At 46.1% G+C, this 268,354-nt stretch overlaps 9 protein-coding genes across 13 annotated transcripts in view; 6 read left to right on the forward strand and 3 right to left on the reverse strand.

Moving 5' to 3' along the window:
- The window catches only part of MICOS10 (mitochondrial contact site and cristae organizing system subunit 10), a 15,333-nt gene extending 3,015 nt beyond the window's left edge, over positions 1–12,318 (reverse strand). Inside the window, exons 1-2 of the mRNA XM_080358804.1 lie at positions 12,217–12,318; positions 915–962 (exon numbers count right to left, since the gene is read on the reverse strand). Coding sequence (XP_080214930.1) covers positions 915–962; positions 12,217–12,283 — 115 coding nt within the window. The 5' untranslated portion in view covers positions 12,284–12,318. The remainder of the gene's footprint in view (positions 1–914; positions 963–12,216) is intronic.
- An 8,521-nt stretch (positions 12,319–20,839) lies between these two features.
- Positions 20,840–74,886, forward strand: CAPZB (capping actin protein of muscle Z-line subunit beta; the record flags this gene model as incomplete). 3 transcript variants are annotated; one of them, XM_080358850.1, is made up of 9 exons in its annotated part: positions 20,840–20,958; positions 33,732–33,821; positions 45,805–45,926; positions 49,668–49,781; positions 62,475–62,616; positions 63,139–63,255; positions 69,866–69,931; positions 70,644–70,720; positions 73,730–74,886. In XM_080358850.1, the coding sequence occupies 9 exons, from the start codon at positions 20,956–20,958 to the stop codon at positions 73,815–73,817; spliced, it is 819 nt and encodes a 272-aa protein (XP_080214976.1). In that variant the 3' UTR covers positions 73,818–74,886. The 3 variants fall into 3 exon arrangements, with proteins under 3 accessions (XP_080214976.1, XP_080214975.1, XP_080214974.1); XM_080358849.1 differs by lacking the exon at positions 73,730–74,886 and adding an exon at positions 71,814–71,928; XM_080358848.1 differs by lacking the exons at positions 20,840–20,958; positions 73,730–74,886 and adding an exon at positions 71,814–71,928 and having other exon boundaries at positions 33,714–33,821.
- A 1,996-nt stretch (positions 74,887–76,882) lies between these two features.
- On the reverse strand, positions 76,883–81,910 carry SLC66A1 (solute carrier family 66 member 1). Of its 2 annotated transcripts, none has more exons than XM_080358865.1 (8): positions 81,551–81,910; positions 81,093–81,311; positions 80,341–80,470; positions 80,026–80,113; positions 78,813–78,967; positions 78,318–78,410; positions 77,757–77,942; positions 76,883–77,489 (listed from the first exon to the last, which is right to left on the reverse strand). In XM_080358865.1, exons 2-8 carry the CDS (start codon positions 81,260–81,262, stop codon positions 77,391–77,393), a joined length of 921 nt encoding a protein of 306 aa, XP_080214991.1. In that variant the 5' UTR covers positions 81,263–81,311; positions 81,551–81,910; the 3' UTR covers positions 76,883–77,390. The 2 variants fall into 2 exon arrangements, with proteins under 2 accessions (XP_080214991.1, XP_080214992.1); XM_080358866.1 differs by having other exon boundaries at positions 81,536–81,910.
- A 127-nt stretch (positions 81,911–82,037) lies between these two features.
- On the forward strand, positions 82,038–86,156 carry LOC308049334 (aflatoxin B1 aldehyde reductase member 2-like; the record flags this gene model as incomplete). The annotated part of the gene is made up of 7 exons (XM_080358912.1): positions 82,038–82,242; positions 83,151–83,338; positions 83,832–83,936; positions 84,437–84,533; positions 84,635–84,734; positions 85,041–85,170; positions 85,646–86,156. The coding sequence occupies 7 exons, from the start codon at positions 82,038–82,040 to the stop codon at positions 85,805–85,807; spliced, it is 987 nt and encodes a 328-aa protein (XP_080215038.1). The 3' UTR covers positions 85,808–86,156.
- A 7-nt stretch (positions 86,157–86,163) lies between these two features.
- Positions 86,164–89,079, reverse strand: MRTO4 (MRT4 homolog, ribosome maturation factor). Its single transcript, XM_080358913.1, has 8 exons — positions 89,009–89,079; positions 88,871–88,929; positions 88,697–88,800; positions 88,484–88,565; positions 87,633–87,700; positions 87,267–87,418; positions 87,041–87,117; positions 86,164–86,732 (listed from the first exon to the last, which is right to left on the reverse strand). Exons 1-8 carry the CDS (start codon positions 89,034–89,036, stop codon positions 86,577–86,579), a joined length of 726 nt encoding a protein of 241 aa, XP_080215039.1. The 5' UTR covers positions 89,037–89,079; the 3' UTR covers positions 86,164–86,576.
- Positions 89,080–89,192: 113 nt separating this feature from the next.
- EMC1 (ER membrane protein complex subunit 1) lies at positions 89,193–104,566 on the forward strand. Of its 2 annotated transcripts, XR_013923269.1 has the most exons (24): positions 89,193–89,284; positions 89,939–90,063; positions 90,341–90,406; positions 90,574–90,667; positions 91,151–91,279; positions 91,425–91,551; positions 91,902–92,051; positions 92,401–92,568; positions 93,062–93,133; positions 93,572–93,631; positions 93,861–93,983; positions 94,179–94,275; positions 94,948–95,064; positions 95,927–96,126; positions 96,349–96,498; positions 96,721–96,882; positions 97,087–97,206; positions 97,439–97,576; positions 97,930–98,103; positions 98,247–98,457; positions 98,682–98,766; positions 99,211–99,340; positions 99,544–100,010; positions 104,469–104,566. XR_013923269.1 is itself a non-coding variant. In XM_080358826.1 (23 exons), exons 1-23 carry the CDS (start codon positions 89,205–89,207, stop codon positions 99,721–99,723), a joined length of 2,958 nt encoding a protein of 985 aa, XP_080214952.1. In that variant the 5' UTR covers positions 89,193–89,204; the 3' UTR covers positions 99,724–100,313. The 2 variants fall into 2 exon arrangements, 1 of the variants encoding a protein (XP_080214952.1); XM_080358826.1 differs by lacking the exon at positions 104,469–104,566 and having other exon boundaries at positions 99,544–100,313.
- On the forward strand, positions 100,489–177,039 carry UBR4 (ubiquitin protein ligase E3 component n-recognin 4). Its single transcript, XM_080358825.1, has 106 exons — positions 100,489–100,666; positions 104,469–104,566; positions 105,269–105,372; positions 106,091–106,220; positions 106,325–106,464; positions 106,803–106,905; positions 107,421–107,562; positions 107,717–107,841; positions 108,537–108,661; positions 108,907–108,966; positions 109,083–109,273; positions 109,511–109,610; positions 109,700–109,837; positions 110,318–110,435; positions 110,863–111,050; positions 111,629–111,788; positions 111,919–112,004; positions 113,131–113,300; positions 113,484–113,766; positions 114,190–114,322; positions 114,646–114,725; positions 114,957–115,085; positions 115,523–115,705; positions 116,935–117,057; positions 117,147–117,376; positions 118,020–118,144; positions 118,666–118,763; positions 118,877–119,034; positions 119,802–120,011; positions 120,810–120,911; positions 121,666–121,766; positions 121,964–122,162; positions 122,372–122,560; positions 122,884–122,947; positions 123,095–123,286; positions 123,883–123,953; positions 124,078–124,225; positions 124,658–124,885; positions 125,106–125,276; positions 125,373–125,555; positions 126,295–126,453; positions 127,057–127,209; positions 127,488–127,715; positions 128,512–128,669; positions 129,643–129,814; positions 129,939–130,140; positions 130,460–130,623; positions 130,848–131,064; positions 131,437–131,653; positions 134,093–134,156; positions 134,640–134,774; positions 135,410–135,584; positions 135,816–135,953; positions 136,408–136,529; positions 136,896–137,007; positions 137,515–137,645; positions 137,777–137,954; positions 138,137–138,241; positions 138,740–138,877; positions 139,661–139,829; positions 140,547–140,643; positions 141,039–141,146; positions 141,603–141,719; positions 142,859–143,068; positions 144,242–144,391; positions 145,067–145,294; positions 145,408–145,486; positions 145,924–146,166; positions 147,038–147,206; positions 147,810–147,954; positions 148,615–148,700; positions 149,199–149,286; positions 149,411–149,604; positions 150,647–150,886; positions 152,013–152,151; positions 152,628–152,753; positions 152,875–153,003; positions 153,450–153,793; positions 154,026–154,116; positions 154,498–154,582; positions 154,802–154,929; positions 155,099–155,228; positions 155,691–155,848; positions 156,375–156,484; positions 156,972–157,113; positions 158,099–158,180; positions 158,887–159,060; positions 159,478–159,599; positions 160,011–160,208; positions 160,321–160,401; positions 162,879–162,966; positions 163,367–163,494; positions 163,940–164,047; positions 164,298–164,417; positions 165,123–165,313; positions 165,662–165,835; positions 166,339–166,438; positions 167,069–167,287; positions 167,556–167,669; positions 167,934–168,076; positions 168,312–168,437; positions 168,851–169,045; positions 170,819–171,043; positions 174,408–174,498; positions 175,073–175,235; positions 175,909–177,039. The coding sequence occupies exons 1-106, from the start codon at positions 100,536–100,538 to the stop codon at positions 175,971–175,973; spliced, it is 15,489 nt and encodes a 5,162-aa protein (XP_080214951.1). The 5' UTR covers positions 100,489–100,535; the 3' UTR covers positions 175,974–177,039.
- A 10,852-nt stretch (positions 177,040–187,891) lies between these two features.
- Positions 187,892–222,544, forward strand: IFFO2 (intermediate filament family orphan 2; the record flags this gene model as incomplete). The annotated part of the gene is made up of 9 exons (XM_080358984.1): positions 187,892–188,517; positions 211,972–212,032; positions 212,317–212,412; positions 214,514–214,654; positions 216,355–216,497; positions 218,473–218,593; positions 220,869–220,958; positions 221,580–221,710; positions 222,439–222,544. 9 exons carry the CDS (start codon positions 187,892–187,894, stop codon positions 222,542–222,544), a joined length of 1,515 nt encoding a protein of 504 aa, XP_080215110.1.
- Positions 222,545–229,216: 6,672 nt separating this feature from the next.
- On the forward strand, positions 229,217–239,233 carry ALDH4A1 (aldehyde dehydrogenase 4 family member A1; the record flags this gene model as incomplete). Its single annotated transcript, XM_080358742.1, has 15 exons — positions 229,217–229,251; positions 229,953–230,046; positions 230,369–230,461; positions 230,577–230,624; positions 230,982–231,137; positions 231,535–231,684; positions 231,782–231,856; positions 233,523–233,710; positions 234,572–234,645; positions 235,195–235,391; positions 235,779–235,826; positions 236,236–236,388; positions 236,594–236,715; positions 237,101–237,219; positions 239,022–239,233. The coding sequence occupies 15 exons, from the start codon at positions 229,217–229,219 to the stop codon at positions 239,132–239,134; spliced, it is 1,665 nt and encodes a 554-aa protein (XP_080214868.1). The 3' UTR covers positions 239,135–239,233.
- Between the last annotated feature and the right edge of the window lie 29,121 nt (positions 239,234–268,354).

Here is a 268,354-nt window from a genome sequence, read left to right on the forward strand (position 1 = left end):
GCACTGGGCCCTTGTGGCCAGGAAGCCAATGGGACCTGGGGTGGGTTAGAAGGGGGTGGTCAGTAGGTCAGAGAGGTTCTCCTGCCCCTCTGCTCTGCCCTGGGGAGACCACACCTGGAATCTTGTGTCCAGCTGTGGCCCCTCAGTTCCAGCAGGACAGGGAACTGCTGGAGAGAGTCCAGCGCAGGGCAACAAAGATGCTGAAGGGATTTGAGCATCTCCCGTGTGAGGAAAGGCTGAGGGAGCTGGGGCTCTGGAGCTGGACAAGAGGAGACTGAGGGGTGACCTCACTCATGTTTACAGGTATATAAAGGGCGAGTGTCAGGAGGATGGAGCCAGGCTCTTCTCGGTGACAACCAGTTACAGGACAAGGGGTAATGGATCCAAACTGGAACACAAAAGGTTCCACTTAAATATGAGAAGAAACTTGTTGGCGGTGAGGGTGGCAGAGCCTGGCCCAGGCTGCCCAGGGGGGTTGTGGAGTCTCCTTCTGTGCAGACATTCCAACCTGCCTGGACACCTTCCTGTGTAACCTCATCTGGGTGTTCCTGCTCCATAGGGGGATTGCACTGGATGAGCTTTCGAGGGCCCTTCCAATCCCTGACATCCTGTGATTCTGTGATGTCTAGACACACGGCCCCAGTAATTTGGCTCAGGGTTTCCTGCAATTCCAGAATTTGAGCTGAGCACAGTAGGACCTGAGAAAGATGCCACGTGTAACAACCTTGTTACACAACAGTTAAAAGTTTACGCAACTTCAATTCAACTGAAAACAAATATGACCAATAAAGAAAGATTTTGTCTAACACGCTGATTAAATTTGCCATGCCTCAAAGATTTCTTGGTTTTGAACCGCACCTACAATAGACAGAAATTAGGAAACCAGGCAGACAAAATTACTGCAGTACACTTACTTTTGAAGAAGATGACTGAGAAAACAATTCCTAATCCAAATCCAGCACCTGTAAGAAGAAATGCAGCAAGTCAGGACTAAGATAATGCAGAGTAATGGAAGATGATTTAGTTCTTTACAGCAATTCTTTGTTCCAACTCAGGAATATCAGACCACATATTATTACAGAACACCAAACAAAAATGTTCTTAAATAGCAATTTTGAAAGAAAATAATTCTTGTTTTCTTAAGTAACTGTAAGAAACTAATTCAGATTAGAATCCCATCACATACACTGTCACAAAGATTTGCGAAACAAACCAGAGTCTTGTCCCAGGGAAAGTTACTGAATTTCTGTCACCATCTACAACGTGGAATTAAGATTTATTTGGCTCATTGTCAGCAAATGAGAAACATTTAAATGAAAACTTATTGTGTCCTTGAGCTTTAGATTTTGCTGATGAATATCTTACTGTATTTCGTTTATCTCGCTACTTTAACTACTTCAACGTGTGTCCTGAGGGCAGCAAAACTTTGATGCTTTGTGTTATCCTATACCTTGCAAAAAAAAGCTCCAGGCTGCTTATCTTTCACATCCACAACATTCATTATGGAGCATATTTAAGCACATTAGGAACGAATGACTTTTCACATCCTTATACTATATATAGAAATAACTGCAGCAGTTGAGAAATTAATTAAAAGACATACTTTCTTTTAAAATAGTCCTAAAAGCATGTGATCCTTATTTAAGCTCCTGTTGAACACATTACCAAGTGGGTTGAGTCTAGAACAATGCCAAAGAATCCTATACCCTCTTGGCTTCTAGCAGTAGGTTTCCTTTTTTTTCTTAAGTTTCCTTCTGCTCTTTAAAACTTTTTCCTTGCTAAAAGTGCACTAATGGTAGCACAGATTCTTGAAATGATACTTACTGCACTACCTAGGAAATTAATTAAGCACCCCATGGTTTTTAATTGTTTAAAACCCCTTGAATACTAGAAGAAGTATGGCTAAACAGACGAGCTGAGCAAATTTCATGTTTACTCCCATTAGGACTTCACTATCTGTATTTACTGCAAGCCGGGAATCAGATTTGCTATTGCAAACTCTTCGTTTTCCTGCATGTCTTCGTTAGCTCCGACCGTGACAGAGATAACTGCTTTACCAGGTCATCACAAAACATGCAACTCAGGGAAGAGCTCTGGTCGCCCGCCAAGCGGTCCTGACATCACTCCCCCAGACGTTTTCGAAGCCGAGCGTTTCGCAGAAGGTCGGGGTTTCACTCTAATCATTTGCACAGCGAAGGGAAAGTCTCAGTTCCTCGGATGTCTGGTCAGAGCTTCAGGCTTTTTCTGCATTTCAGATAGTGATACACTACTTGGAGCATCTCTAAGTACTCATTGGAAGAGACAACAGGCAGTTCATCTGTCCTAATTCCTCTGCCCTTCCTCCCCAGGCAGAGCCTTCCCTCGGTACCTTTGCTATAATACAGCTGGTGCTGGCTCTCGCAGAATGTTTATGCTATTAAGGATAATTACTATCTGCAAGAATTTCTCCAGCGGACAACTGTTTGGCCCTCTGACCGACTCCCTCTGCCAGTCTTTCCCTACGATACGTAGTCACGCTGCCCGTTTGTTTCGAGCTGTAGGTCTGCAAAGGACTTTCTGGAGACAACTCCTTTCTGTTCAGACAGCACGAGGCGTTGTTTGAACTGTCCGGTTCAGAAACCTTCTCATGCAGCGGGTGACACTGGTCCTGTGCGAGAAGAGATCCCCTCTGCCAATCCAAACAGTTTAGCTAATCAATGAGAAATTACTTGCAGGATGACAAATTCTGCATCATCTCGATGCAGAGCCCATGCAGTTTGTAACCTCACCACATTTTCCACGACACCAAACCCACGTTCTTCTTACCAGCATGGTGGTAACCTGCTTACTTTCTCGTCTTCAAAGTCTGCACTAAGGAAGCAGCTTTTGTTAATACAGTTTATTCTCATTTACTTCCTGAAATGGTCATCATCTTGTATTCTCTTCACCTCCTTCACATGCTCTCTCACATTACAGCCCCATGTGTAAGGGCTCCACGCAGATGCCATTGATGCTGCTTCCTCTTGGCCACGGGAGAAGCTACAGGATACACTTCAAGGTGAAGAAATTATTATTTCTGCCAACTGCAATTCAACCTCAGCCTAAACCAAAACTTAGGCCTTCCCCCACGCTAACACTCAACACTACTGCTAAGCAGATGTGGGCCAGCACGGCTGACTTGCTAAGACACAATAGTCCCGTCTAAGAAAAGCTTTTATGTGAATTAGCGATAAGCCTGGTTCTGGAGAAGGGATTCTTCTTTTTCATGAAAATGCAGAATGTCAGTTTTAGAGGCTGCAGGAGGAAGGGGAGTACAGTGGCTGATTAGTTTAAAAAGATGATGGTAAGATACCTAGGGCCTTGCTTTAAGTAATGAAAATGCTACAGAGAAGGAAGAGATCTGACAGCTAATGGGTTTTTGTTTTCTGTCCAAGAATGCAACTTTAGAAACAAAGCCAAAAAGGTACCTTAGCTTCCCTCACCCCAAGTTGGGTTCCTTCCTTTTCTTACTGAGGAAGAGACTACAGTCTATGCCAAAAACTGTGGCTGATCACAGCACCCAATTAATTAGAAATGCTCAAATCTGTCCTCTCACATATCAGTGTATATACACAATTTGCTCTTTTCTACTTTTTTAATGTTTAAGCATTGGTTTTTAACTTAAACCCAGAAGCTTTAGCTATGTTTAATTTCTTAGCCCATCTGTTTAAGAACCTATTTCTGTGGGTAGTTTGTCACTCATCTTCATTCCACTAGAAAGTATTTGTGGTTATGTGGTCATTTCCTGCGTCTCCAGGACCAACGGGGAGCAAAACCATCTTGTCTTGGAAGCAAATAACACGTTTCACTTTAATTCTATATAAAGTTACACCAGAGATAAACAATGGCAGAGCTGTTGATGAGTTTTACAGGTTTACCTTCTCACATGCTCAATTTCCTTTCAAAGAGGCAGCACGTTGCTTCAAAGAACCTCCCACCTGAGCAGGGGACACTGAGGCTGCAGCTGTTTCTACTAAAGATCAGCACCTCTAGGCCAGGCTTTAACTTCATAACAACAAAACATGAAAGGTTTATCTTACAATAAAAACAAACGAACATGGAAAAGCTAAGGGCTTGATCCACGCCGGGCACATTTCCCCTCCCTTTCTTGCATGACAGACTCTTTGGAGGAAAAGGCCACAGGAAAGACTACAAGGCATTTTTCACCTCCTCTGACAGTTTAAAATGTTTAACTAGAAAAACAGTCGCTTCCACCCTACATCTATCACTTCAGCTTAAACTCATTTACAGTCAGTGTCACCAGGGGACAAGGCCATTCTGTGGACATCTTAGTCCCGTTCCCCGCTACACGGCCCAGCCATACGGCCCAGCGAAGCCATACAGAACAGGATTAGGCAGAAAGCCCATGCTCCCAAACTTTTTCATTCCATTTCTTTCTTTTTTGGCTCATATACCTTCCAAGAAAAATGTCACGGTACCTCAAATCAATCTAACGCGCAGAAGAGCACGCGCCGTATACCCAACAGGACATCATAAAAGTGTCTCGGAGAGAAACACAAATCTTCAGGATGGGCTCTTGCTCTATAAGAACATCTGGAAAAAACCTTTTCTATAAATTTAATCAACAGTCCCTCCAACAGCGATACTACAAGATTTTTTCCTAGGCTACCCAAGTAGCTACAGGCTGAAGCAGCTATTAAGACGGCCACACCTAGATACACTTTTCTTCAATAGCTAGGAACTTAAAATAGAAGCATTCAAATATGCTTGTTGACATCTGGCAAATGTGTTGCTGTTACTATAGCAGCTGGAAGTTTTTAAATTACTTAACAGCTTTCTTTTTGTCATCAGATTTTTTTCCTTTGCCATTCCTTACACACAAATACAAAACACGCAGCTTCAGCCTCCTCTCCTTCCGATTCGGTTAATTTGGAATTAAAGGAACTAAATGATGGAAATAAAATGAAGGAGGAGCTTGTGGAAGATGGTTTCTTGTTCTAAGAAAACAGTGACCACTCTGTACAGACAAGACACTCTAGAGCTCAGGGATTTGTCCCAACAGGGTAGATTTCTGCCCAGCTGAAAAAGCAACTTCCACTAGGATCAAGAAAATACATGGAGCTCAGTTAGCTTCTCTCTGGGGACAGGGACAGCAACAGCTTCAAGGTCCAACAGCAGATGTGATGCACTGGAAATGTGAAAGGGGCACCAGCTCGCTCCAGCACTAACATTTGTTTTAGGTGAGGAAATACCCAAGAAAGTCAAGATCTTCAAAACAAACACAAATGGTAAGCAACTCTCAAACTATATTCTCCTTCTCGTTGTAGGGTGTTCCTTCCTGCCTCCTCCAATCCCTCTTTGGCAAGATACATAGATAATTGTTTTGCAAAAACGGGGAGGAGGGCCTTCTTCATACATCGGGGCCTTTACAGGGCAGCACTGAGCACCAGTTAAAAAACTGAGACCATGAAATCACTTATTTACAGAGAGAATTAATTTTAAGCAGACTCTTAGCAAGGTCCTTCATGGCAGGAATCAGATTTTCTTCCAACACCGACTTTGAAGCTTTCATTCTCATCTCCCCCGTCGTGTGGCCTGTTTACATAGCAGGCAGGAAAATGAGCAAGGACACCAGAAGAAAACACAGTGAAACTATACACCAAGTACTCGAGGAAGAAGCAGGAAAGAAGTGTGTTTTGTTTTCTTCCAGCATTTGACTGTAGTAACACAGAATACTTGGAATGACGGAATATAAATATCCAAATACCATTATAATACAAAAATCCTGACATGCTTTCAGGGGCCGCTTTCACCCTGAAGCACTCCTGGGGTTCAACCTTGAATAAACATTAGCACTTTTGCAGATGGACACATGGCACCAGGAAATATCACTGGTAGCCCTTGATCTCCTGAGCAATACCAGCAATAGTCTTGGAGTGGACCAGAGGCTTTTCATCCTCACACTGGTGAACAAGCTGGCGAGGAGAGGGCACGTGCATTTCTCCCTCTTGGAAAAGGGGGCAAAGAGTGGAAGCTGCTCTTAGACAATACACCAAAGGATCTCATCAATATTGCATCAAGCTTTCAGGCAAAAGCAGGGTTGCACTTGCTTTAAAAGTGCATATATAAGAAATGAGCAAGATACTCCTCATGTGGAAAATACACCTCTGCCAGAAAACTCTACCTTGTCTTACTGCAATAAAATATTCCACTAATGAAAACAACAGCATTGCTAAAAAGAAAGGTTTTGTTGGAGTAAACACATCCAGATCTAGCACTTTTTCAAGCCTAACTATAAGGGTTGGCAATTCTGCTTCTTCACACCCATCCAAAGTAGGCTGACCATTACTGACACATACTGGCCCAGGTAAGAAATAGAGGAGATTTAGAGCAAGAAATATTATGGTGGCATCTCACTAGCAGAAATGCTAAGGAAAGAAGCCTGATCCTCAGCTCTCTCCTTATCAATTTATTATCACCAAGGATGTGCCAGCAGCCCTGAAAGGATTTTCTCAGAGCACTGAATCGGATATAATCCAGAACAAAAAGCTGTTCCCACCTTCTGCTGTAACATCTCAAGGACCAAACGAATGGTTTAGGATATCACTTGGCTTAGAGTTCCCTTCCTGGGGAGTGTCATTGTGTGTCACCTCCCGAGGAAGGCACAGCTGGCATCTCACCAATGCAGAGGACAAGGTAGTCGGTGAACTTTGGATTCATTTCCAGCAGAGATCTTCTGCAGCCTGGGGGTTTAAACGGTTGCGCTATCAGATGGAGGGCTCGGCTCTTCTTTCAGGTTTTTGCACACCATAAGTATTGCCCAGGGCAGGCTGGGACAAGAGTTGAGCAGGGCTTCCCCCAGCGGCACTCACAGCTTCGGTTACTGACCTGAACAGGCACATCGGCGTCCAGTGCTGGGCTCCCCAGTTCAAGACAGATGAGGAACTACTGCAGAGAGTCCAGCACAGAGCTACAAAGATGATTAAGGGACTGAAGCATCTTTCTTACAAGGACACGCTGAGAGAGCTAGTCTGTTTAGTCTAGAGAAGATTGAGAAGGGATCTTATCAATGCCTATAAATATCTTAAGGGCAGGTGTCAAGAGGATGGACCAGACTCTGTTCAGTGGTGCCCAATGCCAGGGTGAGGGGCAACAGGCACAGACTGAAACACAGGAGGTTCCATCTGAATATGAGGAGAAACTTCTTTGCTGTGAGGTGCCAGAGCCTGGCCCAGGCTGCCCGGGGCGGGTGTGAAGTCTCCTTCTCTGGAGACATTCAAACCTGCCTGGGATCCTGTGTGATGTGCTCTGGGGACCCTGCGTTAGCAGGGCTTGGGCTGGGGGGCCTCCACAGGTCCCTTCAACTCCAAGCATCCTGTGATTCTGTGATCCAGGCAGGGCAGAGCTCCCTGACTCAGTCTGATGACCAGCCAAGAAGAACAGCAGGACACAACTCAACTATGGGAACACGCCCCTGGACCCCTAAAGATTTTCCTGTCTTTTTCTTCCAAAAGATGGTAAGAGCCCCTTAATTTGTCAACAGCCATTGTATTCAGAACTCTGCTAACAAGATACCTAAATATTGCTGTTAGATTTTTGACTGAAAGCCTGTTCTCAGAAGAGCATTTGTCCACCTCTTCCAAATAAAACCATTTTTCATTGGCTGTATTGCCTTCCTGCACAGCCTAAGCCAGAAGCAGTTAATATTTACACTCCTTGGTTTGCTACAAGATACAACCAGTCGAGTTGGATCTTCTCCTGTATGACATAGGAAAATAACTTGGGGTTACAAACAAAGCTCATTTAATAATGAAGTTGTGTGCTTCCATAATATTCATATTCTCCAGTATTAAAAACTAAATCCCAAACAAAGAAGAAATCTTTTGACTCGGTAGCTAAGATTGGATGGCCACACTACAATTGCCAAGCAAAAAAAGGCACACTTCAAAACAGGAATTTCAGGACTTTTGTATATTTAGAGAAAGTCTAATCCAGTTTTCAGAAAGTATAATCAAGTTTTATCATTATATAGACCGACTTTATCCTACTCATAACCATGTGAAGGTTTATTTAAAAATACTGACGTTGCAAGCCATACAATGATTCTTTCTGAAATACTCAATCTGTGGAATGACACAAACAATCCCATTTCACCCTTGCTATTAACAGAAACAGCTATTCAAGCAGGCTAGATGATGCAAGCCAGAAGAAATCATGTAACAGTTGCAAGAGAATTGAAAGTGCTCTTTTATCTTACAAAATTCCTATTAAATGGAAATTAGAAGCATTTTATTTTCAGATGTCAAAACAGAGGATTAGAGGAAAAGGAACATTACTACACTGGGTTATTTACAAGCTTCCAGACTGAATTTTGGTCAATCAGAGACATATATCAAAACATTTATCTCCTGCAACAACAAAAAGAATGAACTTCAGCACAGCAACTTAACACCCAAGCCAAGAAGCAAACAGCTTTCCTAAGATTACCTTTCAATAGCAGATAAATCACAGTGTTCAACTCATTTAAAACCACAACAGTTTCAAAACAAGCCAGGGCACACAGGCACACAACTCTCCCTTCCCTTACACACACTCTTTATTGCCTCCTTGTTCCCTAGAAACGGCATATAATAATAATAATTTGTCCAAAATTATAGCCTCGTGGAGAAAAAACAACTCTGCCAGTGCTTCATGAGTAACTGTCTTTCCAGATAAACAGGCATGAACTATCCAGCAGTTAAACAAACAAACAAACCCTTTAAGCAGGGTTTGAAGGCAGTAGGATGGAAGAAGACCATGATAGTATTTACTTCCCCGTCTCTTCTCTGCAGAGCTCCACCGATTAAAAGGAAGAAACGGTTGTGAAGGCTGGATAGGACACACTATTTTCTCAAGTTTTACAAGCTGGGAAGAAAAAGGGAACCACTGTAGTTTGATTCTCCCTCTGCACATGGGAAAAAGCACAAATTTTGTGATGGGTAAGAAAAATCCTTATCGGGAAGAAAGAAGGAACAGAAAGTGAAATTATTTAAATGACTCCGGGGGTGGAAAGTGTTGAAAATGGTGTGAAGCTGGAGCCAGCGTGATCTGGATCACCCAGAGAAACCGCCTGGGCAGCCAAGAAAGCACAACCCAGCCCACTGCACACAAACCACTGAGGGAAGGGCAACCAAAATACCTAGAGCCATCCTCATCATGAGCAAAACAAACCAAAGTCCACCCGAATAAAAGGGAGGTAAGCACATAAACTCCATTGAACAATGTTTTGATGCTTCGTGCAGGCATAGAGAAGTTTAGAGTACTTAACTCTTTGGAATTAAATACTGTCTTAACAACACCTGACAACATGTTCTATTTTGAACTAACAGGACAAAGTTTTAATACTGAATTACAAGATACACACAGGTAGTGACCAAGAGGTGAACAATACAATACAGTGTTTCAAAATATGTAACATAAGATAAATATGTATTTTGGACACTTTAGTGGAAGGAGATCAAGTTTCTTCCACGAGCTTGATCTCCAACTAAACCAGGACAGCATAACTACAAACAACACAGCCACTGCAAATATATTGGCTGAACCAACCATAGTGGAAAGCCTGACAGACTAATACAAGACAGGACAGGCTGCAAAGCCCCCAGCTATTATTTCAAAACATCCTATTGCTCATAAAGTCATCGCGATAGCTGCAATATCCCCTTCTCACTCCGTTTCCCATGTCCCTCCAGCTCCCAAATTAATCCACGGGAGTTCCTTGTCTCTACAGTTCTCACAGACACTAGAAAACTGTCACGCACGCAAGGTTTCAGAAATTGAGTGTTCTCCTTTATTTGCAGAGTTTGGAATGGGAAAACACAGGGCTAATCCCATTGTTTGTTCTTCCCCAGCCACTGCCTGGAAAGATCTCTCTTGCAATAGTGCTCAGGAAGGATGCAAAGGAAAATACAGGAAGGAAACTGTGGCAACAAAAAGGAAAAGTCCAATGAAGAAGCTGAGGACATAGTAACCTTCTATATCCCACATAACAAGCAACAAAATTCTCAAGTAAAAAAGTACAACAACCACCCTTGATAGTTTATTGGAAACTCCACCAAACTCTGCAGTAATATTACAAAAACAGCCATCAAAACCATGTGGGATTTTCAAGTCCCTGCAGAGAAAACAATCATTTCCACTGAGACAGCCTAAGAAACTTTGTGTTATCAGTGCTCAGTTAACAGCTATGCCACTGATTCACTTTGTATTTAAAGGCCATCATCATCATCTTCAGTCACAAACTACTGGTGTATGAAGCAACTTCTGGGTTGTCCCGACTTCCAAAGTTCATACCAAGTCATTTGTTGTTAATACCACAGAGGAGGTCACCAGCACTGACACTTCGGTTACTGGATCAATCGCAAAAGCACACAAAACAGAAAAATGCCAGCACACATGAAGGGCAACATGTCTGAGGCCATCACACTGGGTTTAGTGCTAAGGACAAAATTAAAGAGCTGCAGCCCATGTGCCCTTTTTGGGCCAGGTAATGAAAAACATGAATTTTACCAAGACATCTACTCAACACCATCATGAAGCTAACACAGGGAATCCTTGGTCTAGAGCACTAGTACAGAAAGTCCGAGCACATTTTCTTTCTCCTGTTGCCACTTTAGGATGGAAGAAAACACCCCATTAAAACGAAAGGCCTGCCAGAGAGACATACTGCATCAAAATCAACCTCGTATCCACTTCTTTCAGCCTCCTAGTGAGCCTTCCCGTGTTCAAGACTCCTATATGTACACGTACAGCTGCAGCATGGAACAAGCCCTTGTTTATAATTTGGCATACTTAATATTTTATGATAAAGCAACCAATGCTATGGAAACATAAACATATCTGGATATGTTTGTCAGACAAACCTGAATAGAATTTCATAAGGCAAAACATTGCTCTGGAGCACTTGACACTTTTCAAAGGCCTGTTATAAACAATTGAAGTTTCAGTTTACTTTAAATTATTAAACATCTTTTCTAATGGAAAAGTATTAGGCAACTAAACCCCTCAGTTCCTCATCAGCTTTCAAGCATCAGGCCACTACAGCAACAAGAAATAAACATTCACATTTCTCAGATATTATTTATGGTTCTAAAAAGAGACTTCTACACCAACATGGAGCACGTACCTTTCATATCAGATACCTCCCTTCTTGCTCTATACATAGCATGCAAAGACTTGCGTTTGTACATACGTTTTGTAAAGCCACAAGGTCTGTCTAGTCGATTTGCCAGCCTGTCACACGAACAGCACATACACAGTTACCAACGCTCATAAAACAGGTCTACATGAAATGTTATGAACGGTTTGCTGCAGATCTGAAGCACTGCAGGCATGGCCACAGTTCTAACTTTAAGGACAAATAAACATGGAAGAAAATCAACAGAACTGTTCCCCTACTTGAAGAAAAGGCACAACCATCTGCAGGGCTGGGACACCGGCCGGAAAGCTTCTCAATGTCAAACTGCGCACACTTGCCGTAAGTAACACATGCCAAAGCTATCAGCGTGTCACGCTGTGTATTGCTTTTAATAAACACAGCCCACCTTGCACACTGAGTGATGTGAACAGCTCTGCAGAAACAGATTTCGAAAACCAAGCCGTCGTCATAGCGAAACTAAAGGCGGGCAAGGTCGTGGCACTGCGGGACCCGGCGATGCCAACCCGGGCCCCATTCATTCGGGCCAGGAGGCGCCCAGCCGGCCATGGAGCTGGGCGCAGGCAGAGATAACACACAGAAACCTCGCATCTTCATCAGAGAGAGTAACCAGAGCTCAAAACCGACCCTCCGCTACCGGATCGCGGGTAAGACAGGGCCGGGCCAGGGAAAAGAGCCCCGGGGCGGCTGTGGGAGCGGTCCCGGCGGGGCCAATGCCCGCGGCCAAGGTCACCTTGCCCGGCCCGGGACCGCCCGGCTCCCTCCGCCGCTCCGCTCCCCGACCCCCGGGACCAGCGCTGCCCTGCGCTGAGGGCGGAGCCGCAGGCCGCCCCGCCCGGGCCCACAGCGCGGCGAGGCCGCCGTCGACCTACGCCAGGCCCGGAGCGGCGGGGGGCAACGGCCCTCACCGGGCCCTTCCTCACCAGGCCCAGCCACGCCACGGAACCGGGCGGATGGCGGCCCTCCCGAGCCCGGAGCGCCTGGCCGGCTGCTCCCGCTCCTCCCCGGGTCCTCCCCCTCCGCCCTGCCCTCCCCGCCCTTACCCAGCTTGACGGCGGAGTCCGCCAGACACCGGTCCCACTTCCTGCCCAGCTCTCCCTCCGACGCCATCTTGGCCGTCCCCTCGCCTCCTCCCCCCGCGCAACTCTCGCGAGATCTGCCGGCGCGGGCAAGCGGCGGAGCGTTAGATCTCGCGAGATTCCCCCCCCTCCCCGTCCCGCCGCCGTTGTCAAGGTTACCAGCGGGAGGGCGCCATGGCCGCCGCGCTCGACCTTGGGCCAGGCCTAGAAGTCCGACTTTCCTCATAAGACCAGGCCCAAACGCCCGCTTTTCCCCGTTAAACCCGGCCCATCACAACCGCAGCACTTCCTGAGCCTCATCAGTTCAGCCAGGGCTCCTGCTATGTCTTTGTGAGGCCTCGCATCCCTCATCCTAAGGCAGGATACCCATCCTCTCAGAGGCAACTGGCTTAGGCCCAGCACGTCAACCTGCTCCCCTCAGGGCTCTCACCTCAGCCTTGGTAAGAGCAAATCTTTGCTGTAGGGTCCCATCTCTCTCAGGTAGAGTTGGAGATATCCCACTGGACACATTCCTGTGTAGGTTTTCCCTCACTGAGATGCCACATCCTACACAGCTCCTGTATCTGGTTGTCCTCAACGACTCTGCACGGCTTGAAATGAGGTACAGGTGTGTGAAAAAACAGCTGTTGCCAATCCTTATTGAGTGCTCTTTTACTTAAGGGCAACTTAGGCCCCAATATCTTGTTGCCGAGTTGGGAAAAGGAAATAATATGAGGAAGAAAATGTTATAGACATTATTCCATATAATTCTATGCTAATGTTAAAGAGTTGTGGGAAAGGTTTTCAATGATTTACAGGCCTTTGGCACATCCTGAAGTGTGCTACGGCATTGTGGAACCAGGAATGTAAGTGTGAATAGTTTCAAACCTAATGAACTTTCTATTGCAAATGTTGCGTAGGCTTTCTGGAAGTCATTTTCTAGAAGCTTTGTGAAAAAATACAGAGTGTTTTTCAAGTAGTAATGTCCCTATTCACACTTAGCAAGGCAATTTTTAGCTGTGATTGCTTGTTTTGATTTCTTCAAGTTCTGACAGCTTTATCAAGTTGGAGAGGTGGAGGCTCTACTGCTTTAAATAACTGGGTGTTCTTTAAGAAGTCAGTTAAAGACTAAAGTAACAAACAGAAGACATAATTGGCAAAAAAATTCTGAAGTTATTGTTCGTGGTCTTTTTGTCTTAAATATATAACTGATTTTTATCTAGAGCAATGATGAAATACTTTTCCTATATTTGGTTTAGTTCAACTTCTTCACATATCACTGAACAGTCACAATTGCCTATCATTTTTACTTAGTTTAAAAGAAAATCTAGATGGCATTTTTTTTAAAGTTTGTTTGGAAGGCATGTGGTTAAACTAAGCCCTTGCAGGTTCTAGAGGTTTCCCTGGAGCTGGCAGCTCTTGTTCTGTAAAAGGAGCCTCCTTTCTCTTCCTTCCCCTGCAATTTACTCAAATCAGTTTGCGTTGCTGCATAGTTGGTATCAAAAATAGAACCATGCATCAAGTTACTTGTAAAAATACCAACAGGATCGAGCAGTTTTTTCCCTGACCGGATAAGAAGTGTTTTCTGAAACCGCTGCCCCAGTGGTGCGTCCCAATGTGCCGGCTCCACCCTCCCATTTCCAAACAGCTCTGGAAAATATCAGGAGGAGAAAGATACTCGAAGCCCCCAAATAATTCTTTATTATTTTTTTTTCCCCCAAAATTAAATTCCCAAACCCAGTGTTTAAAAACAACAACCAGGAATGTGGTCTTCTCTCTGGCAAAAAACAAATACTCGGTGCAGGCCAATGTGTAGTTTCACTTCACACTTACTCATTTTCAGGCTGTTAGGCTTGCTGGAAAGTGCTGTTTCTTTGGGGATGAAGGAAGCGGTGGTGAGCTCTTGGACTGTAATAAAGGGTCGCGTTGCTGTGCAATGGGTCTTGATGTATTTTGACAGCCTTGCGTCAGGAACCTGGTGCACTAAACCCTTTGGAGGAGATGGAATAGTTCAGTATAATTGTTTTGAACGTGCAACTTCCTTCTGAGAAATCGGTCTGCTGCTTTTAAATTCCAGAGTCGCCAAGTGATCAGAGGGGGCTCTGGAAAATGTTATCCATTAAGGATCTAGAGCACATTCTCTGCACCCCTTCCCCACCCCAGGGAAGAATTAAGGCAGGAGGGAATGTATCCAAACCAGCCTTTTCTCTGCATTGCTATAGTTACTTGGCAATTAGACCCTCTCAGTGTAATACCAAGTATTTATTATTGTATGACTCCAAGGTGATGTTTAGAACATGCTGTTTTGAAAAACCTTTTGCATTTTACAGCCCAGCATGTGTTGTCCCTGGGTTCCTTCCCTCCCTTTTCCCCTCACGCTCTCTTCTCCTTTCTTTTCAGTAAATAAATATCTGAAAAGACAGAGGAGGCTGAAATTAAGCCAGAAAAGCTTCAGAAATTCTTGCCTTTTTCTGATGGAAGTCAAACTGGAGTAGTTTCACATCATGCATCACCAGTTTCCTTAATTACATAGTTGAGTGGTGTATTAAATTAGTAAGACTACTCAGACTAAAAGTTAGGCATTCACTTAACTATGCTGCTGATTAGTTTTTCAACAGATAGCCATCAGACAAGCTAGAGGCAGAACTGGGAGTCTAAGATGAATAAGTACCACTATAATCCTTCAAAATTGCTATTTCCCTGGTGAGTGAAGCCACATGGAAGGCACGTCCACATGTGCATGTGGAGGTGAGGAGCTTCGCTGGGGCTGCACCAGCCAGAATTCCAATACTGTTAGGTAGAAAAGGGCCTTTCTTTTCTTAATTATTAGTCCTAGCTTTGACGTAGTGCAGTACAGGATGGTTCACCCTCACCCCAGTAGTTTTTGTTTTAAAACTTCCAAGTGAGTTGATTTTAGATCTTGACTCTTCCCCAGGATGAATGGATCACGTCTCATTCTGTTTTTTCAAATAATCCTATAGCATCTCTCCTGACAATTCCCCACTGGATACTTCTCCTCTTTTCCAAATAATACACATGTAACTTCTCCCATAGTTTTAAATAACATGAATCACTTCCCACACATTATTATTTTTCTTCTGCCAAGAGTAGCAGTGATCTGCACAGGAAGACAGCAGCGTAGGAGTTATCTCCTTGAAATGGTTGACACAGCCTTGGTAGGAGGCCCCCACCTCAACTCCTGGTCTCTATGCTAATTTGTTGGGTTTGTTTTGTTGGTTTTTCTTCCCCTCACAGATAGAAGCCACATTCACCAGCAGATACTAATGCTTATTTTTTGCTTTGAAAGCCTTCTTGCTATCTAAGCAACAGTCTAAGTCCAAAGTCTGAGGAAAAAGAAACCCCTCCTCAGCAGGACTTTGCCCTAAAATGGGAAAAGTGCCAGAGACTCCATTAAGTCTACTTTGCTATTCTTATTGATTTTATGTGGAAGGCAGTCGGATACTGTGCGGATGAACAATAGTCTAAAGGCTGAGGTAGACGTGCATTAGGAGAAAGAGTTTGTGATGCAGAGTGAAACATCATTCAGTCTTTTCACGGTGATCACATTCGCGTTAATAAGCAAGTCCATTTTGTCCCTGGGCTAATGTATTTTCATGCCAGTTTTGTAAAGCTGATGTAACATTATATTCAGTCGCGTGGTACTGCTGGTTACAGTTGTCAGGTACGGCTGATTGAAGCGGAACTTTGAAAAATGGAACAAGATGTGTCACAGCTCGTTGTGCTAATTCTGCCATGAATATGAATCTTGCCCCAAAAACCTCTGGAGGAAAGCACTTGCATGGAAAGACTGATCGGAGGTTTTGCTCACTCTTACGTTACAGGCATAAGCACCACTATGACATTTGTCTTTATTTGATGTGCGTTATTTCATGACCGTTTTTACGTTAGTTGTAGAAGCAGGAAAAGAACTAACGCACTGTATTGATAGAGCTTTTCTAATGAATAAGCCTGTGAAAGAGTGCCATTTTTCAGCTCTTTAAGTATGTTTTTCCATTCATTCATGTCACTGGCTAATTCCATACAGATTCTAGCTAGTGAACCGTGACTATTGTATTAAGAAAGAATCCAGGCCCTTACAATTCTTTTGGCTGGTATATTAGCAGCTTCAAATGAAGTGCAACGTGTCAAGGAAACAGTGCGGGAATGGAAAGTTTTGTTTCTTTCTGGTGCATTTAATCAGCTTCTCCTTGATTCTTTTTTAATGACAGGCTGCAGACATTATTATTATTACAGTTAATGACCAAGTTTGACAGGAATCTTCTCAATACTCTCTTTGCTCAGGGTAAAACTGTTCTGAAAGCTCCTGTCTATCAAGCTTTCTAAGCTGAAATATAAAGTTAAAAGAGCGGTTGCAAGCACAGAAATAACGAGTGTCTTAGGATATGCAACTAAGTGGAATGAGCTGGAAAACTAGTGGGCAGGACTGAAATAAAATAGTTATTATTAGCGGATGAGGGTGTCACTTTATATGTGGAAAAGTAAAGCCCAGTTATTCTGTGGCCAAGATATGGACCCAGGTTGGAGAGATGTGACATTTTATGTCTGCTCTCAGCCTGTGAGAGTGGTGTGGGATGTGATTTGGCCTTACCTATGTAGGCAAAATAATTGTAAGAAAACGGTCAAAGCCAGAAAAACCTCGTGCCTCTAGTGGTATGTGCGCTTGAGTGATGCGTAACCTTTAATTTGTCTGTATTTACTGTGACAGTGCTGTACTGGTAGGAGAATGTCTCAGTTTTGGCCAGTATATGGACATTTTGGGCTGTTGGGTTTATTGTCTTTTACATTAATCAAATGAGCATAACTGCTTGGGTGCTGATGAAGTGGAAACAAATCTGGTTTTAGCATTCTTTCTGGGGGGGAAGAAATGCCTCAAGCCTCACACTAGATGGGCAATATATTGTTTTTCATTAAATGTGTCATTTTCATTTGCTCATCAGTTCCTGCAGCGAATGGGAAACTCTTAAAACCTTTATATTCTAAGAGTATCCTCAGCAAAGTTGCCTTGGAATTGGAGGCTTTTTTATTGTTTGTGTGCTATTTTGACAGTGTGTACAAAGATCTCCATAGTGAGAACTATCTGTGGCTCGAATATGGAATTCCAAGACATCGGGTAGTGTGGTAGGTACCTTTTCCCTATATTAGTTTCCAAGAAATGCTTCGTTTTCAGCCTCAAATCAAGTGATGCTGCTGGTTTACTGACTCTGACTAATAAAACCCAGCAAGCTCAACTTTACCATTGCTGGAAGACTCTTGCAGCAGTAAATTCAGTTTATGAGAACCCCTAATAAAAGTTTACATATCTTTCAAGTGCCACAAGCTTGACACGAAAGAAAATGGGCAATCTGACCTAAAAAAGCTCAAGATGTCTTTAATAGAAAACTGAATATTCAGAGAAGCACGCAAGTTTTTTTTCTATGACCTGATTTCTAAGCTTGTTCTCACAGTCCCTCTTGGTCCTGGCTAAACACTGGAATAAACAAAATAAATAGCATTTCACCACGCGCGCAGGCGGATAAAATAGAAAACACATCGTGTTGGACCGCAAATGCTTTGTGAAGTTCTGGCTAAATGTGAAAAGCATTTTGTAATGCTAATAAGTATTTATCCCTTTGCTTCCTTGAATATAATCAAACGTACATGGAAACCACATGTATTTTATAGTTGCTGATTGCAAGATCAAAAGTCTTGTTATTAATTGCACATGAATCTGATGTTGTAGGGCTGTTCAGCCATCAGCTGACATCACTGTTTGCTTCCTTTGTTTATAGACCTTCATTCTAAAGATGTGTATGCCTGACACGAAGCCATTTGAGCACACGCTTGTTTAGGTGGGTGATTCCATGGCAGGAGGTTTGGGAAATGCCTGTGGTGCAGGTAACGCTGCCTCCCAGTGCTCAGATTTATCGAACATTCGTGAATTAGCTGTATTAGGTGTCAACCCCACTGCGAATCCCAACAGAAAGCAACAACTGTAGTTACAGACACAGAGCCTCCTGCCATCCACTTCACGCTGTAAATCGCAGCCTAGAATGGAGAATCTGGTCCTACAACTTAATAAACAAACAAACAAAAAATATTCCCTTAAGCATGTCCTGCTATAAACAAGCAAAGCAAGCAGCTGGTCCGCATTTGAGAAGATGTTACATCAATTGCAAAAGGAATCTGCAGATTTTCTTAATGCAAATATTTTGGGGAAAACAAAAAGCAGCTGTTTATTCTTCTTTATACCTATTAGCAGGAAAACAAAATCCAGGATGCTTGTATTTCTTCCATTAAGAAAAACATCCTCTTGGCCTCAAAGTTCATTTGGATCTCAAGTTGTTTAAAATATACTGGGCTACATAATTCTACTTCTTCAACAAGCATCTAGAAAGTTTCTGTTGGTAACTCTGAAAGTAGAGTAGTAATTGAATACTCTGCTTGAGTTTTGTGACAAACATAATGACGTTTAGAATGTACATTTTCAAATGTATGGATTCTGTCCTGGACCCTGCCCCAAGGAAAACGTGCACATGGGATGTGTGGAGCCCTGTAAAATCAATGAATAATTTGCCCTGTGTAATGAAGAGGCTTTTTGCTTTTCTTAATTACTGCTGGTAGGCACCTCTGAGGGAACATAAAGAGTGAAGGATCTGGGGACTGCAAAATAGAAGCTGCTTGGGGTTGCTGCAGTTTATAAGCTGGGTTTAAGGAGGTTAGACTGACTAATATTGGGGGAAAAAAAAAAGAATTTGGAGACTCTAGAGCAGGAAATGCCTTCTGAGGTCTCGTGGCCTCTCTAGCAGACATGGCAAGATTATTTCTCATCTTAGAGTTTATTTGGTAGTGGGTTATTGATGGAGTTTTATGCGCTTTTTTCCTGTTAAGTCATATAGCTCCTGTTTTTGTTGTTTGTTCTGTTTTCCCTCCTTTGCTTCCTGGGTTCATTTTGTTCCTGCACTGAAAACACCAAAGGTTTAAAAATGGCAACAGAGGAATGGAAAAAAGCGGGTAAAGGCTTATTTAGCAAAATGAGCGACAGCAGATTGTCAGTCAGTCATCAACACCCAGGTCAGTTTTGATTTTCTGCTCAGTGGAAGCAGCGATAGCTGTTACTTCTGTCATTTGTTGTGCAGATTGAACAGTTCTACCTCGATGCTCGCTGTTGTGACAGGATTTATGTCCGAGTAGCTCCCTTCCCTGGAAATTGAGCTTGTTCTTTTCAAACTGGAAGCTACTGGAGGCTGTTTTGCCCTGTTAAGTAAAAGAAGCACAGAGTAATTTCTTGGAAGGCCCCCATCTGGTACCTGATAGCTACGAAAATTTCGAGTTTAGCCGCAAACATCTGTGATAATCTCTTACTGAGAAGTCAGGGTTTGGTCTGGGTTGTCTCCCGCAGGAAGGATGTATCACAGTGTTACATCCAAGGGAAAAATGAAGCGGTGTGCGACTGCCCTTGTCAGCGTTTCCAGTTTCAACAGCAAACTGCGGAAAGTAAACGGAATAACAAAAAGGGCTTTTGGCTCGGGAGGGCTGAGTCTGCAGCGCAGGAGCCAGGGAGCACCAGCGGTTGGTTCTCGGGTTCTTGGCACCAGAACTCTGGTGAAACATGGACCAAATAAGTGTTCCAGAAAAGCTGCAGAGGAAAGTGGTGTCACATCATGAATCAGATGCTCTCCTGGGGTAACTGGGTAGGTTGCAGCTCTTAAATTACTGTTTGGAAGGAAAAGTCTAGAGCCTGGAACTCAGATCGGTTTTACCTCAGATCACGGAAACAGGCATACATACATTAGGGGGGAAAAAAAAGGGTTTCTTCTGGGACAATCTGAGAAAAGCAGCAATGTTTTATTAGTGCAATTACCACGATTTGCTGATTTCTGTCTCACTTTGGGAGATCTGTATCACTGCTGAGCCCCCAAGTCACCTGTAAGCACCTGCCTGGCTTCCAGCAGGTACCTACATGCTTTGCTGAATCAAAGGCTGAGCTTCCAGAGCAGGCTCAACACTTGCTTTTCAAATTAATTAACCGTGGCCTTAAGCAGCCAGAGGCTGATTATTTCCTGTAGAGCCGAACTTGCTGCGTTACAGGCAGCACCAAGGACGATGTTCTACTAGTTACCCCCGTAAAGTCCAGTTTTGAGCGCCGATGACGTTGCCAAAGCGTTACCTGTTCGGGCTGATGTTTTCCGTGCTAATTGCCTGCCTGGTGCAGGTTTTTGCTTAACCCTAAAGGCTCATTTAAGTGTTCAAAAGCTGTGTTGGGAAGTGACCTTCGGCTCCGTGGCGGAGCAGGCACCGACTGCCACGAGTGCTCAGCGCCCGCCGCGCCCTCCCGCACGCCCCGCCCCTGTCTCCGCCCCCCGCCTCTGATTGGTTGCCCTCTTTCCCCCCGCGCTAGAGTTGGTAGCGCCCACAGCCCCGCCGCTATTACCTCCCGCCGCCCTGCCGCTCCGTCCCCCCCTCCCGGGGCGGGCGGAATGGTTCTTCCCGCTCCGCCCTCCACGCCCCGTTCGCGCGCCGCGCTCCATACTTGGCGATGGCTGGCGAGCCGTGCGCTGATTGGCGGGGAGGCGGCGGAGGGGCGGGGCGGCGCGGCGCTGACCCGGATGTTCACTCCTAGGCAACGGCGGAAGTGGAAGGGCCGCGGCCTGTCTGGGAGGGAGACCGGACGGGACCGGGAGGCGCCGCCGTTGCTACCGCCCAGCGCAGCCCCGCCGAGCCGCCATGGTAAGGGCGAGCGGGGCGGGCCCTCGCCGCTGCCCGCACCCCCTCTTCACCCCCGGCGTTGCTGCCCCATCCCATCCCCCGGTGCCGCGCCCCGGCGGCTCCTTCTCCGCCGTCACCCCCACGGGCGCTCCCCGGGGCGGGTGGGCCCCCTCCGCCGCTGAGGGAGGGCCTGAGCCGGCGCTGCCAGCACAGGAAGGGGCGGCCGGGCCTGGCGTTGGGGGGCTCTGCGCCGCCCGGGCCCGTCCTGCTGCTCCGGTGTCCGGTTGCTTCCCGGTGCCTGGGCCCGGTACCCGCGGGGGTGGTTACCGGGGGGACGCTTCGCTCTGCACGGTGGATGTGGCCGCTTGGTGTAGCTGTAAACGGAGCGAGGGATCAAACGCAGCAGCGATGGGGGCCCAGGCTGCTGTCGCTGGTGTTCCTGAACCCCAAATTGTCACCTGGCATTTCCTCAGGAAGCCGGGCTTGCTCCTTAAGGTGTACTAAGATCTAATGGAATTTGCAAAATACGGGAAAAGTGGGTGCAACCAGAGCAGGTAACGTTGCAGCGTGGGCGCCGCTCCTCTGCAGGGCTGAGAACTTTGTGTTTTTCAGAGGAGAACCTCTGGTTTCTTCAGTCGGGTAGAATAATCTCCATCTTGCTGTGTGTTTGCTGAATGGATCAGCCCAGGTCAACAAGCCTTTCAGTTTCATTCTGGCACCGTGGGTGAAGGGGGTAGATTTTTTTCAGCTCTAAACAAACGCAACGAGGAGAACGGGAACTGGCCCAGGCCCTGATCTGCTCCCAGCTCTGGGCTTTGGTGGAGCCTGTTTAAGGCACCATAACCCCAGTGAATGTCATCACTGAGATACTTTGTACTCTTTGGGAATTCGCTCAGGTTTTCCAACATAACAAATTACGAATATTCAAAGATATCTAGATTTAAAAAAGAGCAACTCAGTGCCTGGCTATATAGCAATATAAAGGCTGTTTAAGCCAGCGAGTGTAATCCTTCACTTCAACCATAAGAATTTCAGAGGAAATACCTTACATTGTTTTCGTCAGAGCTGAAGATCGTGGTGATCCTGTCACCTGTGTTATGCAGGATAAAGGTATTTTGTTTCTGGTGAAAGGTGAAGAACAGTTAAGATCAAGGTTCTGCTCTTCTATTTGAACAAACAAGACTGTAACTGGCTTCTGAGAGTGGGGAGTGACGGGATGGAGCATCTTATTTCAATTGTGTGTCTCAGTTGAAGATACTGAAATCTCTACGTGTGAGATCTGACTGTAGAGCTTGAAATCAGGATTCCAACAAACTGTGTGAACTTCTGCTGTGGCAAAGGAAAAGAGTTCAAGAAAAAGAAGTCAGCTTCATGTAAAACAATGGTGAATACTGGCTTCTTTTAAGGGGTTATGAGAGCATACTACAAGAACAGGGTTTAAATGTAACCATCTCAGGCTTTTGAAGGAGGTAGAGCACAAATCCTTTAGAAATTCCCTGAGCTCTAAGCTTATGCTGTCTTCTGATTTTTCACATTTAGTCATGGAGGCCACTGGGTGTAGGAGAAGTTTGCTCAGAACTTCCAGCACCATGTTCTGGTCTCCAATGTCGAGTGGACTTCAGGGACGAAACCCACGGCAGCCGCTGTTATTTGTGTGTCGCAGTGGCCGTGTACGTGTCTGAACACTCACTCAAGAACCCGGCCACTTGAGCATGGCTTATCTAAGTCCAGTAGGAGTGCACGAGATGAATCACTGGTCTCATTTGCACATGGCAAACAATCTGTGGTGATGTTTTAAAAGAGATGGGAACCTTTGGTTTCCTCTGCAGCACCTCAGGGCTGAAGGAGCTCAAGTGAAAACTCAGAAGTGCGTCTGCATTTCAGTCAGGTGCTCGGTGAAACAGGGCAGGGCAACACATGAAGCTTGAAAACTGCCTGGAAGATGCTGCTTCTGGTGCTAAAAATAAACTGAATGGGCAAAAAGGGCAAAGCAGGACTTGAGAGAGTGCTGAGATTTCTGAAATTCTGGGTTATGGATGGGTGGAATCCAGTTACTCTTTGGAAAAAAATAAAAATGTTCCTTTCCAGGTTATGCAAACTGTCCTGATTGTGTTAGTTATTGATCTCTTCAGGAAAAAGCGGACAATTTGAGCAAAATTTATAATTTAATCAACCATAAATTTGAACTATCTATTGCAGCACAGGCTGCACATCATCCGTTTAGGATCTGCGAGGCAGCTCAAAAGCACTGAAGCGCAGCCAAGGGTGCGCGATGCGACACTGACACTCAATACAGAAACCTCGTGCTGCTCGGAGTAACTAATATTTTCAAGGTAGGGGCTGTTTGTCTTGGGCAAGCACATTGCTGCTCGATAAATAACCTGCTTTTCTGCAACTGTTACCAAAAACACATGAAATGATTTGTGAAATTGCTCAACTCGAGGTAGCGCTTTTCCAGCTGCTTGAATGTGGAGCCCATCGCTCTTCTAAACTGATGGTGTCACTTTTGGAACCCGACCATGTAGTGTGAGAGCTGGGGGTAGGTTTTCAGCATCCACAGCAAGTCCTTTGCACCTTGTGCCTGCTGAGAAATACTGACTTAAGCTCTTTTGTAGAGTCCTGTGTTTTATTAGCCAAGTGTACGAGCTTAGCTAAATGTTATCTTAAAAGGCAAATTCCCAAAATAATCAAGTTAGAGGATATTGTTGGGATAGGGAAAACTGCCATTGCAGCGATGCCTGATCTTGTGGTTTATTAGCAAAGGAAAAACATTCTCAAGCTGAAGTTGTTCAGACAGGATTTCCTCATATGGTAAATATATACGCTGATATCTTACTAGTTGACATCTGGGAGCAGAACAAAATGAAAGTGTGGTTTAACTCTTTTGACTGACTGTTTTTCCTCGTTATTGTTTTATGTTGTGTTGGTTTTCCCCCCTTGGGCTGGTACACGTTGCAGTAGTGCCACCTCAAGCTGAAATAAACCTGAAGATGTTTCAGTGTTGTCTGAAGAGCTAGTGATTTTACTGGAGAAGCGTGAAATTCTGAAAGGTGCTGGTGCAGGGAGCGTAAGCTGGAGTTTAGGTCTATGCTAAGCTTTGTTTTCTTACCCCACTTTAGTACAATATGATGTTTAAGGGCTTTTTTCTTTACAGACAAAGGACATGACTGCACAAGTAGAAGATGCGCAAAATAACGCTGATCTTCTGCTTTTATTCATATTCTCATTCAGCCATTGTGCACGATTTCCCACTTTCCCATTGATTTCTGCTAGAAATTCTGAAGAGCCTCAACCAAACCTTTGTCTCCCCCTCTTAATTCACCAGGTCCAAAGCATGTTTTTAATTCAATTCCTCCTAATCCTTTGCTATTTCTAAGAAGGACCATGAAAAAAAATATCTCACTTAAAACCAGGGGACTTTGAATTTTCTTTATGGATGGAGCCTGTGCTGTGTAAATGAGCAGTTAATACATCTGAAGAACATAAGCCTTTCCCAAACTTCCTACTCTCTGTAGTTGGGCTCTAGCCCAGGTTTATTTGCTGGTAGGCTGTATTAGTCAAAAAGCTTCTCTAACGTGTACTAAAAGATCACCAATTTAGGCTAGTGCAACAAAAGCCAGTGGCCACTTTTAACTGGAGTATAAACTGATTTTTTTGCATCCTTTGTGTAATCCCTTCTTAAGTGCTTAATAGTCCCTGAGTGAGGTGTTCAGGTTGACAATAATGTGCGAATTGACCAAGTACTCTGAGTGGGCGCTGAAGAGCTATAACTGAAGCGTGCACTTGGAGAATATGAAACTATTGCGGCTCACTTGAGCTGAATAACCCTGGGATTCTGTCAGTTGGACCTGATCAAGTGGCCAAAATTCACTTTTGTGGCCTTAATGTCCTAAAGCAGGATGGGGATGGATGATCCCAAACAGGTTGTCCTGGGAAGTCTGAGCTCTTGCCCCAGTGGTGGATGAGACCGTTTGCTTTTGAAACTTCCTTTATGAGGCACGAGGGTAAATGCTGGTTGAGCAAGTTTTAAAGAGATTTCCCTATTAGTTGAGAGTAGAGGATTTATTATGGGGAGAAAGTGCAGCGTTCTTGAGGGATCTGCTTTGTGTGTTTCATAATTAAAATGTTGTAATTTTCCAGAATAGGTGCTGTCTGGGTAATGCCAGACACAGTGGCAATCCTGAACTTTTCCTGGGTTTTTAGATATAATGAAGTTTTGAGTGAGGAATCGAAAACAGGATCTCTCTCTTACTTCTACCCAAAACAGGCTTCTATTTAGAATTACTTTAGTTGCTTTAGATAATATCTTGTGCTGTGTTTCCTAGAGTGGTGGCCTGAGCCTTGGTATCAACCAGTAAGGTTAATTTTCTTGTATTATCTGGTCCTGTTCCTCTGCCCCATCTTCCCCTTCTAGAGTTTAGAAGGAAAACGTGCCACGTGCTTTGAGCTCGTGCTCTTTGTGCTGCCGCTTCCACTCTGGGTGAAGAACTGCAGAATGTATTTGCACGCACTTCGCTCCTCTGGCCGCCCTTCTCATAAATTACCTACTTTATTCCTGGTCTATGCAAATTAAACCTTACTGGTTCATATTTCATCAGCACAGCCTGTGTTGTTTTCCAGCGCAGGGTTGGCTGAGAAGTCCTGACTCTGTTTAAACCCACGAGACCTCCCTCCAGGTGTTTGCAGCCGTGTCCTTGCTGCTGCCCCGAGTACGCACAACACGTCCTCCAGGGCTTTTTAGTACAGAAAGCGGAGCCGAGTTCTTTCCTGGTGCATTGACTTGGAATTTCAATCACGTCCTTGTTGCGAAGCGGCAGAGTTACCAGCCTGGGTGAAAGCGGAACCCAGGATGTCACAATTTTAGCAGCATCAGCTGGACACGACTGAAAACAGCGCTCAAGTAAGAGGATTTTGTGCGGAAGGAAAAAGAGTTGAGACTGCACCGAAGACATGAGCTTAGTGGTTGCCTTAAGCCACCAATCAAAGCCACCATTAATAAAATCACCCTTTATTCTCTGAGGGGAATTTTTGTTTGCGTTTCTTCAGGTGATACTTTTCCATTAGACAAACTGCTGAGTTTGGAAGTGATGTCCTGTTACCTGCCTTGCCCAGTTATTTTTGCTTTGGGTAAATATCAGGATTTAAAAAAAGCTTGCTGCTAGCAAAGGTGATTGGTGCCTGGCCGGTAGCTGGTGCTTGCAATTTGAGACGGGCTCAAGAAACAAGAGATGGGTCTTTTGGTGAGTTAATTCAGAGGAGAGAGCCATGGAATGGAGGAATGAGGTAAAATATCAGCTGCATTATGCTGCCCACAGCAGTAAATAGCTGTATTTATCCAGTGAGTTCCGTCACTGCAAATTTAGGGGTCATCGTGGGTAGTTTTGAATGTGACACTAAGAACAGGCTTGGTCTTGCCTCAGTGTTGACCACTGAATGGTCAAATGGAGCTTTCACGTGGCCGTTGGTGTAGGCAGAGCGATTCCAGAGCTTGGGAAGGTGAAAGGTGGCCAAATGGAATAAGCATTAACGCGGGCTTGAATTGAAGGAGAAATCTGACGTGGATTGGAGCTGGCACGTGCGCGTTAGGTGAAGCGCTGCTCCTGCACAAACTGTCTCTACTACTCAAGTGTATTTAAAGTTTTGTGACACTTGTACGTATTGTTAGACTGTGTACTGTCTGCGGTTCTCACCTGCGGGGAGCTCAGACGTGTTCAGAGGCAGCAAGGAACGCATAAAAAGACTGAAAGAGTAGGCAAGTCTGGGAATTACAGCAAGGAAAGGAATCCCGGTGAGTACGAATATCTCGTTAGGTGGAGATGTGATATTCTCATATACACAAAACCATTAGCTTCCTAGTTTAAAACTTGAAATCCTTCGCACTGAATCCCTTCGAAGCTGAACTGTCTTGCAAGCTTTGCGGTATGATCAGCAAGGTATGTCTTGCTAGACACGAGCAAAAGGCATATTAACCTACTTTTTTGACCTTTTAGGCAACCGGAGAACATTTGGGGATGAGGACTAATTAGATAACCTCGCTGTCTCTCCGCTCTGCCTTGCCAGGCATCCGATTACTTGCCAGAGTTATCTCGTGAATTTACAACCCCGGCTACCAGACTTCAGGACGCTGGAAAGTGCTGAGTTTATCTATTAAACGGAGCAAGTGCGAGTGTGGCGGCAGCTTCCCCGGGGTGACAGGGACAATACAGACGGGTGTGAAGCCTCATACTGAGCTGGTGATGTTGAATATTTGTGTTAGTTACGCTTTCAGTAAGCACATCAGTGTTTGTTGTCACCTTGGCGACGGAGAATACGCCTCCCTGCTGCTATAATAACGTGCAATTTCTCAAAAGTTTTTGATATAAGTAACTTCTCATAGGAAAAAACTCCAGGTTGCGGTTGACTGGAAGGAGAACCTGGATCTGGAAGGGCAAGGACCAACTTGCCAAACGTGGCTGTCTCTGCAAGAAAAAGATTCTCTATTTGAATGGAGAAGTTGCTCTTCCCATAACTCCCGTGACATGAAACAAACAGCATGGAGAATAAAAGAGCGTTTTGAAAAGATTATCCAGCATTAACAGGATTAAAAGCAAGCATCCCAAACAAGATGTTTGGGGGTGTTCGGGATGACAAATGCCAGTGTTGAATCCCAAGAGCTGTCGCATTTGTAGTAATTATGATTTTGGTTAAAAAAAAGAAATACCCCTGTGAAAATGAAGTGATGCTTCTCTAGAGACGGGTTTGCACGCTTCCTCATATTTGAATGGAAGGCAGTGTGACTGAAAACCAGGTCATCAGACTCATGAACCGGCACCGACCTGCTGTATTAGCTCCTTTCAAAGACTGAACTAACCTAGTTAACCGGTTAGTAGTAGGGTTTTTTTTTCCACTTTGTTCAGCTAAGACTTCCTAGCCGTACATCTATCTAACAAAGATGTTATTTTCTGTTATATCCAGGCTTAAATTGGGAAGAAAACCCTGTTGTGCAGTACCATTAGCTCAATTAAATCTCTTAAAGTTAATTGGAATAGGTGGTCACCTCTACAGTCAACTTCAGTGACTGTAATCCCGTTTATTAAAAGTTAGCAATGCTGGTTTGCAATCTGTGTGACTTTTCTACGTGGCTGTTTTCCTGCTGTCTCCCTTTTATTCTTTCATGTGGAGCTAATAGATTGCATATTCACTTGATGCCGTGATTTATTGGGAAAGGACTTTTTGCAAACTTTATGCTTCACAGGAATTCTTGGCACCAGATGAAAGCTGGTAAATTACATTGTCATGTTCAATGACCAGTTTAATAAATAAAACTTTGTTTCTGTTATGCTGAAGACAAACACTGGTGCAGAAATTATTAGTGATGGTAGCAAGAGGTCAAAAGGAGTAGCCTGTTCCCAGAAAGTCTTTTCGCTGCTCCGTCCTGCTCTTCTGTGTGTTCGCGGTGGCTCTGATCACTGCACAGGTTACAGGTTTGCTTTGGGCTTGATAGAAAAGCAATAGGTGTTAAAAGAGTTTTGAAAATAGGTGCAAGCATCTGCCATCCTGAAGTATGTCCTTGCTGAGCAAACACGGCTTTTTTCACTTCAAGAGAAGGAGAATTTATTCTGCATCAGTGTCACGTTCTTTTAATAGTCTTTGACCTGTTCTTTTATGCCTACTCACAGTGTATTGTATCTCTAGGTCTTATTGCATTTGATTGCTTCTTAAATATGGTATCACCGTTTCCTTAGTGCACCTTGCTGTCAGGAAGCTGTGATTTCTAAGTACATTAGAAATGATTTTAGACAGGATCTGCCAGAAGAGGGTTAATAGTCAAGGGAAGAATTAGGTAGAAAAACAGATTGCGGGGAATATGTGCAGCTGATGGAAACGTTGTGAGTGCAGAACTTGTCTGGGATTCGTGGATCATACAGAGTTATTCCCATCCAATATCTTAAAGTGAATGCTGACAGCCCAGAAGGGAACCCTGTGACTTCACATAGTATGTTAATGTACTTTTTATTACACAGGGGTTACAATAATTCAACCCTTTGCTAAAGCTTCTAGCAGTAATACTGTCCCATTGTGTAGTTTGCAAAGGGAATCTTCTGCCTCTTGAGGTCTGGAAGTTGGCGAGGATTAAAGTGATGAGCAGAGGGGAAGCTCTGGATCTGTTTCAATTAAAGAAAATTAGAGTTTGGTACCGCAAAGCTGAAACATTAGTCAGACATTCCTGTTGGGAGAACTGACAGGAAATAATATGATTTACAAGCTGGGGTATGTCTGCAACATAAAAGGAAGGAAAAGAAAGTCATTTGCTGGTTATGTACTTTTGGCTCTGGATTAATTTACAAAGATATTTTCCTTGTAAAATGACCAGTGACCAAAGTGACCTGATGTGCGATTGCTTCAAATTGCTTAAGTTGAGCAAATGTTCTATTTTTTGGTGTCCTTTTGGGTTTTAATCTTATATTTCTGTGCTCTGAAAACTGAGATGCCAGCTTATTCTTTACCTTTGGGTAACTCTGCAGACACCGGTCTTGAGCAAATCTTGGGAGCGAAGCAGCTCGAACAGGGCAGGGAGCACGATTGTGCCTTGAGTAATAGTGTTACCTTCAGTTTGCCAGTGGGAAAGATTTGGTGGCCCAAGTGGCTTATTTTTCCCAGAAGGGGCTAAAACAGGGAGAAGGTCCCACTGCAGTAGCGCTGAACTACCACAGCCGGGTTCTCTTGGTCCGGGAGTTGGCTTGGAGTGATGTTAATATAGAAACACAGAAGTGAAACCAGCCTGGTTTTCTTTTTGAAGAGACTGCCTAACTCTTGTTTATGCTCAACAATAACACAGTCAAATGAGCAGGAGCTGTCGGAACAAAGTGGTGAAGACTAAGGAATTAAATCTGCAGGTCTTTGTGATAAATAGAAGCAAATTCCTGCTGTAAAGCTGGGAGCTCTACATGAGATCTTTTATGTGCTTTCAAGTGGAATGGCTTAGTCTTTGAAATGGGTAGAGCTGTAGGTTTGTGTAAACTCTCTTAAAACCCAGAGTATAGGCCAAGTCTCAGGTAACTACCAACAGAGAGTTGTCAGAACTTGTGAATAAAGCCTGTGGATTTCCAGGAGTGTATATAGTGAAACGCATGTATGAAGGTATCATTTTAAAAGAAGTGCAAAATACTTGCAGGTAGTAACTCCTCAATGTCTGTTGAAAAGAAAAAACATGCGTAGCTTCTATGAAGAGTTACTGGTTCTGCCAGCGACACTGATGCTTGAAAGGCTTTAGGTAGATATCTTAGCTTATAGTAACCTCATTTACAGTTTGCACAGAATTGTGCAATAATGCTGGGCTGGTTTGGTTGATGACATTGGTGTGGCAGCACGCGTTTGGGTGCTGTGAGCTCTAACGGCGCTGCGAGCAGCAGTTCACTTGCAGGTTTGTACAATCCTGGCTCAGCTCCTGTTGCCTGATGTTTTCAGTGTGCGCTGTCCTGGCAGATGCCCCCTATTCCTGTGCCCCGTCCCCCCGGATCCTCCGGAGCCCTTTGCTTTAGGGGACATGACAAGTAGGAGTCAAAAGGAAGTTCAGTGTTTTGCATGTTTTAATCTTAGCGATTTACATCCTCTTTCATGGTAACTGCACACGAATGTAAGGTCAGGAAAGTCCTTTGCTCTTAAAACGAAAAGCAATGACCGTAGCACTGAAAGCACTGAAAATGGAGGCACATTGTCTTATTACACAATCTACAAACACACCTTCTCAAAACATCTCAACAACACCCACAGTCACTTCCTGGGGTTTTTTATTTGTTTTCTGCAGTGTTTTCTGCCCCTCCTCAGCCTTGAACAATATGAACGGAATTAAACTATACAGCTGTACCTCTGTGCAACTACACATTTATACAAATTTGGGGTTTTTTTTTCAGCACTATTTGTTTTTATTTGAGCCTCAACACAGAGTGGCCAGATGACCAGGGACCTGTGGCTGTTCTGAGAGGATTTCTCTTTTGGAAATAATCTGAGAGGCTGAAAAGAAGAGTAAATGCAGGCAAAAAGTTAAACAAACATAACTACTCCTTATAGACGTATTCAGAACATTTTTCCCTGAGGTAGAACCATGAGAAACGCTTAAGTGGAGATTCTAGATAGCCAGACATCTTTAGAGGAAACTTATTAAGGAGCTTTCATCTAAGCTAATATTTTCAGTCTTCGAGATTCCTGTGATCTCTAAATCCTTCAGTGAGTTGAGCTGTAATAAAACTTCATTTAGAGTCTCTGTCTGAACTCCCTACTCCTCCCCAGGAGCCCTGTGCTGGATGAAACGCAGGAGTGGTAGAAAACGGCCTCGTATCAGGTAAAGCCTGACTCAGTGAGTCCTGCAGCCTCGCAGAGCTTGGCTTTGAGAGCAGCCCAGCTTGGGAGAGGGCCCGGCTAACCACTGCTTTGCTGAGCAGGGCTGGATGAGCCTCTCATGTCTAAAGGCAAGAATTCTGTAGAAATGTTTTGTCTGGAGGTCTGTTAAGAAACCACACCTTCAATAAGCAGTTTTACAAGAGAATTAAGCAAATGGAAATGCGGAGCAGGTGAAGCTGAGAGTGTAGAGAGGTTAAGAGTGGTTTTGGCACCTTGGATGTGATTCCAGTCTCTTTGTATGGCAGTACATACAGCTTCTTTAGGTACTCCAGCTGGGCAGAGGACTGGAACCAAAGGATTTCTTTGACCACAGACCTGGTTTTTAAAACCTCATTTCAAAGAACCAGCAGCAAAAGATCCTGATTGAATTACCTGTTGAGTTCTGAAACAGGACATACCAGATGTATCCGATGCCACACGGTACCACTGTGCTCCTTTGTGTTGCCTTTTTGGCTGTGCCGGTGTGGATTTATGCTGGATTAAAGCGATCGTATAACCACAGATTTAGGGGCAGAAATACAGCAGAACCTGCCTTTATTTCAGTAGTTCAAGGGATTTTCTGGCAAGCTGTTGAATTATTTAAATGCTCTGCAAGTAAACTGAAAAGTCCTGCTGCTCAGCCTTGCTTTTACCTCTTTGATACCAGAAAAATATAGTTAGTTTGTGCCTGGATGCTTTTGTTTTTCCATTGCACACAGACGTGTCCCAGCCGCATCCAAACCCCGTGAAGAATCTCTGCCTTAAACAGTCTTGTGTCTTTTTCCAGCTGTTACTGAACATTGCTCAGTCCAAGCTCTTTTGATTAATCCATAAAACGCTGCAAATGTGGATAATTCTTCATTCAGTGGAGTTTATTTAGAAAATGTCAGACTGTGAAACATTTATTCTAGTGCTGCAGCTGTAGTGATGGTTTTGAACATCTTTCCCTAGGCTCTTTTTGGCAATTCTGTACATTACGTGGCCGTGTCCTCCTTCAGTGACAGCAGGTGACTGTCAGAAACCCTGTTCCTGGTGTCAGCGCCTCCTGCTTTTGGGGTTGCCGGCTCAGATCTCCAGGAGATGGTTGCGGATGGGTGGGAGTTGCTGCCTGGCTGTGTGTAGAGCTGGAATATTTTACAAAGATTACATCCTATAACCTGAACTGGCTGAGTAATAAATAGACAATCTCCCCAGACCAGGCTGTCTGACTCGCTAGCTGTAAAATATTTATCTTTTGATAGCGAATGGGTAGTACCTTTTAAGACCAGCTTTCATAATGGATGTGTGCTAAAGCGAGAGCTCCCTGCTTTCCTTGTTGCTCCGCTATAGCTTAATTGCAGGAAACTTTGCTTCCCGGTTCTCCCTACCTGGGGGCTGCTACTTGAATAATGTGATAATACAACTGCTTGAGTTTTGAAGCCTTTTTTTAATAATAAAGGTTTGGAGCTTGGCAGAACACAAGAGGGAGAAACTAAAGCTGAGCTGAACTCATTGTTTATGGTCGGCTAGGAGTTGCAAAGCAAAAAGGGAAGGGAAAACAAACTGGCTGCGTTTCAGCTGCCTGCTGACCTGCTGATCCAAGTCACTCCTGCACATTTTGGGAACTTTGAGGCTTGCAGGAAAGCGTCTGTTTATATCTGTTGGCGAGAAGGAGAGCTAAAGGTTATGTCAAGAATACGGTTCAGCTCATCAGGTGTCTGTGGTAATGTCTGGTGCACATTTTCCGAGTGTGAAGTGAAGTTTTTCTCTGTTGGGGTTGGATGTGAGACCAGCTGCAATAAGGCCTTTGGAATATGTTGCTGTGGTTTCTCAAAATAACTGAAGTCCCTGATTTCTCAGCAGCTTTCGGTGTGTGTTTTGTAGGAAGAAGGAAATAACGGATCACATTTTGTGTGCATGTTTCATTCTGTTTTTTTGATAAAGTTGAAGGAGGGAGAGACAGCTCAAAGTTGGAACTGAATTTGTCTTGGATACCCGTTATCTCGAGCTGAATGGCACAATACAACTGAGGAAGTGTTAAAACTGCTTTAGGAGAAGGAACTTTAGGTTGCCTAACCCAACTTATTGTTGAAATAGCATGGATAAGCAGTGCATTATATATTTACGTAATCATTGGAAACAGTTTTTGGTGAGTTAAGGGCTGGACTCTTTTCCATCAACAGCGTGGTGTTAAGTGGACGGCACGACACCAGTTACAGCTGGGCTCTTAAATCCATAGGCTAGAACACTTTTTGCAATACCAGATCAATAATCCACAACCAAATGGTACTGAACTTTATTGAAATGTTTGTATTAATACAAAACATGCTGCTGCTTAGAACTAGAAACTGTATCTCTTGTATCAGAGGAGTCAGCGAGCGCTGCAGTTTGTGTGTGTGCAAATGTGATGTGTTACCTGTGCAAATTGTGACCAAGGTATGTTCTTGTTTCCACAGAGTGACCAGCAGCTCGATTGTGCCTTGGATTTGATGAGGCGTCTGCCTCCACAGCAGATAGAGAAGAATCTCAGTGACCTCATTGACTTGGTGAGTATTGGATGCTCTAACCAAGTAATGGCTGAGTCCTGGGTGTGACAAAGAACTGGTATGAGAGAACATTTGCTGAAGCATCTCAGAGGTGTGATTTTTTTCTCTCGTCTTTTGGCAAGGTAGAAGAATACAGCAATTGCACAAAAAATGTCAGGAATGTACGTGTCTTTTTAGGCAAGCCAACAGGTACTACTGTATATGCACCACAGGCTTTCAGATGAAGGGTCATAAGCAGCTTTCTTGATGAAGTCATCACCAGTTTGGAGGCTGCTGTTTAGTAAAAGTAATTTGGAACAGTTTATCCAAGGTTGATGCAAGCCCTTGAATGTGTGCAAAACCACCAACCTGGGCAACTGCAGCATAGAGAGCAGCATAGGGGAAAGGGACCTGGGGGTCCTGGGGACAGCAGGGTGACCATGAGCCAGCACTGGGCCCTTGTGGCCAGGAAGCCAATGGGACCTGGGGTGGGTTAGAAGGGGGTGGTCAGTAGGTCAGAGAGGTTCTCCTGCCCCTCTACTCTGCCCTGGGGAGACCACACCTGGAATCTTGTGTCCAGCTGTGGCCCCTCAGTTCCAGCAGGACAGGGAACTGCTGCAGAGAGTCCAGCGCAGCCACCAAGATGCTGCAGGGAGTGGAGCATCTCCCGTGTGAGGAAAGGCTGAGGGAGCTGGGGCTCTGGAGCTGGACAAGAGGACACTGAGGGGGGCTCATTCATGGGGATCAATATGGAAAGGGTGAGCGTCAGGAGGATGGAGCCAGGCTCTTCTCAGTGACAACCAGTGATAGGACAAGGAGCAATGGGTTCAAACTGGAACACTGGAGGTTCCGCTTAAATATGAGAAGAAACTTCTTCCTGGTGAGGGTGTCAGAGCCTGGCCCAGGCTGCCCAGGGGGGTTGTGGAGTCTCCTTCTGTGCAGACATTCCAACCCGCCTGGACACCTTCCTGTGTAACCTCATCTGGATGTTCCTGCTCCATGGGGGGATTGCACTGGATGAGCTTTCCAGGGCCCTTCCAACCCCTGACATTCTGGGATTCTGTGAACTGCCCGATACTTCTTTTCTGCTTGACCCTGAAACATTTGTTTCCCTTCTATGAAATGCTAGTGAAGAAAACTAACTTTAAAAGGACACATTTGCTTGTTACTAGTTGTGTGAGATTGAGTTGCACATCCTGGCATGCACAGTTGGGCTGTGACAGGCTGACCAGTGTCAGCTCTCCCTGAAAACAGCGCATGGCACAGCTGCCTCTGGAGCAGCTCTGAAGTATTACTGAAATATGAACTTAATCTATACAGACCCTGTTATATGGGCAGCTGGGAAAGTTTGTTTCTATTGCCCAGTCTAAATAGATGGCTTATTTCTGACCTAAGCTTCTCACTTTTTGCAGACAGAGGGTATTGAGGCTGGAACAGGGCTGCTTTTCCTCTTATCTGTAGTGAGAGCCACATCCCTTTTCTGTCTGAACTTTATGCCTGATGGTGCTAAACCTTGTCTGAGAGACCCTAAAAACTTATTTAAATGCTGCTTTTAGTTACATAAGCCAAGGTACAGGTAAGAAAGCTCTGGGAGTCAGGGAAGAAATTGTTCCCTGTAGGAATGGATTATTTATCTTTCTTGAAACCATTTAGTAGTTGGCTACATCTGTGCCACCGAAACTCATGACAACCTAAAGCATCATTTTTGCGGCTGTTGCTGTAGGTAGGACACAATAACTAAATCATTGAGGTGATCTGGTGTGACACGGTTGGTTTTCTGATGAAATTCAGAGGACTGAATGGATATCAGGGTTTTGGCAGCTCCAAGGACCATTCAAACAGTGAGTTGTTTGGGGAGCACTGGTGAGCTTGACTGTATAATTGGTGCGAGGCTTTTTTTAATGACTCAGAAAATTGCTGGTTACCTCTAAACATTGGAATTACTCTTTGGATGGTGCTCATTAGTGCTCTCTACATGCTTTCCATCAGCAACACACTCACCGGGCTTCTTTTCTTATTGCAAGTATAACATGAAGCAGCCCAATTTGAATGACGCTCGTTAGAAGGAGAGTCTGTACGATTGCCACCCTGGCCACTGCAGTCCCTTCTCTGGGGTGGAGATGAAATAGTTTGTTAAATCCAGTATGATTTCTTTATTTTTGAGCCATCTGTAGACTTCTGCAGTCCGCTCAGCCTCATGTCTGTAAGACTCAAGTCTGCACTCTGGTTAGACAAGAACACTGTATACGCTGCCACCTGTCATAGTTCCAAAAACATCATAAGCCAGACTCAAGCAAATAGGTTTTTTTGACCTTTTTTGGCAAGTTTCATCCAAACCTTTAAAGCTGACGTTTTGATTCTGTTTCCTTTACCATTACCAGACAATAACCTCCTTGAAGTAAAAGGTCAGACTCCGAATGCACGATGAGCATGAGCAGGTTCATTAAATTTGTGGCAGGATTACAAAAGGTAGCACCCTGACTTCTGCTTCCTTTGTGCTTGCTTTCCTTGCTTCCTTACTGCCCTGCTGGAGCAGACCTGAAGATGAAGCCCATATTATTTTTTTGGTGGGAAGCGTACATTATTACCTGCTGGGAGTGCAGCTTTCTGTAGGCTTTTTACAAGAATTGTTCTCCAGACATGTAGCTACTCTTGATACTTGCTTAATATCCTTTGAAAAGAGATGAAAGTTGGCTTAGAAATGGCTTTATATACAAAAAGTTTTCCAAAAGTGCTATAGTGAGAAGCTGGTATCTCCTTCCTAGACTTGTGTTCCTGCTGGGACCTCCCTGAGGTCTCTCTTACTCTGTCCAAGCCATGCTCTACTGCTGCTTTTTAATAAATTAGCATCTTGGTGCCAACGTGAGTCTCTGGAATATGTTCAGGACTGTGCGTTACTGCCCCCAAGCGTTGGGCTGATGGGGGAAAGGTCCAAACTTGACCATGAAGGAAAAGGCTGGGTGGAAGAAGAGAATTTTTGGGTCGCTGGCCCTCATCAGACCAGACACTTTCCATTCATTAGCAAAACAGCTTGCGGTTTGCCCTTTTACCACATCTGTTGTTGGATTTTTCAGACTGCCGAGTCTTCAATTAGAGTTCATTAGCGACCTTGTCAATCACAGGACCCCAGAAGCCCTGCCTGAATGAAGCCATGTGCGGTGCTGGTGATGTGCCTTGGCATGGAATGCTCTGCTCAGCATTCCATTAGTCGTTATTCTTAAATAGACTACTTGGAGGCTGTCAACAATGTACAAGAGGACTTCTAAACCTCTACGAAAAGAGTTTAGTGTAGCCACATACCTTTTAAAGGACAACTAATTTAAATTAGAGTGATTTTCCATGTAGCTTCTCTGGAAACGGGTAACTGAAGCTTTGGAGCATCTACCTGTCAGCCAAGCCCAAACTAAAGCAGTTCCTGTAAGAGCAGTGGTGATTGTGCTGCTCTTCCGTGGGTTTGTCATGAGGATAGGCCAAATGTAATATTGAAACAGATTTTAACTGTGTAGCATAAATACTGTCTCACCTCCTTATTGCCTCATGTTGTCCAGAAGTTGCTGCTGTTGATACACTGGGCAGCACATGTAACAGGGTGGGTGGGTGACAGCCGAGGTCACAGCCTCCAGAATGCTTTGGGGTTTTATTTTGCTCTCGCATGTCTTCGAGGGGCGCATCTCTAGGAAAGGAGCAGGGTGCAAGTTGGATTTATTGTGCTTATGGCCCATGTGCAGCAAATAAGGGTCTGTGACAGGATTGTCTCGATGGCTTTGACTTGAGTGTGCAAGTTGGTGTGGTCTCAATCTTAGTAAAAGTTACGCAGGTTCTTTTTGCAAGTACAAATTTCCTGCTGAATGTTTAATTTGGATGTTTGCCTGTTTGTATATAATAGAATATAATATAAATTAGATGAAAAATGCAGCTGACTCAGAAAAATCAGATGTTTGGCATAAAGTGGGGATGGAGAATCGTCCTTACAAAGCTGGATCACAAAATGGGCAAACAAAGAGGGGGTTTGCTCACAGCCACAACTCTTTTCCTTTCTTTTCCCAATAAGTCTGATATAGTATTTACTACTCAACATATTCCCCAAATTGAAAGCTTTCTTGAAGTACAGAATCAAGTTATTCCTGCCATGGAAGAATGAAAGCCAGAGTTCTTTATGGATATAGCAGTCAGTAACTTGACTGGTTGTTTTTTAAGGCTCTGTTTGCAATTAACAGTCTGGGAAGTGATTGTCTTTGTTTTCTCATCACAGGAGAATGCTGAAGTATTTTTAGTGGAGTGTGTTACTTTTGAGAAAGTCCCAGAGTGATGAATTTAAAAATGTATAAACTTCTGATTTTGAAATATTCAAACAATATTCAGGACCTTGCTTCATGTAGCTATTGTGCTTCCAGGCAGGTCTCAAATCCGCTTGCATACCTTTACTAACTGAAGATATATGAAGCTAGAGAATTTATCCCCAGGAAAACTGCATTGCTTGAGCTGCACAGACCATAAAGAACACGAGAATGTGACTGGAGCTTTTTGTATTTTGAATCCAAGAGCCTGAGCGGTGTGCAGAACCGAGGAGAAGATAAAATAATTGAATGCAGATGGCCAGCTGAGCATCTGGGGAGGGTGGAAGATGTTAAAAAAACAATCAGACCCAGCGAAAACGTAAAGAGTGGAAGCAGAAGTGGTCTCGAAGCTGAGGTTTTGACTTGCTGATCGTGCGATAGACTCTGAGCCCCCAGCAGCCCAGGGTTCCTAATGGAAGGGTTATTGCCTAAAGAAAGGGACTCTGGCTCTCTGAATAAATTTATGGCTGTTGAGAGCCAGTTTTCCATTTGGTGAGTGGCCATTAAGCAGGAGCTTTTGCAGCTAGAAAAGATTACCTCTGGGTATCTTGATGGTAATTGGAGATAGCAATTAATATATGTAAATTCTTAATGTGATGCTTGGCTTAGAGCTAGCGACTCCACTTACTTGCATGAGAATGTAAAAGTGAATTGCGCTTCTGGCTTCATATTCACTTGCTCTTTTTCAGCCTATTTTTCTTGTAGGCTTCTGTCACTGTTAGAGATCCTTAAAGTGTCTGTTTAAATATCTTTCTAAAGGAATGTGTGTGTGAGAGATCACTTGATGAGCTTAAATCCTAACTAGAAACCTATCTAAGCGCTTTCAAAAATGGGGAGAGAGAAGCGAAAATATCGAAATGTGGCTGGAAAGAGTCTACCTCTGCATATCCCTGAATTGTTGCTGGATATCTCCAACACCCGCTGGATTCTTGACACAAATAGTCAAGACTTGCCAAGATATTGATCCGCTGTGATGGCTCCTGGGACTTGTGCCTGGTAATGAGATCCAGGAGCCCTCACCTGCAGGTCACTGGTCCCAGTCCAGGGCGCTCCGTTGTGCCTGCCAGATGGCCAGCTTTTGTTCCTCGGTAAGCCACGGAATGCCGAACCGAGCAAAAGCCCCATTTTATCCAGCAAATCGCAGGAAAAATGCCAAGGATCCTGTTTTATGAACAGTAGTCACCTTTCAGCGTTTTTAAAATGTAGTTCCTTGAGCTGGATTGAACACTTTTGTCATTAATATAACTTTTCTGCTATGAGATCACTAACTAGATCTTAAATCTGCAATCTTATTAACATTTGCCTTTTTCCGGAAAAGCGGATTGGGTTTGATTTTATTTTTGCTAATTCTTGCAGTGCTGGAATTCGGCGCAAATACTCAAATAAAACTGAGCTGTTTCCAATATCAATTACATCTGGTCTCGAACACAAAAGTCCATTTAAGTGTCATTTAATAAACAAAGCCTGAAGAATGTGTGGCCCTTGGACATCTGATGGATCAAATTAAGGTTTAGCGATGTGTGGATTTGTGGGAGTGACTTTCCTGGTGGTTTTAGCCCCAAGATGAGTGGAGCCAGGCTTCCTTCTCCAGTTTCCACAACATCCGTTCAGCCGTGTCTGTGTTCTGCAGGAACAGGAAATTCTGAGGCTGTGGAATGACTCAGAAAAATTATAATAATATTTTATGAGATGCTGGCCGAGAAGGGAGGAATCTGGGCTGAAATGGGGGGGTCGTGTGCCAAAATGGTTCTTTTGCAGAAGTGCCAGGTAACTCCCATGGGCTCTTCTTTGCGTTTGAGCAGTTGCCCCAGATGACGTGGGCAGTGGTTTTGTTCATTTCTGTCATGATTTAAGTTGTCTTAAAAAAAGAACAATCAAGTCTTAAGAGTTCGCATGCAATTAAAATACTCGCTTTCCTGTTTGGATGTGGCTTTTTAATTAAAAAGTGCTCTAGTCACATTCAGATACCTGCATGTTATAGACAGTAGTTCAGAACAGAAGTGGATCTGAGTGCTAAGCATTTGAAGGTTGCTTCATCTTCCTTCTGATTCTTCAAGGAAAAATGTGTTTCATCTTTAATTTTCCTGCATTTAGCGTAGTTTTCCTGTGTGTCAGAATCCCAGAATGTCAGGGGTTGAAGGGCCCTGGAAAGCTCATCCAGTGCAATCCCCCCATGGAGCAGGAACACCCAGATGAGGTTACACAGGAAGGTGTCCAGGCGGGTTGGAATGTCTGCAGAGAAGGAGACTCCACAACCCCCCTGGGCAGCCTGGGCCAGGCTCTGACACCCTCACCCTCACAAGATTCCAGGTGTGGTCTCCCCAGGGCAGAGCAGAGGGGCAGGAGAACCTCTCTGACCTACTGACCACCCTCTTCTAACCCACCCCAGGTGCCATTGGCTTCCTGGCCACAAGGGCCCAGTGCTGGCTCATGGTCACCCTGCTGTCCCCAGGACCCCCAGGTCCCTTTCCCCTACGCTGCTCTCTAATAGGTCATTCCCCAACTTACACTGGAACCTGGGGTTCCTGTGGAGGTCAGTACATGCTGACCTCTGAATAAACATGGAAAAAGACTATTTCCCAGCACAGAACCTTACACTAACAATATCGCTGTTTCAGTTGTAAACATGGTTCATTTCACTCAGGGCTGTAGAAGAAAATAATGACCTTAGTGTACTCATGTTCTATGGCTAGTAAAGCAAAATATTCACTGTCCTGAATATGTGAGGTACAGAATTCAATGCAATTCGGCCAGAATGATTGAAGCGAGGATGCTGAGTGCATGTAACACATGAAGAGCTGAAGTAACTGGTTTTGTTTCCTTTAAACTTTTTTAGGTGCTTGTGGAATCATATTTTAAAAAGTAACTCAAAAACAATAGCTTAGTTGATAATAAGTTCCTTTAACTAAAAAGTGAGTCAAGAAGGAAGGATTATTAGGTTAGCTACTCCAAATAGGGTACGGTTTTGACTTGGGCACAAGTGATTATTTGTCTTGATAGCAGAGCAGTTGCCTTAATTAAAACACTGTCCGCATACCTGGCCTGCTCTGATGGAGAATCCTGTTACACGGGACAACAGAACCCTTGTTCAACATGCCGGAGAGTAGGCTGGACTCGCTTTTCTTTCAGTTTTTCTTTCCTCTCTACTACACGTTCATTGTATATCTCCTCGGAAGGAAAGGCTCCCCCGAACGCAGTGCCCCGGTACGTGGTGTGTGCTGCTCAATGATGCTGCTGTTCGCTTCCAGGCCGGACAGCTGAGCCCAGACCCCCAGAGATCCTTCATCTTTTCCTTTTCTAATACACATTGAGGGTGGTCTCGCTCCACACAACCACCATACTAGATGATTGAGTGCTTATTTGTGGAAACATGGGTGCATTAGGGTCCAGAGTAGGTTGTGGACCAAATTAATTTAATGACGGCCTTCAGCTAAAGCTAGAAGGTTAATACTGTGTTCTACATTTGACCTTCCACTGCTTAAAGTGGGGAAGAAACTTGTGTCAAAATAAGGATGGGAGCCCAGCCTTTGCTTATAAAACAATCCTCATAGCTTCAGTGTTTTCATCATGGTGACATTTATTTATAGTGCAGTGATGAATTGAACATCAGCACTGGTTCGGCGGTTCAGTGTTTGGCCTGGGTGGTGGGTTAATTCTTGCATTTCTAAATTGAAGTTAAAGTTCCCCTATATAATGACTGCTGGAGGCAAGCATGGTGGCACGTAAGTGCATTTTAGCTTTCCAGATAATGCAACAAGCTAATAAGAAAAGTTAACAATGCAAATCCACTGTTTCAGACTGAAAACTCAGAAAATTGGTTAGTGTTCTAAGCAGAGCTCTCCTTGCTGGGATCCAAAGATTTGGATGCTTTCTTGCTAAATAAAAACTGAATTCTGCAAGAGTCTGAGTGTGCACAAAGGTAATTTAAATGCTTTAGGAAGATTCAGTGCTTGACAGGGGGAAGAATTTAAGCAAAATTACATGCATAGTGTAAAATAATTGCTCAGTGCCTACATTGCAGCAGCCAGCTTAGCCCGGCTGTGCCAAACTTATACTGGAACCTGAGGTTGTTCCTACCCAGATTCAAGACTCTACACTTGCCCTTGTTATATTTCATTACATTTTTCCCTGCCCAGCTCTCCAGCCTGTCCAGGTCTCTGATGGCAGCACAGCTTCCAGTGTCACCACTCCTCCCAGCTTGGTGTCACCAGCAAACTTGCTGACAGTCACTCTATTCCCTCGTCCAAATAATTGATGAATATATTGAATAATACAGGCCCCAGCACTGACCCTGAGGCACTGCACTAGATACTGGCCTCAACTGGACTCTGCCCCATTGACCACGACTCTCTGGCTTCTTCCCTTCAGACAGTTCACACTCCACCTCACTCCCCGCTCATCCAGACCCACTCTCTCAGTTCAGCTGTGAGGATGCTGTGGGATTCTGTGTCAAATGCCTTACTCAAGTCAAGGTAGATCACGTCCACCGCTCTGCCATCATCCATCCATCTTGTTATGTCCTCATAAAAGTCAATGAGGTTGGTCAAGCACGACTTCCCCTTGGTGAAGCCATGTTGACTGCCCCTAATGACCCTCTTATCCCTGATATGCCTTGAGATGGCACCAAGGAGAAGTCATTCCATCAGTTTCCCAGAGATGGAGGTGAGGCTGACTGGTCTAGAATTCCCCGGGTCCTCCTTCTTGCCCTTTTTGCAGACTGGAGTGACATTTGCTTTCCTCCAGTCCTCGGGCACCTCTCTCGTTTCCCAAGACTTGGCAAAGATGATGGAGAGTGGTCCAGCAATGACCTCAGCCAGCTCCCTCAGCACCCGCGGGTGCATCCCATCCGGACCCATGGATTTATGGATGTCTTATAACTGTGTATTCTAAAATGCAAAGGACCTGAACACAGAAAGAATGAAATAGTCTCATCAACGTGGAGCTGAAGTGTTTAAAGCTGCAAATTACTGTGTTCAAATTACCGCATTTGCCTTGTAAGCAACTCCGTAGTGTAGAAGGGGAAGATCAGTATAAATAAATCTTATGAATTCATTTTTAGCAAGGAAGTACAGCAGCTGTTGAAAGTTGCTGTAATGAATGATACAAAAATTATTCTCCTGGGGTAACCATGCCACACTTTTTCCAATAATTAGAATTACATGAGTATTTCCATCAGCTGGAATATCTCTGTTCTTTTCATAGTCACTGTTGAGAATTTCTAATACTTCCAAAGTAGATGAGTATGTTTTCTTCCCTGTTTTATTCCAGAAGAGAAAAGAATACAGAGTATATTGTCTGGAGTCCTGTATAGTGTCTGTAGCAAAGAGACAATGGGTATAGAGGATGCTGTAACAATAGACTATTACAATACAGTATAGTTGTATATTCTAATAAGTATATGATGTATTGTATTCCCTGTTGTGGCTGTAAGACCAACCACAGCTCTTAGAAATTCGAGAAGTGACTGTGCTCATGAATATTTGCGTTACCAAATCATCCAGATTGCTTTTGAAAATGAGCATATATCTATGTGTGTGTATTTGAGTGTGAAGAGCTGTACTGCGAGACCTCTCGTGCTCCCTCACTGCACATACAGCACAGGGCTTTTCCCAGAGAAATCCACCAGAAATGGAGTTTGGGAACGACGCCACTTTTCTCCGCATTGTGTTTTCATCACTATTACTCATCCGAAGCGCAGGGCAGGGTGAGAAGCCTGGTCCTGGGCGCTTATCTCGGTGCTCGTGGGCAGCTGGCCAAGGAGCGGCGAGAAGCAGGAATATATTCAGCTGGTGACTCTTTGGAAGAACACAGAGCATAGGTCTTAATGATGAGGTGCTTTGGGTCTCGTTGTGCGCGCATCCAAAATTAAAGCAATCGTCTCGAGTTGCTCTCCGCCTGAAGAGTCAGCCTGAAATGAATAGCTAATGGAGAAGCGAAGGAAGAGGCCAAGTGGAACCAGATGGGCTGGTGAACACAGAGCCATCAATTCGCTCGGGCCATGAAACGGCTGATTTGTGTCAGCTCTGCGAGTGTCAGGGTTGTTTGTGTTCAGAAAAACTACAGATTTCCCTAAAAGCTGCTTTTATTTACTTATTGCTGCCTGCGGGATGGTTTGGAGGTTGTTCCAGCCAGGTCTCTGAGTATCAAGCGATGAACTCCTAAGAGAAGCATCTACCTTTATAGAAATATGTGCTCTGCTCCTTAGTCTGGGCTCTTCATTTGTTGCGTTACCACATTACAGCATATATAGACCAAAGTAAAAAACCTCCAACAAATGTTTTAGCTTTTTCAGCACTGTCAGTAACTTCACCAACCATTTCTTGCTTTTTCTCTTATTTTCCTGTGTTTACAGGGTGACGGTGTGGGCTCAGTGTTGTGTCTCTTGCTAACTGCATCTCATTTTGCCCTTTGGCCTTTCTCGTTTTTTTTGTCTTTTGTAGTCACAGTGATTCATATTTGTCCGTCCTTACTTTGATTTAACATCCTCTGTGTATTATTGCCCTTGTACTTGGGGTTGGGAGTGTTTTCATTTTAAGCAGTTTGATTTCTTGGGTCACTTCAAGTGCATTAAAGTAGTTTGCGCTTATGCTTTTGGGAGCTATTGCACTCCTAACATGTTTTTTCCCCCTCTAGGTTTCTTTTCTTTGAAATCATCCCAGCCAATTCACTGAATCAATGGCTTGAAGAGAGGAAAGCACATTTCCACATTTTCTTTATTCCTTCCTTCTTCTTCTTTTCATTCCTTATGCGTTGTGAATTCATCGCTTCATGATTAATTTTACCCCGGATTGCCTTTTGTCTTCATGTTCTCAGTCAGGTTTTCATCTCCACAATGTAGAATGAAATGCAGGAGGCATTTCACATCGGTTATTTATTTTATCTCCTGTGTTAGCGTGTTGCAGGAAGCTGCCAGCATGGCCAAAACCTGCAGTATGGGAATATTGATATTGATAACGGGGCTGCCAGCAGCTCCGGAGCAAGAGGCCATGGGATGGAATGTGTTCAATTTGCTTGTGCTTGCATTCACACTCGCTTCAGGCTGCAAAACGCCGTCTCATCTCTTGGCTCTGCCGCGTTAAAAGCCAATCTCATAGTCTTTCTCCACACGAAGCACAGGGAGGAAGCCGGGATTAGGAATCTGTTAAAAGCTACCTGTGTAAGAGATGTATTTGATTTTATATGTGCACGCACGCAGGCACACGCGTATTTTTATTAGCCAACACGGTCCCGTTTGGCCAGCTGCCTGGAAACTATTCTAAACTCTACCCAGAGTGGGAGCTTGTGAAAAACCCACTCTAGCGTATGGATGGCGTATTTTTTAGCAGCTCCCTCGCTTCCCCTCCATTATAAATATTTACCTTTATTCATCAGCCCTCAACAATCACTTTACTGGCCGTCTTTGGCAAGAAGCTAACATGGAGAATGTATATATTGAAGTGTACTGGACCACACTAGTCGTTAGGTAATTAAATCTGAAATTATTGGAGGCGGGAGCATAGGATTGTGTTGTAACTTAAGTGCAGCTTTTTTTTGTTTTTTTAAAGGGTTTCTGGCTTTGGGACAGATGTTATTAATAACAAAATCTCTTCCTAGGGTTGCCAGTCTTTTTTAACCTTAATGTGTTACCCTCTCTTTTCTCCCTGTTTTCGTTCTCTCCAAACCATCAGGTCCCAAGCCTCTGTGAAGATCTCCTGTCCTCTGTCGATCAGCCGTTGAAGATTGCGCGAGACAAGGTGGTAGGAAAAGACTATCTATTGTGTGACTACAACAGAGATGGAGACTCGTATCGGTGAGTTCCTGTCCCAAGTGAGGAACTATCTGGTTTGCTTTGCAAATGAGAACTACGCACCAGTATTGCAGTCCACAGAATCACAGAGTGTCAGGGGTTGGAAGGGCCCTGGAAAGCTCATCCAGTGCAATCCCCCCATGGAGCAGGAACACCCAGATGAGGTTACACAGGAAGGTGTCCAGGCGGGTTGGAGTGTCTGCACAGAAGGAGACTCCACAACCCCCCTGGGCAGCCTGGGCCAGGCTCTGCCACCCTCACCGGGAAGAAGTTTCTTCTCAAATGTAAGTGGAACCTCTTGTGTTTCAGTTTGAACCCATTGCCCCTTGTCCTATCACTGGTTGTCACCAGAAGAGCCTGGCTCCATCCTCCTGACACTCACCCTTTAGATATCTGTAAACATGAGTGAGGTCCCTCTCCAGTCTCCTCTTGTCCAGCTCCAGAGCCCCAGCTCGCTCAGCCTTTCCTCACACAGGAGATGCTCCACTCCCTTCAGCATCTTGGTGGCTGCGCTGGACTCTCTGCAGCAGTTCCCTGTCCTGCTGGAACTGAGGGGCCTCCTCCCTTTTACTTCTTAGCCAAAAATAAAAGAATCTTAACATCAAACTTTTCTTGGCGATGAAGCTGCGATTGCTTCAAATCTGCTCGAGCAAGACATTGACCATGGAAGTTATTTGTAGTATTTCTCTAATGTGAAAGGGCACAAACATCTTCATTTCCAAACCGTTGCAGATAACGTGATTCTATGGCTGCTAATCTGATGAGCTCTGCAAGCAGGTTCCTGCTGTCTCTGGAACAAGATGTGTTTGACCCCAGAAACCACAGTGTTTCTGCACATTTGCTGTGATTGTTAAAATCGCTTCAAATTTTTTAGGGCTTATTAAGTAATGGGGTTTCGGTGAAGCTATTTCATTAGTTTGCATAGAATAGGCGTAATGTATTAATTGCTGGCATTAAAGAATGCTGTTCTTTACGGCTTTTGACTGAAGCGTTGTGGATTGAAGTGATTCTGCCTTCTGGAACTGATTGGTCTCACCTCTGCTTCGTGAAGTAAATTCTTCCCTTCAGCACAAAGCAAAAGCCTTTGAAAAGCAAGCAGTACTAACGTGTGCATGTGTTAATCCCATTCTGTGCCTGTGTTCAGACACTGTGATTCATACCCCATAAAATCTGAAGTCGTTACTGGGAAACGGCTCTTACACTAATTTAATCAATTAGGCCAAAAATCTAGGAGGAGTTTACTGTGCTTTTCAAAGCGTTTGATAATTCCACAAAGATTTTTCAGAACTATTAGAAGCCCCAAGAAATCCTATTCCCTGCCTGCAACGTGCTGCATCCCCAATTATGGCACATTCCAAACTAAACACCAGTTTTCTTCATGTCGGAGAGGTTGCTAATTGCATTTTTTGAATACTAATCCAAGGATTTGAAAGCATTCTGCAGACAAGCGAGCCTCATGCTACTCGAGCACGAAAGGTGGAGCTGGGTAGTCAGACTTTCTCACTGAGAATCGAGTTTTCTAGGGGTTTTTTGAGTGGCTTTACAATTGGTCTGGGAATTAGCCTGGAAAAAAAAGCTGCTGTGGGATGTTTGGCCATCCAGGCCATAACTCCACCAATTTCATGGGGAAGTCACAATCCTAATGCTTATAGCCTATCAATTTACTCCTTCCTCATAGTTAGCCAGACTTGATTTTCTCCATATCCAACACGGATCAGACCAGAAGGTGGGTTTTTTGAGTCTCTTGCATCTCCAGAAGTAGATAATTCTCAGTTTCTTATTATTATCTCACTGTGGCTTATGGGAACAGCCTTTTGTGCACAGAGTCTCGTGGGCACTTCTACGAGTGCTCCTGTAATCCCAGGGGTTTGAGGAGGGTATCGTGGAATCCTCCTTGTGAAGGCAGAGCTTTTATTAATATCTTTTCTAAAGGTCCCTGACTTTGTCCATACATTTCCACTCCAAGTGTGCTCCATCACTCAATTAAATGGAATCCTTATGGGGAATTTGGTGCCAACAAGGCTGAAACCTGTTAGCTGAAACAAAAAACATTCACTTCTAGGGAAATGAGAGGTCTGACTTTTGAAATTTAAGTGCTTGCCCGTCTGTCTTTCTTCAAATAACCTCCATTTAAGTTTTTAAATGTCGTGAGTACTCTTCCACAAAAAGAAAAAAGAATATGGGGTTGTGTTATGAGGTTGGTTTTTTAGGTGAAGTTGCTGCTGGCTCCAGCTGTAATGGGTTGAAAATGCCACAATCTGCTAGTTAAAATCGATGTTACTAGGCTGCGCTTAAATCCCATTCCTGCAGCCGGCAAAAGACACCTCATATTTACAAATAAAGTATCTTAGCTGTGGGTTCTCTGCTCACCGATTTCCTCGTACGTGATGGAGAAACACAGCGTCCCGGATTTATAGAAAACACTAGAATTCTTTTGGAATCTGCCCTTTAAAATATAGCAGAGGTATTAAAACTAAACGCATCCTAAGGGAACGCTGCTGCTACGGTAGCAGGACACTCCTGCATCGCCTGGCGTACAAACCCTTTGCTTTGCTCGTGCGGATTTTGGGATGGGAAGGTCAATGCTTGAGCTTCTTTGGGTGTAGGTTGTGCTATTGGGAGTCCCCTAGACAGCACCGATAGCGATTTTTATGTGAATCTTTTCCAGGTTTCAGAGAGTTGTTAGATAAAGGAGCGACTTTTCCGCAAAGCACCCGATGTTTTAGCAACTGTTTTCAAATGAGAACCAGCACCTGAAAATTGCTCAGGGCGGACGTGACACGATGATTTAGCTTTTCCTGGTGCCCCCACCTTTTGAGTCAGATGTGGTAGAGGGGACTGAAGTGTTGTGAAAGCGCAGAGCCGGTTCTTTGTGCTTTGCATTAAACAGATGTCAAAACTAGACGCCTTTCTGAGAAATGAAGAACAAATGGCTACTGAGGAAAAAGCCCTTGCGTATGGTCTGCATTAAGACCTGGTGTTAGTTGGCTGGAGTATTTTGAAAAGTGAGCAGGTAAAGAGGAGAGGTACCTTTCTTTAAATTAACAGTGATATATGTAGGTTGGTTATTCCCAGGGGAAATGAAAAGGAGAACGCAGGTTTACAGAATGGGAATTGTAAAAGTCTCAAACAGATGGGCAAAGGGTTCCATTAATCTTTTAATACCAACTCTTTCATTAAGAGCCCAAAATCTCTTCTACACCTGCAGAAATAATAGTAAAACCTGCAGCTTTACAAACCCTGTTAAACCCTTCAAACTGATCAAATGTTTTCCTAATGTTACACTAGAAGTAGAGTTTATTTCATAGCAAAATGGTGGAGGAAAAATTGGATCTTAACTGTAGACAGGAGTGTTTGGCTCAAATGCCGTCAGATCCCAAATAAACTACACAATCTGTTTGTATTCCCATGAATTTAAAGTATGTAATGTGCAGCAGCTGAGGCTTTGTTTTTAATATTTAAGAAGGAACAGACTCAAACGCAAACATGGTGGTTTATGCAGCAGAAACCTGAGAATGGGGAGTGTTCCCCATATATTTTGTGAACCTCGAGGAGTCCGTGTCCCCTTTTTGTGTGCGTTTGAAACAGCTGTCGAGGGCGAGATTCTTACAGATAGACGGCTTTTGGTACATTTTGTTTTCCTGGAAGTTCAGTGTCTGTGCATCAGGTCAGACCCGTGCATCTCAAACCTTTCAGTGTGTCTTGGTTGTCTAACCATCTCTATTTTCCTTCTCTCTTTGGCAGATCACCGTGGAGTAACAAATACGATCCTCCCCTGGAAGACGGTGCCATGCCATCTGCTCGCCTGCGCAAGCTGGAGGTGGAAGCCAACAATGCCTTTGACCAGTACAGAGACTTGTATGTCAGTTCTACCCTACAGAGCCCTCTGCTTGCTTTTATTTCCTTCAGCAGGACACACAATGAGTCTAAATTGTGCTGGCCAGCCGCCTCTGAGCACGGCACACCAGTGTCTAGCAGAGGAAGAAGGGCGGGCAGCGCTGATCTGCTGCTGGGAAGCGTATCCGCTGTGATTTCACGATGCGAAAACATGATCAAATTTGTCAGCTGATGCTAGAGGCAGATGCTGAGGTGCTTTCCTGCCTCCCTCCCCTCTTTAACAGATTATTGGCGTCTTTGTCCTCAAATGACCTGTGTTCTCTTTGGTCTTGACTCAGTTCAGTCTTAAACCATCTGCTTTTTCCATTCCCTCAAGACTGTACTCTCAGAATATCTATATATATATATATATAGCAGCAACTCTGACATCTTCCAGTAAAATGACAGGCGCTTGGATGCTGAAATGCAGCAGTTGTGTGGGGGTTAATGTACTTCTGCTGTGCTCCGATGCTTCTTTTAGGCTCTGTCCTGCTAAAGAGGTGTAAAGCAAAGGAATTAATAGAGCGTGTGTAAGATGAATGTAGATTAGGCAGTGTGTTTTTTTTAAAGCAGAGAAAAGAAGCTGCCCAGGTGACTTCTCAGTTCAACAGTTTTATTAGAAAGGTGGGGCTTGCCCTGCAATCCCATCTGAAATCTCAAGCTATGACCAGGTTTAGCTTTTGTCTTTACAGATTGTGGTCTCCCGAGCACTGATGGGATGGAAACAGTAATGCTAAATCTAAAAAGCAAATATCTTTTGCAAAGCAAAATGAACTTACTGCTTTATCTAGTAACGGGATGCTTTCCTATTGGAGGTGCTTAATGACCGTGAAAGAGGTGAACAAGCTTCATTGCTTCTTCACATTGCCCAAAAATGGAGATAAAACACATCCTTAGACGTAGTTCCTTCTGCGTCACTGTACTATCGCAGTGCTAAAAAAGCAGGTTAAAAGGTGTTTTAGTTGATAGATTTTCTACTCGTTTTAAGATATGGCTTGATGTAAATATAACCTGTCCAAATGTGTAATCTTCACGATTTTGTTACAGCTATCAAATTTTTGTTTATTTTCATGCATTATTTTCCTAGGAATCCAACTTCTCTTGCAACTAACAGTTGTTATTGGTATCAGAACTTACTGGAAGAAAGGAGTTTTGCATATGCAGCAAAGAGGGGTTGGCAGTTACTCCCCAGGTGCAGAACAGACCAGGAGCAACAGGGCTTTTAATGCACTAAGATGAAAATGAATAGGTTTGTGGAACCAAGGTTGTCTTTTAAAATCCTTCTCTGATCAGACAACCGTGAAGTCACGGCTGGATACAATAACTCCTTTAAAAAGGTTTCATTTGCAGGAGGGAAAGTGCCATACAGGTTACTCTCAGGTGCATGTGCTGAACCCTGCGGTACAACAATAGTCTTAATACATTGTCTGGAAGTAAAAGGTGAGATTGTATCAAATTTCATCTTTCAGTTTGTCAGTCCCAGTTTTACAGGTGAGATATTGTTCGAGGGTTTACAGGAGGGGTTTCTCACAAGGACTTTGTTCTGGTGTTGTCAGCCAGAAATGAAGGAGGCATCTGACTCACGGTGCAGTCAGACTAGATAAGAGCAGGATGCTTTGATACATGTTCTGATCTCAAAAATGTATCCGAAAAAGAGGAGAAGGGTGGCTTACATTTCTCTGAGTGCTAGAAGAATCCTAGCATTTTTGGAAAGAATTCGCGTAGTTAGGGAAACTTAACCTCACCATTTGAAGGGTTCCTCATGCTTCAAGTGGGAAATGAGTTGTACTTTACCTACAACAGAGATCTGGATAGAAACCGGCTTTTGTTCTAGTAGTTTCTTAAACGAGACAATTGGATTTGGTATCTTGATGGCAGGAGCTTAATTTTGACTTGGAGACCAGAGAGGGGAAAGAATGAGGTGGGGGTACCAAGTGCCAGATTTTCTCCCTGCTGCTCTTGCCAACGGATCAGGTTGGGAATGGCTGGAACAATTACCAGCAGAACAGCTGCTGGAGCCACATGGGAGTCTGGAGTGTGGGGAAGGTTGTAGCAGGAACGTGATGGCAATTGCAGTGATGTAATTTCCATGGTCTGCTAGAGCTGGAAACTAATCCTGCGTACCCACGGTAAAGCCAGACTTAGGTCTGAGCCGTGTGGTGCGGATTAAAGGTGTCACTGGCTGCCTGGTTTGGAACCTTGCAGTGCGCGATGCGTCGGTTCCAGGACAAAATTATCAGCGTCCTTTCAAATTCCAGAGCTGGTGACAACAGAGTTTTTCCAGCACTGTGAAATATTTCAGGTTCATTTGAAAGTGTTGATGTATTAATCAAAAAGTAACATGCTGGCAGTTTTCAGTACTGTATTTTTGTGGAAATTATGGTTTCTGTTATATGGGAAGATTTATAACAGGTCCACCTTCCAGTAACAGTGTTCACTTTCTCGGCAGTGTGCAATGAGTTTCTTGAACTGACCTGCAGAGATTTTCACTGTTCCCCCTGGGGCTGTCTGTCCAAACAGACAGTTTATAGGTGACACCAGGCTAATCAATACCTCCCATTGCAAACTCCTTAAAAAAGTGCGAGTTGAAGTGGAGCAGTTGCACTGTTAGACTTCCAGCTTGTATTGCAGATTGAGAGGATGAAAATAGCTGAGAAGCCTCATATCTGACACATCGAGTTCTTGTTCAACCGTCCTGTAACAGGCTGTTGTGTCCCCCTGTCTACGGCGGACAGAATGTTCTCGAATACACCTCTAACCACAGCTGTGCTGTGTTTTATGGTAGGTAACAGTTAATACAAAAAGAACCTTATGTAAGCAGTTGTTCACAGAGCACTCCAGGCCCAGCGTGCTTGAATTTCCTGGGCTATTAGACCTTTCATTCCTATAATGAGGGTTTCTGCTGGGTTGTGGCTTTGTTTCCAGCCTTGCTGTGCTCAACTGCTGGATCTTGTTTGCAGTCATCTAGACTGCCCATCACAGGAAGATTTTGTGTATCTTAAAACCTCCTAAGTGCTTGTTTCTGGGTTGTTGCTCTGCATGGTGCTCACTGCACCTCCTACTTGGTCGTTCCAGCAGGTGTTTCCTTTCTATAGGAAAATAAGTACTTTGGAGAATACATGCTATTCCCACTCTGCTCTCTGCATACAGTCCAAGGTTTCTTAGGATTATCTCCCGTTTTACCTTTACACACAGTTCATCTCGGGCGTCTCAAGGACTTCCAGTAGTTTCAGATTTTCCTCGTGTCAGTCCCATTTGGCCCACGTACCGTTCCTTTTCAAATTTCAGTTTTAATCAGGTGTGGTGAGTATCCACCTACATTTAATGAGTCATCAGCAAGTCTTTGCCATTTCCCGAGGCTCTGGCACCTGTTAGTGTGGGTGTTTTGAGGGAAAACAGCCTGTTATGCGTTCGTTAACAATTTGTGTGAAATAATCCATTCAGATCCATTCACTGGGAAGTTTTGTCCTAAAAATCTTGTTGGCCAAGTGACTATAGTGGGAAAACAGGTCTTGTAGTGTCACATGGAGTTGTTTCAAATCTTGACAGCTTGAGACAGCTGAATCTTCAGTGCCTCTTAACCAGTGCTGAGTTGTTTGCTGGGAGCATCTGTTTTAATGCAAACTACCTTTAAGTATCCCTAGAGTTGCCCGCTTTTTAAATTCTAGAGTCGCGTTCATGTCTCCTTGCATTAAAGAGGAATTCTACTAGCTTTTATTTCCCTCTGTATCCTATATGTTAAACAACCAACATATTTCTCGGTTTTCTGTTTTACCAAAATGCATGTTCACTTTCCCAAAAAACAACTGTTTAATTTTGATCTCCTGCTGCCAGGTTTAACTCAGACACTGCCTGAAGCTAATGCTCTGGTATGTTTTTGTTCAGTGGGTTATTATTCCCAGATGGAAGCCTAATATCTTACACCGTTCGGTTAGAGCCGTTGCTCTCCGCTCCCAATATCGTGAAGATAATTTCTTCAAACACATGGTTGTAATTTATTGCCCTTTGCTTGACGTGTGTGTGCACGATTGATTGAAATCAAAGCATAATGAGGACCAGGGCATCTGGATAAATCTATCTCTTTCAAATTCTGTGTTCTGTTGTTTTGGGTTGGAGATAATCAGGGCTTTAATTAAGTAATCTAATCGCTCTTTGTTGTCTGGAAGAAATAGTTTCTGAAGTGATTAAATAGACCTCCCTGGGGAAGGATGCTGCTAATGTGAATAATTCTGCAAACAAGATGAGTTCTGGCAACTTTGGGCTGGTTTAGTAAGCTGGCATACATTTAGAAAGATAGCCCTTACCTCTTTGTTTCTTGGGTTACGTTGGATTTATTGGATGAAATGCTCCTCTTAATCATTCTGCCTCTGAAGATGTTTTTATTGATTAAGGTTTTGAGTTCTCTCAACAGAGTAAGCCATGAAGCCTTTTGAACTCCTGCTTCTGTCTGTGTTTTCATGTTGATCCATTTTCAGTTTGTTATATGGGGGCTCTGGACAAGGAATTTGGTAGGAGCGGAAGGAGGTCTGGGAGAGGATTGACCTCTAAAATGTCTTTGTTGTGTGTAATCCTGGTGTTATTGAATTTTGGATTGGAATCCTGTCCGAATTGGAGTTAGTCACTCCCATTTTGGGTGGTGTCAGCAGTGCTGAGAATGGCACCGCTGCCAGCCAAGCATTTGCAGGAGTCTTTGCAGCACAGATCCTGAACAGAACACCCGTCACGTCTCTCTTTTCAGCTCCAGGAGGAAAGGCGATGGTATTTCCCTGTACACACGTGCCTTCAGGAATATGTAGATTCAGGAGCCTTTTGCTAGAGACATTCAAGGGACTGAGCTGGTCAGGTACGGTGGCAAAGTCCCAATGACAGACAAGTCCATTTTTAGAGTGCTCAGGGCTGACTTTGTCCGCTTGTCTTGCTAAGAAAAAACTACAAACCTCATTAGTGCTGCCCTTCGACTTTAACTCTTTCAGAGTGCTGCTGTAGTTTGTCATCTAATTTCTCCTTCCTTGTCTTTGTACGTCCCTTTACCTGCTCCAGTACATCCCTTTACCTGCCCTCGTACATCCCTTTACCTGCCCTGGTACGTCCCTTTACCTGCCCTGGTACATCCCTTTACCTGCCCTTGTACGTCCCTTTACCTGCCCTGGTACATCACTTTACCTGCCCTGGTACATCACTTTACCTGACAGACCATGAGATCCTCTCAGTGGAATTAATTCCTCTCCAATTATGAAAATACTTCGCACTTAAGGTTTGTAGCAATTGCTGTGTGCATCTGTTTGACCAGATTTGACTTATTTTGTGCAGCGCCGATTCCAGCAGGTAAAGAAAAGGAGAGCAGCAGATGTAAGGGCTGTAATTAGTGGTTTTGGCGTTAGAGCTCGTGCCCGTAGGTGTGTGCAGGAGGGCAGCCCCTGAGCCCCCATCCCCGCAGCCTGCGGTACCACTTTCAACCCCCGAGTGATTAGGCAGCTGTGAGCTCTTTATATGAGCCTTCTGTCTGTGTTTAGATGTAAACCTCATTTGCCTAAACTCCAAACCCATGCAAAGCTTTGAAGTGACTTTATTGCCATTAGCTCACTGTTCCTCGTTAAGGGTTACGAGCCCTTTGTGATGGCTTTCTCTTGGGCACCATGGTTAGTGCGGTTTGCGCAGCGAGGGCCCTGTCGATGGAATCCAGATGCATTTGTTGTGCATCCCAGCGCTAAGGAAACCTGACTTTCCATCTCGCTGCTGGCTGGGGTTGCGTACAATAGGGTGTGACATCAGGATTATGTCATCTGCGAGATTCTTGCCTCCGGGTTAGACTGATAAGTGCAAGATGAAGTCTAAGACAGACCTAAAGTGCTGAGATTCTCACTGCTTTCATGTTTGCAGGCTTTTAAAATTAAAACAGGGATGTTTTCCCAAGGAAATTTAGATGTAAGAGTAAACAGAGCAGTGTTGGGGTCCCTTAAGTTGCTCGTGGGCAGCTTGAAACTCAGAATCAATATTGAAATTGTTGATATATATTACACAGGTTAGAGCAAACTCAGAAGAGAGGAAAACATGAAGCATCCTGTCATGCTGGGAGAACTAAATGAGTTCTCTTCCATATTCTTTTTCATTGGGTGCTTGGTTTTGGAGCAGCTCTGCACAGGCTACATTCTTATCTTGTGAATCGCAGATTTTGAGCAGAGGAGGAGTTGTTCCCTGGGGTGCCCGCGGTTCTCTGTGATTACATAAAATCTGAACACTGCAGAGGGAAAACTTGCATTAAGAGGTCAGCACTGATGCTGCAGCATCCTCCAACACCGTTCTCTGGAAGTTTTAAATCCCCAGTAAGATATTACTTACCCGCTTTCAAAAATGGAGTGAGGCTATACTTCAGAATCTCAATTTATTGCGATTTGGGATTTTAGAACTGATTATCTCTAATAATACATGGCTAGGCTTGCAGAAATTTACCTCATGCTCTCACAAATGCAGCGTTTTAATGATGGAAAATTGAAGACGAAGTAACTTAACCCATTATAGCCGTCTTGTAGCATATCTCATATGCACCTATTTGAAGAAAGAAGTTTGTTGCGTGGAATCTGCACAGGCTTTGGCAAACTTAATACACGATGCACAAGACTTCTGCTGCCATCTTTTCCCCTCCTACCCTTATTTGAATTATAGCTGGCAGAGCGTAAAACGTGTCAGACGGTGGGTGGGTGAAGCTGTGGGCCGGCTCTGCAGAGCAAACTGGTGGCGGGGATGGGGACGGCTGAAAGATTTGGAAGCAGCCGGCGCTTCCTGGCGGTTAATGAAGCGGTTCCTCGTTTGGCCGTGTTACAAAGTGACCCATTGTCTTGCTTATTAGGTGGCTGATGGAACTGTTTCCAGGTGACTTCTCAAAAGGGATTTGGTCATTAGTTTCCATCTGCCAAGAGCAATTGGATGGTAAGGAAAATGTGAGCAATACATGTTTGGTTTGGGTCTTTTTTTTAACTAATGAAAGATACCAGAAAACACAAAACAGGAGGTTCTGGGAGACTTTTAGCCTTCAGAATCCCGTTGTTTGGATGCTGTTTTCCCTCCTTACGGAGTTCTTGCACTTCACAGCTCTGCTGCGCAGTTGGAGTCGTCCCGCCGTGCTCCAGATGTGGATGTGAGCTTTCAAGTGCAACTGGCATTGGAGTTACACATACCTAACTGCATTGGTATGTGTGCTCCGGGGATTTTTGCACCTGTGTATGCTGGAAAGAATTTCTGTAAAATACCTGCAGAGAGTCCACAGGCATACTTTGGGCCGTGTTCATAAACTGGGGGGAAAAACAGCTGGGCTAAATACACAAACATTTTACCTTCTTCATTTGAAGTATTTAGGTAACATTCTGAAAGCGTTAAACAGTCGCGCTCGTGGGACCGGAGAAGGAGGGAGAGAGGACCTGTAAATCAACTGTTCTCACACCAGCAGAAGTGTCATAACCTGGTTAGTTCCTGGTCCCAACTTGTCCTTTTTATTAAAGAACAGGCCTGTGAGCCTCATTGCTGGAAAGCTGGGTGGAGGACGCAGGCAATGAAATGATTTAATGACAACTTTGCTCTCTTGGTGTTGTCCTGAAGACTTTTCCCCCCCTCAATTGACCTGCAGGCTGGCAGGTGATCTGAACCAACACAATATCTGGGGTTTGGTGCAGGGTGAGTCACTGAAACTTGCCGCTTCCTTCATATTTCTGCTATTTATGTGCTGGTTTAAAATGATGGGGAAGGATTTGGTGGAAATTGTGCCAAGTCACTCGCCATCACACTCATCTGTTTTAATAATAATTGAAATGTCTCTTCACCTCATCTTTTAGGCAACTTTTATGGGTTGCTGCTAGACACTCATTTCTCAGATTGCGCCTTTAGTCATTGTCACTCTTTAAAAACATTTATAGCTGAATGCTCAATATTTTCCTTCGCGGTAGGTGTTTTAAATGACACATTTCTTCGAAGTCTGTTGATCTAAATAGATGGAGACGCTTCCCTTTCAATGCTGAACTTTTGTAGCTAGAAGAAATAGCTATGCAAGCTTTAGAGGAAAAAGAAAGAAAATCTATTTTGCTGCTTTAATCGAGCCAGTTTGAAACACTGTGCCACTCCTTTGATGGTTTGCACAGCCGGGCCGAGGTTCCAGGTACTGGTACTTTGGCATCAGGGTTTTGTGGCTTTGTGTTTCAAGAGCCACAAGCCAGATCCAAACACCACCCGGTGTCTCTGGCTCCCAGTTACTTATTGGAAAACACACGAGTGTTTTTATGGATGAGCGATTTGGTTCTGAAGTGGAATTGAAAGTCGTGGCTTGTTTTTATTGCTGTGTGGTGGAAACTCCATTTCTCAGTGTAGAGTCCAGCATTGACTTGCAAGAAGCAGAATGCTATCGGGCAGGTTACGGTGCCTTTTATGATCTGGCCTTCAGCGGTAAAACAAAGTGATTAATCTGTCCTCCCTTCTTGAGGTCTGTACTGGAAGCTGCGGGATTTCCTCCCCTCTCACATCTCTCCTGAATTTGCACTGTTGTTCTGGCCACAGTCTCTGGTTCATGGATACAGCTCGAGTTCTTAACTTTCCATCCTGTGTCTCCACCCGCTTCAACTTCAAACACTTCATAAAGCTTTGGATCACTCGTAGCTTAAATATTTTCTTTTATTCTTGCGTTCGTAAAGTAGGTCAGTCTTAAGTGTGACATTTTTTTTGCATAAACCAGCTTTTTCCAGGAGTTCTGTGGTTGATGAGTAACGGACATAAAACTTAAGTGTTTGATCGTGGCATTAAAACTGGGATTGATTTTGAAAGAAAAGCTCTTCTGAATTTTGTAAAGAGAATGAATTGATTACGTTGGGCCTTATGTGTTTTAGTCATGTTCCTGGGCAGCTTTTGTAAAAACCAGTTTTACTGGAGATAGAAGAACTCTGGCTGTCCTGGGCTATCACGTGGCACTGTTTTGGTTGTTAACGAAGCAACATGACAACCATAAGATTGTTTTTTTCACCGTTCTATAACAAGCTTTTGTCTGTAGGTAAATCCAGAGTTACATCCTAGAGAGATCCCCATCCTTAAGCAGAAGAGGAGCGATTGCTTCGCTTTGAATTGCTGTCCTTTGGAAATGGTTTCTCCTTTCTGAAAGGTAGCCTAGGATGACTTGGAGTTTTCCTCCTACATCAGACTTCTTGGACACCTCAAAAGCATCTACTGATTGCTTTGTGCTGGGCCTTGGGTGCTTCGGGAGAGGACTGGAGCTTCCAAAGCAGACACATTGCCTGTTCCCAGCGCTGTTGTGCAGGTGGGGAACGTGTCCTGAGCCAGGGGAGCCAGAACAGGCGATCAAACAAAACGCTCTTTGATCCAGGAGCTGTGTTGCGCTTTCAAGGTGTTTTGCTGCAACTACTGCACGTCACTTTGATGCGCCCGCGCTCTGGTTTGCCCATCTCCTTCTTCAACGGAGAAGATATATCAGCTTGTGCCTTCCAGGAACCTTTTCCAAGCTGGTTACCTCTCTTGCTTGGATTTTAATAAGTGCAGCTATTTAATCTGCGGTGAGGGTGTTTCTTGGAGGTAGTCCAGCCTTCCTGCAGCAAATCCAAGTTCATGAATGTAGATTTAAATTCCTACCAATCTGTCTGTCATCTAGTCTATTATATAGCAGCCAATTAACCTGTAGCACTTCTTTATTTTTCTTGAAAAAAAGAAAACAAACAACAGGTTTCAAGGAATGTTCCCTTCTCCAAACACGACTTTCTTGGCTTTAGTCTTCAGAAACCCCACCTGAGTGCATTTGATTTGCTGTGTGAGGAAAGGTGAAATCTAATGTGGTGATCAATGATATATATTTTCTCCCTGTGAAGGAGGAGTGAATTTTTGAAGTGATTCTATATTCCTGAAGCGCAGAGGAGGCTTTGGCTAATCCGTATCCCGGCGTGCCTTGGATTCATAACGCTTCAATCGCTGGCCTTGTTGTTTGAGTCTCAAGATACTGGATCTGGCTACGGCAAAGCGACTTTATTGAAATAGCATGTTGGTATTTAAAACAATATTAATACTATATTTGATTCATTAAATATACAAAGGCAAGTTAAAGCGTTTCCATGTGTGCGCTGTTAGTTCTGGCGGGAGGTTCTTCAGATGGTTTTATGTGGTTTCAGACAACATTTTAGCACATTCTTAAAATACCCACAAAAGCCTTTATGTAAAATCTCATAAAGGTGAACCACATAAAAATTATTTTTTTTCCTGTTTCATGTCATTAGGATCAAAGTACAGTAGGTAAGAATAAATTTCCAAAGACCTTGTTTCGATCCCTCTCTTAATTAACGTTTCATGCTCATAGCAAGCTCATAAAGTGGGTAATGGGGAAACTGTCTGTACGCACTGTAATATTCTCAGTGGCTGCCAGTTCATTTTGACTGAATTCACATATTCTGTATATGATGTTTTTCTTAATTCAGGGTCTCTGGAAGTGGACAGTAGCTCATGTGCTCTGGCTTTTGATTTGCACTGTCCTTTTCTCCAAGGAAAGGGTCACTCGGATTGGAACCGAGCTTTGCTGTGGGACTGAAATTCCCATTAACTGCATTAACCAAAATCCGTTTGTGAATTCCCTGGAGGATGTAAAAAGGGCAATTCTGGTTTGTTAGGTCTGAATTGCCTGCTGGAAGTCTGGCTTTAGCGTGCCTGTGGAGCAAAGGGCTTTCCTTTTTTTAACGGTATATTATCAGTGACTTGACAAATGTCATAGGGCAGTGATGTGCATGTTGGTTACTTCGTGCCCAAACTAAGCTTGGCGATGAGTAGCAGTAGGCACCAATTAAAATTGAGCAGCATAGGGGAAAGGGACACAAGAGTGTCACACAGAATGTCAGGGGTTGGAAGGGCCCTGGAAAGCTCATCCAGTGCAATCCCCCCATGGAGCAGGAACACCCAGATGAGGTTACACAGGAAGGTGTCCAGGCGAGTTGGAATGTCTGCACAGAAGGAGACTCCACAACCCCCCTGGGCAGCCTGGGCCAGGCTCTGCCACCCTCACCAGGAACAAGTTTCTTCTCATGTTTAAGTGGAACCTTTTGTGTTCCAGTTTGCACCCATTGCCCCTTGTCCTGTCCCTGGTTGTCACCAGCAGAGCCTGGCTCCATCCTCCTGACACTCCCCCTTTCCATATTGATCCCCATGAATGAGCCCCCGTCAGTGTCCTCTTGTCCAGCTCCAGAGCCCCAGCTCCCTCAGCCTTTCCTCACACGGGAGATGCTCCACTCCCTTCAGCATCTTGGTGGCTGCGCTGGACTCTCTCCAGCAGTTCCCTGTCCTGCTGGAACTGAGGGGCCACAACTGGACACAAGATTCCAGGTGTGGTCTCCCCAGGGCAGAGCAGAGGGGCAGGAGAACCTCTCTGACCTACTGACCACCCCCTTCTAACCCACCCCAGGTCCCATTGGCTTCCTGGCCACAAGGGCCCAGTGCTGGCTCATGGTCACCCTGCTGTCCCCAGGACCCCCAGGTCCCTTTCCCCTACGCTGCTCTCTAATAGGTCATTCCCCAACTTACACTGGAGACAGCTTTTCCTCTCCTCCTCCTGCTGGGTGTTTTATCTGCTTTATGTACATACCTGCGGAAGGGTAGTATGTGCTCAGGAGAGAGCAGAAAATGCTAAAATGCCTTGTCATTGATCTTCTGGCTCAGCCAAAGTTGTGTCTTCCCCAGGAGATGGTGATTCTGCGCAGCATGAGTTCACGGCTGAGATCTTGCTGTGCCGTGACAGTATTAGTCCCTTTTGCGTGATGCTCCTTGTGGCTGTTTGGTAACTTGAGAATGGATAAATACTGTGGGTTATGGTTTGGCTTTTCTAGAAGCCGAACTTGGTGCTTGTGCATGTTCTTTCCTACCGCGTTGGGTTCTTTACCATTATTTTAAAGTGTGTTTTTCATCCGGCATAGAATGAGCCCAGTACAAGCGTTAGGAAGGAGGAATTGGGTTCTGCAAATGTCATTGCTGTGTTAGTTTTCTAAGACTGTACTTTTTGCTATGAGAAACCTGAGATTTGGGTAGTCTAGCTTACTTTCTGCTGTATACCGTACCTGAGGTTGGAACAAGATGTAAAGCTCAAAAGCATCCCTTCATTTCTAAGAACCTGAGACTCAATTCAACTCGATTGGTGATAAATCAGTAAATCAGCTTCACACACACTTTTGAGACAGCAGCATAAAGCTACTTACTCGCTCCCTTTTGTCTTAATTAGCGGACTTTATTGTAAAGGACTTCCAGACTTTCCCAATAGCAAGAGAAAAGGAAAAAAAAACCCCACCAAACTATAAAATAAAGCCTTACTCTCAGCTTACTTTGTAGCTTGTAGTTTTACCAGCTGTTATAGTTAATTGGAATCAGAGGAATTGTTTGCTCAGGTACTGTAGAAATCTGTAGCTAGCTCTGTTTCTCACTAGACTTTTATTCTCCTTTAGAGAAATGTACAGGATTTTTGTAATTAAAGTCTCTGTGTTATAAAATGATTTAAACCGGCGTGGTTCTAGGTATATAGTGAGAGTGTGCCATCTGAAAAGAAAAAAACTCTTTACCAGGATATAGAGTTTCTGCTTATTAAAAGATGGTTATTATTCATATGTGACTCTGACTTGGATCCTGCTCACTGTAACGTGGCTCTTGGATTGCATCCTGCAGGTATTTTGAAGGTGGAGTCTCCTCCGTCTACCTCTGGGACCTGGATCATGGTTTTGCCGGGGTGATCCTCATTAAGAAAGCTGGAGACGGATCAAAGAAGATTAAGGGATGCTGGGATTCCATCCACGTGGTGGAGGTTCAGGTACAGCCTCTAGGGCAGCCGATATTCCTAAGGGAAAACAAAACCCAGTTAATTCCAGACAATTAACGAGCACAGGTGTTCCACCGAACAATGCAATATTGTGTTAGGGGCTGTAAACTTCTTTCCCCTGTTAATTTTTGAAAATTCCCTGAAGCAATTTGGACAGAGATAAGTCAGGGCTGGAATCAAAAGGAATCCCAGAAGAATTGAAAGTATGTTACTTTCTATGCCTGTGATCCTGAGATTTTTTTCTTTTAAAAACATAAACCTCTACAGATAAATATCACTAATTAGGTAATAAAAACACGGTAATAGGAGGTTAAATTGCTCTAAGTAGATTTGCTTTGGAAATTTAGGGGAATGTGCACACTTAAAATTGCTTTTAAGAACCAGACTGTGCTGTGTGAGTGAGGTTACGTGTATCTATCCTGTTGCTTGTGGGCTTTTCAGAGCCAGCCACCATTTAGGTTTTGGAGGGATTTTAACCTTTTGTCACCTTTTTTGTTGTCCTCCCACTTGTAGGAGAAATCCAGTGGTCGCACCGCTCATTACAAGCTGACCTCCACAGTGATGCTGTGGCTGCAGACTAATAAAACTGGCTCTGGTACCATGAACCTTGGAGGGAGCCTCACCAGACAGGTACGTCTGTACATCGGCACGCGCGTACGCTGCAGAACCAAGGCGTGCCTCTCCTTATTTATATATATATATACAGATATATATACTCAGTAGCCCCCCTCAGGAACACAAAGCTGATTTTGTGAGGTGTTGTATAAACATCTCTTCTCCTGCTGCGCATGCAGCCCCGTGAAACAGCGAATGCGTAAGTGTGTAATTACCAGGGAGCCCCTTGAACTTTGCTCGATGGCAGCTGAGCTTTCCATTAAAAATAGAAAACATTCAGGAGGAGTTTAGACTTGCTTTCGAGTCTTAGTTTTTCTTTTGGCTTTTCTACATTTTGATACTTCCATATGTGCTACCCAGAGAGATATCTTTACCTGTAAGATTTGCCCGCTTTCTTACTGGAAGATTCCAATAGGATGATAAAAATACAAGATGAGCTTATGCATTCAGGATTTTTGTGCCGGTGTTAATTACTTGGAGTCTCTCTTGTGAGAGGTTGTTTTGCAGGGAAGGTGCCCGCCAGATGACTGTTCTTAGTCAGGATCTGCTGGGCTTGGCTTTGCTGGGCGAAGGTGCTTCCGTCCCAGCCGCCTGCCAAAGGCTGTTGTCTCCCTGCTTCGTGCTGCTGCTGAATTGCAACTGCTTGAGATCTGGACTGTGGAAATCAGTAATAAACTCTGGCAGACAGGAGGCTTATTGTACGGTCAGGAGTGACTGGAGAGGTTGGCAGCAGCTAAAACTCCTTTATGAAACTTCCCAGGGCAGAGCGTTGCTTTCGATACAGAGGACAGCGCAGACTCTTAAACGGTTCGTGTTTTTGCCCAGGTTTGAGCCAGGTGAAGGAAAGGACAATCTGTGATTGCGGAGACAAACTGAAGTTGTGTTAATATTGCACTCACAGGAGCTTGCCCCAGATCTAGGTGACTTTTTCTTTCTTTCCACATTGTTGATTTACAGAAGAAGCTGATGGAAAATCAGAGGGAGGGAAAAGGCATCTGGCGACAGCTTCGAGCATTGCGTACCCCTTTAGAATGTTTGCAGTAATTACACCCGAGTTATGGTGACCCGGACAAATATTTAATCACAGGCCTTCCTAATACTTTAAATCATCGCTGTGAAGTGGAGGCCAAGGGCTTGACTCTGGCCGTGGCCTTATGGTGCGCGAGAGCCGAGCCAAGGAAAACAAGAGTCTGTGGAGAATGGGTGTCCTCAGTACACCTTGGCCTGAGCTTGTTTAGTTTGACTTCCACTCTCGAAGCTTTAGTGAGGAGATTCATGCTTCTGTCATCATTTTAACAGCAGATCGTTTAATTCAGATGTGATGCATTACAGCAGGGGCCTGCTTCCAATGCAAGTAACCGTAAAAAAAAGCCACTGGGGTAATGATGCACTGCTTCTGCACAAACAATGGAAACTTGACGTTCAGAATGTAGCTCTGGGTCGGAGATCATTCTGTTTGCAGATGCTCAGTGGGACAGGCTATGGCAGAATCCACGAGAATCTTGCTGCTGCCTCGAGGTGTGTTATGTGAGGAGGAGCTGTTTGTCCCGCGCTGTTTGTTGAGCTGTAGCTGGGCTAAACCGAGTGCAAGGCTTTTACTTCGCTGTAAATCTCGTTGGCCACATCACCTAAGGACAGCAGGTTTGGTTTTTATTTTTTGATAGACTTTTCATACAGTCTGCAGCAAACTTGGGCACTGAACGTAGGTTTCAGTTATCTCTGGAGCGGTATGTTACAGTTGATATCACTAATCTGATGTCTAAATTATACTTTTGAGATCATTTTGTCCATAGTAAGTTGTACATGGTTTTGGTCAACTTAACGTATAAGCTACTTGACCACCTTTTGATCCTAAAATGTGAATAGCAGATGTCCTCACATTTCAGTGGAAGTTTTTGAAGTGTTCACAAGCTTTGTAATATCCTGGCTTATAAACTGATGGCAGAGAGAACCTTTCAGAGCTTTAAAGGGAAGTGTGGTGAGAGCCATTCCTTTGAAACCAGTTTCACCTCGTAGCTGCAAATCAGGTATTTTTCGAGTGATGACTGGAATGATTAACTTGGTGGCCAGGAGCAGGCGCGAAGGAACAGCTTGGGTCTAGAAGTGAAAGTCTAGAAATAGCTGTTTTCTGCTGTCATTTCCTATCGGTGAAATATTATTCCCCCACATCAGACACAAACACAGAGGGGTTTGCTGCCTTTGTTACCACTATTTGGAAAAACTTGTCTTTGCCTTTTTTTTGATGTCTCCAGACACTTGTTACTACAAGGCTCCCATTTAGGCTATTCCTAAATGTTGCACTGAATTCCTAAGAATATTTTTATCTCTTTCTCCAAGACACCATGTATTTGAGTATTTGGACACCTGGCTTGGGGCCACACGTTTTGTTCTGGGTAGATACTACTTAGACATTGTGTCCCTATCCTACATCTACTTTAATGTCATACACTGAGAATTGACATTTCTCATCCAAGTCATTGAACTACTACTTCTCAGTAGTTTTCCCAATGTGATTTTTAATACACTATAAGTTGTCTCTGTTTATAAGAGGAAAGTAAACGTGTAAGTAAGTACATGCATTTTACATTTGTAAGTGAACAGAATAAGGAAAGAGGGAGAGACAGGGTAGACGGAGGACTCAGCCTGTTTTGGGAAACTGAAAATCTTCTTTGTGTAGAGGTTCTCAGGACATGGGGCAGTGCCAGGGGTTGGGTTATGGTTGGACTCGATGATCTCGGGGGTCTTTTCCAACCAAAACGATTCTGTAATTGGTGTGTTATACGCCGTCTGTTGTGACAAGGGGCTGCAGAGTGACGTGTGGTACGTATGAGAGCAAAGGACAGGACACGTTACCTTCAGTTTACAACAAAGGGAGCAGCACTCGTAGGAAAATGAAAAATGCCAGCAACTTTTCAATTACCGTTCTCCAGTGAGTGTAGGTACCTCCCACCCCCCTCCTGATTCAAGCCAGATGCTTGGCAGATGATTTTCTCTCTGACCGACATTGGGGTCCCGTCCTTTTTGTGTACATTGGAATGACTTGTGTCGTTTGCCACAGCACCGTATTGCTTTAGCTGAATGTTGAGGTTTCATTAGGCCACGCTTTTATTTAAGGTAAGAGCAGCTGTGTGATCCTGTTTCGTTTTATGCAAAGTAGACATAGCCTTCCCGTTTTCTGGCAAACAGTCAAAGCTGCACTTTGTTGGACACATTTCTGGAGCCCCCTCCTTAAAAGCAAGACTAACAGGTGCCTTTCTGAGATCTCGCCTTGCACAAAGAACCTGTGTGTGTTTCCTAAGCCAGGATGAACGTTGTGAGGAAGCGCGAGTTTGCCGAGAAAGAAGTTGGCTCAAAACCTATAGTTTATTTACATTCGGAGGTGCAGGCAGGGGGAGGATATAAAGTTGTAGGGGAAGTGAAGCCTGGGATTTCAGATTAAAGCAGCACAGATGTGTGTTGATTTTCATATTTGAAACGCTCCCTGGCAAAGGTGGAACGTTTTGCAGAGCTGGATGAAGGCTGCTCTGTTGCAAACCGCGCTGTCCCTGCGTCCTGCGATCTAATGCTGCTCAAGAAAACACCAGCAGAGACATTCTGCCATTTATCATAATAGCTAAACCCTCTGAGGCTTGTGCTCTGCAGTTAGCAGAGTCATATATTTTCATCAAGTTGAGCTTTCATGTAAAGGCCCATCCCACCGACTTCCAGATGTTGCAGCAGTAAGCGGAGCATTGGGGAGTGTGTGTCCTCCAAATGGTTCTTCAAGTCGTTGCTGTCACCATCCTTATGTTCCTGGAGTAACTGTCTCTTTAATTGCTACCCAAGTAGTATTTTGGGATGCAGAGGGCAGCAGAGATGTGCTGAACAGTAATTGCCCGGGAAATTATTTCTGCTTCAGATGAACATATGGATTTTACAGTGGTTCAGTTATATAACAAGTGGTTTAGACAAAGAGTTCAGTACGTATGGACAAGTGGCATAGAGAGCTGATGTAGCATCCCCAGGTTTGCTCGTGGGTTTGAACGTACAGTTTGGTAAAGGATACAGGATATTTTTGGTTACGCTGGTTGGAGTAAATATACGCAAAGGCCACACAAGGACGCAGTAAGTTCTGGGCTGAATTCTACAAAGCTGCAAGCTCCATAGAGCTCACAATCTTCATTTATCTAGTTACAGTTTGAAATAAGCATTGGAGAGAGAGGCCAAACTTTGCCTTACTGACATCCAAATAATTCCCCATATTTTGCACCTGGAGGCTTCAGTCTGCCCGCTGCCTGTGGCTCGGGAACCTTTGGCTTGTGTTACTGTGTTTGTGTTTCATTAAAGAGATTTTCCCATCCCTCTGTGGCCAGAGCAGCTGCGGATGTTGCCGTCAGCCCTTCAGAGCAAAATGGTGGATGAGTTTCTTCCTCATCTCTCTAGTATTTTTAGACACTTCCGCGATGAACCAAAGTGTTTATCCAACTTAAATTTCTCTCTTCCTATTAACTCATCCTCCAAATAACGTTTACAGAAAGCTCAAACAGCTGCCGCATTCCACGCAGGAAACATCCGAAGTGACCAGCCAGCCATCGAGAGCTTGATAGACCCAAAAGAGTGAGTTCCCTGTGAGTCAGACTCACAGCAGATGGCGAGGGAGCCAAGCGCCGCGTCTCGAACGGGAGAGGAGCCGCTGAGCCCCCTAGATGGGACTTGGCTCATTCGGGAGCGTTGGGTTTTTGGCTGAGCCTCGACAGCAGATGGGGAGTGACAGTGGGAAGATGAGCCGCTTGTTAACATCGACTTACAGAATGGAATTTCCCCTCGAAGCAAATTAACCCCTTTATTTAAGCAGCTCTAGGCTTTTTGCTTTAGGTCCGTGCGGTATCAGCTGCCGGAAGGAACCTTTAAAAATGCCGACAACTCCGCTGTTTGTATAACATGGCTGCTTACTGACTCTGAACTCCATTAAAACAGCCTCTCGTAACATCTGGGCTTCTAGAGCGTGTAAAAATGTTTTCCTTCTGGCAGCAGTTTTTATGGAGATGTAATAATATACGTTTTGCCAAAAAAAAAATACCAAGTTATATTTTCAGATTCTGCTTCTTACCCGTGAGCTGGGCCTGTCCAGGTGTGGAAGAGACTCGGTGGGGAGCCCATGGAAATAAATGACCCGCTGCCAACTCCCCGGCTGCCCCATTTGCCCAATTTGCTGCTAGTTCACCAACTCACCGTAACGTTTATACGCGTGGTTGCGGAGTTCAGATGTATCTTCTCCCTCTCCTGCGACTGGATCCGTTCTCCAGGCAGCGTGTCTCCATTACGTGTAAACAGTCTGACTGCGATCGAAAGGGAAAATTAAACAGCCTTGTTCTTTTTCTCCCCCTCTTCTAGGTTATCTTTTGCCTTCAGGGTTCCAACTAAATTACATGCTTCCCTAAGCCTGTTAGAGACTTGGCTTATTAGAAGAAACCTGTAGCTGGCCCAGATTTTTAAACTCTACCCTGAGGGAGGGATATGAACAGATGGATAAGAGAATTCAGTGGGATTAGCAAAGCCCTTTGAAGACTGTTCTTCCCACTACATTTTTCTCCCAGTTTTGTTTTCGTGCCATCTCAGCACATCTTGTATCAGTTGAGGTCCCTGGGACTGATGTTTATAGTTCAACAGCTTGTCTAGCCAGGATTCTCCTCTCAAGAACTGGAGATGATGATGTTTTCCCTAGCGCAGATCATGGATGGTCGGCCACGGGCTCGGTGTGGACGTTACGTGGCGCAAAGTCGGATTAAAATAAAGCAAATATTGCGTTCTGCAGTACCAGCTCCCAATTTTTGATCTTAATGATGAAAAAGCTCACCTGGTTCAGGTACCTCTGCTGTTCAGACACTACACTAAGACCATGGGATCATTACACGCTTGTGTTGACCCAACTTTGAATGTCATTGCAATCAGCAATCGGCTTTCCCCTCATGCTTGCCACTTTGTATTTCCCCCTAATAGTTAGGTAAATATCGGTTTGGGTTTTTGGTCTAAGAAGAAAAAATAACTACAAACTGTCAAATTTCTCTTTCCTTGTTATTGCAGCAGTTTAAATCAGCACCACTCTTGCAGGTAGTTGTGGTTTTTGTGTTCTCTGCACCTTCCCTCTCTGCTGGAAGGTAAATAAAGCCTAAAATGTCTTGTGCCAGGAGATCCCGCAAATGGAGAATGTGCCACACGTGTGGTTGGAAGGAGCGTTTGCGATAAAGATTAAAAGAAACAGCTTTTTTAACAGGGTTAGTTCCCAGCTGTTAACCCACCAGCACCATCCTTGTGTGCATCACATCAACAACAACCTTGTTTTCCCGTCCCCACGCTGTGCGTCTTGTCCTGCTACACGTGCCCTGCCGTGATCTCCCGCAGCCCCGAGTGACAATGTTGTAGTGCCTGTCTACACCGAGGATCTACAGCACCGCTTATCTTCTGGTTTTTATTACACTACATTTCTGTTATCAACATGTGAGCCGTTATCTAGTTCGGGGAATTTCTCAGTCTGTTTGCACATTGAAAGAATAGTTGCTCTGGGATTTTGAGACCCGCTTCTTTCATCCCTTCTTTTGGTAAGTAAATCTACCCTTGCATTTTCACCTGTATCTTTTCTTTCTAGATGGAGAAAGATGAGACCGTGAGCGACTCCTCTCCACACATAGCCAATATCGGACGCTTGGTAGAGGTAAGTGCACTGTCCTGTATGAAGGTGCTCTTGATTTCCTTCATCTCCACAGCCACTTTGGCAAGAGAGGAAGGAATTCTCAACTAAAATAAACTATAATGCATTTTTGAAAGGAGCTGGGAAATAAAAGGAAAGCAGATACTTAATTTTTTTATCCCATTTAAAAGTTTTGGGCTGGAGTAAAAGTGACCTGCTGAAAAAATGCTGCTCATTTACAAGATCTTTCTGAAAACTGTTTGTCATGCGGTTTTAAATTATGAGTCGCCAGGTCAAAAATTCAAATTAACCAGTAATTGTAAAACTATTTACCTGCTGGCTTTGCTAAATGGCTGACTTGCTGCTTATAGTCCGTTCAGTACCAGGAAATTACAGAGTAAGATTGGGGTGAGATGCGTTTTCTTGCAGCTGAATGCAGAAAAAGGAATAGCTGGACTGAAACTGCCCTCTTGTGGTCCAGAAAGACGGCTCATAGCCTGGAGTAATTAACTGGGGGGACAGGAACAGAGCTAACAGAGCTAACAAAGCCTTTATTTCTTTGATAAGAGCAGAGAGACAAGGACATGCTGCCTCCTGTGAGAATTGAGGTAGCGAGAATACACCAGGTTGAACCATGCGGTGACAAGTGTTGTACAGCAAGACGAACACATCAGATGCACAGAACAGTGATTCCCGAAAACGTGACTAACGATCTGCTTTCTTCCTTTTTATCCAGGACATGGAAAACAAAATCAGAAGTACACTGAATGAGATTTATTTTGGAAAAACAAAGGACATCGTTAATGGGCTGAGGTAAGGGGCTCTCCGGCTGATTCTTGGCTCCCCCGTGGTTCTATCCCCAGCCGAGCACTTGATCTGCTTTCGTTTGCTGGAACGCCACTTTCCTACACAAACTCTTTTCATGTCCCTAATTGTTCAGCTCACGGTGCTTTGGAAACATTATTTGTTGTGTGGAGTCCAGAGAACATTTCTACCTTGTAACTATAGAAATCTGAAGCAATGTTTTAATCCCTTGTTCCCTCAGCAGGAAGAAAATAGCCCAATTAGCAACACTTGTATTTAAGAATTATTTTTAATTAGGAGTTCTATTCTTTACAGTGCGGAAAGTTGTACTTAAATTCTCACTTCTCTTTCTACTGTTCTGAAAAACAGTCAGTTGGTGCTAGAATTAAGTCATGACATTAATGGTTTGCGGTATTTAGACTTTGTTTGAAATTCTGTCATTCTCTCAACACCGCTGGTCAAAACACAGTGTGCTAGACCAGATGAAGTGAATGAACCCCCTGTGCCTTTCTGTGGGGAAACTGTACTGTACTTTTCAACCCCTGCTCATTTCTGCTCAGGAATTTTACATAGAAATCCCAATGTCAACGAAGATAGACTAATGGTGCTAATTAAATGTTTGTGCTGCCTTCTGAACAGCGTGGGCAGAGGGAGCCGACGGTATCTGAAAAGCAGCTGTTCTGGGTTTTTTTTCCAAACCCCAGCTTTCATAACAAGCCTCTATTTTCATTTGCGGTGCACAGGGGTTTAGCCAGGAAGCATTTATTACCGTTAAAAGGAATTGCGTAGTCCAGTCTTTTTTCCGCGTGAACGTTGCCGTAAGCTTTTGTAATTGAATCGATTTGCTGTGTCTCCCCGTTGCTCCGTTTGAGTCACGGTACTTTGTGCATCGCTGAGATGATCCGCGCAGGACTGGTAACGCAAAGAACGTCTGCCTCTGGCTTCTCCAGCCTTTCCCCTGTTTCTTCTAACTGATTTCTTTACGTTTATTCCTCCTGAGCGTGTTCCTGGTGGTGTCCAGAATACCAGCTCTGTGTTACCGACCTCTTCTGACTGTTCTTTTCCCTGTTTACTCCCCTCGTTTCCAAACTGCTCTCTGTAGATCTATTGACGCTATTCCCGACAACCAAAAGTATAAGCAGTTGCAGAGGGAACTTTCTCAAGTGTTGACCCAGCGCCAGATCTACATCCAGCCTGATAACTAAACCGATCCAGGTACCCCCTGCCTGTGCGGTGTGACAACCTGCACTAAACCAGGACTCACCCAGCTGAGACCTCTGCATGAGAACCCAGACCAGAACTAACCCCTAACTCCCGCAGACTGATCAACGACGTTCGATCCCTGTTTCACCCAAGGGTTATTTCTTAATACAGCCAACTAAACGCTGTGATTTCCCATTTGAAATAATCACGCTCGGAAATGTGGCAGGATTTACCACTTTGCACTCTGGCTTGGGAGCAAGGAAGGAGCCGCGTGGTCACGGACCCAGAGCGGTGGCAGCTTGGACTTGATTCCATCCACAAGCCCCCGGACTCTGTCCCTTGTGCACCATGAGTTTTTTACAGCTGTGGTACACCGCTCGCTGAACAAACTCCCTGTAATCTTAGCGTCCTCCTTGCAGAAATTAATGAAATCTTGAAAATCCCGCAGTTTTGAAAAAATTAATGATTGGAACTTCCTGTGACTTCTGAGTAAACGTGAGCTCACCCCCCACGCGCATCCCCTGTTTGCCTGGTGTATCTTGAATTTGGAGCTTGAAATCCGGTCCTGCTCAAGCCCTCCCGAAATGTTTCTGCGCCCGCTTGTGCTCTGCACAGCGTCCCAGGGGTTTGTCCGGCCGCTCTCCATGCCCAGGACGCACGGCAGCGACTAACCTCAGCCAGCTTAACCCTCCACTCCAGCTCGTAATGAGTTACACGTGTTGTCTTAAAAATCATTAAGCTGACGAAGGGGAAAATGCACTATTGATAATGGCCAAGAACCACTTCTTTAGCCTGTGACAAATGCACATATAAAATGTATATATTTTTATGAAAGCAGCGGAAGTCTCCAGAGACGAGAGAATGGAAATACTGCTAGGAAAATAACTGACACAAAGAGCAGCCTGGTTTACAGGAGACAGCATCCAGGCAAAATAAGGTAGCTTTGAGCACTGAAAAGGGTGTGAAATATCATTTATATGGGGAGAAATTCTACCAAACTGGATCCTAACCACTCCTCGTGTGGTAGCAACTCCTGAAAAGTCTAGTATTATTATTCTATCGAATTCTATCGTATTTATGAGAGCTTTTTTAAAAATGGCAATATCTTCTTGTGCCATTGAAGATGGAGGGTCCTCCACAGCTGCCCTGCAGGGCAGCGATCAAGGTGACTCCTCAAACTTGTAGCTTTTCTTCTGCAACCAAACTTCTAGCAAAAGGAAAGCCAGGCAATAATCATGCTGGCAGTATCTCTGTTCTTCGGCTGCTTTGATTCCCTGATTACTCTAGGTAAGCTCCAAACTGCAAACTAAATTTGAGAACAGAAGCTCTGGCCGCTTTTCCCACCGGTGAACGCACCGCAGGGAAGTTTTGCCACGGCTGCTCGAGCCTGGGTGAACAGTCTGCAATAAAACAAGGGTTCAGGAGCTCCCCACAGCCCGGCGCTTTTCACCTTCCTGGGTAGAGGTGGATTTTCTCTGCCTGCCCGTCATGGTGACTGGGAGAGCGCTAACACCCTTCGCTGGTGCTACGCTGCCTACAGACATGGGGCATCTCTCCCTCCAGCGGCTGGAGGCGGAGCGGAACTGGTGGGGCAGCGTGTCTTTTGGTGCCGTCCTTGCTGGAGTGAATTTTGCTTGGATTTACTCACTCGAGTGTTCACTTTGCCTTCTGCTTTCTGTATTAAAACAGGCGAGCTGAGCTGTGGGTTCCTGGGTTGAGGTGTTTCCCTCTCCTCTCACCTCGCGGGCCCGAGACCCGTTCGAAGCTCCGTCCCTCCCATGTCCCCTCTGACTTGCGTTTCCTTCTTCCCCGCAGGTCTGTGCAGACTTTTGCAGACAAATCAAAACAAGAAGCTCTTAAGAACGACCTGGTGGAGGCTTTGAAGAGAAAGCAGCAAAGTTAAAAATACTCTTCATGCTAACAAGACATGCCATGCACTCGTTAGATTCCTTTCTTAGAAAACTCATCCCCCCCGCCCCCTTTGCCCTTTTCTGTTTCGTCACGTCACAATTTGCATTCAATACTCTCCATGCGACGCCATCTTCTCCCCATGAATAAAGCTGTACAAACTTTTTCAGTCTCTGAGACCTACTTTGCACCACATTTTACTATTTGAGACCTTAGGCTCTGTTTCTGTAGAAGTCCATGTATTATTTTTCTCAGCCCCTCTCTTCCCACCCTCCCCCATTTATACGCATAACCACGGATCATTGTTTGTCTTTTCCTCCCCACCCCACTCCTGCCTTTTGTTATTAATACATTGGTGTAAAAAATGTAAAACAAGAATTTATTAAATACTGTGGTGTGTGAAAGAGGAAGAACTGGAAAAAAAACCTTAACAAAAATCTATTCCACGTATGTTTGGGGGCTGGGGACAGGGGGCGGCTGGTGGGAGGGAGGGACGAGAGGCTGTTCCTCGGTGTTGTACTATACTGACTAAACCAGATTTGCAAGGAAACGTCCATTGGGAGACCTGCTGAAAGTTCTGCTCTTCTATAGCCTGGTTCCAAGGCGCTTTTCTGTCAATTTTTATGGAATGCAAAAAGGGGTTTTTGTTTTGATTTTTGGTTTTTTTTGTAAAGCTTAAATTGAATCTACATCTGATACTTGAGCCTCCATACTGAAATAAAAAAAAAAAGAAAAAAAAAAAAAGACTAAAACAAAAAAAAATAATAAAAAACCTCCCAGGAAGCAGCGTGTGTGGTTGGTGTCTTCATTTCTTTCTGTTTCATGCGGTGTTACATGGGGATTGTGCTCTAAGCGCTTTTGTCTGTAGCAACTGGGACAATTGGTGTGGGTGGGGAGACGTGGGCCAACCCCAACCTGGAATCCAAACACCGCTGGATTATGTGGCCGTAGAAAATGAGAATGGTTTTATTTATATATATATTTGTTTTTCTCTCGCATCCAGTTCAGCTGAAAGTTGTTTTCCCACGGGTTTGCTGTCCCGATGCTCTTGGCAGGTGGAGCGGGATGGAGCTGCGTTCTTCCTCTGCTCGTTGGGCTCCCGAGACATTGGCGTCCTGCTGGGATCGACGCTTTGGGAAACACGGAGAACATGGACTGAGAGGAGGAGGATGATTCCGGCTTTCCTAGGTGTGTTACAAATACACGCGGTTGAACCCACGTGTCCAAACGCTCCGAGCAGAGGCCGTTGGGTTCGCGTGGCGATTGAGGTGGATGGTTCCAACCATGGGTGCTCCCCCAAAAGCTCCTTCTGCACATTGTGATTTGTCCCCTTTAAACCGTCGGCGGTCAGAAGGATGTTGCACGGCACCAAGGTGCTTTGGTTATAACAAACTTTGTCCTTTGGTTATAACAAACTTTGTCCTTTGGTTATAACACACTTAGTCCTTTGGTTATAATACACTTAGTCCTTCGGTTATGACAAACTTTGTGCTTTAGTTATAACAAACTCTTCATCCTGGTGAAACTGAGAAAGCAAATACCGGCTGGGCCCATCCTGTTGGAACGAGCCTTTTGGTGAACCTGTGCAAACAGAGCCTGTTTGGCGTTAATATTGAATACGTGCTCGTAGTTGACTTGGGCTACACAGGGACACCCCAGTTGCTCGTGTGCAATTCCACAGTCGTCCAGGTGTGAGCTGCAGGGTCAATGCAGCAGTTTTTATTCCTCTTTCTCTTCCCAAAGTGGTGTAACCTGATGGTTTTGATACTAAACTGACAGTTTGGGTACTATATATGTATTTCTTTACCTCCTTATGTTAGAGCTTTTTTGTCTAGCTTCAAGGAAAGCCCTTGGTTAGCTGGTACGTGGGAACTATTTCATGTTGTGAATGGCAGATGAGGCTCTTCATTTCCGCAAGGCAGGCAGGCCAGATCCCGTCCTATCCCCCTGCGTGGCTCAGCTTAGTAAATCCAGCTCTGTAAACCAGCTGTGCCTTCCCCAGCGCTTCAGGGCTGAACTGAGCTTAAAATACACTCCTTTAATAAAACCAAGCCCTGGAGTCTTTATCTGTAATAAACAGGTATTGAGGTCTAAGGGAGCTGTGCTTTTTGTCTTGTTAGGAATGTGCTCATGGTTTTTAGTACTATATAGGAATTGTTTTTAGTACCATATAGGAATTGTTCTACTCTGATGCCTGGGGAAAGACAGCAGAGGAAATCCAGGACTGGTTTGGGGCTTGGAGCCCCATTGCCTGCGAGCCTGGAGGGGAAGGATTGTGAATTAATGGAGTGAAAAACCCACCTCCTTTGTTCAATGGGCTCAAAGAGCCTGGAAAGTGTTCTTTCTATTTCTAGAAACAAATGGATCAGCTCCCCATGCAGGCACAGCCCATGTATCAATTAACCCGCTGCTGCAGTTTGATGGGTGTCAGGTATTCTGAGCCCCATTTCGCCTCCGAGCGGGCTGAGCTGTGTCACTGCAGGGCTGTGGTTTGACTTCCTCGGGAAGGACAAACGTCACGAGACTGGCTGAAGAATCATAAATTAATGATGATACAGCTAAAGCCAAAGGCCGACAGCGGGGAAGCAGCTGGAGATGGGGAAAAGGGAAGCAAAAAGAGCTAATAGCAACTGCAGGAAAAGGAAAGTTATTGTTTTTAGGACAACTTGTTTTAGATTTTCCTTCTGGTTGATTTTCCTTGCCCAGGGAGCCTGGGCAGTGCAGTAGAAGGGTGGGAGCCACCATGCTGGTGTGGGGCTCCAAGGGGGGATAAATTCATCAGTGTTGGGGATAAATTCATCAAGTTGGGGATAAATTCATCAACAAGGGAGGGCAGGACCAGAAAACATCTCCTGCCTGGCTAACTGCCTCCGCAGCTCAACAGAAAGAGATGGAGCAACGTCCCCAAGATATCCCTGCAGTTAAAACGTGGGCAAGGCACAAAAAGAGAACTCGCAGAAATAGAGATGATAAGATGCGTTAAGAAAGAGGCAGGAGCTGCCAGAACTGGCAAATAAAACCAAGGGAGGCACGTGGGGCAAGGACTTGTTTTATAGACGTGTGAGCTGTGCTAATTAAAATGGGTACGTGTGGACCCAAACACTTTGGTTACGCTGCTCATTCCTTCTGAGCCGGTTGCAGTCAGCAGAGAAAGCTCGGCGGTGGAGAGGACAGGCCCACAGAGGTACGTGGTGCTTGTGTTGGTGGCACATCGGTCACCTCTGTCCCCTCAGGCTCATCCCAATTTGCTGGTACCAGGAAAGCTCCAGGTCACCCTTGAGAGACGGAAGCGACCAGGCTCAGCCGTGGGGTGTAAGAGCAGCACAGAGCGACCTTTTGAGGTATCGAATAATTCCCTGTTTATCCCATTAGCATCATTGGTACCAAAGAGGCACGAGGTCTCTCAGCAGCATCCTCTGGCACCTGGCTGGGCTCAGCAACACAATGTGTCACTCGCGGGCTCAAGTCCTCCCAAGAGCCAGCAGGATGGAAGCGCTGGTTTGTCCGCCTTTAGGACCAGTTTTCTCCTCTGAATCGTCCTGTTCTCACTCCGGGGAAGGTCCCTTGGTCAGCTCTCCAGGTTGTCCCCCTGCTCACCGAGCAGAGCATCCCTCTCTTCGCGGGTACCGGGTCTTCCTCCCCGATAAGCAAGGAACTGGAAGGAGATCTGAGAACGTATTAAGGCTCTTCACGCAAGAAAAAGTGGATTTATGCGACACGTTGGGTCTCACCACCCAAAAAAAGGCAGGAGAGGGAGAAACAGGACAAGAAGCTTAACGCAAACAAGGGTTTGAAGCTGTTGCAACAGCGTAAATTACTCAGATGGTGAGCAGCTCAGAAACAACTACTGAGTAGCATCAACCCATCTGCTCCTGCCTGCCCCGAGACGGGATCGCTCCCTGCAAAGCTTTGCCGGCGGGACAGGAAAGGATACGACCACATCGAGGGAGAGGACGCCCAGGCTGCCAACCAGCCAGGGCAGGTGGTGCAGGACGTAGTCGCCTTCGCCTTGGCCCGGCTCGGGGTTCTTGAGGAGGACGCTGAGCCCGTAGAGCGAGTTCCCCAGCATCACCAGAGCAAAGAGGGAGTAGGAGACGCCGGCGGTGGATTTCCTCTTGTACTAGAAAAACAGAGAAAAGGAGCTTGGGTGAAGCTCTCTGAAATCTCACTAGTATTAATCACCCGGCCCGCAAAAAAAGAGAAGAAAAAAGGTGGTGACTCAGTGCCAAGGGTCTTTTAGTTCCCGTTTTGCTTGTAAATGAAGTCAAAATGAAAGTCTCACCCTCAAAATATTGGTATGTTAAAGGGAAGGGAGAAAAATGAATCAGGTTTTGGAGCAGAAATACAGAAAAACAGTCCCCTTACGAAATGAGCAGAGACCTGGGACCTCTGTGCAGAGGAGAAAGATGATCCCAGCGCCCTCTTTGATCTGAAATCTCAGGAGCCCAGAGGGTCCCCAGCACTCGGCTGCCGTCCCCCCGGCTCACACACTTACATTAGTGTAGATCTGGGGGACTCGGGAGCACAGGTACAGCACGGAGGAGATGGAGCCGATGGTGAAGCCAATGATCTCGCTTCTGGTGAAAGGCTGCAAGGCAAGGGGGACACCACGGCCCCCGTGTTTTCAGAGATGCATTTACCACCTGCATGGTGGGTCCAAGCTCAGATTTTGCTTTCTCCACCCACCCCTTGCCCTGCTGAGCACTGAGCGGGATCACCCTGGCCTCAAGGTGCACCAGGGGAGGTTGAGGTTGGATGTGGGAACAATTTCTTCCTCAAAGGGCTGTGGGGCATTGGAACAGGCTGCCCAGGGCAGTGCTGGAGTCACCATCCCTGGAGGGTTGGACAGACGGACATGAGGTTCTCAGGACATGGGGCAGGGACAGGGGTGGGGAACGGTTGGACTTGATGATCTTAAGGGGCTTTTCCAACCAAAATCATTCTATGATCTTCTCTCCCCCCCAACACCCAGCTTTAGGAACCAGCTCACCTTCGAGCCAGGCTCATCCCCACGAGCAGACAGCAGAGATCTCCCTTTAAACATCAGCGAGTCCTGCGGCACAGCAGTATCTCTGCCCAGGAAGGAGACAGTCGACACCATCCCCAGCGTAAGGCAGACGAAGATCGCGTTGATCGGGGCCGTGACTGTGGGGAATCACACGAGGCTGGTGAGGGAGGCTCCTCCATCATCCCCCTTGGGTTCCAGCACCATCCCTGGGTAAAGAGACCTTCCAGCTCTCTTATCTCTGCAGCGGCACAGCCAGCACCACCAAACTCGGGCAATAGCTGCTGCGGGTGTGTTATCTCGCAGCGATATGGGCAATTTGTAAGTTATCGGGGAGGAAGCTGCTCCTATCTCTGCAGACTGAGAGTGCTCGAGTTTCTTTGGCTTTGGGGCTCTTAAAAAATCATCCCCTTTGTCTGGAAGCTTTTAATCATTTTGACTCGCAACAGTGCACGTTCAAATCCCTGCTCCGACAGCAAGACTTGTATTATGTTCTGTAAACAAGCTCTCCAGCATTAATAGAAGTATATAGTTGATGGGTGATCTATCCCCATGGATAGATCACCATGGGTTGGTTTAATAAATTCAAATGGCTTTATAAGTTAAGTGGTTTTCAGGGTGCCATGGGATGCTTGTTTGTAGTTCACAGAAAGCTGCTATGCTAAAAAGTGGGTTTTCTCTTGCTTTTGAAGCCTTGCAAGAACAGCAGAGGCCTGATCACCGTCCCTTTATACTCCATTTCAACAGGGAGGAACTTCTCCATCACATCAGGGCTACAAGAGGAGTACTGACCTGAAAACAGCTGGAAGACTTCATCCCTTCCCTTAAACACTGGCCTGAGTCAAGAGATCTGGCTGTGGTTTCCAGCTCCAACACATAACTGCAGGTAAGTAATTTCTTTCTGCACTTAACGCAACTCTGGGGGTTTATTTTCACCCCAGACTCTGTGTAGGGCAGTTTGCAGAAGCCCCAGGCACAGCTGGTCACTATTTCCTGGCTGTGGCTGTTGCGAGTACTCAGGTTATCCAAGAAACAAAACCAGCAGCAAACAACACGAGGCCTCTAATGCATCGATGCCTCTGCAAAGCGGCTCTGCCCCATCCATCTCCCCGGGGATCACTTTTCCTCCCAGCTCCGCAGCCCAGGACAAACCAGCCCGAAAAACAGACCAAGGGGAGCGCCCGGACCCCCAACTCACACCCTCCGCCTCGGTTCTTCACTTTGTAGTAGCAGTAGAGAGACAGCATCACCAGGTCTGCCAGCACGTAGTAAACAGCTGTGTAAACCTGCGGGGAGAAGGATAGGGTGGTCCAACCTGCAGAAAGGCTTCTGGTATCGGGGATAAGCCGGAATCGCATCCCGGGGTACAGCATTGCATCCCGGGGCTGTTTGGGTTCCTGGTGCTGAATTAAGCAGCTCCCATCCCATCCCATCCCTATCCCATCCACCCCATCCATATCCCATCCCATCCCTCCTCCCCAGAGCTCGGGATGTTTGAGAGCTGATTCAGTACCTGCAGTGGCAGCTGATCGGCCAGGAAGGAACCGATGAGATTCAGGAGGTCTCCACCCAGCCACCCCAGCAAGAAATATATGGAGAGAGCCCGGTCCATGATGCCGGTTTTGCAGGCTTGGTAAAACTGCCTGCAGAGAAAAAGTCACAGAGACACAAACCGTTACCCCCAGCTGGTCCAGCGCTACCTGGGATCCATCCTCATGTCCCCCTCTTGCTCTCACTTGGGTTATTTTTTTACAATTGTCATCAGCCCAAAGCACCCGGGGGGAGGAAAAGCAAAGATTTCCCCTGCAAATTGGCCCGCATGAGATGTCCTGTCACCCATCAGGTGCTCGAGCCCTTGTGATCTGTCCCTCGTGCGCAGACAGAAGCACCGGCTGCAGAAACAGCCTCTCCGGTTACGAAATAACCTGACAATGCACCGAGATGGAACACAACCCCTCCCGTCCCCCTCCGCCACGGTTATCCCGGCGTTCCAACAAGCCCAGGGCTCCTGGAAATGTTTTTGCTGCACGTACAACTTGCAACGACTGCATTGCAGTTGGCTTACGTGTGGTATTACAGCTGCCAATTAGAATAATAACAATATAATAACAAACAAGGCTTTGAGGCTGTACCGCCTGCTCCATCTGTTAAACCCAGATTTTCCAAGCCTGGTAGATTAGATAATTCACACAGATTGTGCTTGAAAGTTGATATTTTCAGAGCGGGGGGTTGTCGCAAGGGAAGGGTTTTGGGAGCGATACTTACGGAAAAGACGCGGCGGCGAAGCAGAGGATGGAAACCAAGCCCAGGATGACGCTGGCGACGTCCCGGCCGTCCTGGGCGCACTCGTTGAACACGTCCATGATCCAGCGGGACCCATTGGGACACCCGGAGACATTCCCAGGGGGGACACCCCCCCAGCGCCGAGCGCCCATTAAATGGGGCCGTGAATCCGCGTCCGGCAGCCAAACCGTTGGGATAACGCTGGGCAAAAATGCAATAACACGGGGGAAAATATAGATATATTAGGAACAGGCTCGTGGCTTCTCTGGAGCACATTGCAAAAATCTTATTATTGGCTAATTCACCTTTATCACCCTTAATTTTGCGGGCGGTGGGATGGCCTGGGACGGCCACAAGTCCGGCGGGATTTGGTCTATAATTAAAACTAAAACCCGAGCGGTGTGTTGTCGCAAACAGGGACTTACCTGTTTTATTTTTACCTGCTTTATTTTTCTTTGGAAACTCCGCTTTTTTGGAACTTTCTTGTTGTTGTTCGGCGTTGTTTTTGTGGGTTTTTTTCCCCCAAATCCACCGGTTCCTCAGAACCGCGTTTCCTTTACAAACCCGCCGCTTTTTCAGAAACTCGCTGTTTTCCTTCCAAACCCGCCGCTTTTTCGGGAAGTGCCTGCGCTTGTTTTTTCCCCCAAATCTGCTGCTTTCGGCTGAAAACTACCGGTATTTATGTGTATTTTACCCGCCTTTTCACAAGCTCGCTGGTTGGTTGGTTGGTTTGTTATTTCCGATGGTGATTTTTAGGAAACTCGCTGGGACTGCTGTGCCAACCCCGCCGGGCTCGGGGCAGCCGGTACCGGCGGGGACTCGGGGCGGGGCCGCGCTCGGCGCATGCGCGGCGGGAGCGCTGGGCGGGGCAGGCGCGCTCCCGGCGGTGCGCGAAGGGCGCGCTCATGCGCAGTGTCCGCGGTGGCGATGGCGGCGACGGGAGGGCGAGTGCGGCCCGGGGTGGTGCTGGGCGCGATGGAGATGGGCCGGCGGGCCGGGCCCGAGGCCAGCGCAGAGATGCTCCGCGCCTTCCTGCGCCGCGGGTACCGGCTCATCGACACCGCGCATTTTTACGGGGGAGGAGACTCCGAGAAGATCCTGGGCTCGCTGCTGGCGGGCGGCGCCGAGCCCGGTACGGTCGCTCGCTGTGGAGATGGGGCGGTTTGTGAGGAGAAGGGACCGTTCCCTGAGGAGAGGGGACATCCCTGAGGAGAAGGGACCGTTCCCTGAGGAGAAGGGACATCCCTGAGGAGAGGGGACATTCCTGAGGAGAAGGGACCGTTCCCTGAGGAGAAGGGACCGTTCCCTGAGGAGAAGGGACATCCCTGAGGAGAGGGGACCGTTCCCTGAGGAGAGGGGACCGTTCCCTGAGGAGAAGGGACATCTCTGAGGAGAAGGATCATCCCTGAGGAGAAGGGACCGTTCCCTGAGGAGAAGGGTCATCCCTGAGGAGAAGGGGCTTCCCTGGTGAGGGGCTGGAGCACAAGTGTGGTGGAGCGGCTGAGGGACCTGGGGGTTCAGCTGGAGAACAGGAGCTGAGGGGAGACCTTCTGATCTCTGACCTGCCTGAAAGGAGCTTGGAGCCAGGGGGGTCGGGCTCTGCTCCCCAGAAACAAGCGCCAGGAGCAGAGGAAACGGCCTCAAGTTGCGCCAGGGGAGGTTGAGGTTGGATGTGGGAACAATTTCTTCCCCAAAGGGCTGTAGGGCATTGGAACAGGCTGCCCAGGGCAGTGCTGGAGTCACCATCCCTGGAGGGCTGGACAGACGGACATGAGGTTCTCAGGACATGGGGCAGGGACAGGGCTGGGGAACAGTTGGACTGGATGATCTTGCGGGTCTTTTCCAACCCAAACGGTTCTGTGATTCCCTGGCAGGCTGACCCCATCCCTGAGAAGGGCCTCTCCTGCCAGGCTGACATGATTCACAAGAAAAGGGCCTTTCCCTGAAACACCTCAAGCAATATTTGCATTATGCCTCTTGTCACCACTCCCTTTCTGAAGGTGGAAACACCTCTGCTCATTCTTTCTTTCTCTCTGCCAGTGGAAATCGCCACCAAGGCCAACCCCTTGGATGGGAAGACACTGAAGCCCGAGAGCGTGCGATCGCAGCTGGAAACGTCCCTGGAGAGGCTGAAGAGGACGAGCGTGGAACTCTTCTATCTCCACCTTCCTGACCACGGGACCCCAGTGGAGGAGACACTGCGTGCCTGCAATGAGCTGCACAAAGAAGTAAAGTGGGCAGTCCAAGTCTGGACCACCTCTTGTGTCTCTCCCTCCCTCCCTCTCACCACTTTTTCAAACCAGGGCTGCTCCTGGTGCTTTTCTGCAGCGTCAGGCTTGCGCAGCACTAGGAGGAAGGGACATAGGTGACTAGGGCAAAGACGAACAGCTACCGCTGTTGCGTGTTCACGTGGTACCCTTTGTTCTCAAAAGCTCTGAGAATATCTGACCTTTGCTTTCAGGTTTGTTAACTGACTAGGTTAAAATTCATGCTGGTAATGGGTGAAGAATTCTTGAATGGCATTAATCTAATCGTGCCATTTAATTTGAACATAAAACAGGGAAAGTATTTTTGTCAGGTCTTATAATTCATAGCCATCTAAAAGCAGCAGACAGCGATGAGCAGAGAACTCAACTAAAGTTGGGCAACTGTCCTTTCACACCATCTAGATAAAAACTCACTTTTAAAACTGGAACCGAATACACTTTTATTCCTCTGCAGGGAAAGTTTAAAGAGCTCGGTCTGTCAAACTACGCGGCGTGGGAGGTGGCAGAAATCTGCACCATCTGCAAATACAACAACTGGGTGATGCCAACTGTGTACCAGGTGAGGGAGGGGCACTTGCTGTGGTCTGGCAGCTCTTTTGTGGAGGTTAAGATGAACCAAACCAGAGGAATATGGGGCTTTAGATCAGAGCAGCATGCGGGTGGTTGTCTGTGTCCTCACAGCAATGATCAGTCACCATGGGGAAGGGTGTGGGAGCCCCAGATCTTGGACAAGCCCCTGATATGTCAGATGTAACACAGACAAAGAAGCTGCTGCAGTTGTCTGGGAAGTTCTTTCACGTGATTAGAAAGCTGAGATTGCTTCCCGCAAAAATCCGGGCACGTGGTTTTTTTACTTGAGTCAGTGACTCCCTTGATGTGGAACTGAAGAGTTTTCGTGTATTTGCAATCCTTTAGTGAAAGTCTGTTCCTAAGCAGATAATAACCTTGTGTGACCTGGCACTGCTCTTCTGGATAAGTTTTGACAGGTTAGGGTGGGGTGGCTGTTCCAGGTGCTCCTGAGCCAGCGTTTGAAGTTCTTTGTCCCCCTCCTCTGTGCAGGGAATGTACAACGCAACCACTCGCCAGGTGGAAGTCGAGCTGTTCCCTTGCCTGCGATACTTCGGGATGCGGTTCTATGCCTACAATCCGCTGGCAGGTAACGGGGAGGGACAGGGCGAGACTTTGAGACAAAACCACGTGAAACGGGGACTGCAGAGAATCCAGCTCATCCCTAAAGGGGCTGCTGACCCTTTGCAGGGGGATTGCTGACCGGCAAGTACAAGTACGAGGACAAAGACACACGCCAGCCCACTGGACGGTTTTTTGGGAATGACTGGGCTCAAGTCTACAGGGACAGGTAAGTTTTGAGCTGATTGATGAGCAGGGAGATGCGGCAGGAGTGGCTACATAAAAAACTACGCTAATAATCAGCTGAGAGGAAGCAGAATTGTCCAGAGCTCTGTGCATGTGGTTGGCACCGTGGCTTGTGACCGAGCTTTGCTGGGCTGTTTTTAGGCTCAGCTTCTTCTTTGCTCACAGAAGACCTTGGAGGCTACAAAGGATTTTATGAGGCTTCCTGAAAGCCTTTTGTACTTGCTTGGAATACAGATGTATGATTTGCTAGAGGTCCCAAGGGCAATAAGAGTGATTTATTTTCTTGCAGGTACTGGAAAAAGCACAATTTTGAAGGAATTGCCCTAATAGAAAGAGCTTTGAAAGACGCTTACGGCTCCAACGCGCCGAGCCTGACCTCCGCAGCCTTGCGCTGGATGTACCACCACTCCAAACTGCAGGTGAGAGCTTGACGCGGCTGCACACGAATAGGGAAACGTCTGCACACAAACAACGATTATATTTTAATCCAGATATTCCCTGGGTTTGTGGCCTTCCAAAGTGAGCGTTGCTGACCAGACTCTGCCTTTCCTGTAGTCATGGAATTGGAAAAAGTGGAAGATTTTAAAGGGCAGTTACTGGGCCCACCCAGCCAGCTTCCCTGTGAGGGGGTGATTTTGCTTTTCATCAAATTAGGAAATTTATGTTTATATTCCCCACCTCCCCAAAATGTTCCTGTAGCCCCTCGTAAGGTGGGATTTGGCATCTTTTGAGGCACTGGTGTGACTTGGAGACGTTCTGGCCTTGTGAATAGAACTTCACGGTGTCGGTTGTCTGAATTTTACTGGAAAGAAACATTTAAATTTTGGCCTGCAGCGGCTTGGGAGCTGAACGAGGTTTATTTTGGGCTCAGCGACTCCTCTCGCTGCTTTCCAGGGTTCTCTTGGAGACACGGTGATCGTGGGGATGTCCAACCTGGAGCAGCTGGAGCAGAACCTGGACTACAGCGAGGAAGGTCCCCTGCTCCCGGCGGTCGTGGAGGCGTTCGATAGCGCCTGGAACATGACCGCGCACGACTGCCCCAACTATTTCCGCTAGAGACCAGGGCAGGACATGAAAGCAGGTGTGGAGAGGGTGGAAAATCGAGTGCGAGTCTCCGTAAGCACAGGAGAGATACTTACCCCCCTGCCCTTCGCTTGACGTGATTTTTGCCTGTATTAATGAAGTTTTTAGGATGCACTAATGGCTGTCAGCACGTTAGGCCGTGCCTTATTCTTCCTCCCCTCGCGGACCTTCGGCTGGATGCAGCACACACTATGATTTAAAAATGCAGTTGATGGGGGAAAACTGACACAGAATTGGCAGAGGGGCCCCAGTTCTGATTTAATGAGATACTAGATAATTAATTTAATAAATAAAACTTCTTTTCTAACGCACACCCCATCTCTTAATTGTCTCTACAGCCTGGCTGGCATTTTCTTACGAGCGCTCACTGACTTTGAGTTAAATAGTTTTTTCTGAAGCTTTCATGGGACAGTAAGAACAAACCCTCAGCATCCTCCCCAGCGCCAGGCGTGCCGCATCCAAGTTTTGTTACATTTACACGCTTGCTGCCCAATTTTCGTGTTTGAGGTGACATCTCCTCAGATACGGGGGTACTCAAACAGTAACAGGCAGCACTGACAACCACCTGAAGTTTTATATATAGATTTATATTAAAAAAGTAGCATAATTAGGTCATCTTTTATGAAGAACATCTTTGAGCTGATCGTCTTTGTCCTGTGGGTGCAAACACGGAAGGGAAACACCCTCCTCTTTTTCTCTCTAAAAGAGAGAACTGTCTAGTGTCCAAGCACAAGGACTGCTGCTAGTCCTCGTTGCTGTCATCAGCATCTTCATCCTCCTCTTCCTCCTCCTCCTCCTCTGCTGTGTCTCCCACGAGCTTCTGGAAGTCTCCGGTCTCAGAATTCCACAGAAATTTGATGGTGACTTTAAACTCCGCCATCTCGTAGCCAAAGAGTTTCTAGGAAAGGACACAAATCTGTCATTCCCGCTCTCTTCTCTCTGTGGCCAGTCTAACAAGAACACTTAAATAATAAATATTAAATAGAAATATTGCTTCCAGATGGAAACTGCAGCACAGCAGGAGCCAAAGTAACTCCTGCAGAGTTTTCTCACCCACATTAGGAATACAAAAGGGTGTTTACTTCAAGTGCTGGTCACCTTGAACCAAGAACTGGCACCCTCTAACAAAATGAAGCTGAACAGTTAATTATTCTGTATGGGGGGAAATGGGGGCTCATGGAGACTCCGCATTACGTTGTTACTCACCAGGACGCGGGCTTGTTCGGGGGTGAGAACGTCCCCTTCTTTGCAGACTTCATAATCTGACAGTAACGTCACCACTCCTGCGGGGACAAAAGCTCTTGGAGCAGGTTCCCAAAGGCTGGATTCACCCGCCAGGATATGGGGTGCAGAGCTAAGGCACTCTCAGTTATTTAACGTTCTCCTCAAAAGACAAAAACTGCAGCTCGCCCTCCGCGGCCGCCCCACGTACCTTTCTTTAAGGCCGTCGGCAATCCCAGCTGCCGTAACTGCGGCTCCATGGAGTGCGGGAACTGCTCCAAGGGCCCCGTGTCCAGGCTCACCGTGTACGTCGCCTTGTTCCCCGCACGGGCAAAATCCACCTCTTTGAATTTAGAGAACCACCTGGGAGGGGGAACGAGAGGTTTAGGTGCGGGAAGAACATCCCGTGGGGCAAGACGGTGATCACGGCTGTGATTCCTGCCCCAGTGCTGCAGGGGTGGCAGGGAGAGCGGGAAAGTCTCATGAGGTCATTGCTGTTTTAAGAGAAGCATCAGCAAGGCGAGTATTTGAGTGGAAAAAAGGCAGCTCAGCGTTTCAAAGCCACACGGGTACTTACTCGTCCACCTCATCTTTGGTGCGGTTTGTGAAGAGGAGGCCGACCTCACCCCTCAGGTGTTTGCTGACCTGAAAGACAGGAGCAGGCTGTGGGGCTTGGGCAGCGCCCAGGGACTCATCTCAGGCTTAATCCTGTACAACTACAAAATCTCTAAACCAGAGCTCTGGTGTCAGGATTTGTGCTGACACCTCTGTCCTGACACCTCTGTCCTGCTTGGACACAGCATCCTGACTTGTCTCAGTGACTGTCCCCTGTACCGGGCACTGGGGAGGCCAAACCTCGAATCCTGGGGGCAGTTTTGGGCCCCTCACGCTAAGAAAGGCCTTGAGGTGCTGGAGCGAGTGGAGAGAAGGGAACAGAGCTGGTGAGGGGCTGGAGCACAAGTGTGATGGAGCGGCTGAGGGACCTGGGGGTTCAGCTGGAGAACAGGAGCTGAGGGGAGACCTTCTGATCTCTGAATTGCCTGAAAGGAGCTTGGAGCCAGGGGGGTTGGGCTCTGCTCCCCAGGAACAAGCGCCAGGAGCAGAGGAAACGGCCTCAAGTTGCGCCAGGGCAGGGTGAGGTTGGATGTGGGAACAATTTCTTCCCCAAAGGGCTGTGGGGCATTGGAACAGGCTGCCCAGGGCAGTGCTGGAGTCACCATCCCTGGAGGGCTGGACAGACGGACATGAGGTTCTCAAGGGTGGGTTATGGTTGGACTTGATGATCTTGAGGGGCTTTTCCAACCAAAATGATTCAGCGACGGGGTGGACTCAATTAAAACACAGCACAAAGGTGACACAAGCTCTGTCACCTCTCACCATCACTCCAAGACACAACCAGGGGATGCACAGAAACCCTCCAGCCCCCACCTTGTGCAGGTTCTCCTTGTACTCGCTGCTCGGCTCCCGTCCCAGCGCCACCATCATCACTTTGTTCTTCCCGAAGAAGATCCTGGAGCGGCGTGAGGAGGAAGAGGAGGGAGAGGATGATGAGGAGGAAGAGGATGATGAGGAGGAAGAGGATGATGAGGAGGCGGCGCTGTCAGCCCGTCCCACCCCCCCGCCGCCATCCCCCCGCCCCACCTGCTGTGCTTCCAAGCATTCCGCACGTCCTTCAGCTTGTTGTTCCTCATGTTGGCCACGGAGAACACGAAGATGTACTTGTATGTGTCCACGCATCGCCGCAGCTGCGGGGAACCGGTTACCGGGAGCGGGGACCCGGGGGCACCGCGCGGGGCCGCGCCGGGCCGCACTTACCTCCGCGATCAGCGCCTGCTTGGCCTCCAACCCCTTCCTGGGCGTCCGCGTCAGGGAGACTGCGGGGAGCGGGGCAGAGAGGCGGCGTTAGTGCGGGGAGGGGCCGGGGCACGGGGGACGCGGGATCCAAGCGCTCACCCTTGCGGTCCCGCTTGGACTTCGGCATGGTGCCGCCGCCGTGCTTCGAGGCCCCCTCCGCGCCGCGCGGGCTGCTGGGAACGCCGCCGGGCTGTCCTGCGCGGTGCCTGCGTCCGCACAACAGTCCTCACGTGTGTTTTTCGCGCAGGCGGCGTTGAGGGCGGCCCGGCGGCGCTAAGGCCCCCTCGGCTCTGTCATGGCGGCCGCGCTGTGGGCGCTGCTGCTGCTGCCGCTGGTGGCCGCTGTGTATGAGGATCAAGTGGGCAAGTTCGACTGGTGAGTGCTGCGGGAAAGCTGCGGGGTCACACCGCGCCGGGGTCCTCCTCCCGCAGGCAGGCCCTGGGCCTGACTTGCTGCCTACTGCCGCCCGGCCTCTCCCCTCAGTGAGGCGCCGCCTTGTCCCGGCTGGAACCTTGTGTCCAGCTGTGGCCCCTCAGTTCCAGCAGGACAGGGAACTGCTGGAGAGAGTCCAGCGCAGCCACCAAGATGCTGCAGGGAGTGGAGCATCTCCCGTGTGAGGAAAGGCTGAGGGAGCTGGGGCTCTGGAGCTGGACAAGAGGACAGTGAGGGGGGACTCATTCATGTTTACAGATAGATAAATGGGGAGTGTCAGGAGGATGGAGCCAGGCTCTTCTCGGCGACAACCAGTGATAGGACAAGGGGCAATGGGTGCAAACTGGAACACAAGAGGTTCCACTTAAATATGAGAAGAAACTTGTTGGGGATGAGGGTGTCAGAGCCTGGCCCAGGCTGCCCAGGGGGGTTGTGGAGTCTCCTTCTGTGCAGACATTCCAACCTGCCTGGACACCTTCCTGTGTAACCTCATCTGGGTGTTCCTGCTCCATGGGGGGATTGCACTGGATGAGCTTTCCAGGGCCCTTCAACCCCTGACACTCTGGGATTCTGTCTCACCCACGTTTCCCCTTGCAGGAGGCAGCAATACGTAGGGAAGCTCAAGTTTGCTTCCTTGGAAGCCTCGCAGGGTTCGAAGAAGCTCATTGTGGCCACTGAGAAGAACGTTGTGGCCGCCCTGAACTCCAGGAGCGGTGAAATCCGTGAGTGAAGTGGCATTTTGTGGCGGGGAATGTGCCTGTTTTGCTGGGGCTGACATGTTAATTAAGTTGCACTGTGTTTTCATGCTGGTAAAGTAATGCTGGTGATGCTGCTTTGTCAAAGAAGATTTAGCTGGCGTTTTGAAATCTGTTTCCTACGGCAGGCAGGTTGTTCTCTGCATAAACTTATTGCCATAAAGAGCCTAAATTTAAAAATAATAACAGAGAAATGGCCTTGGGGTAGCAAGTCTTGTTCTCACTTAACTCTTGTTTGCTTCAGTGTGGCGCCATGTGGACAAGGGGACCCCTGAGGGAGCGATCGATGCGATGCTGATCCACGGGCAGGGTAAGGACAACGTCCGGGTGCTGGGCTGGGCTTAAAACTCGGCCTTCAATGTGGGATCTCAGTCACGTGTTAGACCACAAGTTGAACTTGCTGGAGCTCATCGCCTTGTTGATCTGTGGTGGGTGACAAGTTCTGCCTTCATCTCTTTTTCTTAATTTTCTGGGCAGATGCCATCACGGTGTCCAATGCTGGCCGCATTCTGCGCTCCTGGGAGACCAACATCGGTGGGTTGAACTGGGAGACGTCCCTGGACACGGGCAGGTAGGCTTTGTGTTTGAGCTGTCTCTTTCCCTTTGTAATCCTGTTCTAGGAAGGAAAAAAGGGCTTGTTGACCTTGTTTGGACTCATATTATAGAGAAAAATTATTTAGTTGTAAGGTTATTGCAATAACATTTGGCTGAATTCTTTAGGAATGCCTGAACCTTGCAGTTAAATCTAGTGCAGCTTCTATTTCTTAGCAAACCAGTAAGAGGAAGAGAGACTATTTTTCCATAGATAGATTTTTCTCTTCAAATACACAACATGTTAAACACGCGTCTGGTTTGGAGTGTTTGGATTCCACCCTGATGCTTTCTATTGAGATCAGCAAGGATCGATAAAGTGGGCTATAAATTGTCCTTCAAGACTGATATGAAGTATTTGAAGAAAGCCTTCAAATAGAGTGGTGTGGTTTTGTTGTGGTGTTTTCTTTTTTTTCCTAGAAGAAAATAGTTTTCTAATTTATTGTTTCTGACCTGTGCGTAGTTTCCAGGCGGCGTGTTTGGTGGGGCTCCAGGATGCGGTGAAATACGTGGCCGTGCTGAAGAAGGCGGCCGTCTCCCTTCACTACCTCTCCAACGGGCACCAGAAATGGGTGGAACACTTACCAGAGAGGTAAAAAGCCATATTTTAAGTAAAAATGCAAACTTCTGACAGAGAACTCATTGCCTTGGAGAGGAAAGGATGCTGTGCTTGTGTTATGCTTTAGAAAACGGTAACATGAGGAGATGATGCGTCATGGTCGCTGCTTCTCTTGCAGTGAGAGCACTCAGTACCAGTTGTTGTATTCCCATGGGGCTGGAGTGATCCACGTGCTTGGAGTCGTTCCCCAGAGCCACTTGAACATTTTAACATTCAGCGTAGAAGACGGAGAAATTACAAAACAGGTAGCGCTTGATTACAGATCCAAAATGTTGAATTTGATGGTAACAAATCCATTTCTAACTGTGGTGTGCGGAGTAATGAACTGGTGTTGTAGTACAGATAAACTTCCCTTTCACTGCGGCGTTGCCTACAGACCGATAAATGCATTTCACTGCTGATTGCCCTGAAATCAAAACTGAATTAGACACGCAGCTCTTAGTCAAAACCTTCCTGGGAAACCTCACGTCGACAGTTTCTCCCAGGGTCATGGGTAAAAGTAATTCTGACTTAAACTCTTGGTTGTGTCTAGGTTGGTTCTTTGAAGATTTTGGTTTATTGACAACTTAATCTCTGCTTATGTCTTTCTTGGCAGATCCGAGTAGCAGCCCCGTGGTTGAAAAGCTTAACCGGCACGTGCGGCGTGGTGGGGGACGCGGTGCTGGTGTGCGTGGACAGGGACACTCAGTCACTCTACGTTTGCGCCTTGGAGACGGAGCAGGAGATGAAGCAGATCCCGCTGCAGGTGGGAAGTGCCAAAAGAACGTTGTACCTAATTCATGGTCCAGCTGTTTTAGAGCCTGGTTCTGTTAGTAAACCACAGAATGATTCAAGAGGTGTGGGGCGGAGCACGGGCTATAAATTGAGGGAGTGGAGAGAGAAAACTGTGTGGTTTGTCTGTCTAATCATTCCTTCTGGATTGATTCCAGAAGGAATTCCAGAGTTTGCTCCCGTGAGATCCTAGTTCTCTTTGCTTGTGCTGTATCGTTATCATGACGTGTAGAACCTCTTCATAAAGCTGCTGGTAAAGGAAGGTATTCGTTCCAGCGAAGAGAAAGTTTTCACAAACGCATATACTTGTTTCCCTTTCGCAGTCGCTTGAGCTGGAGTTTGCCGATGGCTTCCAGCCCAGGATATTGGCCACTCAGCCCAACGCAGTCGCTGCTTCCCGGACGCAGTTCTTCCTGCAGCTGGCTCCGAGCCACTTCTCGCTGCTGCAGTACAAACACGGGCTGCTCAGCCACCTTCGGGACTTCCAGCAGGTAACTGAGAGAATTGTACTCGAGCAAGAGACCCAAGTACAGCTTTAAATTCTTTAAAATAAAAAGAAAACCCGTAGCAAGCATTCTGAACATGCCGCTGAGCTTCTCATTTCTATGTACTCTTGGCTGCAACGCTTGAAAGGTGTTTGATTTCATTTACACTGGCTGCTGAAGTATTTCCAGGTGTCAGGGTAGGTGTGTTTTGTTGCCCACAACTGTCAGCGTTGGGGTAGTTCTGGTTTTTCAGGTAGACAGAGAAGTGTAGGTCTCAGTGGTGCCCAAATACTTTGGTTAGGCCAGCTGAGAGGTTTTGAAAAGCAAACAAGCCTTAAAAACCTCAGTAACACTGGATAAAGTAGTTCAAATTCAGCTGTGAAAGATCATGTGTTTTCATTCCTGTGTGGCTTAATTAGCTGCACAGGCAGGTTTTTGGGGGGTCTGGGGTTTTTCTTTTTTGTTTTACGTTTTCCTGCAATTTTCTTTTTCTTTTCAGGCAGCTCTGGTGAGTTTTGCAACAACTGGGGAGAAAACTGTGGCTGCTGTCCTGACCTGCAGGAGTGAACTGGTGAGTACAATGTGCTTCTCCTGTGGAACCAGCAGTGGGGTACATTCCACAAGTGTGGAAGGCCCAGGGTTGGGTAGTCATTTAAGGAAGATTTAATCAGCTTTTTAGACATACAAAGACACTGGAAATGCAATTAGGTCTTGATTACATCCAGCTAAGGCTGTCTGCGCCTTGGTGGAGTGCGCTGTCCTGCATGCAGCGTGTTTCAGCCTTGCGTAAGGTGGGTGTGTAACTAGGAATGGGCTTTACTGATCTAGCGAGGATTTCAGTTTAGAGATAACTAACTTAGCAAAGTTTCATTTTTGTCAGAAACAACACAGCTGTTTTCTGCCTGTTCTCAGGGTCGAACTGAGATTTGTCAGGCACTCAAAAACCTCTTGTTTTCTACACTTTCATGGGGGTCTGCAGCCACGTTCTCTCTTTGCATCCTCGTTTCAGAAATCTGTGAGTTCCGATGGCCTTCATGCTGCAGGTGCTCTGGAGGAGCCCCCTAAACAGGTATCAAGTGCACTTGTTCCCCAGAACCATAGAACTTCTCAACAGTCCATTTTATTCCTTTGCATGCAGGAACAGAATAAAAAAGGTGTCACACCAGCTTTGTAGCAGCTCTATATATATCACCTAAAAATAAACTGGAAGCCACAATTATTGCTGAATATTAAACCCTTCTGCCGATTGTGCTGTGGCGTGTGTGTTTAACTCGGCTATTTTTTACTCGTTGTTGTAGGAATCCTTAACCTGTTCCAATCAAACCTACAATATTAATCTCTACCTGGTTGAAACTGGCCAGAGGTTGTTGGACACCACGATTACCTTCACCCTGGAGCAGAGCGGTGCCAAACCGCAGCAGGTGAGCAGGGAGGGATTATTTCAGTCCCGTGGTTTATCAGATTGCAGTGCTCTCCCTACCCCAATTCGGCAGGACTGGTAGAGCCCTTTGGACATTCCACGGACGCCGTTTGCTCTTGTTTCACCCCATAGTTCTGTTTTCTCCAAGGAGATGAAGCAATCATTGACCTCGCTGTTTATTTGCTCATTTTTCCAGCTGTACATCCAAGTTTTCCTGAAGAAGGATGACTCCGTGGGCTACCGAGCCTTGGTGCAAACAGAAGACCACATGCTGATGTTCCTCCAGCAGCCAGGTAACCGGGAAACAGCTCAACTACTCCGTTTTTACCAGCGCACACCGTGGCACTGTAGGACAAGAAGAAAACTCCATGTCTCAAGTGATTATATATAACTGTCCTGAGCTAAATCCCATCAAATATTCACCTTCACCAGACATATCATCTGAGAAAATGTTCCTGCAGTGTTCTTGACATGGACAGAGCCTTTGAGTTTCATGGGGTTTGTGCAGATTTCAGAACTCTTTTTATAGGGTGAGAGTCTAATCTTCCTCAAAATTTCTTCAGAAAAGATCCTCAAACCTTTTAATTTGCAGAAAAGGTTGAGAGCCCATCTCAGTGCCGTGAATTTTCTAGGGTTTCAAAGGCACCCAGGTGTTCACACTGTTCTCTTGTTTTAAATAGACTTAATGACTGCAACCCTTTTAAAACATCAGATTGCTTTACAGTTCTTGTGGGTTATTTTTCAACAGTGGCTCCAGTTGCATAAAATACTTGTCTTTTTTGAAATAGCTGATCACGTTACATTAGACAGATACACAGTAATTTGCAATGCATTAAGAACAGTGAGTTGCATTCGAAGGGCCCACTGGAAGATGTTTCTATACTGAGTGATGATTTTTCCGCCTGAAGTCTCTTCCCAGATATTAAGTGTTGATTTTCCAATATTGTACTCGTTTTTCTTCCCAGGAAAAGTGGTGTGGAGCAGAGAGGAGTCCCTGGCAGAAGTGGTCAGCTTGGAGATGGTGGATCTGCCTCTGACAGGGGCACAGGCCGAGCTGGAGGGAGAATTTGGAAAGAAAGCAGGTAAATCGTAGACTTAATAGAATTACCCTTAGGCATGTGAGGGTTTTTAATTTACTTCCTGAAAAAATGTATTTATTGTTTTAATTTGCCTCAGAGCTGAGAGTTATGATTCAAATTTCTACTGATGGCGATTAAAATGAGCAGAGAGAAACCCGTTTTGAAGTCCAATGCCAAATGCAAATGACACAAAGTGTATTACATGGTTATATTAAAAGAACAGCAGCCATAGGAGAGATTTTTTTGGCCATCTCTCCTAAACATTTCCCTTTGACCCTTTCTGGAGGAGTCGTTTGCAATAATAGCTTTTGGTTTTGCTTTGTTTTGTGTTTTCTCGCTGTCCTGGATGCAGCCATTCAAGGTAACCTCTGCATGCTGTGTTGTCGAACTTGCTCTCTTCTCTGCTTGCTTTCCTCAGTGGTGAAATACAGTAAAAATCTGGTTTTTTGCTTATTTCAAGATACTAAATATAAACCCTAATTGGACAGAATTAGGTGTTTTTTCCTTTGAGAGCTTCTCTTGCTCTGAGTAAGGAGTGCAGAGGGAAAAATGGACCTTATGGGTGGGGAAGCTTTAGGTGGGACTTGCTGTGAGTGCACCCGTGAGGACAAGATGATGTTCTCTGCAAGGAGCTTTGCTTGAAGTTGCTAAGATAATATTTTGCAATGAGCTATGCCCGTGTGAAGTGGGAAAAGGCCGATAAATATCATAAAAACGATAACTATAACTCTCCTATTCTGGAGTGGGAGGCAGAGGCAATGAATTATCACGGGTTAACGCATGGTCAAGACCATAATTTTAATTACAGAGTGGGACATAACCTTTTTTTTCCCCCCTCTCGTTCTCACTGTTGGTCTGTTTGCAGATGGTTTGCTGGGGATGTTTCTGAAGCGGTTGTCTTCCCAACTTATCCTGCTGCAAGCCTGGACCGCTCATCTTTGGAAGATGTTCTATGATGCCCGGAAACCCCGGAGCCAGATTAAGAATGAGATTAACATTGACAATTTGGCCAGAGATGAATTCAACCTCCAGAAAATGATGGTGATGGTCACCGCTTCGGGAAAGGTGAGGACACCGGAGTAGGAATTCGGTTTCTAGACTGTAGCGAAGAGTCTCAGCTCTGAATTCCCACCTGTTTTTAGCCAGGCTTTAATAGAATGTCGTGGTAGTTTTAGAAAGGGACTAAGACTCTTCTATCTTTGTCATATCCCAAAGAAAGTTGCAGTGCTTGAATGTGAGAGATGTGTTGTTCTAAACTTTGGCTTTACTGTGTTTTTCTCCGCTCAGCTTTTTGGTATTGAGAGCAGCTCTGGCACCATCCTGTGGAAACAATATCTCAGGAACGTGAGACCCGGCTCCTCCTTTAAGCTGATGGTCCAAAGAACAACAGCCCACTTCCCGCACCCTCCGCAGTGCACCTTGCTCGTTAAGGACAAGGTGAGTCCCTCTGTCCCTCCGTTGAACCTGCTGAGTGTCGAAATCTGCCCTTTAAAAAGGAAGGAGAAAGTATCTTTCTGGATATTGTGCGGTAGTCACTGATGTGGGGACAGGAGGAGAGTGAATAGTTGAATCCGAGCTATGAATAGTTGATGCCAGCAGGTAGAAAACCAGCTCTTTTGTGTGCCTGAGAACAAGTTTTGCGTCTTGTTTGTGTTTCAGGAAACGAAAATGAGCTTTCTGTATGTGTTTAACCCCATCTTTGGAAAGAGAAGTCAAGTAGCTCCCCCTGTTTTGAAGCGCCCAATTCTTCAGACTTTGCTTCTGCCCATTATGGATCAAGACTACGCCAAAGTACTGCTCTTGATCGATGACGAGTACAAGGTAAATTGCTTTGCCCGGAGGCAGTTTTCTTCATGTTCTGATTAAAAAATGCCATTGAGTCACATTTCATACAAAACTATGAGGTTATTCTGGTAATTTAGACCTCATCCTGATAAATGTGTTTGAAATAATCTTTCTGTGTTGTTTCGTAGTTTTGTGTGTGTCAGTTGGTTTTGAACATGTGTTTTGATTCTTCTTGCCCAGGTTACAGCTTTCCCAGCAACTAAAAATGTGCTTCGCCAGTTAGAAGAAATAGCCCATTCTATCTTTTTTTATCTGGTGGATGCCGAGCAGGGAAAACTCTCTGGATTCAGACTGAAAAAGGTACAGAAGCTGCATTACAATCTAAGTGATGTCACCTTCCTAAATGTCCTCTGGATATCAGTTGATTGATCTCATTTGGTTTATGGTGTTTTGCTCGGGATAGAAACATTTCAGCCTCAAAACGTGCCTAAGAAACCTTTAAAATTCAAAAGCAGGGAGAGCTCCCTTTGTCCTATTGGTGGAGACGGTGTCTTTTTGAGGACAAAACCTACATTGTGCTTTCTTCATCCAGGACCTGACAACAGAGGAGAGCTGGGAGGTGGTGATACCCACCGAAGTACAGAGGATCGTGAGCGTGAAAGGGAAGAGGTCGAACGAGCACGTGCACTCGCAGGGCCGTGTGATGGGAGACCGCAGCGTCCTCTATAAGGTGCCCTCGGAACTTCTTGTTGCATTTTGTTGATGTGTTATCTCACGGGGAGATCTCAACGCAGTTTCCAGGCGCTACATTGTGATTCACTGCCTCGCAGTGCCGTTTTTATTGTCTGTGTCCACAACCTGCTGCAGAAGATGCTGATTTTGGTGGAGATGTCTTTTATAAAATGTTTTCCTGCAGCAATTAAGTCAGTCAGACATCTGATGATGGTGAAATAGCTGCTTGATTTCTTCAAGTGATCTTGGCTAAGAAGATACTTGGTTTATTTTACACCTAGTCCCAGATGAAACGCAGATGCCTGTGGCACTGAAGTGGGGGTCTTGTTTGGTTTGTTGCTTTTCCTGCAGTCCTTGAATCCAAACCTGCTTGCTGTGGTGACGGAGAGCACCGACACGCACCACGAGCGCACTTTCATCGGAATATATCTGATGGATGGAGTCACGGGCAGGATCATCCACTCGTCGGTGCAGAAGAAAGCGAAGGGACCCGTCCACATTGTCCATTCAGAGAACTGGGTGGTGGTAAGAAATTGTTCTTACCTTGTTTTTAACATTTGGGAGGGAGGGGCCGTAGCTGAACCTGCGTGGAAAAGACTTTCTGACCATTCTCTGTGATTTCCTGCCTCCTATTCCTTAAAAATTCCTAAAATCTTCTCTGATTTCAGTACCAGTACTGGAACACGAAGGCGCGTCGGAACGAGTTCACCGTGCTGGAGCTGTACGAGGGGACGGAGCAGTACAACGCCACAGCCTTCAGCTCCCTCGACCGCCCCATTTTACCCCAGGTCCTCCAGCAATCGTACATCTTCCCCTCTGCTATCAGCGCCATGGAAGCCACCATCACCGAGCGGGGCATCACCAGCCGCCACCTGCTCGGTAAGTACGTCCTGCTCCGCTCTGAATGCATTTACGCCACCTGCACAAGCCAGGTTTTGCGCAAAAACCAAGCAAAATGCAGTTTGCTGCCGAAAATCCTGCCTGTGGGCTGCCAGGGGCTCCTGGCAAGTGTAAGGAGAAGCACTGAGAGAGTGTTTCTGTTCACTGTTAGAAAATGCTGACAGAAAGGGCTGGTTTTAAGACATTTTTCTTTCAATGCACAGTTGGGCTTCCCTCCGGGGCCATCCTGTCTCTTCCAAAGGCTCTGCTGGATCCTCGCCGCCCGGAGATCCCTACGGAACAAAGCAGGTGAGGAACACGCGATAACCGATTTTGCGTATAATACATAATAGTGTGAAGGAGAACAACTCGTCTTGGACAGATTGAGGGCGATTCTTGCATGAAATTCCGCGAGGCTGCTTTGTTCCCTGGCTGTGATGATGGAATAAATGTGGCCGTATTGCAGCAGGTCTTATCGTTAGCAAAACCAGCCTGTTGTCCGTAATCCAAGCAGTAGCAATCAGAATAAATGAAGTTTTTATAATGACACTTAATTTGCGAAGCTGAGAAGCCGAAGAGGAGGCTGCTGCTGTGTGGTCTGACCCAGCTGGTGTGTTTGATTTTCATCTTGCAGCAGAAAAGCTGCTAAATTTGCCGTGTTTAGGTCAACTTGTGATGATCAGACTAGTAAAAACGCATTGTCCTCCATGTGCTGTTTGCCTGCGTCCTGATTTCTCTTTAAATGCCTTTCAGAGAAGAGAACCTGATCCCGTACTCCCCCGACGTGCAGATCCATGCCGAGAGGTTTATCAACTACAACCAAACCATATCCCGAATGAGGGGGATTTACACAGCCCCCTCCGGCCTGGAGTCCACGTGTTTGGTGAGCGCAGGGCTGAGGACCCAACGTGGGGCCGTGGAATTTGTGGATAGAACAGGATGATACTATAACCTGTGGCGAGGAGATCTATAAATTCTTATTTAGCTCCTCACCATTTAAACATTTATTTTGATCAGAACTTATAGACCCGGGTCAATTTATTGATGTTTTATGCATCAGGTTGTCATCAGATCTTGTCTCCTCAGGTTGTCGCGTACGGCCTGGACATCTACCAGACCCGCGTGTACCCGTCGAAGCAGTTTGACGTCCTGAAGGACGACTACGACTACGTCTTGATAAGCAGCGTCCTCTTCGGGCTGGTTTTTGCGACGATGATCACAAAAAGGCTGGCGCAGGTGAAGCTGCTGAACCGAGCCTGGCGGTAGCGCCGGGGCCGGCTGAGGATCTGCCCCCCCCCGAAACTCCAGCTCGTGTGGCCGATGGACGCAAACATCTCTGTTCCATTTTGGCTGGAAGAAAAGCTGCTAACGCAACAAAACGATCCGCGTCTCCCGCTGAGGAGAAATGGGAGATGGGAAAGAGACACCGCTCTGTTCGTGACTCAAGTGGAACTCTTCCAAACCTCCCTTAAAGCCCTAAAATCTAATGTTAGTGAAGCTCCCGTGTGCGAGGACTGAGAGGACCAGAATGAGGGGGATTTGTCAGGAAAAAGGTTCGAAATGGGGCGGATGTTGGGGGCCAATTAATGAAGTTGCTGGGCTGCAGGAGGGATTTAAGTGTCAAGCATCTCCGTGTTCTTTATTTATTGTTATGATAATGGTGGCTCCTTCTCAATTATTTTTACATTATTGTCCAACACGGGGGCTGAGGAGCAAAGACCTTCCCAGCGCGTTTCCCGATAATGATTTTAACTCTTTGTATGCGAGTGTAAGTTGTCGCGATGGAGCTCGGCCCCCAGAGCCCCATTCCCGCCCGTCCCCTCAATAAAACCTGAGGAGCGCGAACCCATTTTATACCTCTGGGGGTTGATTTGGCGCCTCCGCGCATGCGCCGCCCCTCCGCACTGCGCGTGCGCCGCCCGCAAACTTGCTGACTCATGTACTGCGCACGCGCTTGGGCCGGGCCCTTCTTCTCCAATCGGGAGGCGCGCTGCGCGCGTGGGCGGTGCGTCACTTCCTGTGTGTCCGGGCCCCCCGTCCCGCCGCCGCGGCGCCCCCTGGCCCAGCGCAGCGGCAAGATGGCGGCGGGCGGCGCGGGGGCCGCGGCGGAGCCGGGCTGGGACGTGGCCGTGCGGCCGCTGCTCTCCGCCTCCTACTCGGCCTTCGAGATGAAGGAGCTCCCGCAGCTGCTCGCCTCGGTTATCGAGAGGTGAGGGCTCACCTGGGGGCGGCGGCCTGGGCGCTGCCGCCTTCCCCCCGCTCCCCTCAGGGTCTTTACCTCAGGGCGGGGTTCGCGCTGTGAGGGGCCGGTGTCGGGCTGAGGAGCGTGTCCGCTCAGCGCTGGGGCCGCGCCGGTGGGCAGCGCTGGGGCTGCGGGGAAACCGGCGCCCCCGGGGGCTCCTCAGGCCCGGGCTCCTCCCGGGGGTTCGGGTCCCTTGGCGCCTGGTGAGCGGCGTTGGGGGCGCAGACACGCGGCTGTTGGCGTTGGCCGCTCGGCCACGGCAGGAGCACCATTGACAGTTACTCCCCGGAGAGGCTTCGGGACGATTCTTGCGGTTTTTGTTCCTGTTGAAGCACATTATGCTGCTCACACACCTCACCTGGCCCGTTCCCTCTGGGGACAGACTCATGGCGGGGTCACTGCGTGGCACTCGCTCCTGTTTGGGTTTCTACCAGTGCAACACTGCTCGTGTTTCAAGGAGAACAGAACCAAAGCGAGTCAGGTCTGCCTTTTCTGAACCAGGAAGGTTGGACTCAGAGCATGAGAGCGCTCACCGGAGCTGCTAAAATTCAACTTGTGCCTTATTACGTTATTTAAAACATGCCATAACGTTATGCTCCGTTACAGAGGTAAAAACCTCAACCACTATAAGTTGTCAAGAAACAAAAAGTAAATGCTGTGCTAAGGAAGATATCAAAATAAAGCCATGTGGTATTTAATATATAATGGCTGTGTGTCCAGAGAACAGATGCTTTGAACTAACGTTCTGTGCTTACATACATGTAGTAGTGGTTCACCTTGGCACCTGTGGCTACTCAATATTTATGTGATATGGGTGGTTCTTAAGCTGATCTTTCTTTTAGGAGCCATTTCAGGTTTGCTTTTCCTTGCGGTGCCGTTGCTGTGCCTAAAGCTCCCTGGTGGAGTGTTTGGGCAGAACTGTATCACAGAAATGCTTAAGTGATCGCACCTGACTTTTGGGAAAGGTCTCTTTACTCCATTAGCGAGGGCGACGGTTCCGTTTTCTGCTTGAGCCAGCAGTTTGTTGCCTTTACGTAGCACTAACCTGAGGCCTGAGTTAGTTTTGTGCCTGATGGGGGACAGGATTCAGTGTGAGCGCAAGGAGTCTTGCAGGACGGTATCTTTTATTTTGTGCCTTGATATGATGTGGTAAATCATGGCAAAAAAACCACAGTTTGTTCATGTTTGGAGCCACGCTCTTCTATTCTGAACAAGGAATCTATCTTTAGATTACTAATCTAAAATATTTTATCTGTTCAACTTATTTTTAGAAGATGGTTGTGAGCTGTTGTAGTGAGACTGTTGGTTGACACCATCCACAAAGTGCCTGGATTTCCTGGTGAATAAACATGGTGCGATGACAGCAAAATCACTAACATTATTCTTTTCAAAATAAATCAGTAAACTCCTTTTTCTGACAAGTCTTATATTTCATTTTTGAATCATCAGGTTGCTGGAATTCCCCTATTAACGTGGGTATTCAAGAACTGATAGGCTCTGGCTTCTCTTTTGCTGTAAGCTCTGGAAATGCTGACTTGGAAAGGCAGAAGCGAAGGGGAACACAGTTTACAAACGCTGTGCCAGCCAAGGGAGCTGGTTTTCAGCACAGTGAGAGCTCCTGCACCTGCTGCTCTGCCTGTTCCAAAAGAGGCTGCTCTTGTGCCCAGAAAGGGCTTATTTTGGGTGTGTTTAGGATTTGGAAGCAGAACTGAGAAATGAGGTGGCTGAAGTGTTATATTTGATACTGCTTCTTCCGTAGCGTGGTGGTTTTCCCTGGGAAGCAAATGTTATTGGAGCAATAAATCACAATACAGTAGCCGAAAGTTATTATTAAGTCTCACTTTACATGCAAAATAACACTCTAGCACATCACGGATCAAGATGTTATCTTTTATTTCTGTTTATTTGCAAAGGCTTGGTGATTAGTTGACAGGTGCCTTCTGCTTTTCACTACCCTAACAAGTCCACGACTTGTTTTCATAAAACTCAAACCTTTTATTGCCCAATCCAGATGAGATTCCCCATCTTGTTGTGGTTTCTGCACCTTTGTGTTCTTGTGCCTCATACACATTGTCTTGTTCTGTACAGCAGAACGATAATTGAGGAGCTCCCCATTTCTCCTGTATTCTATTATGCCCAAATTGTTCTCTCAAATTATGTTGCATACACCTGCTGCTAATTTATCGTTGAGCGTAAAGAGGTAGATGAGCAAAATTAGAGTCTGGATATAAGAGAGCATGAATGTTTTTGCACATTTAGTCTGTGCTCTTCTGGCAGGAGACAGCAAGGTTGAATCTCAGTCGTGTTACACTGCTGAATATCTTCAGCAAAGCCTCTCGCTTCTTAATGGCTACTTTGCTATTTCAACTTGGCAGGTAGATTGAATAAAAAAGCCCCCTCAGAACTAGGAAATCAGAACTACAGGGCTGTTGAATCTTTCTGCTCATTTTTCCGGAAGAAATGGTGTATTCTTCAGTTTCTTTAGTTTGAGCCACATCTCCCTTTGTGACTGGAAATGGTGACTTAGGATAGAAAAAGGGGACTGGGTGTAAATTCTACCACTGCGTGTGGGTGGGTGAAGGGTATATGGGGATTTGTTTGGCCGTACTCTGCAGCAGTGTTGACTGTCACTGGATGTGAAAAATCATCATTTAGTGGGGTAAAACGTACCATGATGGGCTGACACTTTCTGCTCATCGCTCCCCTCTAGCAATAAGCTCTGCTGTGGGGAAGGCTGGTTTTTGAGAGGTAAAGTGCCTGGTGACATTGAATTGTATAATCTGTTCTTCAAAGTAATTCATTCACATCACTGAATGAAAGTTTTTGTCATCTGAATATGTGAAATAAGTTAATTTAAGCATTTGACAGACGTGTATTCGCATCCCTTGGTTTTGTCACAGGAAAAACCTTCAGGTATCTGTGTGATGGGATGTGGTGTGACACAGCAGCAGCATTTAACATATCATTTGTGGGCATAAATAGATGTTCTCCATGGCCAGTGACCCTCACCGAGAGACCTTAGAGGCTTCACTTTCAGTGTGTTGATGCGTATTTTGCTTTACATTTTTTACTTTTGGTTTAAGTCGGCATTATTTTTGTGTGTGTCCGTTGATTTGTGCATGGGGCAAAATGATGCAGATCTCTGAAGTTGCAAGTCTCAACCCACGAGGCTGATTACAGCGGACGCGTTTTTCTCTGCCATTCGCTACCTGCCAAAATCTTTACTCTCCAGCTTGGTGCAGACACTGCATTGTGTATTTGTTATTATTGTGCAATTACCTATTTTGATCCTCCTGTTTTGCAGAATTGCATAAACGCCGGCTGACTCGGTGCCGTGACAGAAAGGGAATGCCTGGGCTCTGCTCCTGGCAAACCCTGCCCGGCGTTAGCAGAACAAACAGGCCAAAATTTATGGGCCGCTGAGTTTAGAATAACTTAAAGATTAATGAGTCTCTGACTTGGAGAGAGATTGTAGAAGAGGCTGACCTTTTCATGCTGCAAAGGAGAAACGTTTGCAGTAATGGGGCTATTTCCTTAAATGTCCTACATGGGCAGGGATTTTGATGCCCTGGCCTGTTGGCTGCTGGGGGAGTCAGGCCTGAGGACATGGGACACAAGGGTTCTGCTCTCAGAACTCTGATATGAAAAGATAACATGATTTTAACGATCTTGTCTTACGTCTGTTAATAGATACAACATATTCCGAGTGTTTTGCGGTGCCGCTGTTGTGCTGTACGCAATTGACATGTCTCCTGTTCTCCCATTGCAGTGAATCTGAAATCCTACACCACGACAAACAGTATGAGCCTTTTTACTCTTCCTTCGTTGCACTTTCTACACATTACATCACTACCGTGTGTGGGCTCAGTAAGTGTTCCCCCTCCTTTGCTTCTCTTACTCTCATGTTATGGCCAGGATATAGTAAAAATAAACTACAACTGCAGTCCTTTTGGTATTTGTCTCAAGTCCTTGCTGAATCAGATATTAAGGCAGAGTGTTGGTAGCTTTATACTGCCCAAATGTCAGTGCTGGTGGAAAGGGAAACCTGTCGATAAGGGTATTTGGCCACCAAATACTGGACAGCGTTGACTTTTGGTTGCTTATTCATTGGCCTGACTTCCTATATGGAAAATAATTTTTGCTTAAACGTTTAAATCTGTTTTCAGGATTTTTAGGTTGTTCTTTGGCGGTTATGTTACTACGTTGATCAAAACATTGTGACTCAAAATATTTCATGTTATTTTGGCTGAGAGAATTTGGCAATTTCAGCAAAAAAGGGTTTTGTGTCAACTTGTTTTGTGTTCTTCAGTGCTCCTGTCAGTATTAAATAACATTGCTGGGGAGAAGCAACATCTGTATCTAAATTACCTTGTCTGGGTAGAAGGTATTATCCTCACTTTATTGACATTCAGTGAGACTGAATTTATATTGCATCTGTGCGTTAGGGGTGATAGACTGTGTACGTGCGTGTGTTGCAGAGCGTTCTGCTTTATTGAAAGCATTAAGAATGTATTGCGCTGAATTATTTAAAAGCTTGTCCTGAGTGACGCCAACATCTGCTTTTTTCAGTACCAAGAAACCAATTGCAATCAGTGGCGGCTGCTTGTAAAGTCCTGATTGAGTTCTCACTGCTGCGGCTGGAGAACCCAGATGAAGCGTGCGCTGTTTCGCAGGTGAGCGCAGGGTTTGACCGCGTGGGCAAACCGGGGTGCGAAAACGGACTTTGGCCTCTAATTCTGAAATATTTGCTCTGGTGTTACATCAAACAAAATCACTGAAGTTCTTAAAGTATTTAAGATCTAGTGATTTAGTAGAATCTGATTGCTGTTGGATCTTCCCTCTGCATTCCTTTCTCAGAATTGCAGCCTGTGAGCAAGCTGAAATAATTGTGGTCTGACACCTGGCTTAAGCAAATTTCAGTTAAATCTCTTGCGGTTTCCTACAGTCAGATTTTATTTTGTGTAACAACCTGGATCAAAACTGTTCTGTTGCCTGTTTGTTGAGATTTTAAAGATGCATTCTCCCCCAGTTGTATTTTAGTCTTCTAGGAAGAGCTCAGATCTATTTCAAAGAGGAAAGGCACGTGAAAAGTGTTTGCGTAGCGTAGCTTCTGATGGGGCCAGCGTTAAGCCTTGGTGTGGCATAGGAAGAAGAGCTTTTCCAAATGCTTTTCCGTAGCAAGCATATGGGACACGGTTAGCAACCTGATTTATCTGCAGTTAATACGTTGTCACGATCTTTGCCATGAGATCGGAGTGGGTTCGAGATGCTGCAGTAGCCTTATTGGCTGAAGTTGCAGGACTCTCAGTGCAGCTGCTTAGAATAAATGATATTGAGGAATAATTAGAATCGAGAGAGTTTAAATAGTACTTGATGTCTTTTTCCTCATAGAAACACCTCATTCTGCTGATAAAGGGGCTGTGCACAGGCTGCAGCCGCCTGGATCGAACTGAAATTATCACCTTCACAGCAATGATGAAATCGGCCAAGCTGCCTCAGACTGTCAAAACCCTCTCTGATGGTAAGAGTTCTAATTCATGGTTACATCACTGCGGTGCTTGAGTTGGCCATAGAACATACTGCGTTTTTGATGTATGAAATGATGTGTTGCTGTTTGCCCTGCAGTAGAGGACCAGAAGGAGCTGGCGTCTCCGGTGAGCCCAGAACTAAGACAAAAAGAAGTACAGATGAACTTCCTCAACCAGTTGACATCCGTCTTCAACCCCAGAGTCTCCTCGTCGGCATCTGTCACGCCAGAGACACAGGTGAACACACAGCCCTCACCTAGAAAGTCTGAATTTTAACATTAATAATATTGGTGCAGGGAAGGACAGAGGGCAGTAAGTGGTAGATTTTTAATACATATGCGTAAAGAAAACCTTTCTTAAGTATTTAAATCCTACTTGCGTGTTGATGAATAGCAAACAAGAAAACACTGTTTGTGCTGTATTTGCAATAGTTTTGTTTCCTCGTGGAACCTGATGTTCAGAGATATCCGCAGCTCTCATTAGTGCTGCTACGCCTTGCCGCTTTATAAAGACTTATTGCAATATCGTGTATTTTTAATGCTTTCATGATATATTTAGTATGGGCTTGCTTTCAGGTGGAAGGAGAGAGCGAGGATCAAGCTTCCACAGATCAAACCTCTGCGGCAAAGACAAAAAGCATATTCATCGCTCAGAATGTAGCCAGCCTGCAAGAACTTGGTGAGAATCATCCTTTTAGCGTTGGGGGGAAAAAATGCAAGAGCCAGTGTCTCTCCAGTGCTCCACCTTACAGCTCTAAATGGAAGGAAATTGTTCTTTAGGACTCGGTTGCATGCTGATGTTACCCAGGGAGGTTGTGGCTGTAATGTGGTTTTCTTCATTGCGGAACAGGTGGGCTCAGTGTATTTGTAGGCAACAGGTTTGGTTTTAGGGGGAAAAAAAAGATGGGAAGATATAAAATAGCTTACGGGGTGGATTTTTAAGTGGGTGTGAATTAGACCTGGTGTGTCACGTAGCACACTCACAGGGCTTTGTGACACCCATTACGAGTACTGGCGGAAAACTTCATTGTCCGGTTTGTGTGTTGTAAACTAGTCTTTATCCTGTTACCTCATGTGTGGTGATACTTCCTCACCACAAAGAATAATTAAGTCAATTATTGGTGACCGTTAGACCTGTTCTGCTTACCTCTCTCATGGAACAGTAAAAATAATGCTGCTCTTTTTATTTGGTAGGTGGCTCCGAAAAACTGCTGAGAGTCTGCCTGAACCTCCCCTACTTTTTGCGATACATAAATCGATTCCAGGACGCCGTGTCAGCCAACTCGTTTTTTATTATGCCAGCCACAGTGGCAGATGCCACCGCTGTTCGCAATGGGTAAGAGCTGTTGTCGCTGCTCTTTGGTGGGCGCTGGTTGCGCCGTATGAGAGAAAATAACTGTGCTGGCTGTACGGTATCAGTCACCGTGCTGCTCCTGCGAGCTGCTTGATGTGTATATTGTGTTGCTGAACTTTAACGTGTGTTTTAACAGATTCCATTCACTGGTAATAGACGTGACCATGGCGCTGGATACTCTGTCCCTGCCCGTGCTGGAGCCCCTGACACCCACACGGCTCCAGGATGTGACTGTTCTTGCCCTCAGCTGTCTCTATGCAGGTGAATGGATTTCCTCTATTTTCTTTGGAGCTTCAAGTCGCTTCGGCTTTTGCTCTGCTTTGTTACCTGCACGTTTGAGCCTCAGCCCACAAATAACCTTTATTTCTCATGAATTTGAAAGCCATGCAGCATATGGTGACTGGGTTAATATGAAAATTGTTATCACGACACTGAAATTCTGATATATTCTATGAACGTTCTTGTCAGTATCTGAGACAAAGATTAAGTGACTCAACATCATCTTAATAGCCTGTAATTATTGCTTTTTTTTAATGTTCAGAGCATAATATATTTATGCAATGCTTATGGCTTCAGCTTAATTGGTTAGACTCCCAAATGAGCCTCGTTTCCCAGGAGTGGTTTAAGAACACCAGAATCCTAAGTGTTTAATTGGTATGGGTAAGATTTTAAAGAGATGTGGCAGTCAAGTACAAAGATTGCCTTAAAATGGTACTGAATTACACGGTAAAACATTTCCTCCTTTAATTGTTCTCACATGTTTCTTTAGGCCAAAACTTGACTCTTTCGGGGGTACTTCAGAAAGATTTTTCAATCTGTCAGCTGTATTGGGTATTCCCAGCTCCGTCAAGTTTATGGGCACATTTGATACCACTTGTTTTAGTGTGCTGGGTAGGAACATTAAGTCCCAAGGTTGGCTCTTAATAAGAATGTTACCTCTGCTTGATTTCGATCAGGTGTGAGTGTGGCAACCTGCATGGCCATCCTACATGTGGGGAGCACTCAACAGGTACGAACCGGGTCAACAAGTTCCAAAGAAGAAGATTATGAAAATGATGCTGCTACTATTGTACAGAAATGTGTAAGTAGATGTGAGAGCATTTGTTGTTTTCATTCTCAGCAAGTGAAGTGTGTAGGATTTGTCTTTGGTTGGATTGCAATACATATCTATTATTTCCAGGTGTTAGGCTTGCTGATAAAGTAATGGGGTTGCTAATTGTAGAGGGCAAAATACAATTGTGTTTGGAGTTTTAGAAGTGTGTGTGGTGGTTTATTATTGCCCAGAGAAGCGCTTAAACCTGACCGTGGTTTTGGATTGATTTGCAGCTTGAAATCTATGAAATGATTGGACAAGCCATCAGCAATTCACGCCGTGCTGGGGGTGAGGTAAGATTTGCATCTCATGAAGCCATTTTCACTGGTTTCGTGCTTTTATATTTTGACATTTGGATTAACACTATTTTGTCTTCTTTCTTTCCCCTCTTTCACTTTTGGGATGATAGCATTATCAGAACTTCCAGCTGCTCGGAGCTTGGTGTTTGCTAAACAGCCTCTTCCTCATCTTGAACCTCAGCCCCACGGCCTTGGCTGATAAGGGAAAGGAGAAAGATCCACTGGCTGCTCTTCGTGTCAGAGACATTATTGCACGTACTAAGGAGGGCGTTGGGTCTCCCAAACTAGGACCAGGCAAAGGGTATGTAAATACCTCACTGAAGTAATGAATCATTGTCCGTGTATCTAACCATGCCCTGCAAGCAGCTACTACGGAGTCTTGTTGGTTTCTTGAAGTTTTATGTCCATTTGTAACTCACATCTTGGTTCTGAAAAAGAATTTGTTTTCTTCAGTTTAGGAAAGCAATCTCTTCACTCAATTTAATATATAAATATTTTTTCCCCTTGAAATTGCATTGTATCTTCTCTGTTTCTGTAGGCATCAAGGGTTTGGTGTTCTCTCAGTGGTCTTAGCAAATCATGCTATCAAATTGCTGTCCTCACTGTTTCAAGATCTGCAAGTGGAGGCATTGCACAAGGTATGTAGATAGCACGTACATTCTTGTGAAACATTTTGCCTTCTCCACTGAAACACGCTTTAAATTCTCTTTTCGATGCCGTCCTCCAGGGCTGGGAGAGCGATGGGCCGCCAGCAGTGCTGGATGTCATGGCTCAAAGCACATCCATCCAGAGAATTCAGCGCCTGATCGATTCTGTACCACTCACTAATCTGCTGCTGACTTTGCTGTCTACTTCCTACAGAAAGGTAGGAGCTGGTGTACAGCGAGCGAACTTCTGCGGCTGAACCGCTTCTACCACATGTCGTCCACATGGAAAGTTCTCACTTTACAAACTGAGAAGAATTTAGAATTCTTCTTTCAGCAGCTGTCAACTTGGGCCTCTCTCTTTCCGTTTTTCAGAGCTGTAAATTTGATGAACTTGTTTTGGTAAAATTTTTCTGTAAGCTCAGTGATATGTGTGAGTTTAGGGAGCAGATGAAAAGGCTGTGTACAAAATGTTATGTTAGAGCTGTTCCCTGAAGTGTTACTTACAAGTTATTTGTCTCCAACCATCCAGTGTAATTTTTAGTACAACTTAAGGGGGAGGAACCTTGAAAAAACTGTTAATAAATTAGTTGAGACAAATTTGCTAGAAGAAACTGAAAACGCATTAGAAATTTACTCTTATTTTCAAATTCTTATCTTTCACAATCCTGAAATTTAACTTGTTCTGCTGTTCTTCCCAGGCTTGTGTCTTGCAGCGTCAGAGGAAGGGTTCCATGAGCAGTGACGCAAGTGCCTCCACTGATTCCAATACTTACTACGAGGACGATTTTAGCAGCACCGAGGAGGACAGCAGCCAAGGTAATCGAGTTTGCAGCAAGCAACTTAAGTCAGGATTTTACGCTGTCTTTCAGACTTACTGGAAACCTGGCTACAGGGCTGTTGCCTTCTTAGACTGGAATGGCATGTAATGCTGAAAATATGAAACAGTTTGTAAGATCTATTTGGCAGATGTAATGCTGACTGTACTCTTTTATGTAAACTGAAGCCTGAGCGGCTGGGATTTGGCAGTATTTGCTTAGGAGGAGACTGGAAATAATTTCTCCTTGTAAATTCCTGCTAGACTTCTGTAAAAGTGCTTAGCCTTGTGATTTGGAAAGGAAAAACGAGGATAGCAGATGCCTTAACTCCGCTCATTGAAACTTTTACAGGCCTTTTCTAACCTGAGTAGTTTGCTTAAGGTGTTTGCTTGTAATAGAATGTTTGTTTTTCCTTCCTCCTGTGTTAGATGACGACAGTGAACCGATCCTTGGGCAGTGGTTTGAGGAGACGATCTCTCCGAGCAAAGAGAAGGTGGCCCCGCCGCCCCCGCCTCCACCACCACCTTTGGAAAGCTCGCCCAGAGTGAAGAGCCCCAACAAACAGTCGGCCGGAGAGAACGGGAACATCCTGGCCAGCCGCAAAGATCCCGAATTGGTACGAGGTCTTCAGGCTTCACAAGCTAATTGATGTGCTGTCGCGTGGTTTGCTTGTCAGCAGCTCGCTGCGTTGACAGACAGCGTGATAAATGTCAGGTATTTTAAGTACGTTGCTGATGGAGAATCAGTGACTGTCCTGACTTTGAATAGAGAAGTGTTCTCTACTCGTCCCTCAGGTGGAATATCAGGGTATTTGTTACTGTTAGGGAAGCCAAGACTGAATTTAATGTCTATTTGGGTTACAAAGGGAGAAGGGAAAACGAGGGCAGAACTATAAGCGAAATGACTTGCTGCTAGAACACTTTTAGCTCTAACTCCGTTGGGTAAAGACAAAAATAAATACTGCAGTTGAGAAGTCAGAGATTTGCAGCCTTTTCAGGGAATTGTAAAATTGGTCCAGATATAGAACATGGAGTGCAGTGAGCTGGATTGTGATGAGTAAATCTGTACCCCACTGCCAGGGGTGGAGTTACGTGACTTGATTTATTTTGCTGGCAGTTCTGGTTTTATTTAATGTTGTCTTACAGTCCCCCTGCTTTTGTTGCTTTGCTAGTGTGTTTTCTTTTTTCTTTTCAGTTTTTAAGCCTAGCTTCAAACATTTTGAACTTCATCACTTCTTCCATGCTGAACTCCAGGAATAACTTCATTCGCAACTACTTGAGCGTCTCTCTTTCGGAGCAGCACATGGCTACGCTAGCTAGCATCATCAAAGAGGTGGATAAGGACGGGCTCAAGGGTGAGTGAACACATCTCCATTCGAGACCACACACTGTAGGATTTATAGGTGTCTGTTTTCCGAGTTTCATGTGGAAACTTAAAATGTAGGAGAGCAACGGTGCTAAAGTGGCTCGATCACTGTCTTACAGGCACGTCGGATGAGGAGTTTGCTGCTGCGCTGTATCACTTCAACCATTCCTTGGTGACCTCAGATCTTCAGTCCCCTGCCTTGCAGGTAAGTCTGTGATTGAACGTGTAATTAAAATGAAGTGTTGATGTGTGTTAATGTCTTTACGCAGACGCTCCGCAGCTTGAGTACTGCATTGATGATTCCATTTGGCCCTAGAGTATATTATTTTGCAAACAGAGCCTGCAATATTTTGGATCCAACAAGCTGGATGACCTTTGCAGTCATCCAGTTTAAGCATCCTGCAGAGTGTAAACTTAGTGTCCAGAGTTCAAATTAATCCACTGAACTTTGAAGGTGATGAAAGCTGAAAAGGAAATGTGGTTGTATATTTTGTTTTGGAGGATTGCCTCTGCGCATGCACTGATCAAGAGGGATTCCTGCAGATTTGCTTTGCTGTCAAAACTGATGCCAAAAGGCCTTAGAATTCTCTCCGAAGAGAATCAAATTAATCCTTTTGCTTTCATGTGCGAACTTTGTAGCCTCTGGGTTTCTCTGCTAGATCATGGCCTGACCCGACTTAACACTATTGAGTAGAGGTTATAAATCTGCTTACCAATCAGTGAATTCAATTCCTGTATTTTTTGTTGACTGTTTCCTAGTGTATTTAAAATACTCTGCTTGCTTGGTTGATGTTTCTTGTAGCAGGTTTGGGTTTTTTTTAAGCAGTTAGACTTTCTCAGAAATCGGTTGTCATCTTATATTTGAGAAGAATCAAGCATTACTGTGATCAGTCAAAGGGGTCTTCTTCCAGATCCTTAGATACTGAACGTAGTAGCATACTCTCTTGCTGTGATACGTAGCAGCCTCTCTCTTGCTGTGATATTGCAGTAAATGAGCAGAGCTCATTAATGCCATTTTTTCTGCATTGGCATTGAAGTTGAAAGTCAGTTTTAGGTGACAAAGTGACAGCAAAGCATCCCTCAGCTATGCCATGTATTTGAGATAGGAGAGATATTGCTGTGTGAACAAGCTCTGCGAGCCCTAACATTTATCATCATCAATATGTTCAGATTGTGCTTTCAATTAAAGCATCAGACAGGACTTGCCTCTTTTCACAGATTGTCAGGGATTGCAAGGGACCTCGAAAGCTCATCCAGTCCAACCCCCCTGCTGGAGCAGGAACACCCAGCTGAGGTTACACAGGAATCAACAAGTCTGTGTTTTGTTCCAGAACACGCTTCTCCAGCAGCTGGGAGTCGCCCCATTTTCTGAAGGTCCGTGGCCTCTCTACATCCATCCTCAAAGTCTGTCGGTGCTTTCGCGACTTCTCCTGATTTGGCAGCATAAAGCCACTACCCAGGGAGATTCTGACGTTCCAGAATGCCTTAAAGTTTGGGAGAGGTGAGATAATTCCAATGCACGATGTGGTGAATAATTTATGAAATTGCCAGTATTAGAAGAATAAGCACAAAAATAGAATTATGAAAATGTGTCTGTGACTTCTAGTTAAGGAGATTTTAAAGAGAAATCTAAACAAGGAGAAAAGTGAACTTTGTGAACTTGGTGAACTTCCTCTCCTGCCAGGTTTGTGGGCACACTGAAGCAAAACGCCTTGCAGGGGACTCTTCCCAGTGACACCGAAGATCTGAATGTTGAACATCTCCAGCTGCTGCTGCTTATTTTTCACAATTTCTCTGAGAGGGGCCGCAGATCTATCATGATGCTCTGTATCCAGACAATTGTGGAGCTGACGGCGAACATGGATACCCAGCAGTGTTCTGTGCCGCTTATCGTGGCGCGTCTGCTCTTGGTGTTTGACTACCTGCTCCATCAGTATTCCAAGGCCCCCATGTACCTATTTGAACAGGTGAGATTTTGAGATCATGTTCTGTAACTACTGTCCTAATAAATCCTGGTAAAGACAGGATGAATGCCCCACCTGTCTTGCAAAATCGCGAGTATTTGGGGATTTAGGCACCATTTCACAAATACCGTGTACGCCGTGTCCTGGGTTTAGCTTTTCATTGTTGAGGTTTTTGGTGCTGTTCTCATTAATGGGATGTTAGTTTTTTGTGTGTGTCATTTTCAGTTGTTGGAAACTTGACCATTGGTTTAAACTGCTCACTCCAGGAAGCAGGGTCCAGGGCTTCCCTCAGAAACTGGGAATGATTTTGTCTTAGTGACAGGGTTGTCTGTATTTTATGGTTCTTTTTCTGTTGGGGGTGGTACTTTTTCCCCCTGCCTCTTAATGACAAGGATGCCATGGGTGGTTCTTTGTTTTTTAATTTAGGTGCAATATAATTTGCTGACCCCACCCCTTGGCTGGGTGAGTGGATCCCAGGACAGTAGCAGACGAATGTCTGTCCCACTTTATCATGGGTTTAAAGAAGTGGAAGAAAACTGGACCAAACACTGTTCATCAGGTAAGAGAGAAAATTGTAGGCATAGATACAGTGGATAAAAATGCGCATAATGCAAAGAAAGTTTAATGGAAGAAATTTATTTTTGGCTACAAGTAATTCAAAATAAGTGTGTATTTATTATGCAAGGATTGTATGAGTAGGAAAACCTTGGCTGTGTGTACCATAGGTTAAAAGTACATATAATGTGTTGTGGAGCGAGCTTAGTAGAATCTGGTGTTAGTCTTCAAATGTGAAAGGTTGTGGGGATGGAGGAGGGGGGATGACACATTAATGGCTAATTAAAACTGTCACTTTAAACATTATTTTCTGTCCTTATGCTCCAGACACAGCTCCACAACCCAGATTCTACTGCATCCTGTCTCTAGAAGCTTCTGAGGATGATCTGAACCGTCTCGATAGCGCGGTATGAGGATTTCTGTTTGAAAGACCTTTCCGTAAGCCTTGAGGGCCGAGTTCATTTGACGAGTGCCCGGGAAAGCAGACAAGACTTGATGAAGCAGTTAGAGCAAAAGTTTCATTTTGCATGATTTTGGTCTGTGGGTATTTTGAATATTTACAAGAAGACCTTGGCTGTATATAAACGTGGAGCTGTGCAATTTGCAACACACCCATCCTGACTTATCATCTCTCGCAGGTTTGTGAGGTCCTGTTCTCTAGGACTATGAAGTATGATGAGCTTTACACGGCCCTGACTTCACTGCTTGCGGCTGGGTCACAGTTCGATACACTCAGGAGGAAGGAGAACAAAAACGTCACTGCGCTGGTAAGGCTGTGTTGCTGTCATGTTGTCTGTGTTGAGGAACAACAAGTTGTCAAACTAAGTATTTTTGAGCAAAGTATTCTTGACAGCCGTTGGAGGAATGGGGAAGTTAAAAATCTCATGGCTCATGGTAGCGTTTCACATCTCATATGAGTCTCTAATTCATAACATGTTTTAGACTTACTGTATGTCCCTGTTAATACCAGGAGGTCTGGCTAGAGTATGGTGAAGATGAAAATAATCTGTGTAATCTTTTGTTTTTCTTTTCTCTCTCCTCTTTGTTGCATAATTTGTTGTGTAATATGACAGAAACTCAGTCAAGTATGTGTTCATCTCATTTGGCACATCCACAGGAGTCCCTGATGAGATAATTTCAGTAGCTGTAGTGATTGACACTCCAATCTTTCTTTATTAATTTGTCCAACTGTACTTTTGTTCAGGAAGCCTGTGCACTTCAGTACTACTTCTTGATACTCTGGCGGATATTGGGGATTTTGCCTCCATCCAAAAACTACATGAATCAATTGGCTACGAACACACCTGAGATGAGTGAATGTGATATTTTACACACGTTGCGCTGGTCTTCCCGTCTGCGAATCGCGTCTTATGTCACATGGATCAAGGTACAGCCTCATGTTTATCAGGTTGTTTTGTAATGTTGTTGATGGCAACAATCACAGAATCAACTGGGTTGGAAAAGGCCTCAGAGATCAAGTCCAACCCTTAGTCCAACTCCAATCTTAACCCAGCAGAGAGTGCACTTGTCCAAGACATGGGCTACAAGCTTTTGCAGGAGTATATTATGGGAGACAGTGTCAAAAGCTTTGCTGAGGTCTAGATAGACCACATCTACAGCTTTCCCCTCATCCACCAGGTGGGTCACCTGATCATAAAAGGAGATCAGGTTGGTCAGACAGGACCTGCCCCTCCTAAACCCGTGCTGGCTGGGTCTGATCCCTTGTCCATCCTGCAGGTGCTGTGTGATTGCATTCAGGATGATCTGCCCCATAACCCTGCCAGGCACCAAGGTCAGGCTGACAGGGCTGGAGTTGCCAGGGTCAGCTTTGCAGCCTTTTTTGTGGATTGGGGTAACATTGGCCAACTTCCAATCGTATGGGACCTCCCCAGTGAGCCAGGACTGTTGGGAGATGATGGAGAGCGGCTTGGCGAGCTCTTCTGCCAGCTCCCTCATCACCCTAGGATGGATCCCATCTGGTCCCATAGACTTGTGAGGATCCAGATGGCTCGGGAAGTCACCAGCTATTTCCTCCTGGAATACAAGGGGGCTCTTTGGCTTCCTATCTCTGTCAACCACCTCCAGAGGCCAGTTGTCCTGAGGGCCACCTGTCTTACCGGTAAAAACCGAGGCAAAGTAGATATCAAGTACCTCAGCTTTCTCCTCATCTTTGTTAACTACATTTCCCTCAAAGTCCAACAGAGAATGGAGGTTTTCCTTGCCCCTGCTTTTGTGATTAATGTATTTAAAGAAGGACTTTTTATTATCCCTAACAGAATTGGCCAAATTAACTTCAAATTGCACTTTGGTTTCCCTGATTTTTTTTTCTGCACGATCTAGCTATTTTCATAAATTCTTCATAAGTAGCCAGCCCTTTTTTCCACAGTCAGTAAACTCTATTTTTATTTCTGATTTCCTTCAGAATCTCCCTGTTTAGCCAAGCCGGTCAGTCTCTTGTTCTGTGCCGGCTGCATGTGGGATTTGTTACATGGGCATGGTGGTGAGAAATGGGAACTTGTGTCTGTGTTTTCTAAAGTGTTCTCACCTCCTAATTGGTGGAGTGGTTAATTATAGAGCACTTTTTAAGTGTGGCGGGTCTTTTTTTGGCATCTGTAGGATCACCTTACGAAGCAAGGCATGAAAGCTGACCATGCTGCTTCTCTCATTGAATTGGCCTCCAGCAAGTGCAGCTCGGTGAAGTACGATGTGGAAATAGCAGAGGAATACTTTGCTCGACAGGTAAGCCGGTGTGAATGTAATTGTGCAGATGGAGCTTCTGTTTGTGTGGAATGATTTGCACTTACTGTTGCATCCCTTTGCTTTTTCAGATATCTTCTTTCTGTGGTGTTGATTGCACAACTATTCTCCAGCTCCACGAAGTTCCCAGTTTACAATCCATTTACACCCTCGATGCTGCAATTTCCAAGATCCAGGTTTCTCTGGATGAGCACTTTTCCAAGCTAGCTGCAGAAACTGATCCACACAAGTCTTCAGAGATAACCAAAAACCTCCTGCCTGCTACACTGCAGCTTATTGACACTTACGCTACATTCACCAGGTACAGTCCTTAGGATCGCTAGTGGGAATACAGTTTTTTTTATGTGTGTAGGGCTTTCTTCACAGTTTGTTTGTTGTTTTCTTAGAGGTAGGTGCATTTTTTTTCATAGTCCAGTAGAATTATTCTAATGTATGTCCTCCAGAGTGTCTGTTGTTTTAAAAGAAGAATAAAAAGTAGCTTCTCAAGCCACGTATGTGAAGTTGTTGTTTCTAAGTAGCCTCCTTGTCTGATCTTTTAAGTCTTGCTTGCAAAACCAGCTTTTCCTATGAAGATAAAACCTCCTCTTACTGCTCTCTAGGACAGGGCTACTTAAGGTTATTTCACTGAGATAATATTGAGGCTGTCAGACCATCAAGAAAGAGCGAGGGTTTAATTCTTACATTAAGAGTCTGAAGTCTCCTAAACTCTCATTAGAACCTACGTAGAAAAAAGCACAAGTCTATCAGTATTTTCTTTTGAGTGGGTGCTTTTCCTGGTAAGTAGCTTGAAGGAGATAAAAGCCCAGAACTCCTTTAGTGGTATAACGCAAACTATGGGGCAGAACTTTGCTTTCTTATCTGTCACTATATTGACATCTAAGACATATTTACTCCTGAAATGCAGATCTGTTTCCTGAAATAAATCCTTTCCATCCTGAATGCAGATCTTACTTACTACGGAGCCTCTCTGAAGAGGGCTCTGCTGAAAACAAACCCTCTGAAGAGAAGCTACGAGGTTATGCTGCTGTCCTGGCCATTGGATCCAGCCGTTGCAAGTCTAATACTCTAGGTGAGTATTATTATTAATACTCTAGGTGAGCTGTATGCTGGCTGTTGTGCTCTGGAGCATTTTGTTCAAACGAGTGCATTGTGCTGTCAGCAGCAGACTGAGAAATCTTTCCCTCTTAGTGTCCTAACAGCTGAAAAAAGTTGGGCAAACCTTGAAAAAGCAGCAATCTTCTGGGCTTATCCGGCTTATTGAAATGCTTTTGGAACCATGTTCATGTTCCAGTGGCATGACATAGTAAGGGGCATTATGAAATGTTGATGTGTTGAAGACTGCGGTGAATTAGTATTTTTGCTGTGCTTTCTGTTGCTTTAATGAAGAAGCTGGGAAGCCCTTGCAAACTTATTGATAATTTTGACTTGTAGAAAAATTTGAAACTAGCCCTCAGGAGAATTACAGCTCAGCTTAGCTACAGTTGTGTCTTGATCTAATGATCTAGTTCTAAACAGTGTTGGCAGAGCGTTCTTGTTTTCAATAGGACCCATGAAATTACTCAGTGACTTACGATTCCACATTAATCGCAGGTCCGGCGCTTGTTCAGAACTTACCATCAGCTGTGCAAACTTTATGTGAATCGTGGAACAACATTCACACAAATGAGTTTCCGAACATTGGCTCGTGGGTGAGTCCAGCGTCGCAGATCGATCTGGTGGGACCATCACTTGCTGCGCGTGGCAGGCAGCGTGTCTTTCTTTAAAACTGTTCTGATGTTTGTGTTTTTCTCTCAATCCTTAGCGCAACGCCTTTGCGAATGACACGATCCCTGCAGAAAGCTACATCAGCGCGGTTCAGGCCGCCCACCTGGGTACCCTGTGCAGCCATAGTTTACCCCTTGCAGCTTCCCTCAAGCACACCCTGCTCTCCCTGGTCAGACTCACTGGGGATCTCATTGTGTAAGTGGTGGGGTTTATGGTATGTTCTCGCTGTATAAATCTCTCTGCTCTCCTGGGCTGCCATCCGGAGTTGTGTGACTCCTGGTTTCTCCAATAAGGGTGTTCTCTGATACATCATACGGGGAATTAACGTGGTTGCTTTTCAGTCTTCATCATACTGTTGGGGTGCAACACGTGAACTGGATCTGTATTTTGAACTCAGCCTTTAATAGAGTTACTTAGTGTACCCTTCTAAATTAATGAAAAATAGCCTTCCTGTCTCGATCTGCTATATTTAGAAGTCCCTGAGAGAAACTGTTAGTCCTTTCGGTCAAATAGAGACTTGAAGAAACTGGGATATAAACTGAGACCATATGGATCTAATTAATTCATCTGTGGTTTTTCATCTATGTGATGTTATTAAAACATAAGGAAAAAGTGAAAGGAAAGAACTTCTTTCCAAGGACTTACTTTTAAGATATTCTGAAACAAAACAAATAGTTATTGCCACTGCAGACAAGTCCAAAAGCTTTAATATGTGATAGTATGACCATCTGGGAAAATGTAACTGTATATATGCAAAAGTAACATGTGGAGAGTTTTCCAAATGAGAACAAGTTTTCTGAGGCGAAAAATGCCTGGGTCAGTGTCTTTATCCTGACTTTCTGAAAAGGATTTTTATCACAGACTTGATCCAGACTTGTGCCTTGCTCGTGTGGCTTCTGATCGATCCAGTAAGCATGTTCTCTGGTAGATCATACACACCATTAACTTCTTTTCTTTTCCAGCTGGTCAGATGATTTGAATCCGCCACAGGTGATTCATTCCCTATTGCCCCTCCTTTTGGAGACCAGCACAGAGAGCGTGGCAGAGATAAGCAGCAACTCCCTAGAGAGGATCTTGGGCCCTGCGGAATCAGATGAATTCCTGGCGCGTGTTTACGAGAAGCTGATCACAGGATGCTATAACATACTGGCCCATCACTCGGATCCAAACAGGTAATGCGCTGCATGGCTCGGGCTTTAATCATCTCTTGTCACTCCAGATAGAGCATATATATTTCTGGACTTTTTTTTATTTAAGCAAATAGAAAATTATGTAAATACAAGCACAAAATCAAAGCTGAAGATGCCGACCTAATTTGCTTTATATTCCTTTGTTCTTGCTGTTTTATAAGGATAGCTAATCCCTGCTTTATCATAGCAAACTAGCCACATTTGTGCTTCCCACCCCTTCTTCTCTGTGTGCCGTTCGATGCACAGATGTAGATTCTACCCCTCTGAAACATAAAACCATTAAGCATGATGATCTTGCATCTTTTTAACACGCATCCTCTCTGGGTGGAAGGTGCTCAGAGATCTACTGCGTCTTCTGGGAGAGAATGGAAACGTAATTGGATTTGACTTGCAGGGTGCGTTGTGGAGTGGGGATGAACACAGTAGAGAGCAGGGAGGACTAACACTGAAAGAGACTTGAGGTGTAAAAAGAGCACCCGTTTAGAGGAATTTGTAATGTGACAAGTCCGAAAAGTCTAGATTATTTTTGATCTCTGACTGTGTGTAACTTGCCTGTAGCAAGATGTGCTGCTTCTTTTCTGAATACTTGTTGGATTTGTTGATGTTCACGTGTGTTTATTCATCAATTATTTTTCACCTGTCTCTTGGAAGGAGAGCTGCTCTCTCAGCTAGTGGAAAGTGGATTAGAATTGTGTGAGCAAAACTGATCACTTCTTGGCTCTTGGAATTGTTAAAATTGTTCTCATACGTTGTTTTTAATACACGTCTTTTGATGCTCAGTGGCCTGGATGAGTCCATCTTGGAGGAGTGTTTGCAACATCTGGAGAAGCAGCTGGAGAGCAGCCAGGCCCGCAAAGCCATGGAAGAATTCTTCTCAGAAAGGTGAAGTCAACCTCAAAGTTGTAGGCCACGGACTTTATTTCACTTCCTTTTTCTCTTAGCTTGTCGCTGTCGACACCTCAGTGACGTTAATGCCAGTCCTCATAGTGGGGAATCTTGCAAGATGATTGTTTTATCAAAGCATGATAAGGAGGTTTTAGAGAGACACTGGTCTGCAAGGCAGCTGCAAAATCCCAAGTTCTCTCAGTGCTTCCTTGGGGCAATAGGTTGATAGTTTTAAGGGTGGAGGTGAGGTGTTGGCCTGGCTTAGAATTATGAAGATAAATTGTGGTGGAAACAGCATAAGACAACAACAATATCCCAAAGAGCTGTGAGGGTGCACTGGAGGAAAGTTTTTTCTCTGTTAGAAAGCTGACCATTGTCTGGTTTTGCTCTTTACTTGTTCAACAGTTCAAAGTTGAACCAGGCTGATGGCTGTACTTCATTAACATGGAAAGGGAAAAAAGGGCAAGAAAATACTGAATTTTGGTTTGGAAGCCAGTACAGGCCCTTTTGTGACTCAACATGTGGATGATACTACTACGGAGCTACTCCGGAGCTCACGAGATTTACCCATTTTAGTCTGAGCTCAGAGTTTGCTGTTAGTCTGAAAGCAGTTTCGGGGGCTTGGCTGCTGAGCAGTGTTAATACAAACTATTGCCACTCTGAAACGTGAGGGTAGATGTGACTGTGAGTGGAAAAAAAGGAATGGGTTTGCCTTTTACAAAGCTGACTTTAATTTCTCTCCTCCATGTAGTGGAGAACTGGTCCAGATCATGATGGCGACAGCCAACGAAAACCTCTCAGCGAAGTTCTGTAACAGGGTGCTGAAATTCTTCACCAAGCTCTTCCAGCTGAGTAAGTTGTTGTTGAATCTTTTCTGTCCTGCCTTTGTCCACATTTTATACTGTTCTGGTATTAGACTGTGATAGGAATAGGCTTGAAAGAAAAGCTGTGAGAGGAAGTGGAATGACAGCTTCACACTTTTGATGGAGAACCATCTCCAAACATGTTCATTGTAGCATCTGGCACTCACTAGTGGTTTTCTCCACCAGCTGAGAAGAGTCCCAACCCCAGCCTGCTCCATCTCTGCGGCTCTTTGGCTCAGCTGGCCTGCGTGGAGCCTGTCCGGCTGCAGGCCTGGTTAACCAGAATGACCATGTCCCCACCCAAAGATTCAGATCAGCTGGATATCGTGCAAGAGAACAGGCAACTGCTGCAACTCTTGACAACTTACATTGTTCGGGAAAACAGGTAAAGTACAGTAGTTGTCATTTCTTTTGTCTGCTGTTTGTTCCTTTTGTTCTCTAGATGTGCAAGTTGCTGGTGGCTTCTTGGTGGCAGCTCAAATGAAGTGATGGGCATGGCAGCATTGCCTTGTCAGTGCTCTTGCGCTCTGGGGCTTTGCTGTATTTCAGCGGGTGGTGTGCCACATCTGAAACTTTCTTCTTTTTGATTATTAGCCAAGTCGGAGAAGGCGTGTGCACTGTTCTGCTGAGCACCCTGATCCCGATGGCCACGGAAATGTTGGCCAATGGTGACGGCACGGGCTTTCCTGAGCTGATGGTCGTGATGGCGACTTTGGCCAGTGCAGGACAGGGTGCGGGACACCTCCAGCTTCATGGTGCTGCTGTCGATTGGCTCAGCAGATGGTAAGAGCAAACCATATGCTAATCTTTGTTCATTTGCATCGCTTAGACTGTTTTTTATTTTGTTCCTGGTGATTTGGGGACAGAAATTAATGTTTACTGATACACACTTATTTTTCAGTTTGTTGTTTGGAATATAGAGTGCCTGAGAGAGGCTGATCTGTGTCCCCCCATTTAAAACAACCATGTGTTGTCATTGTCTTCCCCTCTTGATGGTTTAATTACTGCATTTATAAGTTTCCTGTTGCTAATCTAAAGCTGACTGAATGCTTGAAGCTATTGGTGAGAATTAAGTTTGTAATGATCTCCACTGCTCTGTGTTACAGCAAGAAGTACCTGTCTCAAAAGAACGTGGTAGAAAAAATGAACGCAAATGTCATGCAAGGGAAGGTAAGACACGTGACTGTTGCTTAACTTGCAAAAATGTGGGAGTTTTAAAGCAATTTGGTCAAGGGGCTGTTATATTTTCTTGCCTTGGAGCAGTTATTATGGGATCTAAGTATTGCCTCTTCATTTTCATTCATCTCTACGTTACAGCATGTGACTATCCTGGAGTGTACGTGCCATATTGTCTCTTACCTGGCCGATGTCACTAACGCGCTGAGCCAGACCGGTGGCCAAGGACCCAGCCACCTTTCTGTGGATGGAGAGGAACGGGCCATCGAGGTGGATTCAGACTGGGTGGAAGAGCTGGCAGTGGAGGAGGAAGACTCGCAGGCTGAAGATTCGGTAGGCAATAGTCACAGTTAATGCTGCCAATGAGATGTAGATTCATTTTGCAGCTTCCAACTCAGAATTACTCAGGTTCTAAATTAAGATTTTGTTCTTATTGTTGTTTATTCCTAATGTGAGACTGAGTGAAGAATGCCAGTTGTCAGATCTGGGATAGGATATCTGTCATCCTGGCGTACATTTTTTGACTTTGTCAACAAAAGTTGAAAGTTTTTTGGGGCTTTTTAGAAAACAAAAAAATGGAGTAATGGTTTGTTCCTACTGGCTTGTTTGTGAAATAACTAGATTTTATATCAACAAGCAACTTCTATTAGGTTTTTAAGTGCTGTTGGGTGGAGGAAAAAACCTGTTATTAATGCATTCTTTAAAATTTGTCATCCCGATATATTTGTTATTGTTTTCTTTTTCTTTATTCACTCCTTTGAGTTGCTATAAAATGTCACCACATGGTTTGATACCAGCTGCCGCCTTTTAGCTAGGTGCTGCTGTAACTTGCTATTCTTCAGATGTGCATTTTGTGTCTGAGGAATGTGTTCTGTGCCGTGTGCCTCTACCATAGCGATAACACCTTTCCAAAACTTTCTTCTTGATAGGATGAAGATTCCCTTTGTAATAAACTCTGTACCTTCACCATCACACAGAAAGAATTCATGAATCAACACTGGTAAGTATCTCAAACTTGTGTTCTGAGATTCAGCCTATTATTTCTGGCCATTGAGAAGCAAACAGATGCAGCCTCTGGGCCTTCCTGAGGCCTTGTATTTTATAACTCATCTTATTTTGTGCAGGTATCACTGTCACACTTGCAAGATGGTTGATGGGGTTGGTGTTTGCACAGTTTGTGCGAAAGTTTGTCACAAGGATCATGAGATCTCATATGCCAAATACGGATCGTTCTTCTGTGACTGTGGAGCCAAGGAAGACGGCAGTTGCCTGGTAAAGCATCTTCATGTCAACATACCAGCTGAGATTTCTTGAGTGATTTCTTGAGTGATTTCTTGAGTGATTTCTTGAGTGATTTCTTTTGCAGAGGTTTCTGTTCTGCAATAAGTTACATCGTGATAATTTACTTTTTTTGCACTAAATAAGTGCATTGGCAAATCTGTCTTAGTGACTCCTGGGATTCCACCCCCCTTTACAGAACTGGCAAATGTAACTTCATCTTAAATATGAAAGTTTTTCTCATACTTAGGTGGGAAGTGGTGTGCAGTATACTGTTACTATATCTCTTTAAAATCACATTTTATGAGAATTGCGCTTTGTTTCTTCAAAATTACGTTAATCTTGCTGCTATTACAATCTGTATTCATTTCGTTAGTGGTCAAATTGAGTTTGGTTTGGGCTTTTAGCATTTTTCTGTTGTTCCAGGCTTTGGTGAAGAGAACTCCCAGCAGTGGTATGAGCTCTACCATGAAAGAATCCGCCTTCCAGAGCGAGCCCCGAGTGCCCGAGAGTGTCATTCGGCACGCGAGCACCTCCCCTGCGGAGAAAGCCAAGGTCACCATCAGCGAGGGGAAGGGCCCTGATGAGGAAAAACCCAAGAAGAGCAGCCTGTGTAGAAACGTAGAGGGCTGTCGAGAGGAGTTGCAGTCCCAGGTATCGTTATCAGCTGGCTATTAAAAGGCACATGGGTTATGCTGAGGATCTTGGCCGGACCGTGTTGGTTATCAGCCAAGTTGCTTGATTTTTATACTCTTTATGATAAGAGGGATTGTGAAAGTGGTATCAAGCTATAAAAACCAGTTGACATGGAGCTGTTGTGTGGAATCCCGACAGGAACATCATGTGCCTCACTTGCTGCATGTGTTTCTTGCAGGCCAACTTCTCCTTTGCACCTTTGGTGCTGGAGATGCTGAATTTCCTGATGGATGCGATTCAGATCAACTTCCAGCAAGCCTCAGCCATGGGGAGCAGCAGCCGTGCGCAGCAAGCTCTCCATGAGCTGCACACCTTGGACAAGTCAGTGGAAATGACGGATCAGTTGATGGTATGACACTCACAATTTGATTACGGGTGGATGTGATTGCTTTTAAACAGAAAAATTCCAGCGGTAGACTTTTGTCTTCTTTTCCTGATGACTCAGGTCCCAACTCTTGGCTCTCAAGAAGGCGCTTTTGAGAACGTCCGTATGAACTACAGCGGGGACCAGGGCCAGACGATCCGGCAGCTGATCAGCGCTCACGTGCTGAGGCGGGTGGCGATGTGTGTCCTGTCGTCCCCGCACGGCCGCCGGCAGCACCTGGCTGTCAGTCACGAGAAGGGCAAGGTGAGTTTGCTGGCTCTGTACCAAAAATTGGAATGTAAAGGAAAATTGAACGGCCTTAGAGCACTGAGAAACAAGGAGAATGTTATTTGTTCTGCCCGTTCTGAGGTTTGGATCTTCTGTAAAGTATTGCATAGCTTAGGAAAGCCTCCCATTCTTCAGGGAAAAGAGTTCTTGCAGCAGAAACAGTGAAAACTGCAGGTCATTGAGCTGAAATGGAAATGCCTTTGTCCCCACAGTCACACAGTATCACAGTATGTTTGGGATTGGAAGGGACCTCAAAAGATCATCCAGTCCAATCCCCCTGCTGGAGCAGGAACGCCTAAGTGAGGTCGCACAGGAACATGTCCAGGCAGGTCTTGAATGTCTCCAGAGAAGGAGACTCCACAACCCCCCTGGGCAGCCTGTTCCAGTGTCTGTCACCCTTAGTGAGAAGAAGTTTTTTCTCAAATTTAAGTGGAACCTCTTGTGTTCCAGCTTGATCCCATTACCCCTTGTCCTATCATTGTTTGCCACCGAGAAGAGCCTGGCTCCATCCTCATGGCACTCACCCTTTATATATTTATAAACATTAATAAGGTCCCCCCTTAGTCTCCTCCAAACTAAAGAGACCCAGCTCCTTCAGCCTTTCTTCATAAGGGAGGTGCTCCACTCCCTTAATCATCTTCGTTGCCCTACGCTGGACCCTCTCCAGCAGTTCCCTGTCGTAAAGCTGGGTAACCAAGCTGATTTTGTCCTGCAGATTACAGTCCTTCAGCTCTCGGCGTTGCTGAAACAAGCCGATTCCAGCAAAAGAAAACTGACCCTAACTCGCCTGGCGTCTGCGCCCGTTCCATTCACGGTGCTGAGCCTGACTGGCAATCCCTGCAAGGAGGACTACCTGGCCGTGTGCGGACTGAAGGTACACGCCTCGCAAACCCACCTCCGGGCAGCTGGAAACCTCCACCCAAACCCCGCTGTGTTTCTTGCGCTTGAGGAGCCGGTGCCAAAGCTCTGTCACCAGTTCTAACTCATGAATCACTTGCCTACTAGATACATGAAGTAAAAGAAGCGGGGCCTGTGTGATTGATATAATAGATGGGCTTGTGCCTCAGAATAGTTCTTAGTGTATTCAGGCCAATTTTACTTTAAGACAGGAGTCAAGGTTTAGTCATGTGAAACTTGGTTAGAATTAGTCTGTAAAAACGAGTGTTTTGTAGCGATGACTTGTTTTTTTAATGTTCTCCCAAATTTAGATTCAGCTTTCACAGTGCAGAATGCACAAATCTATTATTACACTAGAAAACAGTTGGACTCTATGTGGCTTTGGCTTGGGTTTGGGGTTTTCTTTACAAACTCTCATGTCATTCATCTATAATGCAGGAATTTTAGATTCTTTCTGTATGAATCACTGTTGGCACTGGGAGGAATGCTGGTTTTTAACTCAGTTCTTGGCTTGAAATGTTTATAGACAACATTTTGTTCTAACATTTGACACTTTTTTTGTTTTTCCTCATTACTCCAGGACTGCCACGTCTTGACATTCAGCAGCTCTGGATCAGTCTCTGATCATTTGGTCCTTCATCCCCAATTAGCCACTGGTAATTTCATCATTAAAGCTGTGTGGCTGCCAGGATCCCAAACAGAGCTCGCTATAGTGACTGCAGACTTTGTGAAGGTGAGTTTGCTCATGAGCTGTTGGCAGTCTGTCTTCTTTCATATATTAGAGCCTGGACCTTTGTGGAGGTGCACGCAGAAGAATATTATCATATTCTTAGTTAGAAATTAATTGGAAATTTGTGGTGTTTGTGTACTGTTGCCATAAGAAACAGCAAAACCAAAGAACCTCAAAGAGAAAAAATATGAAGTGTAACATCTAATTCCTTGTCTCAACTCTTGTCCATTTGCACTGATTTCCATTGCAGTAGTTAATTATTTCCTTGATGCTTCCCACAGATCTACGATCTCTCTGTAGATGCCTTGAGCCCAACTTTCTATTTCCTTCTGCCAAGTTCCAAAATCAGGGACGTCACTTTCCTTTTCAACGAGGAGGGAAAGAACATCATCGTGATCATGTCCTCCGCTGGCTACATCTACACGCAGCTCATGGAAGAGGCGAGCAGCGCCCAGCACGGACCGTTCTACGTCACCAACGTGCTTGAAGTCAATCACGAGGACTTGAAGGTACTGCTGACTTTTGTGTATTATGGGCTGCAGCGGCTTTTGTGTCTGACATTTGAAGGCAGAAGTTTCAATCATCTCGCCATTCCTCTAAAGAAAGAAATATCCTTGCAGTGAAAATGGGACGAAGTGAAAATTAAAGCCCCTGATCCTTTCATCTAGAAAATGGAATATGTTTTCCGTGGCTGGCTCTGAAGTCATGCCCAGCAGGATTTCCCAGCAGGGTGACGCCTTCCAAGCAGTGCTGTTCTCAGAGCAGGGCACTCCAAAGGTGCACTAACCAAAAAGGATTAGTTAACGACCTTTGCTGGGGCAGCAGAGGTGGAGTGAGCCTTGATTTCTGGTCAACAGCAGCTCTGTAGTCTTGGGGGTGACCTTTTAAATCCGTCTGCATTTTACTCAGTATTTTTTACCCCAGCCTGCTCCAAAACAGGGGAACAGATGAGAAGGCGGCCTGCAGGAAAGCTCTTTTATGAGCTGGGAACATGGGGAGTGCTCCGTGTGAGATTCATACAGCGTTCACACACACGGATGCGGTAGCTGAGGGCTCTACCAACAGCCTACGGGGCTGCAGCCTCAGCATCCCCTGCAAAAGCCTTTGAAGTATCTGATGGATGAGTTCACCAAGGAGTTGAGCTTAGAAAATTGTCACTTAGGGCTGCGTTCCCTCACTGGCGCGGAGGAGGCAGGGGAGAGGCGCTCGGAATAATTCCATCAGGAGAAATTTAAAAGCCCGACAGGGTGTTTTGGTGGATGTTTGTTTATCTGAAATGTCACTTTTTTCTCTCTGATCCCCCAGGACAGTAATGGCCAGGTGGCAGGAGGTGGGGTGTCAGTGTATTACTCCCATGTGCTGCAGATGTTGTTCTTCAGTTACTGTCAAGGCAAATCCTTTGCAGCCACCATCAGCCGGGCCAATTTGGAAGTGCAGCGGCTGTTCCCAATTAACATAAAGAGGTGAGGCTCAGGTGGAAGACTCCCCTGGAGTTTTCATTTCTATTTATTATTAATAAATATTACTGATTATTCTTAACATCGCAGCTTGGAATGGCCAAAGCTCATGGTGAAGATCTGCTTTTTGACTGACGATTTCTTGCTACTTGTCATTGTGCTTCTGCCCCGATTGCAGAACGATTTTAAAAGCAAAGCTGGCTGTTTCGGCAGTGGGGCATATGTGCATATCCCAGCAGAAAGGTGCCTTCAGAGCAGTCCTGCTGCACAGTACAGAGCTGCTCCTGGTGCAGCAGCTGGAACGGATGGGATTACCCACCCTCACGGAGGCTGCGGAGCAGGAAGCCTTTGTTTCTTTTCGGCACCAGTACTGCAGTGGACCTTGCATATTGTGCATATTCAGCCTTATTTTCAGGCTCCCTTGAGGGAAACCGACCTCTTATGTTATGAATGCGGCAAGAAGAAAATCCGTCATCTGTTCTGCCAGGCAGAGCTGGGCGTTTAGGCCACAGACTCTTCACTGGCCTGACACAATGCCACTGTTGTGAGTAGGCTCTGGAGAAGGGTTGGACTCCCAGAGCTCCTTAGTCCCAGTTGAGTTTGGTTTAGCCTTTTTGCAGCTTTTTTTTTTCCCCTGAGTGGAGTCACACGGATTCTCCCACATTGGCTTTTGCTTAGTGCCGCTGGGTGCGTTGCAACACGCAACTGTGCATCTGTTCAGATTAAAAGATAGCTCAGAGCTATTTTAAAATTACTCCCTTGGCTTTGGGCATGAAGTGTTACTAAGTCAGTGTCTTTCCTCGAGTTTCCATGGTGGAGATCACTCAAGTGACTCTCAGCTTTCTTGCCTATAAACCAGGCACCGGTGAGTGTTCCCTGCTGTTCATTAATGCAAGTGCTTTGAATTCCTGCTGAGGACAAAGCTTTAACTGATTTGAACTTCTTAAATTCATGTCATTCTGCCCTTCATCTCTTGCAGTTCAAATGGTGGGAGTAAGACTTCACCGGCGCTATGCCAGTGGTCCGAGGTGATGAACCACCCTGGCCTGGTGTGCTGTGTTCAACAAACCACGGGTGTCCCGCTGGTAGTGATGGTCAAGCCGGACACCTTTCTCATCCAGGAGATTAAAACCTTGCCAGCCAAAGCAAAGGTTAGTCATCATTTTCTCTATTTTTCGGCCCTTTGTTCCATCAGCAAAATCTCCAGCGTTTTTAATGCAAAGAGAGCAGCACTTGCCAGGTCCTTTCCTTAACCTGCAGCGCTCGCCTTTGCAGATTCAGGACATGGTGGCCATCCGTCACACAGCCTGCAACGAGCAGCAGAGGACCACTATGATCCTCCTGTGCGAAGATGGCAGCCTGAGGATCTACATGGCCAACGTAGAGAATACGTCCTACTGGCTCCAGCCTTCTCTTCAGCCCAGCAGCGTCATCAGCATCATGAAGCCCGTTCGCAAGCGCAAGGCAGCTGCTATCAGTAAGGAAATCCTCAGACGTATCGTGTGAGGGAGCAGTGGCAAACCTGGGTGCAAAGTTTGATCAGCATCATGTAGATACTTAAGACATTCACTTTTGGCAATTACTGCTTAACCTCAGGGCTTAGTACCAGCTAAGTCTGGCTAAAATGTTTCCATAGAAATTTCCCATAATATTCCAGAATATTACCTAAAAATATGTAGCTATTTGGTTCATATGGGCATTTCCAAAGGAGGCAAGCTCATTCTGCAGCTTTTTTTCCCTATAGCTTTGCCTATTTAGAATGTATTTGGTCAAAACCATCTCTCTTCCCTTTTTAGCAACTCGCACATCCAGCCAAGTGAACTTCCCTATTGACTTCTTCGAACACAACCAGCAGCTCACAGATGTAGAGTTTGGAGGCAACGACCTGCTCCAAGTTTACAACATTCAGCAGATAAAGCACCGGCTCAATTCCACTGGCATGTATGTGGCCAACACGAAGGTAAATGAGGCTTTGGGGATTCTGTTGGGCTTCTAGGTGAAGTTGTTGTCCAAATTGACAGGTTACCTTTTCTTTACAAGTCTTCATTGTTCAAATGACCCTGTACAAATCCCGTGATACTGTTAGATAAACAGTAGAGACACCTGTTTGCAGAGATCAGATTCTTAGCGTAGCGGTGAATTTTTTTGACTTCACCTTTCTGAGCTGTGGTTTGCCTTCTGCAGCCTGGTGGTTTCACCATCGAAGTGACCAACAATAACAGCACCATGGTGATGACAGGCATGCGGATCCAGATTGGCACACAAGCCATCGAGAGAGCGCCCTCGTACCTGGAGATCTTTGGCCGCACCATGCAGCTGAACATGACCAGGGCTCGTTGGTTTGACTTCCCTTTCACTCGCGAGGAAGCTTTGCAGGCTGACAAAAAACTGACCATTTTTGGTAAGTCTCTGTTAATTGTTTGCTTTGACTTACCTGTTTTTCTGGGGTAGGTCGAAGCTACTGCACCTTTAATAGGGAGTGTCTCCAAAATCTGTTTGGCCTGACTACAGAAACAGTTCGAGGGGTGAAACTGGAGTATTTAATAACTTTATTTATGGCCCAGTTTTTTTGGTGCAGTGGATGAATGTGCTCAGTGATTTTACGTTGAGGTAACAGGAGGAAGGTGGTCTTAAAAAGCAGATGGAGCTGCCAGAGTGGGTGCACATTAATGATGCAGTGTAGTCGTTATCCTGACCTTACAAAACTGTGCTTGTTTTTATTCCAAAGAAAAAAAAATGATTAGTTTTTAAGAAATTTCTCTCATCGCTGCAGTTGGAGCTTCTGTGGATCCTGCTGGAGTCACGATGGTGGATTCCATAAAAATTTATGGCAAAACCAAAGAACAGTTCGGGTGGCCTGATGAGCCCCCCGAGGATTTCCCATCTGCTTCAGTGAGCAACGTGTGTCCCCCAAACCTGAACCAAGGGAACGGCACCGGGGACACGGAGTCGGCTGCGCCTGCCGCGGCCAGCGGGACTGTCCTGGAGAGGTATTGCTGCCGTTTTTCTTCCATTTCTTCTCAAAAATGAGTAGTTGCTCTAGAGCGGACCCGGGCACGCTTGTGTGCCTTTCTCAACTTCCACGAGTTAGTGAGTTGTTCTCACAGCCATACAGAACAACTGAAAATGTAGTGATTATCCTCAAACGAGGGCTTTGTGCTTGCTCTTGATTTACGCGATAGAGTAGATGGATAGATCCATGTGCATGCTTCGTTTCGTTAAGTTCATTCGTTCCAGCAGTCTCGAAGAGCTAAAAGAGGTTTCTGCCTTCGTGGTACGTTTTCTCATTTCAAGCTGGCCCTTTTTTGTTCTCCAGAGCTCACGAAGTTCAGGCCTCTCTGAGGTTTAAGTTCATTTTTAAGGAGGAGTTGGTGTGACCCGCTTTAGGCGAGCGGTTCCCACCAATTTATCTTACAGCCCGTAGATCTCAGGCTTAAAAAGGACAAAGGAGAAAGTGTTAGTTCCCTTGACCCAAAACCCCTTTGAGAGTCAAACCGTAAGGGTGAGCTGAGCATGTATGTAGCAGATGAGAACTTTTTACTCTCCATCTTGAGTTTGTAGAAAGCCTGGCAAGCTACAAGGATAGGAGGGAAACAGAAAAAAATGAGCATTTTAAGGGATACGCTGCTTGACTGTGAGTAAGTGGTGGTTAATTCTGTATTAGTGAACTTCTCAGGTAATGGTTTGGGGCATGAAGTGGCCGTTATGTCCCGCTGAAGCACCCGTTTGGCCATCTTTTAATATTTTGTCTAATAGTTCTGCTGAATTTCTCTTTTTCCCCTTTCTCTGCTGTGACATCTCCACAAGGTGTCCCTCTCTGTGCAGACATGCAGTCTGCTTTGCCAGAGCCATGGCATTATATTCTAAAAGCTCAGAATTGATGATTCTTTTTCTTTTCACTTACGTGTTACGGAATGCAGCGTGGTTACCCTAGAAAGGGCCAGTTTTCCAGAGGCAGTTTTCCCTCCAGAAGTTTGATGTCTGTTCTTCAAATTCAACCTTCAGTGCTGCTTCAAGCGACGCACTTGGCTTCTTTGCACTAGGTGGCTTGGGTCTCCTGCATTTGTTGTGCTATTAGGCAAGTGTCTGCTGCCCAGATAGAACCATGCTTAGATTTATTGTATATAGCGCTCTCCAGCTTCCTGATTTCCCTGTTTAATTTGCCTTTTGCTTAGAATGTGTTCTAGGGAGATTTTCTGTGAGCTTTACACATTATTATTATTATTTTTTTTTCCTTTTTCTTTGCTCCCCCAAAGTTCTGAAACTGAGTCCCTAACCACCCTGGACCGGTTAGTATGCCATCCTTTTCTCTGCACGAATGAGTGTGTGTCAGAGAGACAGAACACATGATGTGGCTTTTGTTGACTGGGTTTTTTCGTTTGTTTGTTTTCCAAGTGCCATTTGCTTCTTTACATTCTGGTCATTGCATGGCAGATGGTTTAGCGAAATGTAAAGATGAGGCAGTTTGCAGATTTTTGCTGTATACGGTGCAACTGTTGCTTGTTTGACAGGCTCCTCTTTTCACTTTGTTCCCTCCTTGCGTCTTTTGATCCCACTTATTTCCCCTACTGGCTTTCTGGAGGGTGGCTGCGGGTGGGGGAATGTCGTGTTATTTATCTCCATCAGACCAGACAATTGTTTCTTCTCCCTTGTATCCAACCCTACGCTGTTATTTCTCCCCTTAATGCTTTCTCTCCCCTCCTTTTTCCTGTATTCTCGCACTGCTCCTTCTGCTGTGTCAGATGGCATTTCAGGTAGTTCTACCGCGAGGCATGAAGTGGTAGATTCGGGGGAGATTCGGCTCTTTGCCGCGAGTTATAAATAAGGTTTTCCCTCGGGGCAAGCATTTTACTAGCCTGCCTTCCTGCTGTCAAACACTTGGACTTCAGCATCTCTCGCTTGGGTCATACCCAGCGCTCCGAGTTAATTCTCCTCCGCGATATTTTGTGCTGAAACTCCAAATTGGAAAGAGCGACCTGTGTGAAAATAGCAAGCGAGTAGAATCTTGCTCCCTTAGAAAAGTCGGTTACGCTTTTTCCCATGTGTCATACCAACCCTTGATCTGCAGTCATATGTACGTCTGTGGGCATGGTGAATTGGTACTGTCAAGACAATCCAAGTTATCCCTGCTGCAGGCTGCGTAAGGAAGTGTTTTATCCTCTTTGGGAGAGAAAAGCCCCTGTCTTTCAGCTGTGGATTATTAAAGCAGTCCTAAGTTTGTCTGTGAGCGTGAGCCAGGTTTAACTCTGGTCTGTAACACAATGAAATGATATGCATGGTGCCTGTGGCAGGTTTTATCATGCTTTGATTTTGTACTTGGCATTCGTTAGCTGTCTCTGAGCTACTCGTGACTGTAGCCCGCATAAAGCAAAGTGCTAAGGAGAGGGAAGGGTTGCTGTTCTCAAGCCTGCTTTCCTTTCTCCCTCCAGGCTAGTAGTGAGTTCTTTAGAAGCGCTGGAAAGCTGCTTTGCTGTAGGACCAGTCAACGAGAAGGCAAGTAACTTTGTGAATACATTCTGGAGCTTTTAGAGCTGGGGGAGGAGGGGCGAGATCAGCAGCACCTCCTGCAGCCCTGGGGGCCTGATACGGGAGAGAGCCGCATCCGTTTTGCTCCCAGCGCTGATCTGAAAGTTGACTTAGCGAAAAGCATTTGAAACTAGTTTAGAATGACAATTGGCATTTGCATTTATGGCTGGTGGGATTTTTGTGCTGTAGAGTGACCTCGTTTACAGAAACAGCAGGGTATAGAAGCCCGTAAATCTCAAAATGACTTTTCTTGTGTAGATATGTGAAATGTTCCTTAGATGTCAAATAAACATTGAGGAGGCTATCAAAACAGTGTCGAAGGAAGGGAGAAACATTGCATGCGCCATGTAAAGAGGGGAGGGAGCTGCAGGTACGCCGAGAAATCAGACTAACGCATCACCTTAATGGTAAATGTGCTGAAGAATGTTTTGTGTTTGTTCTTTGGAGCAGGAGAAAAATAAGATGGCAGCTCAGGAACTGGCTACTATGCTGCTGTCCATGCCAGCTCCTGCCAGCGTCCAGCAGCAAACCAAGAGCCTCTTGGCGAGTTTGCACACCAGCCGCTCAGCGTACCATAACCACAAGGTAACACAGATTTCAACGTCTCCTGTCACCTGCCGCTTTATGGTTGAGGTACAAGGCACCCCTAGAAAGCCCTTCCTCCATGCAGTGCAAACCTGCTGGCTAGTTTTCCTTTGGTTCCTGCCGCTTGCCTTGCTGGCTCTGTGTTTCATCATAGCTTCATTATTTAAAATGCTTTTTTTTGTGGTGGAAAATAATGTGAGTTAATCTAGAGGAATCAGGATCTTGAAATGTGTGAAATTTGTTTCTGTAGCTCTGGTTTCCGTTTCCACAGGCATCTGGCTTAGGGTGATAGGACAATATTAGGGCAGGTGGTGGCTGGAGTGTGCGCTGACGTAACTGCGGTGGATGCACAGGTGCCTGCAGACAGCCAGTGCTAACCACTGGAGTGGTTATGGAATACTCTGCTCTTTCCATCCGCATTTAAGCCTGAGGGGAAGAAAATGTGCAAATCCATTCTCAAGCCAGATTCCTTAGTGACTTTTTAATATTAGTTGTCCTTGCTAGATGACATTGACCAAGAGTTAAAGCAGCAAGTGCCAGATTTCCCCGGGATCTGTCCTGTGGTTGTATTTCCGTGGCCTTGTTGTGCTCCTGTCTGTTGTTTTTCTTGACTTACGTTATCTTTTGCTTCACAGGATCAAGCATTGTTAAGTAAAGCCATTCAGTATTTGAGTTCCTCAACTAAAGAAGGAAAGGACCTTGATCCTGAAGTGTTTCAGAGGTTGGTCATCACTGCTCGCTCCATTGCTATTATGAGACCCAACAATCTGGTCCATTATACAGAATCCAAGCTGCTGCAGTTGGAAACAGGTACAGAAGTCTGGCTTTTTCTTCAGATTTCTCTTGTGATAACGGAACGTGTCTTGGGGTATCTGGTTTGGTGTGACGGGGATTGTATTTGACACGTTTAGGCCTGTGGTAGTCCTTGTACTGAGGACATCAGAGCCTCCCACAGAAGCCATTTCAAGTAAACTTGGTGTTACCGTGCTTTTTAGCATTTTCCACTGCACGTATCTGACAACTGTTTTTTAACCTGTACAGAGAACGAAGAAGGGCAGGAGGCCCAGAAACACACTGAAGGAGATGGCTGCACGTTTATTACCCAGCTGGTCAACCACTTCTGGAAACTACACGCATCAAAACCCAAAAACGCCTTCCTTGCCCCTGCCTGCTTGCCAGGTGCGCTAGCTCTTCTTTTGCTATTGGAAAGCTGGTGTATTTTGAAGGAGCCTATTTTAAGCTTGTAAACAGAGAAAATTACTTGTTCCAAATGAGGCTTAAGGTGTTAATGATGCAATGAGTGGTTTTTAAGGTGTATCCGCCGTAATGCTTTTGATCAAAAGTATGTGTGTTGTGCTAGTAAAAAGGGACTGGTGACTGATTTATTCACATTTGACTTAATGGGTGGTGGTGTTAGAGGCTATTCAGTGCTGCTGGTATATGACGTGCACGATATTCCATTAGGCAGCCAAGACTGGTTCGTAACCTCATTTTGGATTGAAACTTCCATGTATTTGTGGTGCAAATATTGTGCCTTGAAGTCTACAGACTAAATAAATGTGTTTTCTGCAGCGTCTCTCTGTGCTGAAATGGGAAGATCATTGATGACAGTCCTACTCTTCTTCCTCCTTAGGTCTCACTCACGTTGAAGCCACAGTCAATGCGTTGGTGGATATTATCCATGGATACTGCACGTGTGAGCTGGATTGTATCCATACAGCATCCAAGATCTACATGCAGATGTTACTTTGCCCGGTATGGAATCTCTTGCTCTGCTTCAGCCTATAATGCTGGTAGTATCACAAGAATTAAATAAAAGTAGAATGATAATATGTAGTACGGATACAAAATAGAGACATGCAGCCAAAACCAAACAACAGAATTGAATGAAGGAGAAATTTCTCTCCTTATACTTTAGTAACGTTTGTGATGTGATGCCTGTGGAACGATGAGTGTTGCTTTATTGCTGGGGGAAACAGGGAGTTGAGAAATTGGGCAGTGATATGTTTTACATGAATCAAGACCAGCAGAGTCCCAAGTGTATTTTTAGCTGTCTTCCCAAATACTGTGAATAAGCACTTAAAGCTTAAGAAGTTTAATAATGAACTCTTAACCCTGTAGGATCCTGCAGTGAGCTTTTCTTGCAAACAAGCGTTGATCAGAGTGCTGAGACCAAGGAATAAGCGGAGACACGTCACCTTGCCGTCCTCCCCTCGGAGCAACACTCCTATGGGTATGTGGGATCTGTTCATCTTTGTCTTTAATTGAGCATGACCTAATTTATTTGTAAGAAAAACAACAGTCTTTTTAAATGGGGCTAAAACTACTCTTTCTCCCTTCTTTTCCACTCTCTTGCCCACTAACCCCTCTTGATTTTTAATAAACAATCACGTCTTCTTTTGATATTCTGGGATTCAAAGAGGAGATCTCTCTGGGATATTCCCCTTTCGGTGACAGGGAAATCTGATTATTTTATCTAGAGAGTAGTAATCCAGACTGTCATAGTATTTCTGTGTTTATTTCCAAGTCCTTATAAATCATAATAAAAATGTGTCCAGGCCAAAATTCAGATATCAGATCTCCATCCAAGAGAGTTTTTTTTAGCATGGACGTGAATTGTTGTCCTGGAATCTATTTAGTAACTGCAGACAGCTTAGGTTTTTCTCCAGCATTAATTACCTTGTTCATGAAGATTAAAAATAGGAAGAGCATATTTGGGAATGAATTCTTTGTAACTTAGGAGATAAGGATGACGATGATGATGACGACGCAGAAGACAAGCTGCAGAGTTCTGGGATAGCAAATGGCGAGCACATCCGACAGGAAAGCCAGGAGCAAAGTGAAGTTGATCACGGGGACTTCGAGATGGTGGTAAGTCCAGAGTGTGTCTGCTTTTAAGTATGTTGGGTACTTGATTTTAATTTAATTATGATGAATTGAGTTCGTAGTGCTGCATTTGGTGGTGGTTTGGTGAAACCTCTCGCTGTGTTTTCTCTCCGTAGTCTGAATCTATGGTTCTGGAGACTTCTGAAAATGTGAATAATGGGAACCCTTCTCCCCTGGAGGCTCTTCTGGCCGGAGCAGAGGGTTTCCCTCCGATGCTGGATATTCCCCCAGATGCAGATGATGAAACAATGGTGGAACTGGCTATTGCCCTGAGCCTGCAGCAAGATCAGCAAGGTAAGACGTCAGCAATATTGGCAGTCAAAAGTAAAGAGAATATGAGGAAACTGGGGGGGAAACAGAGCAGAAGCTGTTGATGTCACCACAACCAAGTGAATGTAGAAATATATAGAGAAGGCCCTAATTAATGTAATTCTCTCATACAAATACACTAATCGTTTGGTGTTTTCTTCTTGTAGGGAGCAGCAGTAGTGCACTTGGACTTCAGAGCTTAGGGCTGTCTGGCCAAGCACCCAGCTCATCTTCCCTTGATGCCGGAACGCTGTCAGATACAACAGCATCAGGTAACTGTTCACTGCAAGGAATCTACTTTTTCAATTCTGACCTAATAATGACTTAAAATTTGTTTATAAATACAGTTTTGAATAACCAATTATTATAATTGGCTTCATGTATTTTTGGTAGCATATTTGTGGCCTCTTCCTGCTTTGATGGACTTTATTTATAGACTTCTGAGGAAGTTATTTGCTCCTCTTAAAGCAGATAAAATAAATCATAGACTCTGTTTCCTTTGCATTGATAAACAACCAGACATTGTTCTTCAAGTAACTTATATAATTGTCTATTTGATGAAGAGGTTTCCTTCTCCGGGTATCTCCCCTCCACTGCTTTTAGCAGGCTTAAATGTACCAATGGACACTTCTAATTTCTCTTTTGATTCGAACTTGAAAATTGACATGAAAAAGACAGATATCTGTGGCTTTTCTTTCGTAGCATGTGCTTCTTTTGAAGTCCTATCAAGGCAGTGTTTTTACTTGTAACAGCTCTCTTTATTCTCTTAGCTCCAGCGTCTGATGATGAAGGCAGCACAGCTGCGACGGACGGCTCGACCCTTCGCACTTCGCCCGCAGACCACGGTGGGAGCGTGGGCTCCGAGAGCGGGGGCAGCGCTGTGGACTCTGTAGCCGGGGAGCACAGCGGTGAGTGAATCTCTTGCTGCACCGCTGTCTGTACATCATTTTTCTGCTGTCGTAGAACTTTACCAAGAGTGAGAGGGGATGGGTAATCTCTGAAATCTCAGTTCCAAATAGGTGACACCGTTTTATGGTTACTGCCAAAGTGCTGTACACACTGAATATTTGCTCACTTTTTGTAACTTTCTAGAAGTGTGGAGTCTGCAGTAGTTTTTGCTGGCCTGTAATGACAGAATGCAGGAGCCTAGAGCAAGACTGAAAAAATTCAGGATAGGATAGGATAGGATAGGATTAATTGATCACTTCTTTGTTTTTTGCTTGGGACTGATACCCAGGTAGAGTAGAGTAGAGTAGAGTAGAGTAGAGTAGAGTAGAGTAGAGTAGAGTAGAGTAGAGTAGAGTAGAATAGAATAGAATAGAATAGAATAGGATTAATTGATCACTTTTTTGTTTTCTGCTTGGGGCTGATACCCAGGTCAAACTAATCACAGACTTTCATTAAAAAATTCTGTCTGCGCTGCCCATCCTGTATATAACACACCTCTTCTGACTCTGTTTAAATTACTGCCGTGGAGCTGATTCATTTTGGGCCACAAAGATGAGGCTGGCAAAGAAAAGGTGTGTTAAGTTGCATCCATAGAAACGACTCTCTCGTAGCTTTATGAAGATAACCAAACCCACTGTCTCCTTAAAACCATAATTCCAAAGGATAGCTCAGCTGTGAAGCAGGCGAGAGCCACGTTCAATTGTGCTGACGTTTTTCCCTCTGTTTTCTTTTTTCTTTTCCAGTGTCTGGCCGTAGTAGCGCCTATGGGGACACAACAGCCGAGGGCCACCCTGCAGGGCCCGGCAGCGTCAGCTCGAGCACGGGCGCGATCAGCACAACCACAGGCCAGCAAGAGGGAGACGGTTCGGAAGGGGAAGGGGAGGCAGAGGGAGACGTCCACACCAGCAACAGGTGAGGGGCTTGATTTTCCTCTTAGAGATCAGCACATCTGGGCTGCAGCGTCGTTGTTTACAGAGGAGTTGAAATAGGTGTTGAAATTTATGGTGTTTGATTTGTGACTCTGGATAATAAAAATCTAAAGTCAGAAATGTAGAACAGAGCAAACTGCTGTTGCAAAATGCCTCCCTCTGTGCGTTCACCGTGTCCTGTGTTACACACACCTAATGTGTGTCCCACAAAACTGCTGCCTGTACGTAGCGATGACAAAAATCCTGCGTGAGTCTCATAAACAGAGGAATCGCTCAAATCTACAGCTTGGGAGCTTGTGAAATTCAGCGTTAGTCAAAAACGATGTGCAAGAGTGCAAAGCACTTTTGGAAAGATGTGCGGTTTTTCATTCTGGGGGAACAGATGCTCTGGTTCATTTTTACGGTGCAGCTTGGAACGGATTTGTAGTATCTGTTTCTAGACAGTTGAATTCTCCAGGTTGCAATGGCAGGCAGTGTGGATCTGAAGTGAAGTCGGCAGAGTTGACACTGGGCACCTCTGACGTCGCTCGGCTGTGAATTCTGAGGGAGTCTGCTCTGATTTGACAACCTGAGGGTTTCATCACACTCTGAATTCACGTGGCAAATTGCAGCGCTCTGTCGATAACCCTGCTGGGTCTCACTTTCCTTGTGATTTTATCTGAAGTCCTTCGTTTCTGATTGCTGCCTTCTGACTTCCCAGGCTGCACATGGTCCGACTGATGTTACTGGAGAGGTTGCTGCAGAACTTACCTCAGCTGAGGAACGTTGGAGGAGTCCGGGCCATTCCGTACATGCAGGTAACTGAGGAGAGCTCAGGGGTTTAAGCCTTAATAAAACTGTTACTCACTATTGCTGCTGGGTTTTCATCTTTGCTGCATAATCGTAGTGTTTGAGTCCAAATCTGAAGTGTTTGCTTGGTTGCACAGCATTCCTTACCCCTAGTTTTTTGCTGGATGTGTTCTAGGTTTTCTCGGTGTGGGCTTAGCTCAAGCCTAAGGGCTTGAGTCCTTGAGCTCCTATGTATTCGGGAGGTCTTTTTATTTTTTTTCTCATATTAGGCTATGATGGTGCCGGCAGAATTTGGGAAAGAGCATAAATAAGAAAATCTGCAGTGGATTTGTGAAAAATAATCTGTATTTATCATGAAAACATGAAACCCGTCTTCTGTTCGTTCTCTGACTTCTGTTCCCAGGTTATTCTGATGCTCACAACAGACCTAGATGGAGATGACGAGAAAGACAAGGGAGCTTTGGATAACCTTCTGTCCCAACTGATTGCAGAGCTGTGCATGGACAAAAAGGTGAGCTGTGCTATGAGCACATGTGCTTCAATTTGCTCCTTCTGGACACAGCTTCTTCCTATGGAGGAATTAATAGGAGTCACAGAAACACATTACTGTATGGATGTGTCCAGGCACTTTATTTGTCTTGGCTCGGTTCACGTGAAGTACAAAACAAAATGTGTAGCTCTCACTGTTTCCTGCTTCTGACATCCACAAGCGAGCATGAAAATTGTGTTACTTGAATTAAACTCTTAAAACAGGCGTGATCAGTGACGCACAATTGGCATATATACCTTTCCATTTGTGTTCTCTGGCATCCAGGCCACTGTCCACCCTTATATTTGTGCTGCTTTTTTAGTATTACTGCTTGAGCTTAAATTGGAAATGCTTCAGGAGGATCAGAATACTGACATTTAGATGCTTAGGACGACACGCTCAGCTCTGTAAATAAGCAAACGAGCTCTCTCCTTGCAGGATGTGTCCAAGAAAAACGAACGCTCTCCTGTGAATGAAGTGCACTTGGTGGTTATGAGGCTGCTGAGTGTGTTCATGTCCCGAACGAAGTCAGGATCCAAGTCTTCCATTTGTGAGGTACATTCTTCAAGTCGCTTTGCTAGGGGGATGATGTGGTTGGGGGCCGTTTGTTCCTCAAAGATGGTTTAAAAGCCACTAACTGCAATAGCTGGTCGAAAACTGAACAACAGTTAAAAGTGCTGTGGAAAAAACATATGAGGAATCTGTAATGTTGCTTGACACTTCTGAAAGAAACTCTTTGAAACTCAGAATGGAGGAAACCAACATTTAAAGACGACTGGATTCATTTGTTTGTGCGCGGTTTCTGACAGAGCTAAAGGCAGCACATTAATGATGTTATTTTAAAAGAGTCTAGCGCATTTATTCCTCGCATCTTACTGGTGCCGAAGGGGTTAAAGAGGATTTGTAATGTGATTATTGGAAAGCAATATGCTGCTGTGTCAACGTAAAAGTCGCTAAGAGGATTCCTTAGATATTTGTTGCTAAAAGGTACAGTAATAAGGCATAAAAAGCAGTATGTGTGGTGGGAAGGAGATTAATAAAAAAGCATAGAGGTTAAAAAATTTAGTCTGAACTGCATCAAATTTTAATGAGCTTATGAGCTGTGGGGTTTGTTTGGATTTACAGGGCTGCTTTAATAGTTTTATTTACAGTAGCTTTTTCTCCAGCCTTTGTTATTCACTTGAGCTTCCCACAGAAATCAAAGGCTGGCGTCTTGCAGAATGCAGGTGGAGCAGTACCTGGGTGGAGCAGAGCCTCTGAGCGCCATCCGCAGCAGCCACTCTTTCTCTCCCAGGATTCACCTCCAGCTGCCCAAATCCCACAGGAACAAATAGAATCCCAACTTGTTTTTTGGTTTTTAAAGAAGAAGGAAAAAAAAAAAAAAGGAAAAAAAGCCCTAGTCGTCTAATCCATAGCAGAGTGGCCTCTGGCACATGTGTCGAGGGGAGATTAGACTTAAGAGGAGATTTTATTTGTTTTCCTTTACTAAGCGCTTGTTCAAAAGAGTCTCTGGAAATATTTGAGTTGCTTTTCATAAACACACAAAAAACAAACCCAAAACCCCAACCTCAAACAAACCCCAAACTTTAAAAGCTGCCTGAAAAGTTTTGTAACAACCTGCTCTCCTATCCATCCTGATTCTCGCAGCTTCCCCTTCGCAGGTGCTTTTCTAATCCGTGTCCTCTTGGTTTCAGTCCTCCTCCCTCATCTCCAGTGCCACTGCTGCTGCCTTGTTGAGCTCTGGTGCTGTCGACTACTGTCTGCACGTGTTGAAGTCTCTGCTGGAGTACTGGAAGAGCCAGCAGAACGACGAGGAGCCTGTAGCCACCAGCCAGCTCCTGAAACCTCACACGACTTCTTCTCCCCCTGACATGAGCCCTTTTTTCCTCCGTCAGTACGTCAAGGTGAGTCACAGAATCACAGAATCGACTGGGTTGGAAAAGCCCTCAGAGATCATCGAGTCCAACCCTTGGTCCAACTCTAGTCTATTTACTAGATCATGGCACTAAGTGCCATGTCCAACCTCACTTTAAAAACCTCCAGGGACGGCGAGTCCACCACCTCCCTGGGCAGCCATTCCAGTGCCTGACCACTCTCTCTGTAAAGAATTTCTTCCTAATATCCAGCCTAAATCTCCCCTGGCAGAGTTGAAGCCCATGGCCCCTTGTCCTATTGCTGACTGCCTGGGAGAAGAGACCAATCCCCACCTGGCTATAACTTCCCTTCAGGTAGTTATAGAGTGATGAGGTGACCTCTGAGCCTCCTCTTCTCCAGACTAAACAAGCCCAGCTCCCTCAGCCTCTCCCCATAGGGCTTGTGCTCAAGTCCCTTCACCAGTCGTGTTGCTCTTCTCTGGACCCTCCAGCACTTCAATCTCTTTCCTGAGCTGAGGGGCCCAGAACTGAACACAACATTCCAGGTGTGGCCTCCCCAATGCAGAGCACAGGGGAAGGGTCACTGCCCTTGTCCTGCTGACCACGCTATTTTGATACAGGATGAAGCGACCTGCGGCGCATAAGCAAATAAAAGCATCTTTCCCTTAGTAGTGCAATTAAAATCCGTTCCCTTAGCGTGTCGTTACTGTTTCTGGTTCAAGTGTTCCATCTTCCTGAAGGGAAGCTGCTCCATCGCCTGACTCCTTTTGCTTGGCAGGCGGAATTTCTGAAGCAGCACTGCTTACTGTGGCAAGGAGGTCGAGCAGGTGGTGGGGATTTCCACACAAAACCCCAGACTTTTTCAACCACCCTGGTCCCTTTATGCTGCTGAGGGCTAGGGGGGCTTTGATATATGTACAGGTGCCATGAAAAAAGGAATGTAAGGATGTCTCCTAAGTTAAAAGCTCATCTATGTCAATGCCTCATTACTACAGACTAGCTTACTCTGTGATAATCATTGCCATCTAAAGTCCTGGTGAGGGTTTGTCAGCTTATTTTTATCTATTAGGAGCTGTTCTTCTGGCTGCAAAGCTGCAGAAGAGTTTCATTTTTAGAAAATGGATAAATGTACCCCGCAGTTTGTCATGACGTGATGCTGGGAGCGTTCAGTGCCAGAGCTGGATGGATTGCTCTTGTTTTCAGGGTCACGCTGCAGATGTTTTTGAGGCCTACACTCAGCTCCTCACAGAGATGGTTCTGCGGCTGCCCTATCAGATCAAGAAGATTGCGGACACAAACTCCCGCATCCCACCTCCCATCTTTGATCACTCCTGGTTCTACTTTTTGTCTGAAGTAAGTGAGAACATGTTAAACCGCTGAATTTTAACAAAAAAATCCTGGTAATGTTACCTTCCATGGGAGAGATGAGCTTTTGTAGGACTGATCTCGGATTTTCTGCCCCTTGAAAGAAGGCGAACTCTTGGCTTTGTTTTACTCCTGTTGAACAGGAATCTGTTAGAAAGCACATGTGAAGAATAAGATTGCTATTACTTCTTATAACTCAGTGTTTGCTGCCAGAAAACTCCAATAGAAAACCTTCTCTGAGCGCGTACAATGTAACATCACGCTCTGCTGTTGGTACTTAGTCTTTAAATGAATCAGTAAGGTATTTGGAGTTTCTCTTTTCAATTCCTTTGTATGTATATCTTCCCACTTGAGATAAAAGTTTGCACAAGTTTGGGGAAGGATTTCTTAATTAGGCTTGATTAGGTTTTTCTTTGAGGTCGCAGATGGCAAAGAATGGTTTTCAGAAGCAGTTTCATAATTGCTCAGGATGCAGCAGTGTTGCTGTGCAGTGTTTCTTCTGCCTGCAACTTGTTTCTGTGGGTGACTTTGCTGTACCTTGAAGTTGAGAGATCAGTGCATCTCCCCTATCTTTTCTTTTTGCAAGAAAACACATCATATTTTTGTGCAGGTTGCCTGCTGCTGAGTTCCCAGTGCTGATGTTGTAGGCTTTTCTTTGTCTAGTACCTGATGATCCAGCAGACTCCATTCGTGCGCCGCCAAGTCCGCAAGCTTTTGCTCTTTATCTGTGGATCAAAGGATAAATACCGCCAGCTCCGAGACCTTCACACCTTGGACTCTCACGTTCGTGGAATCAAAAAGCTCCTGGAAGAGCAAGGCATTTTCCTTCGTGCCAGCGTTGTCACAGCGAGCTCAGGCTCTGCCCTGCAGTATGATACCTTGATCAGCTTGGTAAGGAAAAGTGTGCTGCTCTACTAGGAAAAAGTGTAGGTTGCGTTTATTTAAGATTGTCAGTAATAGAAATACTGTCGTGGTGTTTAATCCTGTCCCATTGTGCCTTTCAGATGGAACACTTAAAGGCTTGTGCCGAGATCGCCACGCAGCGAACAGTAAACTGGCAGAAATTCTGCATTAAAGATGACTGTGAGTACTTCCTCAGAGGGTATTGAGGGAGCAAAGGGGATGCATTACACGTTTGGTTTGAATCAAGGCTTCTCAGATGGGGAAACTCGGCAGAGAAGTGGGGACACAGCTGAGAGTTTTGAGTAGGACTGAACAGTTTTCGGTACTAATTATCACAGTGCTCTAATTGCATCTGTTCCCAAGCTCAGAGCACAATATGCTGTAACAAGTGACTTACAAGAACAGGAATAAGATCTGTGTTCTGCTTGCATCGCCCTTGTCTCAGTGTGTAATTTGGGATGAACCCCTTTACCTTGGTGCGCTCAGATATTCTGCTTCCATAGTGTAGCGACAAGAAGGTTGTGGGATGGTCCTTGTCATGTTCAAAGGGTTCTTTGGTTTGGGCTGGATTTTTTTCTTTCTTGCAGACTTTAAAGATTTTCTCCTTCTCTCTGCAGCGGTTCTGTATTTCCTCTTCCAAGTCAGCTTCCTGGTAGACGAAGGAGTGTCGCCAGTTCTCCTGCAGCTGCTTTCTTGTGCTCTGTGTGGCAGCAAAGTGCTGTCTGTAACTTCATCCTCCGGATCGTCAAGCGCCTCTTCCACCGCTGCTCCCGCGGCTTCGGGCTCTGGGCAGCCAGCGACACAGAGCAAATCCTCCACTAAAAAGAGCAAGAAAGAAGAAAAGGAAAAGGAGCGAGAGGGTGAGCTGCAGCTCTGCTGGTTTTAGGGGTGCAGTCTGCTCCTTTCAGCCCTTCTTCTTTCTGTTTTGAGAGGACTGCTTGCTTCTCATTGTGATAAATGCCACTGTTGTGAAATGGTTGTGGATTGTGGTGGGGACACCTGCAGACTTCAATATTTATATGTAGATTGGAGAGGGGCAAAGATGAAGCAGTATACCCTAAGAGCTGGGGAGGAAATGAAGTGCTGAGTGTATCCCAAACCCACTGTATTTATTAACTTCAGTGGGCTTTTGCTTATCTAACGGTAATTACCTATTCCAGTGACCACCTGGCTTCCCCCTAATTTGCCTGTCCTGGGTTGTAGGTGGTTGAAATGCTCATGGGAATTAAAACAAGAACTGCACACCCAGCTCTGCTCTTCAGTGGTTGTGTTCGGACTTGTTTCCTCTGTCTGACTTGTAAGCTGTGCTGGAGCCAGGGCTGCTGCTTAATGGATATCCAGAGTCCTGGGAAAGTAATTAAGCTTTCCTATAAAAGTCACAGGCATAAATTCTCTCTTGGCTTTTGTTCAAGAAACTATTTTGGCTTTGTCTCAGATGATTCTCTGAGAGGCTTTTCACTGCCCCATGGTTGACACTTTTCTTTTTATCACGATGTGTAGCACATATCAAGTCCTTACTGGCAAGTATTCCAGCAGTTATTCTGCGTTAATCAGGAGTACTAGCTTTTTTTTTTTTAAATAAACATTAAACTTGCTTGTTGCCTGAAACGCAGTAATTTGTCCCCATTATCCTCTCACTATGATGTGTAAAATAGGAAGCTGGATTGCCTGTGAGCTGCTCCATTAATCTGCTTTCTTATGTTTTTCTTCTGCCCACATGCTGTCCCTTAGGCGAGAGTTCGGGCAGCCAGGAAGATCAGCTGTGCACGGCTCTGGTGAACCAGCTCAACAAGTTTGCTGACAAGGAGACCCTCATTCAGTTCCTGCGCTGCTTCTTGCTGGAGTCCAACTCCTCGTCGGTGAGATGGCAGGCGCACTGCCTGGCACTCCACATCTACAGGTGAGCCGGGACGGAGCCTCAGGCCTGACTTTGCTAAGCCAGGCTCAGCTCAGATACGGAGACATAAAAAAGCTCTGTCCTTGTGGAAGAGTTAATGCTTGAGCTTCTGTCCTGAAGGACACTGAAGCTTGCAAACAATTGCATCCCCTTGAATTGCTCACACTACATTGCCATTATTGGGGCTGGAGGTAGAAATTATGACTTTTTCGTTATTCGTCAACTTTTGACTTATCTGCATGTTATTTCTGTCTGCAGAATCTGGCTCCTGACATCTACAGGAGTAGATACTTGTAGGAGAGTGAATTTGTGGGGCAGATGCAGACTCATGCAGTTAGAAGTTGGGAGTTGTGTAGGGAAGGGCATGTTTCAGGATGCTACACTCCTTCAGAACTCTTCGGTTGCTGCAGGACAGCTGCTTTCATTACAGAGAGTGCTGGTGGCAAGAAGCGATGAGATTTAACTCTGCATTGTGATGCAGAGCATATAAGTTTCTGGATTTAGTGAACTGTAGTATGCATTTTCTCTTTGACTAAGATTGTGTGCCGTGCAGGCAATATAGCAGCCATCTTTGCAAGCCTAATAGATACATAATCCATTTAACAGGAATTCTAACAAGGCTCAGCAGGAATTACTGCTGGATCTCATGTGGTCAATCTGGCCAGAACTTCCAGCCTATGGAAGGAAAGCTGCCCAGTTTGTAGATCTCCTGGGATACTTCTCTCTGAAAACACAGCAGACTGAGAAAAAGGTACGGTGTCGTTCAGCAAAGGAGGAGCAGTGATCCCGCTCCTCCTGCTTCCTGCGAGTTGTATTAGTGTTTGATTATGATACAGCTGGCACAGATTTTCTGTCAAAAGAGCTTCTGGTGGAAATTGTTTTCGTTCCCAAAATCTGTTTGAAAAGGCAGGGTCCTTAAAAACTTGGTGAGTGTGCATTTCTTTTAATTTAGAAGAAGACTTCTTTTCCATGGGAAGCCTTTGTGGGAAAATAGCATTTATCTCCTAGCTCTAGCTTATAGATGTTTGATATTTCAGCTCCTAGAAATCTTTTGTAACCACAACTTTTGTACAAAGGAAGCCATAGGATTTCTTAGGGGACCAGCGGGCTTGAGAACAAATAATTTAGACGCACTGATACTTGTATGTGTGTGTTTAAAGAGCTGGGAATGCCTTACGAATCTTGGCAGGCATTTACAGTGATTGGCTGACAAATAGCACTGTTATTGTGGTAAAGGTCTAATTTTAGCATCTATTACATTCTTGGGTAATGATTTAACCACATAAATTCCTTTGGGTGTAGTACATGCATCTTCTGGGGGAGGTAGAACGCCATGAGATGAGATATCTTTATGTCTTTGTAGCAATAAAGAAAATATTGAGCAGACAACATTGTCCTAATTGTGTTTCAGTTGAAAGAATACTCCCAAAAGGCCGTGGAGATCCTCCGGACTCAAAACCACATTCTTACCAACCACCCGAACTCCAACATTTACAAGTGAGTTACTTCTGACTTTGATCCGTTTCACTAAAGAGCTTTTCAGCTGCGATCCACGGGGGAATACACAATTCTTCTAATCAAATCGCGGTGGAGGAAGGACCCCTGCTGAGACCGCACGCTTGCTGCAGCTGGCCCGGGGAGAATCGCACGGTCCTTTCTGCTGGCTGAAAAACATGACATTCCCTGTGCTATCAGCTTTAGCTTTTTTGGCTTTAATTTTTGGTAAATGTTACAAAATATTAGCGACAATTGGAGAATATAGACTTGCAGAATTAAGTGTTGTGTTCCTAGTCAACCTTGGCAGTTAATATTATACTAAAATGCTGCCTAGTGAAGAACAATAATTTTCAACGTGGTTTATATTGTAATGCTTCTGTCACTAAACCTGGGCCCGGGGACTACAGGTAACTGCAACTATTCTGCTTGAATGGCTTGTGTTTAAATCACAGTGAGTGCCAAATTTTACATGTGTCGGTGTTGTTCCCCTCATTCCAGCACGCTGTCTGGGCTGATGGAATTTGATGGCTATTACCTGGAGAGCGATCCTTGCCTTGTCTGCAACAACCCAGAGGTGCCCTTCTGCGTAAGTAACTGCTGTTCTCAAACCTAGAGATCTCAGCTGTTTACAGCAGTGTGATTCGCTGCATTTCTGGGTTTTTTGGGATGTTAATCATACAAGCAACATGTCCTTGTTTGCCTCTTCTCAGTACATCAAGCTTTCCTCCATCAAAGTGGACACACGTTATACCACCACCCAGCAAGTGGTGAAGCTCATCGGCAGCCACACCATCAGCAAAGTGACTGTGAAGATCGGAGATCTGAAACGCACCAAAATGGTGCGAACCATCAACCTCTATTACAACAACAGGACGGTGCAAGCCATAGTGGAGCTGAAAAACAAGTAGGTTCCTTCACATTTGCTGTGTGCACAAGTCTCTGAATTTAACGTTACGGTTTGTCATGAGGCGCCTGGCTTCTTGTTTAGGTAGCGTTCCTTCTTAGCCTATTACACCCACTGTGAGTGGGATTGTTCTGATTCTCCTACTAGAATTTGTTGGAGAAGAGATCCAAATTTCGCTTAGGGCTTGAAAATATGCCTGTAAAATTTGTATATGCAAACTCTGTACAGGTTCAGTTTTAAGCACCTGACTTAATTGTGTGTGGAAACCAGTATTAAAACCAAGAGCACCTCCTGGAGAGTTTGACACTGAGAGGGATTTGGAGGTTGCAGCGTGTCCAGAAATGCAGAAAGTGTTAATATTACTTGTTTGAAGCCATATAGTAGAATTAAAATTAGAAGTTGGCTGGCCTAGCTCTCGGCTGCTGCTTTGCCCATGAAAAATGGCTCCTTTTCAATATATCACTCAGTTTGGAGCCAGTTCTGCTTATATGCTTTCCCTTCTTACTTCTTGAGATGTTCTCACCAGAATCAGATCTCTTTGGTTTAGGGATTAATCTGTGCCTGCCGCTTATTGCTTATTTGAAGTCTTAATCCTCTGTGACATCACAAGTGGCTGCTGCGGAGAGGATTATGATGTCACAAAGAGAGGATTCTGACTTCAGGTTGAGAATAAGCAGTGGGAGCAGATGAGATCTTTAGAAATAAATATCCTGTTTTCATGCAAATATCCTTACTAATAAAAAAATGGAGGTGAAAATCCCTAGAAAATGTCTGTAGAATTAAAGTTTTTTTTCCATGAGGCATCAACAGCTCTTTAATCCTAAACAGTCTCTCTCTATGAAGAGGATAAAGGCTTAAAATGTATTTCTGGCTACATATCATGTCAATACAGAAGCTAAGGAAACGAATCCTAGAACTGCTCTCCATTCATCCCATTTAAAGTAGATTTGGAGCCGAGACGGTTGCGTTTGGCTTCTCTTTGTACGTGGGCCGGCAGGGTCCTTCCCCACTGAAAAACCGCCTCTTTCTTCCCATTTCCCAGGCCAGCTCGTTGGCATAAAGCTAAAAAAGTCCAGCTGACCCCAGGCCAGACGGAGGTGAAGATCGATTTGCCGCTGCCCATTGTGGCTTCGAACCTGATGATCGAATTTGCGGATTTCTACGAGAATTACCAGGCATCCACGGAGACCCTGCAGTGCCCTCGGTGCAGCGCGTCCGTCCCCGCCAACCCGGGGGTGTGCGGGAACTGCGGCGAAAACGTGTACCAGTGCCACAAGTGCAGGTAACGGCAGCCTCCTTCCTCCCCACGGCTTTACGGAGCCCTCGTGCTGTTGCCCGTGTTGGATGTTCGACAAAATACCCCGCTATTTAAATACACGATTCTGGTTAATACAACCGCACAATCAAATTAGTCGAGAGGTATAAAACAGGCTTACAGGGATTTAATGTTAATTCAGGCTAACAAAGGAAACCAGATACCACAATGCTGAGAGAACGCAGAAGTTGCAGATCAAGCTCTCAGAAGATTAAAAGAAGAAAATTCCCAGGAGGAGGTTACTTTTGGGCTGCTTGTTCAAGGGCGCGAGGCTGGAGTTCAATTATGGGATTGCAGGGGGGTTTCCCCACAGGATCCCTGACTTAGCGGCTGGACGGACAGTGCTCGCTTGTCTATTCAGAGCTTTTGTTGTTCTCTCCTCATTCAGAGCAGGGCTCAGGGCGTAATTTACTGTGAACGATTCAAGCTTTCACTACAGTATTATAAATCCTTCTCTTTTGTGAGTTTTGTCTCCTTATCTGATATCTCTTCTCCCCTTATTGTTGTCCCATATTCCTCTCTAATCCTCATGGGATTCGAGGTGTTTAGCAGATTCTTTCCATAGATCGGGTGATTACTGGTGCATTGAAAGGTTTCCACATCCCTTCTGGAATTAGGGGAGCTATAAATCAGTTCGTGTTGTGCTACTTTAGTCTACAACAGGATAATAAATATGCTGTAGCTAGTCCCGCTGCAACCGGGTAAAGAGCGAAAGCTGTTGAAAGCCTGGACCTTACAAAACAAAATGGTTTCCTTTTATCTGTGTTCTCGGAAAGGGCACAGTGCCCTAGTCTGACGTTCTGCTGGGAATTACTGCAGTTAAAGTAGAATTGTTAGCAACAAATTCACGTCTGTTTCTGCTTTTTCTGGCCAGAACGGCTCTGCTTCTGTAAGGATTTTTTTTAATTGCCTGATTTGTAGGTTTTGATTCTCATGTATTTCACTTGGGGCTTTTCCAGGGCAGTTTGGTAGGTTAGATCTTTTAAGGGCCATCCTTATTTTTTACCTACTGAGTCCATTCATGGCTTAATTCTTTTAAGTTACCCTAATAAAGCTCAGCTGCATTCATTGACCTTTCTGGTTTGCCTTTCAGATCCATTAATTATGACGAGAAGGATCCCTTCCTTTGCAATGCCTGCGGGTTCTGTAAATACGCTCGCTTTGACTTCATGCTGTATGCCAAGCCTTGCTGTGCGGTGGATCCCATCGAAAATGAAGAGGATCGAAAGAAGGTGAGACTAATAGCAGATTCATTAATTAAATGCTGTATGTCTTGGTCAGGTCAACAATGTAGGGACATCAAAGCTCCATCCCTCTCGGGAGTAACATGAAAAGCTCTGCTCCTTCGAGGCTTCTCACTGACTAATGCATTCCGTATTTCCTCTCTTGTTCCACCAAATTCTTCAAAAGACATAATTTAGTGCTTTACTAATAAAGTAACAGTCTAGCACTGCATCTCTTTGCCTTGCTGTACAAGGGGCTGAATTTGGGTTGTGCTGACAAGCTGTGCTAATGAGACAAGAACCCATTGCACTATTTGCCCTGTCCCAAAGATTAAGTGTGCTGAGAATAGCGACAGCAGAGCGAACTCGTGGCAGAACCACCGTGCAGGATCACCTTCTTTGGAGGCAGGAGACTTGGTTGTAGTTCTGTAGGATTAAAAATTGTGCCATAAAATAAAGAGTTTCCTTTCCTTTGTTATTCTTAGGCAGTAACAAACATCAACACTCTCCTGGACAAGGCTGACAGGGTGTATCACCAGCTAATGGGACACCGACCGCAGCTGGAAAACCTTCTGTGTAAAGTGAATGAGGCAGCTCCTGAAAAGCCCCAGGTGAGAAGGGACAGATCCTGCACAGAACAACTGCAGCTCCTTGCCTCAGGTGCTGTTTCAGTGCTTATTTTTGTGTGAAACCTCCATGGGTGATTCCTTTTTGTTTTTCTCTCTGTTCCAGGATGAATCTGGTAGTAGTGGAGGGATAAGTTCTACCTCAGCTAGTGTGAACAGATACATACTCCAGTTAGCCCAGGAGTATTGTGGTGACTGCAAGAACTCTTTCGATGAACTTTCCAAAATCATCCAGGTATGATGTGCTTTGACTTGCATTTGTCACTTGTTTTCTTCCGTCACTGGATACAGCACATACCAGAAATAGAAAGCAAGATGCTGCCACTCTGCATTTAACGATATTGTTAACAATAGGTGAGCAGCTGTATGTTTTCAGGGAAATAACAAAATAATTGTTTCTAAAAGTTATGGTTACCGTTAGTACTATGGATTTGTCACGTTTCCAGTGTTACCTTGCATGTAATGTAGACAAAAAGCCTTTAAACAGCGCAGATAGCTGGGAGTTAGGCTGATGTTTCTAATGGATTTCCCAAGTCAGCCATTGACATGAAGGATCTTGAGTTCTGAGATACTTGGTTAAAAATAGTTGTCCATGAAATATACAGTGAAAATAAGCTGGGAATGGGATTGGCGATTACCTGCTGCCTCCCAATCCCACAACTTGAATTTCTCTGTTTCCAGAAAGTGTTTGCCTCTCGAAAGGAGCTCCTGGAATACGATCTCCAGCAGAGAGAGGCAGCAACAAAATCCTCGCGAACCACTGCCCAGCCCACGTTTACTGCCAGCCAGTATCGTGCCTTGTCCGTTTTAGGCTGCGGCCACACATCGTCAACGAAATGCTACGGCTGCGCCTCGGCCGTCACCGAACACTGCATAACCTTGCTCCGCGCTTTGGCGACCAACTCTGCCATCAGGCACATCCTCGTGTCCCAGGGCCTTATCCGAGAGCTCTTTGACTACAACTTGCGCCGGGGCACGGCCGCGATGCGGGAGGAGGTCCGTCAGCTCATGTGCCTTCTGACCAGGTTAGGCGTGAGTCGCTGTTTGCAGCCCTGTGACTCCCAGCGAGCTCTGGAAAGCCACTTGCATTAAGAAATGCGTGATCGGAAAGGAATAGCTTCGTAGGGCAGATATCTTACATCAGCAAACTGCAGACTGCAACTGCTTGTACATTTATTATCAGCTAAGCTGAAATCCCAAGAGCTCTTGGTATTTATGCACAGCGTAACAGTGTTCTCTCTCTCCTTCTGGAATTAGGGACAATCCGGAGGCCACACAGCAAATGAATGACTTAATCATCGGGAAGGTTTCTGCAGCTCTGAAGGGACACCGGGCAAATCCAGACTTGGTGAGAAATCCCAGTGTTCTCCTATTTCTGTTTTCTGCCCCTCTGCGTCTACTACTGTATTCCAGTCATTGCATCTTCTCCCTTATCACCGTCTGTTTGTAATACAGAAGGTGTTTGTGTCTTGATAGGAATTAAGATAAATGCCACAGTAAAGCAAAAAATGAACCGATCAGGTTTATGCCTGAGTTTCCTTGGGCAGTTCTATCTTGGCTGTTCCTTACAGCTCTCTCAGATGGGTTGCCAGTTGTCCCAAATGAGCACGGGATTAAATTTACTTAGATCGATGTGTTTTGAACCTGTGTTTTTTAAATATCAGAAGGCAAAAAGGTCTGCTGCATGACCAAGACCTCTTAAGCTTCTGAACACGTATCTGTGTTACAGGCTAGCAGCCTCCAGTATGAAATGTTGCTGCTAACAGATTCCATCTCGAAGGAAGACAGCTGCTGGGAGCTCCGGCTGCGTTGTGGTGAGTTCACGTGGCTAGCGTGAAAGCTTTATTTTAAAACAAAGGGAAAGGTGGCAAGACTCTCTTGCTATAATGAAAACTGTTTTCCATCCATGGCTACATGAAAATGTGATAGTTTTTCTTGAGGATATGAAGTCTTACCTAACTACTTTCAATGTGCTGCATAGAGCTATGGAGGCAGGTTTTACAGTGACACGAACATTTATGTGTGTGTTTCAGCTCTCAGCCTCTTCCTGATGGCAGTGAACATTAAGACTCCAGTGGTTGTCGAAAACATCACCCTCATGTGCCTGCGCATTCTTCAAAAGCTGATCAAGCCACCTGCTCCTACCAGCAAGAAAAACAAGGTACTGCCTTAGATGCTGAGCAAAGCATCTGAAAATTGGCTGATTAAAGTCTGGCACGCTGATCTCAGTGATGATTAACTTGTCGAGGAAGCCAGGGCCTGCTTTTTCTGGTCACGGTTACTGGGGAAGCACAGGTTCTGAAGAATCATGGAGCTTTTTTGTTTATTAGGATGTGCCTATGGATGCTCTCACCACTGTGAAGCCTTACAGCAATGAAATCCATGCACAAGCTCAGCTGTGGCTCAAGAGGGACCCCAAAGCATCGTACGAAGCTTGGAAGAAGTGCCTCCCTGCCAGAGGTAGTCCTGTGCTTTTAACTTTGTGCAATTTTGGGAAAGAACATCTATGTCCCTTTAGGTTTAGTAAGGGATGTATTTCTGTAGTTGTTTTGGCTACTGTCCTGTGACATTTAATGCCATCTTCACACTTAGCGATTGTAGCACTGACTTTCCTAGGCTGTGTTGCTCAGACCCTGAGCAGAAAATGCACTGTGCCTGAAGATAATCAGGAGAATGTCAAAAATTAAACTTGTTGCTTATTTAAAATAATATCAGCCAATTGAAAAGCTGACTGAATTCCCTGAGAGGCTGCGGACAGTGAATGTAGCTCCATGCAGAAATGAAAATGGCAGCGAAAGAGATAAGAAGCTACTCAGCTTCTCAGCTGGAGTTTGGAGAGTTCCAGTACGAAGAGAAAAATGCAACAGCAGTTCGCAGTCAATAGTTGCTGATGGTTCTCCTGGGCTGTGTTCGATATTGCAGGTATAGACGCCAATGTGAAATCTCTCAGCAAAGCTGAGCTTCACCAGCTCTACTTGGCAGAAAAGTATGTCTGGAAGTGGAAACAGTTCATGAGTCGCCGTGGGAAGAGAACTTGCCCTCTGGATCTCAAGCTGGGACACAATAATTGGCTGCGACAGGTAAATGTGGGTGAAAATTGCAGTGGGATGCACTGGGCAGAGTTGACAGTTGGAGATTATTGGTAGTTTGCCACATTTTATGCACTTTGCAGGTGATAGGAGCAGTGATATTTTGGGAGACTCTACAGAGTGCATCTAATTCTAAGTCAGATTTACAGCTCTGTTCTCTTAAAAATACTGAATGTAAACATCCAGTAGTCTGCATGTTCTTAAACTCTGAACTTTTAATTGCCGCGGTGCTCCTACCTGTCTACTTAACTTCATTTTGACTACTGAATTTTCATAGACCCTGGGCAAAAGTTTTTGTTCTTGTGTGCATTTGGATGAGTATGTCGCCTACACAGGACATTGTTTAAACATTTTGGTGGCAAGCAAGGTAGGGATTCTCAGAGAATGTAGTCTTTGGAGGAATAAGAGAGCGCTGCCACCAGGTCACTGAACTGTCCTCACATATGCCCTACCTTTTTATAAAGTATCACTCATCTGTACGCATTAAATGATACAGTCTTTAATGTCTATGCCTTAGGTGCTGTTTACTCCTGCTACCCAAGCCGCAAGACAAGCCTCGTGTACGATAGTGGAAGCTCTGACCACCATCCCCAGCCGCAAACAGCAGGTCCTCGATCTCCTGACAAGGTATTTCCGTGTTGCCACCTTGGCAGCTCCAGGATTAGTTTTCTTCAATTCCCATGAGAATCTCTCCTTTCTTCCAACTTTTCTCACACCTCTCCCTTGCATAGACCTCTGGTTCACAGGTCTTTTGGGGCTGGATTCTACACCTTCATTAGCCAGGATTATGTCTGGCAAGAAGCTATTGCAATTCTGTGCTTATTCCAGAAGTAAGCAGGTGATGTTCAGCTGTGGGGAGATTTCCCTGGCTTCTGAGACAGCAAAATAATAGGGTGGACTCTCTTTCCAACTCCCGTGACATAACTTACCCCAACTGACACTAGTAACACAGTTGGAAAACTCCTTTTTGGGACAAAATATCACTTTAGCCATCAAATAATGAGTATCAGTTATGCTGTTAACTGGGAGAACAGATTCTGGAGGCTTTTGTGTTTCTATGTGAATACCTCTTGTTACTGCAAAGTGCTTGTCAGCTTGTTTTTCTCTTCACTAGTTACCTGGATGAGCTGAGCATTGCTGGCGAGTGTGCCGCCGAGTACCTGGCGCTGTATCAGAAACTCATCAAACCTGCCCACTGGAAAGCCTACCTGGCAGCCAGGGGCGTCCTGCCCTATATCGGCAGCCTCATCACTAAGGTATGGAGCTGTACAGAGAAACTGGGTGGCAAAATTTTACGCAGAGGGTGGTGAGAGCCTGGCCCAGGTTGGCCAGAGAGGTGGTGGCTGAACCATCCCTGGAGACATCCCAGGCCAGGCTGGACGGGGCTCTGAGCAACCTGAGCTGCTGAAGATGTCCCTGCTCATGGCAGGGGTGGAACTAGATGAGCTGGGGAGGTCCCTTCAACACAAACTGTTCTGTGATTCTATGCTTCTAAAAGAAACCTTATCCCTACCAGTCAGTTTGGCTTGTCTTGCTTTCAAATCTTCATCTCTTTGTTCAGTGCCCTGTTGCTGACCCTTGCCGTGTTTATGAAGGTCACACTTCTGTGCTGTCATCACTAACAGCAAGAGCTGCAGTGGTTTTAACCCCAGCTGTAGCATTCCTGAGCTCAAACTGGCTGATACACATTAATTAACTGCTCTGGGGGCTGGTGTATAAATATTGCCTGACTCTCTTGGCACCGGATCCAAGTTGGAAGCTGCCTTAGCTGCCAGACTGGCGTCCGAAAGCCCTTAATAACGGGAGGATTAGATGTGCTGCCGTTCCCTGAGTGTGAATTACAGCCTGTTGGGAAGCACCACGTTGAAGTTGCACTTTTCAGAGTGTTTAGGTCTTAGGAGTTTGCTGTGGTGGTCCCTGGTGCACTCTAAAGAGGCAGATGACACTCTCTGTAGAAATAGTGACCTTGAGTCCATCTTGAAGGGCCACCAGCAGTGGTAATAGCCATGAGGCAGATATAGGGAGGAAATAAGAGAGATGTTTGGGCTATTTTTTCCCCTCCCCACTGCTGCATTGTATTTCTAGTTTTTCTACGTCTGGCTCGGTTTCTTGGCTCTGTTCTTTGCACCTCGTGTTCACACGCAGGTCAGCGCGTTAGTTTTCAGCACGTTAAACACTCACCAGCTAGTCCTCATTGACACTGCAGTTTATTGTCCTAATGGACTTGTTAATTATTTCCAGGAAATAGCTCGTTTACTCGCCTTGGAGGAAGCAACACTCAGCACTGATTTGCAGCAGGGTTACGCCTTGAAGAGTCTCACAGGTATGTGGTGGCATCAACATGAGTCCTGCAGTGGGATTGGAAATGGGGTGCTGGTTGTTCTCTAGCAGCATGCAGCAGAATTTTCAAAGAGCTGTGATTCAGTGTTTTGCAATTGGCAGCACTGGGTTTTCGCCATCAGTTTAAAACTTAATCCCTAAATAGATTTTTTCCATGTTTTTTTGTGGTCAGTTTGAGTTTTTAGTTCCTTGAACTGTGGCACTGTATCATAAACTTCATCATACCACTTTTCTCCTCCGTTTCTTAATTACATTTAAGTATAAATTCCCGGGACTATTGTAAACACTGCTGATTTATTCCTACTTCTTGTTTCCTACCTAAACTATGGTAGGTTTTTATTTTTGAATTTTCTAGGCTACGCTTTTTTCAAAAACTGTTGGAAATGGGTGTACATCATTAACTAGGTCATTTTTTTTGTATCCTCTTCCATGTTCTTCAGAAATTAACGGACTAATTCATAAAGCCTGGCTTCTTGCAAGAAAAAACACGTTGATAAATATGTCATAGGAAAGAATCCAAATATTCTCTGATTCTTTCTTGTGAGAGTGACGCAGACTGATAGTGGGAGTTGTAACAAGCCATTTCATTGTGCTGATTTGATGATATTGTGTCCTCGTTGCTGGCCACATGAATTTTAGAGCTAACAAATCAAACTCTCCTGCTCACTAGGTATCTCGTTGCTTCCCAGGTCTTCTCTCTTCTTTCGTGGAGGTGGAGTCCATCAAACGGCACTTCAAAAGCCGCCTGGTGGGTACGGTGCTGAATGGTTACCTGTGCTTGAGGAAGTTAGTGGTACAGAGAACAAAGCTGATCGATGAAACCCAGGACATGCTGCTGGAGATGCTGGAGGATATGACAACAGGTAAAACCACCTCGGGCCCATGAAGCCAGAGCTTGGGTCAACCAAGATCAAAAAGCAGATTGGTATAGCCACAGAAAGAACTTCTTTTAAAAGGCTGCTCTAGTGAGGGGGTTTTTATGGCTTGGACCTTCAGATATTTCCTGTTGGCACAGAAAAGGGAAATAACATTCCTGGAGCCATCTCTTACTTTCCAGGAATCTAAGCCTTCTTCTTTTTATGTTTTATTGCAGCCCAACATGCGAAGGGTTTTCCTAGTGAACATACTAATAAATAACCTTTTAGTAGTGGATATGCAAAAGAAGAGGGCACCAAAGTATAGTGCTTATTGCAGCAAGTTTTATTTTGTGTGCTGAGTTAAAATGGAACCTGTGAAATAGGCTCCTGTATCTTTATATCCTGTATCTTTTATCTTGGCAGGCACAGAATCTGAAACCAAAGCATTTATGGCAGTGTGTATAGAGACTGCAAAACGCTACAGCCTTGATGACTACAGGACTCCAGTCTTCATCTTTGAGAGACTGTGCAGTATTATCTATCCTGTGAGTGTACAAACAGCTATAACATTGCTTAGGAAGTTAGATTTCTTAAATAGACATGGTTTCTTGCACTTGGGCAAAAAACCAATAGTGTATACAATGATGATTTAATATTAGCCAGCATAGAACTGTAGTGATATATCCCACTTGGGGGGTTTAATATTCGGGTTCCCTGCTGTGACATGCTCTGTGCAAAACAGCAGAACCAGCAGAGTTGTTTCATGCTGAGGAATTTGCTTACTAAATGACCCTGAATGTGCCCTAAGTGCCACGTGTGTGCCAGCGTACAGCAGGATGCGCCAGTGGTGAAAGGACCAAAGGTTTAGGGACATCCTGGCGCTTGCTACCATAAAAATGCAGGAATGGGAGCATGTTTAGGGGAAAACTCACTCTGTCTCTGCTGCTGTTCTTTAGGAAGAGAATGAAGTGACCGAATTCTTTGTAACTCTGGAGAAAGATCCCCAGCAGGAAGACTTCTTACAGGGCAGAATGCCAGGAAATCCCTACAGCAGTAATGAGCCTGGCATTGGGCCACTCATGAGGGACATCAAGAACAAGATCTGTCAGGACTGTGACCTGGTAGCTCTGCTTGAGGATGACAGCGGAATGGAGGTGAGAACGTGCACATATAGAGTTCTAGGGTGCCATTTCCAAGCAGCTGATGGTTGCTGGGGCGGAGCCGCAATGAGAGTTTGTTCTTGACTTTTTATTTTCTCCCTTTCAGCTTTTGGTGAACAATAAGATCATCAGTTTGGATCTGCCTGTGGCTGAGGTCTACAAGAAGGTGTGGTGTCCCACTAATGAGGTGTGTGTTATCTTTATATATGTTAACAGCACAAAGCACCTGTCTGTGACATTAACAAAAAAAGCAGAGGAAACAAATAAAAATGCTACGAGTCAGCACCTTTTTGTGCTCTCCGAGGATAAACTGTTACCCAGTTTTGCAACGTGATTTAAAAGCACATAATGCTGACCCAAGTGAGTGTATTGAACTTACCCGTGTAGCTTATCAGATGTGTCAACTGTCGTCTTGAGTAACAAACTTTCTTACACTCCTTTTGGGAAATAGCTGAACTTTGTGTCATCGCCTTTCAAAGCGCGTTTCACAGTCCATCTGCATGTGAGGGTTTAACATGTATGCGCAGACGGGGACGCCAGCTTGCTCCATCAATCTGCGCTTCGGCGACGAACCCAAGTTATTTATGCAGAGAGAGCATCCAACATTTCTCCCAGTTACTTTGCACTCCTGCTCTTGTGCTTTTCATGTGGGAATCTCAAGAACGTGACAGATCCTCCCAGTTAGCTCTTAGTAGTATGTTTTACCTGTTTATCAGATGAAGGAGTGGAGCCAACAGCCTCAAGGGACCAGTCCATGTCACAGTAGGTTTGTTCCAGAGGTAGATGTGGTCCAGAACGAGCTCTTCCTTTTCTTGCAGCCACTAAAATAAAGGAATCCATCAGACTAAATCAGTCTAAATCTTGCCTATTATGAATGTTTTCTTTAGAGGCACTTGAGATCATAAAAAACAACTGATTTACCCAACACTTTTTGTTCATTCCTCATTTACTCTTGGGTTGCAGTCACCTCTGACTGAAACCTCTGTTTCCTGAAACCATTTGTTTGCTAAGCTTGTGGGGAATTCAAACAAAACACCTGTTCTCAGTGAATTATGATATGAGGAATGGTTCTCAGTGAGCTTTATTTAAGTAAAAAAGCCTCTGTACTTCAGAATCAAGCCCAAGTCTAGGTGATAGTGAGAATTTTTTAGTAAGGTACCAGGTTGGGTAGGGAAGCATGGTGCTGGTCTTAATCTGTGAGGTCTAATTGGTGCTCTAATCAAGTTACCGAGGGAAATCGTGCCCCGACCTGGGGCAGCGAGATGCCGAGCTGAGCCGACGTGCGGCTGATGGCGAAAGGCAGTTTGCTCAGCGTTCCGTCACCGAACAGCTTTCATCTGTCTTCCTTTGTGCGCTGCTCCGCAAAGCGCCTCTGGAGCTGAGCTCACGTTCCCTAGGATATAGACAGGCGCACAAGAACGCAACCTCAGGCCTCTTTTTGTTTCCCTTGTCTCTCACTGGCTTTTTTTTTGTTCATCTGCCATTTTACCAGGGCCCCTGTGGTGTTAATTGCTGGTCTCTAGCGTGGCCTTTGAGCAGATCTTCCCCCCGGGGCTTTCCCTGTGCTTATGTATTTGCTGTGACATTAAGCGCTGCTTATTCCACATTAGGCTTAGTGCGCTCGCTGACAGGTTTTCTCTCGCAAGGTCTCCTGCTCCCAAATCTGGGATTTTTCTTTTCTGCTTTTTATTCAGTCCTATGGATTAAAATGGAAAGTTTAGTGAAATGCTGTCAGCGTCTCCAGCTGGAAATGCATCTGGAAAACTAGCCCTTTCCCAGGCGAAAAGCACAGCTTGTGCTTCAATGGGTTGGGCTGTATTATTTTAGTAATATGCTGGCCTACTGAAAGCTCGTTAAGTTGCCTTTTCCTCCTCCTCTTCCATTTTCCATCACTGCAGATTTTATCTGTTTGAAAGCACTCATCCAATTAGCCTCTCCTGCTTCGTTTACTGGGCTGTGCCTGATCCCTGTATTTCCCACGCTGTGCAATACCCTTGGAGGGAAAAGTTGCCGTGGAAAGTACACGTTTCTCTGTCGATGAAACACGTTTTGCTTGGTTAGATCTTTCACTGGTGCTAAAGGAAACTGTTGGAGAAGGTAGAAGGAGGAAGAGACTATTACCAGCCCATCCATCTAATTAGCAATGCTGAGGAAAAGCGGACAGACCAATAAATGAGTTATTGATGTTTTTGCAGGTGGTGGCTTCACTGTTGTTTTTAATTCACCTTAGTAAGGGGAAAAAGAGGGATTGAAAGATTTCGCTGTGTTAACATCCGCGGTCAAAACAGCGCAAAGGAGAACTGAGGCTGGAGGGTGTGTTACACACTAATGAGAACTGGACTCATCAACCCAAAAGTCAATTTAGGCAGGTGATAAGCTCCAAACAGACTTTTTTCTAACCAGAATTGTTTAGCAGAGAACCAGCTAGAAATGGGGTTTATCCAAAGCTATTCAGCGCTCCAACATGATAAAACACAGGTTCGGATACTGGTTAGGAGTTCAGTTACTACACAGCTGATTAAAACTCAAGGGATCCCAACTTTCACGTTCAAAATGTGCATCTCAGAGGTACCCATGTACTTTGGGACGGGAAGAGATGCGTCTGCCACACTCACGTATGTGTCCGCAGAGGTATGGTTAACATGATGCTCTCCTCTGGTGCAGGGGGAGCCGATGAGGATCATTTACCGCATGCGAGGGCTACTGGGAGATGCAACGGAGGAATTCATCGAGTCTCTCGACTCCACTACTGGTAATGCACTTGTCTTCTGAAAGCTGGGATTAGGTTTGAAATCTGAGGTTCACTGCAGAGCAATGACGCTCTTATCCTTACAGCGCTGAGCTTACAGTTGATTGACGTTGCTTTTGCTACATTTACCTGCTTCACCTACAGTGGAGGAGGATTTTAACAACCCTTTAAATCTGTACTTTCAATGTGAACGCTTGCGTGGCGCAGGGACCATTCTGCCTGCCTCTTCTTCATATTCCTGCTCATAATTCTTTTCAAATTCAATATGGTTGAAGTGACTTGAACTCGTGGTGAATGTGTCCTACTGTACTGCGGTTTTGCTTTGCTGTTTTGTCTGGTGGGCTGCACGAGCTTGCCATGTTGTGGCTGCTTCCTCTCTTCACAACCTGTATCTGTCCTGTAGATGAAGAGGAGGATGAGGAAGAGGTTTATAAGATGGCCGGTGTCATGGCCCAGTGTGGAGGCTTGGAGTGCATGCTCAACAGGCTGACCGGCATCAAGGACTTCAAACAAGGGCGGCACCTCTTAACCGTGAGTCTCAGCTTCTGTCCTTCGGGCTCACGAGTTACATGATGGAAAATGCCACAAATGTTAATCAAGTTTAGTTCTCTGGGTTGTGTTGCAGTTTAAGTGCTGGAGCAGAGATTTCAAGTCACTAATTAATGAAAACCTGAGAAATTCCTTCTTGTCCTCTCCTGTTCCTTTTGGTTAACAATTCTTTACAAAGACTTTGAAGTGTGTAGAAGCTGAGGAGTTGGTAAGACTAAATCCGATCTGGCTAGAGAGATTATTTTTCTGCCTTGGCCTTACTTGAAAACCAAAGCTGTCCTAAGGTTAATAATGGTGTAAAAGTCTGGCTTGTAATTAACCCCACAAGTCTGGAAACGAGCTAGATTATTAGGTGCTTCTAGTTTCAGCAAAATCCTCCTACTTATTTTGAAGGTACCGTAGAGAATGCATTCTCTGTATTTTGTAGGTGCTGTTAAAACTCTTCAGTTACTGTGTGAAGGTGAAAATAAATCGTCAGCAGTTGGTCAAGCCGGAGATGAACACTTTGAATGTCATGCTGGGAACTCTCAACTTGGTAAGGGCAACCTCGACTTTCATAGTGTTTTGTCTGGACTCCGATGAATTTAAACCACCTCTGAGTGTCATGTTGCCTTATAACTAGAAGAGATCTTAAAGATCTTAAAGATCTTAAGAGATCTTAAATATTGCTGGGCTGGCATTGCAAATTTTCTGGTAGCCATTCTTTATCTGTTAGCGAGTGGAAGTGTGTGGGTCAGTTAAACCAGTTACTGCTGGTGTTGCAATAACTGGTGTCACCTTTCCAGGCTCTGGTGGCAGAGCAGGAGAGTAAGGACAGCGGAGGGGCAGCCGTGGCCGAACAAGTGCTCAGTATAATGGAGATAATTCTGGATGAATCCAACGCGGAACCTCTGAGCGAGGACAAGGTGAGTACCTGGGGCTCGGTGCACAAATGGAAATGTTGACTGGGATTCGAGGCTTGTAAATACCTTACGACAGCGATGCTGAGCTCCGGGAGCTGCAGAGGTGTGTTAAACGGGAGTCTAACCCTTGTTCCGCTTGCTGGCGTGTCTTGGCAGGGCAGGAGCGCCCTGAGCCAGCAGCACTGCGGGGCATCTGCAGGATGATCTGGCACAGCCGGGGTGGGGGTTATTAAGCACCACTTGGATCCCTTCCTTGCTGCTTTGGGCCACAGGCCAGTGAGAGACAAGAAGAGACATGGCTCTGCCCTGGGTTTTTTGAGTGTTTTTGTACATGTTGAAAACGTGATTGATTTTTCCAGGTAGTTGAGGATAAAAATTATATCTCAGCTAGACTGAGAATGAGAAGTTTCTTACTCATCTTTTGAAACTCTTGGCGTATATGAAGCTGATGGCCTTTGGGTTGGAATTATTAGTCGTTTTTGACTGGAAAATGCTTTAATAGTAAGTGGAAGAAGTCAGGTGTCAGGAAGAGGAGTTGATCCAGCTGTTGCACAGACATTTGGGAATGAGGCTGGATCTTGTTCTTCATCAGGGTCTAGACCTCTAATCCTTTAAGCCTGGAGCAGTCTACTAGCTACCAGACTGAGGGTTTTCTTGAAGGTTGTAGATTTATTCCTGAACATAAATCAGGCTCTTCTTCCTTTGCAGGGCAACCTCCTTCTCACCGGTGACAAAGATCAGCTGGTAATGTTGCTCGATCAGATTAACAGCACTTTTGTCCGTTCCAACCTCAGCGTCTTGCAAGGCCTGTTGCGCATCATCCCTTACCTGTCCTTCGGGGAAATGGAGAAAATGCAGATTCTGGTTGATCGATTCAAGCCCTACTGCAACTTTGATAAGTATGTTGTCATATTTCAATTAAAAGCACATTAAATCTGTTGTACTGACAAGTCTATACCTTTTTTTTTTCCTTATTGATGCTTCCCTCGGTGTAATGCAAAGCCTCAGAGATTCCTGGTGCATAAGCTTAATTTCCTATTTCACTTCTAAGCTATTTTAAAAAGAAATACGTGAGCATGTAGCTCAAGAAATAGGGCTTTAGAGTATATTCTGAGATGACAAGGTCTGAGTAGCTTTTCTGAGCCTTTAAGCTGGAGTAGGTACGTGCATTCAGTGATAATGTAATGAGAATTGCAGGCAGAGATTTTTGCAGAGCCCCCAGTTTACCGTTTCTTCTCTTCATTCAGGTACGACGAGGAGCACAGTGGAGATGATAAAGTTTTCTTGGACTGCTTCTGTAAAATAGCAGCGGGAATAAAGAACAACAGCAACGGCCATCAGCTGAAAGATCTCATCCTTCAGAAGGGAATTACGCAGAATGCCCTTGACTACATGAAAAAACACATCCCCAGCGCAAAGAAGTAAGCGTCACTATGTAATATGTGTGATGATCCCAAACATCCTCCTCTCATCACCACAGCAGTCTACCAAGAAAGCCATTAACTAGTCCATGTTCAGAAGCGTTTAGATTTGGTACAGCTGTGATGCAGAAAGTCTGTTGAGACAGTGCTGCTCTAGAGATGGGCTAAAAACCCGAAAATCTTCCCATTTGATACCCATCCAAGCTGGTTTCCCACATATCACAATGCTCATGTTTCCTACCTGTTCCTTACCTATTACACTGAAATAGAGCTTTTGCTGTTGATGACCAGCTCACGAACATAAATCAAATCCCAAGGCTACGAGCTGACACTGTGGCTCTTAGTGTGCACAACATGCAAGTGGGCGTGCGAATGTCGCTTCATTAATTAACGGACGAGGGATCCGGGGGGAAGGGTGTTTGTGTTGCCTGCTGGCTGACCGCCAAGTGCCTTTTTGGAACGAGTGACCGCCCTTCAGCTGCTGCCTCTTGTTTTCCGTGCAGTTTGGACGCAGACATATGGAAGAAATTCTTATCTCGACCTGCGCTTCCTTTTATCCTGCGCCTGCTCCGCGGACTTGCCACCCAGCACCCTGCTACACAGGTGAGGACGCTGTCCCAAAAGCCAAGTAGGACGTGGATGACTTGTTAAACTATTTGTGGCTGTAGTTAAGCAGTTATTTCTGTAGTAGTTGCTTCTATGCTGTTTTTTGCTGGACTTGAAGAAAGGCAGCAGCTTCAGGTATCATCCACTAGTCTGGGAAAGTCTGGAGGGCAGAGATTTTGACTTTAAATAGGTTCTCATTCTGTGTGGGGTGAGATTTATGCACCGATGTGAAGGGAAGGTAATTCAGGACTGTGAACTCTATACAGGGTGTTTCAAAAAGCTGGACCCAATTGAAATCACCATATATTGAAATTGGGTCCATCTTTTTGAAACACCCTGTGGTATTGATAAGCTTCGTAGGGCCTGATTTTTGTTATAAGAATGCTCTTTATCCAACACGCACATCTGATCTCTGGTCAGTGTAGAGGCACATTGCCCCAGTCTTGTAGGCAGTTTTAGGACCCAGGATCCATAATGTAGGAGCATCAAAGAAGAAAATAAGACACTCGGCAAAAATTGTTCCAAATCAGTGCTTCTGCTCAGCTGTTGTGGGTGAGATTAGAGGGATCAGTCGCTGTCCCGTGCAGCCTTTTTCTGAAGCAAGTGCTATTTTTCAACCCCTGTTAGGTGCTGATCGGTACAGACTCAATCACCAACCTGCACAAACTGGAGCAGGTGTCCAGCGACGAGGGGATCGGGACGTTAGCGGAGAATCTTCTGGAGGCACTAAGGGAACATCCAGAGGTGAATAAGAAGATTGACGCTGCCCGGAAGGAGACGCGTGCAGAGAAGAAGCGGATGGCCATGGCAATGAGACAGAAGGCCTTGGGCACTCTGGGGATGACGGTAATGTCTGTTTGCACCGACGGCAGACTCACCATCTACCAGTCTTTTATTTCTGTCTGGCTAAAACTGCCACACAAGGAATTGTGTAAAATGATTTACTGATGAATGTTGCAGAGCTCAAGCCCGCGGTTTGCCTGGTGCTGCTGGGAGAGTAAATATGGTTGCTAATAGCAGGCTGGGAAATGGGCTGGGCATTCCTGTGACGGTGCTGGGGACAGTGGCATTCATCGGTGTCCTTTTAACTTGCTTGGCTTGTTCTCTCTTTCAGACGAATGAGAAGGGTCAGGTAGTGACCAAGACTGCACTGCTTAAACAGATGGAGGAACTTATAGAAGAGCCAGGTCTGACTTGCTGCATCTGCCGGGAAGGATACAAGTTTCAGGTGAAGCAAAATACATTTGCAAAGCTCTCTCACAAGGGTTGGTGTGTTGGCTCTGGAAGATCAGGAAATCTCAGGTTTAATTCTTGGGATCAGAAATTCCAGAGGTGGTTGGGAAGTGGAAGTGTTTTTCCAATGAAAGGTGGAAAAAACATTTGATCAGCGCAAGTTTGAGTTGGAGACTGGGAAAGATGAAATTCAGTGCAGCGTCAAAATAATGCCAAGCGTGGTCTAACGTTCTTTAACGTAGCTGTTGTGTCATTGCAGCCTACGAAAGTCCTGGGTATTTATACTTTCACCAAACGTGTTGCACTAGAGGAGTTTGAGAACAAGCCCCGAAAACAACAGGGATACAGCACAGTCTCTCACTTCAACATTGTCCACTACGATTGCCACCTTGCGGCTGTGAGGTACGTTCTGGTCACAGGCTGGGTGGTCGTGGTTGATGTTATCCAGGGTGGTTTGTGAGCCTGCCACTTGGCCTCGTCACTCAGAGTGGGTTTGCTTCTCTGTGGTCTACCTGGACACTGAAAAATAAAGCCCATAATCTAAAGAAGCTGTGAAATTGTCAATTTTTGACGGTTTCGTAGACTAACACTTGCCTTCTTCTAACTGGCCTGGGTATGGCTTGCTTTCTCACCACAGACTTGCTCGCGGCCGGGAAGAATGGGAGAGCGCAGCCCTACAAAATGCCAACACCAAGTGCAATGGGCTCCTGCCCGTGTGGGGACCTCATGTGCCAGAGTCTGCTTTTGCTACTTGCTTAGCACGGTGAGTAGAAAAACTTATTTCTCGAGCTGTTTTTATTTGGATACGTGAGTCAGGATGATACCACAGAGGCCTCCTCGTTTCAAACCATGGATGATGGCGGCTAAATCTTAGTAAACCTGAGCCAGATGGAGATGGTTTGTCCTGTTGTCAATATTCTGCTCCACCTTGTTTGGGGTTTGTACAGTCACATTAGAAATCAGGAGTGGTAACATCTTTAATGTATCCCAAGCTCTGGACATGGGAAAATGGTATCTATGAGTGTATATATGTGTGTATTTATATATATATATATATATGCAGATGGAATTGGATATAAGCTGAGATTCTTAGCTATGGTGTGGAAGAAAAAAGCTGAAATGAAGTTTTGAAAGTGGTTTTCTTTTAATAAAGTAGTACTTACTGCTGTTTTTCAGACACAACACGTACCTCCAGGAATGCACAGGGCAGCGGGAACCTACCTACCAGCTCAATGTCCATGACATTAAACTGCTATTTCTCCGTTTTGCGATGGAGCAATCATTCAGCGTAGATACTGGAGGAGGAGGAAGGGAGAGCAACATACACCTCATTCCCTACATAATCCACACGGTGCTCTACGTCCTCAACACGTCAGTACCTTTCTCTTTGCAACAACCTCTGCTTTCCACTCTTTGTCTCAGAAAGGTCTATAAATCTGGGCTTTGTTAGGTCTATGTGGCAAAAAGGATGGGAAAATCACACAAAAGTTTTAGAAGGAAGCAAATTGCACATCTTAAGCAGGCTGTTAAAAGTTTACATTGTTTGGAGTGAAGCGTTGCTGCCTGAACATGCAGGATAACAGGGAACTTATTGAGTAAAAGCAATTGGGAATTAGCTTCTCTTTCCATTCTAGATGTAATTAATACCTCTGGGCTGAGCAAGAGGGTTATTAGATTAAAGAGACACTGGCAGCTTAATTTTCTCAGGAACAGAGAGAAGAGAGACACTGTGATGAAGTAATTGCTGTTAGTTGAAAACTTAACCCTGGTACCATCTTATCCAATATTAAAATAGCAAAATCAGTTTTGTTTCCTGTTTTGACATAGTGCAATTCTCCTGTATTGTTCAGATCCATCGGATTTCGCTGTCATTTTTAAGATTTTTTTTTTAAATTAGTATTATTATTAGTATGTTTTAGCAGCTGAAGCGTTTCAGTAATATCTTATTTATACAAAGCATAAGTGTCAGGCGTGCTTTTGCTTGACACTATGTCTAAGTTTACAAATGTGTAGGCGCTATTTGTGTAGTTAGATACCAGAAAGTAATACTAATTAGAAGAGGGTATAAATGTTTGAATATATGCCTGTTCAACCAAGGTCACTCCAAATGAAGTGCAATGAAATCTCTGTCTTTCCCGCCTGGAACTAATCAACGTTTTGGCTCTAATACAATTTGTCTATTGTTTTTAATATCTATCTCCAGATCCCTGTGCTATTGTTTTCCAAGTCCCTTGGGAGACAAATAAATGAAACTATTCTTTTCATCTCGTTAGTCTGTTTACTGGCACCAGAGAGCCCAGAACCCGCTGTGCGGCTCTTGTATAAAAATGAATTATGTAGTTTCCAGACATTATTTTTTTTCTAAAGACACATTCGATATTAAATGGACAAAATGAAGGGCTACTAGTTGGCTACCAGCTGCATCATGTAGCAGATGAAAAGGTCACACAATGCTGACACTCAGACATGGCTTTATCTGCTGAGATGCTGCTTTATATATTCCTAATAAGGGAGAGTATTAATATATCTAACTTAAAAATCAAGGGACCTACCTGGCTGGCAGCGTCTTCTGACCAGCAGAGGAATAGCCGGTGGTAAAACGTGATACATCTTCACGTGGTCTCCTGTAATGTGGAGTTTGCACCGTCAGCTCTGGAGCGTCAGGACTCCTGAAGAGGCTGGAGCTGGGGGAAAGGAAAAGAATTATATATACCAGCTTACAGTAAATACATTATCTTTTTGGGTTTGAAATTGCCCTGTATCTTCTCAGCGATTGCTTTTGCGGTAGATGAATAACATATATCGATGCTGGCTGTCAGAGCTGCAGTCACGTGCTTGGTGTCAGAGGGGAGATGGTACAACAGGAACACTGGCTGGCCTGACTCTATTTTTTCTCTAAATAAAAGGAAATATAGCTCTACAGTAGCACTGCCAGCCTTGGGGCAACGCCAAGTACCTTGCAAACCTCTCTAGTACTGTACACAGCCCTAAGAAAAAGTGACTTTGCTAGACTTGTACGCTTTACTAGGAGCTAATATTAAATAAACCAGTGGCTGAATTTGGGAAAAGCCCGATTGTGCCAACCCAGCGCTGCTTTTTCCTCAAACCACCAGAATGGCTGCTGAAGCTTTTCTTGTGTTTTAGAACTCGAGCGACGTCGAGGGAGGAGAAAAACCTGCAGAGCTTCATGGAGCACCCCAAAGAGAAGTGGGTGGAGAGTGCCTACGAGGTGGACGGGCCCCACTACTACACCGTGCTGGCGCTGCACATCTCGCCCCCCGAGAAGTGGAAAGCCATGCGAGTGGAGATCCTCAAGAGGCTCCTCGTCACCTCCCACGCGCGGGTGGTGTCACCAGGTGGAGCCAGCAGGTTTGTCACTGCCCCGGTGCTGCTCCTGTGCCTGTCACCTTAGAGCCACTGGGCAGTTTATGGGGAGCTGAGGATAGGCACAGGCATTTTGGTAAAAAAGCAGATAGTAACGCTTCTGAGTAGCTTTATACTCAGCGTTGCAGAGGAATGAGCCAGAGCATTCAATTCTGGGTGTTTTCTGGAGTGAATCAATCAGCTGGGCAGTGGGAATGATGTTTTTCCTAGGAATATAGCTAAAACCAGGTAAATATTATAGTAAGATGCTTATTCCCTCTCCCCCCTCAAGTGAAACCCTGGAGTAACTTCTGGTGTGTGTGGTTTCAGAGCAGCTAGCTCGCTCTCTGCTCGCCTTACTAAAGAAGCCGTTCCTGTGCTCTTTTGATCAGTGTACCAGCTTCCTTAAATAGAAAAATAGAAATAGAAATCAAATGCCTTTGCTTTTAAAAAAGAAAAATATCAATAGCAGCTGTCAAGCACTTGAAGTACAAGAATAAGTGGCTGCGCCTGCCTGACAAAAGCACATATTTCCAAAGAAAGAAGCGGAATTCCAGTTGCTGAAAAGATGATTTTAAATAGCTGTCATAATTAGGAATAAATTCATTATTATTCTAAGTCGCCTTAAAGGGCATTCTTATTCTGATGACTTTAATTATGTGTTTGATAAAGTCATTCCATTGTAGCAGCACACAACACAGCATGCATCAATGCTATTAGAGGCATCAAAAGTGAAAGAGCCCTTAAATAGGCTCCGGTATGGATTTCTGTGCTAGTTTCTGCTTTTCAAGCTCAGCCTGCTCCCTGTCTCCTGTTTCCACCACCCTGCCGGAGTTCTGGGAAAGGGCGTTTAACAGCAGATATTATCGTGGACGTTCTGTTTTCTCGGACACAAGGGCGTGCAGCATTTCACGCGTCCTGCGAAAGAGTCTGGGAAAGCAAAGCCCTCGTGTGGCTTTGCTGTGGATATTTCATGTTTTTTAAAACCCTCGGTAAATGAGTCTGTTTCTTTCCCATCTTATCTCTAAGCATGTGTGTAATGAAAGCGTATTGAAACGACACAGCCAGGAACTTCCAGCTAACCCCTCCAATCTGTGGAATTTCAGGGGAAAACAGAACCAGTCCTCAGGAATTATGTCAAGGTTTATTCAAGGGCTTTCTTTAATCCCTGCAGACTAAGAGAGCGCAAAGCCTTCCACTGATAATACCTCTCAGAAATAGAAATATGGCAGTTCTTATTTCCAAGCTCGCTGCTTATTTATTCTTGTGGCAAATGAGGAAGAGGGCGATGGAGAGGGAAACGCTCTGCAGAAAAGTGCCAGGACCTTGAGTTTACAAAGGAAACCAAGGTTTGCAACATCAGAGTGACACGTCTGCAGGTGAAAATGAGCGCTACACGTGGGATGCAGTTCCGCGTCCATAGGGCGGTGTGGGCTGGAGGCCAGAGAGACGTGAGGACTCGCTGCCACCGTTACTGAGGGCGATGAAGCCGCTGGAGGAACCGACAGCACATCTAGGAGCAGCTGAGGATCAGCTCGTGATCCCAAAAAGGGCCTGGAAAGCTCACATTCCCTCAGATGTAAATGAAGACAACACATGCTGCCCGTACTCGGGGCTGTGGTGAGGTGTTTGATCCAGCTGCTCAGCTGGATTAGTTGGTATAAAACAGTTTTGAGGAGAATCCAGCCAAAAATGTTCTCTGTGCCAGGAGCTACAGCCGTCTTGTCTACAAGGCCAAAGCGGGAGATGCTCAGCACCTTCCGTGCTTTAAAAACACTTTGTATTTCAACCCCAAGATGAAATTACCAGAATGAGTAGGAGTTCTGGGTTTGTTCTCTTTTTTTTGTAAATATAATTTACAAATTCCAAATGACTGACTCAAGCGACCGATTACCTGCTTGTTGTTACTGAACCAAGAGTTGTGGCTAGAAAAATCACTTTTCAATGTAGCTTTCCTCTGGAGCTTGGGAGGAAAATATCCTTTGGATTTATTGTTCTTTTCCTTCGCTCCTGACTGTGACCTTTCTAAAATATTCATGAGAGACGCGAGGCTCCCAGAGTGTTCGTGTCTCACTTTGTGCTGGTGATCCGTGCACGGCTGATGAGCCTGAACCAGCTCACGTTAATGAATACGCGGCAGCTATTACATGAAGTAGCAGTTCCAAAAGGTACCTACCAGACTTCACCCACAAGGGCCTTTTAGTTTTCAATTAAAGGAGCAGACTCCAATTAGATCGAAACCATTCGCATAAAAAGAACCTCTGTCTTGCAGTATTTGGGAGTCTAGAATTAGCCTCGCTTTAAGTTGCCGTTCTTCCCGTGGAAATTTAGTCACCTTTACTGATTAGTTTTTCTTTAAATAATTAAGCCTAGCTGCCCAAGCAAGCCGCCACCTACCAAGCCGCCTGTTTTAAGGGCAGGCATTAAAATGGAGCCTTTTAGAATAAAAGCAGCGCAATGTTCATTTCCCACCAAGAAAACACCCAACTTGTGCGGATCGCAGCTGGGCCCGTGGTCAGACGACACCCTTTTGCTGACTTGTGTCAGCTGAACTAGCTCTGGATGCATTAAAATCAGCTTTTTTTTCCCCCAAAAGCTTTTAAGAGGCAAGCAGGAGGCGGCATGTGATGGAGGCAGATGTACCTGAGAAACACATGCAAGAGAATTCCAAAGCCATTAGAGCTGCTGGCAGGAGGTTCTGCCTTGCCAGGACCTGTTGGTGATTAATCCTGTAAACTTGGGGAGCTGTTATCCCAGGACAACTCTGCACCTTTTGTAGCATTTCTCCTGCCAGATGCTGAATTTCCAAAAGCAGAATTCCTTCTTTCCTAAGAACCAAGAAGATATTAATTGGAAGTTCCTCCATTTCTTCAAGGGCAGGATGTTTCCCTCAGAGTCTTTCAGAAACGCTTTTGTGAGTTAGAAGCAAAACTATGTTTTCTGTCATTGATACGGACTGCGGCTGAAACCTAGATTTAGCTATTTCTTCAGGAATCTGCTGTGCTCCCAGCACCGAGCATACAAATGGGGCTGTGCATTGTTTTTCTGACTGCTGTTGACTTCCTATATAGTTGAACAGTGCGTTTCCCTCTGTGCTTGTTCTGTTCCTGTGAAATAAGGTTTCCTTGGCTAACCTGCGTTGGTCACACTAGCCACAGCTGGCCAAGTGGCTCCCTGGCCATAGGAATCATTGCACAGAAACCACGGATGCCCAGTGTTTGTTTTGTGTCCCGGCACACGCAGCAAAGCTCCCTCAGAGCCATTCCCCCTGTGTATTATTTGGCCGTTTCAACTTTCGTGCTATTCATCAACTCGGTTACCAAAGCACAGTAAAGTGATTAACTCCAAATTGATTTCATTATCTCCCTAGACTGGCAGATAAGGCGGTGAAGGAATACGCAACGTACCGCTCTGGCCTTCTCTTCTGGGCCCTCGTAGATCTCATTTACAACATGTTCAAGGTAAGAAAGAACACTAAAGTTTGTCTATATCACCTTGGTACCAACTACTTGCATTGAAAATAAAAGGCAGGGTTTGAAGCTCCCTTCTCCAAGATCCTTCTAAACATAACATTTCACCTTGTATGAGCAGAAAGGCCACAAGAGGCTGCCTGTGCTTCTTGTACCCCTCTTAATTCGGTATCTGAGGAAATGAGAGACTTTTCCAGTTTACAGCAGTCCTGCTGTATCCTGTATTTGTGTATTTTTTCTGTTAACGGTTCACTAAAGCAAGGACATTCAGAGCTGCACCGGGGAAACAGCTGGGTAAGGAAAGAGGTGGGGGCATCCACCAGAAAGAAACCTGCCGTTTCCAAAGGTTAAATAATTAGGGTGAGAAAACGCCAGCGACCTTGTTCGCTCTCTGTACAGAAAGATTATAAAGTCACATATAGGGTCACTTTTTCAATGTGGCTTGTTTATGAGAGACAGGGGGCTGCAAGTCCAAGAGCAGCAGGATAAAGCATCAGGGCTTGCAGTTATTCTTCTGAATAGTTATGTTTCTGGACTGATTTGGTCCCATTTTCCTCTCTCGTAGAAGGTGCCTACCAGTAACACAGAGGGGGGCTGGTCCTACTCTCTTGCTGAATTCATCCGACACAACGACATGCCAATACACGAAGCTGCAGACAAGGCCCTGAAAACCTTCCAGGAGGAGTTCATGCCAGTCGAAACGTTTTCCGAGTTTTTGGATGTGGCCGGTAAGCGTGCGCTTTCCCTTTTATAGGCCGTCTTATGCAACTCGTGACGGCCGCTCGCTCCAGCCGGCAGCATTCCTGCCGCCACAGCTTGTTTGGACGAGCGAGAGGAGGAGACATTGGCGCTCCAGCTACTGCACAAACAGTTGAGCATCCCCAGACAGGAAAATTTCTCTCACCTGATCCCACAGATCCTCCCCTTGCTCTTTTAAACATACATACATCACAGCTTAAGGATGTTTTTCTGGGTATAAGTGGTTTGAAGGCTGATAAATAGATGCAACCCTGTACCAAAGGCAAAAGAGTTCCTGCTGTAGGGATTTTGGTTTCCTCAGGAGGTGCTGAAAATTCACCTGCAAAGAGGTTATTCTTAACTTGTGTCACAAATTAGTTGTGTCCCAGGCCAGTTTCTTGCTCTCCAACATACAGAGCTGCTGGGCAGCCGGCTAGCTGTCGCTCTGTTGCACAAGAGTGATGCTGTATGGATTTAATATGCACGCTTTGGTCCCTTCTGCACACACATCCAACGAGGGTTTATCTTGGTCTTGTCCATCCTTAAAATAACGTTGCAGCTGTCATCATTAACTTCCACATGCCCTAGCGTGAATCCCTACTGTGGGGAGGAGAAACTGCTTGGTGGATCTAATTATTCTGTACTGTCTTCTTTTGTTTAAAGGACTCTTGTCAGAAATCAGTGATCCCGACAGCTTCCTCAAGGATCTTTTGAACTCCATCCCCTGAGCCGCCAGCACACAGAAGCGTTGGGCAGACTACACTAGCTTGCCTTCCATCCCTTGGTGTTCCTCCTCGTGCAGTCTGTCCCTTCCCTGAGGAGTGCTGCAGTTTGGTTTCTCTTTTTTATTTTATTTTATTTTGTTTTATTTTATTTTATTTTCTACATTTTTTTTTCCCTTCTTGGAGTGTTTTGGAATTTAGATTTGTTTTATCCTGTATTTCAGTGTTCTATCTGTAAAGCCTTGTGTATTCAAGCTGGTTGAAAGAACTTGTACAGAAAGGAATCCAAACCAGTAAATCTTAATGCTTTAGTGTTCACCTCTTTGAAGTTCAATAAACCGAACAAATGGGTAAGATGGGTTTGACGAGTACTTTAACCATGCAGTAGCCTAAATGCCAAGTTCTTTCTCATCTTTTCTTTCAGAGCTCCTCTCTCGGGGCTCAGAGCTGCTGCTCTTTCCGGCCCGTAGTTTGGACAAGGAGACAGAGGAAACAAAGAGTCTCATAGTAAGGACGGCGGCAGTGACGCTGTCCTTACTGATCCCATGTGCAGAGCAGGTTTCCCCTTGTGGGACATGAGCCTTAGAGACTCGGGGACCCCCCGGCGCTTCGCATTGCCTCTCTCCAAGGCATGTTGCATCTCACGGTGTCTTTCCTGGCTTGACTCTCACCGAGGCTGTATCCAAAGCAAGAGCGCGCGACGCCGCCTCCGGTCGCTTGGTACCGACGGTGACTTTACCTCTCGGAGGGATGCTCCTCGCATCGAATTTCTTTTCTCTCTCCGGTAATACTTTCAGCTTCAGCAAAATGCATGGAAAATAGACGCTGCACACTTCTTGAGCCGGCCACTTGCCCTTTCAATGGCTTCTTTTTCAGTGTGCATGCCCTGACCTGAAGCCAGGTACCCGCTTTGAATACAGCCTTGCCCTTTCTCGCCCAGCTGTGCATGCTCTTAACTTCCCTTTGCCACCGGTTCTGTTCTCCTGTAACCCAACTGACACGTGGTGAAGTTGGAATCTAATAAAGCTTTCCCTGTCCTCCTCGTCTCTGTTTCAACTTGTATTTCCGCAATCCTAACACAGCCCCATCCCATAAGTAATAATTGGTTTAGAGGCTGAATAACTCGGCAACCTATTTGATGCCTTTTGTTAGCGTTGAGCACGCATTATGATTTGGCAATTAGCAATCAGGTGAAGGCGCGGTGTTTTTCTTCTCGCCTCCGCGGGTGCTTATGTCACTCCTGGCAGGCAGATTTGGTGCTGGGGAGGAGCACGCAATAGCGAATCGCCTCGAGAAGTTTGGTTAGCGAGGGACTCGGGAACATGTCAGTGGGCACCTTTGTCGGCTGGGTCAATCTCTCTTGCCTTACGAAGGACGGGGGCTAATGCGTGGAGTTTGTTCTTCTTTAGCACAGCGATATTTAACCTTTTATTTAGCCTTTTAGCCACATAAAAGAGAAAAACACGCCTCATTTTAAAAGCACTGTAAAGTCAAACCTAACAGTCTTCTCTCCAAATAAGCAGCTGCAATACCCCTACGGGTGGACGCGCAAGCCTTGCTCACCGATACCGGCGCACGGCAGCTTGGGCGATACTAAAAACCCTTTGTGAGCAAATGACCCTTCAGATCAGTGCGATTCCTGAAAGCAGCAGCCAGCAGGTAACAAGAAACCAGGTTTTTATGACTCTGCTTCCAAAGCTTTGCGCTGTACGAGAGACTTCAGGTGCAAGACTGAAACCCCACCGCGTTTGGACTTTGTTGTTTGCGTAAGACTGATGGATTAAGCTCCAGACAAGAACTATTAATGTATTTTGGAAAGCTGGGGAGGAATATTGGCTGCCTTGCTACCTAATTATTGTTTTTTCACAGAAAAATACATCTTTTCAGCCACGGAGTCAGCGTGCCAGGCAGTCCCGCAGCTTTTCCTCCACAGCTCTTGCCTCACTGGCACAAGGGAGGGTGTTACAAGTACTTGTGTGGTACCTTTCCTCAGCTTACCTGGCCAGGTAACTCCGGCGTAGCTCCAGTTTTTGCTGACGCAAATCCCGGCTTAGCTCCCTTTATGCTCGCACAGGTCTCTTGCGAAAACAGGCTCTGCTGTTGCATGAACTAGTCAAGTTTACACCAGCAAAATGGTCCTTTTTCTACCCGCGCAGTTGGATCGGCAGATCCTTAAGCTTCCCAGGAGCAGAACGCGACCGCCGTTTGTTCACCAATGTCGTTACAGCTGCAAGGAAGCAGGATCTTAAAAGGAGGTCATAAACCGCACAGTTGCAATAAACTAGAGCTGTTCTGGAGGGTTTTGCAAAGGCCCAGAGATGTATTTTGGAAAATAAAGCGCAGCGTATCAAGTGCATCCTGCCCGGAGCACGAGAGGTCTGTGATTTATGGGGAAGGCAGATTTGAAAAGAAGGTGGAAACAGCGTGGTAGCGCTTCTGCGGAGCAGAATAGCTTGGGAGGGCCTGAAGTTGAACAAAAACAACCCCAGAAGAGCTAGAGGGGGGTAAGAACAAAAGAAAAGTGTTTTGGCGAGTTTCAGCTGACACAGGCCACACACGGAGGCTCAAAGCTCCGCAGGACGCACAACAGCGATGCCCTCCAGATCCCCCGCGCGCCGGGGAAGTCGGCAAAGGCTTTTGGGGAAGCGTGTTACTTAAATTAGAAGTAAGAGAGGAGCGAGACTGGGGAAAATGCATCAACACAAGTAAAACAACTCAAACGGATGGACCAAAGCACGAGCTGAACAAAGAGTCAACCCTCTCTCCAAAAAAAAACCACTCCGGTTTATTTGCAAAAGACATTTTTTGAGGAAGAAAATCCTTTGCAATCCACGAGAGCCTGTGTGACCTCCGCGACTGCTTGAACCTGACTCCGTGGGCAAGAGCTTCACCGAGATGATCTGATGTCCCAGCAATGGCTGTTCACACCGGGTCAAACCCTGGTAATTGCTTATTAATTAATCTTGGGAATGACACCTCCTGAAGAGAACAAAGCAGCAGCCTTGCCCTGGGCTTTGGCAGGTCTGCGCCGGGCTCTCGCAACTGCTGCACATGAAAAGGTCCCTGGGAGCCTGAATTAATTCGTCGTTGCTGCTGCAATCGCACAAACCCATCGGGCAGGTGGTACCTGAACAAAATAGCCTGTTTGGTGAAGATGGGAAGCCCTTGGCCTTCCGCTTTGTATTTCATGATGGTTTCCTTTGTTCCACTGCCTCCTCCCTTCGTAATTCCGTTTTTCAAGCCAAGCAAATGTCCTCTTGGAAGCTTTGCATGGCTGGGTGCTCTGTTGGGATGAGCAGCCTTCCTCCCGCTCCTCTGCCCCGCTGCCGATGCTTCCGACTTGTTCTCCGGCCAAGTTTCTCTCCGGTGTTTTGTCTCCTCCTGCAATTGCCTGGAAGTATTTTCCAACAAGCCGTGGATTAGAGCTGCTGAGCATAAACACGCTGTGAGCTGCAACGTTTCGATGCCATAAAAGATTCCCTGGACTTTTTCCGATGTAGGAAAAGTGATTTATCTCCCCGGACACGTGTCCGCGCAGCTTGTTTTTCAGCCGGGGGAAGGACACATGGATCACGTGTGTTCAGCAGGACCGCGGTGGAGCCTCAGTTACGTGGGTACATCTCAGGGTTGCAGTTTACCATGGAGTAATTAGGAGCGAGAAGCCTCTTTTCCCTTTGTCCAAAGGTTTTGGGGAGCATTTCTATGTATGAGCACACACAGTACTCAAATTTTCCTCTGTATTACACAGCGAAAAGCTTTTTCCTACAAAATCATTGCCCGTTTCTGCCCAGACGATGCTGAAACATTGCTCAAGGCGCTTACAGCACAGAATCAAGACACCAGACATCCCTCTGACCGCTGAACCACATGAAAATGACAGTGGGCACATCTGCCTTTGACAATAAAGCCAAATCTTCAGCAAAATTCCCTCCCTGCCTCAGCTTTGCTTTTCACACCAGCCCTGTTTTCGATGCAGGGCTTATTCCTTACCTATTTATGCCACATCGAGCTCAAGGACTAGATGGAACGAGTACAAAAAGCACCGAGTCCACATTCCCAAATTGCCTTTAAATTCACAAATGAAACCAGGCAAGTCTTCAGCTGCCACCCTGCGGATCTCCAGAGACCTCCTGTGGTCACACGAGCTGATTTAGAGCCACCCCTTGGGTCTTGTTCCTGCTCCCTGGCCACCTCCAGATAGGAAAACCAAGACTGGCCTTGGCTTGTTTGCTGCGCGTCGCTGGGGCCGCGTTATCACCCCGGGCAGGGGTGATTCACAGCTCACGCGTGCAGGATCGATGGCACGTGGCAAAACAAGCTGCACAGATTGCAGGGACCGCTGCAAACGACGCTGAGGTGAATTAAGTATAAAAAATAATGACTAAACCCCCATTTGCAGATTTTTGGGGGCAGGATTGATCCAGCTCATTCACACGGTCTGCTCGGCTCAGGGAGGAACTGGTGGCTTTATCCCTTTATCAAAACCTCGGAGATCGGCAAAGACCCCTCTCTCCCTCCCGAAGGGGATACGTGCTGGTAGGAAGAGGTGCTTTTTAGTTAAACTAAAATGGTACAAATGATAAATTGAGGGGAGGCCCTTATGTGGCATTTTAACACTGAGATCCAAGGCAGGTCGGGGGGCCCAGGCATCACCCCCTAAAACGCAGCATCCTCAGAGACCGGGATGGGGCCCATGGCTTTCAGCCCACCGAGGTGTTTCAGAGGTCCAGCCGCTGCCTCTCAAATAATTTTATTTATATTCAGAATGCTTATTAAGCCTTTATTAGAGCGGGATAATCCCGTGTGCTGTGCTATTCCCTCCATCCAGGCTCTGTTGCTACAGGTCCTAGATTTGAAGTGGGAGTTACAATCTCTCTCCAAATCTCCTGCCCTGTGATGATTTTTCCCTTTGTCCCTGGGATCCTGGGGGGAATCGGACACATTCCCCGTTGCCAAATTCCTGCCGCCGAGCTTCCTGCCCCTTCCTACATCAACCCTGGAGCATCGGGCACCTCACAGTGGATTTCCCACTCCAGAAACAGCAGGGGCTTCTTTTTGGAAATGTGCCACTGCCCTGACACTCCTCTGCCTGACTCAGCCTGTTCCCTTCCCTTGTAAAATACAATAGAATAGCATAGAAACCACTTTTAGGTGAATCATAACCCAGCCTGAGCTGCGGGTGAACTGCAGCCAAACCTGGTGCAACCCTCAGTGACCTGCGAATGTTCAGAGGGGGTCCTGGGGCCACAGGAGAAATAGTTTTGATGGGGAGAAGCCAGATCTGGTTTGGGGGTGACTGTGATTAACCCCAACCTGCTTCTCAGGGGAAATAAAGTGATTTTTTATTTTGCATTAGTCTTATGCAGGATAACACCCTCCCTACAGCCTTGCTTTGCTGGGGAAGGTGTATGATAGCGAGAAGGGCAGCTAGTAAGCAGAAATTGCAAAAATTAAGTTGTTTGTGGTTTAAGTTCGGTTTTGGTATATGTGAGAGCCTGGGATTTTTTAAAAAAATATATAGAAATATCAAGAACATCATGTTTAGCCTTGGCTGGTCTTGCTAATGATGTTGAGTCCGGCATCTTCTGCCGGGGGAAGGTGGGAGAGGAATAAAGGAGATGGTTGAATTTGGGGAAGGAGGCGGAGGGCAGGCCAGCCAGGGACACCTGCTTATTAATGGACTGTCAGGCTCGAATCGTTTAGATGTAGAGATTTTTATCATGATGATAACCCCACTAATTACTGCTATTAACACTAATCCCACTGAGTGCTTGTTCTTTCCCAAGCGTTGTGGCAACAGGACCTCAGTCACCCTTGGTGCATGTCCTGGGGGTAAGTCAGTGCTGTCCTCACCTGAGATGGGAAAACTGGGATGGGAAAGGGCTCAGGGTGCTCTGGGAAAGGCTAAAATCCTCTGGGCTTCGAGCACAAATTACAGCAATGAAAGCCAAACCCAGCGCCCCAGGACAGCACGTGCGTCCCGCCGATAAAATCTCCTCTTCAACCCCCAATGTATGTTGGTGACGTCTCGCATTGGTGTCTCTGGTTCTATGTGTCATGTTGCCGCTTGTCACATCGTCCCGTCTGCTGAGAATCTGCAAGACACCCCCCGAGCTGCTTTTCAGGTGTTTAATCCCTGCAGCTTCTCCCAAGCCATTTTGGTTTATTTTATTTAATGAGCAAATACGAGCGTGTTCTAAACCCAGTGCCATCCTTTAATTATTCTTAATATTTGATGACAAAAAACCTAATTCCTAAATGATGAGGTCAGACATTAAAGGCCCATCCCCTGCGTGCCGGGTCATTACTATTTCTCTTCCCTCGGTCCGTATTTTGCCCGCTGTCAGCACGTTTGCCGTAACGAGCTCGGTGACTGCAGCGGCTGGCGCAGCCCACAGGTATTTCCCAGCCATAGGGCTGCGTTACGGGCTGGGAATCATCACAAACTGGGTGTCAAGCTGTCGAGGAGCTCCACCCGAGCACCTCTCCCTCGGGAACACCCCAGAACGTTGGGAAATGCGACAGGGAGCTGCTTCGACTCTTTGACTCACGCCGCTGACGTCGGGTTTTCCTGCGGCCGCCACCAGCGTCCCCACGGGGTCACGATGGAAGAGCAGAGTGGTCCAGGTTTTGCTTCACCTTGTGTTGTGCAAAACACGTCAGGCTGAAAAACCTCACGGTAAATGAGTGAAAATACTCAGGTTTCTGGAAAAGAGATGTAAAGATATTAATATAACCTAGTAACAGTGTTCTGTGCTCTGAGCATTGAATGCTGCTCAACACATCGCGGGTTACAATGTGTTGGGGAACAGTGGGTAAACAAATCATATCATATCTGTTCCCAAAAGATAATTCTTTGAAAGGTGCTTATTTCTATGTTGAAAAAAGACACTTTACCTGTGTGTTTCAGCTTACAAAATGTGACACTTGCCTCCATCTTCAGATAACTGCCCCTGAAAGTATTTATTTATTGAGCTGTTTTAACTGCAAAACAGTGGACAATTTTACTTTTTCTTGTTAAGTGTGATACCTGATAAAAAGTTTAGGAGGGTTTGAAATGTGATCCATGGCCAGAAGCTCTTCGAAACGCTTTGAAAAAACCACATTTAAATTAACGAGGCCAGAGTCGTCCTGCAGAATGAAAAGCTTCCCCACGACGGGATTGAAACTGCGCTTGGCCATACACGAATTAATGATGCAGCCTCCCGCAATTAGCCCTGACGAGGTGCCAAAGCAATCGCCGTGCCCTAAAACACACCTGTGGCGGCCTGTACTGGCTTATCGATGCATATTTGCCGCTCTACTCAATACAGATGCAAATATTTGGTTACTAAGGAAGCACCGAACATTGCCACAGTCTCCGAGGAAATCCGATGGCGTGTCTCGGCCGCGCCGGGTTAGTGGATGCTTCGCAGCATCCTTATCTCTCGCTACATCCCTGTCTCCTGAGTTCACCCACCTTTTTGGGTTGCACCTGGTGCAGAAGCTTTTGTTTCCAAAATATTTACACCATCTCCATAGAGATCACCCCCAGGTGAGAGGAGATGGGCAGGTGCTGCAGTCAACCAGCCGGGTCCATCCTTTGCGTCCCCAACTCTGCTCTTGGGCTATGTGAGCAACATCCCTCTTTTTGGCTTTTTACCGTGCTGACGCACATCAAACCACCCGAATGTGGCAAAGTGAGATTGGTTTTTAGCTCTGTAAAAGTCACTGGAGGAAAGGAATTGACCTGCAATGGGAGAAGGTGCTGGATTCCACAGCAGCTCCTATTTCACGTGAGCCGATAGGACTCATGGAAAATATATTGGAGGAAAAACCCCACAGTTTGAGGTGGAGAAACCTCCTTTAAAGGCAATAAGTAACCTGCAGGGAGGGAAAACTGATGGTTTTGTAACTGCTGATGTAACTCATTCCTCCTGCATTATCAATAGCAGCCAACCTGCCAAATATTTTCTGTTTCTGCAACGTGACGCCGTGACTGATGCAATCCCAACACGACCCGAGGGTTTCCCTTATAGGGCTGGAAATGATAACCCCGGTGACTAACCCGGCCCTTTCTCCGCCGAGCGACACCTCGGCGATGCACAAAGAGGCGCAGCCTTCGCGTCCTCCCGCACCCACCGCTGCGTTGAGTGGGTCTGAGTCACCAAAGGACTCACCGGTGTGTCCTGACCCGTCCTCACGCACCATCTGGGTTAAAATCCAACCATTTTGGGGGAGGCGGTGTTCAAAATTCCACTTATTTCAGGAGCCTAGTTTGCTGAAATTTGCCCTTATTCAGGCAGGCAGCACATGGGAAGAGCCGCAGGTGAGCAATACCAATCCCAGTTTAACCACCGAAGCTTGCTGGTTGTTAAATGGCAACCTCGGAAAGAAGCTGCCTCTTATTACTGCAGCATCCAGGGTGAATAAATCCTCTTTTTTTCCACCTCTGAGGGTGGCAAAGAGCAAACTCAGCTGGTTGCCGCAGCCCAGGGTTGATGCAGAGATGCTGCTTCACCACAATGTTGGGAATTCAGATCCAAGAAAGACCTCGCTGAGATTATCGAGTGGCACGTTTTCAAGTGGGGACTTTACAGATGTTAAGCCAACGGATTTTCTGCTTGTTCATTTTAGGGGTGGATTGACTGAAACACGCAAACCATCGCTCACGTCGGCCCTGGAGAGCATCACCTCTGCGCTGCACCTCAGCGCGGTCCAGATGTGCTGGCGAAGCTGCTGGGTTTGGTCTGATTTGGCTGGAAAATGGTTACTTTGAAGGAAGACAGACCCACGGAAAGCAGACTAACAAAGCCCCAATGTATAACCCACCCCACGAAAATTAATATTGTAAAAACATCAAACAGTCACTGAGGTTTGTGAGTGAAGGGTGATAACAAAGCACAATAAAAATAGGTGTAAAAGTCAAATCCAAGGGTGCGGATTCCTCAGCTCCAGCCTGCGTTTGGGTGAAGCAACTGAGAGCCAAAATAAACCCAGCGCATTATTATTAGCATCGCTGGGGGTAGCCGCTGTTATTTAATTGCCAGATAGTTTCTGCCTTCAGAAATAGCACTATTTCCCATCCCTTTTCCTCTCTGTCCAAATGGGAAAGGGCTAATCAGTGCTTCATTATTTATATCTGCAATTGGAGAGCTTTCCATGGCCGGAATTGGAGGAATCCCCCCAGGAATGTCCCCGCGTGCGGGACAGCGGCTGCTCAGCTCCGCACTTGCACGAGCCCTCGCCAAGCAAGCCAAGCTTAAGCCTAATTAATTGTTGCAATTAATTCAGGATGATTCACTTTTAGGGGCTGGGATGGGACCGTAGCCCAGTGGCGGAGCAGGATGATGACCATGCGCATCCAAAGCTCGTTAGGAAAACAGCTAATTGATTTAACGACCTTTGGATGGGACCGTGGTGAATCCATCCTCACCACTGTGGTGGTGGGTGCTGCCTAATGAGCCGCACAATGTGCATTGTCTCATCGGGCAGGTACAGAGGCATTAATTAACTGGCTGGTTTATCATTCCCTCTGATGTTTTCCTGCTTCCTTAAAGGGAATAAAAGGATTTCCCCAGCTGTTGACCAAGTGGTTTCGCTGGGTTCTGAAATCCCCCTGCTCTTCCCAGCATCGCGGTCTGGCAGTGAGGATGCTGTGTGCCTAAAGAACGGAAAATGACCCACATCTGGGAGAAACCTGCTCTTGGTTGTTTTCTGCCGCTAATAATCACCTTATTATTGGCACTTTAGTCTGTTCTTCCACTTTGCAAGTATTGCCGTGAATCTGCGGAGGGGTACGCACCATAGAAATGTCTCCCAGTGAGATGCAATTTGGTTTTTCTTTAAATAGGGCTCTGTTTGATGCAGGATTCTACCCAACACCAGCAGTTATAACCGTGCCCTAATGATCAAGGTATTAAAGGTGTTTTCCTGTAACCTCAGCAATGAGCACAAGTTACAGTCCGCACAAACTGAGGCTAAAGTGTTTCTATGCTGGGTGAGAGATAATCTTGTCAGGTATTCCTTTGAGTCACCCTTTTAATAAAGCTCCTCCACCCAGTACTTTTCTTTCTTTGTGCAGGAGGTGCTGGGAAAACACAGGCTTGTAACACATTAACAGAGCCCTTTGAAGCGCCTTTGGTTACGGCACCGAGCGCCACTCGCGGGTGCTGATGGATTTTCGGCAGGTGGATGCTGCTGCCCGTGGTTTAATATCGATAAATATTCCCTAGCAAAGCACTGTATTTTATTTGAAAAGCTGTTTGAGCGAATAGCATTACTAGAGCTTTACACCAGCGTTACGGAGAGTTTTCCGTGTACTTTGCTTGCTCGTGAAGCATCGTTCCGATCTGTGGCAGCGCAATGGAGTAATCACATAATTCAATTAAACAATATCCTTTGATTGCCGAGTGGCTCAGAGGTCCAGGAGCAGTAGTTGGGAAATGCTTATTTAATAACTTAATTATTGTAATATCAGCGTTATTTAGCACTTGGGCAAGACTCTGCATTTAGATAATAAAATTCACCCCTTATAATTTAATCTTATCAATTAGGTGACTTCCCCAAGAAACAAAAGCAGCGATAGGCAGGGGCGGGGAGCGTTTCACAGGGCAGAGCGACACTTACTCAATTATTTTACATCAGCCAATTAATCTAGGGGCTGGCTGAGGGATCAGAAGTGCTGTTGGACCCGCTAACCCCCCCAAAATAAGGGCAAGTGTAGAGTCTTACATCTAGGTAGGAACAGCCCCAGGTTCCGGTATAAGTTGGGGAATGACCTGTTGGAGAGCAGCGTAGGGGAAAGGGACCTGGGGGTCCTGGGGACAGCAGGGTGACCATGAGCCAGCACTGGGCCCTTGTGGCCAGGAAGCCAATGGGACCTGGGGTGGGTTAGAAGGGGGTGGTCAGTAGGTCAGAGAGGTTCTCCTGCCCCTCTGCTCTGCCCTGGCGAGACCACACCTGGAATCTTGTGTCCAGCTGTGGCCCCTCAGTTCCAGCAGGACAGGGAACTGCTGCAGAGAGTCCAGCGCAGCCACCAAGATGCTGCAGGGAGTGGAGCATCTCCCGTGTGAGGAAAGGCTGAGGGAGCTGGGGCTCTGGAGCTGGACAAGAGGACACTGAGGGGGGACTCATTCATGTTTACAGATATCTAAAGGGGCAGTGTCAGGAGGATGGAGCCAGGCTCTTCTCGGTGACAACCAGTGATAGGACAAGGGGTAATGGGTTCAAACTGGAACACAAAAGGTTCCACTTAAATATAAGAAACTTCTCCATGGTGAGGGTGGCAGAGCCTGGCCCAGGCTGCCCAGGGGGTTGTGGAGTCTCCTTCTGTGCAGACATTCCAACCCGCCTGGACACCTTCCTGTGTAACCTCATCTGGGTGTTCCTGCTCCATGGGGGGATTGCACTGGATGAGCTTTCCAGGGCCCTTCAACCCCGGACACTCTGGGGTTCTGTGAAAATCACCACCCCCGCCCCCCACGCTGAGACCCCGCTGGGAACACGTGGAGCACATGGGGCACCGCGGGGGCGCGGCTTGACGGAGGGGGCGGAGCGTGAGGCGTGGGGACGGGAAGAGGCGTGGCCATGGGGGCTTGGCGAAAGGTTGGGAAGGGGCGCGGCTTGGCAGCGGGGCGGGGCCTGGCGGCATCGCTGCCCGCAGCCGGGGGCGCGGTGAGGCGGAGCCGGGCCCGCCCCGCCCCGCCGGCAGCTCAGTGCCCGGGCAGTGGCGGCGGCAGCCGCAGGAGCGTGTGGCGGCGGCGGTTACCGGCACCGCTCCCCCTTTCTCCCCTCAGCGCCCCTCAGCGCGCGCCCCGGCGGCCGTTAGCGGCTCGCGCGGTGCCCAACGGCCACTCCGCCTCAGCCGCGGCGACCGTTAAACCGCCGCTTCCGGCCACCCTCACCCCTCACTTCACCGCAGGGGCTGAGGCGGCCGCCGGGCGATGAACTCGCTGCTCTTCGGGGAGATGGCGCGGGCCTTCTCCCCCGGCGCCGCGGCCGCGTCCTGCCCGCTGGGCCCCGGCGGTGGCGGCGGCCCCGGCAGCCCGGTGGCGGCGGCGGGGGGCCCGCCGGTGACGGCGGCGCTTCGTAACGACCTGGGCTCCAACATCCACCTGCTGAAGGGGCTGAACGTGCGGTTCCGCTGCTTCCTGGCCAAGGTCCACGAGCTGGAGCGGCGCAACCGGCTGCTGGAGAAGCAGCTGGCGGCCCAGCAGAGCGAACGCGACCGCCGCCTGCGCTACAAGACCTTCTCCCGGGACCAGGCCGTGCAGACGGACGGCGGGATCCCCACCCCGCTGCTGCTGCAGCCGCCGGGCCCCGGCCACGGCTCGGCCGCCGCTCCCCTGGCCTCGCCGCCCCACTACAGCCGCTTACCGGGCACCATCTGGAGCTACACCCAGGTGCGACGCACCGGAGGCGGCGGCTTGGAGACGGTGCAGGGCCCCGGGGTCTCCTGGATCCATCCGGACGGCGTCGGGGTGCAGATCGACACCATCACCCCCGAGATCCGCGCCCTCTACAACGTGTTGGCCAAAGTCAAGCGGGAGCGGGATGAGTACAAGAGAAAGTGAGTGGCTGGGGGGGCCGATGAGCTGCGGGAATTGGGGGGGGGGGATGCGGGCTGATTGCTCCTGCAGTGCGGGGAAACGGGCTGGGCCTTCCTTGGGGTGTATGGAGGATTTGGGGGGACCCATGGGGACAGGCCTTCCCCCGCCCCACGGCCCCCTCCCTGGGGAGGATGCTCCCAGGGGCTTGGGGAAGCGTTTGCACCTCAGCTTGGCACCCCAAAAAATTGTGGGGTCCTTCCCTGGGAGCCTGGAGAGCCTTGATCTTAACAAGGAGCATTGTCAGCTTGACTTGAAAAAACAACAAAAATGTTTTAAAAATCTCTTTTTGGCGGAGGGAAATAATCTGTTATTAATATTGCATTGCATTGTTACTCCTAAATTTAGCTTGCCTTCATTTTTCTCGACTAATCACTCTGGTAGTCGGTTTTATGTGCCAGCTCTCTGAAATTAGCTCAGTGCTGCAATATTTGGGTTGCAAATACTGCAGGGGAAGGTTTGTGCTCCAAGATGTTCATTGGAATTAGTCAAAACAAAAGCCCTCACGCCAGCCTCGGTAAACCCTGCTAATCTGCAGGTTTCTCTCAGCGTGTTGGGAAGCCCTGGGGTTTTTCACCCGTGTTTTCATCCCCCGGTGATGGAGAGCGTTGGCTTTGCTGTATTCGCCTGCTCGGTGTGGCCGTGGCAGAGATGGAGGCCAGAGGAGAGGGGAGAAAAAAAAGGTAGTTGAGATTCTGCAGGAGATTCCTGCATTGTCTGACGAGCTGTTTGTCCTTCGGGGCTGGCGTGGGCACTCCTGTTACAGAATTTTGTCATCTTTAGCCTTAAAATGCGCTTCCTCCTTTCCCAGCCTTGTGTATGTATTTCTTTCTGCGGAATAAATCTAATCCTCCTTTTTTTTCTCCCTGAGGCAGCCGGCGTTTCTCGGCTCTGTGGCCTGTGAAGCGTAGCTGAATTTCTTCTGTCCAGGGTAACAGGACTGCAGTGTGCTTTTTCCATACCTCTAGTTCTAACAGACCTCTTCTTGTGAATTAACTCTGTTTAGAGAGGTTTTCTAGGCCGCCATATGCTTAATTTATGGCCTATTAACTAAAGTACTGTCTACTTTCAGTGCATCTTAAAGCCTGCATGCCTTGGTTGCTCTGTGCTTTGTGGCTGGAACACCTACTGAATCTGAGTGGAAAAAGATATTTGCCTCTTTTTTCAGTCTAAAATAGTGGCTGTCATCCTGGCACGAGGTTGTTTGTGTTTTTGTGGTGGGTACCAAGGAGATGGGAGTAGGAAGTTGTGCTTGGTGGTGGCTTGGTGAAGGAAGATGTGTGTTGGGTGTTGGTTATTTCACCAAAAACTGGGGATACTTCTCCCTTTTTAATTGGTATGTGATGTATTTATTTGTTTTTTGGGGATGAGGAGGCTTGTGGGCCATTTAAGTTCAGTCTTTCCACCGATACATAGTTGGTTCTGGCTGTTCTACTTCCACTTGCTTGTGTACAGCAAATTTTCAGCCCGGAGTCTGTATTGAGATGTGACTGCTGGCACATGGGGTTGCATAAACCAGATAAATTCCATGGAGCAAAGGCGACCACAAATCTGATTCTCACCACCCTTCCTGCTCTTGAAACAGGTTTTTCTCCTGATGTCTGAAAATAAAATTTGATTAATACATATCAACACATATCACATTAGCATTATATCCGCGGTGTGTCTTTTCTGGTCCGTCCATTACTATGTAATTGGACTGATCATTCCACTCTTGTGTGACCTTCACTGATCAGATGGGCATCACACGTGTGAAGCTCTTTTGGGGTAGTTTGGCTTTTTCATTTGTGGTCATGAGCGCACTTTTGCACGCTTACAGAGTAATACTGTTGTAAATGTAATTCTGGCAGTCAGAGTAGATTAGTCAATTGGATTTCATTATCACGAGCTAATGGGGTGTTGCAGTGTTTGTCAGCAATCCTGTAAAGATTGCTACCAATGTTTTCTTGTTTGTTTTTCTTGCAGGGAAGGGGTTCTCTGTCCTGGCTTGTTTGTGTGTATGTATGTGTATAGAAATACGTACTTTGGGTGTACCTTATCTTGCTGTGAACCCTTTGATGATTGAGTTTTATTTAGGGAAATGAGCTCCAGGTGGAAAATGAGCCTCGTGCCCGTCTCCTGACGGTGCTGTCGGGACCTGCAGAAAGTTAAGTGCGTGCACAAGTTTCCAAGGCAGACTTGGGATCTTGCAAAGATAGGCGCGTGTTTATCACCAGGGCGGTGGTGGGGCTGTGAAACGGCACCGCTCCAGATCGCAGAGATCTCTGTGTTGGAAACACCGCGTTTCCAAGGTGTGTTTGGGTGGTTTTATGCACTCTTGTTGTTTCATGCAAGAAAATAACCATTTTGTGTAAGTGGAGAACCAGCAGAGCACGGCAGCCTTTTTGAAGCCATCAGGCCTTGTAGCCTGAGCAGTAAGTCATCAACTCCATGGTTCTTTTTCCTTTCCAGAATGACCACTTAATTAAGGAGGTCACAGCCAGCAAATGCTTCATGGTTGAACTATTTGGCTAGCAGGAAAACACCAGGCAGATGATGACATGGCCCAGACAGTGAGTGCTGCTCAAGAGTATTCTTCATTTCAAAGGCATATGGCTCATACGTGATGTGTCTGTTGTTGATGAATGCACAAACTCATTGATGTCATACTGGTGAAGTGAAAAATGCCATGGTGGAATTCAGAGGTGAAGGAATTCCTTTTGTTTCCTCCCTTTTAAAGGCAGCTTTACTGCTGCTCTTAAAAACTGCACTGGAAGATCATCTAAGATGTTCTTTCCAGTGAAATTCTGTCTGTGCAATTTGTGGAATTACCAGTGGCTTCGTTTCAGGAAAATGTGTAAAACTCCTTTGTCTCAGCTCATAAAATGTATTTTTTCTTGGACTGCCCTAACACAAGAAACTGCTGTGGAGTTCTGGAGTCTAAAAAATCCTGGAGCGCAGAGTCAGTAGAGCACCTAGATCGTATTTTACCCACGGTTTTGTTTGTATATGAAGTACAAATGGGAAAATACCCTCCCAAGAAACTCAGCAGAGTATTTCAGATGAAAAATGTTATTTTACACAAATGGTATATAAATGTGAATCTTTTTCTACTTAGAGTGTTATCTTAATCTTATGGTTTTTTTAGTAACAATCATGATTTTACACTGTGGGAGTTACCAACTGGAGGAGATTTATAGGAAACAGGAACTTAATTTTAATTTTTCTTCTTTTATTTCCAAACTATGGTAGCATCTAGAAGAGCTTCTGGCCATGGATCAGATTCCAAATCCTTTATAACTTTTTATGGGGTATTATCCTTTTAACAAGAAAAAAGTGAAATTGTCCACTTTCTTTGCAGCTCCATAAATAATACATTCAAGGGACAGTTATTTTAAAATGGAGGCGTCAGATTTTGGACATTGAAACACACAGGTGAAGTGTCTTTTTTTTTGTCTAGATAGAACAAAACTAAATAGGCGAAGCACAGTTGATTTTGAGGTGAGATTAACCAGTTGTGGGTTTTTAAACAACCAATGTCTGAATCCTGGATCTCCCCATCCCTCCAGCCACGAGTAACCAGCCTCCCGGCTTGAATTGCAGGGGACTGTGCGTTACCGCCATCTGTTTGGGTTATTTAGAGGCAAAATGCTCTTTCTGAGGATCTCCCCTGAAGATGTAAGAGCATCTCTGTGTGTCATGACAATCCAAATGCTGCTGCGTGTGGCCGCCGAGTGTGCTGACTCGGTGAAAACCCGCCGCAGTCATTCCCCGTTCTGCCTCTGCTTTTTTTTTCCCTTTTAGCTGCAAGAAGGCTGCTGATGTATCTATGGAGAGCTTTAGTCTGAACACTTGACTAGATTTGTACATTATGGTTTCAAAATTGGTCTTAATTGGTGCCGATATTGAGTCTGCCAGATGTTAGCCGTCTTTTCCAGAGGAGACTTAACTGTTACTAAGGGTTGAACTGGAAATAGTTTTACCTCAGGATGGTATTTCGTTTGGAAGATTAATAAAGTCCACTTGAAAAAGAGATTATCTTAAATTTGCTGCAGCTGGAAAGGACAAAGATTATCATTGTCAAAGGCAACGCGCGTCAAAACGAGCTGGATCTCGTTTTTTTAAAGAAGGGAACTTAATAAAAATGTGCTTAAGATAAGCCCTGGAGGAATGTCTGAAAACTTTTAAAGCTAAAATATCAGCGGTAACAAGATGCAAATGTTACGCATAGACCCAATAAAAAACAAATAATTTTTTTATCCCTATGGAAGAATGTAACCAGCAGGCGAGACTTGTGTCCGTGTTTCAATTGGTTACAGAGCTGGTAATAATGCAGTCTCTGTGTAAAGCCACATATATATATATTTAACTCTGGTATTTCTGCTGTTCTTTTTGTTTTAAAGGGGTCGTTATGTTTCAATGTGGCTTTTCACTGAAATTTAGTGTTCCTTTCTGCCCTCAAAGCAGTCACGCAGCCATTAGAAATTTTTGGATACCCCTTATGAGATGTGGGGTTTGATGTTAAATGTTCCTTCTGGTGAAACCTGATACTGAGTCTTGAAGAGTTTTTTTACTTGCACTGGGAGGACACGAATTTTCTCTGTGAAGATCGGATAAAATCGTCTAACGTGAGAACACTTGGCTGTATAACAAAACTATACATCCCTTAGAGCTGTTGCTTGGAAAGCTGTGCTGCTCGGAGCTGTGCAAATTAAGCACTACAAGAAGAATGGGATTTGGTTGTCAGACATTTTTCTTTCAATGATGCCATCTTTGCTTTGCAAATGCTGCTGCCAAGACATGCATTTATGATATACATGAATATCTGGAGCACGCTACTGAATCTCCAATTCATTTGGTTTTTTCCCCCCTGGTATGACTAGAAATTGGGACTTGTGGGTTGTAGTAATGTGGGAGAAGGTTGGGAAGAGAGGAGGATATTTCCCTTTGATCCTGCTTGTGAACAGTGGGATTAGGGCTGTACTTGTTAAATATTTGAGTAGATAAGACTGTGTGTGTGTCTTTCTTAAACTGGCTTGTAATGGGAGCAGCCAGGGAGGGCTACAATATGTTAGGACTGATTGGAAATAGCTGTCTTAGCTGTGCGAATTAACTCTTTATTCTGAACTTTATCTTTGGCTATTAGCTCTGAATGCTAATTAACATAATGAACTTGCAGATGAACTAGACTGGATGTGGAGAGAAAAATCCCCACGTTGTGTTGTGGTAAGAGTTTCAAAGAAACTTGGGCCAGGACCCAGGCCACGTTCTTCAAAGAGCAGCTTCCTCCGATGCGAGAGAACCACAGGCCTTTCTGTGTACGGTTTGGATTTTACCTTTTGATTCCTCCTGTGACTCATGGTGGGAAGCATCATACTTTCTGAAAGCAAAAAGAAACAGACTTTCAAAGCTCAGCTTAAGTGTTGAGTAGGTCTGGGAGCAAAACCCCCCAAGTAGCTCTGATCTTAAACCCAAATCATCTCTGGAGACCCTTGCAATTTAGGGCTGAGGTGAAAACAAACATAGAAACAAGTTCTTTCTAGCTCTTTGTCATCTCTTTTGTGGCAGTAACGCCATTTGAGTGCTGGGCTTGGAGCTAAAGAAAGCGGCGAACCCACATACGGCTCCACAGCTGCTTTTTTGTGGTTGAAGGTTTGGTGGTGATGCTCTGCCAGGTCTCATCTTGGCTTCCTGCGTATTCTTTGCTGTGACTACATTTGTTATGTTTTTTTAGCTCTGCTAGAAATATTCACAGGATGTTGCTCTTTACGCTTTATGTCTCCATCTTAATGTTTAAGACCAACTTTTTCGTTTGTAGAAGAAAGGAAAATATTTCTTCCAGTTTGGCCTTTTAAAAACTTCACAGTATGTATCCGTGCACTATTGAGTCTCACTGAAGCTCTTCTGCAGCCTTGTGACCTTTCTGAACTAAAAATTATCTTGTTTCCAGAACCCTGAACTGATCAGTAATAAATGATAATAAATGGTTATAAACGGAACAGGACTAATTTTGCTTGGTAAACAAGGCACAGGGAAATCATATAGTGCACGGCTGTGCTTTAAAAGAGTTTTCAAATTCCTTTCTGCTACCCCACCATACACGTGGCTTCTATGCAGTATTTGCTACATTTTACTGTCTCCAGTTATGATTTTTATTACCCTGGTCATGTTTTTTGCATGTTTCTCCATATGTACCTCCCACCTTTGCATCTGAAGAGAAGTAACATGTCTCTACTTAATCATATATTTAGAACAGGGGGAAAAACAAGAGCATTGTAGTATGGCGATAGCTTGGACGCGCTGATAGATCACTGAATTTCAACTGTATCATTCAAATGTGTTGGTTTGGGGTTAGATGTGAATGGCTGTAGCCAGTGACCTAGAGGAGTCGTCATTTGGGGGAGTGGGATTTGTTGGTGGTGCCAGAGAAATAAGTGATTTATGTGGTGTTTCATAACCCCTGGCTGTCAGCTCCTCTACAAGCAGTTTTTACCTGATCTTTCTGCTTCAGAGTGGGCTTGAAGGAAAATGAGGGGATCTAACAGTACTTGGATTGCCTGGGTCGTGCCAAATTGGTGAAAACGTCGGAACAATTTGGTGACTTTTTCCAATGCTGTTGCAGAAAGTGGCAACTGGGAGGCAACTTTTACCACAATTGGATTAACATGAAGTTTGCTTCCAAAAGCCTTTTAAAAAATGAAATTACCGTTTGTTTAAAATACATTAAAAAGTGTTTGGGAATCTGTCTTCTGTTTTATTTGCTGGGAGTGGTGTTGATCCATGTGCAAAAATGACATCAGCTCTGCCTCTGGATCTACTTCAATAGCGAGAGCATCAAGAGAGCTGGGAGAGAATGGTGCCCTGCGCCCATTAACGATGAGTCCCGCTTATTAATGCCCCAGAACATGGGCTGGTTGCATTGTTTCTGTGTGAAAGTGAATCATGGATGATGCATTTCTCCAGCCTTTTGTTCCAGCATTTCTACTCTCCAGCTCATCTACACATGACTTGGTGCTTACGGAGCTCAATTTGGAAGCGTTCTGCTCGACTCCATGTATCCTGCTGCCCCAAAACGTCGTTAATTTGAATCCCCTTCCAAGTAGATGTTGGGACTGAACCTAAACACGTCTGCTTTCTATGTCATGGCTTCAAAAATCAGCCCACTGCTGCCTCTTGGAGCTTTTTCTCACTAGAGAAATGTTCAGTTCTCCCTTTTTTGGCTTTTTCTGTTTGGAAACCACCACCATGTGTTGCTTTAGAGAAGGGTTTTAGTTGTGTTGGTTGAATGTGTGACTTGCATTGCTACTCTTCGTAGTGGGGCTCCAAATATAATGTCCAATCTGATGCTAATTTTGGTGGATTTATTCTGAATTTGCACTGAAATACAGTCAAAAGCAAAACGTGACTTTAGAGCCTGAGCATCAGTTGCATGTAACTGTATAAATCTCTTGGTGCTGTGGACAAGCCAAATGTTTTGATTTCCCAGCCTTGAATGGTTTCACAAATCTGAACAGAAATTACAAAGCGAAGGGGTAAGCTTCTGTATTGCACAGTTATGGGTACACGGTGTGCGGCTGCATTTCAAACCCGGGTTGCTTTGAAATGCGGGGGAGTTGTATATAAGCAGAGATCAACACTGATTGAAAGGCATGACAGCTCATGGACCTTGTATGAAAAAGAGGGGGAATTAACCTTGTCCTCTTTATGTGGGCAAGAAAACTCATTAATTTACAGTGGCTCATGACACAGAGAGCAGGGGTGTTGAAGGAAGTGAGGATTGGATCCCCCTTTACCATTAAATGCAGGAGATGTGTTTAGTCCATGCACTGACTCATGCTGGAATTAGAGACCAAAGGGATCCGGGCTCAGGATTAATTCCAAATCACTGCTTTCAATGGGAAATATATTTCTGTCTCTGGATTCCTACAGGTAAAATTTGTCTACATGTCTCTGATGGGAGAAAATAGAACTATGTCATTTTTTTAAAATGAAGCTTTCTCTGTTAAAGAGAACAGAATTTCAATTCAGCAGGCCCATGTCTGTTCAGTCATAGCAGTCAAGTCCTGACAAATCAAATCTAGTTAACAAAAATTCTAATTATGAGTCTAATTTTATATAGTTCTATAGAATGGCATGGATGTGTTAGTATTGAATCATAATGGGAATATTTTAAGGGTTCAACAAGCTCTTGTCACTAAAACTACAAGAAAATTCCCCCTTGCACATACCCAAATTAAAAAAAATAAAAACCTTTATTTCCCCTTCGAACCTTTTCAGTAAAGCATCAACCATATGATGAAGAATTGGCCAGTTTGGATTCTGTGCTTAACTCTTCTACTGATTTTTTTTTTTTTTCCCCCAAATGATTATACCAGAATAACCTCACTTCTGACTGTTTCTGTCATTGCTGCAGTTTTGAAACCCCTTTTCCTTTTTTCCTTTAAAGAAAGGGAGAAAACCAATGCAAAGCACTTAAGAACTCCTTAATACCCTGGAAAATGTTTTTCCACTAATCTGTATTCTTTAGCAGAGCGCAGAACTGCCGGCTGCCAGTGGGAGCCCAGCTTGCTTATTAAAAGGGACAAAGTGACCCTGGGAATGAAGTCCCACTTGCCGAGGTGCTGTACAGCATTTTATGCTATCGGGAATGGCTGTGGGGTGTAAGGAAGGTCATGTAGTGATCACTGTCCCTGCACACGGCAAGCTCCTGGTGGCAGCCTGTGATGAAGCTGCAAATAAACCCATTTTCCTTTGTAGCTTCTCTTCCCCTTTTGGGCATTGGATGCTTCTATCCATTTATATGCAACACAGTCACAATCTTCCCTGTTTCAGCAGCTGGGAGGAATGATTTATTGTCTTCTCTACTTATTATTTTATATAGGGGATTGTAGGAGCATCGTGATCATCAGTATGGCAATGGGTGCTGTGAATGAGTTGGCCATGCACTGAATTAATGTCCTTGTGTTGCTGCCCTGAAGAAGATGTCAACCTGGTTTCAGATGTGTACCCTTCCTCTGGCATTCAGTGAACTGTGATCTTTCTCCTATCAAATCCCCAGTGAGGTACAACTCTAGACCCCTAGGTAGAGATTGTTCCCCCTGAGCTCGTGTGGGCTTGGATTTAGGTGAGGTTTGGGTCCGTGACTCAGCCGAATTCTCCTGTAATTGCAGGGCAGAGGAATGAGGTCACTGTCTGTCACTGTTCCCTCTCACTGGCCTTTTGCTTTAAAACCGAGTTTATGCTGGAACTCCTGTCCATCTCTTCCCTTCCATAAATAGCACAGAGTTGCTGCTGCTAGTAGTTCCTACCCCCTCGATGACAATTCGCAGTGTTTCAGGCTGCCTTAAAATTTTAAGTCTCTTTTCATTCTTTGCCTGTGAAGTCAAGTCCTAAACAATTATCTTATTGGGAATTTATGCAGCCGAGACAGCAAAAACAACTGTTATGTTTGTGTGCATTTAAGACTCATCTGCCTTTGTACCGATATTTTAAAATGCCTCATCTTGAATTTTATATCCTCCTAGCTGTCGTCTTTATTAATTCGCTTCTATCTAAATAGCATAGTATTGTCGTTTAATGGTAATTCTGTAAAGGCTAGTCACCATAATTAACTAGAAATACTAAACTATATTAATCTGCCCATTGTACTAGAAGTGATTAAAGCAGCTTAACCAGGGTGAGGATTCTTCCATTTCTCGTGAGGAGTACTGTGTATTTCCTCAAGTGTCATAGCAGCCTTTGAAGAGCAGTTTATTTCTTACCCTTTGTTAATACACGTGTTCTTAGAATTCTGATGCTGGACATAAAAGCTATATTTACCTTTACAAAAGTAATAAAACTCTAAACATGTAGATAAGATAAAGGACACACAGGAGGCGCTATTGGGAGGATTTGCGGTGTACTCGGTGTGTATCTCACCTGCCTCCTGAAAGCAGATAAGCTTTATCTCATTTCAATAGACAGTTTCCTTGATCTCTACTAGGTTCAGTAAAAGTATGTAGTGTTGGGGCAGAGATTAAGATGACTCGTAGCGCTCGGTTTTGCGACTGGTTCTTAAAGGATGTGGGGGAACGGGAGGGCAGCTGGAGATAAACCCAAAGACAAGGTAAGGAGACCAGTGAGCTTTTTGACTGCAACTTGCAGTGGTTTGTGGCATTTCAGGCTGAAGAACTGCAGAAATGAATGAATATGTTGTGGTAATACATTCTGGCAGGATGGCTGGTTCCTTTCCACAGAAGAGTAATCCCAATCTGTTATCACTCGGCCTTATCAAAGCCTTTCAGAATTTGAGATAACAGTAGGGTGGTTACACCACCAGTGAAGGGAATGGCTGGAGACAGCATTTTCTCAGGAAAACAGTAAGTCAGACGAAGACCTTTTATGAGAGAGGCTGTTAAAATACCAGTGTTTTGAACTTAGTACAGGTAACATTCTAACAGCTAAGCTTAGCTAGTTGTACATTTAATTACACACTTTGGTATTGCTTTACAAAAATGGAGCAATTTTTCCCCAAAATGGATGATTTGCCTGAATACTGAGATGAGAGAAGATGGGAACATCTGTTCAAAAGAAGGTAGTGTTTATGCGTTAAAAGATGGCAGTAGGTGTTGAAAACGGTGCTATGATCACTCCGTGCCGTGGCAGCGACGTATTTCTTCTTCCTTTAAGGTCACCAAATGCAACACATGCTCAAAACATCCAGGTTTTCCTCTTTGTAGCAGATTCCCGTGAAGTCATAAGGTAGTTCTGAAAAGAAATCATCTTCACCCTACATGGGAAAAATGCCCTGTAGTTCAAAGCCTGCTAGGTTACGTCTTAGAGCTGTGATGTAAGAATCTTCCGTGTAGTCATGTGCAGCGGCTGAGATAATGCACTTATTTTAACTTGGCAGGCTCCAAGAGGACATTCATGAAAGCTTTCATTAGGTGTTTATAGAAAATAGAAAGGAAATTCATGCCACAGAAGTTTGCCTGGACTTTCTGACAGCTTAGCGTTAGATCTTATTATGGCTTTAAATCTCTTGTGTAACTACTCGTCTCCTCAGCTGCCAGACTCTTGGCAAGGCGTCCGCGTTCTGCTGAGTCCTCAGCAGCAGTAGGAGGTGAGAAATTACAAGTGAAACGTCCATAAAAATACAAATGTATTTTTAAAATGGTGATGATACATTAGAGCACGCTTCCCTGACATCTCGAAGTTGCTGCGAGGCTGGAAAGATACGGAATTATACTCCTTTGTTACAGTAAGCGTTCTTGGCTACAAATAGCTTTATTATATGCCTTATTTGCTTTCTTTTTGTTATTCATTTTCCTTCTGCCCAAAGCCCTCCTCCATACTAACACCTTTATCAGCTCTTGAAGTGTCACCTGTGTTTTGGGGATGAAAAAATAGGAAAGAAAATTGAGAATTTTATGTTACTTTTTCTAAAATTAATGTGCTGAAGTGTAGGCAAAGGACTAAGAGTTTGAAATCAGTGTACTAGAGAGAAGCAGGATGTGAACCCCCTGCATAGAAACCACAGGATATCAAGGTCAGATCAGTAATTAAATTTTTAGCACGGAGGATAGGATTTGAAAGTCATGTTTGGGGACAGGCTGTAGAAAGCTTTAATTTATTACAAGTATTTGCTTAACACTACCTAATGTGCTGTTTACAAGGCATGAGTTACTGTCTGAAGTGCTCATGTTAGTAGTCTTGCATCTTAGCAAACTATTAAAGCTGTATTGAAGGCTTGGAATAAGATGATTTTCACAGAATCCCAGAATGTCAGGGGTTGGAAGGGACCTGGAAAGCCCATCCAGTGCAATCCCCCCATGGAGCAGGAACACCCAGATGAGGTTACACAGGAAGGTGTCCAGGCGGGTTGGAATGTCTGCACAGAAGGAGACTCCACAACCCCCCTGGGCAGCCTGGGCCAGGCTCTGCCACCCTCACCAGGAACAAGTTTCTTCTCAAATTTAAGTGGAACCTCCTGTGTTCCAGTTTGCACCCATTGCCCCTTGTCCTATCACTGGTTGTCACCAGAAGAGCCTGGCTCCATCCTCCTGACACTCCCCCTTTAGATATCTGTAAACATGAATGAGTCCCCCCTCAGTGTCCTCTTGTCCAGCTCCAGAGCCCCAGCTCCCTCAGCCTTTCCTCACACGGGAGATGCTCCACTCCCTGCAGCATCTTGGTGGCTGCACTGGACTCTCTGCAGCAGTTCCCTGTCCTGCTGGAACTGAGGGGCCACAACTGGACACAAGATTCCAGGTGTGGTCTCGCCAGGGCAGAGCAGAGGGGCAGGAGAACCTCTCTGACCTACTGACCACCCCCTTCTAATCCACCTCAGGTACCATTGGCTTCCTGGCCACAAGGGCCCAGTGCTGGCTCATGGTCATGAGCCTTTCTGCCTTTCCACACAGGTGGCTCGTGTGCCCTGCTCCTCTGGGTGATTTTACTTCTTTTCTTTGAAGCCAGTGAAAATTTCGATTCTGGGACAGGCATGCTGGTGCCTATCTTCTGTTGTTTAAACATATTTGATTAAATTAAGAGCATTAAGCAATTGTTAAGTTTCCCTAAACAATGGATGGATTTTTCTGTGATTATTACATGAGTCAGTTCTAATAATCCCTTCTCATTGTGCAGTTTCGTTGCTGAAACCAAGCGCTAGAGTCTTGTCGGTAACTCCCTTATAAACAACTCGACTTCCAGTTTGCAGAAGACATTTTTCTCGCTCCATTCTCTTCTCCCGCAGCCTGTATTTATTTCAGTAACGATGCAAACGGCGGGGATGAGCCGTCCAAAGGAATCACATGGCTTTACTGGGACACGGGGATAATAGCGTGTTGTGTTCCACAGCTCGGGGCCTCCCAAAGCTCCTTTTGACCTTTTCCGTGCAGGACACCGCGATTCTACAAGTTTCTCACATTAACACTTGTCCCAGGCTATTTCTGTATGTTGACCGAAAGAATTTGAGATGATGAATAGTCTATGCAATAATTGCAATGTGATTTAAAAGGCACTGGATGGGCTACTGTTTCCTGCCCTGCTATTGCAGGGTTAGCCAAAAAACTACTTCAAGATGTCCAGCTTCTGCTTCTTGTTTGTTCAGAGATGCTTGTACGTGTCTGTCAGACCCACATAATGAAATTTAACCCCCCCTTGCCATACCATAGGTGGGTAGATAAACACACAGCAGCTTCTGAGGAGTAGAGAATAATGGGCAGCTCTGTTCTCTTCTTTGTCCCTTGGTTAAGTTTTATAGCATCTGTCACTTTTTTTAGTAGTATTTTTTTCAGATGGTCATTAATCCAAGTCAATTCTTCACTAATTTTACAGCAATTTTATAGATGCCTGCACCAAAGCATCAGGAAAAAAACCACCTGAATGTTTGACATACTAAATTCCATAACATTGCAGCTTGTTGATAAGCAGAGTTGTAAAATAAATGTACATAGCCGATCGGCTGTCTTTAATGCAGGAGGTTTGTAGGAGTTATGTTTGCTAGAGATTGCCTTACATGGGAATTGGGTATTTGATAATTAACTTGTAGCTAGCAGCACTGTACAGGAATGTAATCCTGTGCTTTTCAGATTACCTGTTTCAAAATGAGTCAGAGTAATTACTTTATCTGCAGTTACGACAACAGTTTTACAGGAATGTAATGTTCTTTGGCTGGTTCCTAAGCTGCGCTTGCAGTTGTCTTCTGCAGGCCTGGAGTACGCAGAGCTCTTCTCTATAGTTCAGTGGCAAATGAGATAAGGGTTTGCTGGATTAATGTGTAAAAATGAGTGTTGTGCTGCTATTTTTCTAGAAAACAATTTGATCAGAGCTGACATGAGCATGGACTCAGCTACAAGCTACAAATGAGACTATAGGACGATGGCTTTTGAGCCAGCTGCTGTGATCTCTCTAGAAATAATAACAATACTATAATTAATAAATAATAAAAATACATAAGACACAATAAATTATAATAATAGAAGAAGAATAGCAGCGTGGGAAATAGCCTTGGAAATACAATGTTGTCCTCCAGTGTGGTAAAATCAGGATATGTCCATCTTATTAAACTTCCTTTTTATTGTTAATAGAAATATACACAGAGAAAGGAAAGAAAATAAGCAGCTATACCTACAAAATGGGGGAAATGCCTTGGACTTCATTGATACAAGAGGAAGAGCACCAAGAATTTGAGCATTGTGATGTGGTAGCTACCTAGGCTACAATAAAATATTTACAAAGATGAACTTAATTCTGCACAGTTGAGCTAACAAGAAACCCAAAATGCAGCGCTCTGATTCTCATCTTGCAAGAGCGTCACGCTGTCGTGATCTGTGTCAAATGGGCATGTGGGTAGAAATCTTATCAGATGTTTCGTAGTTAGACCTAATCGTATTTACTACTCCACGTGTGGGCTGTATCGGGTTCCTGGAATCAGAGCTGACTTGTCGAGCGAACTGTCTGTCTGTCTGTCTGACGTTTTCTTGCAGAATACAATGTTGCTGCAGGTATTTGGAGGCACAGAGGAGGTTCCACTCCCCAGCAGTCTGCTGAATTCAGAGGAACTGTAGAAATGGAGTGCCCTGGTGGCGCAGGGAACAGTCCTTACCTGTCTTAGTGACCAAAAGCAGCTTGCTAGAAGTTGATATCCCAGGTAATTCAATTGTTTTGCAGCTCCCGTCTCTATGATGGGTTTCTGATAGCTGCAAGGCTGTCTCAATCAAACCAAGGACTGATGGCAGTAATTGGAAGTTTAAAGTTCATCATAACATTTCCCTTTTGCAGTTGGGAACTGCTTTTAAGTGCAGTCCTCTTCTGTTTTGTCCATTTTTCCCCCTCCCCACTTCTTAAGTCTTGGCCTAGTCTTGAGCTGTTTTTCTAGTTGTAGCCTGTTATGTCTTTACCTTGCTCTCTTGGCTGCTTTTCCTTTATTGCACAGAGTAAATCTTTACCCCCCTCCCCAAAGCAAGCCCACAGCCCAAACTTGTACATCTCAGTTGCTGTTTTTCCACAAGGCTCTTTAGTTCAAAGCCATTCTGGGCAAGCGTCAGTCACCGCTGAGCATACAGGAAAATGGAAGGCACACAGTCCCTGCCTTCTCATGTTACTGAGCAAATCCCTCTCCCCTTCCCTGGGGTCTGCTGTACCCAGCGAAAAAACTGCATTTGAGCTGTCAAAAACTGCAATAGATCCACACCGCAGAATTATTTGTTCATACTTAAGAGACGTATGTTTGTTCAGGGGCTGTAAACACTGTCAAGAAGATTTTGACAGGAGTGAAAAATGAATTTAAGTTGGTGGTACTGAGGGGAATACAACTGGCGTTAATTCTGCCTGCAACGCTGCTGCAGCCTGTCAGTGCCCAGTGCTCTGTGCTCACAACTAAATGCAGCTTAATTTATTATTGCTTGTGTTTGCGGTTGCTGGGACAGGTTGGGCATGGATTTGTAAATCTGTCTTTATACGCTTGCAGACATAAGAGGAGGATACAGAAAGTGTTTGGTTTATCTTGTGTATTAGTTATCATATCAGGAATTGCATCATAAATCTTGCTTCGAGAGCTCGCAGTCTGATAGGATCTTATCAGCTGGAACTGTTGATGAGTAACCAGAAATCATTTTGCTGCAGGAAATGGTTGTGTTCCTGTGATCAGCGTGATGGTTTAGAGGTGTAGAGGACACTAGTGATAAAACATGATTTTTAATTGGCCTCTGATTCTAGAGCATGGATACTCTATAAAGATTGAATAGACAGAGGCCTTTTGTGGTTTTGCTCCTTAAACTATAAAAATTCCATTCCTCCAAAGCAGTTATGATTTCCATATGCTCGAGATGGATGGGAGCAGCAAACCAGCCGTGCAGAAATGTAAAGATGCTGTGAGCTCGCATGAAACCCTAAAAATAATTACCTTACCTAATTAGGTTCATTTCAGGAGTGGGTACTCCTGGCCATTGCTGGTAGGAGTTGTGGTTTGGAATGCTTCTCGGAGATTTAATTGTATTTAAAAATCATTTACAGCTGCAGAATAGGCAGGTTAGTGATACGCAGGTTTGGGTTATGTTGTCATGGGTCTGATCTTTCACTTCAGGTGAATCTGCACTGGGTTTAGAGAAGCGAAGAGCAGGCAGAATGTGGGCAAAGAGGAAGGTGGACAAAACCTTTCAATGAAAGTAACTTTCAGCAAATCTGGACTCTCTCCCACAGAATGGCTTAGGAACCAGGATGCTGAATAGGTTAGAAACGCACGGGGAAATCAAAGGCTTCTTTTCATGGCACTGATTCAGTTCAGAGCTCCAGCACCCCCAGGTTCTGAGAGCAAGATGAACTGAAGTTACTCAGTCAAGAGCAATTAGGCAATCAGGGAAGATGTTTTAGCCTATTTCTCAATCTACCTACAGCGAAAATAAATTGATTATTACATGCAAGGCAGCAGTATTGCAAGTGAATTTGCTCCTCTGAGGTGGAAATAGGCTGCCAAGGTGAATAGCCTTGGATGCACTGGGAAATGGAAGACTTACTATCATTATATTTTTTTCTTCACATATTTAGCTATGAGGTTGAACAGAACTGAAGTTCATAATTGGTGCTTTTGCATCATACAGAGCCCTTTGCAAGGACAGGAGATCTCTTGTGAAAACACCCAACAGCAGCCTCACCCACTGCTAAAACTACTTTGAATAACTATCTTATGTCTTTGTTAATGGGCTTCTGTGTTTGGGGCTGGGTGCAAGTACAAAAGGAGAAGGCCAAAGCTTCTCCAGGTATCCAAAGACATCTCAGATTTAAACCCAGCCTTTATTTAGTGCAGTGTTGTTTGCAAGAATAAGTCATGCAGGAGCCTATGACCTGTAGCTTAAAATGTATTTCATGTTGCTGTGAATACTGCACAATTGTATGTGGATTCTCCTAATGTATTAAAAGCACCATAATTTTCTTTATAAAGGAATGCAGGCATGGAGGTTGCTTCTACTTGAAGTTGTTGAACTCTTGTGACATTATGCACGGCTTTTGTTTAAACACCCGTGTGGTCAGGAACAAAACACAAATGAACTCGCAGATGATTTTTATTGTGGTTCCAGGAACAGGCTGGAGCATCTTTCCAGGTGTATGTAATCAGGAGGCATAATTAGACAATGTTTTTATGTAGAGTAAGTCCTTGTAGTAATTCTCTTCACAAGCAATTGCTGTTGTTCAAAGGCCTGTGTGCTGTTTTAAGTCTAGAACAGGACTTTAATATTAACCTTAGAATGAGACACACAAGTAGGAACAGTGCAGAAGTTTCGAGTTCTGCTGGGCAGTGATTTTACCGGTATCATCCAGACCATTGCTACAGGTTCAAGAATACGCGCTCGACCATTGCTCTGGCGGGTGGGAAATTTGATGCTGCGATGACTGACTTGTAGCAAAGAGCTTTTGCGGAGAGGATGGTGCTTGCAACAGGCAAACCTATGACTTCATTCAGGAGCGCCGCTGCTGTGTTACAGCCAGGCTTTAATGGAATCAGACGTTCACATTAAATTAATACGTTTTACATGGAGCCCATCAACTAACATTTAATTTGCTTCAATAAGAAGTCAGGGCATGCGGCATTGAAATGGTCTGTGCTTGGGATAATCTGGAAGAATCCTTATATTACAGCATCTTAAAAATGCTCGCTTAAACAAGAGGTAGCATTTGTGAATAAACTAATTGTTTAATGCAGGCTTATATCTAATTTAGTGCAAAATTAAGACTGAGTAGGAAAATGGTCTGTTAAGCAAGGATTCTAAAAGCAGGGAGAATGGTGTTTTGTTTCTTTTTTTTTTTCCTTAACAAAATAAAGGAGGCTTCATGAAGGTTTTTTAACATGAAATCCATCTTGCACGGTCCAGTTCTTTTTAACTAACAAAACATGCGGACAGCTATTTGTGTCTACAATCCCAAGCTGCCTTCTTGCAGCCAGAGTGGTTTAGTGAGATGATAGATGTAGGTTCTTCTCTCAATTAAGAACCAGCAGCATTGCGAATGGTTAAACAGAAACTGATGCTGCGGCAGAATTTTGGTATCGTAAAGGTTTCTCTACGCCTGTCCAGAAAGCCCTGGATGTGATACTTTCTCATCCCCAACAACCACAGTGTGTTTCTCCCAAACAGCATATCCTGCCCAAATTTCTGTCGTGGCTGATTACAGGATTAGGCTGAGGATCCTTTTGTGTGGCAATCCAAGTTTGTACATCTGATGGGCCGCTAAGTCAATTCAAATGAAATATATAACAATCAGAGTTACAAACTGTAATGTTGGTAGTTATTATCTAGGTGTTGGAACGGGGATTAGCGGGCATGTTACTGCAGACCCACGGTGAGAGGCGGCTTTAATGACCGTGAGTAACGAGGAATGATTCAATCACTTTGACTTGTGCGTGGCAAGTGTTAAATCTCCTGCCAGCGCCGGTGCGCAGTGCGGTTCGCCTTGCCATCGGGAGCTCCTGTCAACAACCTATGGGCGTCAGAAAGATCCCAAAAGAACAAGCAGTGCTGCCGCCAAGGAACAGGAGCACAGAAAACGTGGCTGTGCCCCGTGACGGCAGAGCACGAAGCCTCCCGGGCAGGTGTGATGACTTGGTCATGCCATGGATGGGTGTTTTGTTCCATCTCCTTGCAGGTGTGTGCATCAGAGGGTGCATCTGGGATGCTTCTGATCCAACAGATGAGCAAGGCTGGCTGCATCTCGGGCCAAAAGTGGACTAGAGGTGTCTTAGCACGCAAGGAAAAATGCCACTCTTCCCTGAAGTAGCACTGACAGTTCGTCCCTTCACTACGTTGATATTTTCAGGAATTACCAGCTGTTAATATTTTTGTGCATGTTTTATAGTCATTGCTCAAACTAACACTTTTGTTTCCTGTTATGGACTTGAGCACTCGAGCTATTAGGTTTTCCTTTCTGCCACTGCTTTTGTCCCATAAACTGATGGGAAGACACTCCATCAATAACAAAACGCAGTGAAAAGCTTTGGAGTCAGTACCTGAGAGAATGACGGGGAAGAACTTAAACCACTGTGGATGTTTTCTGTTATTCTGTTTCTGTTTGGTGGTTTTCTTCTCTGCATAAAACTACCAGGAAGAAGGGTCTTCCTAAGGAGTTTTTTCTTATGGGAAAAAAAATGTATTGTCATTAAATGTTGTTGGAGGAATATCGGCTTCCTTGAGGGAGGTATATTTTTACTGAAAGAAATGGTGCAGCTGATGCCATCAGGCATCATTAACTATCAACAGATCTACTTGGACCTTTCTGCTTTGAGCAAAAAACATATTTAAAACACTAGGTTTATATTAGACCACAAACAATGTGCTTACAAAATATGTCAAAATAATATCGTACATCTAAAAATCCCAGGTTTTTAAAAGAAAATTGCTGAACAATTATTGGAAAGGCAGTTTCTGTTCTAAAGAGGCTTTGTGAATGTGCTCCAATGGGTAGTGCTCTGGTCTGTGTTCTTAAGCTTGACTTAATGATACTGGGAGAGAAGAAAGGAAGGTGTTTGTGTTCCTTGACACAGGGAAAGTGGTTTGAAGGCTGTTGTGTCAACATAGGTTGCTCAGTTTAATTTCATTAAGGCTTAAAAACTTGGAGAAGCTTTTCAGGGACAGTGTCCAGTTCTGAGGTGTCTCTGTGAGCTTTCTCCAGTGTAGGAGGTGGTGTTGCCATGGGTGAACTGGTAGCTACTCTTCCAGTTTCAAAGGAAACACAGAAGTTTGTGGTGTGACTCAGCTTTTCAAGAACCCCGCTTTAAGCAATGTTAATCCCAGCTCACTATTCATGTGTTTTGTTTGCCTAATATCCTTGTAATGTCACTATTCCCATTAAAGAAAACCAGCATCCTTTGTTCTCCTCTGAGCTGTGTCAGACGTGAGGCAGGAGCAGTTTGGGGCCTGAAGCTGTGATGACCAAACGCTGCTGGAATGTAACGCGTCACATCTGGTAACAGGGGAAGAGATCCAAAGCTTCCAAAATTCAGATTATTTGGGGGATGGATAGGTGGTGGTTGCAACTAAAACATCCTTGGCGGGACAGGAAAGAAGGAAAAAAAAGCTTGGTTAGATGTGAAATTCCTATTGCTGATTGATCGATTGATTTATTAAAGAAATAACTGAAAATATAAGAAGCAGCCTTGGAAGTCCAGTAGATTTAGATGGCAAGGTTTGCCTTTCTAGGTCAGGAAAAAAGATTTTGGGATACAGCTGGAAATCCTAGCAATCGATGCATCTGAGCCAAGTGTGAAGTGTACGTGAGAGCAGCAGGAGCAGCTTGCTGGTTCATATCCTGCAGCGAATCTGTGACGACTGGTGTGTTTTTTAGCTTATAGCGTGTACAACCATTTCCCTTTGGGTTTTGTAGTCCTCGTCCTTCCTGCCACTGCTTCTCATGTGGTTATCCAGCTGAGGGCTCACCTGCCCGCCCCAATTTACGCTGCGGAGATGGTTAATCAGGTGGCGTTTCCCTTTCCTCGAGACCAAGGCAGCAGCAGGTTCTGGTCCCTTCCAGTGACATTGTAGGCTGCACACGCGAGTGGCATCACTGGCTCTGCCTTTAATCGGTAACTGAAGGAAAGTTATTGGTCACTGGGAGAATAATTTAGAGTATGTTTGAATATTAAAGACGGCAGAGCCATAGTTAGCATCTCGGTGGCATGCGAACTCCTTACCGCCGCTTCTGTTGGCGCGTGTAGCAGCACAGCTGCCAAGGTCCCTTTTAAATTCAGTCTTGTGTGTTACAGCAAATACAGGATGATGATATGAATGAGCAATCTTCCTATTGTCTCACTTCCTTGGAAGTTTAAATGTAGAGAATTAATCCTCTGCTTCATTGTCAGCCTCCACCTTCCCATCAGTCTCCTTCCTCTCTTGGCTACAAATAGTTTCCTGAGGTTTAAGCGTGAGGAGAAAGTAAGATAGGCGGGTTTAGCTGTTAAATGAGGTTAATCAGCTTGGTAGGAGGTGGGAGAAATGTGCTCTGAGGTTGAGAATACGATACTAGTGATTAGCAAGACCTTTATTATCAGTCCAGTGTAAAATTCCTTCTGTTAGGCATGTACTTTTTGGTTAAAAATTACCCAGTTGTTTTATTATTCCTATAATTAAGAGAAACACAGAAATTGTGGGGAAGGTGCGTATCAGTATAAAATAAGGCATCGTTTTCCTCTTCTCTTGAAGACACCGTCTTGAGTTTGACAGAAGGGAATTAGGGCTGTAAATCACTGTTCTGCACAGTGCACTTGAACTGGCACAAGGAGAAGCAATCGAACTACTGGAATTTCTGCAGGCTGAGGAAACTTGGTCTGAGCAGCCTCTGAGATGCGTCATTTTGGAGACTGTCCAGAAAAGCTGAACTGCTGGGGAGGAATGCTAATATTTTTTGCTAGCTTTTGGCAGAGTCAGTAAAAATATGCAGAGACGCCTTCCAAAAATACGTCCCTCTCCGCAGAATGCACGACACACCGTAGGGCTGCAAATAATACAGGAGATAACCTGGATGCAGCCAGTATTCCTCACTTCAACAGTTAAAACCTTAAAGCAGCGTATCAGTTTTTGCAGTGTCTGCTTGACTTGCATCCATAAATGACAGCGGGCTGGCAGAAAGACCAGGAGGAACGATTGAAGCCACACAACACTCTGCAACAGAAGGAGACCATCTTACAGATTGCGAATATATTTGACTGCTTTAATTAATTTCACCTTCTTGCCTTTAATATTAAAATCTGAAAACAAAGTTACTATTTTTGTAGAAACGTACATGTAATTACTAGTAAAAAAATAAATAGGATATGGTAATACGAGCTAAAACATTTAATGACAAATGCAAATTTCAGCTTAAATATTTTACCCTGCTTGGCAGTAAATCGTTTTGCTAGGAAAAATATGCACAAGTCTTGCTGTGTAAATCAAACTTCAGCTGTAGAGTGGAGAACTTGCACACTGTTATGTTGGATATTCACAGAATCACAGAATGTCAGGGGTTGGAAGGGCCCTGGAAAGCTCATCCAGTGCAATCCCCCCATGGAGCAGGAACACCCAGATGAGGTTACACAGGAAGGTGTCCAGGCGGGTTGGAATGTCTGCACAGAAGGAGACTCCACAACCCCCCTGGGCAGCCTGGGCCAGGCTCTGCCACCCTCACCAGGAACAAGTTTCTTCTCAAATTTAAGTGGAACCTCCTGTGTTCCAGTTTGTACCCATTGCCCCTTGTCCTGTCACTGGTTGTCACCCAGAAGAGCCTGGCTCCATCCTCCTGACACTCACCCTTTCCATATTGATCCCCATGAATGAGTCCCCCCTCAGTGTCCTCTTGTCCAGCTCCAGAGCCCCAGCTCCCTCAGCCTTTCCTCACACGGGAGATGCTCCACTCCCTTCAGCATCTTAGTGGCTGCGCTGGACTCTCTGCAGCAGTTCCCTGTCCTGCTGGAACTGAGGGGCCACAACTGGACACAAGATTCCAGGTGTGGTCTCCCCAGGGCAGAGCAGAGGGGCAGGAGAACCTCTCTGACCTACTGACCACCCCCTTCTAACCCACCCCAGGTCCCATTGGCTTCCTGGCCACAAGGGCCCAGTGCTGGCTCATGGTCACCCTGCTGTCCCCAGGACCCCCAGGTCCCTTTCCCCTACACTGCTCTCTAATAGGTCATTCCCCAACTTATACCAGAACCTGGGGTGTTCCTGCACCACAATAGCAGGAAAGAGCTGATGTAGCCCTTGTGTCATCTTGCCACTGCACTTGTCTGATTTGATTTAATTAATGTTTTTATTTAATAGATTTCTGGGCCTGTGGTTTGCCGTGTTCAGTTAAACTATAAAAAGTGTTGAGGTAGCAACAGAAATTATCATGATGGTACCCAGATAATGTTCACGGGATTATTTTAATCATGTGGCATCCAAAGTTTCTTTTCCCAAAGCGTCATTCCTGTTGTTGTAGCAGACTGGGTTTCGTGATCCAGTTTGCAGCTGTGATTCCCGCTCCGCCCCTGCAGCGCTGCAGCAGCAGCGAGCTGGAGACGCTGCTTGAGTATGTTTGCCTGAGTCCTCTCCTTGCAACTGCGGTGCTGAGAAATCCCTGACGCATGGAGATTATTGAGGATTCTGATGTAGAAATCACATAAACCTATGAATTCATTGGACTGAACAGATAAATAGGAAGGCGGCTGATTCAGATAACTGACCTTCACCTCCTTCTTTTTGCACTGAAAATTTCCCAACCTTATTTGCAACCAAATATTGCACAGAGGAGCAGGAAGAGCGCTGGTCCCAGTGAAAGTGGTTTTAGCTTTTATTCTCTTACAGACTTAATGTTCCTGATTTGCGGGTGTACAAGTGAGAGGGACCATCTGCTGTACATTTCAAATAACTGTCATCACCCTACAGCTACCAGAAGACTTGTGATTTGGGTTTTTTCCATAATTAACAGCTCACTTGCAAATCTTTGTCTCTCAGATGGGAAGAGGAACTGACGAGAAGAATGAGTCTGGAATCTATGGTAGAAACCTTGCGAGAGGTAAGTTTTGAACAGCGTATATTGAAAGGTATGGGGTTTCTCTGCACCTTTTATTACGCTAGTAATATTTTGAGTTGTTTTTTTAATTAAAAATCTATCTTCTAGTTAGAGCAGCTGCCTGTATGCTAGAGAATAGTGTTAGTGTTCATATTTGGAAGCGGAAGCAGGCAGAATTTTGTGACAAAGTGAACCGCGGGAGTGGCGAGGTGCCTTATCGGCCCTGTCGGGGTTATGCGAGGAAACGCGTGTCGCCCTCTTAATTCTTGGTGTGCTTTCTCTGGCAGGAGGCGCAGGAAGCGGAAGCTCTCCAGGAGGAGTTAAATGAAAAGATTGAGAGGCTGAAAGCAGAACTTGTGGTCTTTAAGGGTCTGATGAGTGATGTAAGTACACAGGAGAGCGGAGCGGCCGGCTCCCACTGCCTCTGTGAGATGTGTGTGTCATGCAAATGGCTTCATTCATAAAAAGGTTCTGGTTTTAGTGAGTGCCGCTTCGTAGTTAGCGTTATGGCTGCCTCGATGACCTAATGCATCAGACAGATCACCCTGCCCCCTGCTTCCCGTCTGGTCTGTGGAGATGCATTAACTCGCCGCTTAACCCATAACCCGGACTCTTCCCTCCCTTCCCCGTTCTGCAGCCGTGGCAAAAACTAAAATGTTGGAGAAGTGGCAGGTTAGGGCAAAGGGCTCCTCACCGATGGTGCAGCACCGGCTGGCGCTAACGAGGGGATTTTGCTCCGAGTCACAAAGAATCACGTTCAAAAAGGAACATGTATGTGTTTCCCAACTCCCTTTATGCAAGCTCTGAAGGGATTAACCCACTATCACTGGTTGAGGTATCTGACTTGGTTCCCAGTGCTGCTTTGACCTAATTTATTTATGTTTTTTAAATCCTTGTTTTCTTAGGAAGTTCCTCAGAATCTTTCCTCAGAACCGGGAGATCTTTTAGGCTACAACTGAGGAATTTTTTCTTATATTTAGACATACCGAGAGCATGTATACATGCAGCTATCTAGTAAGATAAGCCGGGTGAACGTTAAGTAAGGTGCCTTTCTCTGTAAGGCTGCAGTAGTGCTGATCCAAGTTGTATAATGAATATGTCCTATTACGTTTATTCTGTAATTTTGGGTAGAACTGCTTCCTTCCGTCTTTATACAAACCTGCAGAACCTGCTCCCTGGTGTCAAATACATTCTCTCAGGGCCACTAGATGGGTTCATGTGAAATTCGGCAATTAGCTGTCTCTTCTTTTGGTGTTTAATTGAGAAAAGGCATGCGTGGTTAGAGGCAGTGTGAAAGGGAGAAACTTGTCAGGGCTGTATCACTGAGGTGACTTCTTCAGCGAGGAAGAGATGTTGCTCGGTGTGTACAAAAAGGGCGGTGGTGAATGCAAACATCCTCCTCAACCTGAGAGAAAGTGCGTTATAGGCTTTGCAAACTCTGCAAGGGAGAAGGCAGCCTAAGGAAGGCACTGAGAATGCTTGTGTTGAATCCCTCTCTGGAAATGTTTAGAGCAGAGAAATGCAAAATGTTGGCCTGTGACTCTCGCCTTCCTGTGGAAAAGAATCCCTGGGAACTATTTGGCTGATAAGATTGTCTCTAAATTGTCCAAAGGTGGTTGACAGGAGCTGGAGAAGAACTCTAATAATTTAAAAACTAAACAAAAAAAAAACACCCTAAGCTTTCTTCTTGGGAAGAGGATTTGGTATTTAAGAAAGCTCTGCAAAGAGTTTTTCTGCATTTCCTAGCCCCTGAAGTGATACTTTGCAACAGGGTAAGTCTCATCTAGGCTGGAAAATAGGCTTTTTGTGGAACAATCCTTCTTCATAATGAGCCAGCTGTACTGTCTGAGTGGGAGTATCTCTTATAGATTATGGTTATAATTACTGTTCAGAGTGAAGCAAGACACAATATTTTTCATGTAGAACTTTTGCTGGGCTGGAAGCCAGGCTAATGCCAATGAGGAGGATTTCCAGTGTCACAAGCTTTCATGGATCTCTTTAGATCCAATCTTGATTTTAGGTTTTCATGGTATGTATGAAGTTGCCGTGTAGCCTGGATTCTGTTTTAGAAGCAGCTTTTCCTGGCAGGCACCATTTTTCTGTCTGAAAGGGAGGGAAGTTTGCACACTCAGCAGATTTTAGATTCCATTCTGTTCTGCACATGCTCAACAGGGTTTTTCTCCTCCTTTTTAAGAGCACTATTGACCCATAAAAGTGTACTGTCGCCACATGTAGCAGTTGTTTTGGGGTGGGTATAGGGTTTTTTGGTGGCAAATCAAGTTGAAATTTTATTAGAATTGGATATGAATGTTAATTGTTAGCTGTCCAGTCTCTTTAGCTTGTCTATGTACTGCCTTTCCCAGAGAACACTATGTAATACTGCTTAAGAATGGTATGCCCTGGGGTTAGAGAGATACTGTGGGGTATCTCCCCTTTCCTGAACTGTATAATAATAGAAGATAATCACTACTGTCCTTCCTGCAGCCCATGACAGACCTGGACACAAAGATTCAAGAAAAGGCCATGAAGGTGGACATGGACATCTGTCGGCGAATCGATATCACAGCCAAGCTGTGCGATGTCGCGCAGCAGCGCAACTCGGAAGACGTTTCCAAGATATTCCAGGTGATTAGGCCATGAATTTTCCATAGGGTAGGACAAGAGGGAGCAGTGTTGAGGAGTGTGGTCCAGGTCGTTTGCCTTTTCTTGAAATCTCTCTGTGTAGCCATATTTTCTTCTTTCTCAGTCTTCAAGTGTAGCTCTCTTCTGCAGAAACTCTAGTTCTAAGAGCACAGAGTTTAAATAAAGAAGGCTCAGGGTGACCTTTAAGACACACTGTTAGTCTGATGCTAGTCTACAATTAATGCAGGGGGGAAATAAAAGCATTACAGAGTCTCGGTTTGTACACATGGCTTCCTCACGTTTGTTCCCTTCACAAGTGAGAAGTTTCAAGCTTGTAGAGCTGTCATCTAAATGTTCTTATTTCTGGCTCAAGCTGCATGGCCAGAAATAACGCTTCTGAATGCTTGGTGAGACTGGAAACTCCAGTTGCTTTCCTTGAGCTGTTGTGGCTCCTTGGTGCCGGTAGGAAAGTCGTTTAATTTGCTCCGAAAGCGAGCAGCTACAGCTCTGTGTGGAGCAAACCTGTAACTCCCAGCGCAGCTGCACTTCTGTCATAGCTGCGGTTTCAGTTGTGATTAACCCAGCTTCCTTCTGCGTCGATCTAAATGTGTCTGCAGTCTTTCAGTGAGTCTGATGCTTTTCTCTGTATAGTGATGCCATATAGTGTGCTAAATGCCATACAAAACCACCATAAAAGATCCTTGTGGTCTCTCCTGGTTGTGCTTTCTGGCTATAGTGAAGTAGCCAAAATGTTTGATTTTTTTATTATTATTATTTTTTTTTCCTTATATATCCCAAAAGATTCAAACTTTCTTACTGGAAACAATTATTTTTGTAGCAAGTTGAGCCATTGAATCGTGCTGGTAGTTCCTTCTCATCTTTGAGTAGAATTGCTTTGTCTTTCTGCTCAAAGATAACTCCAAAGCACGCTTTTGGTCAGGCATGCAGTGGTTAAAATGATCGGCACAGAGAATAACAATAAGGGACGGCTTATGTGCCAAGTAGAGGAAAAACGACAGTTAATTTGGGAGCAAACTGCGTGTTTGTGACTCTGTGGCACCATCTGTGAATGTCGTCGATGTTCCCAGTCCTCAGATGAAGACGTGATCCTCTGTGCCCTTTGCAGGGGTATCCGTCCCTGCGCATTTACAAGCTTCATTTCTTTGAGGTTGTCTAGGTGTTTCTGTGGCCCAGTTAACCCTTCTTTTGTCAACCTGAAGAGCAGCAGCCTGCTGGGCTGGGAATGGAGGCTCTCTAGAAAGGTTTCCCGTCTACTTTTTGGTGGTGGTTCAACGCTGGGAGCTGTGGTGGTGGCAGGAGAGGGAGAGTTCTGTCATTGCTCTCGAGCCTGCTGCCTGGGCGCTCCCGCCAGCTTAACGCTTTGACCCTGTGTCATTCTAACCTCTGCATGTCCTCTGGTGGGTCCTGGACTGGTGTCGGTGACCAGATGAACTTGTGTAGAGCGCTGGCAGCCTGCAGCTTGCTTTGCTCTCCGCTCCTCCGAACCGCTTCCCTGTGCTCTGTGTTCACCACTCATTAACAGACGCAACTCCTGTCCTGAATACGAGCAACCCCTGAATTGCCCGGGAGCTGATGAACAGTTATATTTGCTCAAACCTAATGCCTGTCCTTCTTTATTCCCACCCCTCACGGCGCAGCACCTCAGTTGAACCTTCTAGTTACTGCTCTTCTCTCCAATTAAGGTGGCTTCCAAGAAGAAAGACCGCAAGCTCACGTCTGACGATGACCTCTCTGAGCAGGATGGAGACAACGGCAGGTTCTCTGACGATGAGGTCAGCTGCTCCTTGAACATCACGGATGAAATGAAGCGGATGTTTAATCAGCTGTGAGTATCATGGGGAAAATCTATTCCAAAATGCAGCTTTAATCCCAGAACTCATTGAGTTATTTCTATATGCTTGCAGAAGTATTCTTTTCCTCCACCCGGTGCTCGCTAGGAGTTGAACCCGAGCTGCCAGGATGGTACATACTCCAAGGAAGTTCAGATAAAATTAACAGAAGCTGATTTTAATTTGTCCCTTGAATAGAGGAGGTCTGATTTTCCCAGAGAGGAGAATTCCCTGTGTTTTCCCACACAACGGGGGACGGTATTTAATATATAGGAGTACACCAGAAATTCCCTAAGTAGCATTAGCTCCTCTTCTGCTGTCAGTTGGTGCCAAAAGTTCTGTTTTCAGGGGCTGTGTCTCCGTCCACCTGAATTTCATGCATAGGGGGGCATGTTTTGTACAAAAGGTGTAGATAACTCCATTTCTTAGGACTCTTGTTTTAAAGTCTTTAGGCCTTTATTAATATTCAGTGTAAGAAATACAGATTTTTGACTTCTCCACTGCTAGAATTCAGTGTGACAGCAAATAATGTGGATTTTTTAGAAAAGCAGGAGGCTGAAATTTAGCTACTAGGTTGGTAATGCATTTAGGTTTGGGGTTTGTTCTTAAAGCTGTGCTATGATACCCAGTTTTTAGTGGTGTTGCTAATGCCATTCTTATCTGGTCCTTATTTGGTACATAGTGTGCAGGAATCTTGTTACATGCAAATAGGGTTGATGTAGAAAAGTGTTCGTGACTTACTGAGAATGGTACATGTCTAAGGATATCTGGGTTTGGGGGCTTTGTGAGGTAGAAAAGACTATTTTACAAATAACTGAATAGCTTATCTCATTAACAGAAACTGAAAGCAACTTGCATTTTATCTATAATGAACTTAATCTTTAGGTGTGCAGTAGTAAAAACTCCAAATGCAATAGGCTTTGAGCGGTGTGTATGGGTAAAAGCAAGCAGCAGTCAGGGCTTCCTGACAAGGATAGCTCTTGCAAAAAGAAACCGCTTTGAAGAAGGTGAATTGCAAAAGGCATAATCACATATGTCCAAGTTTATTGGATTTTTCAAGAATTATTTTTCAAAAGTCATGCTGAGCATAGACAAACAGTCTGTCTCTTTTGCCAAGCTCTTCAGCCTCCTAAGGACAGTATCGGCCTGGGCTTCTAGCCTGAGATGTTATCTGCTTCAGAGGAAGTGAGCTAAAGTAACAAAAATGAATCAATCTGAAATGAGCAGACTGCTTCTGGGAGCAAGCTCAGACTTTGTCAGGCCTCCTTAACAAAGACAAGAAGCAGCGACTCGTGTTTCACCCTGCTGCTGTTCAAACCAAAAGGGACTGAGTGCCTTCGGAAACTTCCTTTCTTGCACAACTGACCAAACAACAGTGTTAAAGGCCATTCTCGCCACTGTTTGCTCTCAGTCTTAAGTGGCTGTAGTAGTATCTTTGTTTTCCAAGTCAACAATACGTATCTATACTCACCTTGCGCATCATTTCAGGGTTCAGTTTTTTCACAGCCATTACTTTTGAAAATGACATTAAGTGCTGCAGGGAGAACGTTGGCCGAACTTCAGCGTGAAAATCAGCAGGGAGTCTTCTAGTGGCTGTTTCTTGTAAAATCCCTTGAACTGTTTGGGCTTATTTTCCCATGTTATAAAAGAATAGCGTAAAACATTCTTGTGGTTTTGCAAAACCAGGGGAAACTAATGTGCAGCACCATCTGGAGGACAGAGCTGGGCTGTGTGCTGGAGCCGGGGACAGGACAAGGAGCTCTTATTGTGCTCCGGGGTGGCAAAGAGCCCAGGAACAGGGACTTGGACAGTGGCAAAGCCTGTTTGTAACAACCGCGAGGCTTTTCAGCTGCTGCATTGTCTCCTTCATTCAGTTCTCATAGTCTCTTTTTTTTCTAGAAGATTAATTAAAGGACTGGGGGAGTGGGGCTGGAGTGCTTTTCACTCATGCTTTTCCTGTTATCTTAACAGTCGTGAGACATTCGATTTTGATGATGACTGCGATAGTTTAACATGGGAGGAGAATGAGGAAACGTTGCTTCTTTGGGAAGACTTCACAAACTGCAATCCTTCAATTGACCTCCAAGGAGAGGTGAGTTTATATCCATTATTTTCTTGAACTATTCTCTGCAGAAACTGTATCCCTCAGCTGCTCTTTTAGCCATGTGAGCCTTTGGATGTTTGACTGGTGATCTAGTTTGCCACGCAAACTTGCTTTGATTTTTAAAATCCTCTTAGTGCTTTCTCTCTATGGTTGCTTTTCAGTCTGTGCAATCAGTTCATTTGCCAAACTTCATTTCCTCTGCTCCTTCAAACTGAGTCTTTAAAAGTACCAAGCGAGTGTCAAAGGATCCAACGCGTCTCGCTGTTCCAGGAGCATCACACAATCTGTCACCCTAAGCAGTTGCTTATCTAAAGCCCTATATCTTCCACACAGTGTCTCATTTTCTCTAGATGAACATTCACACTTTAATTGTCAAAATAGTACACGTAGTGTGGGGGATAGTATTGCGCAGTTATTCCGGTGAGGAGAAAAATAAGCTTGATATGGTCTGTGGAAGATGAAGTCTGTATACTCCATCCCAAACAAAGGAGCTGTGGTTGCTGCACTGTGTAAGGCCCCGGGGATCTTCTGAACCTGTGAATCTTGTGCTTCCATCTTCCCAGTCAATAGGAATCTCCCGGCGTTGGTAGATAATAAACAGCTTGCATTTAATCCTTGAGATCCCACACACCGTCAGCTAATGGCTGCGTGCTGCCTCGTTCAGGGACTCCTGAGCCTTTTTAAACAGACCTAAAGACAGATTGAAATTCCAAGGTCTGGCTTTGCGCAGGTCATCTTAAAGGTGACGCTATTATTTAATTACTGAGTAGCATGAGAGCAGTAGGTAAGAAATAATCATGCCTTCCTCCATCAGTGCTGGTGTGGAAAGGTGCTGAGGCAGCAACCTCCTGAATATTGTCTTGTGTTGACTGCCGGTTGTGTTTAACGTACGTCTTCCCGTTTGTGGATCGTCTGGCATACTCTGAGACTGCGGAGATTACTGAGAAGTGCTGGGACTGCAGAAAGCAGCGTACTTAGCTACACGTCGTCTTTGGAGCAGGGAGAGTGGCAGAGTGATAATGTGTGGCCACGTGCTGGAATTAGTGACAGATTTATTTGCATATACCCATGTATGCATGTATAAGCATAGCTATCAGAGGAATATTGCCGAACTCAGACCTTCCGTGCGAAAACTCTGAAGGTTTTAAGAAGCTTAAATCCTTCTAAATGAAAATTATACAAGGAAAGGGTAGATTTGTCTTGTAGATGGAGATTCAGAATAAAGACTGCTCCGTCTGTGCCTGGTCTTTAACATAGTGCTTTACATCCCTGAATCTTCCTTCCACTGGCTTTATTCCTTTCAAGTTCTTACGCCGTGCCCCAGCACCTTCTTTTCTGACCTTCCGCTTTAAAGCGCTTCTGCATATAAAAGGATAAGTGGAATGATTGGTGTAGCTATAGCCTGGGTAGCCTGACATTGAGAGCAGGTACGATCCCGATAAAGCTGCCACAGATGCGGCCAAAGGATGGAAACACAATTAATACTCACTAAACTGATGGTGATTTTTTTTCTGGAAGAGGGAGGTAGGTAATAAGAGAAGAGAGAACAATTATATTCTTTTAGCATCTTTGCGACGTGCTATTTATTATGTAGCCCAGGCTGCACTTGTCAATCCAAAGCAAGGATGATACAGGAGCTGTTGCTCAGCAGGATGTTTCCTTTGGGACAGCACATGTTCTTAGGTGCAGTGTTTTCATGGGTAGTGTGCTGGGGTGAGCTTGCTTTATCTAGCAGTGAAGAATTTCAATAGGAATGAATGCATGCAAAGCATATGTGTGAGGTAATGGAGACTGAAAGGACTCGAGAGTAATAATATGGAATTGGAAAATGAGAATTCCAGCGCAAAGCTGTACATAGTGCTGTGGTCAATGCAAGGAAAAAATGAGTTTCATGGCTGGTGAGCAATTATAACCTATCTAAATGTGAGCAGACGGAGAAGGGTTCAGGAAAATCCCTGGTTTTGGTTATTTGGCATGCGTCAGGTCTATGTGCTTAATTGCTGGAGCCTTGGTTTCCAGGTTCCTTGATCAGAGGCTTTATCTTTGTCCAAAGCTGTGGTCATGGTACAAGAATGTGTTTCCTGGTACGTCAGTTTTGAGAAGCCGAATATTCCTTCCGTGGATAAAAATGTATTGAAAAAATCTTTGCATGAAAAAACATAACTTGCATTTCTGAATGACGTTAAATAACAAAATCTTCTGTCTGCTACTGAATTCCTTGTTAGGTTCTGGCTAATTCTTTGTGTCCTTCTTTCCCTTGCAGGAAGAAAACCTGGGAAACTTGATCCATGAAACAGAGTCTTTCTTTAAAACGAGAGACAAGGAATACCAAGAAACAATAGGGCAGATAGAGGTAAGGAAGTGGTTCATAGCCACGGGAGTTGTTTCTAGTGGATGAAAACAGCGTTTTGGTCCAGTATACCCACAGAGGAAAGGTGGAATATCTTTAGATCTAAGAATGCAAAGGTGTTTTTCTTTGATATGCCCTTGGGATCTTTCCTAAATACCATTCTCTGTACAGCATTATTGTTGTGTAAGCAGAAATCTGTAGCCAGTGGAGAGAGAACCTTCAGAACAAAGAGAATGAAAAGGCACTATTATTCTTTTTCCCCTATTTGTCTTGCACATCCACCGTCACCCTGGGAAATGCTTTACAAGACGCGGCCTCCAAGGTTGCCAGACACAACAGCTGTAGCTTCGCACATATTTTGCCTAGAATATGCTTTCATTAATTACTGCATGTTGACAAACAAGATGCCAAGCAGCAGAAAAAACACTCAGGGCTGTTTAAAAACAGTGTTGAGCTGTTTTTAAGCTGAGGTCGCGCATACATTGTGCGGGTGTTCTGGTTTTGCTCTGGGCAGCTTTAACATCCCCACCAGTTTGTAAAATGGAGTGGAGCTGGGAGAAGCTGCTAACAAGTCACCTTTGGTTGATTATTCCCTCTTTATTTTGTTTCTCCTATTTCTTACAGCTGGAATTGGCCACAGCCAAGAGTGACATGAATCGCCACCTTCATGAATATATGGAAATGTGTAGTATGAAAAGGGGCCTGGATGTACAAATGGAAACCTGTCGTAGGCTTATCAAAGGCTCAGCTGACAGGTAGTAAAATATTCCCATTCTGCCTGGGGTGCTTCAGGGATTTATTTTGCTCTTGTTTCCTGCCAAAGACCATAGTATCATTTTGCCCTAAAGCTTTGGCCTTCCAATAATCTTGTTTCGTTCGGGGTCAAATATCAGTCTTAAAAGGAGCCCTATACCAATGTATAGGTTCCTACACACAGTAACACCTTTAAGGATTCAACAATGTTGAACTCTAACTTGGACTGATGTTTAGTCTTAACATCATAGATCTAGAACTCTTACAAAAGCCCACATTAAATCTTGACAGTGGACTTAGATGAGGGATTTGGGTTTTAATCCTCTCACGTGTTAAGAATCCTTTACTGTGGAGGATTTTTCTTCAGTCTTGCTCACCCCCAGCACACACTCTGTCTTAAGAACAACAAGAAGAGAAACTTTGGAGTCTTTGAGATTGTATGTAGTGTGGATGAGGACATGTTTATTGGACTTAATTTCCATTTCCCCATCCATAAATCTAGGGCGGCCTTTTTGTTTGAACAGGAGAGGGCAGGGCTGGGGTAGCAACACATGGGAAGCTTAAGTTTACTAATGATACTTCCTGTAAACCTAAAGTTTAACGTTAACAGGGGATATCTTAAATTATTTGGGGAAGTGAAAGTGGCCGTTTTCTTTAAAGGTTTCTTTTTAAAAAATTACTTTGTCAATGCTATTTGTTTGTCTAAAGCTCGCTCTGGATTTGTCTACAGAAATTCTCCATCTCCCAGCTCTGTAGCCAGCAGCGACTCAGGAAACACAGATGAAATTCAGGATGAGTTGGACAGAGAGACGGATGTGGAGCCCATGGTCAGCTGATACGTAGTTGGGCTGTTCCAGTGAAAGGGAAGACACAAGAAAAGATTTAAAAAGCTATACACTGACGTGGGAATAAAAAAAAAAGACTTGTAAGCCCTTGCGCGGGGTTTCTAAGGACTCATTCCTACACGCATCCTCACCCCACCCAAGGATTGGTGCTGTACATTTCTATTGTTATACAAATCATAAATGCAGAGTCCTGTAAGAAAACATGGTGTTTTAATTGTGCCTTTGCCCCAAGCTGAGCCACTTGGAGCTCCAGTGGAATATTAATAGCAGATGTTTTTATAAAAAATCTTATTTATAAAAAAATCTGGTGGCAGCAGAGGATGATGCTGCAAAGGCTCTGGGTATTTCAATAAGCTTATGGTTTTATTGAACTGCCGCACTGATTGGCAAAAGGAACGCTGGCAAAATGAGACACGAAGCCAAGACTATTATGGTACAATTACCAATGTCTGGCAGAACAAAAGAATGCCTCCAAATTGAACTGTAAACATTTAAAAATAATAGTGGGTTTAGAAGAGAGCTTTTAGGGTTAAGCAGTTATACAATATTAAAAGGAATGTCTTCACTCCAGCTTTTGGGGGGAAGGAGTCTTTGGGATTTGTACGAGCTCTCTACTAGACTCCAGAATCTGAAGCAGCGAATCTCAGCTCGGTGGCAAAGCGGGGGGACAAAGGAGGGTTCTGTGGGGTGGGACTATCACTGATAAACTACTATGCAAAAAAAAACCAACAAAAACTACAAAAAAAGCTCGCCTTATTTATATGGAATGTTTGGTCCCTGCTGGGCTACAGTTATCTCTTGGGGAAAGGAAAGCTAAAAACACATTTGCACATGTTATTATCTGTAGAGCTTCTTTTGAGGAGGAATGTCATATTACAATGCCTTTGTTCCCGGTGATTGGATTACGAGGGGAATCAGCCCTTCAGTTCCCATGTTGGTTTGTATTTTTTTTCAGGATTTTTTTCTTTTGAAACCATAGCGTTTGCAGATTTACTTTGCTGACAGGGAGATAACTCCATTTTATGCTGCTTTCATGATGTTTAGAGTGGGGTAGTTGAAGCATCGGGATAAACTGACATGCGGTGGTTTAGATGGAGGCTTGAGACGTGACATTGGGAGGGTTCCCAGACCACTGTTCTTCAGAAAAGCTGAACATCGGAAAATACCGTAATCCTTTTTAGGGCGTAGTAACATGAATCCCCAATTACTGCTGCCCTAGAATTAGGGAGGAACAGCCGTGTGCTTTTTCTGTGAGAAGATCTAGGCTTTGTCAATCTTTCTGTATTTTTACACAGGAGAAAGCAGCACCCAAAGTCAGATCACTTGGTGGTCTTTGAGGAAACTCTGGCATCATCAAGCTCTTCATGGTTATAATGGCAATTGTAGCACCTCAGCCAGGTAAAAACAGGGTATAAACCTCAGCCAATAATCTTTTTGGTTTGTTTTTTTAGACCAAGATTGAAAGTGTAGTTAATACTGCCTAGAGGTAGCTGTGTAGTTAACTAGACTTGGAATAAATACCAAATGTATTTATTTTCTTTTCCTGCCAGGAAGCTTAGAAACTGCTTTGTAGGAGCAGTGCTAGGACTGGACAGGGAAATACCCGATTTAAGCACCCTCTCAGTGTTATGTAAAGGTAAGCTGGCCAATCTTTTTAGCTTCCTGAGTATTTACTTCCAAGCCTCTCTTATGTATTGATCTGAAACCAGGGCGGTTGCGTTGTAAGTGTACAGCCAGCGTAGATCAGCGTTGCTTTCTTCCAAAAAGAGCACAAGTGTCTCAGCAAACAGCACGTTCCCGGGCAGAAATGTGCGCGGTCTCGCACAGCCTGGCGGTGGGGCAGGACCTCGGCGGGTTTCTGCTCACACCGGAGCTGCGGGTACAGTAATATCTCCAATTTGAGTTGCTTTGGTGCTGCCTGGAGTTTGGTCGCTGTTCAGATCCGGCTGCTCGGACACAGTGGTGCTTTTAGGCCACGTGAATCAAACGGGACTCCCTGTGGCTTTTCAGATTGAGGAAGGGTACTGGGATGACCCGTCTGGATCCACACTTGGTGGCTTCTGTCCCAAGCAACTAGATCCAAGGACATTCTTGTGGTTTCCCTACTGATGGCAATACTCAGTGCAGTTACTCACAGAGTAGCTAGCAACTTCTTGGTTCTTGTGGTGTGAGTTAGGGGCTTTTTTTCAAAGCCTACTTCGTCGTGTAAATGTAGATAACTTATCTCTGGAAAAGAAACTATATTCCAAAGTGCTCATTCCTATGATTTCTTAGGTGGCCTGAGCGGTAAATGTCACGTTCACCAAGGCTGCGAGTCGGGGTTGGGTGGGTGGGGTGAGAGATGTGATATATTTTTGAGGGGGCTGGGACTGCATGTTTTCAATCAAGTACTCTTAAGGTTTTCAAGCCTGGATGAACTTCAGCTGCTAATACGTCGTTTCTCAGGAGGCTGAGAAACCATCTGCCAAAGCTGAACGTCTGTAACGCTTTAGTGACTTTGGTGGGGACACGGTTAAGCCTTGCACAGTGAATCAGCTCCCCTCAATCATTAAATGCTCTTTGGTATCGGATAAACGGAGCGATTTTAAGGGCCGTCCAGCTTAGCTGCTGATGTTTGGTTATTTTTCTTTCAAACTCAGTGTCCTAGAAAGAAAACGGCTGAGTATTTTTGAAACTAGGGTTGAGGGTAGGAAGGAATATCCTCGGTTTGATGGCAAGAGCTGAATGAGGGAGCAGAAATTCAGCAGTGGGCACAAGCCGGTTGTAACCTGCTGTTTATCTCAGAGCCATAATCACGAGGATTATAATCCATATAGGGCTGCGTTTGGTAAGTGTACGGGATGTGGGTCCATAGTAGAAGGTAGAGAAATAATGTGTGCAGTGGTGATGTGTATGACGGTAAATTACCGTGGTTGTCGGTGTCTTTCTTATAACCGTATGTAATCCATTTTTAGAGCAGAAAAGGTGGTTTTGTAGTCAGGATCAGGGGTTTATTTTCCTTTAGGACCGTGTAGGACTCGGTGGATCAACCTCTCGCAGTTGTGAGGGTTGGTCCTTGACCGTTGCCCTGGGAGGACTTTGGGTTCGTTTCAAGCGATGCTGCTGATCCAGCTGCCAGTGCTCCCGTTCTGTTGCATTTAAGTACAAACCAGATCAAAAGCTTGCCAGAAAAAAAAGGTGAAAATGCTGGAAATGATTTTGATGACCTCTTTCCCTTCCCTTCGTAAAGCTGTAAATACTTTATTTTTGTTTTCTATTCTTAATGCGGTGTCATATTGACACTTTTTTAGACGTACAATCAGAAAATCCTCCTCATTGTTTCTCATTTTTTAAAAGGGGTTTTCAAGGAAGCAAATTTTTTTGCTTGTTAGCAGTGTAATAACAGATCAAATTCCTACCATGGGTTTGTACAAAAAAACATGTTTTCAGTAAACAAATGGCAGTTGCTTTTGTGGATGCATGTTGTGAAAAAATGTCCAAAGAATAATGTGGTACAAATGATTTTGTTTTCAAAGACTTAGTAATTATCATAGTTCACACAATGAAAAACACAAAAAGCTTTTACAAAAATGCGTCGGGGCGGGGGGGGAATGTAATGAAACTCATCTAAGCTAAATGTGTAATCTATTTATAAAAAACACACTATATATTCTATTTTTATTAGAGGTTTTTAAAGTGCAAACAGAATTCTGTTAGCAAATGCAATTATTCCCTTGTAAAGTATCTTCGGGACTCCAAATTCTCCAACGGTTTCAAGCGACAACACAAATAACGGAGCAGGTTTGACTGCGAAACACTCGCCCATCGCTTCCTCGGAGCGGGAAGGAGAGCAAAACAGGTTCAGGGCTTTGCTGCGACTGCACAATTGTTGCTGTTTCCCCTGTTTTGCAGTTTTTGGGTTGTTTTTATCCTGATTCTGCTGGAGAGGGTAAGGACACAGCAGCACAGCAACCTTATAGTCTGCCCCAAAGAGCATTTGTGCTTTACCTGCTTGGAAGAGAAATTATAATCATCTACACCGCTCTAAATTGGAATTCACTTGATGAAACAACATAAACCAGAATCGTGCCTGAATAGAGATCTAAAGCTACTTCTCATATGAAATTACTATTTATTTTTTTGGCATAACCCTTCCTGCCAGCAAAAATACCAGCGGGGTGGTCGGCAAAACGGCGGCGACGGGCGGGTGCTCACAGCCTCGACACCTAAACCTGAGATTGCCTTGTGTTTCCCTCTGGAAAACCAGGGAACATCATTTGTGTTGGAGCACACGAGGTAGCAAATTGCACCACCGGGATGTCTCTGTTTCACATTTTAGAGCGGAATGTTGAAATGTTTGTCACAGCAAAACGAAGAACTGGTGGTAATAATACCCCGATGAGGATTTTCCACGTTTGGCTTTAGGACGTCTGGTATTTTATTCTTTTGCAGGGGGCCAGGACTTGGTTGCAGGGGAACACCCGGGTTTTTAAAGTATTTGCTTTCAGTGTTAAGTCACCCAAATCCTTTATTGTGTTTTTCCCAGCTTTTAGTAGAATGTAACTTCTGTCAGTTTAAGTTTTAAGTGAGAAATTGCCAGTAATGGCGACACATAGTATCCTGGTGTTAATAACGTTGGTTTTAGGGGTGAACTAGAAGCACTACCTGCCAAATTCTGAATTAGCTGAAGCCAAGTCTTGGCAGAGCAGTGAAGAAACACCCGCTTATTTCTTTGTCTGTTTTTGTGTGTGGTTCAGTGTCTTAAGCCCCTTCCGCGTTGGCGGGAGCCTCTCAAAGCTTCTCTTTTGAAGAAGCAGCAAATGATGTGTGAGAAGTGGGTACCTGATGCTTGTGGAAATCACAATTCCCTCCTCATTTGGGGCAGTCCAACAGCAAAGCGCTTCTGTAAGCACAGGAGGTGCTCGTAGGTCTGGCCGGCTCCATTTATGGAGGAAATAATGATTTTAATACTTCAAATAAACACTGGGCTCATTCAAACCTGTGTTATTTCTATGGCAGAACACCCCGGTGCCCCCGTGCCACAATCCCTGCGTAGATTTCATCCGAAATCTCTTTCTGTATTAGTGTTGAGGATGATGACAATCGCGGTCACCAAACGTACCTCTTGTGTAACATGGTTTCACCAAAAGCAACACATAATTCAGCCCTTCGAACACCTTCCCTGCGGCTAAAGTGTACGTAGCTGTTCTGCCAAAATCAATTATTTATTAATTAACGCGTCGAAGTGGAGGGTATTGATGATTCTTTCCCCACGCTGTGTTACTTCTTGTCGGTTCCTCTTAGGTCATGTAAGAGTTTCTTTTATACACATGAAAACAGACTACTGATCAGTGTGGAAATGAACCTGTTTACCGTACTGTTGTAAATATTGTGCTTTATATTCTGTATATCAGCTTATTTTAAAGAAAACAAAGAAAAAGACTGAACTGATGATGCTATTTGATCTCTGGTGAGGAAAGGACGAAGGATGAACCAGTTTGCTCCGGAGTCGAGATGTAAATTGCTGTTTCTCTGTGGCTGGAATTTGCAAGCAGACCAAAGGGTACATGTATTTTTGGGGATGGAATTTAATCCCCTGTAGCCGGGGCACCGAGAACCACCCGCAGCGCGAGCCAGAACCGTTCGCACTTCCACCAGATTATCTCCATTTTCCTTTTTTTAGTGCCAAAACCAAACCCCCCCCGCCCCTTCCAGGTCTGCTCCTCACGCAGCGCTCCGGGCTCCCGTCCGTCCGTCTGTCCATCCTCGGCCTCGCTATCCCTCCGGAGCGGTTCATCCTTCGGCGCTCGGCCCATCGGGACCCCATCCCGCAAAGGGGGGAGCGGGAGCTGGTGATGAAAACGGGTCATTGTCCTTTTCTGGTTACAAGGAAACAAAAAAAAAATATATAAAATAAATACCAAACTCCTGGTTAATGGCTCTGTGTGCGTTAATTCTTGGGTTGGAAAACACCTTTAAAGCAAAAACTGCTTGTGCCGTTGGAGCTTGGGTTGGGGGAACCTTCCTTGTGGCTTGGCAGGTGATTTGGGCTCCCAAAATACCCCAAACCCCCCCTTAAAAATTTGTGTCTTTCAACTGCAACTCTTAAAGTGCCGATATCCTTTCTGCAAATAAAAATAACCAATCGCAAAGCAGCCTCTGCCCGGGCCAGGCACCGTTTTGGGCTAAAATCCTCCTATATTGCTAATTGTTAGTTGCTAAGGGGAACCGCAGCAGCCGCCTCAGCTCGTGTTTCTCTTTCTCCCCTCGCAGGTTCGATCCCGGAGCCGCCGCCGATGCCGGAGCCGCCGCCGGAGCCGCCTCCTTCGGGTGGGTGGGCGCTTCGCTTTGCGATTAATTACTAGGGGGGGGTTAATTATTTTTAGCTCATTCCAGCGCCCCGCCCCTTCCCACGTGCGGCAGCGCGCGGCCGCGCCGTTGGCCGGGCGCAACCACCGCGGCGGCAGGACGGGGGGGGTGGGGGAGGGACAGGCGAGGCCACTCCATTCCCGCCCCACGGGAGGGGAGGAGGACACGCCCCGCAGAGAGTGCACGAGTGTGGGGTGGCTCCGGGAGCAACCCGCTTCCCTCTCTATTTTTTTATTAATTTATTTTATGTTCTTGTCTTAATCTCCCCCCCGTGTTTGGGAGCGGCCGTTGGACGCGGAGCGCGGCGGGGCCGGGATGTGGCGGGCGCTGCGGGGGCTGCGCGGCCGCGGGTGAGTGCGGGATCCTTGTGCCCCCCGTCCGCTCCTCCTGCCCCCCTGCGCTCCCCTTCCCCGGGGACACACACCCCAGACCCACCGAACCCCCGTTCCTGCTGTGTTCCCAAAGTGAGCCCGGGGGGTCCCTTTGCGTTGCCTTTGTTCGCTTTTGCTGCCCCAGCCCTCCCATATTTCTTACCGAGCACCTTCTTTGCTTCCACCCACTGTTCTTTCTCCACTTCTTTGCACTTTTTTTTCCCTTTTTGCCCCTTTTTTTTTGGGGGGGGGGGGGGTGGGTGGGCAAAATTGCTGAGATGGGCAATTTAATGCTGGAGCGGGGTTTGGAAATGCACAACCCGAGCTGGCCAAGGTCCGGCTGCTCACTGGACTGTGCCAGGCCATGGACTTCGCCAGGGGAGCAAACCAGATCAATTCGGAGCTTGCTTTGTGCATAGTCCCTTAAAAAGTCCTTTTCGAGCAGCTTTTCTAGAGCAAAGAGAAGGGAGAGCTGGATGGGAGCCGTGTCCAGGCTTGGTTCTTGGCTCCACCATCATCCCCCGATGGGTGGGATGACAGATATCATGGTGTTGTGCCTGGGCTTGCGTAGCTGGTTTGGCCAAGGAGCGCAACGTCAAACAATAAAACACGTTATTGGAGCTGGGGTGTGGAGAGAAGGAGGAAAACGAGGAGAGTTTCAGTGTCTGTCTCTCTCGCAGGTGGCGGTGGCAGCACCACGCGGCCATCGAGGTGACCAACGAGCCCATCCTTGAGTTTAAGCCGGGGAGCCCCGAGCGAGCAGCACTTCAGAAGGTACCGCTGCGGGGGATCGGGATTTGGGGGGGGGCGGTTAGGGTCCTAGTTTGTACTTCTGGTGCTGCACAGCAGCCCCACGCACTCTCCTGGGCCACAGCTCCTTCCCTTTGGGAACAGTTGGGGTTGTCCCTCCTGTCCCCATCCCTCCAGCCCACGGACACTCCGTGAGCAGGAGACAGAAGGACGCCTGTCCCCAGGTGTCCCTTTGTGCGGGAGGATGGATGGATTGATGGATGGATGGATGGAGGGGGGTGGCTGGCAGAGTCTGTATGTGCAGCTCCCACCATAATGCTCTTTTCCTCCTCATCCTCTCTCTCAGGCGCTCGCTGACCTGAAGGGCAAGACAGAAGCCATCCCCTGCGTGATCGGGGGCGAAGAGGTGTGGACACCGACGGTGCGGTACCAGCTGTCGGTGAGTTTGGGGGGAAAACTCTTATTTAACAAGTGGAAACAGAACAGGAGGATGTACCCAGGAGGAGGGAGCTCTGTCAGACCCATGACTACAGAGGCTTTTCTTCTCTTTTCAGCCATTTAACCATGCGCACAAGGTGGCCAAGTACTGCTATGCTGACAAGGTGAGTACACCCAGCTGCTTTCCTCTTCCTTTTTTATTGTCTGTTTGTTTTGGGGGGTAGTGGCAGCATTTCGCCAGGCTGTATCTCGCAGGGTTGCAGACATTGCAGTGCGATGTCCTTTGAGATTGCTGGTGAGAAATCTGCATGAAGCACAAATGGCTGCTCAGATTCTGACCAGGGAGGCTCCAGAGGCCACTGTTGGCTCTTCTGGGGATCTCGGAATAAATTGGTACCAGGAGGTGCAAATTTGGGATTGTGACGGGAAAACAGGTCCTGTGGTTTGTGCCTGGAGCTGGATGGTGATGTGACGATGATGTGATGAGTTCCTCCTTGTTCCTTTCCCCTTTTCTTCGGCAGGAGCTCATTAACAAAGCCATTAACGCTGCCTTGGCGGCCAGGAAAGAATGGGACCTGAAACCTGTCCAGGACCGAGCCCAGATCTTCCTGAAAGCAGCCGACATGCTGAGCGGCCCCAGGCGAGCGGAGGTGCTGGCCAAAACCATGGTTGGGCAGGTAAGGGGGATGCAGGGTTGACATTTGGGGTGAATGGGAGGGAATTTGGGGAACCAGGAGCTGGGGAAGCTCAGCAGGAAGAGCTGCCGAGGGATTATTTTGGGTTTGAGTCATTGAACTGAACAGGAGCAGAAATGGGCTGCAATTATCAGGGCTTTTCCTTGCAAAATGGTAGAGGGGAGGCTCTGCAGGGGTGGACGCGATGTCCCCTGGCACAAGCACAAGCTGCGTTTGTCTCCGCTCGGTGCCAAGGAGCCGTGGTGGGATGTGGGCTCAAAACATGGTCCACCGCATGCACCGTGCTGCACCTCACATTGCTGCATCCCCCAAAAGCCCTCTGTTTAGTGCTTTTATTTGACATGTTAGTGCCTTCATTTGACGCGACCTCTCCCCGCAGGGTAAAACAGTCATCCAGGCAGAAATCGATGCTGCTGGCGAGCTGATCGACTTCTTCCGATTCAATGCCAAGTATGCGCTGGAGCTGGAGAACAACCAGCCTATCAGCGTGGACGTCAGCACCAACAGCATGGTGTACCGGGGGCTGGAGGTCAGGGGCTGCCCGCCGCTTCTCACACTCCCTTTTTTTGCCCCAAACTCCCTGTTTTTGCGGACACCCACCCGTCCCTTTCCTCTCCCACCCACAGGGTTTCGTGGCGGCCGTCTCGCCCTTCAACTTCACAGCGATCGGTGGCAACCTGGCCGGAGCTCCGGCGTTGATGGTGAGTGTCGCGGTGGTTTGGGAAAGCCAGGGATGGGGAGGACAGGCTGCAGAAAAGCTGGGAAGGGGGATCCACTCTCCCCAAGGCTGCGGTTTGCCCGGTTTGGCATCCCCAAGGAGCAAATTCAGCCCTCTTGGTACTCTGGTGCTGTTCAATAGGTCACACCTGGGCTCCTGCTTCTGCTCATCCTTCAATCAGCTGCCTTGCAATTAGGCACAGCTGTCTTTAATTACAAGAAGGCGTTCTAGTGGCTGGATTTTAGACCTGTTCACTGATGGACAGGCGGGGTGGGGAGTCGTTGAAAAAGGCAGAACTGCCCACACCTGCTCTTGGGGGGGTTATTGTTCAGAATAAAGGCGTCTTTTTGCTTCTAGGCTGAGTTTTAAGTCAAGAGAAGGTGAAGGTGCTGCAGGGAGATGTGAATAGAGCGGGGTTTTGTTTCTCTGCATGGCGCTTGCTCTGTGAACGAGACTTCAGGGTGCTGTTGTGCCCCAAAAGTGCAGTTGGTTTGTAAGTGCTCAGGTTCCCCTTGGAGGACACTTTTTGGGTGCATCGGGTACGTTAGGGTGATGGTTGCAGAGAGCAGGTTGTGGCCCTGGCATTGAAATGGGAGACGAGATCCAAGGATCCATTCCAAGGATTGGTAAACAGCATTTCTGTATGTTTGCCCATCGAGCACAGGGAGCACCTGCCTTTGCAGGGTGGGTTTTGAGGAGGGGCTGTAATAATCTGATGAATTTGGGCAGGGATTAATTAATTTATTGTTGCACTGAGGGGGGAAAAAAACAAGAGGAGGCCGGTGGCACAGAGCCAAAGGGCTGGGAGCCTCCAGCAGCGCTCGGGCCCTGTGTTTTCCAGCCAGTTGTGCTGTTTGCTTGTGCACGATTAATCCGGGCCGGAGGTTTTATGTCAGTGCTTTGGCTGGTACAAATACCCGCTGGGTTGTGCGCAGACCCGGTGGCAGCGGGTGACGGGACTCGCGGTTGTCGTAAGCACGTTTCTTAGCGGTGACGTCCCATTTCCTGAGATGTAAACCAGGTGTGTGTTTTGCGGCTCCTCTTAGGGAAGCGAAAACTGTGTCCCTGGTAATGGGGAGTGTGAGTCTGGCACAGCGACCCGGGGTGTGAAAGGGGAGACCAGGAGCTGAGGGGAGACCTTCTGATCTCTGACCTGCCTGAAAGGAGCTTGGAGCCAGGGGGGTCGGGCTCTGCTCCCCAGGAACAAGCGCCAGGAGCAGAGGAAACGGCCTCAAGTTGCGCCAGGGGAGGTTGAGGTTGGATGTGGGAACAATTTCTTCCCCAAAGGGCTGTGGGGCATTGGAACAGGCTGCCCAGGGCAGTGCTGGAGTCACCATCCCTGGAGGGTTGGACAGACGGACATGAGGCTCTCAGGACATGGGGCAGGGACAGAACAGTTGGACTTGATAATCCTAAAGATTTTTTCCAACCAAAATAACTCTATGATTCTATGAATTTGTGCTTTCGCTGGCCAGGCCCATCACAGCCCTTTTCAAAACCAATGCTGGGGCAGGTGTGAATCACCCAAAGGTGCCATTGCTCAGGTCCCATCCACTGCGGGCCAGGCTTTTGCCGGAGCATTTAAGCCTTGCACAGCCGTGTGCGGGCTTAAGCCTTTTCTCCTGTGCTGACTTTCTCCTCTCCCGCAGGGAAACGTGGTCCTGTGGAAGCCCAGCGACACCGCCGTGCTCTCCAACTACGCCGTCTACAAGGTCCTGCTGGAAGCCGGGCTCCCTCCCAACGTCGTGCAGTTCGTGCCGGCGGACGGGCCCGTCTTCGGAGACACCGTCACCAGCTCCGAGCACTTCTGCGGCCTCAATTTCACCGGCAGCGCCCTGTACGTTGGGGAGGGGAGCGATTTGGGGGAACGATAGCGAGGAACCGCTGGCTGGGATGATGCCGAGTGCTCATCTGCGGGTCCTTTGATTATGTAGGACAGCGTTGAGTAGGGCAGCAGGCAAACAACCGGCTATCCTCACCCGATGATGTTAAAGTAGGGTTTAAAACTAATTGAAAAAATGTCTAACCATATTATTTTGCTGCACAGAGCGGGTTTAATGGCAAGGTGTTTCTGTTGCTAAACTCAAGGCACAGAGAGTAGCTGAAGCTGCGTGTGACAGTGCCCTGTCTCCCAGGGATGCTGCAGTTTGGCTCCAGTAACCGCAGAGCGACGCCAGCCCCACCGAGATGTGCAAACCTGCTCATCGGGGCGCGTTAGCGACGCTGAGGGCCCCGGCAGCCCGTAACGGGCCATTAAACCTGGGGACCCCGCTCCACCGACCGTGGACATGGTCGGATGAGCATCGTGCTTTAGCGGTGGGAAGCTCATAAATTAGTATTAGTGGCTGTGCCTCCTGCTGGGAGGTTATTAGCATTTTTATTGTTTTCCAGCCAAGGGGTTTGTCACAGTAAGGACCGAAAGGAAGGGGCGAAAGAACAGAAACTTCTGCTGGATGCTCGCTCCTGTGTCTTCACTGCAACAGCTGCTTATTTTAAAACTGTTGTGTAGTGCCATTGCCTTAATACCTATGGTTTCATTGTCAGCGTCTCCTTTTCTGCTTGCAGGGCATCCCTTGTTTTGGGGAGGGACGCAGGGGTTTGCTGGGGTCCCCTGCAGCACGTCGCATCACCCCGATGTGCCTTTAAACCAAGTGCCACCTCTGTGCAAAGACACAGCAGCTCCTCCTTTCTCTTCCAGGACTTTCAAGCGGCTCTGGAAGCAGGTATCCCAAAACCTGGATCACTACCGCAATTTCCCACGCCTGGCCGGAGGTAACCGCTGTGTCTTGCACCTTTTTTGGGGGGTGGGTTAGTTTCTCCCTTCCTTGGGGAGAAGCTGAAATGGTGGCCAGGACTCCTCTCCTTGTGAGCAGAGAGCAAATGACACAGTAAATTGTGTCCTCTCCAGTATGGGATGGGCTTTTATGGTGGGGAACTGGCACTTGGGCGGGAGGTGATGATGCTCTGGGGTTGCGGAGCCTCCACACTAAGTTTGGGAACTCGGGTCGGTCCTTTTCCCATCAGTTTTGTACATCTGCTCCAGCTCCATGGTTAGAATTGTATGAATAGACTCATTTTGGTTGCAAAAGAGCCTCAAGTCCAACTGCTAACCCAACACTGGCGCTAAGCTCTTTAAGAACCTCATCTACACGTGGGTTGTGCTCCCGGGATTGTGGCACTGTCCCTGTTCCCCAAAAAACACAGACCGGGCTGCCTGAGCCCCTTGCGAGGGACCTGGCCATAGTTTCTGCTTTTCGGAGGCGGCGCAGCCCTGACAACTCCTCATTCCCCTCTTTCTTTCTCCCTTTCTCCAACACCAAGAGTGCGGTGGGAAGAATTTCCACCTGGTGCACAGCTCAGCCGACGTGTCCAGCGTAGTGAACGGGACCCTGCGCTCGGCCTTCGAGTACGGCGGCCAAAAATGCTCGGCTTGCTCTCGTCTCTACGCCCCGGACTCGCTGTGGCCCCAGATCAAAGAGAAGCTGCTGGAGGAGCACGGGAAGATCAAAGTGGGAGACGTGAGCGGAGCTGCCGGGCTGCTGAAGGGCTTTGCGGCTCAGCGGGTGGTTGATGGGATTAGAGACTGCGGTAACTGGCTACTAATTCCTATTGAACCGAGCTTTTTATCCACTGGTTCTCCCCACCGCCGCCCCTCCGTGGGTCCCCCCTCCCGCTTCATCTTTTTTTTTAGTGATTAGAAATTAACTTGTAGCCAGCGTCTGCAGGAAGGATTGTGTGAGTCACTGAATACCGCAGACTAATTGAAAAGGGGGGAGCTCGAGCCGAGTTGCGTTTGGAACCAGGGGTGGAAATGTAATTTCGGGAATTTAAGCTCCTCCTAATTTCAGAGTTCGCTTTTTTGGCATAGTGTGTACTTATATTGTCTCCTTTTTGGCTTCCCACAGCCCGCCCAGGACTTTGGGACGTTTTTCTCGGCGGTGATTGATGACAAGGTGAGTTCGCCTCTCCCAGGCCAAGAAGGTAACACCACCTGGCTTAGTAAGTGTTAAGTTAAATGGGTTTTTATTGCTTATAGCAAAGTAGGAATATCAGAGCTGAGTTAGAGCTGATGATCCTCATAGCAAAGTATGACTATCAGAGGTGGATTAGAGGTGAAGATCAGCCCTCTTTGGCACCCTCCTGGAGCATTGCATGCCTCAGTCACTGCCCCTCTTGAAAAACAGGTTATTTTGCAGAAAAACTATCTCAGACATAAGATTCAGAGTGTCTGGGACTTTTTCCAGCTCTGCCCACCCCTCTCTAAACTGGAAGAGCAGCGTAGCCCTGAAAGGGATTGCCCAGAACTCCTTTTAGAGCCCAAATCCACACTTCTTTTTCAATTATGATTTCCTTTTCTCCCAGTCTTTTGCACGGGTCAGGAGATGGCTGGAGCACGCTAAGAAGTCGCCCAACCTCACCATCCTGGCGGGAGGCGGCTGCGACGACAGCGTCGGGTATTTCGTCGATCCCTGCATCGTGGAGAGCAAAGACCCGCAGGATCCCATCATGAAAGAGGTGAGAGCAGGAGGGGCCGGGAAAAGGGACAAAAATCCCCATCCTGAGGCATCTCCTGCGCACCTAGAATGGAGCTGTACCAAAAAAAATTGGTGCTGGTTTTCTTTTTGCATCACAGTTTTAGATTAATCAGGTGCTGAAACACCCACTGGTTATTTTTAGGGCTTTCCCCACTAAGTGCTCTATATATTTTTTTACCATACAGGAGATTTTTGGCCCCATCCTCACGGTTTACGTCTACCCGGAGAAGCGGTACCAGGAGGTGCTGGATCTCATCGACACCACGTCGCCCTACGGCCTCACGGGGGCAATCTTCGCCCAGGAGAAGTAAGTGCCAAAATCGCCGCATCTCGGGAAGGAGAAGATGCTTTTTCCCCTTCTGGGCTGAGCCGTCGCGCTCACTTCTCTCCACAGCCCCGCGCTGCGTGGGGAGGGGGAAAATAAAGCCTTTCCCACAAAGCTTACCCTGCCTTTAGCCCTCCTTCTGCTGAGGAGCGAGGGGATGGATCTAAAGTGGGGTTTTTCGATGAGAAATTACCCCAAAGGCATCGTCTGGAGCATATGGGAGCGGGAGGAGGGCTTAGAACAGAGTGACCTCAAAAAGGGACCATCCTTAAGTTCTATACAGAAGGGTATTTTTGCGTCATTTTGGACGGTACGGGCGGGCGGGAGCTGTTGTGTGGTGCTCAGCGCCGGTGCTGTCCCCGCGCAGGACCATCATCGCCCAGGCCCGGAGCCGCCTGCGCAACGCGGCCGGGAACTTCTACATCAACGACAAGTCGACGGGCGCCGTGGTGGCTCAGCAGCCGTTTGGCGGCTCCCGCGTCTCAGGTGAGAACAACCCAACCCCTCCTGCCAGTCAAGGGAGCAGCGTTGGCTTGTGTGGAAGTGACATTTAGGGTCAAGTCCAAGTGTTAAACCAACGCTGCCAAGTCCAGCTCATCTCCATGAGCCATTGCAGCTGGTCAGCCCATGTCTGGAGAGCGGTTGGGAGAAAAACACTTCAAATATAAAAAGATAACTTAGTAAATAACACAAGATTGCAGTGGTAACTGAAGTGTTCTGTGCTATTTCAAGCTAGAATAGTGAAGCCTAAAATAATTCCCACGTTAGCGCTGACACAGAACCGTAATACATGAAGTATTATTATAATATTACAATATAATGAGGGAGGGAAAGCAGCTTTGCAAGAGGTAGAAAGGGGTTTATAAAATCTTTAGGCACAATTCTTTGCGATCTTTAGAGCTGTCAGAGTGTTGCCAAGTAATAACGATGTTACACGTGTCTTTGTAAAGTCTGTTTATTTTTATTGGAATAAAAGTATATTTAATGCGCTCCTATTAATATTTTTCCTTCTAAATTGGTGGAAGATTATTTTTCTCCTACATCACATGTGATTACATATATTGTACATAATATATACTTATTATATGTAAGTATATATACATATATATATGTAGATACAGACACATATATATATGTATTATATCTGTATATATACACACGTGTGTATATAGTATTATGTATTTGTATATACATACACATTTATATGAATATTTTATATGTATGTATGATGATATGTCTATGTGTATATATACACATAGACATATATACATGTATACATACTATATGTATAGATATGTACTGTATGTATACATGTGTGTGTATATATACATATATGTGTATATGTATGAGATATATACACATATGTATATATATGTATGAGAGATATATATATGTATGAGATATACATATGTATATGTGCATATATGTGTGTATATATATACGTATATATGTGTGTGTATATATATACACACACACATATATGCACATATATATATCATATATATACATATATATGTGTGTGTGTATATATATACACACACATATATATGCACACATATATATCATATATATACATATATGTGTGTGTGTGTATATATATACCCACACATATATATGCACACATATATATCATATATATACATATATGTGTGTGTGTGTATATATATACCCACACATATATATGCACACATATATATCATATATATACATATATGTGTGTGTGTGTGTATATATACCCACACATATATATGCACACATATATATCATATATATACATATATGTGTGTGTGTGTATATATATACCCACACATATATATGCACATATATATATATATCATATATATACATATATGTGTGTGTGTAGATATATATACCCACACATATATATGCACATATATATATATATATATCATATATATACATATATATGTGTGTGTGTGTGTAGATATATATACATATATATATACTATTATATGTACTTTCCTAAGTTGTCCGGGCTCTCAGGATGTCCCGTCACCAGGCGTTCCGCAGCAACACTGATGTGCTATTGCCGCTTTCTCAAGAGGCGCAAGGATCGCGGACACTGCGCAGATCTGTGCGGCCGAGAACAGATAGACACTCCCAGTCCATTCAACTATTCTGAGTTCCTTTGGTTCACTCCCCCCTCAGTCAACAAGCGAATGGTTTTTGAAGTGAACCGTATTTGTCACCTGCTCTGAGCCGCGTCCGGGCCAGTCCCTCGTCCTCCATCTCGTGCTCACCGCTGTTTCTTTTCTCCTTTGGCATAGGTACTAACGACAAACCTGGGGGTCCCCACTACATCCTGCGCTGGACGTCGCCCCAGGCCATCAAAGAGACGCACGTGCCGCTGACCGACTGGCGCTACGCGTACATGCAGTGACACCCGCGCTACGCGTACGTGTAGCGACACCTGCGCTGTGCGTACATGCACTGACACCCGTGCTGCACGTCCATGCAGTGACACCTGCGCTGTGTGTACATGCACTGACACCCGTGCTGCACGTCCATGCAGTGACACCTGCGCTATGTGCACATGCAGTGACACTGGTGCTACAGGTACATGCAGTGACGCCTATGCCGCTCATCCTCAACGCACATGGTGGCTTCGCAGCTACAGCCTGCAAATAAAGCACTTAAAACTACTGATCTTTAACCTGACGAGCTTAGGTTTTATTTTTAAAGAAAAATAAAATTATTCCTTTTTTTGAGTTAATCATTTAACAAAGTGTTTGTGGTTTTATGAGCATGCTTCGTTAATGAATGGGGGGGTGGGTGTGTTACCTGGACCTGGGTTTCTCTTTCCTCCTGTTTTGTCCATCCTGGACCATCCAACGCGGTTCTCTCTGAACGCGGCTGAGAACACTGGAATTAAAGCAGGAGATGGGTACATCTCACCTGTAAAAAGCAAAGTCCTTCTTTTCTCTCTCTTCTCTTCATCCCCAAGATTGTTTCACGGCGGCAGTGCCTGAGCTGCACCAGCAGCAATCCCTGCAAGTTCCGTTTCCTGTTCCAGCCTTCCTGGGACATGGGGAAAGCCAAGCTTATTTTAAACCTGAGATCAAAATGGTTGAAGCCCTAAGACGTATTTTCTCCCCGTTCCTGAACGAGAGCAAAACCTCCCACACACCCAAAGGGTTTTTATGTAGGAAGAGAACTTGGCGGAAGGCGCTTTGTGCCAGGAGAGGGCGGCTGCGAGTGTGGTATCACTTAAAACTCAGTTTAAGCGCATTATTTTGCCCCCACGAAGCCAACAGCCAGGATTACCTGCACTGTGCCCTGCGGACGGCCCCGGGGTGCGCTCGGCCATTGTGCAGGGGGAGCAGCAACACCCCACTTGGTCCCAGTTTCCTTACTGGTCAGGCTGCCTTCCTGCTGGTTTTCAGCTGCTTCCACCACTCCCATCCTTGTATGTCTACTTGAAGGAGATGAAAACATTTAATTTAAGAGATGTTTCAATAATAGGGACGTTTCTGCACATGCTTAGGTGGCTGCAGCGTCCCTCACTCCCCCCAAAATAACAAGTGTTAGCAGAAGCTCCTGGGACAGCAATTCTGCAATAATTAGAGCAAGATGCATTTCCCAGCCCATCATGCTCTGAGCAGCCTTGTGCTCTGCAAGCTGCCCAGTTAAATGAGTTAAATGAGTTGAATGAGTTCTGACCTCTGTGGCCTGCGGAGGCTCCGCCAGCGCGTCCTCACGCGCCCGGCCTGGAATCCAAACAGGAAAAGGATCTGAAACACAAAATCCTCCCAGGATCGGTTCTAATTTGGAAACATCTACATTTGTAACACTCCCAATTAATAACTGTTCAATCAGCAGGATTTGCAGATAACCCTGTAATGCTGTTGTAACACACATTAAGTATTGATCCTGGGCTGGTATTTAACATGCAGGTCATGGACAAGTTCATGAATACCTGTGAATCCTGATTTAACTGAGAAATCCTGCAATAAAACAAATTGTGAAAAAACTAGGTGTTCTTTTATGAATTATTTCTCCAAATAGAGAGCTCCACCGAGTGTGCGTTCGGCACCCTTAGTGCACTTGATGTGGTAAGATGGGAACACCGAGGACCCCCCCAAAACTGCTGCGCCTGCCCCAGAACAGCGGGTGCAGCTCTGGTTGGTGTTGGGACCCAACTGCAGGTGCTGCTGCACCCACCCTTGTCTATATTGATTATATATTAAAAATATATATAATCAAAAAAGCACCTGTTTGCTCTCATATTAACCAGATAAACCAGGACACCTGGGCTGCCACAGCTCTGCATCTGCTGAAATACACTGCAGAGATCCCCAAAAATCAGCCTTTTGGCTGCACCTCTTACCACATGCGCATCCCAGAGGTAAAATATGATACAATACAATACAATAAACCAAAATACAATAAAATACAAACACCCCAGCTTTGTATTTTCTGCTAAAACTAAGACAATCCCCATGCATGGGAATAAACAGGCAGAAACTATCAGTAGGTGCTTAATTCAATATAATCCTGGTTACTACAACACATCCTTGTGCTATGCACCGCGTAGGAGCCCAGCTCAGCTCCAAAAACCTCCCAGTTCCCACCCCAGTGTCAAGGATGGTGTCTGAACCCCCCAAGATCACCCGGGTGGGACCACAGCCCTGTCCAGGTCACCTCCTGCCACCAGCCTGGGACAACCCCCCCCGAGTCTTGCTGGGGTGGCCCATCCGCTCATTTCAATCTAATTAAGTCTCTGCCTCGCACCCCCTCGCACCCGCTGCCTTCAGCTCACGCCTTTACGACTTAAGGCCGGAGCGTCAAGTGGATTTTTTAGCCTTAACTCTGAATTTCATGGCTTTTTGTGACTTTAAATCAGTGCCCTAATGCTATTGAAACACTCGGCTGCTGAAGGCTTCGGGAGGTGTTTGGGAGCAGCGGGGGCTTGAACATCGGACCCCTGAACACTCCCCTGACCACTGGGATGTGCTGGGACCGCTCTGCCCGACACTGGGATGGGGAAAATAAATGGGAGGGATGGGGAAAGGGCCTGGGGAGGGAGCGGGGGCTCCGCACCATCCCAATAGAGACATGCAACAGGTCTGGAGCATCCCTGGCGGGGATCCCACCCCGCTCCTGCATCCCGAATGCCGGGAGCGGGCGGGATGCTGAGCCCAGAGGAGGTGGCAGATTTTCCCCTCTGATAACACGCAGCTCCATCTGCTTCCCGTTAGCGGCCCGGCTGCGGCTAATTGCCAGATCAAACCCCGCCATGTCCCCGCGTTAGGGACGTCGTTAGAGAGGCTGGAGCGAGGCCGGTGCCGCTTGGCCGGAGCCCAAACGCCGTCCCCCGGCACCCCGGGCTGCGCGGGTGCTAATGCAAACCACCCGGAGCTGGGTGAGTGGGGAAATCTCACTCTAAAGCAATGTGAAGCAGAAAACGAGGCAGCGCGGACCTGTTCGCCCATGGGAGGGTGAACCAGAGAGACAGAGAGGATGAGCGGCAGGTTCTGCACAGGGATACCGGCCACCTTCTTTTCAGCATCACCTCTGCCGCTTACAATTCCCCAGTTTACACAGGAGGGGCAGTGCCCACAATGGTGCAATTGCTGCCCTAATTTCAGCCTCACCGACTTTGCTTTTTTCTTAAAACAAACTGGTTTAACTCTCTTAGGGTTACCATCTGCAGTTCCCACATTGGAATGGCTGGGATTCAGGACAGGTCACGGGGCTGGAAAACCCAGCACCGCATCCTGAGGACAAAGGGGAAACCCGTCGCTTCACCGTGAGCACAACACACAGACCCAAAACCTAAACCACAGAGGAGCTGCCCCATCGCCTTTGGCTTAACAGGGTAGAGAAGAGCCCTCAACCCCCCGCCCCGAGGAGTCAATAAATGAGGTTTAGAAGCTTGCAGAAGCAGCCAGTGCAACATCACACTGAAAATGCTTTCTGGAGCCTCTTTATAATGCAGGATACACTGGGATCCCTGCAAAGCCTGGAGGGTGGGGGAACGCTCCAAATGGGGGTGTTGCTCTGCAGCACACGTGCCTGGAAAGGCGCTGGAGCTCAGGGTCCCTTCCCGCATTACAAGCACCCAAAGCTTCCCCAACACAGCATCTCTACCCACCCGTGGCAGCCCCACGAGACTAATTTAACAACAGATGGAGCAGATCTCTGTTCTTACCTGAGGGAATCCAACCTCCGCATGAGCAGCAGCCGCCTGACGGCAGATCTGTGATGCACCAGCGCTCACCTTTGCTCCCGGCCCAGGATTTTGGGCTCTTCCCTTGGCTTTGCTGGGCTGGTGTCAGCAGCACCTGGAGGGTCCTGCCCCAGCTGGTACCATTCACAAGCCGGATCCCATTCACAAGCTGCAGCTGGTCGGGGGAAGCTGCTGCCCCTCCTGCCACCCATTTCCCAACAAAGTGCTTCAGGGGAGACCTTTAGGGCTCCCTCCTTCCTGATTTCCTTCTAAAAATCCTCTATACCACGTCCTAGGAGCAGCTTTCCTGCCCAGCCCGTGTTTCAGGCTGGAGAATAAATACTAAACACAATCTAAGAGGCTGTTTTTACCTTTTGCTGGTACCAAGGGGGCACGGGGGCGAGCGGGTCTGACTCTGGGGGGGTTTGCTTTGTTTCTCAAGGAGAGGCCAGAGGAAACTCATGACATGGACACTACAGGGGATGCAGGGAAAGACCAGGGATGGTTGCGGGATAAAGGGAATATCTGACCTTTAAACACAAGCCCAAACTGAAGCCCAGCTTTAAAAATCCCTAAGTCAGCAAACTCCCCAAGGCTGAAAACCTTTGGGAGCTCAGGGTGCTGGCAAAAGCTGGGGGGAGGGTCTATGTGCGAGTCCCATTTAACCCCCGTCCCCCTGGGCAGGGCTGCTGTTGTTTACAGGGAACATCTGCCCAGGGCAGGGGCACCAAGCACCGAATCAGCCCCCCCAATAACATCCTCCCTGCGCAGCGACTGCATCACCTGCACCCACACCTACACCCGCACCTACACCCACACCTACACTTGCACCCACACCCACACCTGCACCTACACCCTCACCTAACCCCCACACCTGCACCTACACCCGCACCTACACCTACACCTGTCCCTACACAGAGACATTTTTGGCCACAACCTGTCTTACAATTTTTAAACCCCTTAGCAAAAAAAGCGATGACGAGGACAAAAGAGACACAGGGGTGAGGGGGGGGTGGAAAGACACAAAAAGCCCCGCGACGCAGGGGAGCAGCAGCAATCCTGAAAACACTGTTTTCCAGAGGGATGAAGACTTCCTTGGCCTGTTTTTTCTCTTTCTGCCATATATTATTTCTCCCTTCTTGCCGCTTCTGCCCGAGGATTCGCCCCCTGTCTCTCCGGGGCTCCGGGGGCGCAGAGCAGCCCCGGGGCCGGGGCGGGGGCGTTTGCAGCACACGGACTGGGCGGCAGATGGCGCTGTTTGTCCCGTTCTCCGAGGAAAACCAGTGGCCCCACAGCTCCCACCGAGCTGGGAGACTGGAACGGGGCATCCCGGGGGTTTGGGACCGGGAGGGATGGGAATGGGGCTGGGTGCGGGTACGAGCGTTGGTTTGGATTGATGGGGAGAAAGGAGAGTTCAGCCCGACAGCCGGATTTTCCCACAGTGCGGATGGGAGAAAACGAGCAAAGAAACACTGAGCGGCAAGAAATGGGAGAGGGTTTGCGTCCGCCAGCCCCGTTCAACAAACAAACAGGGGTTTTAAGGGCTGTAGCAAGAGCCCACACTCCCCGTCCCCTCCAAAACGCTGCAAAATTACGGAGAGGCTTCTAATATTTAGCATTTTTTGCTAAAGCCCCAAGTCCTGGAGTCATGAGAATGCAGCGGGATGTCAGCTTCCAGCTAAAATAAATAAAGAGGGGATTCGCGTCCCTGCGGCTAACCCGGCAAGGCTGCAAGGAGATACGACCCAACCTCGGGGCTGGAAGAAAACCCTGGAAAAAAAATAAAGGGATGAGGAGGCAGAAAACCCCCCCACACCCCCCCATCTCCTTCGCAATGAAAAATCGGGGGATACATCGCTCCAGAAGGGAGAAACGTCCTCCCGGGGCATCCGAGGACACCCAGTCCCCTCGCCCACGTTTGGGTGCCTCTTCCCCCACCTTGGAGCTGTAGTTCGGCCTCAGGGCACGTTGCCGGGGGCTGTTTTGGGGGGGTGAGGAGCAAACCCAGCCCGGCCTTTCCCAGTTTACCCCAGGGAGGGCTTGTCTGGGAGCCTGAATTATTTTGGAGCCAGGCTGCTTGAGAAGAGGAACAGGTGAAGGCGGCCGGCTCGGCCGCTCTCTCCTCCCCCGGCTCTCCGGGGAAGCCCCCCCAGGAGATAAATTACTGGGCTGTTGTCTGACATCTCGAGGTTGGCTCCAAAAGCGAATAGCCGGGGTTTCTGGCAGCAGCGGGGAACCGCAGCGAAGTTGGCCCAGGGCGGCTTGGGATTAAGAGCAAACTTCTGCATCTGCCAAGCGGCTCCTGCGCAGCCGTTTCCCTGCCAGCTGTGGCCAAACCCCCCCAGAATCAGCCCCCCGGGGATGGGGAGAGGCTGGAGGGGGGGGAGATGAGGCACCATTTTCCACACTGAACCAGGGGGGTTGTGCAGCCTCAGCCCATCATCATCCTCACATCATCATCCTCACATGCAAAGCACAACCCTCACCCCCACAGCTGCAGGGATGATATTTTTCCCTCGAATCACCATTTCTTCACACCCAGAGGCCACCTGCACCCATAGTCCCTTTTCTGGGGGAGGGGGTTATCCCCTAAATTCTGCTCCTGGCCCTACAAACCCCCCGGGCTCAGCACCAGCCCCCGCGCAGCCATCGATGCACCCTCCCGACCTGCAGCCCTTGGCAGCGCGTCCCCCCTTCCCCAGCCCTTCGTTTGGGTGCTTAAAATGTATCTGCGGTTCCATCTCAGCTGCTATTTCTCATCCTTCAGCGATAAGGCATCTGCGTGTACACAGCACCCAGAAAATGACTTACAAACAGCAGCTTCCTCCTGCGGATATTTCCCCCCCCTTTACCAATTATTAATATTATCACAGAAGCAGCCCCGCTCTGCCGTTGTTTTCATTAAAGATTTTTTTCCCCACACACACCCTTTGGTTTGTTGGGTTTTTTTAACCTCGTCCTGTGTCGTGATCACCGATTTGAGATCACAAACCTGACATTTCGGTGCCTGCTTCACAGTGCCAGGCGGGCAAAACTGCCGGGGACAATCGATTTTCCCCGCATCGTCTACCGGTGCCATCCAAAACATTTAATCAAGGCGAGATCAACCCTTCCGGCAGCTCCCCGCTTGGGTTTTGTCTTTTTTATTCCCAGCCTGTGGAAAATATGTGACACCCCAAAAATGAGGGATTGCCAGGGGCTGGAGCACCCGGGAGGGTGGGGAAGGGAAGGATGGTGGGGAAGGGAAGGATGGTGGGGAAGGGAAGGATGGTGGGGAAGGGAAGGATGGTGGGGAAGGGAAGGATGGTGGGGAAGGGAAGGATGATGGGGAAGGGAAGGATGATGGGGAAGGGAAGGATGGTGGGGAAGGGAAGGATGATGGGGAAGGGAAGGATGATGGGGAAGGGAAGGATGATGGGGAAGGGAAGGATGGTGGGGAAGGGAAGGATGGTGGGGAAGGGAAGGATGATGGGGAAGGGAAGGATGGTGGGGAAGGGAAGGATGATGGGGAAGGGAAGGATGATGGGGAAGGGAAGGATGGTGGGGAAGGGAAGGATGGTGGGGAAGGGAAGGATGATGGGGAAGGGAAGGATGATGGGGAAGGGAAGGATGATGGGGAAGGGAAGGATGGTGGGGAAGGGAAGGATGGTGGGGAAGGGAAGGATGATGGGGAAGGGAAGGATGGTCCTGGGCATGGAGGGGATGCCAGGAAGGGGGGGAAAGAAGAAATTGTTCGCCCTGAGGGTGGTGAGAGCCTGGCCCAGGTTGGCCAGAGAGGTGGTGGATGAACCATCCCTGGAGACATCCCAGGCCAGGCTGGACGGGGCTCTGAGCAACCTGAGCTGCTGAAGATGTCCCTGCTCATGGGCTGGGTGAGCTGGGAAGGTCCCTTCAACCCAAACCATTCTATGATAAAAGCTGCAAAACCAGGGCTGAGATCGCTGTTGCCACCCCCTGCACGTCCCCTCGCTCCTCTGCACCCAAACTCCTCGGGGTCCCACGCTGGGGTGAGCTGTGGGGGGCAGAGGTGGCAGCTGCCGGGGCGGGGGGGATGCGGTTTGAATAAAACCCACGTGCATCAACCCACGGGGGAAAGGCAGAGGCAGGGAGGGGAGAGCCAAAGTGACGCCCGTCCCCCAAGAATGCGCGTCCCCCCCTCGCTCTCCCCCGGCCCTAATCCGGGGGTGGCAGCGGGATGGCTGGAGACAGCTGTGCCTGTCCCCCCTGACATCACCCACCCGCTATGAAGGCGCTTCCCTGGGCCAAGGGCTTTGCAGGGGAAGGGGGGGCAGGAGACACCCCCGCTGCCCTTAACCCTCTGCGGGACCCTCCACTTGCAAAGTGGCTCCAGACAGCGTTTAGGAAATAAATGTTTTCTGCAAATGCACAAAGCAGGGTCGCTCCCGCACGCAGGTGACACCAGCCTGCTGTCACCATAACTGTACGCAGGGACAAAGGCCCCAGCAGAACGGTATCATGGAATAGTCCAAATATTCCCCCCCAGCTGCCCAGAATCCAGCTGTGAGCTTTGTTTTCTCAGCCACAAGTCGCTGCTGCTGGTGCCTCAAAGCAGGAACAAAAATAGGTGGAAGAAGGGAGGGATGTGAGCAAGGTCCAGCTGGAGACCCCAAAACGCGCCCGCTCCCCTTGCTGCAGCTCCCTTTGCAGCTCTGAACTCCCTAATCCTGTTGCTTTGGGGTTGTACATCAACACCAGCCAGCATAACCAGCCCCAGGGTGGTCTGCTACCCCTCCAGAGGGTGCTGGCACAGAGGGAGCTGTGCTCGCGGCCTCTGCTCTGTATAACTGCTAACTCCATCTCACTGCTAATTCCCCTGCTCCCGGTAACTCCTCTGGGTTTGTACATTAGCACCTCTGCAGCTGGTTACCTTTAGTATTTTCCTGCATGCTCCATGGGTTTGTTAAAAATGGCTTTTTTAGACTATACATCTATATATATATATATACCCATAGAGATACTGGGGACACCACTGGGGTACTCCTGGGTTTACATGGGAAGGCAGCGTTGCATAGGGGGCTGACACCCTAAATTTACTGCAACGTATGTCAGTAAAGAGAATTTCCTTCAGCATCCCCAATGACGCAGGGCTGGACATCACAGAACCATCCCCTGACGGCTCAGGCTGACCAGAAAAGAGACCCAGCGAGATGTCGTGTCCCCTCTGCTCCTCTCCTGTCCGCCAGCCCAGCCAGGTGACAAGTGGGACAACCCCGACTGGGGGGATAGGATGTCAGGCGGCTGCGCCCTTGAAACCGTGATCCCCTCTGGGCCGAGCTGCCTCATGTTTGCACTGGAACCATCAATCAGCGCGGGAGACACGATCATATTTTATAGCCAGAGCTGCTTGTGAAACTCAAGCTCGGCGTGGCAGCCACGGCTCGGAAGAGGAAGGGGACGCCTGGCCGCGGCTTTAACCCCTTGCAATGTCCTCTGAGCTGCGATTCTGCTTGGGGGATGATTTCTTCCCTCCTCTGTCCTCAGGATCGGATGCTGCAGATGCAGCGTGAGGTGTTGACAACGCTGCAGCCTTTCCTTGCGCTCCCGAGCAGCTCTGCACACGCAGAGACGCAGGGATGGACAGAAATGCTCCTTCCCGCACTACTTACAGCTACACATTGCCCCAGACTTGCTAGAAAACAGATAATGGTATAAAACACCAGCTGTCCTCGGCTCCCACAACACCCAGCCCAAGATATTCCCCTTGTGTTTGCAAACTTGCCGCTAAAGTAGATATTGCGCAAGCCGCCCCTTCTCTGTGCACAAACGCAAGTAAATCCCCACCCGGGAAACGCCGCTCTTTGGGAACCGTGTATCAATCAGCGACGCTGCTTCCATTAAACTCAAATCAAAGTGACGCTCTGGTCAGATAGCCCAGCACTGGCTTCAGAAAGTTGATGGCGGTGTCCCGGTGCCTTTGTTTGCCCTCTCCTTGGGGAGCTTGTTCCCGGGCACCGTCCCACTGTGCGACGCTGTTCTCCGGGAATTGCTCCGGTGGCTTCGGTTACGCTTGCCCAGGAACAAAGCGGCTCTGCCCGACGTGAGCATCCTCCCCGCGGGGGAAGAGCAGCCTGGCTATTGAGACCAGAGGCATTCGGGAGGCCTGGGGGATGGTTTTTTACAGCCCAGCGGTGCTAGGCTGATGGATTGCTGATTGGAAATTAGATTTCCAAAGCTCGAAGCAAGTCCTAAGTGTTGGAGACAAGACGGCTCCCACAGGGAATGAATGCAGGGAAGGGAAGGATGGGGCTGAGGTGGGGACGGGTCAAAAACACAGACAGCAATGAAAAACACAGCCTGGCATTTATATGTGTTATGCTAAACTGAATTTTTGACAAGGAGACTGGGACAAGAGGGTGCACCAAGGATGCTGAGAACCTGTTCTGCATGCACCCATCCCTCCTTTGGCACAAGGACCCCCAAATTCTGCACAGACCCATTCCTCCTTTGGCACAAGGACCCCCAAATTCTGCACGGACCCATCCATCCTTCAGCACAAGGACCCCCAAATTCTGCACAGACCCATTCCTCCTTTGGCACAAGGACCCCCAAATTCTGCACAGACTCATCCCTCCTTCAGCACAAGGACCCCCAAATTCTGCACAGACCCATCCCTCCTTCAGCACAAGGACCCCCAAATTCTGCACAGACCCATCCCTCCTTCAGCACAAGGACCCCCAAATTCTGCACGGACCCATCCCTCCTTCAGCACAAGAAGCCCCAAGTTCTGCACGGACCCCTAAACCATGATGCTCGAGAGTACCAGGGTCTCTTGTCTGCTGTTCTCGAGATGCCAAAGGCATTTGACATTCGCAGCACCAGTCCGGACAGCCGCTTGTATTTGCAACAAGATCTCGCTGGCAAACGGCGGATTATAAATGAATAAATCTGTCGAAGGGAGAAATTGAATGCGCACCGAGGAGACGAGCTGGAAGCGTTTTCCATGCTATCGAAACTAGGAGCTGGCTGATTAAATCAGGCCCAATTTCCAGCAGCTGCCTGCAGGACCAGGGACCTGCAAAGTCACAAGTTTGGGGCTTGGGGGCCTAGGGGTGAAGTGATAGTGGGGAGAATCAGCTAAAAACTCAACATCACTGACCTACTCATGACTTGGAGACTAAAAGCGAAAGGTTTAGTCTACACCACCAATAAAATACTGTTGGCTATGGCCATGCTGCTGCTCCCTGCCTGGTCCCTCCATTCGGGTGCTGTTCTGCCCCCCACCCTGCACAGGGCTGATGGGGGGGGTAACATCAAAGAGATGAATGGCTCTTGGAGCAGGAATTCTTGTCCCCTGTTGAAGGGAAGAGACTACATGAATATACAGGATGTTTCAAAAAGATAGACCCAATTTCCAAGAAATGGCAAGGAGAAAAGATGGAAGAAACAGGCCAAATCGGTGCCTTTTCTTTCTACTTCACTCACTAAAATGGGAACTGCCTGGCGCTTGTTTTTTCCATAACTGGTGTGTTTTGAGCCCCTCAGAGGACACCGGTGCCCCCAAACCCCTGGATCCCAACCATGATGTGATCCTTGTCAACCAACAGAGCTCGGGATCTGCTCCACAAGCCCATTCCTGGACATCCTGAACATCCTCGGCCCCAAACGCGATGGTAGCCGGGCTGATTTACTGCTGCCCAGGCGATAATTCCTCCCTAACACCTGCATTTACGGTCTGCTTGGCCTGGGCTGCCTCCCCCACTTGTCAGCTCCTTTTAACCACAGCTGATAACTTGTCAGAGGCTCTTGACATTGTTTTTCTGCCTGTTTTTTCCCCCCTGAGCTGGGCAATGTGGGGAGCAGCTGCATGCGGGGAGAAGTCTCATCTTTCTGCTCCAGCCAAGGCGAACCCGCCCGTAACCTCCCCACCTCCTCTTTTCATTACCAACGTTAAGACTTTGGCATCACTTCAGACCCTCCCTCCCATCCCGGGCTGGGGGGAAAACCAGCTGTGATGCCTTCTCACAGCCTGGGAAAATAGTTCAGGGCTCCGTTTTTCCCTGAGAGCCCTGAAATTCGAGTGGCCAACGCTCTCGCTCCCACCTCCCTCCTTCTCCCCTTCGTTTTCCCTCCCCTTTTCTCACCCCAGCCTACACAGTTCTTGTTTAAAATTAAGCGCTTTTCTTCCCTCATTAGAGGCGAGATCGGGCCACCCATCCCACACTCTACAAGAATACATCCTGCATCTATTTCCCTTAGGAATATTAACCCATTCCTTTTCCACCCCATTATTTTTAGGCAGTAATTCCAACCATTCCAAGACAGTCATTAAAATGACGCTCTCCTTTTAAAATGATGCTCTCCTTTTAAAATGATGCTCCCCTTTTGCATTTCACTGCGACCGTACCTGTATGGTGAGGCTTTGGGCATTCATGATTCTGTCCATGGGTTCATTCACATCTTTGGGGTTGCAACTCCCAGCAAAGAGCCCACATTTACGCACCTCCAAGACCTCCCGATTAATAATTAAGCCCACCCATGCATCCCAGTTTTAAGCAGCCGCATGCTGCTCCCCCATGACAGATGAAACTATTATTTATCCCTGTTTTATAAATGAGGAATTGACGTGTAAGGGGATTTTGCAGCTTCCCAGTGCAATAAAGAAGGGCCAAAGGACACAAACCTGACTCTCACCACTACCCAGGGCCTCTATTTGAATAAACTTATCCCTGTTATAGCACCGAGAAACCTCCGCAACACATCACAGACAGTGATTTCTGCCATTCAGGCACGAAGCTGTGGTGCAAAGCCACCGATGTCCCCAGCCAGGGGTGCAGGGACAACCAGGGCTGCTGCTCTTTTCAAACCGGATTCCCCAGTTTTGCACATATTTGGCATCACCCCCAGGTAAAGGATGCTCGGGAGCAAAACAAAAAAGTCATATAAATGGACCATCTATGCAGCAGAGACCTTTGAAACATCTGTCAGCACCTCCCTGCTGCACAATAAAACCTCAGTGCTACTTGGCAAACACAAGACCCAGTTCTTCCCCAGGATACTCCTGCAAAATGCCATTAAATCAGAGTAGTGGTGGTTTTCACCCCTTTTGCACCACAGAAGGCTGCAGCACAATATGCAGTCAATAGCCAGGGTATGGAAAGTGTTATGCACCTCTTCTTCCCCCTATATTTTGCTTTTATTGTTTCTCCAGCAGGGAGGTGGCTGCTGGAGACCTGCTCCAGGTCTGGACCTTCTCTCCAGCTGGTAGAAGCTCTGGATCTATGTTTCAAACCCATGGAGCAGATGATTTGGATCAGTGATTTGTCACAACCCCCTCAACTCACGGCGTTTCAACGACGGGACGCGCACACAGATGTAAAACCTCCCTCGTGTGGCTTTGATCCGAGGGTGGATTGACAACCGTAGGGAGCTTGGGGTTTGATTTGGGTTCAGACTGAGAGCTGTTATCCCAGAATTGTCACCCAACATGATCAATAAATATCGTGCTGGGGACAGAAACGGGCAGGAAGATTTTCAGACCAGGAAATCCAAACTTCAAAATGAAGCCTGAGCTCCTCAGAGAACCCAGCATCGGATTCCGTCCCCATTTGCCAACCATCACTCAAACCAAATTCACTTGAAGTCTGGCCCAAAAACTGCTCACAGATGTCGCAGTGAAGCTGGTTTCTGCTCTCTCCCCTGCCCGCAGGCAGATGACTTGTAAAGATTTGGGGAAAGGGAGATTTTCCTCCAAAGGGAAGATGCCAGAACTTCCAAAACACCCAGGCTGGGCTGAATCCCTTCTGCTCCCGTCCCCTGGCAGGGACACCGAGGGCAGGGAGCAGCGGTGGGACCCTCGTTGCGACGCTGCTGTTCTGCCTGATCACCAAAATAGGAGGAGGCAGCTTGGAACAGCTGTGAAATGCCACAGGGATCGGCGCGGTGACGCTCTCGCCAGCTCCCTTCTTCCACCCTGACACAAGTCATTTATTTATTAACTTCTCCCCTTCGCCTTTCTGTCTGTCTGTCCGACGGTAGGAAGAAAGTGGACAAGACCGAGGGGGGCTGGATGCCATCGAACTGCCCCGGAAAGGAGGGATTTTGGCAATTTTGGCATACTCAGCACACAAAATGCCAGCAGAGCCAGTTCATCCCCATTTATCCCCAGAGCTTACCTGCTTGGGAGGGGTGAAAAGGCGGCAGGATGCTGTGAAGGGCTGAGCTCGACGGTTTGGAGAAGGTTTATGTTCCTCTTCATTGCATTTTCACTGCAGCAGCGACCATGGAAGCAGCTGAAGATGAAATGAAGCCTGTTCCCTTCTCTTGTTGGAGGAGAAAAAGTCTTTACATCAGCGCGGGGTCCGTAGTGATGGAGACGATCCTTTCACAGCCAGCGCTCCTCCCTGCGGGCAAGGGAGAGCATTGGGGTTAGAAAAGAGAAGTTGCTCATTTGGGGAGATAGAACCAAAGGGTTGTGACTTGTAGAGGGACATGGAGGGATGTGAACAGCTCCTGTGAAGACACTGTGAACCTTCATAGAATCCCCAAACCATTTTGGTTGGAAAACCTCCTCAAGATCAAGTCCAACAGTTTCCCCACTCCTGTCCCTGCCCCATGTCCTGAGAACCTCATGTCCGTCTGTCCAGCCCTCCAGGGATGGTGACTCCAGCACTGCCCTGGGCAGCCTGTTCCAATGCCCCATAGCCCTTGGGGGAAGAAATTGTTCCCCACATCCAACCTCAACCTCCCCTGGCGCAACTTGAGGCCGTTTCCTCTCGTCCTGTCACTTGCAAGAAGCAACTTGCTACTTTGGGCAAGCTTGCCCCCAACCATGCGACCTCGGGGTCCCATATTCCCCTCTTTTACATCAATTCAATCTCAGGGTGACTCCAATAGCTATGAACCCCAAGGAATGCAGAAATCAAGCCACCAAGCAGCCCTTTCCCTGTGTATTTGGGCGCAGTCCGGTCTCCCGGTCACACGGGCGTGTTTCCCCAGCCCCGCGCACCTGGAGCACGGAGGACGGAGCAGGACGCGACGGGGAAAAATGACAAACAAAGCAGAACAGCACATCTGACGCCCTGTGAATTAATCAGAGAGCAGGGCCAGCGTGCTGGGCAAACAAGACCTGGAATTGCGTCTCTAACCTTGATTAAATTAGAAAGCTCTCCAACTAATACAAACGGCCCTCGGTAAACAAGGGAACGGGGGCTAATGAAGTGGATAAGAAGCAACTTGACAAGTGATGGGGCTGGTGAGGGAGAGGCAGGGAGGGAGGAAGGCAAGGCCAGAGATTTAGAATAGAGAAAAGGGAGGGAGACAGCTAGAAATGGGGAGAAGAGAGGGATGGAAGGCAAAAAGGGAAAGGCAATTTCCTTCCAAAATGTTTTCCTAAAAAGCCAGCACACAAAGAAAGGGTCTGGTTTTTGTGCCAAGGGATGTGAGAACAGAACCCACCCAGATCCTTCTCCTTCCATTTGGGAGCATTTACTCCCCATACTCAGACAGAAGGAATAACATAAACATTCCCGAGACCCTCACCCCTCCACACAACCCCCCGGCATCCAGGTCAAACCTCATATGCAGACGTACCACCTAGTTTTGCTGAAGCCCTGCAGAAAGCCCCCAAATAACTACCCAAGTACAACTGGGAGTGAGAAAAGGAGCAGCCGGGCTGGGGAAAGAAGAGGCAAAGTGGTCAGGAATCAGCTTAGGGGAAATATTAACACATCCCCATGCTGGGTGTATGGCAGAGGTGCCCTGAAGGGATGAGGAGTTTTCTATAGGCAATGTGGCTATAGAAAGGATGGTATGATGCTGGAGCATCACCAGTGACAGAGCACAGCCAGCGCTAAGCAGCCATCCCATCCGCTGGCTCCTATGCCCAGAGGCTTGGAAAGGGATTTTGGGGTAAGATAAGATAAAATAAGTTTCTTTCCTAACACCGTGTCTTGCATCAGAAGAGGCAACATCCACCCAGGGCTGTGAAACAACGCTTGACCGTATCCACACACATTTATCCCTCTGTCTCCCGTCCCTCCTGGCTCGCGCATCCTCCCCCTTTTCCCGCTGGCTAGTCAAAAACACTTAAATATTGCTTTTTAAAAATTCTTTCTGTCTTTCTCTCTTTATTTTCTTCTCTTCCTTGCATGGCAAACCAGGAGGCAGAGCAAGTTGATTCCCACCCCTCCCAACCTCTGCTATGCCAGCGAATTTCCAATTTTCAGCTAATATCAAGGTCGTGACAGAAAGCGCAGAGGCCCTGGTAGGACATAATGGCAGAAGAATTGTAAATGTTGCTTTTAGTGAATGCAGAATGAGGAAGGGCCAAGAAGGGGAAATTTTCCATTCAGCGCCGGCCTCTGAAAAGCGAATATATTTTCTCCTCCAGTGTGTCGCATTAGATTTCCAGAGGTGCTCGGCACCAGGTACATGTCATTAGTAACAGTTTGCGTGGTAATGAATCCTTTTATTTCTCTTCCACACAGCTCATGAATACATAAAGAGGCTGGTTTTAGTCACATCTGGTTCAGCGGCAGGAGCTTCACGTAACTTAATTTCGCCTCCTCTTCAGGAGGGTGGCAAACCCAGCTGGGGCCAGGCTTAAAGGCACAGGGAGGTGCGCCAAAGAACTAGGTGAAAGTCTAGGTTTGGAGGGGAAGGTTTGGTTGGGGATGTCTTGGCGCTTGCTCCATTCCCCGGTGAATCCTCCTCGAGACCCGGCATCCTTTGTTTTAACACAGAGAAAGGGATGCGCTTGAGCTTGGCTAAAACATCACCTGTTTGGGGCAATGGGGGGTACGTTGTGCCATGACACATGATGGATAGAGTGAGCCTGTGTGCCTCGTGCCTTTGGTTTAAAAACAACAAAACAAACGCCCCCCTTGCCCTGGGAGGATGGAGCTGCAGGTATTTGGGTCTTTCCTGAAGTTAAAACCTCGCAGCCAGGACTTACGGCTGCGTTCACACCCGCGTTCCGCAGGGGAGGAGCTGCTGCCAGCACCCCGGCAGCGGAATTGCTGCGCTTCCCTTTCTGAAGAGTTATCTGCCTTAATTGCAATTAATTGCTTTGCAATATTAATAATAATAATAAGACAAGCTCTCGTGCTTTTGGCTCTGTGCAACTGCCCTGCGGGGCCATGGCCACAGGAGCTGCCGAACGGCGACAGCAAGAGGCAAAGGAAGGAGGATCCCCAGCCGAGTAAAAGCACCTTGAGTGCAGCTGGAGAACAAATTAAGCCCAAACCTCCTCAAGCACCCAGCAAACCCAAACCTGCACAACATCTCGCTTGCTTTCTGGGAAGAAATAGTTCCTGGATCCAACCTCAACCTCCCCTGGCGCAACTTGAGGCCGTTTCCTCTGCTCCTGGCGCTTGTTCCTGGGGAGCAGAGCCCGACCCCCCTGGCTTCAAGCTCCTTTCAGGCAGTTCAGAGATCAGAAGGTCTCCCTTCAGCTCCTGTTCTCCAGCTGAACCCCCCAGGTCCCTCAGTCTCCATTACCCTTGTGCTCCAGCCCCTCACCAGCTCCGTTCCCTTCTCTCCACTCGCTCCAGCACCTCAAGGCCTTTCTTGGCACCCAAAACTGACCCCAGGATTTGGGGTGCCAAGCACAGTCCTGCAGAACAAATCGCTGGGAACTGGGGGCTTCACTTGAATACTGACCCAAAACTCAGCGTGTGGAGCTGCTTTTCCTGCATCCCCATCACAAGGTGCCCACTGCTGCAGCTCTATCAATAGAGACACACGTTGGCTTTATTTGGGTTAAAAGACAAATGAAAACACACACATGAATTATTCTTCTCAATACAGATTAGAAGCTTGAGCCTAGGACTGGAGAGACACAGTTGTCTGCAGCTTTAGTTAAGAGAACAAACTCCTGGTGAAATAAAAATCACAGGACTATGTAAAGAAGATAAAAGCCCAAACTCTTCTTTAGGAGATGGGAAGAATGAAAAAAAAAGGTGCTTCTTGACCTCATGATTTATTAATGGGCACAGTCCCTCTGTGCTGTCCTGCAGCCACCAGGTTTAGCAGAAAGAGACCAGGTTCTTCGGGATGCCTCTAAATCCAGAGCATCATCCCTGAAAGAGCATTCAGTGGTTTGTTTTCACCTGGACAAGTTCATAAGAGATCAGAATCTGCCTCCTCTTCACCCTCCAGGTGACGGGGAAGGGACCAGAGCCAGCTGAGGCCCGACGGACTCGGTCCAGCTGTGACCTGAGCCTGAACTCATTCCCAGCAGGACAAACCTGGTCCTGAACTCATTCCCAGCAGGACAAACCTGGTCCAGCCCCCAGCAGCTTCTGCAAATCACGTCCCCGAGCACCTGGCACACACATTTCATCGCTGCAGCATCAAACCAGCAGCTTCCACTGCTGGCAAAATGCTTTTCCTTACCAAATTAATAATAAATCCTCCAGTTATAGTGATAATAAGATCTCAAAGACTATCAATGGCGTTGAAAAAAAATACACAGTGCTTTCTTTCTGCTTATATATTCTTCTAAAGTAAAATAAATGCTTGTTATTAAATATCAAGAATCGCTAGATTTTCTAGATTAAGACAGGAAAATTTAAAAGAATATAATAATAACATTTAAAAAGTTTACAAAGGGGGGAATGAATTGTTTCCTGGCCAACCCAAGTATCCTTCGCCAGGTTGCTCCTGCCACAGGTAACCGGTTTCAAGTATTCACACTAAGCAATTCTCAGATCATCCTTAGTCACCCTCCAAAACACCAAAGAGCGGTTATTTCCTCACAAACAACTTATGAAACTTCCTAAATTTGGCTAAATAACCCATTTACATAGTTAAGGAGCCGTGCTGGACTGAGTGCAACATGAGCAACCGCAGGGGATGCTCAGCTCTATTGTTTGCAATGACTTTTTTGCTACAAGCTCATCTGAATTTATCAGTTGATATGGGATTCTCGCCCCCTCTCTTTCCTGACATGTCAGACACAGATCACAGAGGGAGAATTTTCAGTAAGAACCTGCGGCGCTTGTAATTTTGGGGGTAAAAATCCCAAAGACACAAAGCAAGGTCAGACCTCAAAGCCATAAAAGCTGAGACTAACCCCAGCGAGCTCCCTGTGAGGTGCTGCAGACAGAGTTGTGGGTTTGGAGAAAAGGAGGGATGGAAACCACCAAGAAAAGTTATTTCATGGCATGCAAAGCGATGGTTACATGCTGCAAAGGTGTAAACCTGCCCCTGCACCACAACTTGGCTTCTTGGTGGGTTTTCCAAGTCAGCACTAAGGAAATAAGACAAAATCTGTGTACAAGGTTCTTGTGAACACCCTCCAGAACACAACCAGGCTCAAAAAGCCACAACCTTAAAGAGTTGCACCCACCACAAGGCCGATATTCAGCATTAACCCACCTCACACCGAGTCTCCACACAAACAGGCTCTAACTCAGGCCAGAACACTATGACACCTCCCCGCCCCATCTTCCCACTTCATTACCCCAAAAATCCACAATACATCACAAAAAATGCTTCGCTATCAATAGTTTCCTGCAACAAACACTAAAATCAGTTAATTTTAAGATAACTTTAATAAATACTACAGACCTGGGGACTGTTCTTCCAGCACAGGACACACTTTTGACTCCTTCTCATCTAACAAAGGTGCCAAAGGTCTGTGCTTAACGACAACAACTTGCACCTGTAGACACAGGTGTTCACTTTAAAGACCTTTTAAAGGGCCCTGCCTCCCTCCTCAGCTAAAAAATGTGGATAAATGCATTATATATTTATCACTGAAGGACATTTGGTTGTTTTCTGGGTAATGATTTAAGCACAGCACATGCTGCCTGGTGAAATATCCCTATGAGCCATTTTATAGAGGAATTAAAAGAAGATCTGATCCAGAGCTACCAAAGCACTGGACAACATCACCCATTTTCAGGTATGGTTTATTCTCCCAATCCACTAATGGCTTTTAATTTAAATATGAATTAAATAAAAGCATCAGTATCACTATCAGTAGGTGTCTGGGTGCAAAGCTACAAGCCCCTTGCGTTCAGCATCACCAGAAATCAGATGGGTTGATGATATTTTGATACTTTTAGCTATTCGAGCCTGAATTTTTACCCCAAATAAACATATGAATGGTTCAGAGCTGGGCATCCAGCCCCTATTTTTGTCCCCACAGCAGGTTTTCTTGAATAAGAAGGGGGGAAAAAGAAATCATGGCATCACCGCAGCACAAACATTATTCAAGGTGGGTAAATATCTTTGAGGGAAACCAGCTAAAGGCTGGTAAAGGCTCCTTGGAACCGGGGTCTGTATCTTCCCCACACGAAGTTCACCTATTCCTACAAACTTCCCCCTTGTTATTTCTTTTCTCCGCGGGCAAACGCCTGGGTCACGATTTCCCCCATTCGCTTGTGTCGCCGCCTCTAAAAAGAGACCAGAATGGCCAAATAATTACAAAATAAAAGAGAGGAATCAAACCCACCATTTTAAGGGAGAAAGGGGAGGGGGGTGGGCAGGAGATCTGCAGAGCTAGTAGATAACCAGCAGATGTGATTTTTGCAGATAAGCGTAGTAATTTAGATAAATCTGGAGGCTTTAGAGCCTTTCGCTTGCGTTCCTTTTCTTTCTGACTGATTCTTTATTTCAATTTTATCTGGCGAGTCAAGAGGAGGGGGAGCGGGAAGGAGGGAGCAGGGGGGGGGACGCTTAATCTTTGGGTAGTTTTTCTTCTCTTTTTAATGTGTTTTTCCCCAGAAGGTGGGATAACGCGAGCCGCTCTCCCCCCGCTCCGCCACGTCCACATTGCACACACACACGGGCTCCCACGCGCCCAGAAGCCGGGGCTGTGTTTTTTAAAAGCAGCGGACAAAAATCAAAATATTTGAAAATGTATTTCATGGTAATTATGTCATATTTCATGGACTGATGCCACTACTGAAAGAGAGCCTGAATGCCTTAATTTGTATAGAAATTGTAATCATTTGTTCATTTCAAGGTGAAAATTGCATTTTTTAATTTAAATTGTATCCTGCGTGATAGTCTATTATCTAGTAAAATTGTCTCCATGTCTGAATGCCTTATATGCAGCTGCAATGCTTGTTACAAATCCAGTTATATTCATAAAAGCTTTGTCGACGTCTCGGGAAATGTGAACAGTTTCTTGTGGGTTTCTTCTCTCTCTCTTCTTCTTTCTTCCCCTCTTCCCTCCCATTCTCATCCTCCCTCCCCTTCCCCCTTAGTCCATTTTTTTCTCCCAGTTGAAATAAACCCATATCTACTATTAATAATAATTAGCCTGGGTATACACAAAAGACAATTCTGTGCGGAATAGGGCGAGGGACGTGCGGAAAGCGTTCAGGATCCCTGCTTATTGCTCTATTTCAGAGCTCCCAGGTTGCGTATTGCTGGGGAATAAGGGATGAGAGGAGAGAAAGGAGGAGATAAAGGAAGAAAATGAAATGAGGGTGAGGGTTTGTGTGTAAATAAAGCCCAAGCAGAGCCCCAAGGATGGCGCAGGTAGGGGCGCTGATTGAAGACGGAGATTTAAGTCATGTTGGTGTTTTGGGGATGGGGGACTGTGGTGGGATGGAGCTAGAAGGTCACTTTGCTGGTTTTTTTTAAGAGAGCCCTAATATTTTCTATGGCAATACATCCTGTCGCACAGTGAACCGCAGCCTTGGGGTCTGGTTCGATCTCCAATGTGATTTAGGGATGCTCAGAGGTTGCAGGAGGGGAAATAGAGCCCAAGGAGTTAATGGTGGTGGCCAAGATCCCCCAAAACCCCGATAAAAGGCCACATTTCCTAATTTGCCTTCTTGTGCCGTGTTCTCGCTGTATATTCAAGCTCCCTTGTTTTGCAAAAGAACTTGGATAGAGGGAATCGCAGCCTCCTCACCTTCCTTTCCTGCTTCAGCCAAAGAGCCAAGGACACCCCATTTCCCAGCTGTTCTGGGGAAACTCCCCCAAAAACCTTCTGCTTGGTTAGAAACACTGGAAATAGCGTTCCATGGGTGCACAGCGTTAGGGGATGAACCTAAAGGAATGTTCCAGGAATGCAGGATGAGCTCGCTGGCTAATATAAATCAGTAAAACCAGTTAAAATTCTGGGCTGGTTTGCACCGGGAGAACGTGGCCTGCCCGGGACAGGATATTAATTCTATTAATCCTTAAAAAAGAAAGAAATCGGCCTCACAAGGAAATCCTTTTTCAGTCATTTAATTCCCTTTCATACACCTCTCCCTGCTCAGAATACCCTGATTTTATGCAGGTCCACAGCCTATTATAATAAACTTCTCTACACCTATTCCGCAAAGAAATTGCTCATGAAATGCTGCGACGCCAAAGGCTGCGGAGCCAAATTTGCCATCGGAGTCGCCGTCTGCCAGCAGCTATAACCACTGAGACAAGCAACACAGGATCTAAACACAGGTCAGGAGATGGGTCTGACCTCTGTGCCTGGCAAACATTCCTTGGGAATTAAGAATTGAAAAGGTGGGGGGGACCAAAATGCTGTTAGGGATGCACTCGGTTAGGCGAGGATTTTTCGGTCGTGCCTTTTGCAGCTTCGCTCGTCATCGCCCCAGTTCATTAAAGAGATTGAGCAGGCGGAAATAAGGAGAACACCTGTGGCTAAAACACAAGGTGGACCCATTGTAGGGCAGGAGAGACCGCTTGTGAAAAGCGATGGAGCTGCAAAGATGCAGATATAACAGCAGAGGAACTGTTCTCCCCAAAAAGATGTGTCAGTGCCTTCCTATCCAACAGGTTGCATGGCTATGCGCAAGCCAGCTGAATGAATGTGAGTCAGAGGGGAAAGGCTGGTAGTTCCCAGCAAGTTCCTGCTGTAAGCTGGACCAGTGCTCTGCACTCCCCAAAAATTCAAGGCCGTTTGGAGCTGAGCAAAAATCACAAGCAGGTTTTAAAAGTGTCGGCACGTGGTTTAAAGAGGAGGGACTGGTGTTTGGAGGGTGAGACGGAGAACAAGGTGCTGGGCAAATCTTGCACATTTCCATTGGGACTTTCCCGAATTCATCATCACCTGCACACTTTAATGGTCCTTGGATTGTACTTTCAGAACGTATTTTTCGTATAAATATAAAAAAGAATACTAGAGAGAAGACTAAGCCCCACCATAGCGCTCAGGCTTTGCAGGGCTGGGCTTTCTGCCTCGCTTTTCCCTGATCTTTATCACATCACAGTTGAGATTTGGGGGCTGGTCAGCGGAGACACGAACTCGATTCAGACACAAACCAACGTGATCCCACGTCAGTCACTCAACCTGAATCAGCTTCCGAAACCATTCTGTTACAGCGATGCTGGAAAGCGTAACGTGATGGCAAAGAGGAGAAGATTAAAGCTGGTTTAAACAGCTTTTCCCAAAACTTTTTGTTTTTATAATAAAGGCCTTTTCCAAATTATTTTAATTATTCAGTTTTTAATAAAGAGAAAGGACTAAAATATTCAATTCCTTTAGTTTTAGCTAAAAAAAACAAGTAAAAAGGTTTTAAATCTCAGGTTAGAAAGGCAAAAGTGTTTGGCTTCCTTTCCGGGTTGTTCTCTATTCTTACATACATTTTAAAATGAAAAAGTGGAAACAACCTCAATATTTTCATCTATTCCTTGTATTTCCTCTAAGAAAAGTATTTGCGAGACTGTCCAGGAAAAGAATGTAAACACATTCAACGGGGTATTTTTGGAGCCATTAAAAGTGCTAATTACTCTGCACTCCAAAACTGCATAGGAGAAGAGATATAAATGTATATAAGAAGTGCTGTGTGTCCCTGCACTGTCCTGTGCTTTCCGAACACAGCGAGGGGCTCAGGGGAGGCTGCTGTAAGCACAGGGGCAATGGCTCAGGTCGCAGAGGGGTTTTCTTTACTGGAGGGACTACAAGCGACACCCAAATCGACAAATAAAGGTGGCAATAAAAGCCAGAGGAAGGAATCAAATCCCACGGGGAGACGAGCAGCCCCTCTAACGCAAAGCACCGCGGGGCGTCCGCAGCACATCGGGTCAAGTTCAACAACACGGCACCGCGTTTGCAAAAGTTGGCAGCCCGGCGTCAGATGGACTGGAATTTGATTTATCACCGGTTTATTGGCAGATTAAAGCTGACGACAGCTTAGAGCCATAATTGACCGGTGATACTTGCAGCGGGAGCTGTATCGGCCCCAGCGGCTCCCTCGGGGGCTGCCTCGTGCCCTTGATGCCTTGCAGAGGGCGACGGATCGACTTTGGCAAGGCCGGGGAAATCTCCTGCGCTCCTCAGATAAGGTTTGGAGCCATGAGGAGGGAGGACGAGGAGCCGAGGGAACAGTTGAGGGCAGTGTTGAAACGCTCGCAACGCCAGGGCCGGCAGCGACGTGAGCAAAGTCATGGCTGGGAGAGCAAAGCTGTTACTTTTCAGATTTAAAAACAGGGATGTGGGTAGAAATGATCTTGTCCTGTTTTAGGGCTCCTGGAAAATGATGGTCCTTTTCTCTACAAACCCCTCCACGTGGTCACTGCCAAAACTGACCGGCTACGGGATGGAAATCAAAAGTGCTGCTAGAGTGAAGATGGAAGGTGGGGAAGGGGGTTTGGTGTGGGGAAAATTGGTAGATGACAAATAGAAATTGCCCCAGGACAGAGCTGGGAAGCTGAGGCTACCACCCCACTCCTATGGCTACAGTTCGTACACAAAGGCCTCTCGGTTTCAGAGTTGTCACCAAAAAGGGGGTTTCTGACAGCACGCTGCCTTTGGCGTCACGCAAGAGGTTTCCAGCCTTTTCCCCAGTTTGAGACTTGTAATATGTCCCAGGTCCCCAACCCGCTGCCCCCCACAACCCCACCTCCTGGGCTGCCCAGCCCTTGGCTCCTGTGCCCCCCGTTTTCCCCTTTTCCTCCCAAATGTGAATTACCCAGGTGTGGAGCGGTTTGACCTGCACTAGGCCAGGCTCTGCTGCTCTGCGTTTCTTCTTCTGGGACCGCAGGAGGTTTTTGTGCCCCGGTGAGGCTGATTCTCTCAGCCAAACCGCTTTCCCTCACCCTGCCGCAAAGAAAAGCTGCAGCCGGGGTTTCCACATCCCACCTCACCCAAAAGTTACTTTGCTGGGCACTAAAAGCAGCATCTGAAACCTCATCAGCCCCAGTGAAGCTTTGTGCCTAAACCCAGCGCCTAATGAAGCTCGTTTCTGTGTGTGGATATTCGTCCAGCACGACTTGGACCAAGATCAACTTATGTTAGAGAGCCAAAATGTCTTCAGAATTCAGGGCTCCTGAATTCGGTGCTTTGTTTAAAGGCAAACCGCTTTATTACCGATTGCCGAAGCCCCGAGCCATGTATCCCTCCGTAGTTTCGGAGTGGTTTTCCGCCTGTGGACGCTGCGCTTTGGGCTCTAACGAACTCCAGGTGCCGCGGAGCTGGGAGCGAAGGCGGCGGCGCGGTCCCAACCTGCCTTCCAACGCAGAAAGGAACGGCTGGATTAGAACAGGCCGGGCGATTGTTCTTCCCTTGCGAAAACTCACAGCGCAATGAAACGTTTTCTTTATTCACGTAGCTTTCCCGCCTTTGCATTAGCGAACAAAGTGCACGATTTTGCCTCTTTTTAGCAAAAACCGCATGTATTTTGTAGGCGCATGCAAATACTTTTGATTTACCAGCCTCCCCCCTTGCGCTTGGCACAAGGTTAAGCAAACAAGCCACCCAAAGCCACTTTTAATCCTTTTTTTTTTAATGTATAACAGTTATGCCTGAGTTACAGAGAGACACCTACAGGCAGCAGGTAGTTAAAGCAAATACCAGTTTCTCTTTCTACTAGAACTACTCCATATAGCTGAATAAATTATGGTGCGATTATATATATAAACACGCACGCAGGCAGGCACGCACGCACACATCCTCCCGGCAGGCACACACATGGAGCAAAATGGCTATGAGGCAAACACAGAAGCGACATATCCGCGGTTACTAGGGATAAGGAATGTCCTATAGTGCTATGTAGATATTCCCCGGGTATATGGAGGTGTTAGGGATGACGGGTTAGAAGCATTAAATACACAAAAGTCTCTGAGCGGCAGGAGCCAAATCTGCTGAGTTACTGGACACAGTGAGGAAATGTCCATTTTGTTGTGGTCTCGGGACGGCGCTGAGAGGTGAAGGGAGGGGAGCGGGGAGGCCAAAAATATCCACTCGGCGCTCTATTTTCCTTTCCCCCGAGGATGCCAGGTCTCATCTAGAGGCATGGAAGAAATGTCGGCCAGAGAGAACGTCTCCCTTCCCTTGGGTGAGGTGCAGAATGATTCTTTTGGATTCTAAGAGTCACCACAAGTTAAATATCTGCTCAGTGTCCACTTGGAGCGAGCGCGGCCACACGTTCCTCAGGGTCCCACTGCCCATCGCTGCTCTTCCATGCTCTTGTTTCACCTTCAAGGCGCCTCCCTCTGTTCTGTCCCCCCCTCCTCGTCCCACCCCATCCCCTGAGTTTGTCTCTTTTCAGCAGAACTGAGGTTGGCGATCCATAAAACGAAAACGAAGCAAAGAATAGTTTGACTTTCATACATGAACGTACCATAAAACGAAACAAAGAAACCGAAAAAAAAGAAAATAAAACAAAAAAAAATCCCCAAATCAAACCCATCCCACCCCAAAGGTTCTGGAATGTATTTTGAAAACACACGATAGGCAAATTTCTACAGTTCATTTCCCCCCACCCCCTTTTTTTTTTTCTTTTTTTTAACTAGCACGGCACTCACTGTGTTTTTAGTATAAAAAAATGTCAACTTTCTATAAACATACAGCACATGACCAAATTTCCAACTAATGTACAAAGTGCGACCACGAGGGAAGGGTCAGAGAACAGCTATTTGCGCTAGCACGGGGCGTTTTCGGATTCCTCTAAGAACTCTATTTACAGCAGTGCCCGGCTGTTCATGGACTTTCTGGTGAAGGTAATTGGCAAATAGGTTTCTACAGTGCTCCCTGTTCTGAATAGTTTGTGGGTTTGGGGTCTGCGAGGCCCATGGCTGAGGGATGCTCGGGAGATGTGGAAGCACGTGCGCGGGAGGGCAGATAAGATAACGGCAGGGAGATAAGAGCTGACGGGGCTTTGCGAGCGCAACAGCAGACGAGCGACATTCACGACAAACTGAAACTTCCCTTCTAGTTTAGTGGGCAGCTAGGAATGCATTTGGTCAGACATTTCAGGATAAAGAAGAAGGGATTGCGACTGTTTGGGGCAATAATCACCATCTATAAACCCCCAGGGCAAGGAGGATGTAGATTTGAAGGTGCTCCCAGATTGGGTGATTATTGGTATTTGGCCTCTTAAATAGTATTAAGTGTGGTAAGTAAGAAAATCACATGCTCTGTTGTTTTAGCAGTTGGCTCAGGATGATACTGAAGTACAGGAGCAAATTCAAACAGATGCTTCAGTCCTTAATCCCCCAGTTCAAGTGTGGCTGCAGGTTACTGGTGTTGGGAATGATGTTTAAGCTCAGACTGGAATTCAGAAGAGATTCCTTCCTTAGATCAGCTCTAAAGCATCAACAGCATAAAACAGCATCTTCTGTTGCTTTCTGAGATCTCACACTGGCACAAAGCAGGGAGAGCACTCCAGAAAACACGACCGGTCCGGGGGATCTTGGCTCTTCGGTCACCTCAAGGATATCGGTACCTTTGGCCCCACCTGTTCATCCAGCTGCAGGTGCCCTGAGAAAGGAGGCGAAGAATGGAAGCATCAAGTGCTTCAAAAGCTTCCTGATCCAACCAGATCGCAACCAGAGGGAAGCTTCACGTGTGGTACAGCTGGACAAGCAGAGGCTGAGCTGTGATTTCAGGAACATAAATGACAGCAATACAGCCTGTATGAGTGTGTGAGAGGCAGAGGAGCCAAGCTGGTGTATTAATTTGCTTTTAGGAACGTCGAGCAGGCTCCGGCACAGCCGTAAAGCAAAGCTGATGGAAGCCATATGTGGCTCTGGTGGGAAGCTGAGCAATGCAAGGAGCACAGCTCTGCTTTGGAACAGGTACTTGTCCACACGGCTCAGGAGAAGGCAGCTGGGTGGCTCATGATATATGATATATGATACTGGGGCAAAGCAGCGGATAGTTCCCCAGAAAAATGTTATTTCAGCTGCAAAACCAAGATGAAATTATTTGAGAAGAACGGAAGCAGCAAGAGAAAAGAGCACAAGTGTCTCCTTTAACTACCTAGGAGCACATGAGACCAGAACCCATCCGACCACACTGTCCTCTGTTATCACCCGTGGACTAAAGCAGACATTCCTTCTCCTAAAGCAGGTATATAAAATAATAAGTGTAATATAAACCCTAACAGTCTGTAGACGACTTGAAGTACTGCCTGTCGCCATCGGACTTTACACACCAGCCGCTGGCTGGCACAGATTCTGTGCATCGGGGTGGTTATTCAGCGTTCCTAGTCCTCTCCAGGTCCAATTTCAGCATGTTCTTGAATTGTGCCCTTGCCGCACTGGAAGGTGAGGGGAAACAAAGTCTATAATATTAGACATCTGCTTAAGAATCATCAAGAATCATCACCACATGCAAAAGTGAAACTATTGAAAAACCCACGTGGGTTGTGACTTAGCAATACCCTCTTATTGTTGGCTGCTTTGATCCCAACAGTGCGATGAGCAGAACTGTGAGCCAGTACAGAAGGGAGAGCGCTGGTTGCTGCAGGAAAGGGGGGTGATAAATCCAGAGAACGAGATCTGGCTTAGAGAGAGAGAGAGAGGGGATCCACCCCCAAAATGGGAAGCAGAGGGAAGGGACTGAGAGACTGAATTGTACACGAAATGAGAGGGCTGAGGGAAGAGCTGGGAGGATGGACAGGGGCATTTCTCCTGGAAGCTCAAGGATAAGGAATGCTGTGAGTAAGGTAAAACTTCTCCTGCAGTATAAATAGCTGTAATATTGTGGCTGAGAGCACCTTTCCTCCCTAGCTGCTGTTAGAAAGACTCTTCAGGTCACCTCCCCTCTGACTCCACAGCCACATCCGTCCCTCGGCAAGAGGCAGCTGTGGGAAAGCACCTTCAGAACAAGCACCGTTTTCTTTCAGGTGGCACGTTCCTTGCAGAAGAACCTGGCTTTGAATCCCGACCCCTTCGAGCAGGCGCTAACCAACGCCTCGGACTCTTCCCTCTCTCTGTTTTGCTTCTCTCCAGGAGAAGGAAAGAAGAGCCACGCACAGTCCTTGCCCTTTTCGACCAGATGGGCAAAAGCTCCAACACGACGGGGTGTACCCGATCCCTTTCCTCTTTGTGTGCAAGGCCAGCGCTTGCTATCGCATCTCCTGTCTTCTCAGTGATAATCAGGTCTAAATTGGTCCCTACAAGGAAAAGTAAATGTTGCTCGTGCCTGTGCCCATCATCTCCAGTCCTCATGCAGCAAATTTACATTTACCCTTTCCAAAAGTCCCAGGCTGGACGGACTTAAATCCTGCCCCTGCTTAGCAGTGGTCTGGCCTGTTTGGCCCTGCTTTGGGAAGCCATCAG

This window comes from Nesoenas mayeri (genome assembly GCF_963082525.1).
Source record: "Nesoenas mayeri genome assembly, chromosome: 24".
NCBI classification, from domain to species: Eukaryota; Metazoa; Chordata; class Aves; order Columbiformes; family Columbidae; genus Nesoenas; species Nesoenas mayeri.

Excerpts from the sequence above, each read along its gene's own strand:
- SLC66A1 (XM_080358865.1), bottom strand. The coding sequence starts at position 81,262 with ATGGGCGCTCGGCGCTGGGGGGGTGTCCCCCCTGGGAATGTCTCCGGG. Across the intron at positions 80,471-81,092 it reads TTCGCCGCCGCGTCTTTTCC|GCAGTTTTACCAAGCCTGCA; the intron begins GTAAGTATCGCT and ends TTTTCTCTGCAG. Across the intron at positions 78,968-80,025 it reads GAAGAACCGAGGCGGAGGGT|TCACGGCCCCGATCAACGCG; the intron begins GTGAGTTGGGGG and ends GATTCCCCACAG.
- MRTO4 (XM_080358913.1), bottom strand. The coding sequence starts at position 89,036 with ATGCCGAAGTCCAAGCGGGACCGCAAGG. Across the intron at positions 87,419-87,632 it reads ACCAAAGATGAGGTGGACGA|GTGGTTCTCTAAATTCAAAG; the intron begins GTAAGTACCCGT and ends TCCCCCTCCCAG. Across the intron at positions 86,733-87,040 it reads CCGAACAAGCCCGCGTCCTG|AAACTCTTTGGCTACGAGAT; the intron begins GTGAGTAACAAC and ends GTCCTTTCCTAG.
- EMC1 (XM_080358826.1), top strand. The coding sequence starts at position 89,205 with ATGGCGGCCGCGCTGTGGGCGCTGCTGCTGCTGCCGCTGGTGGCCGCT. Across the intron at positions 90,668-91,150 it reads ACGTCCCTGGACACGGGCAG|TTTCCAGGCGGCGTGTTTGG; the intron begins GTAGGCTTTGTG and ends ACCTGTGCGTAG. Across the intron at positions 96,499-96,720 it reads CCTTGCTCGTTAAGGACAAG|GAAACGAAAATGAGCTTTCT; the intron begins GTGAGTCCCTCT and ends TTTGTGTTTCAG.
- UBR4 (XM_080358825.1), top strand. The coding sequence starts at position 100,536 with ATGGCGGCGGGCGGCGCGGGGGCCGCGGCGGAGCCGGGCTGGGACGTG. Across the intron at positions 109,611-109,699 it reads AAGTGGAGGCATTGCACAAG|GGCTGGGAGAGCGATGGGCC; the intron begins GTATGTAGATAG and ends GCCGTCCTCCAG. Across the intron at positions 121,767-121,963 it reads CACCAAGCTCTTCCAGCTGA|CTGAGAAGAGTCCCAACCCC; the intron begins GTAAGTTGTTGT and ends TTTCTCCACCAG.